The 255453-nt window shown below is 44.7% G+C and overlaps 5 protein-coding genes across 22 annotated transcripts; all 5 read right to left on the reverse strand.

Moving 5' to 3' along the window:
* Positions 1-751: 751 nt before the first annotated feature.
* On the reverse strand, positions 752-38935 carry LOC109880406 (GAS2-like protein 2A). Its single transcript, XM_020472618.2, has 6 exons — positions 38515-38935; positions 36805-37778; positions 23304-23411; positions 10772-10868; positions 5861-6161; positions 752-4079 (listed from the first exon to the last, which is right to left on the reverse strand). The coding sequence occupies exons 2-6, from the start codon at positions 37486-37488 to the stop codon at positions 1943-1945; spliced, it is 3327 nt and encodes a 1108-aa protein (XP_020328207.1). The 5' UTR covers positions 37489-37778; positions 38515-38935; the 3' UTR covers positions 752-1942.
* A 5403-nt stretch (positions 38936-44338) lies between these two features.
* Positions 44339-62979, reverse strand: LOC109880418 (RNA-binding protein EWS). Of its 14 annotated transcripts, none has more exons than XM_020472643.2 (17): positions 62888-62979; positions 55906-55942; positions 55731-55782; positions 55416-55545; positions 55188-55202; positions 54581-54776; positions 54105-54364; positions 53796-53961; positions 50689-50726; positions 50040-50072; positions 49688-49803; positions 48929-49058; positions 48613-48732; positions 46956-47088; positions 46759-46844; positions 45395-45638; positions 44339-45307 (listed from the first exon to the last, which is right to left on the reverse strand). In XM_020472643.2, exons 1-17 carry the CDS (start codon positions 62901-62903, stop codon positions 45271-45273), a joined length of 1809 nt encoding a protein of 602 aa, XP_020328232.1. In that variant the 5' UTR covers positions 62904-62979; the 3' UTR covers positions 44339-45270. The 14 variants fall into 14 exon arrangements, with proteins under 14 accessions (XP_020328232.1, XP_020328224.1, XP_020328217.1 ...); XM_020472635.2 differs by having other exon boundaries at positions 54105-54367; XM_020472628.2 differs by having other exon boundaries at positions 55416-55548.
* A 9894-nt stretch (positions 62980-72873) lies between these two features.
* On the reverse strand, positions 72874-146945 carry LOC109880466 (EMI domain-containing protein 1). 5 transcript variants are annotated; one of them, XM_031804194.1, is made up of 17 exons: positions 146209-146945; positions 133466-133579; positions 133215-133318; positions 88461-88565; positions 88160-88221; positions 87874-88006; positions 86880-86924; positions 86676-86774; positions 83669-83785; positions 81141-81227; positions 78713-78765; positions 78504-78566; positions 78346-78390; positions 78061-78105; positions 77693-77704; positions 75050-75140; positions 72874-74671 (listed from the first exon to the last, which is right to left on the reverse strand). In XM_031804194.1, the coding sequence occupies exons 1-17, from the start codon at positions 146394-146396 to the stop codon at positions 74532-74534; spliced, it is 1503 nt and encodes a 500-aa protein (XP_031660054.1). In that variant the 5' UTR covers positions 146397-146945; the 3' UTR covers positions 72874-74531. The 5 variants fall into 5 exon arrangements, 4 of the variants coding, with proteins under 4 accessions (XP_031660054.1, XP_020328277.1, XP_020328283.1 ...); XM_020472688.2 differs by lacking the exon at positions 75050-75140 and adding an exon at positions 75387-75471 and having other exon boundaries at positions 146209-146935; XR_004205304.1 differs by having other exon boundaries at positions 74653-74671; positions 75050-75471; positions 146209-146944.
* Positions 146946-154601: 7656 nt separating this feature from the next.
* On the reverse strand, positions 154602-206837 carry dnah10 (dynein axonemal heavy chain 10). The gene is made up of 79 exons (XM_031804222.1): positions 206454-206837; positions 201024-201128; positions 200725-200861; positions 200377-200485; positions 200123-200238; positions 199683-199905; positions 199293-199450; positions 198905-199135; positions 198506-198696; positions 198115-198313; positions 197714-197908; positions 197439-197609; positions 197020-197196; positions 196672-196845; positions 196326-196492; positions 196067-196218; positions 195781-195945; positions 195443-195650; positions 195135-195291; positions 194555-195034; positions 193429-193587; positions 193171-193287; positions 192952-193054; positions 192682-192860; positions 187553-187764; positions 186172-186332; positions 185781-186010; positions 185404-185526; positions 185061-185294; positions 184702-184925; positions 184314-184583; positions 184021-184204; positions 183772-183906; positions 183486-183638; positions 182586-182774; positions 182308-182454; positions 181883-182074; positions 181600-181718; positions 181318-181476; positions 175800-175935; positions 175221-175343; positions 174982-175113; positions 174493-174709; positions 174249-174368; positions 173945-174090; positions 173632-173784; positions 173215-173475; positions 172936-173108; positions 172728-172821; positions 172433-172600; positions 172053-172241; positions 171672-171843; positions 171345-171548; positions 171177-171257; positions 170837-171034; positions 170518-170679; positions 170117-170291; positions 166300-166481; positions 165542-165678; positions 165108-165325; positions 164464-164685; positions 164180-164327; positions 163792-164071; positions 163463-163692; positions 163082-163355; positions 162875-162979; positions 162610-162764; positions 162350-162504; positions 162027-162210; positions 160508-160708; positions 160040-160249; positions 159792-159887; positions 159474-159645; positions 159200-159331; positions 158909-159120; positions 158506-158673; positions 156448-156628; positions 155584-155729; positions 154602-155134 (listed from the first exon to the last, which is right to left on the reverse strand). Exons 1-79 carry the CDS (start codon positions 206677-206679, stop codon positions 154988-154990), a joined length of 13890 nt encoding a protein of 4629 aa, XP_031660082.1. The 5' UTR covers positions 206680-206837; the 3' UTR covers positions 154602-154987.
* A 70-nt stretch (positions 206838-206907) lies between these two features.
* LOC109880505 (V-type proton ATPase 116 kDa subunit a) lies at positions 206908-239106 on the reverse strand. Its single transcript, XM_020472715.2, has 20 exons — positions 238011-239106; positions 236484-236562; positions 217779-217876; positions 217443-217580; positions 217001-217098; positions 216778-216904; positions 216496-216578; positions 216245-216338; positions 212959-213171; positions 211831-211981; positions 211450-211589; positions 211018-211178; positions 210650-210740; positions 210273-210391; positions 209968-210178; positions 209599-209721; positions 209298-209417; positions 209070-209187; positions 208710-208881; positions 206908-208576 (listed from the first exon to the last, which is right to left on the reverse strand). Exons 1-20 carry the CDS (start codon positions 238125-238127, stop codon positions 208474-208476), a joined length of 2556 nt encoding a protein of 851 aa, XP_020328304.1. The 5' UTR covers positions 238128-239106; the 3' UTR covers positions 206908-208473.
* Positions 239107-255453: the final 16347 nt, after the last annotated feature.

The following is a 255453-nucleotide window of genomic DNA, read 5'->3' on the forward strand; positions in this document are numbered from 1 at the left end:
ACTCAACTTTAGTTTCATCTTTCGACAGAACTACTGGAACATTCAGGTGCTCTTTTGCATACTTCAGATGTGCAGCAATGTTGTTTTTGGACACCAGTGGCTTCTTCTGTGGGGTCCTCCCTTGAACACCATTCTTGTTTAGTGTTTTACATTTCGTAGACTTGTCAACAGAGATGTTAGCATGTTCCAGAAATGTCTGTAAGTCTTTAGCTGACACTCTAGGATTCTTCTTAACCTCATTAACCATTCTGCGCTGTGCGCTTGCATTCATCTTTGCAGGAAAGCCACTCCTAGGGAGAGTAGCAACAGTGCTGAACTTTCTCCATTCATAGACAATTTGTCTTACCGTGGACTAATGAACGTCAAGGCTTTAAGAGATACTTTTGTAACCCTTTCTAGCTTTATACAAGTCAACAATTCTTAATCTTAGGTCTTCTGAGATCTCTTTTGTTCGAGGCATGGTTCACATCAGGCAACGCTTCATGTGAATAGCAAACTCACTTTTTGTGAGTGTTTTTTATATTGCAGGGCAGCTCTAACCAACATCTCCAATCTCATTGATTGGACTCCTGGTTATCGGAGTCCTGACTCCAATTAGCTTTTGGAGAGTCATTAGCCTAGGAGTTCACATACTTTTTCCAACCTACACTGTGAATGTTTAAATGATGTATTCAATATAGACAAGAAAAATACAATAATTTGTGTGTTATTAGTTTAAGCACACTGTGTTTGTCTATTGTTGTGACTTAAGAGGAAGATCAGATCACATTTGTTGACCAATTTATGTAGAAATCCAAGTAATTCCAAAGGGTTCACATACTTTTTCTTGCAACTGTATATACACATGTACACATTTATGCATATTCATCCACTTTTGTATACATATTTAAGTGCTGATTTCCAAGTTCAGATAACTCTTGATCTTTGGAAGTATTCAACATTGCTGTTTCAGTGACAATGACACATAATCATCTTACTCTTACCCCAAACTGCAGTTAACACATAGAAAATGCTTTGTATATTTTCACACTTAAAGCTCAAAAAACAGACATCACTCAATCATGGCCATCTGGATTGGCAGTGAGAAAGTGACATCATACATGTATGGCAATGAACAACTCAGGATGCAGGGGGTTGGTGGCGGAAGGTGAGTAGCAGTGCACATATGGAATATGTACTGTGTATAAAGTCCAAAATACTGTTATTTGTGAACATTGTAAAGTATCGTAATTGTTTTATATATGAGTCCAATACAGATGATATCTGTAAAGATGTCCACAGAAGGGGGGGTAACTAGCAGAGGGTGAGTGGCAGTATGGAGAATGAGAGCAAGAAAGTATATTTTACAGCGCGGCTTGCCTCACCAGTATTTTAACAATCAAAGCGGACAGAGATGCTGTGGCATACACCGTCCACTAGAGGGAGCCAGTCCAGTTGACTTGATGGCGCTTGTGATTCACTGCTCCTGCCTGGGCGTCTTTCCTCTTCCTCAGCCTTGGCACTTCTTCATGCCCCTCAGCGATGCATATGACAGCACATATGTTTTTTCTCTCTCTCTCTCTCTCTCTCTCTCTCTGTATGGCAGCAAAACATGGGGCTTTCAAGACAGCTGCCTGCCTTGTATTAGACCCTATGATTCATCAAAACATCCCCATAATTACAAAGAAACCATTCAACTTAAACAATAGCCTTAGATTCTGGATTGCTCCTTTGGAAATAAATAATTTGGTTTTGAGTGCAAAGAATAGAATGGGATAGTGAAACCCTGACCAATATAGACAGGAAAGGGCCTAAGTGACTAAAAGAGTGAGTGTGCGTGCGACTGTGACATGTTCTATAAAAATAGTCTGCAGCCCGGTTTCCAGTCTTTTAGACAGTAGTCAGTTTTAATTTGACAACAAACTGTTCTGTATCAGCATCATCGTGATGAGTAAGTTGTGTGTTACATCCAGGCCTCAGTGTCCAGGCCGCTCCCTGACTCTACGGAGTAGGTGCAGTCCCTGCTTCCCATGGCGGTGGAGCATGACTGGGGGTGGATTAGGTCGCCGAAGGCCTGGTGCAGGGCCTTGCGTGAGGCTGGGTGGCCGTTGGAATGTGAGCTCTGAGGGGACTGTGGAGGAGTAGGGGTATGGAGAGGGGTGAGGTTGCCCATGGCCTGCAGGTCTCTGTAGCTGACTGGGGTGGGGATACGTGACGGGCTGTTCTCTGGCCGGTTGTCTGTACGGGGCCTGACTCTCGGCCTCAGCTTGAGCTTGTAGATGGAGGGCATCCTGTCAGCCTTCTTACCTACCCTCTTCGGCCGGAGGACCACACCTCCATCAACAGCATCCCTATTGGCTAGGGGAGGAGGTGGAGGAGGAGAGGACTCTGAGCGTGATTCACTCAGGCTGAAGCACATGGAGGAGCTTTCACTGGAGGAGTCTTCCTGGAAGGAGCAGTCCTCAGAGGGGGGAAGGGGGATGGGTGAGGGACAAGACTCTGGGGGAGGGAGGTCCTCGTTGGGGTCTCCATCCTCCAGGTCATAGGGGAGGCTTGGTTGTTGATCCTCCAGAGGGACGTCTCCCTCAGGCCCTGAGCCCCAGCCCAGCTGACCCTGCTGGCTCTCCATCAGCACCTCTGCTGGAGCACCACTGACATGGCCCACATTCATGCTCCTGGGGTTGAAAGGAAGTTGTGAGGGGTTATGGCTGAGAGCTATGCCCAGCTCTGAGTCTCTCTGGCCAGGGAAGGAGGACAGGAGCTCCCCTTCCTCCATGGAACTGGAGATGGCAGGGAGCTTCCTGAGACCTCCACCTCGCCCACTCCAGCGCACTGGTTCTGTGTGCCCACCGTTAGATAATCCGCCCGGGCTATGGCCATGCAGTGGGGCCAGGGTATTCTCTAGTCTTCCACAGGAATGTGGGTTAGTTCTCTTGGACTCCCGGAGGTCAGGCAGAGCTCCTACCTTCCCCCCCACGTTGATTGAGGAGGTGGAGGAGTTGGAGGAGGAGTAGGCTGAGTCAGTAACGTTAGGGTCAGCAGAGGCAGGTGTGGGGAGGTTTTGGATCCCAACCTCCTGTTGTGGATGTGAGGAGGCGGGCAGCTGGAGGCTGCCCCCCCCTTTTGGTCTACTGGGCCCCACTTTGCCCTGCCCTGTGTTAGCCAGGAACTCAGCCTCGAAGCTGCGGTACAGGTCCTGCTCCTTCTGGGGGTCCAGATTGGGCAGCATCTGGAACTTATAGCCTAGTCCCTCCTCGGGCTCCTGTCGCTCAGAGCCGGCCAACCCCCTGTGGCCATGCCCATTGGAGCGAGGGCCGTGGGAGGTTCGAGGGGAGCGGGGTCCATGCCCATGGTAGTGAGAGGAGCGGGGGGAAGTGGAGTGTGGAGAGCGTCGGCCTGCCTGGGAGACTGGGGGCAGCAGCCTACTCTTCCCTACTGAGGGGGAGCGTGGAGCGGGGGGCCTGGGAGCCACCATAGTCTTCTTACTGGGGCTGCTGCTCTGAAGTCCTTTGATAGGCGAATTAGAGCAGGAGGACGATTGTCTCCTGGAGAAACCTCCACTGATTCTGGGGGAGGCAGGGGGTAGTTGTTTGGCCCTCAGCTCCTCTCGTCTGTCAGAGGATGGGGGCTGAGAGGCCCCGTGACGGGGACAGGATCCAGGGCTGGCATCGTTGGTTCGACTCCGGCTGGGCATCTTCCCCTGGCTGTGGGAACGCGGGGCCTGGAGCCTGCGGGGGCCTTCGGGCCCCAGAGAGCGGCCCCTGTCCCCACGACTGGTCCTGAGCCCGTCAGAGGGGCCCTGTGGGGGGCTGGGTTTGAGGATGGTGGCAGGAGCAGGGCGTTCCCGAGAGTGGCTGCGTGCGCGGGGCATTGGGGGGCACAGGGCTGGGATCTGACCTCCTCCTCCTCCAGGCCTTTCGATCAAATGCTTCCCCTCCTTCCTGTTGACCAGCAGGACCACCTCCTCTCCGGAGCGACGGGTGCCTCCCAGAGAGAAGCGGCCTCCCCCTGTCCCTCCTCCTCCCTTAGAGGAGGCTGTAGAGGAGTCGCTGTCCCCTGATAGACGGCGGGTCACTGGCATCAATGACGAGTCCTTAGACCTGCAGAACACAGAGGGAGGAATACAGACAGAGTTATTTATAGTTATCTTTGATTTATTTCTGGCCTTAGTACATTTTATCATTGGAATAAAATAAATATCACATTATCCCACATTATAACTTTTTGAACATTCATAACACTTTGAGAAAAACAACATGCTCAGAGCCCATTTTCCATCCGAGCACCAAAGTGTCTGTGCGTCTGCCTCCCCCCCACTCCCCTGCCCCTGACAGGTTTACAGTAAACACCATCCACCTCCAGTCCATGATGGGACCTGTGACATTCAGGGATCATGAGGATCATGCTGGCTACCTTGACTGGCACACGTAGGGCTTGGTGCTTCTCGGAAACACTGGGCTGGATCAGGCTCAGGGATTACAGGGAAGATGAGAGCAAGTGGGGGCAGGATTATAGGCCTTGTGGATTTACTGACCCCACACACCCTCAGAGAGTGCTGCCTGCACTCCCAGAGCTCACCACACCACTCCACTGTCACACACCAGTGGGCCCCTCAGGACAATTTACCATCCGAGACAGGATACCATTGACTTACAGTAAGATAGGAACACAATCAGTAGAGCTCTGTAGCAGTGGCCACAACAGCAACATGATAGACCTGTGCTCTCTGGCAATATCCTGTATTAAACATGAACTTTATCCGCTTTCTTTATTGACATTCTTTAGGTAACCACTTCTATAATGCTCTGTGAAACCATAGCAAACAACCAAGAAATTATTATTGCACATTATATAAACAGGGCTCAATAACTATGAGTGACCAGATTTGACATTTTTATAAAAAATTGACTTTGCCATTTAAAAATAATTACTTAGTCAAACAAATATTGACTTTGGAATGACAGCATTCTGAAGGCTTGAAATAACGAAGCCCACCTGAGACCTACTTCCTGGGGGGAGCAACAGGGTCTGGGGGGTCGACATTCAGATTAAACCTTATCTAGTCTGGTGCATTTGGAGGTGCTGACCCTGAAGGGGTTAACCTGCACCAGGGCCTGTTGCCATGACGCCATCACTCACTCCGGATACTCAACCACTCATTGGCCGTGAGCCAAATTAAACAAGCCCATAGGCTTTCATCGTCTTGATCATTGGCCTCTCCACACACTGACGTATGAGGGAGGTATGTAAAGACCAACAACACTCAATGGACCTTATGTGGAGAGCTGAAAGATTTCACTCTCTTTACTAACCAGAAAAGTTTTATAGGCCATAAAATACCAACACTCTGACTGTCGTGTCATTTCCGTGAGAGAAAGCAGAAAAGGGGAGAGATGTGTTTTTCCTCCAGTACAGTCAACAAGCACCCTAATTCTATCCATCAGCCCTGGGCCTTGGAAAGAGAGAACAGAAACATCAACAACTGCAACACTGTTGGATGTTGAATCCCATCTAAATTCAGGCAGTCATTAGTGTAATTAATGGAGCCATAGGAAAGGAGGGAGAAGAGAGGTCGAGAGGGAGGTGACAGCAGCAATCAAGGTTCCAGTCTGGCCACCAGGAGGCAGAGTGGTATGGCTGGTAGGGCAGGACTGTGTCAGCGCAATGTCACATTAGATTAGGAAAATCTGCTTTGTGTAATCTGTCGCTTCCGGGTTTTGTGTGCTGTGTTTGTGTGTGTGCTGTGGATGGGTGTGTGTGTGTGTGGATGGGTGTTTGTGTGTGTGTGTGTGGATGGGTGGGTGGGTGGATGGTGAAAAGTGGATCAGTGCTGGTGATGCAGACAAAGATGATGAAGTGTCATTAGCACAACACAACTCACTTGAGAGGGTTGAAGTGTCGAGGTTCTGAGCGGTCCCGTGGTGGCCGTGGTAGCAGGGGGGTGCGTCCTGCATTGGAGTCGAGCTCCGTGGGGAGGGAGGGGTGGTGGGAGCGGCCAGGCCGGGTGGACGAGGGGGCACACAGAGGCTCCGGGCCCTGGGAACGTCTGTCAGGCGGCTTATAGGGGGCAATGCCCTCATTACGCCAGTGTGGGCCTGGGCTGGTGGAGCGGGAGGAGTGGGCGCTGGAGGACTTGCTGTGGGCACCTTGCCCACTGGCTTTGGCCTGGTGATACCGGTGAGCTGCAAGGAACAAGAACAGACACAATACCACAATATTAGTAAGGCTTAGGTTCCATACCATGGATAATAACAACAACTGTGCAGATTACTCCAGCATCAGACAGAAAACAGTCAGTATAGAAATAGAATAGAATAGATTGAGGGTTGATCCAGGGATCAACATAGCATGGGCCTCTCACAACTGGTGGCAGTCTCAGAGCATATGCACTTCTTATGATTTATGACTGCAGGAGATGAAGCAACTGAGGAATGAGATGAATCATTTAAGGCATGATGATCTTGACTTTGGAGTGGACCTACAGTTCATAACCTGAAGACCTGTAAATACATGTCATATCTAGGAAGTTGAGGAGATCATGGGCTAGAAATGCAACACCAAGCATTACTTCAGTGCAAGCATTACTACAGCCGCAGTCAGCTGTCCAGACACAAGGCCACTGACATCATCAGTCTGGCAGTGTGGACTCATGGAGAAGGAAGAGCTCTTCTACCCACAGGGTTTAAAGCCCTGACACCAGGCATTATTCCACTACTGCCTGCCTACCACGCAAGGGTAAACATTAAGTGATATGAATGGTTATGGCAGCCGTCAGGTCATGTTTATGAGGGCGTGATAAGGGCTTTATGACAGTGGAGGATGCTGAGGGGAGGACGGCTCATAATAATGGCTGGAACGGAGCAATTGGAATGGCATCAAACCATGTGTTTTATGTATTTGATACCATTCCAATAATTCCGCTCCAGCCATTACCAGAAACCCGTCCTCCCTAATTAAGGTGCCACCAACCTCATGTACTTTATGAGTAAGGTGTAATGTTGTATGAAAGGCCTTTTTTTCCACCTTTATTTAACCAGGTAGGCTAGTTGAGAACAAGTTCTCATTTACAACTGCGACCTGGCCAAGATAAAGCAAAGCAGTTCAACACATGCAACAACACAGAGTTACACATGGAATAAAACAAACATACAGTCAATAATACAGAAAAAAAATAAACATCTATATGCATTGTGTGCAAATGAGGTCAAATAAGGGAGGTAAGGCAATAAATAGGCCATAGTGGCGAAGTAATTACAATATAGCAATTAAACACTGGAATGGTAGATGTGCAGAAGATGAATGTGCAAGTAGAGATACTGGGGTGCAAAGGAGCAAAATAAAGAAATACAGTATGGGGATGAGGTAGTTGGGTATGAGGTATTTACAGATGGGCTATGTACAGGTGCAGTGATCTGTGAACTGCTCTGACAGCTGGTGCATAAAGCTAGTGAGGGAGATATGTGTCTCCAGCTTCAGTGATTTTTGCAGTTTGTTCCAGTCATTGGCAGCAGAGAACTGGAAGGAAAGGCCGCCAAAGGAGGAATTGGCTTTGTGGGTGACCAGTGAGATATACCTGCTAGTGCACATGCTACGGGTTGGTGCTGCAATGGTGACCAGTGAGCTGAGATAAGGCGGGACTTTACCTAGCAAAGACTTGTAGATGACCTGGAGCCAGTGGGTTTGGCGACGAGTATGAAGCGAGGGCCAGCCAACGAGAGCGTACAGATTGCAGTGGTGGGTAGTATATGGGGCTTTGGTGACAAAACGGATGGCACTGTGCTAGACCGCATCCAATTTGTTGAGTAGAGTGTTGGAGGCTATTTTGTAAATGACATCGCCGAAGTCGAGGATCGGTAGGATGGTCAGTTTTATGAGGGTATGTTTAGCAGCATGAGTGAAGGATGCTTTGTTGTGAAATCGGAAGCCGGTTCTAGATTTAATTTTGTATTGGACATGTTTAATGTGAGTCTGGAAGGAGAGTTTACAGTCTAACCAGACACCTAGGTATTTGTAGTTGTCCGCATATTCTAAGTCAGAACAGTCCCGAGTAGCGATGCTAGACGGGCAGGCAGGTGCGGGCAGCGATCGGTTGAAGAGCATGCATTTAGTTTTACTTGCATTTAAGAGCAGTTGGAGGCCATGGAAGGAGAGTTGTATGGCATTGAAGCTCATCTGGAGGTTAATTAACACAGTGTCCAAAGAAGGGCCAGAAGTATACAGAATGGTGGCATCTGCGTAGAGGTGGATCAGAGAATCGCCAGCAGCAAGAGAAACATCATTGATGTATACAGAGAAGAGAGTCGGTGTCACGACTTCCGCCGAAGTCGGCTCCTTTCCTTGTTCGGGCCGCGTTCTGCGATGGACGTCACCGGCTTTCTAGCCATCGCCGCTCCATTTTTCATATATCCATTTGTCTTGTCTTGTTTAGATACACACCTGATTTTCATTTCCACAATCAATCTACTTGTATTTAACTTTTGTTTCCCATAATGTTATGTGTGTAATTGTTTTCATGTCAAGTGATGTTCGTTAAGCACTTTACTTTATTGTTCTGTTTTTTTGAGCATGTTTGTTTTTGTTGTGCTCTCGGTTTGGAACTATAATAAAGTGTGCTTTATTTATCATACTCTGCTCTCCTGCACCTGACTTCGCCTTCATACACAGCCTGACAGTCAGCCCGAGAATTGAACACTGTGGCACCCCCATAGAGACTGCCAAAGGTCCGAACAACAGGCCCTCCGATTTGACACACTGAACTCTATCAGAGAAGTAGTTGGTGAACCAGGTGAGGCAATCATTTGAGAAACCAAGGCTGTTGAGTCTGCCGATAAGAATGTGGTGATTGCCAGAGTCAAAAGCCTTGGCCAGGTCGATGAAGACGGCTGCACAGTATTGTCTCTTATCGATGACGGTTATGATATCGTTTAGGATCTTGAGCGTGGCTGAGGTGCAGCCATGACCAGCTCTGAAACCCGATTGCATAGCAGAGAAGGTACGGTGGGATTCGAGACGGTCGGTAATCTGTTTGTTAGCTTGGCTTTTGAAGAACTTAGAAAGGCAGGGTAGGATAGATATAGGTCTGTAGCAGTTTGGATCTAGAGTGTCTCCCCCTTTGAAGAGGGGGATGACCGCGGCTGCTTTCCAATCTTTGGGATTCTCAGACGTTACAAAAGAGAGGTTGAACAGGCCATTGACATGATCCTGAATAAGGTAGCTCCATGGTAACACTAGGGTTGTCACGACTTCCGCTGAAGTCGGTCCCTCTCCTTGTTCGGGCGGTGTTCGGCGGTCGACGTCACCGGTCTTCTAGCCATCGCTGATCCACCTTTCATTTTCCATTGGTTTTGTCTTTGTTTTCTACACACCTGGTTTTCATTCCCCAATTACATGTTAATGTATTTAACCCTCTGTTTCCCCTCTGTTTTCTTTGCGTTATTGTTTCTATGTTCAGTTCGGTACATGATGGCTGGTTTTGCAACGGGTGCTGTTTCCACCCATATGCGTAATATTTTACTGTTTGTATTTTGGTCAAGTGTATTTGTGACCTTGTGCCTTCATTTTTAAGTAAAGTACGTTGCTCACTCATTTTGCTCTCCTGCGCCTGACTTGACATGCACCTGCGCCTGACATGCACCAGCTACACTCACCTTCTGACAAGGGTAAAACTGTTAGCACTAATGTAACACTATACTGCACCTGTACACAGCCCATCTGTAAATAGCCCACCCAACTACCTCATCCACATATTGTTATCTTTTTATTTTTGTATTGCTCTTTTGCACCCCAGTATCTTTACTTGCACATCTATCACTCCAGTGTTAATGCTAAATTGTCATTATTTCGCCTCTATGGCCAATGTATTGCCTTATGTCCCTAATCTTGTTCTCAACTGGCCTACCTGGTTAAATAAAGGTGAAAATTAAATTAAAAAAATAGTAGCACTATGGTAACACTATGGTAACTAGCACTATGGTAAAACCATGTTAGCACTATGATAACACTATAGTAGCACAATAGGTAACACTATGGTAACAATATAGTAGCACTATGGTAAAACCATGTTAGCACTATGGTAACACTATGGTAGCACTATAGTAACAATATAGTAGCACTATGGTAACACTATGGTAAGTAACACTATGGTAAAACCATGTTAGCACTATGATAACACTGGCAGCACTATATTAACACTATGGTAAGTAGCACTATGGTAGCCCTATGGTAACAATATGATAACACTATGGTAGAAATATGATAACACTATGGTAGCACTATAGTAACACTATGGTAGGAATATGATAACACTGTGATATCACTATGGTAACACTATGGTAGAAATACAATAACACTGTGGTAACACTATGGTAGAAATATGATAACACTGTGGTAACACTATGGTAGAAATATGATAACACTATGGGAGCACTATGGTAGAAATATGATAACACTATGATAACCATATGGTAGAAATATGATAACCCTATGGTAGAAATATGATAACACTATGGTAGAAATATGATAACACTATGAAGACTGTGTGTGTGAATGTACTGTAGTTATGTCAAAGGAACCAATCTCATAATCCCAGGGTTGCATAAACCTTACAGTGTAAGCTTGTGTACCACTCCTGACCTGAGTTATATCACATAACCTGCTCAAATGGATACAATGTAAACCAATTGTGAGCCCCATACAGACTGAGAATGAGATGCAATAGAGTACAATATAATACAATACAACTCAGTGACTATAAAGTGTAAATGGATGGTTGTTTGGGAAGGGGTGACCTCACCGAAGGCGGCACAGCGGCAGGGGTCATGCTTGTCCAGATAGTGTTCTAATGTGTCCCATCCCCCGCCCACACGCACCATCACATGAGTACGTAGGACCTGAGGAGGGAGAGAGAGAGACAAGGTTACATTACAACACTGACAAACATAGCATTCATTCACATATGCACTCTCATAATGAAGACTAGAGAGAGAGAGTTGATACTATGAAGCTTAGTGCACACACACGTACAAACACACAACTAAGCGCACATACACAACCACTCGGGCACACACATACACACAAAAGCACACACTGTTTAAAAAAACGAAGTGATGTTTAAACCCAGTGACATGGTGCGATACCACACAGACCCGCAGATCAAGTCAATAGATATGTAAATCCTACAAGTGGGGCAGCATGCTGAGCGCTTGGTCCTGAGTCCCTGTCCCCAAAGTTAGGTAACACTCCCATCAGATGCACTCCTGCTCGTGCCAATGCCTCCTCCCCCCTTCCACATGACCCCCAGCTGCTGCCATTATGACCACTGTTCCTCACCATGCCAACACAATTAAAAGGAGAGAGGAAAACAATAAGAGGCACACTGCTATGAAAGACACTCTCCTTTTCTCTCCTCTCTTCCCCTGTCAGCTGGCTTCCCCATGCTTTCAGAGTGGGGGAGTGACATCTCATCCTTCCCCTCCTCTCTGCTACGATTTCAGCTATTAGAGACGAGAGGAGGGTGAGAGAGAGAAGAATGGGGGATAGGAAAAGAGAGGAGAGCTCTGCACATTGAGGCAAAGAAGCCCAGAGTATGAAGAGATAGTGTCTCTATCGCTCTCTCCCCTGCAGGCAGACGTGTTCCTCACAGCAGAGAGGGAGGCTGTATATTTAGCCTGATGTGATGGTCCCGTGGATGCAGCCACGCCGGCCTGCCTCCTCTCTGGGTTGTGTAACCACTGCTGCCAGCCACATGTTTCATTTAGGGGCTGTGGCCGTGTCTCTGCGGCCAGGCCAGGACACGAGGGTGCATCGGTGTGTGAGCTGGAGCTGGCAGTGAGCCAGGCTGCACCAAATCACATGGCCACACATGGCTTCCCAAACTCAGGACAGGACACTACCCACAGGACAGCTGCTCCTGCTCCACCACGTCCTCTGTTGCTCTTCAACGTGCCCACCACCGCCAACATAATGTCTATCTGCAAAACAGCTGTCCTCCTCTGCCTTACTTCTTCTTTTCTATCTATGGTACTGCTGCTACTCTACTACTACTTACTATACTGTCTGTCCTGAGATGGTTCGTCTTATTCATAGCCATTCCCATGTGATGGTAAACAGCTAATTCTCTATTTCTGTCCTATTGTCTATAGCTGGTCCACTGCCTGACCTAGACCAACTGTGAGGACCATGATAAGGATGAGTTTATTCCCTGGACCAGTGATGCTCCAGTTGTCTGCCTCAGCAGCCATCTTTGAACCAATCCATCAGTGATGGGAGGGATATCCCACTCTCCACAACTCTAGAGAAACAACTCCTGTTTCTATGGCAATGGGGAACAAAGATGACTTGTAATTGCAATGGGGGCGGAGTAAAACAAATCCCTCCCAATTTAGGATAGAAGTTTTAAGCTCATGGCTCGTCTGACGCTGTACCACAACTCAAAGCACCCCTCCATTGTACAGGGGTGACCTCCCTGGGCGGGTCTTCCCCATTCGCTCTTCTCCATTTATTTATCCCCCTTTTTTCCCCTCACTTCCTCCCTCTCTCCTCTAGCCTGAGCTTATTGTGAGGCTTTGGCAGCTGAATGGGGCCTGTTGGCTTGATGGTGGCTGCCAGCAGGCTAGCTTCCTCCCTGCAGATGAATAGTGAAGTGTGTTGGCTAGGCTGAACTATTGGCTGCTGGGGGATATGCATAATCACTGTCCTCCTCAGTAAGAGAGGGCGGAGACGGTGCTGAGGGGGGTTAATCTGACAGAGAAACTGCTCCCCTACACACAATCTAAAGGCACGCTTCAAACACACTGGCACTACTACACTTGAGTTTAACACTTTACCTGCTTTAAAATCCACTACACTTTGAATTTGAACACTTTAATGATTCCAACGCAGCCACTGCACTCGAGATAACACTTTAACATTACCTGCCTCCAAAACAGCCATTACACTTAGGTTTAACATACTGCACAAGTAAGATATTTCTGAAACAGGCACTCCACTACATACCATAAAGCCAAACAAAGTCAGTCATACAAGCTTTAAGAAACTTAACAGAAACGTCTCACTGAGGTGTAACCAATGATTTATATACTGAACAAAAATATAAATGCAACATGCAACAATTTCAATGATTTTACTGAGTTAAAGTTCATATAAGGAAATCAGTCAATTGAAATAAATTAATTAGGCCTTAATCTATGGAGGGCATAGGCCCACCCACTTGGCAGTCAAGCCCACCCACTGATGAGCCAGGCCCACCCAATCAGAATGAGTTTTTCACCACAAAAGGGCTTTATTATTATAGACAGAAATAGTTCTCAGCGATCCCACCGGTGAAGAAGCCGGATGTGGAGGTCCCGGGCTGGCGTGGTTACCCATGGTCTGCGGTTGTGAGGCAGGCTGGAAGTACTTCCAAATTCTCAAAAACTATGTTCGAGGCAGCTTATGGTAGAGAAATTAACATTTAATTATCTGGCAACAGTTCTGGTTGACATTCTTGCAGTCATCATGCCAAAACTTAAGACATCTACTGTGTTGTGTGACAAAACTGCACATTTTAGTTGCCTTTTATTGTCCCCAGCACAAGATGCACCTGTGTAATGATCATGCTGTTTAATCAGCTTCTTGGTATGCCATACCTTTCAGGTGGATGGATTATTTTGGCAAAGGAGAAATGCTCACTAACAGGGATGTAAACAAATTTGCGCACATTTGAGAGAAATAAGCTTTTTGTGCATGTTACGTTCCCCAGTTTCTGTGTTGTTTTGGGTTTGTATGTGTTTGAATGTGTGTATTTCAGGAAATGGCTACCTGAAGTCCAAAGCAGCTGATTGGTCGGCCCCATTGCAGATTGGAGCTCTGACCCCGCCCTCTCGTCAGGGGATACAGCTGTCTGCAATTAAAAACTCCTTCTGCAGCTTGAAAAGCCAGGGTTCCTTTGAGGTAGGGAGAGATTCTTTGTATGTTGTGTATCGGTATAATTTGCTGTAAAATATTTTGTAGCTGGTCCTGCAGAGGTATGGTTATGTCAAAAAGACTGTTTTTGACTATTGAAATTGTTCACTTTAGGTTAGTAATTATTCTGTTTTTGTTCCGAAGGGGAAGGCACCTTGGGAGTGTTTAGACAAGCGGCCTGCGGGCATACATATACCCGTAGTAAGTACTCTGTCTATGCACACTAGGTAAGACTTGGGTGGACCACCCCCTGTATTTTGGTTAGCGCGCCAGGTGGCATTAAGAAAAGTAGTGGGTAGTTAAGGTAGGAGAGGGGGCTCTTAACTTTTACTTCCTTTGCTTTGGTTCTGTCCAGCCCCTTTTCCCCAAATTACCGTGTGAAGGTAGAATAAATTCCCTATAAATTGTCATTTTCTCTGCCTCTATCATCCTTACCCGCACCTACAGTCACATACCTCTTTCACTCCACGGAGAGTTGAGTGTAGCAGGGTGTTACGTTCCCTCCTCCAAGAGGTGTATGTAACAGTACATATGGAATTTTTAATTTGTATTATTTCATAAACATGTGACCAACAGTCCATGCTGTGTTTATTTTTGACTGACGGGGTGTTTTGAAGCCACCACACCATCTTGGCACAAAGATTTTGGCGTTATTGCCAAACCTTAACAATCCTGAGATGATGCCTGAACTTGACCTTAAACACTTAGAAAATGTGATGTTTGGAACAACTTCCTAATTTGTTTGAGAATGAATGTCTAATTCTGACATGACTGTGAGAGCGTGTTGCTCCCCCACCCTTTAAAACTTGTTATGGCTTGGGGGCAGTATTTTGACATCTGGATGAGAAGCGTGCCCGAAGTAAACTGCCTGTTACTCAGGCCCAGAAGCTAGGATATGCATATCATTTGGATAGAAAACACAAGTTTCCAAAACTGTTAAAATGTCTGAGTATAACATAACAGAACTGATTTGGCAGGCACAAACCTGAGGAAAATCCATCCAGGAAGTGGGATATTTTTGATGTGTGTAGTTTTTAATTGAATGCCAATACAGTATGTATTGGGATAGGAACCAAGATTGCAGTTCCTATGGCTTCCACTAGATGTCAACAGTCTTTAGACATTGTTTCAGGCTTGTTTTCTGAAAAATGAGGAAGAATCAGACCATTGTCTAAGTGGACCGTAGAATGAAGCAGAGCTTGTTTGCGTGCATGACCGATTGCCCGCCCTTCATTCTTTTTCCTTTCTATTGACTACGCTATTGTCCAGTTTAAATATTATCGATTATTTAGACAATAGACAACCTGAGGATTAATTATAAACATCGTTTGACATGTTTCGACAAACTTTATCGGTACTATTAGGATGTATTCGTCTGCATGTTGTGACCGCCATTGAGCCAGTGGATTACTGAACAAAACGCGCCAACAAGAATTTTTGGGACATAAAGAGGAACTTTGTCAAACAAAACAAACATTTATTGTGTAACAGGGAGACTTGTGACTGCAACCATATGAAGATCATCAAAGGTAAGTGATTTAATTTTATCGCTATTTCTGACTTTCGTGACTCCTACTTGGCTTAAATATTTGTATGCTTTTGTAAGCGGGGCGCTGTCCTCAGATAATGGTATACTATCGCCATAAAGCCTTTTTGAAATCTGACACAGCAGCTGGATTAACAAGAAGTTCATATTTAAGCCGATGTATAACACGTATCTTTGAGTATTTCTGTATTTTGAATTTGGAGCTCTGCAATTTCACCGGATGTTGTCGAGGTGGGTCGCTAGCGGAACGCCTGCGCCAGAGGTTAAAAATATTTTGGAAGACATAGAAATTAATTTATTGTTTACATTTTGTTTTTGCCAAGTTTTATTTTTATTTATTTTTATTTTACCTTTATTTAACCAGGTAGGCAAGTTGAGAACAAGTTCTCATTTACAATTGCGACCTGGCATTCTATTCTATTCTATTCTGGCATTATTCTATTATAGACACCTTAATGCATACTTTTGCATTGTCTTATGTGAACTAAACATATAAATAAATGTAAATACATGTAATTTTGTCCTTAACATTTGAATGAAATACTGTAGAACTATTCATTTACATGGAGGACTGTTTTCTGTGGAGTGCCAATATGGCCGACCGGTGGCTTCAAAGCCTCCCATTGCCCAAAACACGGCAATCTAGGGTTTATATACATCATTGGGTGTAACGGCATACCATAAATCCTAACATACACACTGCTTTTAAAGGACCTACATGATTCTCCATTTTAAACTATGGGCAAGTCTAAGCTTCCTAATACAACAGTGAAAATATTGACAGCCTTAGGCAGTAAGGCAGACATCTTGGAAATGCATGTGATTTGGAATGGCATCCGTTGAGTCCATTAATTGGGCGGAGGTACATGGGAGGTAAGTGAAACTGAATCGATCAGGCAGACTGCCTTTTTGATGGCAGGGGGCGAGAGAGTTGCAGTGGTGACACCAGGCAGGGCCCAGAGCCCCAGACTGAGGCACACAGCCCTGCAGAAACAAGCAGCCGAGCAGGCCAGATAAGGGCCTGCACAGGAAATGACCCAAAGCTCTATTTGTGTCTTGCTGGACCAGCTTGTTTGGGAGAAGGGAGGTCTGGGTCAGCCTGTAGGGAGGTACTAAGAGGCAGAGCATACCATTGGGAATAGGTCAGATCAGTGGAGATTGTAAACAATATGCAGAGTGGACTGTGGAGTTAAATCGCTGTAGTTTGGGGGACTTTAATCATATCATCCGGATGTTTTGTTTTGTTTGACTCCGTTTTGGTTTTCCTTGCAGCAACATGTTTTGCTACATGCCCCCATTGTAATAGTGTAAGCAGCCATGAAAACAGTATATGAACATTTGACAGTCAAAAGGAAATTGCTCCAGGCCATATTTGCTTCTGTGCAAAAATATTAACTGTTCCATTTTAAACTGTAACCCAATCTAAGTTATCATTTTAGAGCAATCCAAAACCATATCCATGAGCTGTGAAAAACACACAACCTATGAACTCTTGGACTGTGTAAAGGTGTAACTTCAATACTATGGTTGACCTGTTCAATCCATAGTTTACTAATGCATCCAAGCACTCCTAGGGAAAAGTGTTATCTAGAGCAGTGGAGGCTGGTGGGAGGAGCTATAGGAGGATGGTCTCATTGTAATGGCTGGAAAGTACTTATGGAAAGGAGTCAAACGTGGTTTCCATATGTTTGATACCGTTCCATTTATTCCATTGTAGACAGTACAATGAGCCCGTCATCCTATAGCTCCTCACACCAACCGCCACTGATCTAGAACCAGAAGGGTTCTGCGGCTGTTCCCATAGGAGAACATGTTTGGGTTCCAGGTAGAACCCTTTCAAAATAGGCTTCTACTTGGAACCAAAAAGGGTTATCCTATGGGGTCAGACAAATAAACCTGCACTCTTAGAAAAATGTGTTTAGACATACTCATGCCAACATGCACATTAACATCCACACACACTCAGGCCTGTAGGGAAGCAAAAGTTGTTTCAATACTTAAGAATAACAAAGCACCCTTTACTGTCTCAAACAATCAGCCTGGTGCCAACCCTTAGTAAACCTTTGGAAAAAAATGTTTGGCCAGATTCAATGCTATTTCGCAGTAAACAAATTGAGAACTGCATGCTTATAGGGAAGGGCACTCAACATGTACGGTACTTGTAAAAATGACTGATAGGCAGAAAAATCTATAAGATTGTGGGTGCTGTTTTAGACTGCCATGCAGCTTTTGACATTATTGATCATACTTTGCTGCTGATAAAAACGTGTGTGTTGGCTTTATATCCTCTGCTATGTCGTGGATCGAGATTTACCGGTCTAACTGATCACAGATGGTGTTCTTTAATGGAAGCCTCTCCAACATAATCCAGCTAGTCAGGCATACCCCAGGGCAGCTGTGGTGAATTCCCTGGTTTTCCCGAAATCCCAGTTGGCGGTTTCCAGAATCAGATTTCTGGAAAACCATTGAATTTATTGAATGTTCCCAGAATTTTGCAAGCCTAACTGGCACTGAGTAATATCCTATTGATGTCTTTGCACAGGGCTTTCAGAAAGTATTCATACCCCTCGACTTGTTACAGCCTGAATTTTAAATAGATTAAATAGAGATTTCTTTTGTCACTGGCCTACACATTACTCAACATAATCACGTCAGCTATCACAGCAAGTCACTGAAAGACTTAACAATGAGCTGCAGTCAGTTTTAGAATCAGTGGCAAGTAATAAGCTCATCCTAAATATTTCAAAAACTAAAAGCATTGCATTTGGGACAAATCATTCACTAAACTGTAAAATATTGTCATTAAATGTGGAAATTGAGCAAGTTGAGCAGACTAAACTGCTTGGTGTAACCATAGATTGTAAACTGTCATGGTACAAAACATATTGATAAAACGGTGGCTAGATGGGAAGATGTCTGTCTGTAATAAAATGCTACTCTGCTTTCTTGATGTTGCTATAAACAAATGTCCTGCAGGCCCTAGTTTTGTCACATCTGTACTACTGCCCAGTCATATGTTCAAGAGCCACAGAGAGGGACATGGGCAAATGACAGTTGGCCCAGAAGAGAGCAGAACGGCTGGCCCTTAAATGTACATGGAGAGTTAGCATCAATAACATGCATGTCAATCTCCCCCAACCTTAGAGGAGAGAGATTGACTGACTGCATCACTACTTGTGTTTGTGAGGTATTCACATGTTGAAATCAATATCAAATCTAATCCAATTATATTTGTCACATGCTGCATAAACAACAGGTGTAGACGAACAGTGAAATGCTTACTTACTAGCCCGAACTTACTTACTTCCCAACAATGCTGAGAATTTTTAAATAGTAGAACAAATGACTTGAGGAATAAATACACAATAAGTAACGATAATTTGGCTATATGCATGTACCACTACAGAGTCTATGTGCAGGGGTACGAGGTAATTGAGGTAGATGAGCACATATAGGTAGGGATAAAGTGACTAAGCAACAGGATAGGTAATAAACAGTTAGCAGCAGCGTATGTGATGGGTCAATGCAGAAACTTTTGTGTGTGTATATGTGTCGACAACCCTTTCAAATTAGTGGATTCGGCTATTTCAGCCATACCCATTGCTGACGGGTACATAAAATTGAGCACACTGCCATAATCTCCATAGACAGTCAGTAGAATGGCCTGACTGAAGAGCTCTGACTTTCAACGTGGCACATTACAGTGCCTTGCGAAAGTATTCGGCCCCCTTGAACTTTGCGACCTTTTGCCACATTTCAGGCTTCAAACATAAAGATATAAAACTGTATTTTTTTGTGAGGAATCAACAACAAGTGGGACACAATCATGAAGTGGAACGACATTTATTGGATATTTCAAACTTTTTTAACAAATCAAAAACTGAAATTGGGCGTGCAAAATTATTCAGCCCCCTTAAGTTAATACTTTGTAGCGCCACCTTTGTAGCGCCACCTATTTCTCTTTAGCGGTGACGAAAATTATGAACTATAGGCTACGTGTGTGTGTGTGTGCACTGCAGAGGCTTGTCGGCCACTTGACCACTGGCATATCAGAATGTTGAGAGAAAAAAATCAATACTGAAAAACTATATGATACGCAACATGTAAAGTGTTGGTCGCATGTTTCAGGAGCTGAAATAAAAGATCCTTGAAATGTCCCATATGCACAAAAAGCTGATTTATGTCGTATGTTTTACTAATTTGTTTATATCCCTATTAGTGAGCATTTCTCCTTTGCCAAGAGAATCCATCCATCTGACTGGTGTGGCACATCCAGAAGCTTTTTAAACAGCATGATCATTACACAGGTGCACCTTGTGCTGGGGGACAATAAAAAGGCACTAAAAAGTGCAGTTTTGTCACACAACACCACAGACATCTCAAGTTTTGAAGGAGCGTGCAATTGGCATGCTGACTGCAGGAATGTCCCCCAGAGCTGTTGCCAGCGAATTTAATGTTAATTTCTCTACCATAAACCACCTCCAACTTCATTTTAGAGAATTTGGCAGTACATCCAACCGGCCTCACAACCGCAGACCACGTGTAACCACACCAACCCAGGACCTCGTCATCCGGCTTCTTCACCTGCGGGATCATCTGAGACCAGCCACCTGGACAGCTGATGAAACTGAGGAGTGTTTCTGTATTAAAGTCCTTTTGTGGGGAAAAACAAATTCTGATTGGCTGGGCCTGGCTCTGTAGTTGGTGGGACTGGCTCCCAAGTCATGTCAAAACCATAGATTAGGGCCTAATGAATGTATTTCAATTGACTGATTTCCTTTGAACTGTAACTCAGTAAAAAAAATGAAATTGTTGCATGTTGGGTTAATATTTTTGTTCAGTATAAATTCACTGTGTGTCTGCCTTGATGTTCATAAACTAGAAAATAATAGCCTACAGCAAAGTGTGTTTAAATCATTTCTAACTTGTTAACAATTTATGCTAGTTAGTTTTTGCTACCATGTAGGTTTTAGCTTGCATGAGTCTGCTTACTGAGGAGTGTTAATTCACCTGTTTCATTTTAAAACATGTATCTTACAAAGGAGTTGTTTCATCTATTTATCTGTACCTGGAATACTTTTTTAAAACGTATTTCTAATCTTTACAGGAAAGATGTGTGGAGACATTTCACTGCAGCTAATGTAGAAGGAAAAGCTGGGTACATTTGCAAATACTGTGCCAAATCATATTTTAAGAATGCAACTTTGATGCAGAATCATCTGGCCAAGTGCATAAAGTTACCTCAGCGCTCACAACAAACAACCTCTGAGAAAAGTCCCTCTACTTCTATTCAAGGTGAAAATGATGAATCGGACACCTTATCGATAGCAACAGCTCATGGTCCTCCTGGAATCAGAAGTGTTTGTTGACTCAATGGAGGAACGTAGTCAAAGAAATGCTGATTGCTCGAGCTGTGTATGCAACTGGTTCACGTCTGGTGCTCACAGGCAATGTGTATTGGAAGAGATTTCTGAAAGTTCTTTCAGCATAAACCCCTTCAACCAGACATGCTTTATCTACTCATTTGCTGGATGCAGAGTTCAACAAAGTTCAAGTGAAGGTCAAGCAAATCATAGAGAAAGCAGACCATATTGCAATCATCTCTGATGGGTGTTGAATGTTCGTGGGCAAGGAATAATTAACTACATCTCCACCCCTCAACCAGTATTCTGCAAGAGCACAGATACAAGGGACAACAGACACACCGGTCTCTACATTGCAGGTGAGCTGAAGGCAGTCATCAATGACCTTGGACCACATAAGGTATTTGCACTGGTTACAGACGATGCTGTGAACATGAAGGCTGCTTGGTCTAAAGTGGAGGAGTCCTACCCTCACATCACACCCATTGGCTGGGCTGCTAATGCATTGAATCTGCTCCTCAAGGACATCATGGCATTGAAAACAATGGATATCCTCTACAAGAGAGCCAATGAAATGGTATGTGAAGGGTCATCAAGTTATAGCAGCAATCTACCTCCCCAAGCAAAGTGAGAAGAATAAGAGCACCGCATTGAAGCTGCCAAGCAACACCCACTGGGGGGGGTGTTGTCATGTTTGACAGTCTCCTGGAGGGGAAGGAGTCTCTTCAAGAAATGGCCATATCACAGTCTGCCGATATGGACAGCCCCATCAAGACGATCCTCCTGGATGATGTATGTTGGGATAGAGTGGTAAGCAGCCTGAAACTCCTGAAACCTACAGCATTAGACCTTGCATGGATTGCGGGAGACAATGCCATCCTGTCTGATGTTAAGACTCTGCTTGCAGATGTAAGAGAAGAAATCCGTATTGCCCTGTCCACTTCACTGTTGCTCCAAGCAGAGGAAACTGCAGTTCTGAAATACATCAAAAATCATGAAGACTTCTGCCTGAAGCCGATACACGCCGCAGCATACATGTTGGACCCCAAGTATGCTGGCAAGAGCATCCTGTCTGGTGCAGAGATCAACCAGGCCTATGGTGTCATTACTACCGTGTCTCGCCAACTTGGCCTGGATGAAGGCAAGGTTCTTGGCAGTCTGACGAAATACACTTCCAAGCAAGGGCTTTGGGATGGAAATGCAACATGGCAGTCGTGGCAACATATCTTATCATATCCTATCAACCTGTGGTAAATTAAATTGATTGGACATGATTTGGAAAGGCACATGTCTGTCTATATAAGGTCCCACAGTTGACAGTGCATGTCAGAGCAAAAACCAAGAAATGAAGTCGAAGGAATTGTCCGTAGAGCTCCGAGACAGGATTGTGTCGAGGCACAGATCTGGGGAAGGGTACCAACACCACCTTTCTGCAGCATTGAAGGTCCCCATGAACACAGTGGCGTCCATCATTCTTAAATGGAAGAAGTTTGGAACCACATAGACTCTTCCTAGAACTGTCCGCCCAACCAAACTGAGCAAATGGGGGGAGAAGGGCCTTTGTCAGGGAGGTGACCAAGAACCGATGGTCACTCTGACAGAGCTTCAGAGTTCCTCTGTGGAGATGGGACAACCTTCCAAAAGGGCACCCATCTCTGCAGCACCCCATCAATCAGGCCTTGATGGTACAGTGGCCAGACGGAAGCCAATCCTCAGTAAAAGGCACATGACAGCCCACTTGGAATTTGCTAAAAGGCTCCTAAAGGACTCTGACCATGAGAAACAAGATTATCTTGTATGATGACCTGAATGCCAAGCATCACACCTGGAGGAAACCTGGCATCATCCCGACGATGAAGTATGGTGGTGGCAGCATCATGCTGTGGGGATGTTTTTCAGTGGCAGGGAGACTAGTCCGGAGCAAAGTACAGAGAGAGATCCTTGATGAAAATCTGCTCCAGAGCACTCCGCCCCAGTCTGTGGTCCTAAGGTTCACCTTCCAACAGGACAATGACCTTAAGCACACAGCCAAGACACCACAAGAGTGGCTTTGGAACAAGTCTCTGAATGTCCTTGTTTCCCAGCCAGAGCCCGAACTTGAACCCCATCGAACATCTCTGGAGAGACCTGAAAATAGCTGTGCAGCAACTCTCCCCATCCAACCTGACAGAGCTTGAGAGGATCTGCAGAGAAGAATGGGAGAAACACCCCAAATACAGGTGTGCCAAGCTTGTAGCGTCATACCCTGCTGTAATCACTGGAATTGGAAAAACTCAAGGGGTCTGAATACTTTCTAAATGCACTATTTTTATTGTTTTGTGATGTAATTCCCTTAATCTTTCCTTAGCAGCAGCTAATGGGGATCCCTCATAAATACAAATATATTATACACACACACACTTGACCTAAGGATGGTTGCTGACTCTTATAGTCTGGATAAGTAGATGGGGTAAAGGTTAATGGTCAGTTCATACCCGTATGAAAATCAGAGCGCTGGAGTCTCCCACTTTGTACTTCCCCTCAGACACCTTGGTCATTGGGAACTGGGCGGGGCAGGAGCAACGGCCCAGGATCTCCCGCACCTGGAGAAGAGACAACACAGGCCTGTTTAGCACCCACAGCCAATGAAACATGACACTCCATATTCATACAGCTACAGAAGGGAACAACAAGAAGCACAAACTGTTCAGTCTCTGTTCAACCTTCCTTATTCTTCATTTCAACTCTTCCTATGAGATCATGCTTACTCATATCCATGATCATGACCAAATCCCCTCTGGTCCTGAGTTGTGTGTGTGTCAACAGCACAGTGACATTATTACATTAGGGTGAGACATGGCTAGCCCTGTTCGTCTATGTGTGTCTCAGTTTTCAGCAGTGCAGAGGTCCCTCAGTACCTGAGTAATGGAGAGCCCCTCCCCTCCCTCGCCAATTATTGCATAAGCTGCCTGGAACACTTAGTCCAGCTCGTTGCTGCAGTATAAAATGTCATCAAGGAATACATATAAAGCTAAATAAAAATTAAAAGAGTTCACATTACAACACACACACACTGCTGTAGGGACCTCCTGACCGCAGAGCAGTACTTTGATGGACAATAAGGTGAGGCTCTAACTAAAGTCAAAGGGATGACGTAAATGAGCCTGTGGTTCCAGTGGTGTTGAGACAAAATGAGAGAGAGAGACGGCTCTGGTACTGTGCTGTATGTGGTTGGGGTGCTTATTAAGCACAGTGGAGTCAGACAGAACTCTAGGGTGGGGGCGAGAGAGGCCTGCATTGCAAGGGCTCTCTCTCTCGACCGGGATTGGCCAACTTTGATGTTATTCTTGGCAGCTCTCTCAAACAAAGGCGTGTGCACACTTGTGGACCGAGAGACGGTGAGGAGAGAGACCGACAACATCACAGAGGACAAAGAGAGGCGAGCTGAGCAAGGACAAACAAACAGGGACTGCTGTACTCCATATGTACTGTATAGACAGGAGCACATGTCCAGTCTAAACACATTAGAGAAACAAGGGAAAGGCTCTCGGTAGTCGCTCAAGGAATTAATCACACTAAGAAAATAAATAATTAGATCAACATAGATGAAATGATACCTAGCCAGGTATCCATTGAAGAAGACAGTATACCATCCATATATAGTATATTAGCTAGATGCAGCATCAGTGTTGCAGGTTATGACTGGCTCATTTTCCAGATTATGGCTTATTTTCCTAAAATAGCTGTCTTTATTCCCCCTACTAATTAAAGTGAGGGTGGAATCAGTGTTAAGAACTCTGTCTCACCTGTCTCCCCAGGACTACATACTAAATCATTAGCCTCCCACTGCCTTCTCTCTCTCTCTCTCTACTGTATTCTGTTTCCTGTTTTCTTTCTCCCACTCTCTCCTTCTCCATCTGCTAGTCTATCAGTGCCTCTTCATCTCTTTCTATCGTCCCTCCTGTCTCTCACAGAGTCTTTCTCGGTCTGTCATTTATTTCTTTCACTGCCCTTTTCAGCTCTGCTTGCTCTCCAAGTCTCCTTTTAGTCTCTCAGTCGTTCTTTCACTATGTGGACAAACCCTGTTTGGAAAAACCCCAGCCAGTGAGTTAATGGAAATATCCCCCTGGTTACAGACACACACAGCCTTATCCTTCCTTTTTTTAACAGACCATTTGTTTTCTTTTTTCTTTCTTTAGTACAGCCTTTCAGCGGTCTCTCCTTCCAGCCCCAGAAGACACCTCCCACAACCCCTTTGGGCTGAGGTCATAAGTTTTCCTCCAGAGGAGGTCATAGAGTTGAGGGTTGTAAATATACAGTGAAAATATCAACCTGGTTACAAAAAGATCCCTCAACGACACATGGTCTGAGACATTCCATTGAGCTTTGTTTGTTTAAATATCCGTTAACTATTTCAAATAATCGTTGTGGAATCTAATTGCATCATCCGAAATCACATTTTGGTGACTGCTGGGTCTTAGACAAAAAACGAACCTTGTACAACACAACAAGCTCGGAGAATCACTCAAACAGACACAAGAGCGTGAGACTAAAACACTGATGTGGAACAGTGCTAGGGGAGGGAAAACGCGAGGTCACGCAGGAAGCATGTGGAACTGGAGCGCTGTGAGAGAGAGCTAGGGGATGAATTATGGATGGGTGTCGGTCACATGGGGAACGTGCCGAAGAGCTGTGACGTGTGTGTGAGCGAGAGAGAGAGAGACAGAGAAAGAACCAAGGCCCTACATCTGCAGTTAGATTCAGATAGTCTCACAGTACACCCTTAACTAAACTAGGAAGGAATTTACTGTAATCATCTCAACATCAGCTGGAGAATGTTCACATGTATCTGTAGGGATGGTATGAAAACACAACACTGCTGTGATCAATGAACAACGAGAGACAGAGATGTGAAACTCAGATTAATTAGTGTTCCTGAGTTTCCCTTGAAGCAGGGTGTAATTGCAGGATATGTTTTTTGTTTTCTCTTTGATAATTGAGTCCACACACCATATTCGTGGTCTCTGATTCTCTGCCTCCAACAGAGATTGAGGTAATCAACTCCTTATTACCTTCCTTCCTGTCCTACATAGGGACGGAGGAGAGCGGAGGGTAGGCCATGGAGGACATAAAGTGAGGGGTGAGGCTTTTCCAACCCCCAGGAACACACCACTGTACCTCATTGGGACACAGAGGAAATGGGATTGGGTGATTTGTTTATGTCAACGATCCCTCTTCATGTAATATTTTTGGAATGTAGCAGTTATTGTTATGACGGTTGTGAAATGCCAGTAAATGACGGTCTAGCGGAGTTTTGTATATGTTTAGTTGTGTTCCCTTAGCCACAATATGCTAAGCTGCTTTTGCAATAAAGGGATGACTGTGTCCCAGCCTCTGCTTCATGGTGGGGATCTCTAGAAATGCCTGGACACGTCCCAACACAAACCATACAATCAGATGAGCGATGGAAGCTTCTTGAAATTGAATCTAGGACACAGGGAGCGGATTGAAATGGAGGAGCATATCTGGAACTTCAGGGGGGATTACTGCTTTAGCCTCTCATTTAGGCTACATCCTAAAAACACTGGATGCAGAGACCACTAAAACTTATTCAATCACCTTGTCTCAAAAGACAAACGGTCGTGGGTCAAAACAAAGAAAATGTGATTGGCCTACTCAGCCAGCATTTTTTCTCATAGGCTCGAAATTGGTGTGACTCAGGACAGGTTTACGGGGATGAAAGGGTGCCGTTGAACCAACACCTGGGGGGGAGCAGCATTGTTGGATGGATCATGCGGGTGCTTGTAAGAACACTCCCTACTGCATCCTACACCAACAGGCTAGACCAGCTGAGGATGGGGAGAACAGGGACCAACCCTCCAGGTTATCCAGATAAATGAGAATGTCAACTACTACCAAGAACATTTACTTTGGGACTATGGATAGAATGGCAACACTGTTACTTAGAGATGAAAAGTACAGTTATAATTACATTTATTTAGCTTCTTTGTTGATGCTGCAGCCTTCGCAAAAGTGAGCTATCTTTTCGAAACAATAAACCACTCTGTATTTTAGTAAGGCGAATCATATAAGTAACCTTGCTCAAGGGGAAAAATGTGGGACATCACCTATAATTTAAAGGAAGTGTTGTTTTCTGGAAACCTATTTTTTGACCACATGACCACTCTTCTGTTTTGTGCTGTGTGACAATGAAAAACACGTGTCTACTCAGAGATTTGACATTGGTTGGGGGAGGAGGTAAACCAGCCGTGATAACATTGGACTGCCTCCATTTTAACACATCACATTGCCATGCAGAGGACATATCTGACTTTAGGAGAAACTGATGATTTCAGAAACAGGGTTCAGGTCATTTCCAGTTCAAAATTAAATGAAAGGAAGAATTTTTGAGCTGGTGAGCTGTTCGGATCACCATGACGAGACACCAGACAATCCTCATCTCCGTCCATATCACATGATGGAAGAGTGCTTTATTGTCCCCCACGATGAAATCGAGGCGGGAACTGTGGATCGGTCTCTGTCCGTCCGTCCTTTCGTTAGTCACACATGATATCTCAGACAGCACTGGACGAAACCTGGGTGAATGATGCGTCTCGCCATAGAGATCCGGCTTTTACAAAATTACACTGATTGGCCCAAGGCAGAAGATATAGTAATGAACTGAAATGTGTGTGTATCATTAGTGGGGGACGACATGTTTACTGTTGCCTTGTTGTTTTATCATCAGTCTGTAGTCTAATTGTCGTCTGCCAATGTTATATGAGTGACTGGCTATAGACAGTGATTCCTAATTCCGCCAGTCTAAGCCTGAGACTCCAGGCAGGGCTCAGCTGGGGGGAGGCACAAAGCAAGACTACTCACCCAAACAAAAACACACATGACATTAAGCATGTGCACAAGCAGTTTCCACTGTAAACCTAGCTAGACATTGCAATAATGAAATAGAACTGACAACCATCTGTGAAGTCAGCCCATTGGTCTATTTCCTGCCACATGATGGAGAGCGGAGGCGAGAGAGAGAGAGGTCTGTTCTGTATTAGTCAGCTGGACTAATAAATAATCTTAAATGCTAAAACATTTAGGGCCCAGTTAGTCCGTGCACTGACCTCATGTAGAAAACTCTCCCAATAAGTGTGTGTGTGACGATGCAAACAGAAACACTGAGATATGCTCCCCTAGCAACGCCCATGAGCCTGACACTGCCAGCCATGATGACCTACTTTTCCTCTCTTTCTCACACACACACACACATACACACACACACACACACACACACACACACACACACACACACACACACACACACACACACACACACACACACACACCATCTATCCCTGTGTGTAAAATCCATCACAGTCGGCTGTAGCAGAGTGTACAGTAAAGACACTCCAGGCATACTATCTGTTATTGTGTTTCTCTCTGTTTTCTGAATACATGAATTGGACCATAAGGTTAATGGGGCACAGTGTTCACAGAAGACATATAGCCCACGTCACCCCGCCTCCCACTCACCCTCCTGGTGTCTGCTCCTCTTCCTGTGTCGACACCCACACCATCAGGGCCAATCATTCCATCTCACTGTGAGATGACAGCCATAGTTTACAGTGTTGGCAACACTGGCAGTCTCTTCCTTCTCATCTCCTCTGCCACCAATAAAGCATTGCCTTATCATCCCCAAGGGAAGTATGTGGGGGAAGGGATGGGGGCTGTGGGGGTTGTTGAGCATTTATTAAATGAATGACTGAGTCTTGGAGTCTGAGGGTGAAGACACATGAAACATTTTGTCTGAAAGAATGAGATAGATGGAGGGAGAGAGAGAGCAGCATACAAAGCATCCTTTTAGACCTGAGGCAGAGCTCCTAGGGTCTGCTGTTATTGTCTTTGAGGCTGCATGCTGGCTGGCAAATGTGTGTGTCCCTATATGTGAAGCCTGCCTGTAGTATGTGAATATGTGTAGTATGTGAATGTGCATACGCATTAAAAGCTGTGCATATGCATTCGTGGCCGAGTATGTTTTATGTATTCGTTGTTGTTCATGAGCCTGTATCATTGTTGTACGTAGGCCACTAACCTCAAGGCCTGAATGCTCTCCAAGCCCAGTTGATACAACAACACACTGCAGGGCCAAGAAAACACACAGAAAAGGGTGTTTGTGTAGTTAGTTTGGCATGTCTTATTGCCATTGGATTCTGAAGGGATCTAGACAGTTTTGGGACTTATCATTATCATAATCTCTGGAGGAGGTAGGTAAATATGGGATGGTTCATACTTGAGAAAATCTTCTACTGTCAAAGGATAAAAGTTGTTTGGACTGTATGCACAAGCCAGCAGCTGCCTGTCTCATTGTATCAAGGCACACCTGCAGGAATAGGGTCAAATGGTGGGTGGGGGAATTTTCAGGATAGCATGACACTGGTTCCTCAAACTTCAATGGGAAGTCGTGTGTGTGTGTGTGTGTGTGTGTGTGTGTGTGTGTGTGTGTGTGTGTGTGTGTGTGTGTGTGTGTGTGTGTGTGTGTGTGTGTGTGTGTGTGTGTGTGTGTGTGTGTGTGTGTGTGTGTGTGTGTGTGTGTGTGTGTGTGTGTGTGTGTGTGTGATGAGTAAGAGCTGAGTGACAGGGCAGTGGGAATCAACCTGGGGTATTTATATCAGGGCTTTGTGGTAACCAGGAAAACAAACAGAGGAACTGAGTCGCCCTCAGACAACAGATACACTTCAGCTTTTCCCTGCGATATGACACCTATCTGGGGTTTCATCACACATCCTGGAGACGCTAGCCGACCTGCAGTCAGAGCAGGAAGAGGTTGACTGCTCACTGTCTAAAAACTACATTGGCCTATTTTAAAATGGGACCCTGAATCATATTTCACACCTATACATAAGCCCATACCTAATGACTAAGTGTAGTATAGAGTAATAACACAAGGGATAAAAATAACAAATAAGTAAAGAGCAGCAGTAAATAACAATAGCAGGGCTATATACAGGGGGTACCGGTACAGAATCAATGTGCGGAGGCACCAGTTGTCGAGGTAATATGTACATGTAGGTAGAGTTATTTAAGTGACTATGCATAGATAATAACAGAGAGTAGCAGCAGCATAGAAGAGGGGGGAGGGGCAATGCAAATAGTCTGGGTAGCCATTTTATTAGATGTTTAGGAGTCTTATGGCTTGGGGTAGAAGCTGTCTCTTGGACCTAGACTTGGCACTCCGGTACCGCTTGCAGTACGGTAGCTGAGAGAACAGTCTATGACTAGGGTGGCTGGAGTCTTTGACATTTTTTAGGGCCTCCCTCTGACACCGCCTGGTATACAGGTCCTGGATGGCAGGAAGCTTGGCCCCGGTGATGTACTGGGCCGTACACACTACCCTCTGCAGTCACAAGTCACAAGACGCAGGCCTCCTAATTGTCCCTAGAATTTCTAAGCAAACAGCTGGAGGCAGGGCTTTCTCCTATAGAGCTCCATTTTTATAGAACGGTCTGCTTACCCATGTCAGAGACTCAAACTCGGTCTCAACCTTTAAGTCTTTACTGAAGACTCAGTGGGTCATATGATTGAGTGTAGTCTGGCCCAGGAGTGGGAAGGTGAACGGAAAGGCTCTGGAGCAACGAACCGCCCTTGCTGTCTCTGCCGGGCCGGTTTCCCTCTTTCCACTGGGATTCTCTGCCTCTAACCCTATTACAGGGGCTGAGTCACTGGCTTACTGGGGCTCTCTCATGCCGTCCCTGGAAAGGGTGCGTCACCTGAGTGGGTTGATTCACTGATGTGGTCATCCTGTCTGGGTTGGTGCCCCCCCCTTGGGTTGTGCCATGGCGGAGATCTTTGTGGGCTGTACTCAGCCTTGTCTCAGGATGGTAAGTTGGTGGTTGAAGATATCCCTCTAGTGGTGTGGGGGCTGTGCTTTGGCAAAGTGGGTGGGGTTATATCCTTCCTGTTTGGCCCTGTCCGGGGGTGTCCTCGGATGGGGCCACAGTGTCTCCTGACCCCTCCGGTCTCAGCCTCCAGTATTTATGCTGCAGTAGTTTATGTGTCGGGGGGCTAGGGTCAGTTCTCCTGTCCTATTCGGTGTCCTGTGTGAATCTAAGTGTGTGTTCTCTAATTCTCTCCTTATCTCTTTCTTTCTCTCGGAGGAGGACCTGAGCCCTAGGACCATGCCCCAGGACTACCTGACATGATGACTCCTTGCTGTCCCCAGTCCACCTGGCCGTGCTGCTGCTCCAGTTTCTGCTCCAGTTTCAACTGTTCTGCCTTATTATTATTCGATTTGGTCATTTATGAACATTTGAACATCTTGGCCATGTTCTGTTATAATCTCCACCCGGCACAGCCAGAAGGGGACTGGCCACCCCACATATGCTCTCTCTAATTCTCTACCTGACATGATGACTCCTTGCTGTCCCCAGTCCACCTGACCGTGCTGCTGCTCCAGTTTCAACTGTTCTGCCTTATTATTAATAGACCATGCTGGTCATTTATGAACATTTGAACATCTTGGCCATGTTCTGTTATAATCTCCACCCGGCACAGCTAGAAGAGGACTGGCCACCCCACATAGCCTGGTTTCTTCCTAGGTTTTGGCCTTTCTAGGGAGTTTTTCCTAGCCACCGTGCTTCTACACCTGCATTGCTTGCTGTTTGGGGTTTTAGACTGGGTTTCTGTACAGCACTTTGAGATATCAGCTGATGTACGAAGGGCTATATAAATACATTTGATTTGATTTGCAGTGCCTTGCAGTCGGAGGCCGAGCAGTTGCCATACCAGGCAGTGATGCAACCACTCAGGATGCTCTCGATGGTACAGCTGTAGAACCTTTTGAGGATCTGAGGACGCATGCCAAATCTTTTCAGTCTCCTGAGGTGGAATAGGTTTTGTCGTGCCCTCTTCACAACTGTCTTGGTGTGCTTGGACCATGTTAGTTTGTTGGTGATGTGGACACCAAGGAACTTGAAACTCTCAACCTGCTCCACTACAGCCCCGTCGATGAGAATGGGGGCGTGCTCGGCCCTCCTTTTCCTGTAGTCCACAATCATCTTCTTTGTCTTGATCACGTTGAGGGAGAGGTTGTTGTCCTTGCACCACACGGTCAGGGCTCTGACCTCCTCCCTATAGGCTGTCTCATCGTTGTCGGTGATCAGGCCTACCACTGTTGTGTCATGGGCAAACTTAATGATGGTGTTGGAGTCATGCCTGGCCATGCAGTCATGAGTAGAGGTCGACCGATTAATCGGATTGGCCGATTAATTAGGGCCGATTTCAAGTTTTCATAACAATCGGAAATCGGTATTTTTGGACACCGATTTGGCCGATTTTTTTTTTTACACCTTTATTTAATCTTTATTTAACTAGGCAAGTCAGTTAAGAACACATTCTTATTTTCAATGACGGCCTAGGAACGGTGGGTTAACTTCCTCGTTCAGGGGCAGAACGACAGATTTTTACCTTGTCAGCTCGGAGGATTCAATCTTGCAACCTTACAGTTAACTAGTCCAATGCTCTAACCACCTGATTACATTGCACTCCATGAGGAGCATGCCTGTTACGCGAATGCAGTAAGCCAAGGTAAGTTGCTAGCTAGCATTAAACTTATCTTATTAAAAACAATCAATCAATCATAATCACTAGTTAACTACACATGGTTGATGATATTACTAGTTTATCTAGCGTGTCCTGCGATGCATATAATCAATGTGGTGCGTATTATTGCTCCAATACCTAACCATAAACATCAATGCCTTTCTTAAAATCAATACACAGAAGTATATATTTTTTAAACCTGCATATTTAGCTAAAAGAAATCCAGGTTAGCAGGCAATATTAACCAGGTGAAACCAGAAACCAGAAATATTTAGACTTATGGATGCCACCCGTTAGATAAAATATGGAACGGTTCCGTATTTCACTGAAAGAATAAACGTTTTGTTTTCGAGATGAGTTTCCGGATTCGGCCATATTAATGATCAAAGGCTCGTATTTCTGTGTGTTATCATGTTATAACTAAGTCTATGATTTGATAGAGCAGTCTGACTGAGCGATGGTAGGCAGCAGCAGGCTCGTATGCATTCATTCAAACAGCACTTTAGAGCATATGCCAGCAGCTGTTTATGACTTCAAGCCTATCAACTCCCGAGATTAGGCTGGTGTAACCGATGTAAAATGGCTAGCTAGTTAGCAGGGTGCGCGCTAATAGCGTTTCAAACGTCACTCACTCTGAGACTTGGAGTGGTTGTTCCCCTTGCTCTGCATGGGTAACGCTGCTTCGAGGGTGGCTGTTGATGATGTGTTCCTGGTTCGAGCCCAGGTAGAGGCGAGGAGAGGGACGGAAGCTATACTGTTACACTGGCAATACTAAAGTGCCTATAAGAACATCCAATAGTCAAGGGTTAATGAAATACAAATGGTATAGAGAGAAATAGTTCTATAATAACTACAACCTAAAACTTATTACCTGAGAATATTGAAGACTCCTGTTAAAAGGAACCACCAGCTTTCATATGTTCTCATGTTCAGAGCAAGGAACTTAAACGTTAGCTTTCTTACATGGCACATATTGCACTTTTACTTTCTTCTCCAACACTTTGCTTTTGCATTATTTAAACCAAATTGAACACGTTTCATTATTTATTTGAAGCTAAATTGAATTTATTGATGTATTATACTAAGTTAAAATAAGTGTTCATTCAGTATTGTTGTAATTGTCATTATTACAAATACATTATTTTTTTTTATTTTTTTATCGACCGATTAATCGGTACAGGCTTTTTTTGGTCCTCCAATAATCGGCATCGTGTAACGGCGTTCTTCGTTTGTAGAAAGAGAGGACCGAAATGCAGCGTGGTGGTTACTCATGATATTTTAATGAGAAAAATGACGATACATGAAATAACTATTAAATACAAAACAACAAACGGAACGTGAAACCTAACTACAGCCTATCTGGTGAAACTACACAGAGACAGGAACAATCACCCACGAAATACAAAGCGAAACCCAGGCTACCTAAATACGGTTCCCAATCCGAGACAACGAGAATCACCTGACTCAGATTGAGAACCGCCTCAGGCAGCCAAACCTAACTAGACACACCTCTAATCATTAGCAATCCCAAATCCTATATAAAACCCCAATACGAAACACAACACATAAACCCATGTCACACCCTGGCCTGACCAAAATATATAACGAAAACACAAAACACTATGACCAAGGCGTGACACATCGGCGTTGAAAAATCATAATCGGTCGACCTCTAGTCATGAGTGATCCATTACAATAAATGACATTACATGCTGTCATGTAACCGAATGGCATCCTAAGAGTGATCAGGAAACTATCCCTGAGCCAGACTCCTGCCGGTACTTAAATTGTTTATGTCAGTTAACCCACAGACTGGGTTAAAGACTGGGTCACCAGGGTTAAAGAACTTCTGTCCTCAGCTGTCTTCCTAAACACCTCCTCTAAACAGCCTTCAATATTTAATGAGTGAGTGAGTGAGTGAGTGAGTGAGTGAGTGAGTGAGTGAGTGAGTGAGTGAGTGAGTGAGTGAGTGAGTGAGTGAGTGAGTGAGTGAGTGAGTGAGTGAGTGAGTGAGAGAGAGAGAGAGAGAGAGAGAGAGAGAGAGAGAGAGAGAGAGAGAGAGAGAGAGAGAGAGAGAGAGAGAGAGAGAGAGAGAGAGAGAGAGAGAGAGAGAGAGAGAGAGAGAGAGAGAGAGAGAGAGAGAGAGAGAGAGAGAGAGAGAGAGAGAGAGAGAGAGAGAGAGAGAGAGAGAGAGAGAGAGAGAGAGAGAGAGAGAGAGAGAGAGAGAGGAAAAAAAACACCCCTGACACGCCACAAGGCAAGCATGACTGCTCTGTCAAGCTGGTGTCACAGCTGTGGACCAATGAAAATATCACTAAGCCCTTCAACTTTATTTCTCTCCATCTATCTCTCATCACTAGAGACAATGAGGTTTCCAGTAATTCCACAGAGACTAATCCCCTGGGAAGCTACTATATTGAGAGAAAAAAAGAGGGGAATGCCAGGGCGAGTGCAATGCAGAGAATACTTGCGACTACGGTTATGGATGACCCATGATGCTTTGCGGCATAGTGGTGATTCAGTGGCTGGCTTTGTTGATCGTTATTGAATCTAAAGCCCTCCAGTCATACAAAAGTTGGATTTCTGTTAATTTCCTGGCCTATATAGTCTGGATATGGGACGTCATTGACTGGCCTGCCTCAGTATCATTATGATCCAAAAGAGATATTAAATACTGTATGAGGAGATCTATCGACCAAAATGTATTTCAACGAGCTGCAATAATTTGAACAGTATGCCGTAGCACATTTACAGGAACACAGTGCAGTACTGTAATGCTATACTCTTTAATACCATGCAGGACTGTGGCTAATAATGCTGCTGGGCTGTGTTCCTCCCCCTTTCTGTGCCCTCCTGATTTCTTACTGAGAGAACTGCCTCATGTTGCTGATGCAGGCAGTTTTCCTCCAGCACCCAGGCACTTTATTCAGATAGACAGAAAGAGGCTTTCAGGGTAGCAGAAATGTATGTAGTTCACTCAGCGTGCACGGTGAGTCATACTGCCCCTTAGAAAATGGGACACAGCAAGTGCATGTCCCTGACTAGCTCTTAGTGATGTGGGCGGATGGGTGTGTACACTGTACACCATAATGATAAGGTAAGACACCAGGTCTCACCCCCCTTGCCCTCGCACATTCTCATAGGAACATCAGCAGTTAGCCTTGTTTAAAGAGGTCTGAAATAGTAATAATAGCGTATAAAACCGGTTATGGCAGTAAGTGTATGTGGGTACTGGTACTAGGTCAGAGGTTGGGTACATAGTACCTCTGTATGCCCTCAGAAGCCAGTGTTCATGGTTGTGATCCAGCAATTAGTGCTCGGCCATCTGAGTACTATAGAGGGCCAAGTGGGCATGAGTATGTCTGCTGACTGTCTCTCCCCTGCTCTCTTTCTCATCTGTGGTGTGAAAGGATGCCATTGTCCTCACTCGGCTCATCCGCACCAAAATATTAACTCCTCTCCCCCTCATAAGCCAAGCACATGTTCCACCAGCTAACCCCTGTCTGCCTGTTAGTCTCTCTGTCTCTAACGATGTCTCTCTCGTGCTCACACACACACACACACACACACGTCTGTCTGGCAGCCAGGCCGCAATGTGGACCAGCCAGTGGGACTGGACGTTGAGAGGTAGAACACTGCTTTGCAGCCCAGGGGAAAACACTACACCCCACCTGAATGCAAATGGAAGCATCAAGTTATAAATGGATAATAGATTGTGTATAAAAGTGTAACGTCAGCATGTATCCATCTATGATAATAATTATCAAACAGCTGCACTGTTCCACATGAACAAATAACAAGGAGCAGTAGCTCCCCTGGCTGCCAACCACTTTGTAGAGGCAGGGGCTGAACTGACATTTCACCCTGGAGGAGTCCTTGAGAAATGTCACGAGATACCCACCTAACATTTTAGAGACTGTGGGTGAGATAATTTGTGGAATTGGGAGGCAAACACGCCGACACAGATCAGTAAGGCAGTGTCCACCTTGAACACACACAGGAGAACAGGGTGTAGTGACATCAACATGTCAGGGAGATGTGTTTTTCAAAGAGGGCCCTTCACTACTGGCACAGTAATGTTTTTAACTCTGGGTGAGCATTTCTGTAGGTTAGGCCTACTTTCAACTGCTCCATGGGTTGCTTTGGCACCATGGAACACAACATAAATTGTTTATCTTGCACAGGGGCGGGGGAGGTCTTGTTTTAGGACATTTGATTTCTCTCATAACTTGTTTTTGGTCAATATGGGTGAATGTATTGAAGATAAAACTTGCTGCATCCTAGGCCTACTGCACACTTATGGAAATGTAATGTTATGAGGGGATTGTGTGCAGTCCTTTCCCAAATGACATTTTAGGTATATCAGAAAATCAATACACCTGTGATGTTACTTACCAACTCATCTAAGTTTCTCATGTCACACAGCACCCTCTGTTTCTGTTGCCAATGTGCGTAAGAGGCAGGCTCGGGTTCATCAACCACACTCTCTTTGCGAACGAAAGCCCTGCTTATTGGAAGTAGGCTTGGACTGGGCTCCCCCTGGTTCTCCTGGTCCCGGATCTCCTCCTCGATCTCCTCCTCCAGCTGGATCAGCATTGGGGCCAGCATGCCGAACTTGGCCCCGCGCCGCGCCACCTCCAGCAGGCACAGCACAAAGTTCTTCTCGTTGCATTTCTCCACTATGTCGTTGGTTTCGAACATCAGAACATCCTTGATCCAGAGCTCCTGACGACACCAGCCGATGAAATTGGACACGTTATCCCGAGCCAAAAACGACCCAGGGACCACGTTGCGCGACTGAAAAACCACATCCTTGGTTGGCATCCTCAATGACTGTGCAACCTCCGGGTACTCCATCTGGAAGTCCAGCGCTGCTCGATTCACATTGTTGGCATGCCGACAGAGGGCACAGCCAGTCTCCAGCCCTTCCATAAAGGTGTCTGCAGTTATATCCAGGTCATACAGCGTGTTAAACCACTCGGCCAAGTCCTCCTTCATGGCATACAGGTATTCCTCGCTGGACTTGAACGGCCGGATGCTTTTGGAAGCAGCAGACTGGATGTTACTCTGATCAGCCATATTGTCGTGATATGTATCAATGCAGGCTAGTCCTACTTAATAATTCCCGGTTGTCTCATTGCATAAGCGCTCCAGAACCATATGGAGCAGAGCAAAATAACCGCGTAGACGCACCCATGACAAGCGGGCATATGCGGTATCTCAATCGAGGTCCTTGAAGGAATACTTTGTATTGTTAAAACATATTGACATCATGCGAGGCAGCCGTGGCGCGTGGATGCGTTTTCCGGATGTCTGTGTGGTTCCCATTTCCTTTAATGAGCGCATCTCTATTTCTCACGGAGTTCCAACTGCGGGTGAGAAGAAAAGGGTATGGTTAGCTACAGATGGATACACACCCAACGCATAAATCCTCCAGGTATCCTTGACCTCCTATGTCTGTGAATATACAATGCGTCGCGATAATCATGTTGCTGGTTCGCATGGATGGTCCAAATCACGTCTTCGCAGTATCCCTCAATAGAATGACCCTCAGCACTGACCAGTGGCAGGCTTCACAGTTCACTTGCCGTGTAACAGTCTCCCTAGCTCCCATTTTGCACCGCCGCCTGTTCTGAACATGCTGAACTGCTCTAGTTTAGACAGGTTGAGCGATTCAGTGGCATATCCCATTATGAGGGATAAACGCCTGTACATGGGAGAAAAAAAGCGTAACCCGGTACTTACCGCCTGATAATTTAATATAGGGTTTATACTAGAGTGAAAAACTGTTATCTATTCGTAATTAAACACGTATAGCAATTGCTAGAGAACAAACTGTTGACCCGCGAACCACTAGTTAACGTGCCGAGAAAAAAACATGACAGCACTAGAATAAATTAAAATGTGATAAACAGGTGGCTGGATTAGCCAAGCAGCCAGGGTTTTAAAATGCACATCATACACCGCCAAGAAAATACCATCATTCATCGATAGGATTTCAATTCGTGGTAATGACCGCACCGGGTGTGTGAATATGACCGATATGTTCTATATAACTAACAACTTTTCACAAAGCAATAATTAGCACATTTAATTCTTACCTACCTTTTAAAATTGAATGTTTTGTCAAGAACGGACCGTTTTTCGATCAGACTCATTCAGTAAAACAAATCGAAACCAGCCCCACGAACAAAAGATGTAATAGACTACAATTTGAATGAGTTCAAAAGTGTAAGACACAAGTCGTTTTAAATCAACCATCGCTTGTAGGCTATTTTTTCATTGTCGTCTTCAACGCCAAGTTACTTTCCCCCCAGGACACTGGGCAATAAAAAATGGGAGGCGAGTCCATTTCCTCGGGATTGAAAAAGCAGACAAAAACGTCAGGGAAACGTTATTAGCATGTCAACAGGCAGCCCTGTTGACATGTTCGAAGTGCGTCAAATTCAAGCATAACCATTTTAACATAGGAAAAAGATGTCCAATTACTAATAGCTTATTGAAATCACTCCAAAGGAATCAAATGAATAGTACAATGTAACGATGCAGCATTGAGAGATAGCAACAGTTGCACTACTTCAGTTTGCAACAATGTAGGCTACGAATGTTGCACGTTGGGCTGTGATATATATGGATTTCGGGAGCCGTCAGGCGAAAACAATTATATGTATGATTTTTTTCCTGTGTGTACTGTGTATAATTGAAAACCGAATGTAAAACCGGGTGAGGAGAACGAAGTGTTGGGGAACCAGAGAGGAAGAGGCTAAGCGAGAAGGATAACTGGGCACAAAATCTGTCTTCTCCAGGAGGTGGCGTTTTTTTGGTCACCGAACAAGGAGTTTTTGTATGGAGGTCAATGAGAGTGTCGAATTTGGTTCACAAAACATATTGCTTATTTGATCGAATAGATGTTTCGGATTGATGAGGTTGTTACGAGTTTACTGACTTAAGTAGGACACGTGACATCCCGGCAACTTTGAAAAAAACACTTTAGGCCTATATCGGTTGTGCCAGTTGTCAGAAAGTCATAAACCCCGCTAATTTCTACAATTCATCTTCTTAAAATGTGATTTTAAATCTAACCTTACTACTAACCTTATGCCTAACCCTAAATTAAAACCAGAAAGCAAATGTTTGTTTTCATGAATGTTTACGATATAGCCAATTTTGACTTTGTGGCTGCGGTGACTAGTGGAAACAGTTGAGCCACACTGTCATTGGCTACAATGGTCCCGACCTGTTCTTGCCTCCTACCGACTGCCTTCCATTTTTGAAGAAATGTATTTTAATTGTTAGAGTGGCCACCAGAGTAGGCCCGGTTTCCCAAAGGCATTTTAAGGTTACGTTCGTCGTTAGAACCTTCATAGGAGCGTCGTTAAATATCCGAGCTATTTCCCAAAACCATCGTGACTAAACTTGCTATTCAAAACGGTCGTTATTTAACGACTGCACCAGACCACTCGTAGAACAGCTAAGTAGCCTACGTCGTTAATGATTCTTCGCCCTTCCGCGTCACTTTATACACAGAATATCTCCACTAAACACAAAATTAAGGTGTGTCTTTCTGTGACCATTTCTTTGCTGACAAGCGAAGGATAGTTTTTTAATTAACCTAACAAACGAAGGATATATTTTTATTTAACTAGGCAAGTCAGTTAAGAACAAATTCTTATTTACAATGACGGCCTACCAGAAGTCAAAATGCCTCATACGGGGGATTAAAAAATAAAATATAGGACTAAACACACATCACGACAAGAGAGACACCACTACATAAAGAGAGACCTAAAACAACAACACAGCATTGCAGCAACACAACATTGAAGCAGCACAAAACCTGGTACAAACATTATTGGGCACAGACAACAGCACAAAACGCAAGAAGGAAGAGACAACAATAAATCACTTGAAGCAGCTACAACTGTCTGTAAGTGTCCATAATGAAGAGATGGAGATAAAACGGTCCAGTTTGAGTATTTTTTTGCAGCTCGTTCCAGTCACTAATATAATAGGCTAAATTATAAGATGAATACAGTATAGGCTACATAGAACTAAATATTTGAACGATATTGAACTCAATTTAATGGTAATAAAATTGTTTTACTTCGCTATTTGTCTCCTGTCGTCAGAAATGTTTGCCTCGATATAGCATATTTTATGATATTTAACATGTGCGCAATGATGTGCCTATTCTTGATTTAGTGCATTATTATTGGCTAAGCATTAGCCGCCTCAATATTTGTAGCCATAGGTGAAACAATACATGATCAAAAGTACATCTCATTCCAAAATCCTGGGCATTCATTTTCTGCTATAACACAGTCTCCACTCTTCTGTGAAGGATTTCCACTAGATGTTGGGATATTGCTGACGGGACTTACTTCCATTCAGCCACAAAGGCATTAGTGAGGTTGGGAACGGATGTTGGGCAATTAAACCGGGCCATAGTCGACATTCCAATTCATCCCGATGGGGTTGAGATCAGGGCTCTGTGCAGGCCAGTCAAGTTCTTCCACACCGATCTCAACAAACCATTTCTGTATGAACCTCGGTTTGCGCACAGGGGCATTGCCATGCTGAAAAAAGAAAGGGCCTTCCCCAAACTGTTGCCACAAGGTTGCAAGCACAGAGTAATCTATAATGTCATTGTATGCTGTAGCGTTAAGATGTCCCTTCTCTGGAACTAAGGGGCCTAGCCCGAACCATGAAAAACAGCTCTGGACCATTATTCCTCCTTGGGGCAGGTAGCGTTCTCCTGGCATCCGCCAAAGCCAGATTAGTCCGTCAGACTGCCAGATATGGTGAAGTGTGATTCATCACTCCAGAGAACGCGTTTCCACTGCTCCAGAGTCCAATGGCGGTGAGCTTTACATTACTCCAGCCGATGCTTGGCATTGTGCATGGTGATCTTAGGCTTGTCTACGGCTGCTCGGCCATTTCATGAAGCTCCCGATGAACAGTTATTGTGCTGACGTTGCTTCTAGAGGCTGTTTGGAACTCGGTAGTGAGTGTTGCAACCGAAGACAGATGATTTTTACACGCTACGTGCTTCAGCACTCGGCGGTCCCGTTCTGCGAGTTTGTGTGGCCTACCACTTCGTGTCTGAGCTGTTGTTACTCCTAGACGTTTCCACTTCCCAATAACAACACTTACAATTGACTGTGGCAACTCTAGCAGGGCATAAATTTGACTAACTGACTTGTTGGAATGGTGGCATCCAATGACAGTGCCAAATTGAAAGTCACTGAGCTCTTCAGTAAGGCCATTCTATTGCCAATGTTTTTCTATGGAGATCTCATGGCTGTGTGCTCGATTTTATACACTTGTCAGCAACGGGTGTTTCTGAAATAGCCGAATCCACTAATTTGAAGGGGTGTCCACATACTTCTGTATATGTAGTGTAACTCTCTAGGAGCTGATCTTCTAATGTTATTATAATTTTTTGAAAGGCACAATTGGAAAGAGAGAAGGCTGACACGAGAGCAGTGCTGCTTCTTTAGATCCTATCAGTATTGACACTTCTCAACGACTCACTTAGCGAACCTCTCTGCGTAGTGTTTTGGGATACGCGTGTTAACATCTTCAGCCGTTGTTAAGAAAGTTGCATCGTTAAAACATCGTATGCCTAAATTCCATCCCTAAAGGAAAACCGGGCACGGGTCAATATAATGGATCATCTGTGGGGGAACTCTACCAGCAAGGTTGGGGAGTAACGGATTACATGTAAAGGATTACAAAAACGGTAACTGTAATCCGTTACATTAACAGCAAAAATATTGTAATCAGATTACCGATACTTTTCAAAAACTAGATTACTTCGAGGATTACTTTTAAATTCAGATGTTAGCGGAGAAAAATCTTTGACACTTCTGTTTTCTCAATGACATTCAAATTTTAAAAAGGCGAAAGTTTAAATTTGTTCCACCTGAGCGAGTCTGACCACAAATCAGAGACCACCACTATGATGACACACCAAATGTGTTTGATGGATCGCGGGAAAAGATCAGGAATAGGCTTTTGTTGGCTACAGTCCAAGTAATGTCTTCCAATGGTGCAACTGCTTTCGGCATCCAAATATTATGCCATTTGATTTAAGGCTTGGAGGTAAGGATGACAGTAGTGGTGTAGTCTACGGCGATACGGATATCACTTATTGATTTCTACATAGCGCATTGATGTGAATCACACTGCTGCTCTCTCATTTAGATATTTGTACTTTACGGATTGTGGTTGTTGTGGGTGGCTGTTCAAAAATTCTAAATGTGTATTTGAACCTAATAATAGTTGAATTCAAGAAGTTCAAGCTGCCTATCAGTCATTGTTTTTGAAACCAGTGGACAGCCAGTAAAAAAATGCTCTTGCAACAGCTGCGTAGTTCAGATCCAAGCCTATGGAATGAGTGTGGCTTTTATTGCTCAATCTAATTCATGCTGATTAAAAAAATATCCATAGGCCTAATGGACACATGCTCAAACTTGCACGCTTTGATAAGACTTAAAATGGCAATCTGTAGTTGCTACATTTTTGGGGGGGATTTATAAATTATATATACAGTACCAGTCAAAAGTTTGGACACCTACTCATTCAAGAGTTTTTCTTTATTTTTACTATTTTCTACGTTGTAGAATAATAGTGAAGACATCAAAACTATGAAATAACACATACGGAAGCATGTAGTAACCAAAAAAAAGTGTTCAACCAAATATGTTTTATATTCTTCAAGGTAACAACCCTTTGCCTTGATGACAGTTTTGCACTCTTGGCAAAGCATGCCATTCCATGAGCACAGCATTTATTTTTCAACTTGAATCAATGAGCCCAATCAATCCTCCATGAGAACAAAATCATAAACAGAGTAGGGCTGGCTAATAAATCCTTTGTTTTGGGGTCATGCTCAGGTGAAACAATTTGGCTAATCTATACTTCCATATTTCCAAGTCCTATTCTTGAAGTTCAAGGGGTATAACATTTATTGGAATTCTGATAGACTTTGGTTAATGTAAAGATACAATTTAATCTTATATGTAGTAGAAAGCCATGGGTTAGAAGAAACCTACATAACCAACCCATAAAGTAAAATGTAACATCCATATATGGCCAGCTATGTAAACTTTAACATTGATTTATCCTGCAACAGATGAAGTTCGATTGGTAACATTGTCTTCTAATGCCCCTCAAGGGGAAAGTAATCTAAAAGTAAATGTAATCAGATCACGTTACTGATTACAATGACAGGTAACATTTAGAAAGTAACCTACCCAACCCTGTCTACTAGTGATGTAATCCTTCCCTCAAACGAGCATATGTGCACATCCCGTTAAGAATGCGGGGGAAATTAGTGAGATTATCCTTTTTATGGGTCAGACCCAAGTGTCAGGGCAGGACGAATTTGCTTCCCAACAAGAAGTGACACTTCAAAATAAGATTATAGGTCACTCTTTGTCAATATGAAATAGATAAGCCTAGTAGTTACCTCTAGTCTGGAATACAAACTAATTAGATTTTTGATTCTCTGCTAACTCGTTTTTACAGGCCAGGCCAGACAAGCCCTGCCCCATGCTTGGCTCAGCGTGCGATTTTAATATGGAAAAAGGAGGGCCTTGTTTTGATGGGAAAAATACTTGTTTCTTTGAGATAGAGACGTGTTGGTTGAGTTTTTTTGGGACCGGGATAAATCATTTTTTCTGTGTCAGACAACTCGCAGTGATCTGTTCCCCAGCATGAGCAACTCGGAAGCTGTAACCGGACTTCACCCACACACAGAACATTGGGCTTTAAAAGGAAGTTAGAAGTTTAGGCTGGAGCATGTACTTTTCTCTGGATGACAACACTTTACCACAGCACAATAAATGCACCCTGACTGTGTGGTCAGTGATTACAGGCAGACAAACATAAAACTGGATTATAAATAACTGACCCAACTGGTATATTTAAACAAAGCCAATCAATTCATTTTCATTGGGAAGAGAAGGGTGATTATCAAAGGGCTCAGATCACTGTGGACATATGCTGAACAGATGCAAATGTGGTATCATTCACAGACAGGGGTGGCTGACATCTGTGGTTAATAACATCCATTGTTTCTTGATTGGATTGGGAGGTTTCTCAAAGTCGAAAAGAAAATGCAAAGACATCAAGGCAATTCTGTAAAGCAAAGCCTGAAAGCAGTTGATCTTCATTCTTACTGGTAAATGTGCAGTTTAGTTGTCAAACTCGTTACACAAAGCAGTATTGAAAGTGTGTTCATTGACTATATGATTGCAATACAACATGAAGACAAATCCTCTATGACAGCTGATGTATCTTCAACAGTTGTTGGTCAAACAGATCATGCCAGCATTCTTTCAAAGCTGCATATTACAGTGCCTCATTGTTGACAATTCTGAAAGAGAACATTGCTGTAGAGCTGTACAATTCCTACTTTTCCCACCATTTGAGAACCAAGATGAAGACAAATGTAAAAAGTCAACCATTCATGATGCCTCATAACAGCAATGGATCTGAACTTCTTTTAGCATCAAATCAGGGTGGACATTTTATTTTCAAAATTGTTTATCATTACACAGCTATAGGAAGGAGAAGCAATTACAATTAAAAAAGAAGTGTCATGTTTTACAATAAACTGTCAAAATCAGTCTGTACATCTAAGAAATGCAAAAAATAAACTTGCACAAGTCAAAATAACTGAACCAAGGGTAAATAAAACTATAAAAAAACTAAACGTTTACCTACGAGTTGAATGAAACTGCACCAGAGTATTTCAAAAGCAGTTCTATAACCATTAATAAAAACGGAATCATAAATTAATTTCATTTTAAAAATCAAATCCTGCACTAAATGGAAAATTCAAATTGCTGTTGTTCAGTAGGGTCGGTCTCTGCGTTCCTGGCGATGGTCCCTATGAGAGAGGAAAAGCAGTAATTTAGTGTCCAACAAACATAGTAATACATGAGTATGATGAAAGCAGTCCAACATGTTCCTTTACCTCATATCCATCTTGCCTGGGGGCCCCCCCATTCCTCCTCTCCCCATTCCTCTTCCTCGGTCCATAGGCGGTCCTCCCCTGCTAGACCCTCGGAATCCCCCTCGGTCCATTCCACCACGTCCCCTGAATCCACCGCCACGGTCACCTCCCCATCCTCCACGGAAGCCTCCAGGCCCTCCTGGCCCGCCACGGTCCATCCCTCTGCCCCCACGCATCCCCATGCCACCCCTGCCTCGCTCACCACCTGAACAAAATCACACAAGACCCAGTTAAGCTTGCCACCAGACTATCGTAGACATGCACACGTTAACAGAAAGGGAAACACAAGATTATTAAACTTAGTATTCCCAGTGCACACAGAGCAAGCCCCTCCAACACCAAAGCTTTCAATTACAGTAAACAGACTGCTAAACATGGATGGTTTCATGTTTCCCCAGAGTTGACACTAATCTATACTGAACAAAAATAAACATGCAACAATTTAAGCTTTTACTGAGTTACATTTCATCAATAAATTGAAATAAACTAAATGAGCCCTAATCTATGGACTTCACATGACTGGGCAGGGGTGCAGCCATGGGTGCCCACCCACTGTGGATACCAGCCAATCAGAATGAGTTTTCCCCACGAAAGGGATTTATTACAGACAAATACTCCTCAGCAACCCACCCCCCCGTAGTTGATCCCACAGGTGGAGAAGCCGAAGGTGGAGGTCCTGGGCTGGCGTGGTCTGCGGTTTTGAGGCCGGTTAGACGTACTGCCAAAGTCTCTAAAACGACGTTGGAGGCAGCGTATGGTAGAGAAATTAACATTCAATTCTCAAGCGACATTCCTGCAGTCAACATGCCAATTGCAAGATTCCTCAAAACTCAAGACATCTGTGGCATTATGTTGTGACAAAACTGCACATTTTAAAGGGGCCTTTTATTGTCCACAGCACAAGGTGCACCTGTGTCCTGACCATGCTGTTTAATCAGCTTCTTGAAATGCCACACCTGTCAGATGGATGGATTATCTTGGCAAAGGAGAAATGCAAACTAACAGGTATAAACACATTTGAGAGAAATAAACATTTTGTGCGTATGGAACATTTCTGGGACTTATTTTAGCTCGTGAAACATGGGAACACTTTACATGTTGCGTTTATTTTTGTTCAATTTAGTACAACTGCTAAGCATTGACCCCGAAGTGCAGTTGTTAAACCGGTTTGATTTGGCTGTGTTACATTGCAAACATTAAGATATGTGAAACAGGGAAGGTAATTCAGCCCCTGTTGCTCAAATAACACAAATTGTTATAATGGTTCCTGTCTACAGTTGAACCAGGCCCTAACAATAGTGCTGCTGTGCCAGTGACCGCTGTACCTGAAGGGGGCCCAAAGCCCTCTGGTTTGGGAGCTTTGCACTGGTTACACTCCATCCTCCAGGAAAAGTTCTGGTTGCCACAGCCCCTGAGAAGGACAACCATTCAGTGATATACACAAAAACCACTACCTGTACTGTAAAGTTCATTTAAAAAAAAAAAATGGGAAAGGGAAAACTCTTTCTTGAGAGGTCCTTACTGGTTGGGGCACTCCCAGTCTCCAGCTCTCTGCTGCATGTTGCCACCTGGGCCACCTGGCCCACCTCTGCCCATACCATGTGGTCCTCCTCGTGGGACAAAACCTCCACGCTCTCCTCCACGGCCCATCATGCCTGATAACACACACCAGGGGTTGTTTCAATAGTTCATTATATTGCCATGGCAAATGTGCGGCAGCTATATATACTGAACAAAAATATAAAGACGCAACATGTAAAGTGTTGGTCCCATGTTTCATGAGTTGAAATAAAATCCTAGAAATGTTCCATACGCACAAAAAGTTTCCCAAAAATGTGTTTGCATCCATGTTAGTGAGCATTTCTCCGTTGCCAAGATAATCCATCGAACTGAAAGGTGTGTCCTACCAATAAACTGATTAAACAACGTGATCATTACACAGGTGCACCTTGCACTGGGGAAAATAAAAGTCCACTAAAATGCGCATTTGTGTCACACAACAAAATGCTACAGATGTCTCAAGTTGAGGGGGCGCGCAATTGGCATGCTGACTGCAGGAATACCCACCAGAGCTGTTACCAGATAATTTAATGTTCATTTCTCTGTCATTGGAGAATTTGGCAGTACGTCCAACCGGCATCACAACCGCAGACCACGTGTAACCATGTGGAAGTCCTAGGGCTGGCATCTGGCTTCTTCATCGACGGGATCATCGGAGACCAGCCACCCGGACAGCTGATGATCCTTTGGGTTTGCACAACCGAAAAACCGCCTCAGGGATGCTCATCGTCCTCACCAGGGTCTTGACCTGACTGCAGTTCGGCATCTTAACAGACTTCAGTGCGCTCACCGGCACGCTAGAGAAGTGTGCTCTTCACAGATGAATCATAGTTTCAATTCTACAGATGGCAGACAGCAGTGTATGGCGTTGTGTGGGCTAGCGGTTTCTGATGTCAACATTGTGAACAGAGTGCCCCATGGTGGCGGTGGGGTTACGGTATTGGGCAGGCATAATCTACGGACAATGAACAAAAATGCATTATATCGATGGCAATTTGAATGCACAGACATACCGTGACGAGATCCTGAGGCCCATTGTTGTGCCATTCATCCGCTGCCATCACCTCATGTTTCAGCAGGATAATGCACGGCCCCATGTCGCAAGGATCTGTACATAATTCCTGGAAGCTGAAAATGTACCAGTTCTTCCATGGCCTGTATACTCACCAGACATGTCACCCATTGAGCATGTTTGGGACGCTCTGGATCGACACGTACGACAGCGTGTTCCAGTTCCCACCAATATCCAGCAACTTCACACAACCATTGAAGAGGAGTGGGACAACATTCCACAATCAACAGCCTGATCAACTCTATGCGACGGAGATGTGTTACGCTGCATGGGGAAAATGGTGGTCACACCAGATACTGACTGGTTTTCTGATCCATGCCCCTACCTTTTTTATAAAGACACCTGTGACCAACTACTGCATATCTGTATTCCCAGTCATGTGAAATCCATATATTAGGGACAAATTTATTTATTTCAATTGACCAATTTCCTTATATGAACTGTACCTCAGTAAAATATTTTAAATTGTTGCATTTACATTTCTGTTCAGTGTATTTTCAGTTTTGAACAAGGGTCATTCTCAAATAAACAGTTGACTTAAATATACCTCCAGGTCCTCCACGGCCCATCATGTCACCCCTCATGGACATGCCCCCTCTCATTCCACCCATCATGGGCTTACGGCGAGCCATGGACACCTTCAGCCTCCTGCCCTGGTACTCTTTCCCTGTTGAGGTCATAAACAGAATGTAACAGGAATAAAGAGAAATGGAGAGAGAAAAGGCAAGAGTTAATGGTCATTACTAGTATTCTAAAGTACATTTCAGTGCACATCAACACGTCCTGATATGCATTCATTTGGATGGTTCAAGGGTAGAATCAGAGTAGGCTGATGCAGGTTAAAAAGGGCCAGTATGACATACCATCAAATAACTCTACAGCAGCTTTGGCAAAGGAGGGCTCCTCGTAGGACAGTGTGGCGTCTCCCTTGGGCTTCCCGGAATCATTGTCTGTGTAGATGTTGATGGCAGGCTTGCCCAACCTCCGGTTCATCTGAACAAAAGAGGAATTCATCACTCAAAAGTCAACCTACCCCACCATTAACACTTGTGCTGTTGCCATTCTTTTTGAGAACATTTTTTAGAGCATTCATTATCTGTTCAGTCATCGAATTAAAATGAGAAGAAGACAACAAAAACGCTGGCTATACATGTGTTTTATATTTTTGTTCAATGTATGTAAAGTGTTGGTCCCATGTTTCAGGAGCTGAAATAAAATAACCCAGAAACCTTTGTGCACAAATTTGTTTACATCCCCGTTAGTGATCATTTCCCCTTTTCCAAGATAATCCATCCACCTGACAGGTGTAGCATATCAAGAAGTTGATTAAACAGCATGATCGTGGACAATAAAAGTCCACTAAACTGTGCAGTTTTGTCACAACACAATGCCACAGAGGAAGCGTGCAATTGGCATGCTGACTACAGGAATCCATAGACTAGGGCCTAATTAATTTATTTTAAATTGACAGATTTCCTTATATGAACTGTAACTCAGTAAAATCTTTTAAATTGTTGCATGTTGCTCATATATTTTTTTCAGTGTACATAGGCATGTTTTGGAAGATACCAATACAACTTAATGTGTGTCTAAGTTGAGGTCCTTAGATTGAGTGTCCTCACCCTGATGGGTCCAGGGTCTTTGAAGAAGATAGCCATCTCCTCCAGAGTGGCGTTCTCTGTGAGTCCTGTGATGTAGATGGTGCTGTTCTCAGAGTCATCCTGCTCCTCAGGGCGCCCTGAACAGAGAGAACTACCATTCAAAAAAACTGACAGGAAACACTACAGCTACACTGTCCTTATTCATCTCAGATTCATAGCATAAGCCATTAAGCCAAGAAGTTGGACCAAGATCAACGAAACAAAGCCTTTCAGGCAGGTACAAACCAGTAAGATAAACGTTCAAAGATTAGCAATTGCTCCGTCAATGCTTCTGATCTATGATACAAGTGTTGGTCATTTAGTATCTGCTTACCCATGTTACGCACTGCCCCGTTGTTCATGGGTCCTGTTTGCCATCAGGCGAGGGGGAGAAAAAAAAGAGCCAAAGTCAGTTTGTGTCACTCAAGTCCTCTGCTAAACTGCTGAAGAGTATTTGAAGTGATAACACAAGACACAGTCCTCCAGAACACAGGTGTCAGACGTTTTTGAAAATATATTGATCATGACGTAAATAAAAACCTCAGACCCGTTTGTATAAAAATGTGTGCCATAAGAAAATGTCCTAAGAAACCACATAATATTAACCCCCAAAAATACCAGGGGTTTGGCTCCATGAAATTGTAAATGCAAAACCATTTTTCAAAACTGACATTTCTTGGCAGCAGTCATTTGTCATTAATATGTCATTGTGAAATAAGAGTACCTTGCTCTTCAAGGTTACCTTAGGCAGTGAGTGATATAAACCAGAGTAAAAAGTACCCCTTTCCAAACAGATGTCTCAGACATTTAAACTGGACCCCCTTCTATTTCCATCCATTCTAATAGCCACCTATATATTTGGCTACCCCCCCAAAAAACGCTGCACACACCAACGTAAGGGCTTAGGTAAATGCTCTGCGCGTACATGCTCTAGTAGGTAAAGGTCTGGAGTGGACAAGCCAGTGTAATACTCGTTAACTTACCACCGGGCTTATTGAAGCCACCTCTGTCTCCAGCGACGCTATGGGGGAATAAATGGAGATATGAAGGCGATTTCCCTTTTAACAGCCACTTCCATGCATGGAGCCCCATGGCTCGTTTGGGGAGGTTGAAGGAAACAGTTCTGACTAGTTCATTTAACAACCCCCAACATGCCTACACAGTCTATGCAATCCAGTTAATGGGAATGAAGGAATTAACAGCAACTATATGGCATCATTCCTTTACTAGAAGGATTCTTAATGACAGCATTTGATAGCAGATACTGGCTAGTTTGGAGCTAGCTGAGGGGTGTTAAATCGCTACCTTTGGGGAAATATGGGACAGAATCCCAGGAATTTGTTACAAAGGAAACCTTTTTAGATGCATTCCATATGCAGTTTAATAATGACTAGCCTGGAGATACTATACTGACAAGAGATAACTTACAGATACAGTTAAATACGTGGAAAGCTAGTGCATTATGTCCAATTTACAGTTGAAGCAAATGCCTATACGAGTTAAAACAAATGGTTGACGTTGTCAAATGCAATGCATCTGAAATATTAAACAAAAAACAGGTGATTACAGTCACCTTTGAAATTAAAACCAAAAACACACCATCCATATACATTATTTTACAAAAACATGAATTGAAGTTAAAACAATTCTAATAAATACAGAATTTAAACTTGACCATGTTACAATGTTGAAGTAATGATTTTACTATACAAATTTAATTATCATTTTAAAGAGTTTCCCAGCATGCTTTAGACAGCACCATCCTCATCTCTTGGATTTAAGGCAGAACCCAAATCTCTGTGGTTTAACCCCTTCGGTTGTTTAAGCTGCCGGCTCTGTATTGAGTACAGGTACTTTATAGAATATAGATGGGTTTACATGGCTCTCACTGTTACCTGTAGCGTAAATGTGACAAAGCATGTTAAAAAGGTGTTCATTTGATTAAACAAAACATTTGTAATCCAAACCACATTTTTAAAACTAAAACACATAAGGGGCTGGTTTCCCCAGACACAGATGAAGCGTAGTCCAAAGACTAAAAAGCATTCTGTGCATTATTTTTAGTCTAGGACTAGGCTTACCCTGGGAAACCGGACCCAAAACATTTTGCCCTAAAAGCTATAATGTATGAAAAAGTCAAACAGGAGTTACATATGAATGCCAAATGATATTTTTTTCCCTTTACCCTTTTTCGTGGTATCCAATTGGTAGTTAGTCTTGTCTCATCGCTGCAACTCCCGCACGGACTCGGGAGAGGCAAAAGCCGAGAGCCGTGCGTCCTCCGAAACACAACCCAACCAAGCCGCACTGCTTCTTGACACAATGCCGCTTAACCCAGAAGCCAGCCGCACCAATGTATCGGAGAAAACACCGTACACCTGGCGACCAGTGTCAGCATGCACTGTGCCTGGCCCGTCACATGAGTCGCTAGTGAGCGATGGGACAAGGACATCCCTGCCGGCCAAACCCTCCCCTAACCCGAACGACGCTGGGCCAATTGTGCGCCGCCCCATGGGTCTCCCAGTCGCGGCCGGCTGCGACAGAGCCTGGACTCGAACCCAGAATCTCTAGTGGCACAGCTAGCACCACGATACAGGGCCTTAGACCACTGCACCACTCGGGAGGCCCATGCCACATTTCTTGACTGCTTTAAGCAATGTTAACAGAGAAAAAAAGGCCACTTTCAACTTGAAAATATGACAAAATCAATTGAGGTTAAGAAATGTGACGTGTCATGTAATTAATAAAAGACTGTGCTGTAGACAAAGGTGGAATTATTCACTTTGATCCTCTCTTTAGGGAAAGCACGTAGCCATGTACTGAATAATATTAATATAATACAAGCCTAGAGCAAAACATAATTGAACATACGAGTCTGGTGTGACCTAGTGAACATGCGCCAATTCTTTATTTTTTTTTCTTGTTCCAGGGATATTACCTTCAGCTGTCTGATACTCAATGGGATCAACCTCACCTCAAACTCTATAATGAAAACATAGGTGCCACCATAATGCCCAGAAAGCTTGAACAATACATGTAAGGCTCCAGGTTGCCAGTTTAGTACCAATAACCTACAAGGGGGATAACCTTAGTTCTGCATGGATGTATCCCGTAGAAATGTACTTTATCGGTTTTCCAGGGAAAAACTCCAAATCCCAAATGTGCATTAACCTCAGCTTAGTTTGGAATTAAACTCCTTGGTATAGCCAATCAATGTGTCTTGCTTATTAAACAAACTAAAGTTATTTTAGAAGATCTGCCCCTGGGGGTCATGAGCCAAAAAGGGCCCCCGAAATATTGTCCAAAATTAGCGAATTGGACAGAAAAAGGGCACACCCCCAAACACCAATGAGAAAAAGCTTGTCTTGTATTGCAATGGTTTGTTAGCTTAAAACTAAGGATTTTGTGGTTTCAAGATGCAAGTAATTGATATGACAACACAAGCCAAAATTTGAGGTAAATTAGTTAGCAACTAAACTTCCATAGTGCACACTCCCAAATACCTTCTGGGTCAGCTTTTTAAAAAGAAAATCAGAGTTAGATTAAATAGGTAAATTTTTATACCATATTAAAATGTATTTAACCTCAGAGCAATCATTTAAAAAGGTGCGGTGTGCCCACCAAATCATTGAAACCTGCAGCAGTAACCCTGAAGCCTTGTAAATAGATGGACAATAATCAATGCTATAGATTATATACACCTGTAAAGCTGTGGTACAGCAAAAAGGGATGTCTGATTGAATAGTTTACAACTCCAGCTTTCTGTTCACAAATGTCAGTCCCAGCTCTTTGTTTCATGAAATCATATTCCTTCTTACCTTTGGCCACTGTATGGCAGGGCTAAGAGTTTGTACCCACAAATGGAGGGTCCCTTCATGATACTTTTTGTAGGCATTAGATATTTGATCCTACACAAAGTAAACAGTGACTTTCCCCACTAATAAAAGAGATGACTATTTTACCTTTGTAGGGTTATAACTTGACCCAATTAATGTTTAAGGGGAACTTCAAACTCAGCCCTGCTCAGCCTGGCCGCAGCACCTGCAAGAATGGATGGAAGTTATGTTGAGCAATAAGGAGAGTGACTTACCCCATGCCTCCACGGCCCATGCCCCCACGTCCCCTGCCACCGTGCATCATGCCGCCCCTGTCATAGCCATCCCTGGGTGGCCCACGGCTCTCCCCTGCCCCTGGGAACCTAGCAGGGTCAGAGCCAGAGTAGCCAGAGCTGCCTCTGCCCTCCTGTCCATAGTTATCTACAGAATAACATGAGGATTAGCGGAAATGCCCTTGTGTGAAAATGAATGAACATCAACATGACTAAGACAATAACTAGCAGGTAGGCCTATTGCAATGCTTGTGTGTGTGTTAAAATAACAGGGGAGACCATTTGTCTTACTGTAATGGCTTGACTGGTTGTAACCACTTTGAGGCCCACTTTGTTGTCCATACTGGCTGCCTGCAGGCTGCCCGTAGGAACCTGAGGCCTGAGGAGGGTAGGCCGCGGCAGGGGCCTGTTGCTGCTGAGGTGGGGGCTGCTGCTGCTGGTACCCACTCTGCTGCTGCCCATAGCTTCCCTGCTGGGCCTGGTACCCACTCTGCTGCGCGGCATATCCCCCTGGTTGGGAGTAGCTGCTCTGGCTGTAGCCAGCTGGCTGGCTGCTGGCATTATAACTGAAGTGGTTAGGGACGGGCAGGGACTGAATAGGTCATAAAGAGTGCTCCACAACTATATGTTTCTTATGGGTTGACAGCTGCAACTTGTCTTCCACTGCGTACAAGCTAAAATCAAGAAACATCAACAAAATAGTGTAACATTCACTGCATCACTACCACCATTACACCCATGTCCTAATGTGAGACTAGTTAGCCTACCTGGGAGGTGCAGTGGAAGCAGCCTGCTGGCTGTAGCCAGCGTAGGCAGACTGGGCTGCATAGCCTGGCTGGGAGCCATAGGAAGGCTGAGAGGCAGCAGGAGCAGCAGCAGGAGCACTCTCATATCCACTGGCTCCATAACCTGCGGCAGGCTGGGAGTAGCCATGGGCACTGGGCTGGGCAGCAGGGTACCCAGCTGTGGTCAAACAGGAAATGGTTTAATTGAAGAAGGTGTAGATGGATCATTCCAGGTACAACCCAGTTAGGATTTTAGATCACACTATAACCACTCTGGACTTCTACAACCCGACAAAGCAGCACTGATGAAGAATATTAAATGGCACACAAGAATACCATTGTGTTATTAAAAGTGTGTTAGAATTAGTGTTAGATATCGGTAGATGAAGTCATGATGCAGGAGGAATAAATATTGTCAAAGAAATCTCTCTTCTCCAGGGTTCAACTAGTCTACTCACAATACTATAGTCTACTACACATGATGCGAAATATATTACATGGATCTATCCAGCCAGCCATTGAACACTTTGTATAGACTTAGCCTAAGTGGCATGAAATGGATAGAGATGAAAAGTAATCTGTGTCGAACCTGTTTTATTCCCAGCTGTAACATGAAAGCAAGAGGAGAAAAGTTCACAGTTCAAAAATGGTGACTTGGGTTGAAAATGGTCCTTTAAGGTACTCAAAGCACATTTGCAGTAATATAAATACAGGATTAACATTACATGTGGTCAATGGTTAGAGGCATGATGGACAATTCTCATTCCCTTCCACCAAAATTACTTTTGGCCTATCATTTGATCAGTTTGAAACTGACCTGGTGCTGGTTGCCCATAGGAGGAACCATACTGCTGCGCATAGCCGCCAGCAGAGGGTGCTGCCTGAGAGTATCCGGTCTCAGCTGCAGCAGGCTGGGCGTAGGACCCATATCCTTGCTGGCTATAACCCTGCTGAAATACAAAATATTATTTTATAGACCGATAGATAATGACAAGTACCTTGGGAAAGATGGCAAGCTGTCCTGTGCTTCAGTTCAAACTGTATGCAAACATGGAATGAGATCAATGCAGTATTGTGGGTATCTGCAGGTATGTGTAGTTCATAAATGGCCTTGTCTAAATATAAAACTCACCTGGGCAGATTGTCCATAGCCCTGTGAGGGCTGAGCAGCATAGGAGCCATATCTGCAGGGACACAAGATCAATCATTCATCTCGTTTCTGTAGATCATAATTAATTGTATCAAATAACACAAACACCCATTCCCCTGGATTCATTAGCACACAACCTGCATGTAGAAAGACTTACCCCTGCTGGGCACCGGCCTGGTTGTAGGAACTGTAATCTGTAAAAGAATATTACAAAATAAATTACTAGTCTAACATTCAACAACAGTCCTACAGGCTAGTACAGTATCAAAATCCACTTTGGACTCATGAAACTACTCATGTTCACTGGGCAATAATCTTGTGTAGACCCTCGGCAGTGCCAACCAGGCCAGGCCACACAATGGGAAAATCTTTCAAGTTCAACCGTCCTTGAAAAGAGACAAAGCATTCCTGCTATTCAACTCTAGCAAGGACTGACTGGTGATAGTTGTTTGCCGTTGTTATGTTGTGGGGGTCATCACGCCTTGGCTTGCGGTAGTTGGCTAGCTAGCTACCTTTATTTAAACTATCTACACAAATTGGCCAACAAAGAAACAAAAATGTGGCTAGATTAGCAAGGCTGTACGGAAAGGCATACACTAGCACAAACAGAGATCCTATTAAATTACTAGAGGAGCTATATCATGAAACCTCAAAGTCCCAGAATGGGGAGAAAACGGCAGCAGATGAAAGGTTAAAACAACGGCATACTAATATCCCATAACTCTTTGCAACAGTGGGACCAGCTATGCTGGTTAGCAATGGCGCTGATTCCAGATGTGGAACAATGCCGTCTTAACCTGCATTTTTTTTGACCAGACCCATGTTGAAGATGGAAAAATTAAGACAACAGTGTCACAATAATGCAGAGGTTCTACCACTCTGAATCAACCACGGGACCAGCTCAAGCATTGTAGCTAACGCTGCCTAGGTAAAAGGCAAGCGGTCTGAAGCAGATCATAAGGTTGGTGAAAAAAATAGCATTTTAAGCTAAAGCCAGAAAAAAGACAACTGCCTGCTAGCTAACTTTTAGGTTGAAGATTACAAGGTTAAGACAACAGGGTTACAATATTCCATAACCCATTGCAATTCAAGGGACCAGCGTCGCTAGTAGTAATATTTACGCACACAGAGTATCAATCAAAAGTTTGGACACCTACACATTCAAAGGGGTTTTTTCTCATAAAAAATGACTTTCTACATTGCAGAATAATAGTGAAGACATCAAAACAATGAACAAATATGGAAAACTAAATATATTTTAGATTCTTCAAATAGCCCCCCTTTGCCTTGATGACAGCGTTGCACACTCTTGGCATTCTTTCAATCAGCTTCATGGGGTAGTCACCCGGAATGCATTTCAATTAACAGGTGTGCCTTCTTCAAAGTTAATTTGCAGAATTTCTTTCCTTAAGGCATTTGAGTCAATCAGTTAAGCTGTGACATGGTAGGGGTGGTATACAGAAGATAGCCCTATTTGGTAAAAGACCATCCATATTATGGCAAGAACAGCTCAAATAAGCAAAGAGAAACAGTCCATCATTACTTCAAGACATGAAGGCCAGTCAAACCGGAAAACGTCAAGCACTTTGAAAGTTTCTTCAAGTGCCGTTGCAAAAAGCATCAAGCACTATGGTGAAACTGGCTCTCATGAGGACCACCACAGGAAAGGAAGACCCAGAGTTACCTCTGCTACAGAGGACAAGTTCATTGGAGTTACCAGCCTCAGAAATTGCAGCCCAAATAAATGATTCCGAGTTCAAGCAACAGACATCTCAACATCAACTGTTCAAAGGAGACTGCATGAATCAGGCCTTCATGGTCAAATTGCTGCAAAGAAACCACTACTAAAAGACACCAATAATAAGAAGAGACACTTGCTCGGGCCAAGAAACACAAGCAATGGACAACAGACCGGTGGATATCTGTTCTTTGGACTGATGAGTCCAAATTAGAGGTTGACTGATTAATCGGAATGGCTGATTAAATAGGGCCGATTTCAAGTTCTCTTAATCATAAATCGGTATTTTTGGACACCGATTTGGCAAAAAAAAATTCTTACACCTTTATTTAACTAGGCAAGTCAGTTAAGAACACATTCTTATTTTCAATGAAGGCCGAGGAATGGTGGGTTAACTGCCTTGTTCAGGGGCAAAGCAACATATTTTTACCTTGTCAGCTTGGGGATTCGTTTTTGCAACCTTCCGGTTACTAGTCCAACGCTCTAACCACCTGCCTTACATTGCACTCCACGAGGAGCCTGCATGGCAGGCTGACTACCTGTTGCGCGAGGGCAGCTAGAAGCCAAGGTAAGTTGCTAGCTAGCATTAAACTTCTTATAAAAAACTCTTATTAACATAATCACTAGGTAACTACACATGGTTGATATTACTAGTTTATCTAGCGTGTCCTGCGTTGCATATAATCGATGCGGTGCCTGTTAATTTCTCATTGAATCACAGCCTACTTCGCCAAACGGGTGATGATTTAACACTGTCGTTGCACCAAAACTAACCATAAACATTGTCACTTCACTTGCGTTCCCATGCAAGCAGTCAGGGTATATGCAGCAGTTTGGGCCGCCTGGCTCGTTGCGAACTGTGTGAATTCCATTTATTCCTAACAAAGACCATGATTAATTTGCCAGAATGATGACATAACATACAGAACAGTTCCGTATTTCACTGAAAGAATAAACGTTTTGTTTTCAAAATGATAGTTTCCGTATTCGACCATATCAATGATCAAAGGCTCGTATTTCTGTGTGTTATTATGTTATATTTAAGTCTATGATATGATATTTGATAGAGCAGTCTGACTGAGCGATAGTAGGCAGCAGCAGGCTCGTAAGCGTTCAAACAGCACTCTCGTGCGTTTGCCAGCAGCTCTTCGCAATGCTTCAAGCATTGAGCTGTTTATGACTTCAAGCCTATCAACTCCCGAGATTGGGCAGGTATAACCGATGTGAAATGGCTAGCTAATTAGAGGGGTGCGCGCTAATAGCGTTTCAAACGTCACTCTCTCTGAGACTTGGAGTAGTTGTTCCCCTTGCTCTGCAAGGGCCGCAGCTTTTTGTGGAGCGATGTGTAACGATGCTTTGAGGGAGGATGTTGTCGATGTGTTCCTGGGTCGAGCCCAGGTAGGGGCGAGGAGAGGGACAGAAGCTATACTTTTACACTGGCAATACTAAAGTGCCTATAAGAACATCCAATAGTCAAAGGTATATGAAATACAAATGGTAGAGAGAAATAGTCCTATAATAACTACAACCTAAAACTTCTAAACTGGGAATATCAAAGACTTAAGTTAAAAGGAACCACCAGCTTTCATATGTTCTGAGCAAGGAACTTAAACGTTAGCTTTTTAACATGGCACATTTTGCACTTACTTTCTTCTCCAACACTTGGTTCTCCCATCTCCACAGAGGAACTCTAGAGCTCGGTCAGAGTGACCATTGGGTTCTCTGTCACCTCCCTGACCAAGGCCCTTCTCCACCGATTGCTCATTTTGTCCAGGTGGCCAGCTCTAGGAATAGTCTTGGTGTGTTTGCTTTGTCATTATGAGGTTGTGCGTATTCCGAGGGAACTTTTTCTTATATCCATTTAAGAATAACGCTGTAACGTAACAAAATGTGTAAAAGCTCAAAGGGTATGAATACTTTCCAAATGCAATGCATGTGTTTGTATTTGGGATGCACGATATGAGCTAAAAAAAAGCCAACATCGGTATTGGCCCGATATCTAGTTTAACGCTGATGTTAAAAATGTCAAAGCTACCGCGCATACCTATATAACGTAGGTACAGGACGTAATGACGCCAAATAAAATTGTGTGCTACACGTGCAACAGCATTCCTAACCTAGCCCACAATGTCTGATGTGTGGATCAAGCAGTCAACAAGTCGAGCAGTCATTTAAAAGAGTAAGAAAATTTCAGCGAAACAACTCAAAAGGCAAAATCCATTAAAGCCAAGATAATGGAATTCATTGCCCTTGACAATCAACCGTTCTCTGTCGTGGATGTTGGCTTTTGCCGACTGGTCGAGCACCAGTGCACACTATCAAGTACGCTATTTTTCAGATGTTGCCCTACCGGGGATACACAGTAATAGCATCACTGCTATTAGCTTCACGACCGGTTTTGGGTCTTTGCGTGCCAAAAAAATACAGTAGCACTGTCAAAGCTGTACAAAAGTCTGCAAAAAAGCAAACACCGGCCACGAACGATGGGTTTACAATACCGCGTAATAAAGCATGATTTGTTCGACCACAACTTCTGGGGTAGCTAGCTTTAGCTTGGTACCTAGCTAGCAACAATACAACAAGCCTGAAAACAATGAACAGTAGAAACTGCAGTCATTTTCATTATTCTTAGCAATTATTTAGGAATCCTTGTGAATAAGTATTAGCTAGGTAGCCAACTGAACCTCAGTTCATGAAAATAAATGGCTAGCCAGCTACTTAACCCTGTTGCCCAAAGCTAACGTTATAAGCTGCCAGCTAGCTTCACCCGGCTAGTGACGCTCGATCAGACCGGGTTATTTGTTGTGAAGCTGGCCACAGTAAGGATGAGGCACAATCGTGGAATTTGCAGTATGCCTTCAAAATTAAAGTATGAAATTGACAGTGATGCAAATGAATACAAATAGTAGATTTGTGCCGTACTTTTATTTTGAAAGCTAAACCCAAAGTCCACTATTGTGGCTATTTTCACATAGATAGGTTAGCTAGCATCATAGCATACATATCGGTAAATGGTTGTGACATATGAAATACGTGTGATAGCATAATCAATGTGTAATTGTGTAAAAAAAAATGTATGAACGCATTAAATTATTATTTGACGTGAAGTCATATTCAGGCCCCGGTTGGTCAACAAGCTTAGACGACACGTCAGTGTTATTTGGCGTGTATCTTTTTTGACACGCAAAGATCGATATGGCGCTCCATAGAAATCCTGGTTGAGAATGAAACTGAACAACGAAACAGCACAGCAAGTAAATGAAATTGGTTTTGATTATGTTTTACTGGTAATGGGGAAATACGTAAATGCCAACAAAATAACTTATTGGTCAGTGTGTGTGTGTGTGTGTGTGTAACCTTTATTTAACTAGGCAAGCCAGTTAAGAACAAATTCTTATTTACAATGACAGCCCGGATGACACTGGGCCAATTGTGCGCCGCCCTATGGTACTCCCAATCACGGCCGGATGTGATACAGCCTAGATTCGAACCAGGCCTCTTGCACTGAAATGCAGTGCATTAGACGGCTGCATTTATGTGTGTGTGTTAACTATTTAACTGTGCTAGAATGCTTAAAGGGCCGCTAAAAAAAATTTGCAAGGAAAATATTGGATATCGGTACAGGCCAAAAATGCCATATAGGTGCATCTGCGGTTTATATACATAATATTTTCTTTACACTCAAGATCACAGGAGGCTGCTGAGGGGACAGCGGTTCATAATAAATGGCCTGAACGGAAGAAATGGAATGGCATCAAACACCTGGAAACCATGTTTGACACCATTATACTCAAGTCAATTAAGATGCCCCCAACCTCCTGTGCTCCAGATACAAACAATGACTACATCTCATCTGCCCAGACCCACATGCTCACAACCATCCTTAGTGCCTGCATTATTGTTTGCTACTTGGCCTTAAATTGTACTAATTTGTTTTCCTTGGTCTCCCATGCTATTTCAATAATAAATAACTTGTGTCAATGATGGCAGATTGATTGACTTCCAAGTTTGTTTTTGTTAACACGTTTTTTGGTGAGTGATGAGAAGAGAATCATCCAGCCAATTGGCTACCTCACTACATATGCCATGTCTTGAAATATACAGACAGGCAGATTAAAAGTCTACATTGTAATACTTCCGACAGCCAACTTTCTAGCCCCGCCCACAAATTCATAGCATTCCCAGAAAGTATGGATTATTGAGGCAATACTTTTACACTTAAGACATGACTGTAGAATTTCTGAATTTGGTCTCTTGTCAAATACATTCTAACATTAATTTATACTGGATTAAACATACATTTTTGTTAATTATTTTTGTTAGTTATGCACCAAATTTCCCTCCGTCTTGTGTAAACATCAATTATTTTAAAGTCTTGGTTGCAAGTTTAAATTAAAAAAAATTCTAAGGGCGCTAACATTAGTAGTTATCAATGGCGCGTGACAGGAAGTAAAAGCAGGAAGTGTACACTTCAATCGGTGCTGCGATTTTTTAAATTCAACTCATCTGACAATACAAAAAATAAATTCCATTGCATGAGACATCTGTTAGCATCATTTACATTTAAATTTTACGTTAACAAGGCAATCCAGTCGATAGGACATTCCAAATTATTTTGGAAAGTGCATCAAAATTACCAGCCGCCATTGCGAGCGTACCCATGAGTTGACCAGTCAAATATCCTGGGTTAGAGTTTCCAATCCTGTTTTACTCACTTTCTATATTTCTATGGTCCTATCATCAACTGATTTCAGACAGTGTGTGGAGCGACGGTATCATTTGAATAGAATGTTGGCAATTAATTTGAAACATTATGGATTAATTAATCTACAACTGGCTAACGAACGTTAGCTAACAAAGATACAGTGCAGATAACATTACATTTTTAAAATGCATGATTTCACACAATCATATGTCTGAGAAACAATGGTTGACTAAGTTCCTGACCAAAATGGCTGACCTTTAGAGCATCATAAGAGTCGTGTCGGTCCTAGAATTCAAATTCGGCAGATGCACGTGTGTGGTCAGAGTTTGTGTCCCTCCGCCCGGCATCATGGCTAGATAAGGCCTACTGCCCTAGATTCTACATTAGCCAACGTCAACTAACGAAGTAAACTCGTTCATTCACCATTCTCCGGCTGGCCGATTAAACTCAACCCAATTATTTAAATCGAAGAGTTTCGTAAACTAGGCCAACGTTGGCAAACGCAACGCGTTAGCTAACTAGCTAGCTACCGGCTACTGAACATATATAAACGTTCGCATTATACGTACATATTAGATTAAAACACATACATTTGATGTAACTATTGATAAATATGCAAATGTATTTACATGGTCGATAATATCTAAAGGATTCATGCAAAATTACACAATAAAATAGACCGAGAACGAAACCCACCAGGTGCTGACGCCATCTTCGTTTCGTCTGATGTTGGCGCATGCGCGTAAACGAGTGGATGGGATGAACTTGTGCTGCGTTGAAAAAAACGGGGAACTCCGGAAAAAAAACGAGCTCCGAATTGGAAAAATCGATTTGAATCGTCGTCCAACTCAGAATTCCAACTCGGGAACTCGGGCTTCTTTCTAGAGGTCCGACTTTCCGACCTGAAGACAACTGACTTCGTGATTTGACCTCGTATTTTTCCGAGTTCCCAGTTTTTTTGAACGCGGTATCTTTCTCGAGCACCGACTTTCCAACCAGAATATCACTGAAGGCATAACCTCGTATTTTTCTTCCTTGGAACAACGTTTCTGTTAAATTTGATGATGCTGACGTGACATTCCAGCCAGGCTCAGTTTAGGCCCAGGTGGACGGATCCCAGGGTGCCGATGTAGTCTAAAAGCAGATATGAAGAATTTGATATTACCCCTAAATAGGGGTATTTCTACTTACACATCATAATCTGCTAATTATCACCCCCGTGTTAATTTGCTAAACTGTAATTACTTCGCTACTATGGCCTATTTATTGCCATACCTCTTCACGCCATTTGCACACACTGTGTATAGACTTTGTTTTATTTTATTGACTGTACGCTTGTTTATTCCATGTGTAACTCTGTGTTGTTGTTGTTGTGTCGCACTGCTTTGCTTTATCTTGGCCATGTCGCAGTTGTAAATGAGAACTTGTTCTCAACTAGCTTACCTGGTTAAATAAAGGTGAAATTAAAAATAGAAAACAGAATGTGTAAATTTCCCTCTCACACACACAGATCTTTAACTCTACGCCTTCAGTCATTAGGAGCTGCCATCTCTTCTCTACAATGCAGTTCTCCTACTGTTGCTTGGATCCATGCCAGGAGCAACGGTGGGGCATGGTGGCTTCCCTTTCACTCTCAGTGGCGGATTTTGGTATAGGCGACATGAGCCGCATTTTACCGCACAAAAAAAACCGTTGTGTCAATGATATAATGTCACCATGTGGGACATTGGCTCAATTAAGCTTCTCGGGGTGGGCGCCCTGAGTCTAGTTTGCTAGGCAGAAACCTAGAGAGGAACCAGGCTCTGAGGGGTGGCCAGTCCTCTTCTGACTGTGCAGGGTGGAGATTATAATAGTACATGGCCAAGATGTTCAAACGTTCATAGATGACCAGCAGGGTCAAATAATAATAATCACAGTAGTTGTAGAGGGTACAACAGGTCAGCACCTCAGGAGTAAATGTCAGTTGGCTTTTCATAGCCGATCATTCAGAGTTAGAGATAGCAGGTGCGGTCGAGAGAGAGAGTGTCGAAAAACAGCAGGTCTGGAACAAGGTAGCACATCCGGTGAACAGGTCAGGGTTCCATAGCCGCAGGCAGAACAGTTGAAACTGGAGCAGCAGTACGACCAGGTGGACTGAGGACAACAAGGAGTCATCAGGCCAGGTAGTCCTGATGCATGGTCCTAGGGCTCAGGTCCTCTGAGAGAAGAGAAAGAGAGAGGAGAGGTCATGAGCAGATTATGTCCTGCATTTTTCAGCATGTTCTTAAATAAAGATAGATTTACAGTTAGATAAACTTAGATTTTTTGTCAGGGACATATACAGGATGCTATCCTCTACAACATGACCTTCACTCCAAATCAAAACTCAAAAACTACAACCTGATTTTGGACAGAATTACAGAATCACATGTAAGGCTTACAACTACCAAAGATTACTATTCCAAAGCTATACTCTGGAAAATGCTCTGGAAAACAACAGAAACCAGATAACACCATCCAACCTGAAATTGAGTAATGCAACTTCATCTTCCACACAGACCATCCCCTGGAACAGTATTGGTACAGGGCAAGCCCAAACAGTTTCAGCTGAACTTTCCCCTAATCAAAGAATTAGCTCAGCAGGAGAAGCTCTCCCTTGAGAAAGATAATCCCACCCCGAGCGGGTCAGACCAGACCTCCTCATTATATAACCCCACAGACGAGCAACCCCAAGCGGAAAATAAACCTCCCAGCACAGAGTACTACTCCCTCATTGAAATAAAGGATAAATTCATCCAGCTGGACGTAAGGCAGGTGGAGCTGGAACAGCAGGTGATTACACTCCAGCCAGCACAGACCCAGACAACAGTCCAGCACAATAACGCCCCCTTAACCAGACCCGGAGAGCTAGAGGTGGAGAGAGACATATCTGCACTCTGGACTGTGGTGAGACAACTTCAACAGGAGAAAAAGCAAGGGCAGGAGAAGAACAGAGTACTAGAGGAGAAGACCAGACTGCTGGAGGAGAGGGTGAGGGGGATGGGGATGGCGTGTGCCAGAGAACAACCCAGTAGAGTGGTGGCCACCCCCGCAGAGAAGCCAACCTCAGCTCCTGACAAAAATCTCAACACCACGGCAGAACAGTCCACAGACAAATGAACAATCCCAAGCCAAGGGGATCTCACCCCCTCTGAGCACCCCCCCTGTCAACCACCCTGATAGCCCTCCTGACAACCTCCACACACCCACTGAGGACATACAAAAGACACAGATTGTACTTCTTATGGGCTCAAATGGGAAATATATACAAGAAAAATAACTTTTTCCCAAACACAGTGAGTCTAAACTCTGGTGTCCAAGCCCCCAGCGCGCCCTAGATCTTCTGTCTGCGGATCAACTAGGTTCACCTAGCCACATAATAATACACACAGGCACAAACGACCTGAGAACACAGCAGGAAATGGTGGCCACAACACTCAAGGGAGTGATTGAAAAAGCTTCTTCCTTCTTTCCCCAATGCACAAGTGGTTATATCCACCCTGCCACCAAGAAAAGACTTCCACCCTGATATCATACAGCGGGTAAACGCAAGTATTTCCCATGACTGTGCCTCAAAACCAAATATTTACCTGGCCCACAGCTCCACCCTGGACTTGAACAGCCTTCATGACCAGGTCCACCTATTCAAGGCAGCAGTTCCCACCTTTGCCCGGTCCCTAAAGGACATCGCTCCCAAACTCAGCCCCAACACTTCACACAGGAGCAAAAGATCAATAGACGCCCAGACCAGCAAGACACTCTCCCAGACCAGCAAGACACTCTCCCAGACCTGCGCATAGAGGACTCATGCCGAGAGGACCTACATCCAGACCCCAACACCACCAGCCACATCAACACCCCCACCCCAACCAATCAACACCCCTCCAAGTCAACCATGCCCACACCCCATTTAGGCCCCCTCAGATCAGACCTATTTTAATTTTTTTATATATTTATTTCACCTTTATTTAACCAGGTAGGCTAGTTGAGAACAAGTTCTCATTTGCAACTGCGACCTGGCCAAGATAAAGCATAGCAATTCGACACATACAATAACACAGAGTTACACATGGAATAAACAAAACATAGTCAATAATACAGTAGAACAAAAAAAACTAAACGTCTATCTATACAGTGAGTAGAAATGAGGTAAGATAAGGGAGTTAAGGCAATAAATAGGCCATGGTGGCAAAGTAATTACAATATAGCAATTAAACACTGGAATGGTAGATGTGCAGAAGATGAATGTGCAAGTAGAGATACTATGCCCCTCCTTCCCATCCCATGCACCCCAGCCCCGCAAAGAGGGCCTCAACATGGAAGTCACACGTACGCCCAGGCCATGAGCAGGCAAACAGGCCCAACCCCCTCTCTTGCACTAGCCCAGCAGGCTCTGTTCACACTTATTGGCCTGAGGCCAAACCACACGACCAACAACATTGGACACTTTATGGAACACAAAGCCCACTGTATCATCCTGGAATTTCCAAGGCCTGAGGTCATCTGCCTTTGGCCTAAAGAGCAGGAACCTGGACCTTCATCAAAGAAATACAGACATTGTCATCCTACAAGAAACATGGTATAGAGACGGACCCACTGGTTGCCCTCTAGGTTACAGAGAGCTGGTAGTCCCATCCACCAAACTACCAGGTGTGAAACAGGGAAGGGACTCAGGGGGTATGCAAATTTGGTATAGACCAGACCTAACTCACTTCATGAAATTAAACAAAACAGGAACATTTTATATTTGGCTAGTAATTCAAAAGGAAATGATCTTAACTGAGAAAAATTTCCTCCTGTGTGCTACCTATATCCCCCCCCCCACTAGAATCCCCATACTTTAACGAAGACAGCTTCTCCATCCTGGAGGGGGAAATCAATCATTTCTAGGCCCAGGGACATGTACTAGTCTGTGGTGACCTAAATGCCAGGACCGGACAAGAACCTGACACCCTCAGCACACAGATGAACAAACATCTGCCTGGAGGTGACAGAATTCCCTCCCCCATATGCCCCCCTAGGCACAACTATGACAACATAACCAACAAAAACAGGTCACAACACCTGCAGCTCTGTCGCACGCTGGGTATGTACATAGTCAATGGTAGGCTTCGAGGGGACTCCTATGGTAGGTACACCTATAGCTCATCTCTTGGCAGTAGTACGGTAGACTACTTTATCACTGACCTCAACCCAGAGACTCTCAGAGTGTTCACAGTCAGCCCACTGACACCCCTCTCAGATCACAGCAAAATCACAGTCTTCTTGAACAGAGCAATACTCAATAATGAGGCATCAAAACCAAAGGAACTGAGTAATATTAAGAAATGCTATAGATGGAAGGAATGCAGTGTGGAACTCTACCAAAAACAATTAGGCAACAACAAATTCAATTCCTTTTAGAAAACTTCCTGGACAAAACGTTTCACTGTAATAGTGAAGGTGTAAACTTGGCAGTAGAAAATCTTAACACTATATTTGACCTTTCAGCTTCCCTATCAAATCTAAACATTTCAAACAGAAAACTGAAGAAAATGAACAATAATGACAAATGGTTTGATGAAGAATGCAAAAACCTAAGAAAGAAATTGAGAAACCTGTCCAACCAAAAATATAGAGACCCAGAAAACTTGAGTCTACGAATTCACTATGGTGAATAACTAAAACAATACAGAAATACACTGGAAAAAGAAGGAACAGCACGTCAGAAATCAGCTCAATGTAATTGAAGAATCCATAGACTCTATCCACTTCTGGGAAATTGGAAAACACTAAACAAACAACAACACAAATAATTATCTATCCAAAATGGAGATGTATGGGTAAACCACTTCTCCAATCTTTTTGGCTCTATAACAAAGAACAAACAGCAAAAACATATACATGATCAAATACAATTCTTAGAATGAACTATTATTAAAGACTACCAGAACCTACTGGATTCTCCAATTACCTTGAATGAACTACATGGAAAAAATAAAAACCCTCCAACCCAAAAAGGCCTGTGGTGTTGATGGTATCCTCAATGAAATAATAAAATATACAGACAACAAATTCCAATTGGCTATACTAAAACTCTTTATCATCATCCTTAGCTCTGGCATCTTCCCCAATATTTGGAACCAAGGACTGATCAACCCAATCCACTAAAGTGGAGACAAATTTGACCCCAATAACTACCACGGGATATGCGTCAACAGCAACCGTGGGAAAATCCTCTGCATTATCATTAACAGCAGACTTGTACATTTTCTCATTGAAAACAATGTACTGAGCAAATGTCAAATTGGCTTTTTACAAAATTATTGTACGACAGACCACGTATTCACCCTGCACACCCTAATTGACAAACAAACAAACAAACCAAAACAAAGGCAAAGTCTTCTCATGCTTTGTTGATTTCAAATAAGCCTTAAACTCAATTTGACATGAGGATCTGCTATACAAATTGATGGAAAGTGGTGTTGGGGGAAAAACATACAACATTCTAAAATCCATGTACACAAACAAAAAGTGTGTGGTTAAAATAGGCAAAAACACACACATTTCCTCCCACAGGGCCGTGGGGTGAGACAGGGATGCAGCTTAAGCCCCACCCTCTTCAACATATATATCAACGAATTGGCAAGGGCACTAGAACAGTCTACAGCACCCGGCCTCACCCTACTAGAATCAGCAACACGACCAGCAAAACAGAGCGAACTAGAATGCTATTTGGCCTTAAACAGAGAGTACACAATGGCAGAATACCTGACCATTTTGACTGACCCAAACTTAAGGAAAGCTTTGATTATGTACAGACTCAATGAGCATAGCCTTGCTACTGAGAAAGGCCACCTTAGGCAGACCTGGCTCTCAAGAGAAGACAGGCTATGTGCACACTGCCCTCAAAATGAGGTGGAAACTGAGCTGCACTTCCTAACCTCCTGCCAAATGTATGACTATATTAGAGACACATATTTCTCTCAGACTACACAGATCCACAAAAATATTTAAAACAAACCAGATTTTGGCAAACTCCCATGTCTACTGGGTGAAATACCACAGTGTGCCATCACAGCAGCAATATTTGTGACCTGTTGCCACAAGAAAAGGGAAACCAGTGAAGAACAAATACCATTGTAAATACAACCCAAATTTATGTTTATTTATTTTCCCTTTTGTACTTTAACCATTTGCACATCGTTACAACACTGTATATATACACTGTATATATAATATGACAATTTGTGATGTCTTTATTCTGTTGGAACTTATGTGAGTATAATGTTTACTGTTCATTTTTATTGTTTATTTCACTTTTGTATATTATCTACTTCACTTGCTTTGGCAATGTTAACATATATTTCCCATGCCAATAAAGCCCCTTGAATTTAATTGAGAGAGAGAGAGAGAGAGAAAAAGAGCAGCCCAGTTTCGTCAGGTGACCCAGAGGAAGCTGCTCAGATGTGTACCTGTTGGGTTCCTGCCCTGGCTGCTCTTACTCCTTAATCTGGTGTTGCTTCCCAGGGACCTGGACTGCTCCACTTCTGTGCCATACTGATAGGATACAATTGTATCGTTCTCTGTCATAAAATACAACAAAGGATTGGAAAAATGTTTTGTACCGATTGTCTCTGTCTTATCAAATCAAGTCAAATCAAATTGATTTATAAAGCCCTTCTTACATCAGCTCATATTTCAAAGTGCTGTACAGAAACCCAGCCTAAAACCCCAAAACAGCAAGCAATGCAGGTGTAGAAGCACGGTGGCTAGGAAAAACTCCCTAGAAAGGCCAGAACCTCGGAAGAAACCTAGAGAGGAACCAGGCTATGAGGGGTGGCCAGTCCTCTTCTGGCTGTGCCGGGTGGAGATTATAACAGAACATGGCCAAGATGTTCAAATGTTCATAGATGACCAGCAGGGTCAAATAACAATAATCACAGTGGTTGTCGAGGGTACAACAGGTCAGCACCGGTCAGCACCGGTCAGTAACAGGTCAGTAACAGGTCAGTAAATGTCAGTTGGCTTTTCAAAGCCGATCATTCAGAGTATCTCTACCGCTCCTGCTGTCTCTAGAGAGTTGAAAACAGCAGGTCTGGGACAGGTAGCACGTCCGGTGAACGGTCAGGGTTCCATAGCCACAGGCAGAACAGTTGAAACTGGAGCAGCAACACGACCAGGTGGACTGGGGACAGCAAGGAGTCATCAGGCCAGGTAGTCCCGAGGCATGGTCCTAGGGCTCAGGTCCTCCGAGAGAGAGAAAGAAAGATCTAGAGAGAGCATACTTAAATTCACACAGGACACCAGATAAGACAGGAGAAATACTCCAGATATAACAAACTGACCCCAGCCCCCCGACACATAAACTACTGCAGCATAAATACTGGAGGCTGAGACAGGAGGGGTCGGGAGACACTGTGGCCCCGTCCGACGATACCCCCGGACAGGGCCAAACAGGCCGGATATAACCCCACCCACTTTGCCAAAGCACAGCCCCCACACCACTAGAGGGATATCTTCAACCACCAACTTACCATCCTGAGACAAGGCCGAGTATAGCCCACACAGATCTCCGCCACGGCACAACCCAAGGTGGGGGCGCCAACCCAGACAGGAAGATCACGTCAGTGACTCAACCCACTCAAGTGTCGCATCTCTCCTAGGTACGGCATGGAAGAGCACCAGTAAGCCAGTGACTCAGCCCCTGTAATAGGGTTAGAGACAGAATCCCAGTGGAGAGAGGGGAACCGGCCAGGCAGAGACAGCAAGGGTGGTTCGTTGCTCCAGTGCCTTTCTGTTCACCTTCACACTCCTGGGCCAGACTACACTCAATCATAGGACCTACTGAAGAGATGAGTCTTCAATAAAGACTTGAAAGTTGAGATCGAGTCTGCATCTCTCACATGGGTAAGCAGACTATTCCATAAAAATGGAGCTCTATAGGAGAAAGCCCTGCCTCCAGCTGTTTGCTTAGAAATTCTAGGGACAGTTAGGAGGCCTGCGTCTTGTGACCGTAGTGTACGTGTAGGTATGTATGGCAGGACCAAATCGGAAAGATAGGCAAGAGCAAGCCCATGTAATACTTTGTAGGTTAGCAGTAAAACCTTGAAATCAGCCCTTACCTTAACAGGAAGCCAGTGTAGAGAGGCTAGCACTGGAGTAATATGATAAAAATGTTTGGTTCTAGTCAAGATTCTAGCAGCCGTGTTTAGTACTAACTAAAGATTATTTAGTGCATTATCAGGGAACCCAGCAAGTAGAGCATTGCAGTAGTCTAACCTAGAAGTGACAAAAGCATGGATAGATTTTTCTGCAACATTTTTGGACAGAAAGTTTCAGATTTTTGCAATGTTACGTAGATGGAAAAAAAGCTGTCCTTGAAACAGTCTTGATATGTTCGTCAAAAGAGAGATCAGGGTCCAGAGTAACGTTAAAGTCCTTCACGGTTTTATTTGAGACGACTGTACAACCATCAAGATTAATTGTCAGATTCAACTGAAGATCTCTTTGTTTCTTGGGACCTAGAACAAGCATCTCTATTTTGTCCGAGTTTAAAAGTAGAACATTTGCAGCCATCCACTTCCTTATGTCTGAAACACAGGCTTCCAGCGAGGGCAATTTTGGGGCTTCACCATGTTTCATCGAAATGTACAGCTTATCTTTTACATTCTGTGATTATATACCTTACCTTTGTTTAACGATTGTCCATCCTTTATTGGAGTGTTGCAGAAAATAAAGGATATTGTGATTTTCAACTTCCACCCTGCTTGGGCCTATGTTCATCACTACTCCAGGCACAGAGGTGAGAACAACAGTAGCTTGTTCAAGTCTGACTTACTACTACCTAGCCTTGGAATGGCAGAGTTGGTTGCATGAGTGAGTATTGTCACATGAGACTTTGTTGTTTATTACAGATTTGGGTCATTCCCTCAGGCGGCTCCCTCTAAACTTTCACCCATGAACCCACACCCACAGCGCCTGTTCCTCAATGGCTGATGAATGGGTCTGAAGCAGTGTCAGAGGCCCAGTTATTGGAGGAGCAGATGCTGAGGGCGGGGGTACTGACCTCCTTACAGGATGTCCTGGAGGAACCAGGGGTCAAAGTTGAAGTGTCAATGTCCTAGTGTCCTCTCTGAAGTCAGTCAGGTTTACTAGGGTATTTACTAGTAAAGAAGAGCATATTTGTTGTAGCCTATATGTATTCTATTTTATGGAGTAATTTATCATATAATGCTTGATAATGCTGATTCCACGCAAAAGCAAGCTGTGATCAAACATGCCTGAGTCATCAAATAAAATAATTATATTGAGCAAAAACATTATTGACATGTTTTTTTTAAGGCTTCAGCAACTGGAGAAGAGTTTCCTACACATAAAGCTGTGGTGGCGCTGGCTGCCACTAGATGGCGCCATCTCCCTGCTCATTGATGACAGAGTTGGGGAGGAGGCTGTGATGACATCCAAAGAAAAGAGCCCCCTGCCACCAACGAATACCTGAGGCCTGTCAGATCAACACAGAGTGGCCAACTAGCAGGAGCTTGGAACAGAAGGTATGATTTAGTATCATGATATTGTTATTTGCTTGGGTTTTACTGAGCTGAACTTATCCCTGGGGGATAAAAGGAAAAGACAAGAGTACTCAAATAAATGTAATTATGAAAATAATGAGGACAATGAGCCTGTTAAAAAACACAAAACAATTCTTTATTATACCAAGCATCTACAATAATTTTTTGCACAATAACACATTAGCAAGCAATTTGAAATGGGCCCAAAATGGAAAAGACATATCACGTTACAGACAAAACAAGAAACTGCGATTGATATTTTTTTTATAAGATAAAGAAACACATTTGATCAAAGAAGCCTTTTTCTTTACTGTGACAGATAAATCAGTCGAAGTATACGAAAAAAGTATGAAAAATGTATGCACTCACTACTGAAAGTCGCTGTGGATAAGAGCGTCTGCTAAATTACTAAAAGGTCAAATCTAAAGAATGAAATAGTGGTACAAAGTTACGCAAAAAATGTATTCAAGTTCCATCAACAAGTCCTCTACTCCTACTGTGTGCTTAGGACTGAAGTTGCTGTAGGAGAAAGGGTTTCTTAGAGATGACATTGCTTTAGCTTGTGGCTTTAAAATAAATGTGAGGTGTCTTACTACTGACAGTTTATGCACGAGCTGCAGCTTGGGGTTCGAAAGAAATGCAGGAATTTGATCACACATCAGAACTTTGTAGAATATACTTTGCTATAAGGATATGAGTTTTGTATTTCGCCACCGTTGTTGAGAAAATACTGTCTAAAAATGTAGAAAGTGCAGAAAAGGGTAGAACAGAACTGAATTGATGTGCAACAACATAAATCTCAACTAGAATGTGAATCAAATAAATAGAATGACATCCCTTGTGTGTTTGATTGGGGGGATAAATGGGGGGATATCAGACACCAAGACACACACACACAGATATGCTTGACTTTTCATAACATGTTAACTGACACCTCAACGGGAACGGTGTGTAATTCTTCATCTTTATAGTGCACTTCATAACAAGGATTAAAACAATATTATAGAACCAAAAGGAATATAAAGGGAAGAGGTTTGTTTGTGTACATGTGTGTCTTGTAGTCTGTACATGTTAAATATATTTAAATAAGTAAACCTCTGAGATTCCCGACATTGTTAAAGTCCAAACAAATTCTCAGAGCCAGTCTCTTTTCTTTCACACTTGATTTCTCCTTTAATTGACCCTCATTTGTACTATACTGCAATGACCCTTATAGTCCAGAATTGTTTCAGTTGAATGAGCACCATTAAACATTTCAAGGAAAACTCCCCGCAAAAATTATCATACGATGCTTAAATGCATCATACAGGGATGATTTCTGTATTTTGAAAGTTACATATCTTGAAAACTTTATTGCTGACAAGCAAAACATTTGGGACTATGTCAACAATGCACGAATGAAACAAATACCAAAATATAGTTTTGGGGTGGTATTTTTCCTTCAATATTGGGTTTCCTTTTATCTTACAAGAATCTTTGCATGTTTTCCGAGGCTGAAATATTTCCTAGCTGTAGATACAGGGACGGGACACAGGGGGAGCCATGGGTCTATGGGGAGGTGTGTGTTGGGGTAGAGGAGGGTGGTACTGGTTCCCAAATGGAGGTGGGAAGACTCCGGAGCACCAGTGGGGCTTCCCTGAGGTGTCCCCCACCTTTCATCTGATGGTACAGCTGACAGAGGGTATCAGATAAGGTCTGGATCAGTAGAGTGCCAGAGAGACCTAAGGGAGGGGTGGTTAGACCCCATGATCCTCAGAGATGCAGGAGGGATTCTACTTCCCCTGAACCTTGGTGCCCGAGGACAGAGGAGGGGAGACAAGCCAATAGGGTAGGGCGCCTGCCCGCTTATTCCTGTAGAAACCGCCTTGGGACGCAGTGCCGAACGAACCATCTCCAGACCCTAGATCAGGCTCTGTTGAAGAAACAATGAGTTGGGGCCATGCTACCCTATGCATACATATATGAGACATACATATAAAATACTTAGTTAATATATAGCACATTATTAAATATCATAAAGCATTTATATGATGTTGCCATAGGAGGCTGATGAGATATCGATCATTATCATGTGTCTAGAGATGAAAGTCATTTGAGTTACATGCATTTATTTAGTGAAGAAATCAACATTTACTGGTAGATGTCTACTAATGTGAGTCCACATAGAGCAACAACTTTTAAAGAAAAAAATATACATAAAATAGTATTTTAAGTATGATCCCTGCATGCCAAATGCAGTGGATAATGTAATCTAGCCTGAATGAGGGGTGAGGATGGTTACCAGCGTTACCTGGCCAGATGATAGCCTCCAGCAGTGTCACCCTGCGAGCCAGAAGCTCCAGGTCTGCCTGCAAGTCTTGGAACATCTTCAAACTAATGTCCTATCGGAGAACAGTGACAAGGGGACTGGGTGAGGGGTGGAGAGTGGACACACCAGGCCTGGTCCTGGGGCTGTTCTACCTCTGTCCATACCCCATGTCCCACGTCCCACATCCCACGAGTGGTGGAGGGTGGGGTGAGATCCAGCCTCATCTGACCCCTGCCTAAAGCTGACCCTGCTGCCTCAAGCTGACCCTGTTGCCTCAAACTGACCCTGCTGCCTCAAGCTGACCACGCCTCCTACTCACCATGAATACCGATCATAGTCTCGAGGATTAAAACCCTCTCGGCTAAGATCTTCAGCGCTTCTCTGATCTGATGTATCCCGTCCCCCTGTGAAGATAGATACAGCCGTCAAGGTAAGGAGCACAAGCCAAACAAATTGCCCGCCAAGGTGCAAGTCATTTTCTCTCTGTCAATCCATTACAGCAGTTAGCAGGTTAAAACCAGTCCACGCACCCAGCCCGCATCCCTTTACCTCATCCCTCCCCTGTATCTCTCTATCTCCCTCGTTCTCTGGCCATGCTGCCATACCAGGCCAGTCTTTGCCATGCTGGGTAAAAACAGCATGCACATCACAACACATTCCTATGTTGTTGACATAACAAAAGTGGAGTAGACTGTCCAAGGCTTCAGGTTTGACCATGCCATCCACATTCCCTCTGGACTTGATCAAGATGAGCAGCTATTCAACCAGGCAAGTATTTTAGAGGGTTTGCATGACAAAAAAAGTGATTTTCTAAAACATTTGTGAAGTCTCAGTATATTGTATCTACATGACTGTTAATACAGCTGTGGTCATAATAGCTGCCAATCCATCTCTCACTGTGTTAAAATATGCTCACCAGATAAAGCCAGTAAGTCTTTAGTCTTTTTAAAAGTTTCTGTTTAAAATGAGAAACAGATCAATATCTACTTTTCAAGAAAAACCTACTGGCTTTATGAATAATCCCCTAAGAAAAAATATGAAACATAGAAAATAAAAACACAAAGATAACACAGACACAAGCAATCATGTCAGTGACAGTTGATAAAGAACGCATGCACACGATTTTGTTAACGTGGATGCCTGAGTACTTTTCTCTTGGGTCAAGAAATAAACTGATTAACGAGTAGCGGACAAACCTCTACGGAACAAAAGGCAAGATTTCCTTAAGCTACAGTACTGTATATCTATAAATCATAACAATGTCTAATGTCCAGTGTATTTGTGTTTTTCCAGGTTGTATGGCTCCACAATAACAAGCTTCTCTATGTCATGGTTGATTGATGAGGAGCAGATGGGAGCAGAACAGATAATGGGGCTGTAGTGAGGCCGTTGAGGAGATAAGAAATATATTTTGGGTTTGCGATACATTTTAGAGTAATCTTGCCTGGTTCCTGTGTTATTGCTGCATTTTTTTGTTATTACACTAAGTTAAACACAGAGTTTACGTATGAGTTTGGCAAAAAGAGAAATGGCAAACAGTGCAGTAACTAAGGATGGGAGCATGCAGCCATGCATTGTGGGACACTGGAGGATAGCTGTATCCACTCACATTTCCAACCCCAATCCAAAACACCCTACCCCACACACCCAGCACTAACCCATCACCACTGTTCCCACAACTCTAAATGGAGTGATTTGGCATATACATTCGACACATGCTTAAGCAAAAAGGCCCGAGGGGGTGTGGTATATGGCCAATATACCCCGGCTAAGGGCTGTTCTTACGCACGACGCAACACGGAGTGCCTGGATACAGCCCTTAGCCGTGGTATATTGGCCATATACCACAAACCCCCGAGGTGCCTTATTGCTTTTATAAACTGGTTACCAACCTAATTAGAGCAGTAAAAATGTTTGTCATACCTGTGATATACGGTCTGATATACCACGGCTGTCAGCCAATCAGCATTCAGGGCTCGAACCACCCAGTTTATAATAACATATATACTATGTATACACAATATGTGTTGTACACTAGTTAAATTAACATATGAACATGTCATCCTTTGCTAAATGTATATAATTTGTAGAAGGGTTTGTAAAAGCATGGCATGATCAAATATTGATCCTCAATACAACTATATATTACATGCCACTCAACATATTCTTATAGATTCCATGATCTTTCCCTCAGTCAGCAAACGACTTAGCACGTGTGAGGTAGGAGCGTCAGGCAGGCGTGTGTGTATGTATATGCCAATGTCAGATTCTCAGAATGTGACTGTGAAAGGTAGCCATGGAGACAGTAGCTTGCAGAGGGAGTCAGACAGCTTTAGGGTCGGACAGGAGTAGGACAGTGTTTTCAACAAGGGGCAGCATTCTACAGCACACCCCAAGGACCAAAAAACCACATGATCATAAAATCATCATGAAACAGAACACACACAAACAACAGCAACCACAATCCCACATGCAGTAAACAAAACAAATGCAGGACCATTTGCAGAACAATACTAACAGTAAACTTTATCAAAAAGTGAAATCGCAAAGATAAGCATGTAAACGTGGTGATTGGACATGGATCATAGTGGTGACTTGCTGTCAAAAATCATTTAGATCACTTACATTTAGATTGTTCTTGTAACATGAGAAAGATGCAAAGGAAAAGCAGTGATTAGACGGACACAATAATTGTCTATACAGTAAACAGTATTTATACAATTTAAGTACACTGTGGGGAAATTGACTCTTTCTCAATTCGTTTTCCCACATTTCTCGCATCCTATATCCTCGCTTCCTTCTCAAACACCATTGGAAGAGAAGACCCCAAGGTTCCTCCCCTTGGACATTCTCCTCCTATGGCTTTGGTGGATGCAAGGAGAGAAGACACAAGGAATCAAAGAAAGACTAATTGAGAAAGGGCCCCAGTTTCCTCTCCTGCCTCCTGGTCTTATGCAGCCCAGTGGTGTACAGCCCATATATTTTAATCTTACCGGCAGGCCTTTCTCTCCTGGTTCTCCCTTGGCTCCTGGTACTCCCTAAATAGAAACATTAAGTAAAGAGTAATGGAACACCTGTGATGTCACTTCAATTGCATGACAGTACTGCCTTTGAAAAAGCAGCAGAAGAAACCCATTCTCTGAGTTTGTGAGAATGCTGGTTTGTATAGTTTACTATGCTGTATTCTGGTATGACGTGTAGGTTTTCCTCACACTAACGCGTCTTTATGAAGGCCATACTCATCAGGGCCACAGCTATACAGGAAGTAGGTGTCTTACCGGATCTCCTATGAATCCTCTCTCTCCTGGATATCCCAGAGGACCCTAAGAAGCCAGAGGCAAGTTAGGAGTTTTGTCTCTCTATCTAGGGGATGGAAAAAATAGAATGGAAACATTAGGTGTGGTTGGGCCCTGGCTGGCCTGTGCATTGTTCTCACTCTCTCCCCACGTTCTCCTTTTGGCCCCACTGGGCCGTGTCTCCCAGGGGCCCCCGACTTCCCCTGTAGAGAGACCAGAGATAATGTTGAAAAAGACACATCAATTGTAGAAGTGTGCAGTAAGTGGATCTAATCTCACTCATATGATGATGATTATTTCTATTGCACCATTACACACTGCCTACAGTAGTGCTAAGGCAAACACCTACGTTCTGTCCCGCTGGGCCAGGGGGTCCCATGGGGCCTTTGGGGCCTGGGGGACCTGTATGATGGGACACATAAGGACTGTGAGTATTAAGGTAATAAGCAGCTTTTAGGTTAGGTTGCCTTTATAGGCCAAGATAGGTTATTATCAGACACACAAGGCAAATTGAGAATGAAAGGAGAGACAAAATAAAGGAGAGAAAAAAAGATGAATTATGGATAATTGATAGGAAAGGGTTTCATGTTATGTGTGTTTTGGAACAGCTGGAACAAGATAAGACAATCAGATTATGCAAAGGCATTTGGACTATGACATAAACCATGGTTAAAAAGTACTGGACTGGGGAAACCGTTACATATACAGACTAGCTTGTTACAACGTTATACTGAAGGCACTTAAATCTGCCTTGGTTGGTCATGATAGAAGGGATGCTAGATATGTCTTATCCAAAATGTGATCAATCATAGGAGCTGGCCCAAGCTCACTCCTCTTACGGCTCACTTTAAACACGGGAATGGAAAGGCTCATCTTGACACATAATTCCATTGAACGCTGTTGATGCAAACTAAGGCAGGAGGGACAGGCAAACAACAAATCAATCCAACGTTTAAGAGACAGGAAGCAACTCCAACTTCCTCTAATGAGGAAATCAGGAATTTCAAGATGAGAGTTGGGGACAGGGGAGATGTGTTTCAGTGAGAGTTGGGGACAGGAGAGGTGTGTTTCAGTGAGAGTTGGGGACAGGGGAGATGTGTTTCAGTGAGAGTTGGGGACAGGAGAGATGTGTTTCAGTGAGAGTTGGGGACAGGGGAGATGTGTTTCAGTGAGAGTTGGGGACAGGGGAGATGTGTTTCAGTGAGAGTTGGGGACAGGGGAGATGTGTTTCAGTGAGAGTTGGGGACAGGGGAGATGTGTTTCAGTGAGAGTTGGGGACAGGGGAGATGTGTTTCAGTGAGAGTTGGGGACAGGAGAGATGTGTTTCAGTGAGAGTTGGGGACAGGAGAGATGTGTTTCAGTGAGAGTTGGGGACAGGGGAGATGTGTTTCAGTGAGAGTTGGGGACAGGAGAGATGTGTTTCAGTGAGAGTTGGGGACAGGAGAGATGTGTTTCAGTGAGAGTTGGGGACAGGAGAGATGTGTTTCAGTGAGAGTTGGGGACAGGGGAGATGTGTTTCAGTGAGAGTTGGGGACAGGGGAGATGTGTTTCAGTGAGAGTTGGGGACAGGGGAGATGTGTTTCAGTGAGAGTTGGGGACAGGGGAGATGTGTTTCAGTGAGAGTTGGGGACAGGAGAGATGTGTTTCAGTGAGAGTTGGGGACAGGAGAGATGTGTTTCAGTGAGAGTTGGGGACAGGAGAGATGTGTTTCAGTGAGAGTTGGGGACAGGGGAGATGTGTTTCAGTGAGAGTTGGGGACAGGAGAGATGTGTTTCAGTGAGAGTTGGGGACAGGAGAGATGTGTTTCAGTGAGAGTTGGGGACAGGAGAGATGTGTTTCAGTGAGAGTTGGGGACAGGGGAGATGTGTTTCAGTGAGAGTTGGGGACAGGAGAGATGTGTTTCAGTGAGAGTTGGGGACAGGGGAGATGTGTTTCAGTGAGAGTTGGGGACAGGGGAGATGTGTTTCAGTGAGAGTTGGGGACAGGAGAGATGTGTTTCAGTGAGAGTTGGGGACAGGGGAGATGTGTTTCAGTGAGAGTTGGGGACAGGAGAGATGTGTTTCAGTGAGAGTTGGGGACAGGAGAGATGTGTTTCAGTGAGAGTTGGGGACAGGAGAGATGTGTTTCAGTGAGAGTTGGGGACAGGAGAGATGTGTTTCAGTGAGAGTTGGGGACAGGAGAGATGTGTTTCAGTGAGAGTTGGGGACAGGAGAGATGTGTTTCAGTGAGAGTTGGGGACAGGAGAGATGTGTTTCAGTGAGAGTTGGGGACAGGAGAGATGTGTTTCAGTGAGAGTTGGGGACAGGAGAGATGTGTTTCAGTGAGAGTTGGGGACAGGAGAGATGTGTTTCAGTGAGAGTTGGGGACAGTGGAGATGTGTTTCAGTGAGAGTTGGGGACAGGAGAGATGTGTTTCAGTGAGAGTTGGGGACAGGAGAGATGTGTTTCAGTGAGAGTTGGGGACAGGAGAGATGTGTTTCAGTGAGAGTTGGGGACAGGAGAGATGTGTTTCAGTGGGAGTTGGGGACAGGAGAGATGTGTTTCAGTGAGAGTTGGGGACAGGAGAGATGTGTTTCAGTGAGAGTTGGGGACAGGGGAGATGTGTTTCCAGTGAATCTGACAGAGAACGGAGACTTTTGTTCATTCTTATATTTAGTCCAGGGGCATAACTGGTACGAGAACCCAAATGAATATGCAATTGAATCACTACACTGACATGATATTGAAACCAATATGTTTTCTGGCTGGGGACCAAGACAGAGAGACGGAGATACTGACCAGCAGGTCCAGCAGGGCCTTGGGGGCCCTGGACAGGAGCCCCTCGTGGGTCAGGGAAGGTGTTGGAGAGGAGCAGCTTGCCCTGACCTGGAATACAGAGGACATGCACACAGGCGAGTGGTTAAAAAGGACAATGGCAAGAAGACTGATGGAGCACTTCATTTACTGAACTACATTACTGACAGGTGCCTACAGGGGGCAATGCTCTCACACAAATGTCCAGGCTTCTTTCAGAACCATCACACGGGCCCATCTTCTACATAGATAGGTAAATGTATGGCTAAATATCATATCATGATTATCACATTGTTTGCACTCATGTGTATGTGGAATTCATGTCCTACAAGTACACATGGTTCACTATTTAAGAATGACTTGAGTCCCCTCCATTGACATTGTGCTGACAGAGCACTTCTGAGCTGCTCTACATCTGTTGGGAAAGAGAGAGGAAAAAAGGTAGGAAACGTCCCAGTGATGTGGAAGCGTGTGGTTTTCAAGGGTTGTCTCAGGCTGACAGGGGGCACAGTGTTGATGGAGTGCCACAGAAGAGGAGAGCATGGAGGAGAAGGCCTATCAACGAGACACATCCTCCAGCTGCCACACTGACTCTAAACTCTGTTCCAGTCCCACACAACCTTTTCTAAAAATAGCTGCGGAGGTGAGGTGTCTGCCTGTTTGTCTGTTCTTCCGAGCCTCCCACTAGTCCGTCCTTCGGTCTGTCTGCCTGTCTGTCTCTATTGAAACATTTTTTATTTTTCTGTTCAATTCCAGCTCCTCTTCTTCAACACCTTGTCTGACATGAGGTCCATGTCCCTCTACTTCCAACCCCACAATGTCCTGGCTTTACAATAGTGCCCTACATCTGTAATGTCTATGATCTTCTAAAACGGCTAGGTTCACACATCCTCTCCTCTTTACCTGTGACCCTGTCCCACCTGAAGATAGCAGGGTTTATTCCCATTCTGTTGCAGGAGATTCCAGCCTCCAGATCGATACGGGGAAGCCAATAAGCCAGTGTTTTCCAAAGGAAGCTCAGCACAGAACCCCTGCTTTCACTTTGATGTGAAAGAAACGGCTCCTAGTCTCAGAATTCTCAATGCCAACTCTGATTTACTTACAGCTAGAATTATCCATCTTTTCAACTACACAACCGACACTCTGCAGCCCATTTCCTCCTCTCTATTTTAGCCATTCAGCCCTCATACCTTCCCATATTGCCTGAGCGCCAACCTTGCGGGAGGTTGTATGAACCCCTTTTTCAGCTCCACATCTGGAAATGGTTGAGTGACATCAGTGATGGACAGGTTCTTATCCCAGTTTGTGACTTCGCCCCTCCCTCTGTCTCTCTCTCTCTCCCATCTCTCTCTCTCTATATATATGTATATATTCCCCTTCCACAGACTCAGACCCTCTCAACCGGCACTCAATCACCTTCCTCTCAGGCCATTTTGGCAAGTAGACATGACCTGGGGAGAGGGAGTACCTGTTAAAACACATTGCATACATTTGTCTCTTTCTAATATCCTTACATTTATTCCCTCAGCCATCCTCTCTGTTTCTCCATCTCTCTCTTCTAACTCAAATAGAAGTTCGACATGACTCTATGTGTCAAGGTCTTTGAATGAAGAGGACCAAGGTGCAGCGTTGTGAGCGTACATATTCTATTTATTAGAAAAGACGCCAAACGAAACAATAAACACTGCAAAACAAACCGTGAAGTTAAAGGGTATGTGCCATAAACAAAGTCAACTTTCCACAAAGACAGGTGGGAAAAAGGGCAGCCTAAGTATGGTTCTCAATCAGAGGCAACGATAGACAGCTGTCGCTGATTGAGAACCCTACCTGGCCAAAACATAGAAATACAAATAATAGAACATAGAATACCCACCCCAAATCACACCCCAAAATAGAGACATTAACAGGATCTCTAAGGTCAGGGTGTAACACAGTGTAATGTAAAAGACATGGGGAACATGGTGATTTTCAGTGGAAGTGAGAGCATCAACAGGTATTTCTCACCTATTTAAAGACCAAAGGAAGGTGGCATCCTCAGCCCACACCTCTCAGTAAACTACTGCCTCTGCAGATCCACTTATTTTGGACTCATGGTAAATTGATTCTGTGTGGACTGAGGTCACTTCCTCTGGTTTGACACAGAAAAAGACCACCTATTGTGAGAAGGGGAGGGGTGAGGGTGGTTGTCTGACAGAGGCCGACTATGCATCTGGTTTTTCACCTCTGGGACATCTCCAAGTCCATAATCCTGGGGTGTGAAAACTCATGAACTGCACTAGAATGGTCTACCATTTTCATACACATCCACTGAATGGAAAATTGACCCAGATGAGCATGAGCGATGGTGACAAAGAGCAATTAGGGCTGTAAGGCACACACATTGGCCTACATGACATCCTAATTACAAACAAATGATTTGAGTGGGAGGTGTTCCATAACACTACTGTTAATCTGATGAATGGAGTGTGTGTGGTGTTGGATATGGCTGTCTGTTGTAGTGGTGCTCCCCTTACCCCGGTCTGGCTCTGGGATGTGGGCACTGGTAGTGGCTGGGGGTCCAGGGGGTCCTGGAGGTCCAGGAAGCCCAAGTAGACCCCTCTCTCCTGGGAGACCTGGTAGACCTTTGGGTCCTGGGGGGAGAGGAGATACACCACACTGTTATGCTGAGGGACAGCATTGGCATGACAATGACGGAAAGGGTAGGTGAAAAGTCAACGACAAAAACAAGAATCAACATTGAGCCAGCATTGGTGAACAGAGAAACTTTTAATCTCTCTTGCTATACCAATGGATTTTTTATTGAGTATTTTCATCATTTCAAAGGGCACCAGAGGTGATTCCTTGATGAAGAGGTTTCACCCTGTGTTGCCTTTCCTGGCATGCATAGCAGTGGCAGGGGAACGCTGGTGAACCTATAATTAAGGTGATGGGTACAGAGCAATACGATATATAGTAGAGAATGTAAAGGGAGGGAGAGTGCGGGAGAGACAGCAAGCGCTGCATGGTGTATTAAGTTTCAGTGCTTGGCGGTTGTGCGAGGCAGGCTAATATCAGCAGGAGCAGGAGAGGAGAGGAGAGGGGGGCTGAGAGACTGACTGGTGTTCAGCTGTAATTAACAGGAGGAGGCCTCTTAATGGCCGTGTGCTGGGAGCTCAAAGGGAGACTTGGGAAAGCTCAAATAAACACCATTAAAGCCGGAGCGTATTAGCGGACTATTGCGCAATAAATTACATTCTGCCTGCGTCTGTACGAGCCGGAGTGTGGGAGCGTGCGCCGTTGTGCACGTGTGTGTGTGTGTGTGTGTGTATATATAACTTGTCCCGACAAGCCAGCCAATGTTTCTCTCTCCCTCCCACAACGACTTCTCCTTTTGTTGAAAAGAGGTTGAGAAAGAAAAGCTGAGATGTGACTTGTCCCTGTGGCCCAGCTGGATTGGGCTGTTCCATCCACAAACCCAAACAAAGTGCTTCACCTCCCAACCACAACATCTGACCTCATTGTTTGCACTTTCCTGAGGTAATGCTGTGCTCAACATGACCCCTGACCTCCCCATCCCCAAAGCGCAAGCACACATAACCCTCATCTATTAATCTATCTCCTTGTCTTGTGACCTTGAATAAGGCTCTGGAGGTTTTACAATTATTGTATGATCAACTATGAATAACTTGGCATAATATTGTTTAATTTGTAACTGACTGCGTTGTGGTTCTGCACTAGCTCAACCCCACCTGAAGGTCCATGACCCTTGGTCAGCAGTATAGTAGCACAGCTGGGTAGTCAAAGTGGCCTCTCCAGAGTCTGTGTGTTCCCATGATGTTAGGGCAAACAAGGCTCTATTTTTCCTGCAGAGTAATGGGGCCCTGATGCGGCTGTGGGCTACGGTGTCAATGTGTGAGTAAAAGTGTGTGTGCTCTTGCATGTGATTGTGTGTGTGTGTGTGTGTTAGGGAATCCTTGTTCTTCTATACAGGAAACATGTCTTTTCTGTGCGCTGATTAAGAGAAAAACAACCCAAAACACAACAATGCAGGGCTGCACACGCTCCAACCCCAACCTCACACTGCTTCCCTCCCTGCAGAAAAGTAGCAGCCCCCTGTTAATGTCATTCAATCTCCCCTTGAGTCTCATTGAATCGGTCTTTACTGTGTTGTCACCCCTCCTGAGTTCATTACGTTCCCTTACACCTACACCTTACCCCCCCGGACCTATCGCCACCGAACACGCTCTCATAACGCTCAGGTTACATCAAACACATTCTCGTCAATGGTAACATTTGTCTTACGTGCAACGGACAGGAAGAAGTCTGCATGTGGAGAGAGAACATTGTTTTGGATAGAAACTCTAGTGCACTCTGAGAATACACATAATCTAATGGAGATAGGGAAAACAACAACACCGCAGACATATGGAAGGCATAAGGAGACAGGACTCGTATACACAGCTCATGTTCATTTCAGATTGAATTCACATGGTGCTTCTCCGAAAGGGGTTTTGTAGTTGAACATTTGCTCTACCTCTCATGCCTATCCGGCAGCAGTAGGCACAGAGCAGGGTTCATATATCCCTCGGAGGGAAGGACACACACTGTCTAAATGTTCCACACGGAATCAGAACCACCGCCGCCAGCTACAACACGTTATGACAAACTTGATTTATTTTATTTTCATTAAACTTGTAACTGCCCGGGGATGCCCGGGGATTTCTTGTTTCGCGACTGTTATTTATTATTTGCCCGTAACAATTTAGCCTCAAATATAAGATTTTTGATTTCTTTATGTTGTTGAACGAACGACTCTGGTTGGTCAGCAGGCAGGAACAACAGCGAGTGTTCCCGAGCCATAGGGGAGTTTTGTGTAGTCTGAGGACAAATATTTAGTCAGCCTGCTGGAAACCATGCTGAATCAGCAAACTCCGTATTTAGTAAGTCTTATGTTTGAAAAGTCGAAGTTATCACCGTGCTGTCCACTGAGGAACAGCTGTGTTTTTCATGGACTACAGCATAGGTTTATGGAATGGCCGAGTGGTTTCACAGAAACACAAACACTCTGATGCAGGACGTCAAGATGCAGTTTGTTGCAGTTCGTTGAGATAGTTCTGAGGGACTTTTACACAATTGTTTCAGGTCTTAAAGTGAGCAACACTCAGGGTTCTTGTTTGCGCTGGCCTAGTGAGAGTATTGTCATAGTTTTGTCAGAGACAATGGGTTAAGTTGGTGGGTATGCATACAATCCCTCTGTGCCCACAATGATCTTCACAACATGCGCATTTATTGACAAACAGTGTCATCGTCTTGTTTGACATCGGTGCACTCTGCTTGATCAACTGTAAACATGGAATTATCTTCATGTGGTATTCATGAAACTGCAATCATTCATACTGATTACAGTCTGTTATTATCATACTTCAGCCAAAAGGAATGACTGTCACAAATTTGGAGGCTTATGAAATCTTACAGTGAAATCAGTGGTTGTTTAATTAAATCATACAGTCTGCCATCATCTAGTTACAGTAAGTATCTTACCCACTGGTCCTGGGGCCCCCTTAGATCCTGGGGTCCCCGAGGGGCCCCTCACCCCGGCCTCGCCCCTGGGTCCCGGCAGTCCCTGAGACCCTGGTTTCCCTGAGCAAAGACAGGGGACAGTAACCATGGAGCCATACTGATACAGCCACAATATTTTGTGTTATAAAAAAAGGAATGACTGAGCTGACAACATCTCAAACTTACCATCTCGTCCAGGGGTGCCGTCTCTGCCTCTTTCACCCTGTGGACCTGTGTGTTAGGGAGGAATCAGACGTCAGACAGCAGACCGGGGAAAGAGGAAGAGAAAGGGGTCGTCCATTGCCTTGTGTGGAGAAATGGACTAGAGGTTGAATGCTTCCTGAGGTGAAGGGTCACTAGATGGAGGTGGCAGAGCAGCTGCACTGTTCTCTGGATTAGACAGACTCGCTGACAGACTAAGCACTGAGATGTTAATTAGGGCCACAGAGGTGCCAGTGAGGAACGAACCCCTCAGCTTGTCATGGGAGACTAAAACCCAAACCCCAAAACCCAAGCCCATGCAGGGCGAACATTTCAGCCAAATTATAGCTCTAATATTGTAGGGGAACTAAACACCTATACCAAACAGATAATGTCCTTCTCTCTCTAAACCAGTAAGACATTGACTGTGTGTTAGGGTGCCCATAATGGGGCATTTACATTCTTCAACAGGCCTTAGAAGGCCAGTGATGATCTTAACCTGGAAGCCTTTAGCTAAAACAGATTTCAATGTAATTGGATGGAAGTTGATACACTATTGAAAGGTCTGCTGAGAGTACAGCAGCAGAGCACCTTCTCTTTTCAGCTGCAGCCAAGGCTAGGCTGAGCTCCAGGGAAGGAGAGGGCTTTCATGCCCTAAACTGTTCACTTTCCACACACCATCCCTCCCTCCTTCCCACAGAACCCTGAAAGTGAGCAGTGCAGACAACTGGACTCTGACTAGTCAAAGAAGAAATGATTGTGTGTGTGTGTGTGTGTCTCCATCTCTCTCTCTCAGCGACAGAGGAAATAGGATATGAGGGGAGGAGAGCAGGTAGAGAGGCAATGGAGAAAGAATTATGGCATGTGCAGAGTGATTTCCTACTCAATTATCAAACATAACCACTCCACTCAAAATAATAGGCAATTATGGTTGCTCCTCAAACCTGCCCATACATGGGTATAGGAGACTTGTACATACCTATGGGTCCCTGCTCGCCAGGGGCTCCTTTGGTTTGTGGATCCACCCTCTGTGAGGAAGATTCCCGTGCCGATCCTCCTTTACCCTGTAGGTGGCGGTGAGAAGCGGAGGCGGGAGAGGACAGCACCTGGACCTAGTGGGATAAAATGGTGAAGAGAGAGAAAGAGAGAAATTTAGAGAGTAACGCCAATGCCTTTCAAATGGACTCCAATACTGTTGTTTATGATGAGAGACGGTGTAGTCTCTCACTGCAGCACATTCTCCAGTAGAGGAGTCACCCCTGTACCTTTGCCTCCAGTGAGCTGAGTCTGTCTGTCAGGGCTGTGATTCGACTACAGTTGAGGCAATCTGGAGAACGGAGAAAGAGACAGATATTATATGTGGACAAGTATCGATATCTGCAAAAAGCGCTTCTAAAATGTACTTCAGGGAATTTGAGAAACATGGGGCCTGAGTATTAAAACAGAAACAGTGTAAAGGAGAGAAATGAAATCCCAGGTGTTCTGAGTCTGACGATATTCAAGAGAGAAATATGGTTCCAGGTGTTATAGTAGTGTGTAAGAGAGTGTTAGGGTCCTGGTTCTTACTGGTGGAGAGCTGCTCCCCTGTTCCTGTGCGGGCCTGGGCAGGTGGCCGGCGGAGAGTAGACGGCTTCCTCACCGCCTCCTGAGCCACCAGCTGGTTTCCTGACTCTGCAGAGGAAGAGGAGGATGAAGTGGAGTCAGATCGATGGACCACACAGTGAGGTCATACAGACGTCATTCCGTTATGAGGCACATAGTCAGTCATGCAAATGGCACTGATGAGCAGCGAGGCTTCCAGGCAACAGAACTTCATTACACAACTCAATCAACAGAAAAATAAAACAAGTACCCCCCCCCCCTCCTCAAAAAAAAGTTTTTCACTCAATTTCTGAATGCTCAGTGGAGCCAACATTCTCTTGTCATTTCAAATGATCTGCCATTTGCTCTGAAAGCCCCGTACAATAACTCTCTGGTGTCATGTGACAGTAAGGAGACAGGGCCCCTCTCCACCAGGTGACCTCACCAACACCACAGTCATGGTGGGCAGAGACCCAGCCGGTGAGGGCCACGAGGGAGAGGGATGGAAAGGGATGGTGCCAGATCAGACACGAAAGGCCCACAGCATGCCTTCTGCTCTCCAAAGTCCCACCCATAAACATCATATTCTGCAATTGTATCAAATTCACACACAATAAACTGCTTTCATTCTGGCATGATTTTATTGAGTATAAAAACACAATGCCTGGGAGAGAGTGAGTTAGACAAACAATAGCTGCCTTGTATTAGGAGAATGAGCCATTTCAGCTCTGAGCTCGATGTTCTGTCTTTCCTTTATTTGATGAAGTGTGGGAGTTTGTGGTCCTGCGGGTTGGGGATGTTTTGAATGGGCAGACCTTTTGTGAAGTCCTAGACTGTGTGGTTCCGTCTGTATGACCCAGGTGCTCCTGACAAAAACAAGAGCCTGGGCTTAGCACCTCGTTAGAGGACAGCCAACATCTCCTCTCCTCTCAGAGTCAGCTGGCTGGAGCCAAACACACTGCAAGCCACTGCCCAACATAGCCTGGGAATAGCACCTGCAACCCTTTCAGGGGCAGGGAGAGGAGACGATTATACTCCTCCAAGAGCTCACTCAATCTCTCTCTGTCAAACACTCACAGTCAGCCACACATGCTGTAATATATCCTATGTGCTACAGATGCTTGTCGGAGACAGCACAGACAGACACGGAACAGAGAGTTCATGTTCTGTTTAGAGTTTGGTGAGAGTGAGTGGGAGAGAGAGGACAAAGGAGAGCCCTAACAGAAAGAGTCAATGTGCATAAAGAGAGAGAAGGAGAAAGAGAAAAGAACAGTGTGAAAAGGCTTTGTGTAAATGGATCCTGCTCCAGGCACTTTCCCTCAACCTTTGTGGTTTTGATTTTCTATGTTTTGGGTTGTAAAGGCTTTCTCAGCGGGTTACTAATAGTGCATGTGGAAATGAAACAATGTTAGAGCTGAGACTGTAAAGTATTGGTATGTTCAAAGGAATGTGTAAAGAAAAACTGCTATGAGCCATGTCTTCTTCCATTTCAGTAAGAATGTAAAATGTGGCGAACTTCGATCGGGGATAAACACACTCTGTTCTGCTCCATGTCTGTCTATGAGTGTGAGCGTGAGCTTGTGCGTGTGCGAGTGTGTGTGTGTGAGTGTGTGTGTGTGGTGGGGGGGACTCAATAGAAGTTTCCTATGGAGACCGGCTCATAATAATAGCTGTGTCCGATTTCAAATGGGCTCGGGAATTGAAAATATACCCCTGCACCAGAACGCACTGAAGGCACCTCTAACCCAGCGTCCCTCTCTTCTCTGACAGACAGCACCTCTTTTCTCCTCTAGACTATAGACCATTCAAGTGCCAAGTTCCCTCCACCCACACTCAAACACATTGATAAAACATTCTGCTGGCTTTGCACACAGACAACCGTCCCCCACCCCAACGGCCTAACTTCCATTCTCTTACTCTCTCTTCTATTCACTCTGTCTCTCCATGTCTCAAGTTTTAGAAATCACAGGATAACAAGAAAACTATATTCCTCTATATCCCCATAGACAGTGTCTGTTAACCAGGATGTGTGTGCGTGTGCGGGGATGGGTGTGTGTTGACTTAGATGTGCTGATTGGGATCCATTCATTTGGGCAGATAGTAATAATGTCAGGGCTAATGACTGGCCCCTGACAGACATGGTTCAGTGTGTCCACTCTCTCTCTCTCTCTCTCTCTCTCTGTGTCTCTCTCTTTATCTCTGTGTCTCTCTCTTTATCTCTGTGTCTCTCTCTGTCTCTCAGCTAATTGGCCCACTAGAGGGGGTCAAAGAGACTTGCGAGTGCATTTGGCCCTTGACCCTGCGCTGCTCTGGGCTGTAATCAGTGATTGAATCAGAACTCTTCATTAGAGGAGACCCCTGTGGAGAGAGGAGAGGGTAGAGGTCATCCTGACATCAGCTCTGTCTCTGGTTCCAGGCTCTGGGGCTGACAGGATAGGACACACTGTACAGCACAGCACAAGGGGAGTTTTCCACTGTTTACAAACACACTGACAAGTCATTTCCTCCCCACTGGCCTGGCCTGCCTGGTGCATCCCTCTCAGGATAAAGAGAGAGTGGAGCGAAGGTCACACCACTGCAGTGTCAGGGTTACCTAAAACCTATGTGTGTGTATGTGCGTGTGTCACAACATTCACATAGCCACAGAAATAATGTATGAGACAGACAGACAGACAGACAGACAGACAGACAGACAGACAGACAGACAGACAGACAGACAGACAGACAGACAGACAGACAGACAGACAGACAGACAGACAGACAGACAGACAGACAGACAGACAGACCAGACAGACAGACAGACAGACGACAGACAGACAGACAGACAGACAGACAGACAGACAGACAGACAGACAGACAGACAGACAGACAGACAGACAGACAGACAGACAGACAGACAGACAGACAGACAGACAGACAGACAGACAGACAGACAGACAGACAGACAGACAGACAGACAGACAGACAGACAGACAGACAGACAGACAGACAGACAGACAGACAGACAGACAGACAGACAGACAGACAGACAGACAGACAGACAGACAGACAGACAGACAGACAGACAGACAGACAGACAGACAGACAGACAGACAGACAGACAGACAGACAGACAGACAGACAGACAGACAGACAGACAGACAGACAGACAGACAGACAGACAGACAGACAGACAGACAGACAGACAGACAGACAGACAGACAGACAGACAGACAGACAGACAGACAGACAGACAGACAGACAGACAGACAGACAGACAGACAGACAGACAGACAGACAGACAGACAGACAGACAGACAGACAGACAGACAGACAGACAGACAGACAGACAGACAGACAGACAGACAGACAGACAGACAGACAGACAGACAGACAGACAGACAGACAGACAGACAGACAGACAGACAGACAGACAGACAGACAGACAGACAGACAGACAGACAGACAGACAGACAGACAGACAGACAGACAGACAGACAGACAGACGACAGACAGACAGACAGACAGACGACAGACAGACAGACAGACAGACAGACAGACAGACAGACAGACAGACAGACAGACAGACACAGACAGACACAGACAGACAGACAGACAGACAGACAGACAGACAGACAGACAGACAGACACAGACAGACAGACAGACAGACAGACAGACAGACAGACAGACAGACAGACAGACAGACAGACAGACAGTCTCACTCCTACCTCCTTTATTTGTGTTCAATGTCTATCTCATATGAAGAAGTATAAAGTACATACAGTATGTGTACTGGCGCTAGGAGCAGGGGACGGGGTCTTGGCATTCTTGCTGACAAGCTTCCAAAAAGCATAACACGCTCTGTGACTGGGTTTACCCAAATAACCCCCTTCACCACCCTTTAAGCATGCCCCTGAGGGCCCTCTGTGGCAGTCCGGAGGAGGCCCCTGCCAGCACACGGTCAGAGGGAGAGGGGCTGGAAGCCATCACACTCATAGAGGAGAACAATGTTTAACCAACCAGCAGGCTGGTGTGTGCACGCGTGTGTTTGCGTGTGTGTGTGTGTGTGTAGTCATTTTCCATAGGCTCTTTTTGTTCTCCTCTCCTCTGCCTGCAGTATATTAATGGTCCAAGGTCAGTCCTCCAGTAATACTACCAGTGAAAACAAACCAGACCATCCTGCAGAGTGCCCAGTCAGCCCAGAGAACACGCTTCCCCCTTCCTCTCTATCTACAGAGCCCATCCGTGCTCCCTCTCCTCAGCTCATTATTTGCCCTGGTTTATTTATTCTCTCTTTCATATGGATGTAAGATAAGTAGCACTGTGCAGACATACACAGTCCTTGTGCTGGTTTCTGCCAGGAAGGCCTGTCTTGTGGAGGTACTTCAATGGCTAAAGCGTCTCTTTGTTTCATATGGTCTGTAATGATTGACGGTTGACTTTATGCAAGCTCACACACATCTCGTCTCGGTGGTGGCCTTGCTGGAGTTGAATCAAAAACGAGGTGGGAAGTGAAGCTCTGTGATTTCACCAGTCAGATCTGAGAATGAACCCTGTGACATGTCACTGACTGAGGCTCTGGCTGCCCCCCCCCCCCCTCCTCCTTTTGCTTGAGTTTCATAAGACTGGTTTATCTTAGAGCTAGAGGTTCCCATGGGGAGGTATGGGATCTGAGGAAGTGGGGGAAGCTGTGGACACACAGACCATCCAGTCAACAAAGGGCAGGGGAGGGGAGGTCAGGGGAGGGGGATGCAGGGCAGGGGAGGGGAGGGGAGGGGAGGGGAGGGGAGGGGAGGGGGAGGGCAGGGCAGGGCAGGGGAGGGCAGGTCAGGGGAGGGGGGTGCAGGGGAGGGCAGGGGAGGGGAGGGAAGAGGGGAGCAGGGGAGGGGAGGGCTGGGCAGGGCAGGGGAGGGGAGGGGGAGGGTCATGGGGAGGGGGTGCAGGGGATGGCAGGGGAGGGGATGGCAGGGGAGGGCAGGGCAGGGCAGGGCAGGGCAGGGCAGGGGAGGGGAGGGGAGAGGAGAGGAGAGCAGGGGAGGGGAGGGCAGGGCAGGGGAGGGGAGGGGAGGGAAGAGGAGAGCAGGGGAGGGGAGGGGAGGGGAGGGAAGAGGAGAGCAGGGGAGGGGAGGGGAGGGAAGGGGAGGGAAGAGGAGAGCAGGGGATGGGAGGGGAGGGCTGGGCAGGGGAGGGTCATGGGGAGGGGGGTGCAGGGGATGGGATGGGAGGTGAGGGGAGGGCAGGGCAGGGGAGAGCAGGGGATGGGAGGGGAGTCCTCCTGATCTGATCCATCTCTGTCTGCTCAGAGAGCTGAGCTCAGCACTACAACACCATTAGTGACCAGGTGCTGCTGACCAGCCAGGCCACTGAGTTTGTCTCTGTCACAATGCTGCTTAAGCCTTCAGGAAGACTAAATACCACTGCTGCATGTGGACAAAGATATGGACACTTCTGTAGAAGCACTACTATTAGACAACCCTCTGATCCTACAAATATGCTTTATATCCAGCAGTTTCCATAGTCTATTATTTTGACCTAAAATGACATATGATAACAAATTGGGGCGATGCGCATCCAGTTCTCTGTGTCTCCCTCCTTCCATCTCCCAGGCTGCGTTGGGACCCTGGCTCATCCAGTTCTCTCTGTGTCTCCCTCCTTCCATCTCCCAGGCTGCGTTGGGACCCTGGCTCATGCAGTTCTCTCTGTGTCTCCCTCCTTCCATCTCCCAGGCTGCGTTGGGACCCGGGCTCATCCAGTTCTCTCTGTGTCTCCCTCCTTCCATCTCCCAGGCTGCGTTGGGACCCTGGCTCATCCAGTTCTCTCTGTCTCCCTCCTTCCATCTCCCAGGCTGTGTTGGGACCCTGGCTCATCCAGTTCTCTCTGTGTCTCCCTCCTTCCATCTCCCAGGCTGCGTTGGGACCCGGGCTCATCCAGTTCTCTCTGTGTCTCCCTCCTTCCATCTCCTAGGCTGCGTTGGGACCCGGGCTCATCCAGTTCTCTCTGTGTCTCCCTCCTTCCATCTCCCAGGCTGCGTTCGGACCCGGGCTCATCCAGTTCTCTCTGTCTCCCTCCTTCCATCTCCCAGGCTGCGTTGGGACCCGGGCTCATCCAGTTCTCTCTGTGTCTCCCTCCTTCCATCTCCCAGGCTGCGTTGGGACCCTGGCTCATCCAGTTCTCTCTGTGTCTCCCTCCTTCCATCTCCCAGGCTGCGTTGGGACCCTGGCTCATCCAGTTCTCTCTGTGTCTCCCTCCTTCCATCTCCCAGGCTGCGTTGGGACCCTGGCTCATCCAGTTCTCTCTGTCTCCCTCCTTCCATCTCCCAGGCTGCGTTGGGACCCGGGCTCATCCAGTTCTCTCTGTGTCTCCCTCCTTCCATCTCCCAGGCTGCGTTGGGACCCGGGCTCATCCAGTTCTCTCTGTGTCTCCCTCCTTCCATCTCCCAGGCTGCGTTGGGACCCTGGCTCATCCAGTTCTCTCTGTCTCCCTCCTTCCATCTCCCAGGCTGCGTTGGGACCCGGGCTCATCCAGTTCTCTCTGTGTCTCCCTCCTTCCATCTCCCAGGCTGCGTTGGGACCCGGGCTCATCCAGTTCTCTCTGTGTCTCCCTCCTTCCATCTCCCAGGCTGCGTTGGGACCCTGGCTCATCCAGTTCTCTCTGTCTCCCTCCTTCCATCTCCCAGGCTGTGTTGGGACCCTGGCTCATCCAGTTCTCTCTGTGTCTCCCTCCTTCCATCTCCCAGGCTGCGTTGGGACCCGGGCTCATCCAGTTCTCTCTGTGTCTCCCTCCTTCCATCTCCCAGGCTGCGTTGGGACCCGGGCTCATCCAGTTCTCTCTGTCTCCCTCCTTCCATCTCCCAGGCTGCGTTGGGACCCGGGCTCATCCAGTTCTCTCTGTGTCTCCCTCCTTCCATCTCCCAGGCTGCGTTGGGACCTGGGCTCATCCTCAATGGGCCAACACAAACCTGCCTGTACCCCAGTGTATTATGCTTTCCCAGGATTCCAGCTTTACTTTTATTAGGTGATTGGCTGAGAGGGAGGGACGGCCTTCCTTATTTCCTTTCTTTTGCAGAGGAACTGCCACACCCCATCGACACCTGACCTCAGCCTGCGGTGGTGCGGCGACCCACACTCTCTTCTCACACTGCAGTACCCACTGGGTTCCTGTGGGCAGGTGTAAGGGTGGGGGGAGCTGAGGGAGTCTTTACACTCACATATTTGGCTACACACACAAACACACACTGCTATGGCTGTTGTGAGCAGACCTGTTGCAGTGGTGTTGGGCCAGCCAAACTGCAACTGAAACCAGACGTCGCCTGTAGGACTCTGAGGTGAGGGTTGGAGTGGTGGGGGGTCAGGGAAGGGGCGGGAGGAGCTCTCACCTCCTACAGACACATCTCACTTCATCAGTCAACACACCAGCAGGCCGGGAGGCAGACAGACAGGAGAGCCCTGGTCTGTAGTCAGACCCCCCCTCCCTCCCTCCACCTCCACTAGGCTAGACCTGAATCACTAATGGATCTGAGAACAGACTCAGACTCCCTGGATTATTAACAAACACTTGGCATGCATGGCCTCTCAGCGTAGTGTGGTAACCTGTGTGGCTGCAGTTACTGACTGAATTCTATTGTCTTCCTCTTGAACATACCCGTGTGTTCTGATTCCAGATGAGCTGTTAACTGGCCTCCACAGAGCAGGTACCGACAGACTCAGCAGGGTGGCACTAACCCACACCAGCTCCTCAACAGAGAAGGCCAGGCCCTTGTGGTCCCATAATATGGAGCACACACACGGTAGGAGGCAGGGTGAATGAGAGCATTCTTCCTCAATGGTTCCTATAGTAGTGTAGCACTGGCCTCTGTTCTCAGATCAGAGCTATCAGCTCATGTGGCCAGATGTGCACACAGACAGACCTCTAATCTTACACAGCAAGAGGAGGTTTTATATCTCTCCTCCTCCCACCTCCCTGTCCCAGACAGGAGCTGCTCCTCCTGCCCCCCCAAGGATGACGCATCTCAACACAGGGCAGCCTAATTTCCCTCCCCTCCCCCTTCCTCTCTAAGCCCTTGCTTATTATTTCCCATCAGCCTGGTCTGTGGGTAGGGTACCATCCTGAAGTGCAGTCCCACTGCTGAGAATCGCTCCAAGGCACTCTCATAAATAATAATGACTATAATGAATAAACGAACAATGAGCTCTGCTTCACATCTCCCTCTCTCCTCACTTTCCCTCTGACCTCTGACCTCTGAGTACTGAATACAGTACCTCCCTCTGACCTTTGAGCACTGACTACAGTACCTCCCTCTGACCTCTGACTACTGAACCTCCCTCTGACTACTGACTACAGTACCTCCCTCTGACCTCTGACTACAGTACCTCCCTCTGACCTCTGACTACTGACTACAGTACTTCCCTCTGACCTCTGACTACTGACTACAGTACCTCCCTCTGACCTCTGACTACTGACTACAGTACCTCCCTCTGACCTCTGACTACTGACTACAGTACCTCCCTCTCTTGTTGCCTGACCACTTAATTTATTTCACTGTCCAAAATATCCCTTTCCTTTCCTAACATCTGCTTCAGCACTGTTTCAGTCCTCTCAGCAAGTTTCATCTCACCAACATGATACCTGATGCCCACAACAACAACTGGGTGGGTTCATAGAGCAAGAAAATAAAAGTCTTCTGAAATAACAAACAGATGTGAAAATGCAAGGCTAAACATGGTTTTAAAAAGATTCACCACCCCCCTCCAACAAAAAATGGTTTAGATTGTTAGTTTATGGCAAAATGGAAACAATTATATTGGTGCTGCGAAAACAAACAACGCTGCGGTCTGTGTAAAATGGCTAAAATTAGCGTCAGGCATATCTCGGGAAGTGAAGCATGCTGGGTTTGAGGCGGCATGCGGTTGTGATCGGCTGCACCACAAATCCGCCCGACACTTTTTCAACATTTCCTCCGCTTGAAGGTAACAGATGTCCAATAAAAACATGAGGCAAAGGCTGACGTTACCAACTCCCACCCATCACTGTTTTACTAAGACACAAAACACTGGAAAACAATAAAAAATACATCCTTTCATGTCGCTGTTTCGTGACCCCAGTCGAAATGCAGATGCTTCTCTCAAACCAGGAGCACTGTGCTGCTGACAGTACCTGGGTAAAACCACACTCGCCTCATCTCCTCTGTTGTGTATTTAGAGTGGCAGGGAGAGGACCGTCTGTGACCTCCTCCTGTCCCATCCCGACACACCACGGCAATTAAAACCCTCTCCTCTAAGCCAACACACAGCCACAAGTGGCTGACAAACAAGGGCTCCAAAAACAACTGGGCCCAGGAACAGACCTGCTTACTGACCTCCATACATACACATCCTCTCCCCAGGCCCAGACCTGCTTACTGACCTCCATACATACACATCCTCTCCCCAGGCCCAGACCTGCTTACTGACCTCCATACATACACATCCTCTCCCCAGGCCCAGACCTGCTTACTGACCTCCATACATACACATCCTCTCCCCAGGCCCAGGAACAGACCTGCTTACTGACCTCCATACATACACATCCTCTCCCCAGGCCCAGGAATTGACCTGCTTACTGACCTCCATACATACACATCCTCTCCCCAGGCCCAGGAATAGACCTGCTTACTGACCTCCATACATACACATACTCTCCCCAGGCCCAGGAATAGACCTGCTTACTGACCTCCATACATACACATACTCTCCCCAGGCCCAGGAATAGACCTGCTTACTGAACTCCATACATACACATACTCTCCCCAGGCCCAGGAATAGACCTGCTTACTGACCTCCATACATACACATCCTCTCCCCAGGCCCAGGAATAGACCTGCTTACTGACCTCCATACATACACATCTCCCCAGGCCCAGGAACAGACCTGCTTACTGACCTCCATACATACACATACTCTCCCCAGGCCCAGGAACAGACCTGCTTACTGACCTCCATACATACACATCCTCTCCCCAGGCCCAGGAACAGACCTGCTTACTGACCTCCATACATACACATCCTCTCCCCAGGACCAGGAACAGACCTGCTTACTGACCTCCATACATACACATCCTCTCCCCAGGCCCAGGAATAGACCTGCTTACTGACCTCCATACATACACATCCTCTCCCCAGGCCCAGGAATAGACCTGCTTACTGACCTCCATACATACACATCCTCTCCCCAGGCCCAGGAATAGAACTGCTTACTGACCTCCATACATACACATCCTCTCCCCAGGCCCAGGAATAGACCTGCTTACTGACCTCCATACATACACATCCTCTCCCCAGGCCCAGGAATAGACCTGCTTACTGACCTCCATACATACACATCCTCTCCCCAGGCCCAGGAATAGACCTGTTTACTGACCTCCATACATACACATCCTCTCCCCAGGCCCAGGAATAGACCTGCTTACTGACCTCCATACATACACATCCTCTCCCCAGGCCCAGGAATAGACCTGCTTACTGACCTCCATACATACACATCCTCTCCCCAAGCCCAGGAATAGACCTGCTTACTGACCTCCATACATACACATCCTCTCCCCAGGCCCAGGAATAGACCTGCTTACTGACCTCCATACATACACATCCTCTCCCCAGGCCCAGGAATAAACCTGCTTACTGACCTCCATACATACACATCCTCTCCCCAGGCCCAGGAATAGACCTGCTTACTGACCTCCATACATACACATCCTCTCCCCAGGCCCAGGAATAGACCTGCTTACTGACCTCCATACATACACATCCTCTCCCCAGGCCCAGGAATAGACCTGCTTACTGACCTCCATACATACACATCCTCTCCCCAGGCCCAGGAATAGACCTGCTTACTGACCTCCATACATACACATCCTCTCCCCAGGCCCAGGAATAGACCTGCTTACTGACCTCCATACATACACATCCTCTCCCCAGGCCCAGGAATAGACCTGCTTACTGACCTCCATACATACACATCCTCTCCCCAGGCCCAGGAATAGACCTGCTTACTGACCTCCATACATACACATCCTCTCCCCAGGCCCAGGAATAACCACACTGTGCATTACTATGTATTAACACTTTGCAATGAGTTTGAGTTTGAGTTTATTTTTTATTTTTACAGGGACAGTGCACATTAATCAACGTTTCAGTAAAAGTGCCGGTTTTAGCCAGGCGGCTAATTTTCAACCGCAGTCCCTGGGCAGGTTATTAAAAACAATTACAATATAGACAATAGCAACATAGAACAGGCAAGACATAGCAACATAGGACAAGCAAGACATAGCATACAGACAGAGCAACATAGGACAAGCAAGACGTAGCATACAGACAGAGCAACATAGAACAAAAAGCAGCGAGACAAAATTCATAAAAGCAACAAAGTGTTTCCACACCTCACAAGCTACAGACAACAGACAACATGGAAAGCGGCAACACACAGCTAGGGACCATGTTCACAAATCTGATTGACCTTTAGCCATGTCTTCAAGCATTTTGTGAAAGTGTGATATGTGGTGCAGTTATGTGTGTCTGATGGCAGTGTATTCCAGACATGGGAAGCTCTCACAGAGAATGCAGATTTACTAAAGGTGCTTTTCCTTAGGGGAACTATACAGTCACCTCTCATGGCAGACCTTGTGGATCTGCTGCCATATGTCTGGGTTTTCTGTTTAACAATAATATTGAGTGGAGGGGGAGCCAGGCCATTAAGGATCCTATAATGAGCTATAAAGTCTATGTTCACGATTCATACATATTTTTTTTTACATTCCACCAGTTGAGGAATAGAGTAGCTGAATTTGACAACACAGTAAATATACACAGTACTCATGTGCTGTGAGAGGCAAGTATTGCATTGCACTCTTGGCTTGAATACTAGAGAAAACTGTGAGAGTAGGGAAAAAAAGGAAAAAAATCTGCTTCCAAGCTAAGAACACTGATCTAAAACCCCATGTAAGAACCGTGGTGAGCTAGGCTATTTCACACACTGTGGTTTGCTGCACCAAGACACCCCGCAACAACAAAATACTGGGGGAATTCTTGGCCAGTGAACCATGTACTCTGGCCTGGCTCATTACCCTGGATATGTGACATGGGCTGAGCCCCAAATGCCACCCAATTCCCTATGTAGTGCACTACTACTATGGGCCCTGGTCAAAAGTAATGCATCTTATAGGGAATAGGATGCCATTTGGAACTCAGCCCCCAACTCTGCCCACAACACCAGCCAAGCGAGAAGCAGCTCAGGCCACAGGCCTGCAGCTAAACATTCGGCCCCATGTCCTGTGGCCTAAATCTTCGAATGACACATCAGCTCCAACACACATTGTTTATATGCCACAGTAAAACCCAGAGTTTGCTTTGATTACACGTTGTAGCTCTGGGGCCTGTTGTTGCTCCATCAGTCCATAGCACTGTATTTGTTCTACGGACGGGGAGTTGATCTGTACATGAGAGCAGATGAAGGCAAGCGAGGCGTATTAAAAAAGGCTTAAAACACCCTTCCCTCCCATCACCACCCACCGAAACAACTCAAATAATTAAGAGCCCCCTATGACAACCTCGTAACTGTACCCATGGCAACCGAACACAAAGGTTTTGTTCTAATGTATTGACTGACTATATGATAGTGACTGCACAGCTCCCCAAGCCAGGCAGCGGTTGCCAGGCGTAGCTATTCCAACTCCCACCTCGGTGATATTCTGTTCCAACAGCAAACCGTAAACCTGCCTTAATCCAGTGTGCTATAAATGAACTAGAAGCAGCAGAGACGGGCACGGTGAGGGGGGCGAAGCTCGCCCTCTTTCTTCTTTACATTTTCCTCAGGATTCAGCTCCTTTTATAGAACATTGTCCATTTCCCTCATTCGCTCAGCTATTATTTAAATGTACATGTTCCTATGGGACTTCTCTCACGGCCCCCAAATCTCTCTATTGTCGTTAAAAGCTTGGATCATTGCACCGTTCAGAGATTTTAGCCTTGCAGTGGAATTTCCACTGAAACTCAGTTCTCTCAGGAAAAACAAAAGATTTAGTATCGTGAAAAAACCAAAACACCAGTCCTTTTAAACATTCCTTCTTTAAAGTTTAGACAGAGTAGAGAGAGATTGCCCAGACAGAGTGCCAGGCACACAGCACTCACTGGTCTCAGAATACCTTGTATTCACTGTATTATTGCAAATTCAGTACCACGCATCAGTAGTTGCAGACATAACGCTGATGTCTAAGTCTCCCAGCAGGGTGGGAGTTTTTAGATTGAACTACAGATGGCGACACGTTGACAGGTACAATAGCACTAATGGATGATCTGTGTATAAAGCTCTGTCCTCCAGGTCCCCTGGTTCCCTGATTCCCGAGCAGAGGATGTGGCCAAGGAAGACAGACATGGACCACAGGATGATTAGAGTGCTGTGTCCGCGTGCCAGGCAGTAAGGCAGGAAGACAGCCAGTCAATATGTTAACAGAAGAAGCTCTTTGCTGTGGTCCTGACTCAGAAAGACACAGACTGCAGCTCTCAGACAGCTGGGTCTCAGAGGCCTTGATTTAGTTGGCCTATATACTCTCAGCAGATAAAAACGTCCCTGTCTATTTGGGCCGACTGTAAAACCATTACACATAAAAAAGCAGGAAGGAATAGCTGCATGTAAAAGAAACGTTTGGTACATATAAACAAACGGATAAAGATACATGTCTTTTCCACTAGACAATATAAGGAACCCGTACTAGTCAGCACTTACTGTAGACTCGAGAATACACACACACACACACACACACACACACACACACACACACACACACACACACACACACACACACACACACACACACACACACACACACACACACACACACACACACACACACACACACACACACACACACACATATACACACACACACACACATATACACACACACACACACACTCTTAATTCCATGGACCTGGGCCAGGATCAACATAATTCCCTCCACTCTCATGGTTCTGGTCCAGATTGATGGTCCTCCTCCAGATTGATGGTCCTGCTCCAGATTGCTGCCTCATTGTTTTCACCATCTGCTCTGGGCCAAATCTCTACATCAATCTCTACAGTCATGCACACGTGTGCGACTGTACGCCTGGTGATACACACACTTACATGCAGAAACACATGCACGTGCCTGCATGTCAAACACACACACACACACACACACACACACACACAAGGTTCCCAGCAGGCCATCTCATACTTGTAGAGTGGGTCAGGGCAGGGAGAGGGGAGCTGTCTGTAGCTGAAGGGTAGAAAACAGAAGGGGAGTCTGGGCTGGGATCACTACACAGCAGAACACTCTGCAGGAAGACACTGGGTATGCATCCTAAATGGCACCCTAGTCCCTACAGTGCACTACCCCATGGGCCCTGGTCAAAAGTAGTGCAATATATAGGGAATAGTGTGCAAATTGGGATGCAGATGATGATACGCTGGTTCCCGTGGATCTGTGACATGAGTTTCAAACCCACTCTGAAATCAGCCAGATCCACTGTGTCCAGCCTCCTAGTACACACGAACAGGTGGAGTACTGCCATATGGACACCCATGAACCAGTTATATAAAGGCTAAATAAAATAAATATCCAGAGAGAAACCATCAATCCACTATATACTTGAGTGTCGAAGAGTTGACCTCTTATAAGGGTTGAGAATGACAGAGAATAAAAGCCAGAGTGCTGAGACAGTGATATGGCCGCTCTCCACCTCTGGGCCATAGACACCTAAAAAACCATCTGAAACATTCTCACAACGTTTTCCCTACAGCTGCTCTACGTTTCAACTGGCACAGCATGTATGGATGAACTATCAGGCTCAGTGTGTGGATGGACACACTCTCTGTCGCTTAAGGTTTAGTTCCATAAAGGGTTAATAAGGGGATGGAAGCTAATATCAGATGTGTGGTCACTGATTCTTTACATTCACAAAACTGTGTTGAGGAATCAACTCCCTCACTGCTCAGGTCACTCAAATACACTCACATATGCCTGCACGCATGCAAGGACACGCACACACACCGGGGTTATGGCTGTATGAGACTGAGCTGCTTTCTGTGTAATCCCTGGTTGAATGGTCTCCTGTGTGCCAGACATTCCTCTGTGTCTTATAGGGCTTTCTGGGGATTAGACCCCACTTACTTCCAGGGGCCGCGGGCGGGATCAAAGCTGATTGGACTATGGCGTCCAGGGTGGTGGTGTGAGGGACACTGAGCCCATACTCACCTGAGATTGACTCACACAGGGGGACATGGGAACACGACACCACAGCAGAGACATGAGACTAACACAGGTCTCAAACACCCAGTGAGGGTAAATTCTGACCTAATCCATGTCACTGCTAACCCAAGCTGTGATGACTGACAGCTGGGCCCTGGGAGATAGGACCTGGGTCTGGGATTACACTTCAACAATAAATTACGTATTCTAGACCTCAGTTACTGGAAGTTACACAAACAAGGTACACAAATGAGAAATAATTCAGATTTAAATCTGGGATCACTTTGCACACTGTGTGGAGAGTCATTCCGCAGGTTAGCGTTTTTTTGTCATGAATCTTGTTCTGGAGGCAGCTCTGCAGAATGGTCACTAGCTGACATAGCCACAAAGTCAGAAAATCTGAGTTTAAACTTAACCCTAAATTTAACCACACTGCTAACCCTAATGCTTACCCTAACCTTAAATTAAGACCAGAAAGCAAATTTTTGTTTTCATACATTTTTACAATATAGACTCATTTTAGTTTGCAGTTGGAACATCTAACGAAATTGCTAAGTTCTGCCTCCAGGACAAGACTCATCCCAATAAACGTCAACCTGCAATCATTCATGGAGATGGTTTATGAATGAAAGGTAGCCTTGTACAATGAGTGAAGCAAAAGAGCTGAGCCACAAGCGAACAAGTCCCTGATAATTATAATGACGAACAGTTATTGTAACACTGTCTTGGCCCACACATCTGTCTCCTTCAAGGCTAAACAAACATCCAACGGGACTGATCAAAGATTACAACAAACATTAGGACTGATCTCTGACAAAATTACACAGAGGAGAAAAACAAGGGGAACGGACTTTACTTACATGTGTATTTATCCTGTTGTTTTTACCTTTACCTAGGTAGAATCACATGGCTGTCTATTGCGCTCTCAGAGGAAGAGAGAGCAAAATACAAGATTACTCAATAGTATGTACATCTGAAGGGTTTTCCTCTGTTCTGCAATGACAACACATGGGATGTGGAGGAGTCGTTATCATGGAAGTAGACAGTGTCAAAGACAGGAAGTAAAGCAACTCAACCAGAGGTAGAGTTGGCAGAGATCTCAGGCCCCTGTCTGTCTCCCCTCCGACCGCAGCACATGGAGAAACACAAGAGCGGGATAAGCATGGCCACACATAAAGGAAAACACACACACACATTCACAACCTTGTTCTCTTTGCATGCTGGAACTTCAATGGCTTATCTACGTATAGCCTTGGATATCCGGAGCATCTCCACCTCAACCGAAATAAACACACACACACTTGTGCAGTTCTATGGCTACGAACAGATCGGATAGATATAAGAAATCATAAAAATAGTTTTTTAAATAATTAAAGCAACAGCTGTGCTTGGACACACATAAAACAGACTGGCAGGTAGGTGTAGTCACTACAATAGTAATCACAACACACTCTCCTGTATTGGTGGGTAATGTGGATGCTGAATTAATGTAACAATACTATGGAATAGTAAGATATATACATACAGTATTTCATAAGAGTAACCCTGCTTGTTGAAATGGATCCAATGGTGTTATGAGAAGAATAGCAGTGAAATGACCTTTAAAGCACCTGAGCTTTCAGTACCAGGCGAGCGAGACCAGACAGGCAGGCAGGCTTGAGCTGCCCACCCCCCATCCCCTGGCTTTAATGAATGGGTAAGCCAAAGCAAATACTCAGACAGTTTTGTTTGTGTGTGTGTGTGTGTGTCTGTGTGTGTGTGTGGATGGTTATATAGTGCTATCTTATCTTACTGATGTGATGTGCTGCTCTCCCTGATATCAGCCTAGATGAAAGCCTCGCTCATCTCATCTCAACTCCACCATGGTCCTTTGTGCTACAGATGTATGCATCCACACCTTTTATCTCACCCCTATCTGAACCAGCCACCCCAGTTCCGCCTCTCCTGAACCCAGCAGCCAGGGCCTGGGTCTGGGCAGTGTTAGAGAGGCGCGTGGGTCTGTATCTCATCTGGTTCCTTTGACAGACAGAAATACAGAGAGCCCTCTTGCTCACCGGGTCAGTAGGCTGTTTGTGTTTTGCGGGGGGAGTGCAGGGCTTGGGGAGAGAGGGAGCAGGGCTTGGGGAGAGAGGGAGCAGGGCTTGGGGAGAGAGGGAGCAGGGCTTGGGGAGAGAGGGAACAGGGCTTGGGGAGAGAGGGAGCAGGGCTTGGGGAGAGAGGGAGCAGGGCTTGGGGAGAGAGGGAGCAGGGCTTGGGGAGAGAGGGAGCAGGGCTTGGGGAGAGAGGGAGCAGGGCTTGGGGAGAGAGGGAGCAGGGCTTGGGGAGAGAGGGAGCAGGGCTTGGGGAGAGAAGGAGCAGGGCTTGGGGAGAGAGAGAGCAGCGCTTGGGGAGAGAGGGAACAGGGCTTGGGGAGAGAAGGAGCAGGGGCCAGTGGATCAGGAGAGAGAACTGGGGACGGGGCTACTCGGTTCAACACGGGGCCTTCCTCAGAGTTAAATCTCCAGTTTAGGATCATTGAGTGTTTCCCCAGTGGCAGGCTGCAATGTGGTCGCTTAAATAGCTGGAGGGAAAAGAGCCAGAGTTGTCTGTCTGTGTGTGTGCGATCGTGTGTGTGTGCGTGCTAGTTCCCAAAAGCGATTGGCGTGTAGGCTATTTGGCATACCGTTATAGGCCCTAAGGCTTACACAGTAATGCCAGATCGCCTAAAATAATGGAAAAAAACTCGATGTAGCCTATAGATATAAATTGCACAAGAATAATACATTTATGGATTTTTTAAGCTATTGTTTTCTCTTCATTCAACACGCCCGCCAGCCACCCGCCCTTCATCCACACAGTATTTAATGACCCTATGAGTCAACCCGCGCATCACTAGCGTGCGGGTGCATGTGTGTGCGCACGTGTGTGTCTAGATGCCTAAACTGCTCTGCATCCTACAAGAGCAAATAAAACAAGGTGCAGACACACACACACGCACGCACGCAGGCACGCAGGCACACACACCTACTACACACACACACCCGCACACACACATGCATACACAGACTCAATGCCCTCCTCGCATGCATGCATGCACCCCTCCCTGTCGTTATTGTTTTACTGTGTCTAAAAGAGGGAGTAGTTTCTTTTAAAGGCCAAATTTATTATGCGTGTGATGAGTGCTCTCAGAGTCGTATAGCAGACGTGGGGGGTTGGGCTTTCAAAGGCTTCTTGGCTGAAATACACCACAGCCAATAGGGGACTGAGAGAGAGGCCTATAGAGACAGCCTATACCCCCCCCCGAATCTCTCTCTCTTTCTTTCTGTCTCTCTGTCTTTCTCTCCCTCTTTCTCTCAGCCAGAGCTGTAGAGACAATGCTGTAGTGATGAAGTGCTCTATAGCTTTTCTCTGACATCCATTCTCATTCTCAGTCCCAGTGCCAGGGCCAGTCCCAGTGCCAGTGCCAGTCCCAGTGCCAGTCCAGGGCCAGTCCCAGGGACAGGAAGCAATACAGCTAAGGCCGAAGATGGGCTTCATAAACAGCATGACCGAGACACATGCCTGCTTTCTCAATACGCTGGACCACCAACACAGGAAGAAACAGAAAGAAATGGAGGCAGGGAAACTGAATGAGAGTGAAAGAAGGACTGGGGTGAGAGAGAGAATAAAGGAGGATTCTGTTTGTGTCTTTGTCCCTTTCTTGTTCACTTCTTTTCCCAGCAGGCAGAATGATGAGAGTCTTATCTCTGAAAGGTACTTGAACACAACATGCCTTCAGACAGAGCTGTGTATGTGAAGACATGCAGGGATAAATGACACACACACACACAGATCAGAGGATCAGGAGAGAGGGATGACAGATGAGGCAGATCAAAATGGAAAAGAAGAAAAATGGCAGAACTATCATGGGCTTTACTGTAAAGAAAACGACAAACAAAAGAAATTCAAAAGAGCGATCCAGAGCCATCAATTGCTGTTCTCTCATCAGCTTATAAAAAGGCTTGTGTGATCACAGCTCAGGGTCAACAGGGTTCAGCTCACCCTCAGGGGCCCAGCAGGGGAGGACATGTTGGACGGTTCTATGGCACACTGGTTCTATGAAATCATCATAGCAGAGTAGAGGATTGGGTAAAATGTCATTATTTCATTGGACACAAATATGATCACCAGAGAAAATCCCCTTAATTTATGAGTAATAAGAGGCTTGCATTTAAAGGGGTGTTTTCTGGCTGCTAACTGTAACTGTGTGTAAGGTCTAAATAATGTGCAGGCTGGGTGAGTGGTCCCATGAAAACACGTCCAGCTCTACTCTCCACTCCAGAGACAGTACTGTGCCTGTGACACACGTACAGAGACCTTATAAATCATTGGGCCAAAACTTTCTCTGTCTGCTCCACTGTACCTCTCTACCTGTGTATGTGTGTGTGTGTGTGTGTGTGTGTGTGTGTGTGTGTGTGTGTGTGTGTGTGTGTGTGTGTGTGTGTGTGTGTGTGTGTCCTCCTGATGTGTCTGGCAGTATGTGTTTTGTTCTGGAGGAGGCCCAGAGGTCATGGCTGGGAAAGGCCTGGGTCCCTAGGCGTATGAGAGTGGAGTGTAGTAAAGCAGAATGGATATACAGTATATTATCCCTCACACTGACATCTGGCCCAGGAACTGGTGAGGCAAGAGAACTAAATCAAACATAGTGACATCCAGGTACAGATAAAGGGAGTGAGTGCTTCTGTGCACATGCATGTGTCTCTGAGTGAGAGAATGTGATAGCATACGTTTCATACCGTAAGTAGGACACGGTGTGTGAATGTGGATTAGTATGAGGGTGTGAGTATGTGGTAACATGTCCATGTGTGAGTGTGTGAGACAGTGTGAGTGTGTGAGACAGTGTGAGTGTGTGAGACAGTATGAGTGTGTGAGACAGTGTGAGTGTGTGAGACAGTGTGAGTGTGTGAGACAGTGTGAGTGTGTGAGACAGTATGAGTGTGTGAGACAGTGTGAGTGTGTGAGACAGTGTGAGTGTGTGAGACAGTGTGAGTGTGTGAGACAGTGTGAGTGTGTGAGACAGTATGAGTGTGTGAGACAGTATGAGTGTGTGAGACAGTGTGAGTGTGTGAGACAGTGTGAGTGTGTGTCTGCATAGTGAGTGTGTGAGACAGTGTGAGTGTGTGAGACGGTATGAGTGTGTGAGACAGTGTGAGTGTGTGAGACAGTGTGAGTGTGTGTCTGCATAGTGAGTGTGTGAGACAGTGTGAGTGTGTGAGACGGTATGAGTGTGTGAGACAGTGTGAGTGTGTGAGACAGTGTGAGTGTGTGAGACAGTGTGAGTGTGTGAGACAGTATGAGTGTGTGAGACAGTGTGAGTGTGTGAGACAGTATGAGTGTGTGAGACAGTGTGAGTGTGTGAGACAGTATGAGTGTGTGAGACAGTGTGAGTGTGTGAGACAGTGTGAGTGTGTGAGACAGTATGAGTGTGTGAGACAGTGTGAGTGTGTGAGACAGTATGAGTGTGTGAGACAGTGTGAGTGTGTGAGACAGTATGAGTGTGTGAGACAGTGTGAGTGTGTGAGACAGTATGAGTGTGTGAGACAGTGTGAGTGTGTGAGACAGTATGAGTGTGTGAGACAGTGTGAGTGTGTGAGACAGTATGAGTGTGTGAGACAGTGTGAGTGTGTGAGACAGTATGAGTGTGTGAGACAGTGTGAGTGTGTGAGACAGTATGAGTGTGTGAGACAGTATGAGTGTGTGAGACAGTATGAGTGTGTGAGACAGTATGAGTGTGTGAGACAGTATGAGTGTGTGAGACAGTATGAGTGTGTGAGACAGTATGAGTGTGTGAGACAGTATGAGTGTGTGAGACAGTATGAGTGTGTGAGACAGTATGAGTGTGTGAGACAGTATGAGTGTGTGAGACAGTATGAGTGTGTGAGACAGTATGAGTGTGTGAGACAGTATGAGTGTGTGAGACAGTATGAGTGTGTGAGACAGTATGAGTGTGTGAGACAGTATGAGTGTGTGAGACAGTATGAGTGTGTGAGACAGTATGAGTGTGTGAGACAGTATGAGTGTGTGAGACAGTATGAGTGTGTGAGACAGTATGAGTGTGTGAGACAGTATGAGTGTGTGAGACAGTGTGAGTGTGTGAGACAGTATGAGTGTGTGAGACAGTGTGAGTGTGTGAGACAGTATGAGTGTGTGAGACAGTGTGAGTGTGTGAGACAGTATGAGTGTGTGAGACAGTGTGAGTGTGTGAGACAGTATGAGTGTGTGAGACAGTGTGAGTGTGTGAGACAGTATGAGTGTGTGAGACAGTGTGAGTGTGTGAGACAGTATGAGTGTGTGAGACAGTGTGAGTGTGTGAGACAGTATGAGTGTGTGAGACAGTATGAGTGTGTGAGACAGTATGAGTGTGTGAGACAGTATGAGTGTGTGAGACAGTATGAGTGTGTGAGACAGTGTGAGTGTGTGAGACAGTATGAGTGTGTGAGACAGTATGAGTGTGTGAGACAGTATGAGTGTGTGAGACAGTATGAGTGTGTGAGACAGTGTGAGTGTGTGAGACAGTATGAGTGTGTGAGACAGTGTGAGTGTGTTAGACAGTATGAGTGTGTGAGACAGTATGAGTGTGTGAGACAGTGTGAGTGTGTGAGACAGTATGAGTGTGTGAGACAGTATGAGTGTGTGAGACAGTGTGAGTGTGTGAGACAGTATGAGTGTGTGAGACAGTATGAGTGTGTGAGACAGTATGAGTGTGTGAGACAGTGTGAGTGTGTGAGACAGTATGAGTGTGTGAGACAGTGTGAGTGTGTGAGACAGTATGAGTGTGTGAGACAGTGTGAGTGTGTGAGACAGTATGAGTGTGTGAGACAGTGTGAGTGTGTGAGACAGTATGAGTGTGTGAGACAGTGTGAGTGTGTGAGACAGTGTGAGTGTGTGTCTGCATAGTGAGTGTATGTTTGAGTGATGGGGAATTACAGGATCCAGCTGTCATACAAACCATTGGAGAACAACTCTAATTTAAACAATACAGGAGTGGGAAGATGAAAAACACTACTGAAGAGTTCACACTAGAGGTATTCACCAGGTCCAAAACGTTGGACCTGTTCCGAACTGAATTAGTGGCTTTCCCACCCCACCTGATATGCATAAATAAATTTTATAAAACTGAGACCCGAATGGACCCGAGAACAGCCGGTTCGGATCCGAGAGAGAAAAAAGAACAAAACCTCAGACCGGTGCTTCCAGCGCCATCAATAAATGAGTGATATTGGCTAAGTGATCCACAGTTACGTGTCCTTAAAGACTGCCTATAACAACAACAAAAAATGTATATTCATTGTTTCGATGTGTAGCATATTCAAAACTTTATAGACTATATATTGTTTTATTGGTTTTTACTTTCCTAAAACAATAATTGTCCACCACATGGTTTGGCTGTCGGAGGGTTGAGCCCTAAAAGCATCAGGGCATTACAGGCATATAGGCCTAAACATCCACTGTATAATATTCATATTTAACATATAAAGGAAGAGAACTAGGCCTAGAGCAACCGAGAGAAAGATACAGATATCCCGACATGACATTCATATCTTTATACTTGTCAGCTACTACTGCTATACAGATATCCCGACATGACATTCATATCTTTATACTTGTCAGCTACTACTGCTATACAGATATCCCGACATGACATTCATATCTTTATACTTGTCAGCTACTACTGCTATACAGATATCCCGACATGTCATTCATATCTTTATACTTGTCAGCTACTACTGCTATACAGATATCCCGACATGACATTCATATCTTTATACTTGTCAGCTACTACTGCTATACAGATATCCCGACATGACATTCATATCTTTATACTTGTCAGCTACTACTGCTATACAGATATCCCGACATGACATTCATATCTTTATACTTGTCAGCTACTACTGCTATACAGATATCCCGACATGACATTCATATCTTTATACTTGTCAGCTACTACTGCTATACAGATATCCCGACATGACATTCATATCTTTATACTTGTCAGCTACTACTGCTATACAGATATCCCGACATGACATTCATATCTTTATACTTGTCAGCTACTACTGCTATACAGATATCCCGACATGACATTCATATCTTTATACTTGTCAGCTACTACTGCTATACAGATATCCCGACATGACATTCATATCTTTATACTTGTCAGCTACTACTGCTATACAAATATCCCGACATGACATTCATATCTTTATACTTGTCAGCTACTACTGCTATACAGATATCCCGACATGACATTCATATCTTTATACTTGTCAGCTACTACTGCTATACAGATATCCCGACATGACATTCATATCTTTATACTTGTCAGCTACTACTGCTATACAGATATCCCGACATGACATTCATATCTTTATACTTGTCAGCTACTACTGCTATACAGATATCCCGACATGACATTCATATCTTTATACTTGTCAGCTACTACTGCTATACAGATATCCCGACATGACATTCATATCTTTATACTTGTCAGCTACTACTGCTATACAGATATCCCGACATGACATTCATATCTTTATACTTGTCAGCTACTACTGCTATACAGATATAATCATACAGAAGGAGGCCAATTTGTTATTATTCTTTTTTTATAAAGATAAGCATTATACAGTGCATTCGGAAAATATTCAGACCCCTTGACTTTTTCCACATTGTTACGTTACAGCCTTGCTTCCCTGTAGGGATGGTGCCAGGTTTCCTCCAGACGTGACGCTTGGCATTCAGGCCAAAGAGTTCAATCTTGGTTTCATCATACCAGAGAATCTTGTTTCTCATGGTCTGAGAGTCTTTAAGTGACTTTTGGCAAACTCCAAGCGGGCTGTCATGTGCCTTTTACTGAGGAGTGGCTTCCGTCTGGCCACTCTACCATAAAGGCCCGATTAGTAGAGTGCTGCAGTGATGGTTCTCCCATTCCTCCACAGAGGAACTCTAGAGCTCTGTCAGAGTAACCACTGGGTTCTTGGTCTCCTCCCTGACCAAGGCCCTTCTTCCCCAATTGCTCAGTTTGGCCAGGCAGCCAGCTCTAGGAAGAGTCTCAGTGGTTACAAACTTCTTCTATTTAAGAATGATGGAGGGCACTGTGTTCTTGGACTTTCAATGCTGCAGAAATGTTTTGGTATCCTTCCCCATATTTGTGCCTCGACACAATCCTGTCTCGGAGCTCTACGGACAATTCCTTCGACCTCAAGGCTTGGTTTTTGCTAATACATGCACTGCCAACTGTGGGACCTTTTTATAGACAGTTATGTGCCTTTCCAAATCATGTCCAATCAATTGAATTTATGACAAGTGGACTCTAATGAAGTTGTAGAAACTTCTCAATGATGATCAATGGAAACCATTGAGCCAGATGAACTCGTGGATACCATTTGTATGTTTCTGTGTCCAGTGTGAAGGAAGTGAGAGATAGTTTTGCATGCCAATGCTAACTAGCGTTAGCGCAATGCCATGAAGTCCATGGGTATCTACTAGCATGCTAGCAGATACCAATAGACTTCCACATACCCATAGACACAAGAGGCCTATTTTTAATCTTCAACTAAATATAGCACAAAATTAAAAAGACAGTTCAAACTTAATTTAACCAACGAAAATGTATCAACAAAATGAAACAAAACACTTTGTGCATATATAAAGAGATTCTTAAATAGGTCTACAATAATAATAATAATAATAACGATAAAACAAATTATAATAAATACGAAACTAAATACATAAAAGTTAGAAAATTGCATCAAACCTGATTAGCGAGTTGCACACACAGTCCATATGGCCGTGCCAACGTTCTTCTATCTTTGTCCAGTACAATATTAAAAGTTGTCCCAGAGGACAGTCCCCTTGTCAGATTCTTTTCACTATACTCTTTCTCCTCTAACTTGAATTTTACTTCAATGAAAAAGGCCTCAATTTTCGCAATCAACAGTAGCCTAGGCCAAGGCTCCTTCCACTCGCTCTCTCTCTCCTCAGCACCAGGTGCATATGTCATAAGTAGCCAGAACCAGTTTCAGTTGGACATAAGCTACAAGTTTTATTGAGTTGCAACTGGCTGACAGATAACAAGCTCACGCAGTTCTCATCGACTCACACACATTAAATTAACAGAGGTCGGGTCCAATCGGTGCAAATCTGTAAATATATTTTAATTGTACATACCTGAGACTCGTGGCAATTATATCAGACCCAGATCCGAGACAAAAGTCAGAATTTAGGATCTGAACCCACTCTCGTGTTGGATCTCGAAATTTCAGATCTGTTGGACTCATGAAGACCTCTAGCCCTCATCCTCTCCCTTTCTCACCCTATATCTTCATCCTCGCTCTCCCTTACTCGCCCTCTATATTCATCTGCCCTATATCTCCCAAACACTTATCCTCTTTCTCCATTTCTCTTTCACACTCATTCTTTGTCTCTTTCTCCCTCTCCGTCAAATCAAATGTGCCACATACAACAGGTGTTGACCTTACAGTGAACTGCTTACTTACAAGCCCTTAACCAACAATGCAGTTTTAAGAAAAATTAGAGTTAAGTCAAAAATAGATAGGTAAAATGAGAATGTGGGCGTGCTCGGTCCTCCTTTTCCTGTAGTCCACAATCATCTCCTTTGTCTTGATCACATTGAGGAAGAGGTTGTTATCCTGGCGCCAGGTCTCTGACCTCCTACCTATAGGCTGTCTCACTGTTGTCGGTGATCAGGATTGTCACTGTTGTGTCGTCTGCAAACTTAATAGTGGTGTTGGAGTCGTGCCTGGACATGCAGTCATGGGTGAACAGGGAGTACAGGAGGGGACTGAGCATGCACCCCTGAGGGGCCCCCGTGTTGAGGATCAGCGTGGCAGATGTGTTGTTACCTACCCTTACCACCTGGAGCCTGCAGCCCGCAGCCCGTCAGGAAGTCCAGGATCCAGTTGCAGAGGAAGGTGTTTAATCCCATGGTCCTTAGCTTAGTGATGAGCTTTGAGGGCACCGTGGTGTTGAACACTGAGCTGTAATCAATGAATAGCATTCTCACGTAGGTGTTCCTTTTGTCCAGGTAGGAAAGGACAGTGTGGAGTGCAATAGAGATTGCATCATCTGTGGATCTGTTGGAGTGGTATGCAAATTGGAGTGGGTCTAGGGTTTCTGGGATAACGGTGTTGATGTGAGCCAAGACCAGCCCTTCAAAGCACTTCATGGCTACAGACGTGAGTGCTACTGGTTGGTAGTCATTTAGGCAGTTTACGTTAGTGTTCTTGGGCACGGGGACTATGGTGGTCTGCTTGAAACATGTTGGTATTACAGTCTCGGTCAGGGAGAGGTTGAAAATGTCAGTGAAGACACTTGCCAGTTGGTCAGCGCATGCTCAGAGTACAGGTCCTGGTAATCCGTCTGGCCCTGCGGGCTTGTGAATGATCACACAGTCATCCGGAACATCCGATGCTCTCATGCATGCTTCAGTGTTGCTAGCCTCGAAGCAAGCATAGAAGTAATTTAGCTTGTCTGGTAGGCTCTGGTCACTGGGCAGCTCGCGGCTATGCTTCCCTTTGTAGTCTGTAATAGTTTGCAAGCCCTGCCACATCCGACGAGCGTTGGAGCCGGTGTAGTAAGATTCTAATTTAATCCTGTATTGACGCTTTGCCTGTTTGATGGTTTGTTGGAGGGCTTAGCAGAATTTTCTAAGCATTTGGGTTAGAGTCCCGCTCCTTGAAAGCGGCAGCTCTACCCTTTAGCTCAGTGCGGATGTTGCCTGTAATCCATGCCTTCTGGTTGGGGTATGCACGTACGGTCACTGTGGGGACGACGTCATCAATGCACTTATTGATGAAGCCAGTGACTGATGCAATGTACTCCTCAATCCTATCGGAAGAGTCTGTGGTAGCAAAACAGTCCTGTAGCTTAGCGTCTGCGTCATCTGACCACTTCTTTACTGACCGAGTCACTGGTGCTTCCTGTTTTAGTTATTTCTTGTAAGCAGGAATCAGTAGGATAGAATTATGGTCAGATTTACCAAATGGAGGGCGAGGAAGAGATTTTTATGTGTCTCTGTGTGTGGAGTAAAGGTGGTGTAGAGTTTTTTTTCCCTCTGGTTGCACATTTAACATGCTGGTAGAAATGAGGTAAAACGTATTTAGATTTCCCTGCATTAAAGTCCCCGGCCACTAGGAGCACCGCCTCTTGGTAAATAGTGTGTTCTACAGCTTATCATGAGATACTCTACCTCAGGCGAGCAAAACCTTGAGAATTAATATTACATTTCATGCACCAGCTGTTGTTTACAAATATACACAGGCCGTCACCCCTTGTCTTACCGGAGGCAGCTGTTCTATCTTGCTGATGCAGCGTAAAACCCGCTATCTGTATGTTATCCATGTCGTTGTTCAGACACGACTTGGTGAGACATAAGATAATACCGTTTTTATATATCCCGTTGGTAGAATAGGCTCGACCGTAGATCATCCAGTTTGTTTTCCAGTGATTGCAAGTTGGCGAATAGGACTGATGGTAGAGACAGATTACCCACTTGCTGTCAGATCCTTACAAGGCACCCCGACCTGTGTCACAGATATCTCTGTCTTTTTCTCATGCAAATGACTGGGATTTGGGCCTTGTTGGGTGTCTGAAGTAAATCCTTTGTGTCCGACTCGGTAAAGAAAAAATCTTTGTCCAGTACGATGTGAGTAATCTCTGTCCTGATATCCAGAAGCTCTTTTCAGTGGCAGAAACATTATGTACAAAATCAGTTATAAATAACGCGAAAAAACACACACAATAGCATAATTGTTTAGGAGGCCGTGAAACAGCAGCCATCTCCTCCGGCGCCATTGTATCTGAAAGGGTCTTCAACCCTTTTTAGGACTTTATGAAGGTGATAATTTAACTGAAGTCTCTAGGTCATTTTTGAGGGAGTATAATATAATTGGTAGAGTTTAATAGGAACAATTGGTAGAGTTTAATAGGAACAAGGTCCTTGACTTAGCAGACCATTTCTGTTTTATCAGCAGCCTGTTAAACTACTCATGAAAGCTGTAAAAAATCACAAGTAACAATTTAGGACAATCATGTTAAAATCATTACACTCCCGTCTACATAAAAATGGTCTTTACATAAAGCTGTCGTAAAAAGTATTTCACTTATAATCTTTATGAAATCTTTATAATTATAAATGACATCACTTGGTGGTGAGATGAGATGCTGAAGCAAGTGGAAAATGAAAGTAACAGTGCAATTTCAGCACTAAAACCTTTTACCATATTTCTGCGGGTGGATGAGGGTGGAAAGAGGAGCGAGGGGGCGAGTTATCATAATTGAGACGTGTGACTCCTTGGCTGCTTTCATAGCGACAGGGTTCATTGATAATCCCTATCTCTGCCATGACTGACTCATATAAAACCCTATCAGTCAGGCTTGGTGGAACGATTTCCCAGTTTAAAAGTTTAAAAGACAGTAGTCTGGAGAGCACACACACACACCACATTGACACACACACACACACACACACACACACACACACACAAACTACTGCATGCACAGTGCAGACGATGGGTGTTGATGTTAGTCTTTTATAGGGTGATGATGCATCTCTGCCCTTTGTCTGTCCTTCAGACACATTCACAGAGGAGGGCAGCTAGCTGCCTGGCACTGACATGCTCTTTCCCATTGTAAGACCCTTCTACTGTGTAGCTCTATGGAACACTGTGCAGCTCAAAGGAACCCTATGGAACTCTATGGAACACTGCTCTATGGAACACTGTGTAGTTCTATGGAACACTATGGAACACTGTGTAGTTCTATGGAACACTATGGAACACTGTGTAGTTCTATGGAACACTATGGAACACTGTGCAGCTCTATGGAACACTGTGTAGTTCTATGGAACACTATGGAACACTGTGCAGCTCTATGGAACACTGTGCAGCTCTATGGAACACTATGGAACACTGTGTAGTTCTATGGAACACTATGGAACACTGTGCAGCTCTATGGAACACTATGGAACACTGTGCAGATCTATGGAACACTATGGAACACTGTGCAGCTCTATGGAACACTATGGAACACTGTGCAGCTCCATGGAACACTATGGAACACTGTGCAGCTCTATGGAACACTGTGCAGCTCTATGGAACACTGTGGGACACTGTGTAGCTCTATGGAACACTGTGTAGCTCTATGGAACACTATGGACCACTGTGCAGCTCTATGGAACACTATGGAACACTGTGTAGTTCTATGGAACACTATGGAACACTGTGCAGCTCCATGGAACACTATGGAACACTGTGCAGCTCCATGGAACACTATGGAACACTATGGAACACTGTGCAGCTCTATGGAACACTATGGAACACTGTGCAGCTCTATGGAACACTATGGAACACTGTGCAGAGCTGTTGAACCTGGCTGTACTGTTACGAGCGGGTCAGATTTCTGCTCTGTCAGGTGCAGCCATGAGAAAGGAATTTCAGTTTGCAAAAAAAGCTCCTTGAGAAAGATGAGTGATCCTAACCAGCATCTCACAGCATGTCCTCTCCATCCCCTAAGTCGATCTGAGAGTGTGTGAGGGCTCCATCATTGCTACTAACAAAAAGAGAAAGAGAGAGGGAGAGAGGAAGAGTAGCAGTCTGTCAGAACCAGGCCAGACTGGACCGTCGCTCATAAACGCCTCAGGAATCTCTGCACCTCTGGCAGGTGTCCATGGTAACCGCAGCATTCCCGGCCCGCCAGTGAATGAGGGAGAGTGGAGGGGAAATGAGAGCGAAAAGGAGAAGGGAACTGAGTGTACTACAGGGCTGAAACAACTGGACTATCTTAGATATTCATCTCCATCTATTATGAGAGGAAATCATACAATATATGAAACACTAGAGACACGCTTCCTTTCTTCAGCTTTGACCAATGCACAGGGGGACATTGTCCCGAGAGGTCTGACATACTTAGAACATACACCCTTAAGGGGTTTCAGTATGTTTGACTGAACATGAGAATGTGTTGAGAGGTTTCCAGGGATAGCATGGGTAAAGCCATTAAGAAATAATGAATGGTATTATTTTATAACACTGGCCCTACCCTGTACCACTCCTTACTCTGGCCTTATACCCCTCCTATCAATCACCCATGTGTAGAGCAGGGAACGGCTGCAGACTCCTGCAAGAAGCTGTGATGTACTATAGACCTCAACCCTCTAATCCAATACTTCAACTGAATCACCATCAGTTAGGTCAGCTGATCAATCTGTCCAGTCAGTACTTGCTCCTTTCAGGTTATGACCTTACCAACCTTCAACAATCCTTTCAAACAGAGAATAAACGCCCTCTTTCTCCTCTTCTCTTTATTACGAGGACCTTATTTTTCTCACCGCTGGCTGAACAAACACTGTGGCATCCAAACCCCTCAGCCGTCGCTGCCAAGTGTCAGGACTAACAATGAAAAGGGGAGGAGAGGACATCCCTACCTCCATCCTCTTTCTTCTCTCTGCTCTATCTCTTCCTGGCAGCACTCAGAGAAACGTGTCCCTTTGGAGCAGGGGCAAATTTCAACTCATTCGGCTGCTCATGTCTTTCACCTCTCTCTCTCTCTCTCTCTCTCTCTCTCTCTCTCTCTCTCTCTCTCTCTCTCTCTCTCTCTCTCTCTCTCTCTCTCTCTCTCTCTCTCTCTCTCTCTCTCTCTCTCTCTCTCTCTCTCTCTCTCTCTCTCTCTCTCTCTCTCTCTCTCTCTCTCTCTCTCTCTCTCTCTCTCTCTCTCTCTCTCTCTCTCCCTCTCTCTCCCTCTCTCTCCCTCTCTCTCCCTCTCTCCCTCTCTCCCTCCCTCCCTCCCTCCCTCCCTCCCTCCCTCCATCTTCAATGGGGTGAATAGATTACTGAGATGGAGAAAGAGAGGAGGAGAGAGAGACGGGGAGGATCTAAACTGTGCTAGGACTTTTAGCACTTCTCAACAGTCTCTGGTTCAGAACCCATCTGGTTTCAGCGTCGGTAACACAGTTTTAATGAGTCTCTGTTTACACTAGCAGCTAGGTTTACAAAGCAGTGGATGTTTCAAGTTTCAATAAAAGACGCATTAGCTTGGAATAATGCTTCTGTTCTTTTGTAAATAGGATGTTATGACGGGTTTATGTCCAGAAAGGAAAAACATTATTTGAGGAGACAGCGACAGAGAGATTTGATACTCAGAGTCAGAACCACGCAGAACCTCACAGCTCCTCTTTTAGGTCAGGTATCCATCTGCAGAATAAGGCAACAGACAGCATGCTGGTCATGTTAAGGAATCTTAGCACTGTCTCTCAGACCCAGACAGTCCCTGTCAGGTGAAACCTTCAGACAGACAACATGGAGGTGAGCCAACAGAAATAATACAGCCAGTACTGAAGAGCCACTCTTCTCCCTGCCTCGCTCCAACGACAGCAACAGACAGGGCTGTGACTGGAGGCTCTGCTGTGCTCCCATCCAGTAGCACTAAGACTACAGTATGTTTAGACCAGTGGCAGTAGGTGACGTTTAATGAGCATGGCCTTATTTCTGTTATAGCATATTGAATGACTGTCACTCATATTCCATTCGCCCAGCTCAATGTAACATTGATAGGTTTAGGCTACTACATGATACCCTCATTTTCCCTATACCCATCATGAGGTTGCTACAAACTAGCCTATGAATGCGCACAGGTCGAGAGAAACATTTTGAGTAATCAAGGTGACAGACAGACAGTGGCACATTCAATACCACCTTGCACACTCTTGTCTGCATCTAGCTCAGGGGTATCAAACTCATTCCATGGAGGGCAGAGTGTCAGCGGGTTTTTGGTTTTTCCTTTCAATTAAGACCTAGACAACCAGGTGCATGGAGCTCCTTACGAATTAGTGATCTTAATTCATCAATGAAGTACAAGAGTGGAGCAAAAACCCACAGACACTCTGTCCTCTTTGGAAAGAGTTTGACATGTGATCTAGCTGATCTTGAATGTAATCAATAGTCCCACAGCTGCAAACAAGAGTTTCTATTAGACAAATTCAAGTATGTTTATCCCTGTTTCATTCCATTTAAGAAACGTTTTTCAACAGAATCGGTAGAATGAATACACCCCTGACCACAAGCAAATACAGTTCTCTTTCATAGCAGCCACATACAAACAGCATGATCACTTTGCTCATGAATTCCTTCTTGCATCTACGTGCGCTCCTCCTCTCGCCTTTTCCCTTTGCTTGTTGGCTTCAGTGCACAACATATGTGACCAGACAAAAAAAACTTTCCAAGTCAAACCTTCATATCATAACCGCTACACACAGCCTACATTGTTGTCACCATATTAGCTAATGTCAGTCAACATGGCTACTAGAACTCACACGTTAGTAAATACGCTACAATCATGCAGTACAATGTACAGTTAGCAAGCAGTTTAGCAGTTACACCGGTGGACCCGGTGGCAATAAATTAATAAAACCAAAAGCTTACCTTGACTTGGAAAAGTACCAGTGTTGGATAGCCATAGCCTGCTAGCTCACTTACCATCCCTCTCTGTTTGATCCAGGTGTTTGAGTAGGCTAAACTAGCTAGCAGCATTCACTAGCTAAGTGAAAGTGAAAAGAATACTATAAAAATAAATGTCTTCGTCTCTCTTTGAGTCAATTACTCACCACATTTTATGCACTGCATTGCTAGCTAATTATGTTATGTTTTCAGTACTAGATTCATTCTCTGATCCTTTGATTGGGTGGACAACATGTCAGTTCATGCTGCAAGAGCTCAAAGTGCTGTTGTGGCTACTGTAGACTTTCATTGCTAAACCAGTGTGTTTTAATCAATTATTTTTGTGTCATGGAAATATATTTAATAATAGTAACTATAAGTTTCACTATTTAAAAAAAATGAAAAATTCACTGAGGAGGATGGTCCTCCCAAGTCTGTCCTTCATTCTGTGCATGGAGGAGAGGAGGAGAGAGCAGAGAGGAGGTGTGTGTGTGTGTGTGTGTGTGTGTGTGTGTGTGTGTGTGTGTGTGTGTGTGTGTGTGTGTGTGTGTGTGTGTGTGTGTGTGGGATGGCAGTATGATGGAGTCCAGAGGTCTCTGAGGCGTGACAGTGGAGGAGTCGGGACAGAGGAGGAGATATGAGCTCTCTCCTAAATGATGCATGTCTTCCATGCTCTATTAGTAGGTAAACAGCATACTGCAGAGGGAAACGCTCCTCATCTGTCTGGCGCATGTGTGAACGTACACTCGGTGCCAGATACAGGGCTGTGCTGAGGAGGCTGTGCTGAGGAGGACGGTCACTGAGGACTGTCACTTCCCAGACACGCACATATACACACACACAAGACACAGATGATGAGGGATGGGTCACTCATGGGTCTTATCAGAGATCTTCACACTTCATCTTTCTCCGCCACACCCTACTGTAAATGCATAGCCTGTCTGCCAGCCAATCACTTTCATTTGGTCTCATATATCAGTCATCTGATCTTTAGAGACACGCTCCTATACCTTCCATTATTCCCTGTCCCACCCTATGAAGGGAAGTAATTTTCCCCCAGTCAAGGCATTTGGTTCCACAGAGCCCAGAGGGAAGCAGTGTCCTCTGTTTTCTCTGATTGCTGCTCACAGAGCCAGTCATGTCTCCAATTAGCCTGTGTGTAAGTTCAGCTCATCCCCCAAAAAACTTCTCCTTCTTCTGCCCCTTCTCAACCCAGAACTAACTATCACCAGACCGCTTCTCTTTCTGACTCAGCACTACCTCCCTCCACCACGTCAGCAGCAGCCACTGAGGGGAGAGGAGTGGGGACACCAATGTGACTGCAACCTGAGTCCCCTCATCCACCCAGAAGAGCAAGAAGAGTGATTTTGGGAGGTCCCTGAAATGAGGGGTCATAAATGATGTCATCACCACCTGTCCGTCCACCGCAGTCCAATGCTCTGTTGTTGTTGTCGGTCTGTCTGTGGTTTGGGATAAGGGAGTGTGGTGGTGGGGGGAGGTGTGGCCTGGGTTAGATAGCTCCTTCCTCAATCCCAGCCCATTGGACCAAAACACTTTGAGTCTTTCTCATGTGGTGTTGTAATATGTTTTTGCACTCTTATAGATGACAAATGTGCAACAAGACAATTAAGACTTCTGGGAGTACACAAAACCTCAAACAGATACTGCATATTAACAGAATGATACACAGCACCAACATAGCAACTGCTAGCATTGTTTACATGCTGGTTTCACACTAAACATTCTGCCTTGCAGCATCTGGACACAACTGCAGGAGGGAGGGAGAAAAGAGGAGAAGAGAAGAGATTTCATTTTGATTCATATCTGCGGCTGCCCAGGGCTTGAATAAAATAATAAAGAGATAAGTAAGAGAGAAAGAGAGAGCTGGCAGTGTGGAGGATTGAGAGGCAGCCAGTACTGACACACTGCACATGGAGAGAGAAAAGGGAAGGAGAGACACAGCAGACTAAAGGATAGGAAAGAAGAGGAATGATGATGTGAGAAAACAGGAGAGGAGAAGAGAGTGGAGAGACTGACACGGTAAGGCGAGGAGAGAGGTGGAAGAGAGATTAAAAGAGAAGAGAAGAGGAGAGGTGGTATAGGGAATGAGTGGAGGTCTCTCTGTGAAAGAGATCCACAGATGGAGGGAGGGCAGTCCCATTGGGAGCCAGGCAGCGCTAGGCCAGGTGAACTCATCAGGGCTGTACAGTACATTACCACCAGCCCCCTGGGAGCTCAGGCCATCCCATCAATGCTGCCATTGTCTCAGACTCAATGACGTCAAAACACAGAGACATATACATCATGGCTACAGGACAGCTATGTGTTCTAACTACTGCATGTCACTCACTACCTCTGAATGGTGCCTTGGTGGGTTGAGGGATGGCAATTGGTTTACACTCTGAGGGGTTGAGGGACAGCAGACAGGCCTAGTGAAACCTCTGATGACATCACTTAGGATGTAGAGCAGAGACAGTTGAGGGCTGCAGCACCACACCACACCATGACTGACCTCAACACCGCTAGCTACTCCTGAGAACTGAGGCTAACACAGGGAGATGAAGGGTGATGCCAGTAGCGGAACTGACCCCCCCCCCCCCCCCAATAGGATAGTGGAGGGTTATTTTTTAGATGTCAAGACCCTAGTTTCCCTTCCTCTTCCCCCTTTCTTCCCCCTCCTATCTCCCTCTGCATTTCTCTGCCTCTTCCCATTGATAGTCCTTTGCTATGCAGGGCCCTGAAAAGAGCCACAGAGTGCCTGTGGGTTTACGGGTCACTCATACAGCCCACACAGGCCCTGTTAAACTGCAGGGTGAGAGGAAATGCCTCTGATTTATTGGGGACAGAGGAGCTCATAGTGTCTGCCACGGGGCAGGACTGTGTGTGTGTGTGTGTGTGTGTGTGTGTGTGCGCGTGCGCACAGCTTCACTAATTTCATCCCTGCAGCCTTACAAGTTCTAGTTTGCCTGCTGGGTCCATTTCCCCAGAAGAAGAAGAAGCATGATTTTCAATAATTTACACCTCCCTAGGGAACAGAGGCCAGGGAAACCATAAATAAACTGACCTGCATGCAGCACAAGGAATCTCAACCCTCATCTGACCTGTGGCAATTGTTGGTTTCCTCGAAAATATACTTTGAAATAGTCTAAAACAACTCTTTACCATTTCCACCCTAACAAACGAGCACACAAACATCAACAGGAGGAGCACGACAGAGGGGCAAACAGAGGGCGAAAAATGCTTCCTTTTCCCTGTTTGCTTTAGTTAATTGATGGCTGGTCACATTGGTAAAATGATTGGTGTCATTTTATAATGAATGGCTGTTGTGACTATTCCCCACTGAGTGGAGAAGCGAGGAGCTAGACGCTCCCACCTCTAATCTCATCTGGGGCCCTCAGCTCCCCTCGCCTCAGCTGTTTCCAATTTGGGCTTGGCACTTGTGCTGCTGTCGCTCGCCATTTACACGCCCATGAATCTGTCTGTCTGCATTCTGCTGGGGGCATGCCTGTCTGTGTGTATGCATAGGATGCCATTGTGGGTATGTGTGTCTGTGTAAATCATGTTTTGTGGGTGATTTTAAGTCAGTGGAGGCTGCTGAGGGGAGGACGACTCATAATAATGTCTGGAACGGAGCGAATGGAATGGTATCAAACCATGTGTTTGATTGTAACGGCGTTCTTCGTTTGTTGAAAGAGAGGCGGACCGAAATGCAGCGTGGTGGTTACTCATGATCTTTAATGAAGAAAACGGCGATACATGAAATAACTTATAAATACAAAAACAACAAACGGAACGTGAAACCTAATACAGCCTATCTGGTGACACAACACAGAGACAGGAACAATCACCCACGAAATACAAAGCGAACTCAGGCTACCTAAATACGGTTCCCAATCAGAGGCAACGAGAAGCACCTGACTGCTGATTGAGAACCGCCTCAGGCAGCCAAGCCTACACTCGACACACCCCTAATCAACCACAATCCCAATGCCTACAAAAAAAAACAATACGACAACACAATAACCCCTGTCACACCCTGGCCTGAACAAATAATGAAAGAAAACACAAAATACTAAGACCAAGGCGTGACAGAACCCCCCCCCCCCAAGGTGCGGACTCCCGGACGCACCTCAAAACCATAGGGAGGGTCCGGGTGGGCGTCTGTCCATGGTGGCGGCTCCGGCTCGGGACGTGGACCCCACTCCATAAATGTCATAGTTCCTCCCCTTCGCGTCCTGGGATAATCCACCCTCGCCGCCGACCATGGCCTAATAGTCCTCACCCAGAACCCCACAGAACTGAGGAGCAGCTCGTGACTGAGGGGCATCTCGGGACTGAGGAACAGCTCGGGACTGAGGGGCAGCTCGGGACTGAGGGGCAGCTCGGGACTGAGGGGCAGCTCGGGACTGAGGGGCAGCTCGGGACTGAGGGGCAGCCCGGAACTGAGGGGCAGCCCGGAACTGAGGGGCAGCCCGGAACTGAGGGGCAGCCCGGAACTGAGGGGAAGCCCGGAACTGAGGGGAAGCCCGGAACTGAGGGGAAGCCCAGTACTGAGAGGAAGCCCAGTACTGAGATGAAGCTCAGGTAGGTAGTAGGCTCTGGTAGATCCTGGCTGGCTGGCGGATCTGGAAGATTCAGGTTGACTAGCAGATCTGGAAGATTCTGGTTGACTAGCAGATCTGGAAGATTCTGGTTGACTGGCGGATCTAGCTGCTCTATGCAGACTGACAGCTCTGACTGCTCCATGCAGGCTGACAGCTACTTGCAGACTGGCAGCTCCTTGCAGACTGACAGCTCTGACTGCTCCATGCAGGCTGACAGCTCCTTGCAGACTGGCAGCTCCTTGCAGACTGACAGCTCTGACTGCTCCATGCAGGCTGACAGCTCCTTGCAGACTGACAGCTCCTTGCAGACTGACCGCTCCTTGCAGACTGACAGCTCCCTGCAGACTGGCTGCTCCTTGCAGACTGACAGCTCTGACTGCTCCATGCAGGCTGACAGCTCCTTGCAGACTGGCAGCTCCTTGCAGGCTGGCAGCTCCTTGCAGACTGGCAGCTCCTTGCAGACTGGCAGCTCCTTGCAGACTGGCAGCTCCTTGAAGACTGACAACTCCCTGCAGACTGGCAGCTCCTTGCAGACTGGCAGCTCCTTGCAGACTGACAGCTCCTTGCAGACTGAGAGCTCTGGCTGCTTCATGCAGACTGACATCTCTGACTGCTCCATGCAGGCTGACAGCTCCTTGCAGACTGGCAGCTCCTTGCAGACTGACAGCTCTGACTGCTCCATGCAGGCTGACAGCTCCTTGCAGACTGACAGCTCCTTGCAGACTGGCAGCTCCTTGCAGACTGGCAGCTCCTTGCAGACTGGCAGCTCTGGCTGCTTCATGCAGACTGACAGCTCTGACTGCTCCATGCAGGCTGACAGCACCCTGCAGACTGGCAGCTCCTTGCAGACTGGCAGCTCTTTGCAGACTGACAGCTCTGGCTGCTTCATGCAGACTGGCAGCTCCCTGCAGACTGGCAGCTCCTTGCAGACTGGCAGCTCCGGCTGCTTCATGCAGACTGACAGCTCTAACTGCTCCATGCAGGCTGACAGCACCCTGCAGACTGGCAGCTCAGGCTGCTTCAAACAGGCAGGAGGCTCCGGCAGCGCTGTAGAGAAGGAAGGCTCTGATAGCGCTGAACAGGCGGGAGACTCCGACAGCGCAGGAGAGGAGGAAAACGCTGGCTGCGCTGAACAGGCGGGAGACTCCGACAGCGCAGGAGGGAAGGAAGGCTTTGGCTGTGCTGAACAGGCGGGAGACTCCGACAGAGCAGGAGAGGCGAGGCGCACTGTAGGCCTGATGCGTGGTGCGGGCACTGGTGATACTGGAGCGAGGACACGCACAGGAAGCCTGGTGCGGGGAGCTGCTACCGGAGGACTGGTGTGTGGAGGTGGCACAGGATGTGCAAGGCTAGGGATGTGCACAGGAGGCCTGGTGCGTGAGGCTGGCACCAACTTCACCAGCCGACTAACACGCACCTCAGGACGAGTATGGAGCGCTAACTCAGGTGCCATCAAATCCCCGACACGATCCGTCGGACGAATATGATATCTATAGCACCAAGCTAGCAACTCCCTCATTACTCACCACTCCACTTTCCCCATTAACTCCTTCACAGTCTCTGCTTCGCTCACCTCTAACACCGGCTCTTGTTCTGGTCTCCTCCTTGGCTCCTCACGATAAACAAGGAGAGTTGGCTCAGGTCCATCTCCTGACTCAGCCACTCTCCCTCTGAGCCCCCCCCCAATAAATGTTTTGGGGTGACTCTCGGGTTTCGCTCTGCGCCGCCGTGTCTGTTTCTCCAACTCCATTCGCCTATAGCCTTCTTCGCACTGTTCCAGCGAATCCCATGCGGGCTCCTGCACTCTCTCTGGGTCGGCCACCCACCTGTCGATTTCTTCCCACGTCGTATATTCCATGCCATTGCTGTCCATAACGTCCTCCTTTCGCTTTTCCTGCGGTCGCTGCCTGTAACCATGCCGCTCGGTCTGTATGTGGTGGGTGATTCTGTAACGGCGTTCTTCGTTTGTTGAAAGAGAGGCGGACCGAAATGCAGCGTGGTGGTTACTCATGATCTTTAATGAAGAAAACGGCGATACATGAAATAACTTATAAATACAAAAACAACAAACGGAACGTGAAACCTAATACAGCCTATCTGGTGACACAACACAGAGACAGGAACAATCACCCACGAAATACAAAGCGAACTCAGGCTACCTAAATACGGTTCCCAATCAGAGGCAACGAGAAGCACCTGACTGCTGATTGAGAACCGCCTCAGGCAGCCAAGCCTACACTCGACACACCCCTAATCAACCACAATCCCAATGCCTACAAAAAAAACAATACGACAACACAATAACCCCTGTCACACCCTGGCCTGAACAAATAATTAAAGAAAACACAAAATACTAAGACCAAGGCGTGACATTGATGTATTTGATACCATTCCACTCCAGCCATTACCACAAACCCATCCTCCCAAATTAAGGTGCCACCAACCTGTGTTGTGAGTGTATCTGAACGTGTGTGAAATGTGACGTGTGTGTCTATATTTCCTTATAAATAAATCAGTAAGCGTGCGTATGTATGTGTGTGTATGTACAGTGGGTCTTGGGGGTATGATCTTTGACCCTCTGTAACTTTCTCACTCATTATTATTAACACTCATAACGTTGATAAAGATGAGCAATAATAATTCAAATACTGAGCTATATTGTATTCTCCCAAAAAATGTGTTTAAAAAAAAATACTAATCAACTGTTCAGAGAAAGAGATTTAGTTGAACAACTAAATAGTTTTTCTCGAAAAGATAGGAGTCAAATTTATTGACACCCCTAAAGTTTCTTATAAATAAAGTAGTCAAAACATGCTAATCTCTTCACCATTACCAATAACAGGGGAGATGAGCAGGTCTTGGGGGTATGATCTTTGACCCTCTGTAACTTTCTCACTCATTATTATTAACACTCATTCAGGATGATCTGCAATCATGGTAGCATCCACGTGAATGTAGAAGTGTTTAGAAAATTGTACAAGTTACTCTTAAATGACACAATACATTATTTACCATTCGTTTTTATTGGGCAGAACATCATCTGAAACACAACCAAAACTAACTGCACACATGCATCAAAAGCTTGATGTAGTCATTGCATGCTAGGAATATGGGACCAAATACTAAACTTTTGACTACTTTATTTAAAATAATCTTTAGGGGTGCTAATAATTTGGTCCCCTACCATTTTGAAAAAAAAAGTATTACTTAAGTAACTGTATTTGTAGAAAAGAATATAATTTCCCAATTTTTTTGAGCATACAGCATACAGTACGTAGCTCAGTATTTGAATGATTTATTTTATACAGTCATTTTTGTTCATCTTTTTCAAGGGTCTCAATCATTTCAGACCCCACTGTACGTGTGAGTGTTCCAGTGGTTTTACAACCTGTTTATACTGTAAACACAGGGATTGGGGGACCCGGGGTGTGTGGATGAGAGGAGGGAGAAGGACCACTTCAGGGACAGCTCTGGAAAATGGTGGCTTCATGTTGGGTCAGCATATTTAGTTTTTGACAGCGCTCCTTCGTGTGGTCCAAGAGGAGTGGGAGTGGAGATCGGCACTCAAAGAGGGGAACTGGCGTCGTGCAGGCCCCAAACCCGGGACCTTACACTGGGTCTTTCGATTTACAGCTACTAGAAACCGCAGCCATTAAAACAGCTAATCATGCTTAACAACTGTATCCTTCACTATACAAATCCACCAGCACCCACATACTCCCACCCACCCACACACATAAATCCACCAGCACCCACATACTCCCACACTCCCCTTGCTAATGGCAAGCTGCAGCCCAGTGATGTTAAAAGCAAGGGGCTTAGCGTGTAGGCCTCTGATAAGCCACGCAGAGCTGTGAAAACACAGATTACAGTTCCGCGGCTTATTGCAGACGCCGCGCCTCTACCTCCCGGCCACGGCGTAATTGCGGCCCAGAAACCGCAGCCTCAGCTTGGATGAGAGACATTGATGGTGACTCTCCCGCAGAGCATCGACAACCTCGCTAATTCAGCAAAACCTCCTCCCTAATGTCTCACTGTGCTGCCTGCCTGCAGCCCCCTCCTGAGATACTCTGCCATGGTGGTGAGTTGCTTTCAAGTGCCTATCTCTATATATCAAGTACAGTCCATGATATCAACTGGAGTCTCCCAGTGTCATCCTCACATAACTCAGTCACAGCAGAGGACAAGGACAGTACACCAACTAACACACCTGACCTGAGGGAGACATGAATACTATCACAGTTTATATGTCAGAGAGACTGGGATCTCCATTTGATGCAGTGTTTGATACTGTAGGCACACTGATGTGTTTGACAGCTAGATTGGATGTCATAGTCAAGCCTGTATGGAATACATTTGAAATTCTGTTATAATAAAATTGCTATCTAAATGGGGTTTACTTTTGATAGTGTTATTTGGAAGGGTGAAGGGATATCCCTGTCATCTGAAAGCTTATGAAAGTGCCTCCATCATGCTTATTGTGTTCCAGGTCCAGCAGTAACACAATATCTCCCCAACCTCATAGAAAACAATTAGGACCTAGTAATCACACCACTGGTCTGGAATTTGAGCCACGGCTTGAGATTGGGGTGGGGGCCTGAGAGACAGAGAGCAATATGAGGGGTGGTTTAATACAGTGTTATCTTACTCCACATTGATTCTCTGACTGTTTTTCTGTTACCCCCCTGTGTGTGATGTAATGTTTTGTTTTTGGAGCCCTTGGGCTGGATCTGGTGGAGCCAACAGGCCACAGATCTCATGGGAACCTCTGATTGGATGAGAGAGTCTCTCAGGTGCCAGAGTGACCTGAACCCGTCCAATAGCATGCGCTCACTCATCCTGGGTTGGTGCACTCTGCTCCCAGGGTCATTGGGACTGGGGAAAAACACATTCAGGGGACTCTAAACTAAAACAGAGATGTGTTATCTCTAGGTCAGACAGACCAGACAGTCAGAACCCCTAGTCAGCAGGCAGGGGAGCAGCAAGGGGGGACCAAACTCCAAATGCCACAACCGGGTCAGAGAGTACACATATGTAATGGGACATAGGCTGAACTCAGAAAAGTGAGTGAATGAAAACAACAATACTGAGCACTAAGATTACAGCCAGTGCCCTCACCGCTCTGCCTTTTCCTGAGTGAGGAGGTTTGCCATCATTCAATCTCACCTCTACTCTCATCCTTCCAGTCTGCCTGTTTGCTGTGATGACGGATGCAGTAATGCTGACCAGCCCTCAGATAGGGTAATGGTTAGGGTAATGGTGCAGTACAGAGGAGGTAGAGGTAGGGGAGGTAAAGTAAATGAGAGGATCATGCACATTTCCCACAGTCTGTGAGAGGCAGACAGCAAACAGGCAGCAGAGGGACAAGCACACAGCTTGTACTTGACCTCACATTCAATGGACCTGTGAGTGGCGCTCTAACCTTCCTTGACAACGCTATGTCAACAATTTGTGCAATCCTATCTCCAGTCATCCCCATGTCGCTGGTTTTTGCTCCCTAAGAAAGGGGATGAGGGGGCTGAGAGGAGGGGTATCAGATTGTGTGCTGTCAGGGGCCTCTTCTGCAGAGCGCCGGAGGCGGTCCTGGATGCTATCCACGGTGCTTCAGCGCAGCTCTCTCCTAATAGTAGCTGTCACTTCCACTCAGCGCTGCCTGTGATCTGAGCCACCAGGAAGGGCACTCTGATAAGTGCCTAATCCCCCCCACGCCCTCCAGTCAAACCCCCACTACAGCCCTCCATGACAACCAGAGGGAATCTCCCACAGCACATACAGTAATTGGATAATTATGTTGCCAGTGTGTGTGTGTATCTCGGTAGCCTGTTTCCATCCATGCACGTATGGGTGTTTATGAGTGTCTTGTACCCTGTATCCAAGTATGTGTTACATGTGTACACCTTGTGTACACACCTTGTGTAAAGCGTGTGCTGGTGGGAAAAGTGGAGTAATTTCTCCCAAAAGAGGCCCCATTAGAGCACCCAGCAGCAGGCAGCGGGCCCCTGGGAGGCCCCAGAGAAACTGTTAGCTCACCTGGGAGGAGTGAGCTGGTTGGAGAGGGAAACAGCCGTCCCATGTCAACACCACTGAGAACTCAATGTTTTACCATAGTAAAGGGTTATTGTAATCTGTGTCACAAAGCTCAACGATTTACAGTTCCACCTAGAACACTAAGAGCCCCGAGTCCTGGGACAAACAGTCACTCCACCCTGTACCCCAGACAAGGCTGAGACAGGGGGCCAGCCAGCACCAAGGGAAATCATTAGGCTCTGTTCTGTTCTGGGTGAGAGGGGTGAGGAGAGGTGTGTGTGGGGGCGTGGTGGCATGGACGGGGGGAGCTACTGGAGTTGAAATGATCAGAAGAGCAATAACAGAGAGTTAGCATGGTAGAGGATGACAACATACTTGCAGCTGGACTATATAACTCTAAACCACAAAAAATAATTGACCTTACGTGCTTCAATGACTGTGAAGTTGGACACATAAAAACCTAGAAGATTAATAAAATGGAGGCTGTTGGCTCTGCCCTGAGATCCTGATGTGAGGTTTTTGCAAGACTATTGGAGAGTGAGAATGTTTTGTTATGATGCAGGCAAACAGAGGGGTATCCTAGTGGAAAGTACCAAACACTTTAGTCATATTACTCATATATTAGTTCGGAGGAACTCCTGGGAGACTAACACAGTGGGGAACTGGGAATTCTGGATAACACAGAGAAAGATAGAGACCGAGAGGTGTGCTGATGGAAATGGGGAATAGAACAAAGACCTAGATACATTATTGAACTTCAGATAAGTCAGAAAAGATAACTTGGAGAAAGGGATGAGAAAAAAAGAGAGAGATCAAACCAGAGTGAGAGTGAAAAGAGAAGTGAGAGTGTGGAGAGATGGAAGAAGTGGAGGGGAGAGCCAAGGCATCCTGGCAGCTGTCTGGTCGTCACGGTTTCCCCCTCCAACCCACGGCTGAGGGGCTGCGTCAGAACCAGGCTCCAGGACTACACATCCACATGATTAACTACCTCAGCCTTTAATCACTCTCATATCCTGGGGTCTCTCTCTCTTCTCACCAAAACCTTATGTCCTCATGGTTCTGCTTTTCAGTTGTGAGCGACCACTGCCAGTCAAGCAGAGGAGCACACACACACAGAGAGACAGACACAGAGAGACAGACAGACACAGAGAGACAGACAGACACAGAGAGACAGAGAGACAGAGAGACAGAGAGACAGAGAGACAGAGAGACAGAGAGAGAGACAGACAGACAGACAGACAGAGAGAGAGAGAGAGAGAGAGAGAGAGAGAGAGAGAGAGAGAGAGAGAGAGAGAGAGACTACAGGGACCAGAAATGAGAGAAGTACAGAGACAGGGAGAAGATCTGGAGAAGATCTGAGAAGTCTGTAAGTGCATAAATCCCTCTGTTGCCCTCTTACCTTCTTCACATGCGGTGCCGCTGTAGCCTGGACAGCACTTCCACTCCAGAGAGGTGACGGCACGGTACACCACCTTATAGGAGGGTCTGACCACTGTCCGGTAGCTGAGGAACACACACGCATAGGACAATGTCACAAACAGTGTAAGGAGGAACCAGTTCCTCTGATCGTGTGGCTCATTCATCAAGCTGTAGATGTAGGGTGTGTTCATGAGGTTTTGACATGCTGTGTTTTGGGTTAGAGAGACTCACCTGCCCCCTGTGCATCCCTGTGGCCAGCGACATGTCTGGTAGACACGCTGCATGGTTGTCCCATTCTGCACCTGGCACGTCACTGTCTTAGTGACCGTATGGGGACACCAGTTCCTGAGAGAGAGTGGCGAGAAGGAGAGAGAGGGAGGAGACACACAGAGCAGGTTTAGCATGCTCACTCAAAGTCAACAAGACAAAAGGGGAGGTAAACATACTATTGGCTTCAGTTCTCCTCCACACCTGTTCTACAAAACTACAAGCAACAGGTGGTCATATCATTATCTGATTTAACACCCACACAGTATATTTATCTCTCTCACACAAACATACAGTACCAGTCAAGAGTTTGGACAAACCTACTCATTCAAGGGTTTTTAAAATGTTTTTACTATTTTCTACATTGTAGAATAATAGTGAAGACATGAACACTATGAAATAACACATATGGAATCATGTAGTAACCAAAAAAGTTGTAAACAAATAAAAATGTGTTTATATTTGAGATTCTTCAAAGTAGCCGTCCTTGGCCTTGATGACAGCTTTGCACACTCTTGTTGTAGGCTGTGTTGACATTGCAGTCTTCCCTTATCCGCTGGCATCCCCCCCCCCTGGGTCTCGAGAGGCAGAGCCACTGAGGGGGAACCAAGAGTGTGGGGGGGGGGGGCTCTACACATTAGAGTGAGTTTCAAACACAGGTTAATAGTAAGTCATAGGCCCACTCCCTCACAGGTCAATATGAGACACAGAAGCCCTCTCTGGTCAAAGTGTGTCTTTTAAGAAGTTAAGCACCAAAGCTTTACATTTACCGCTCAGTTGTTATGTAGCCTCTATAAAGGCTCTGTATACATACTGTCACTACATAAAGCTCTCACAACTAATGAAGGTCTTGGTTTTTAGATTTATTTTGGACCACATGCTGCCAAAGACATCTGAGTCTGATTTAGGAGAGGAGCCATGGGATGGTTTCAATCACTGCGTTATTGGTCGGAAGAAAATGCTAACAAGGGAAACAATGCTCTTAGAAATAAGGGGGGGAAACCTCTCGATGGTATTCATTAAACATGTCCGACATCGAGCAGGAATTAAAAGCCACCGGCAACACAGACCGGATGAGGGACAAGAACACACATAAAAAAATGTTTTCTAAGTGTTTTATAAACCAGACTGGGAGCAAACTGAGGAGAACCTAGAGGAGTTTATGATACAAACCCTGCAAAACCCAGACGAGACAAAGTCCTATTGATATCTCTTTCGATTTACTTCTCATCCCTCAAGTCGACAACCATAAATCAAGGAAACATGGAGCGACACAGAGAGAAATCTACACGGAGGCTATTAGAGCCAACATGTGTTAGCAGTCTTTTGTTAACAACAAATTGCACAAATACCATGATCACCTTCATATGGCTTGTGCTGAGTAGAGGGCAGAACATGGAAAACAATTACCATATCGCCATCTGTTTAGTATATAGAACACAGAACAGCAGAGGACTCTCTGTGTACTTCATAGTAATACTATGATTTGATTATAATAATACTCGTATCATGATGTTTGCATATGTAGCAGGATGTTTAAACCATTGACTGTGTGTAACTACTATATACACTATACGGTGTCTTCAGAAAGTATTAACACCCCTTGACTTTTTACACATTTTGTGTTGTTACAGCCTTATTCTAAAATGGATTAAATAAATACAAATCCTGAACAATGCACACCCAATACCCCATAATGAGAAAGGGAAAACAGTTTTTTTAGAAATGTTAGCAAATGTATAAAAAAAAATAAAAAACATAAATAGCATATTTACATAAGTATTCAGACCCTTTGCTATGAGACTCGAAATTGAGCTCAGATGCATCCTGTTTCCATTGATCATCCTTGAGATGTTTCTGTGGTAAATTCAATTGATTATAAAGGATTCTGTGGTAAATTCAATTGATTGGACATGATTTGGAAAAGCACACAACTGTCTATAAAAAGGTCCCACAGTTGACAGCATGTCAGAGCAAAAAAACAAGCCATGAGGTCAAAGGAATTGTCCGGAGAGCTCCGAGACAGGATTGTGTCGAGGCACAGATCTTGGGAAGGATACCAAGAATGTTCTGCAGCATTGAAAGTCCAAAAACAGAGTGCCCTCCATCATTCTTAAATGGAAGAAGTTTGGAACCACCAAGACTCTTCCTAGAGATGGCCACCCAGCCAAACTGAGCAATCGGGGGAGAATGGCCTTGGTCAGAGAGGTTACCAAGAACCTGATGGTCACTCTGACAGAGCTCTAGAGTTCCTCTGTGGAGATGGGAGAACATTCCAGAAGGAAAACCATCTCTGCAGCACTCCACCAATCAGGCCATTATGGTAGCGTGACCAGACAGAAGCCACTCCTCAGTAAAAGGCACATAACAGCCCTCTTGGAGCACCTAAAGACTCTCAGACCATGCGAAACAAGATTCTCTGATCTGATGAAACCAAGATTGAACTCTTTGGCCTGAATGCTAAGCGTCACGTCTAGAGGAAACCTGGCACCATCCCTACAGTGAAGCATGGTGGTGGCAGCATCATGTTGTGGGATGTTTTTCAGCAGCACGGACTGGGAGACTAGTTAGGATCGAGACAAAGATGAACAGAGAAAAGTACAGAGAGATTGTTTATGAAAACATGCTCCAGAGTGCTCAGGAACTCAGACTGGGGCGAAGGTTCACCTTCGAACAGGACAACGACCCGAAGCACACAGCCAAGACAATGCAGCGGTGGTTTCGGGACAAGTCTCTGAATGTCCAAATCCAGGCCCAGCCAAGATTTGAACTCTGGGGGGGGGGTTTATTACAAATTAGCAAAAATTTGTAAAAATCTGTTTTTGTATTGTCATTATGGGGTATTATGTGTAGATTTATGAGGGGGGGAAACAATTTAATACATTTTAGAATAAGGCTGTAATGTAACAAAATGTGGAGAAGCCACTGTATATACAAAAGTATGTGGACACCCTTTCAAATGAATGGATACGGCAATTTCAGACACACCCGTTGCTGACAGGTATATGGAATCGAGCACACAGCCATGCAATCTCCATAGACAAACATTGGCAGTAGAGTGGCCTTACTGAAGAGCTCAGTGACTTTTAATGTGCCACCGTCATAGGATGCCACCTTTCCAACAAGTCAGTTTGTCGAATGTCTGACCTGCTAGAGCTGCCCCGGTTAACTGTAGGGGCTGTTATTGTAAAACGGAAAGGTCTAGGAGAAACAACAGCTCAGCTGAGAAGTGATAGGCCACATGGACCGCCGAGTGCTGAAGCACGTAGCTCATAAAAATCGTATGTCCTCGGTTGCAACACTCACTACCGAGTTCCAAACTGCCTCTGGAAGCAACGTCAGCACAATAACTGTTTGTCGGGAGCTTCATAAAAAGCATGAGCTGGTGCACACCCAGAGAAAATGATTTAGACTGTGGAGCAGTAGAAACATGTTCTCTGGAGTGGTTAATCACGCTTCACCATCTGGCAGTCCGACGGACAAATTTGGGTTTGACGGATGCCAGGAGAACGCTACCTGCCAGAATGCATAGTGCCAAATGTTAAGTTATGTGGAGGAGGAATAATGGTCTGGGGCTGTTTTTCGTGGTGGGGCTTTGCCCCTTAGTTCCAGTGAAGGAAATCTTAACGCTACAGCATACAATGACATTCTGGACGATTCTGTGCATCCAACTTTGTGGCAACAGTTTGGGAAATGCCCTTTCCTGTTTTAGCATGACAATGCGCCGTGCACAAAGCGAGGTCTATACAGAAATAGTTTGTCGAGATCGGTGTGGAAGAACTTGACTGGCCTGCACAGAGCCCTGACCTCAATCTCATTGAACACCTTCTGGATGAATTGGAAAGCTGACTTCGAGCCAGGCCTAATCATCCAACATCAGTGCCCGACCCCACTAATGCTCGTGGCTGAATGGAAGCAAGTCCCTGCAGCAATGTTCCAACATCTAGAGGAAAGCCTCCCTAGAAGTGTGGAGGCTGTAATAGCAGCAAAGGGGGAACCAACTCCATTTTAATGCCCATACATTTGGAATGAGATGTTTGACGAGCAGGTGTCCACATACTTTTGGTTATGTAGTGTGTGTGTGAGAAAGAGTGTGTGTGTGTACCAAGCTGAGCAGCCCTAAAGCAGCCCACAGTAACAACTCCTACATGTTGTAGTGCCTGCACAGTGCACACAAGCTCCTACTAGGGCCATATAATCTAGAGAACCTATCCCTCTTTAACACTGTATGAGCCTCCATAAAGGGTAAATGGTTTGTTGGGATGGGTCCCTGTTTCCTTCCCCCTCCATGGCCTCCAGAACCAATAGATAACCTTCTGAAGCCTCAGAAAGAGAGAGAGAGAAGAGAAGAGGAGAGAATATGGAGAGAGAGAAGATGAAGAGAGAAAGAGAGAGAGAGGAGAGAGAGAAGATGAAGCTGAAAGAGAGAGAGAGAGAGAGAGAGAAGATGAAAGAGAGAGAGAGAGAGAGCTACCATGCTTTTTAAAATTATTATGTTTATTTGTCAGGGACCATGTACAACATGCCATTGCACCCGATTTAGCTCGATAGCTAATTTTCATCTGTTGTCCCTGCGCTTCATGGGAGGCCAGACCTCTAACCATCCCTCCTTCAGTTCAGAACTAGCCAGGGGAAGTGGTTTATCCCTTGATATCCCTCAATTTTCTTTTCTTGTTCCTAGACCTTAGCTATTCTATCACACAACAAATCAAATCAAACTTTGTCACATGCGCTGAATACAACATGTGTAGACCTTACCGTGAAATGCTTACTTACAAGCCCTTAACAGTTCAAGAAAGAGTTAAGAAATAGTCTGTAAATGTCAATAAGCCGGTGACCATTTGATTAATTGTTCAGCAGTCTTATGGCTTGGGGATAGAAGCTGTTAAGGAGCCTTTTGGTCCTAGACTTGGCGCTCCAGTACCACTTGCCATACGGTAGAAGAGAAAACAGTCTATGACCTGGGTGACTGGAGTCTTTGACAATTTTTTGGGCTTTCCTCTGACACCGCCTAGTAAATACTGTAGGTCCTGGATGGCAGGAAGCTTGGCCCCAGTGATGAACTGGGACGTACACACTACCCTCTAGTGCCTTATGGTCAGGATACTCTCTATGGTGCAGCTGTAGAACCTTTTGAGGATCTGGGGTCCTGAGGGGGAAAAGGTGTTGTCATGCCCTCTTCACGAGTGTCTTGGTATGTTTGGACCATGATATATCGTTGGTGATGTGGACACCAATGAACTTGAAACTCTCAACCTGCTCCACTACAGCCCTGTCGATGTTAATGGGGGCCTGTTCGGCCCGCCTTTTCCTGTAGTTCACGATCAGCTCCTTTGTCTTGCTCACATTGAGGGAGAGGTTGTTGTACCGGCACCACACTGCCAGGTCTCTGACCTCCTCTCTATAGGCTGTCTCATCGTTGTCAGTGATCAGGCCTACCACTGTGGTGTCGTCAGCAAACTTAATGATGGTGTTGGAGACGTGTTTGGCCACGCAGTGGTGGGTGAACAGGGACTACAGGAGGGGACTAAGCACACACCCCTGAGGGGCACCCCGTGTTGGAGATCAGCGTGGCAGACGTGTGGTTGCCTACCCTTACCACAATCACCTGAACAATCACCTGAAATGGGGATTCCTGCTATTGCTGCTGCGCCCCACAATGATCTGTCCACTACCCGGACAGCATTGGACCTGGATCAAAAGAAAAGCAGTTTACACCGTTTAAACCACTAACCTTGTATGAGGAATATTACCATGACTGATAGCACGGATTAGATCACAACAGGACTGGGGATTAGCCAGATGAATTCATCCAGTGGATATTAGAAGAGAGAATTTCCACATGAATGGAATTATGCTTTGACTCAGTTTTGTTTTCTTTAAAATGTCTGCCAAACAGAAACTATTGATTTCAACGTTTAACAAACCATACAACTCTATGCACAAGGACTACTTTTAACAATTTCCACAGAAAAATGTACAAAACAAATTTAGTGGAAGAACTGTGCAGGTGCTAAATTTGTTAACGGAATTATGGTCAAATCTCCCTCCGGTTTTTATGCGACCACGTTTTCCAAAAGCTCTGTTAATTAACTGTCTTCTCAGAATTAAGATTCAAAGACGTCTACAGAAGGAATCGGGTGTCAGCTATGACATGGCACACATTTATAAAAAAGTGGCTGTCCCCATAGGGGAACCCATTTTGGTTCCATGTAGAATCCTTTTTGGTTCCAAGTATAACCCTTTTGGGTTCCATGTAGAACCCTCTGTAGAAAGGATTCTACATGGAACCAAAAAGGGTTTTTCAAAGGGTTATCCCATGTGGACAGCCAAAGAACCCTTAAAGGTTCTAGATAGCACCTTGAGACTAAAAATATATATTTTGGTCATTGGTCCCTGATCTGTACTACACAGAAATACATAATTATGGATAGGAATGTCATTCTCCTCATGTTTAACAAGTTTGGACATCACAGTGCAGAGCAGTAGAGTACAGAGTACAGTGCAGTACAATACAGCACAGCAGAGTAGAGTAGGGTGAGTTCAGTACACAGAAAGATAAATAAAACCGTTATGAGCTGAACATAACAGTATGCCGGTTTGGTAATGCCCAAGATGAGCCTGCCTGTGTGTGAGAGGAATTGCCCACATCCTCCCCACTACAAAGGGGATCAGACACTGTGATTGTTCCCAGCTTTGATCCACCATGGGCCTACGGGCTCACCAAGAGTCTGTTAAGCAGAGGTAACACCGCCTAAGACCATTATCCCCTGCTACAACATGGCCCCCATGTCATTTCTACTACTCAGCTGGAATCACAGCAGTCTGCAGTAAGGCTCTCACAAATAATTACTTTATTTGATAGAAGAGACAACTTTGTTTGTATAGAGACTCACTATAGCTTGTGTTATCCATTGCAAAAGTACCACAGTGATAAACAGATTACAGCTGAAGTAGTATTTATAGAGACTCAGTATACTGTAGCTTGTGCTATCAAAGTGAAACATTACAGCTGAACTAGTGGGGAGTTGGGGTACTGCATCTCACATTAGGAACACAGGTGTTTGTTTTACCTAATAGTTCCAGTCTCAACTGCAAAGTGTAAAACTTCCCCAGGGTTGAGATGTCCCCTGGTTACAAGGTGTGAAACCCAACAGCACGGCTGTGTTTAACTGGCACTGGCACCAGGCAGGCAGGCAGGCCCACTGCGAGTATCAAGTCTCTCTGCAAACACGTCAGACTCCCTCACTCCTTCCTTCCTTCACTCCCGATGCTGGACCAAAACCAAGTAAATCACAAGGCACAACGACCCCTGAAACTGATCACAGCCAAATGTTTAGAGGGGAAAAGGAAATCTAAATGCTTAAGGGAGAGAAAGATCACAGCTTTGGCCCAACAACTAATTAATAAAAATGACAGAGAGCTCATGAAATTGTCACGTTGACAAGCTTCTACTCTTCAAGGTGAGCAGCGCTGCTGCTGTCCTCTCACTGCAGTGTGCCTGAGGACTGTTGTTCACACAGGAAGGCTCCTCCAAGGCCATGCAGATCTATATGCAGTTAGGTAAGAGCACTAGTTATTGGAAAGAGAAGAAACAACAACAGAGAGAGAGAGATAGAGCGAGAGAGAAGATAGAAACAGAGATAGAGAGAGGAATAAACCTAGAGCCAGGCCCTCTGAGACACAGAGAGAGTAGAGGAGGGCAGACAGGCAGGCTCACAGAGGACAGAGGAAGGCCAGGTTAGGGTGAATAATGTCCAGGTGCATTCCCCACCGAGCTTCCTGTTTCAGTCCCTCTCCCTCTCAATAACTCTCTTCATCTGGGACATAGTTGAAAAATCGCAGCCCCCCTTCTCACCCTCTTTCTCCAGCCCAATGCTGTGGGAGGAGGGTAGAACATAAAAAAAAGACATTTAGTATGATAAAAATCTCAAGGAATTCCTCTAGATTTCTGGCTGTGGGAAAAGCTCTTGTCGAGAACAAACGACAAAAGACAGATGTGGCAGAGGGCCAGACGAGAAGCGATGAGGAGGTGGAGGAGAGGAGACGGCAGAGGTCACACAAGGAAGCCCTCAGTGGAACAGACAAGGTGTAGAGAATAGACCAATTAGGATGCACTGTGGGTCCCAGGGCAGAGGGAAAAGGGTGCAACAAAAGAGAGATATGCAGTGACATTATTGAAGAGAGACGGATCAAACATTCCTGGAGTTAAAATCTGGAGCTGGAGAGAACGAGAGTGAGCTTCTAACTGGGATAGAACATGAAAGACATTATTCTGCACAAAGACAGAGGGAAAGTTGAAGGACTGATTTTAATAAAGGACAAGAGAGAATAGAACACAGCGTTAGATAAAGAGTGTATTTTGTTTACAACAACAATAGAGAGAGAGAAAAAAAAATCTAAAGATAAATAAAGCCAAAAAAAAGAACATGAAATAGCAGATAAGTACCAGTAGTATAGTGTGTTGGTGGTCGTCACTGCTCTGTGGGTTGATATACTGCAGCGGTGTAGAAGAGGTGTTGAATGAGAGGTTAATGGGGGACATTAGGGGTGTCCCATTGGGCTCCAATTTTAGTCAGGATCAAAGGACATGTCAGGGGCCAATCAGGCCATAGTGAATGAGAGGAGGGGGCCAAAGCCCTCTAAGCAGAGCCGGGCAAAAGGGCTCTCCATACCTGATAAACGTCCCCGCTCTGTGTAGACCTCACCGTGAAATGCTTACTTACAAGCCCTTAACCAACACAGACTCTTCAAGAAAGAGTGAAGAAAATATTTACCAAATAAATGTAAGTAAAAATAATAAAAAGTAACACAATAAAATAACAATAACGAGGCTATATACAGGGGGTACCGGTACCGAGTCAATGTGCGGGGGAACAGGTTAGTTGAGGTAATTTGTACATGTAGGTATGGGGGACGTGACATGCACAGACAATAAACAGCGAGTAGCAGCAGTGTAAAAAACAAATGGAAGGAGGGGGGAGGGGTGTCAATGTAAATAATCCGGTGGCCATATGATTCATTGTTCACAGTCTTATGGCTTGGGGGTAGCCTTTTGTTAAGGAGCCTTTTGGTCCTAGACTTGGCGCTCCGGTACCGCTTGCATTGCGGGAGCAGAGAAAACTGTCTGACGTGTGAGTATTTGACCATTTTTGGGGCTTTCCTTTGACACCTGTGATGTTTGAGTGAATGTGTAGGTGGTAGTGTGTGACACTCTTTGATATGGATGACCAAGCTGTGTGTGTGTGTGTGTGTGTGTGTGTGTGTGTGTGTGTGTGTGTGTGTGTGTGTGTGTGTGTGTGTGTGTGTGTGTGTATGCATGCATATGTGTGTGCGTGTGCATGTGTAACTGTTAGCTCCTCTGTTGGGGGTAGTGCAGGAGAATGCGGTGGTGATGGGTCAGGCTCTAGAGGTCCCACAGTGAGAGGTCTGTGTGGCAGTCAGACCATGACTCCCCCACCTCAGGCTGGCAGCACAGGAAATAGCTCACAAAATGAGTACCTTTTGCATCCCTTTGATATTTAAAGTAGAAATTGTGCACCAATATTGAATTGAAAAAAAACTGTTATTTGAAATGAATTAAATAAAGTGCACTTCATTATTCAGATTTTTTATATTAACAAATCCTTTTTTCCGTGCACCCTCAGTGACTTCTAGAAACATTTGAACCCACTTAGCCCCAACATTTGTCAACATTTTCACCATCATTGTAAAGCCCTAGTTATTTTGTTGCTTTGACAAAGTAATTTCTGAATATTATTACTTATTTAAGGTGACTAGTGATTCACTCATTTTAATATGGTGAAACTGTTCCTTAAAAAAAAGAGTGAAAAAAAGAAACCTTGAAGATCTAATAGTCAAATCATAGTGGAAAAGCAGCCGACTGGGCACAAACTGGTTGAACCAATGTAGTTTACACGTCATTTCAATGAAATGATGTTGAACCAAAGGGGAATAGAAGTTAAATAGGCGTTTCTGCCTAGTGGGAGGTTAACTGGTCCTACTCTTTTTGGCCATTTGCTGGTGTTTTGTGGTGGAAAACTGAGCTGGCCGAGCATAACATGTCAACCTTGTTACCCATAGATAGACTGGCTGGAAATGTTTTAACAATAAATGCAAACTTGTGAAGCTTGCATTCAATTGCCACCCCCTGTTGCACACAACAAGTTTCCATTCCCTCGTCACAAGAAGATTTGTGGCTGATTTAAGATGAAATTGTCAACCTTGTTACAGTCAACCCTGTTAGTTTAATTGGCACTTCATACGCACTTACTATAGTAATTTAATAGTTTTTTTTAACCTCGAGATGGGAGGGAAAATGAAATCAAAAGTTTTTTTATGACCAAGTTAAACTTCTCAAGAACCACTGAATTAGTGGAATGACACAGCTGCTGTCTTATCCCTTAACTACGCTTGGCTTCAATAGCCCTCATTTAGGCCAAGGGTGAAAAAACCCTGCTGCATTGCCTTTATTGTAAGAATGGTTTACTCAAAGTATTTTTTTGATACTGTAATGGCCCTGTGATTTATTACAAGCTCTGGCTTGTGTCATGTATGTGCTGCTTATTGTGTTGATGGCAATTTTGTCTGGTTGATGTCATGTGCCTGTTTGTCTTTTATTTAACTTTTATTTTATTCATGCAAGTCAGTTAAGAACAAAATCTTATTTTACAATGACGGGTTACCCCGGCCAAACCCTCCCCCAACCCAGACGATGCTGGGCCAATTGTGCGCCGCCCTATGGGACTCCTGATCCCAGTCAGTAGTGATCCAGCCAGGATCAAACCAGGGCCTGTAGTGACAACTCTAGCATTGGGATGCAGTGCCTTAGACCACTGCGCCACTCAGGAGCCTTGATACTGATGTGTTGATGCTGCTGTCTTAGTCAAAGTCTCTCTTGAAAAATAGATTTTTATCTCTTCGAGATTACCCTGGTCAAATAAAGGATCAATCAATAACATTTCTAGGTTGCCCGGGATGCTGGTCTGAATCTAGCACTAGGGAGACTTTTTTCAGTCATTGTTATCTCTTGACCAATAGTCATTATCTCTTGACCACCCCTAGCATTATTAAAATAAACTTTTATCTCTCTCAGTACCTCTGTCATCAAGACTTTGTTCAATGCTTTGTATGGACAAAGGAATGTTACAGTGCTCCTACTACGGCCATGTGAGAGGAGAGGACAGCCCTCTGTCCTACACGGAACTAATGGTAATGCCCCCAAATGGCCTTGTTGACCCACACCATAAACATGCCTGTCTACATGACGCAGCCTAGACAGACAACAGCCCAGATGAAGTAGAACTGCAGCTGCATGTGTTTAGTAAACATGTCCACCAACCACAGCACATGAGTGACAGAGAGAGACTCAGAGTGGAGGAGTAAACGCAGTGGACCAAGGCCAGGGCCTCTCTGCACCACCTGGACACTTCTCAGGGACACTACACTCATCAGCAGGGCCCTCCACCCACTCTCCTCTCCTCTCCCCCATCAATCCCCCCATCGCCCAGAACCTGAGAGAGTAAATATTAGTGGGATGGGGAACTTGATCACATCCACATTGGCTGGCTGGCCTCTGTGAAAAACACTATCTTTGTCCAAAAGGGAAGCGAGGGGGCTGGTGTTTTCCACTCTTGTGTTTAGTCTGAGGGCTTTGCTCACAGAACCACCCTCATCAACAACCCTGCTGTTATACGGAACCCTCACCTCTGAGGATCACAGGGGAGGAACACACAGAGGGAGAACATCAAAACATACTAAACACAGATCTGACCATTTCACACAATATAGTAGTATATTTGTGCAACAAACGATAAAGAGTAGCTTTTTCACCTGTTATTCAGCAGATCCACTTTATTACAACATAAAACAGACCAGCGTTTTCCATTCACTATCCATTCCAGTTCAAGAGCTCCCCTCTGTTTGCTGAGACCCATACAAGGGGGATTTATAGAGGCAGATGAGAGGGTTGAGTTGGTGGTTTGTACCTGTCTTTATGGATGTGTGTGGGGCTTAGTGGAGGACTGAGTCTGGTCAGATGAGGAGCTCCCTGACAGCTGAGAGACAGCAGATGTTGGAAAGGAAGAGAACTGCTGCCAGCCAGACCAGAGCACAGTTTAGAGACAGCATTGCTCTCACAGGACAGGAGCCAATAGGCCACACAGAGCGACAGTGGGCAGGCCAATGAGAATGGGAGAGCACTGCACACAGTGCGCAATGTGCTGCCTGGACAGGAAAAAGGAAACCCAGTGTCAAGCAGACAATGAGACCTGCTAGATGGATAGAATAGGGTTGGGAAGAGTCATTGTTGGTTGCTTAAATAGGCAGAAAAAAGGGGTCTTTGAGGTCCTCAAAAGATGGATAGGTATTGATAACAATAGGTTAGTTATAAGTATATCTGAAAAAAAATAAAGACAACTAAAATGAATTGAAAATAGAGTTTTTAATCAGTGACATTAAATGTGGCCTAATCTATGAATGTTTCAAATTGTGAATGGTATGGATCCTAAAGCAGGTCATTTTATCTGAAAGGATGCTTCAAAGACACAGAACCTTTGAGTGAGTCTTTGACAGGTTTGTTTTATTGGCCTTATGAAGATCTAGCCTACTGTACTAGCCTAGTAATCATCATTTCCATGAAAGGTTATAGGCTCTAATATACAAATTAGAAGATGCACAACAATAAACGATAAGTCATTAATCCATACCTTTTTTGATAAATAGAGGTTTGAGACGCTGCGGAAGACTCTCTGTTGAGCTGTGTCCCAGTTGAATATTTGTAAAGACCCGTCCTCCAGGTTCCGTGCGCTGCAGAGGTCAGCCACAGCAGCAGCACAATCCAACTGAAACTTTTTCGGGAAAGCGCGGACACGCAGTCCGGTTGACACGCTCCCATTTCCGCGGTGTCAAAAAAGCACAGGCTGAAGAGTTCCTAAAAAAAAGTGAGCTAGTGAGTAGATTTCTTTCCAGTTCGAGAAAAAAATATACCTAAAAGTCCAGGTTTTCGCTTCACGGAGAGAGAGCGCATCCCTTCATCAACCAAATACATAAAATACAAATATCAACTACACCTTTACCGTTATAATAGCAAGAAAGAACGTGGCTGCATTTTAAATATCACGAAAAGAAAGGTAAAAATGACAGGCCGAAAACAAAAATATTCAAACATTCACCGACTTTGCAGAACGTTCCCCACATGCCCTAATCTATAGGCAGTGTTCCCGAAGCAACCAGCCAAAATAGGTAGGCTAATGTGACTGGCCGGTCTCTTTTCTTTTCACTATCAGCACTCCCTCCCTCCGTCTGTGCGTACTGTAGCCTATCTCAAATCGAGCTTCTCACAATGGAAATAAATTAGTCTCCTTCAGTCTTTTAAAAGCACAGCCCGCAGTCTTTTACCCTGCCCATTCTCTATTTCAACATTTCACCGGAAACAAGGCACGTTTAAAAACAGATTCCCTTTAAGCGTCTATCGTCATTATCAACACTGAACTATCCCGGAGTGATTTATGTCATATTCCTAATCCTAAATCATTATAGTTTCGAAATTCTACAGTGGTAGGCTACACGTGGGACTCATGTGAACAGAATAAATGATTGTGAAATAAAGAAGTTAGTCCGATGCATTCTGATGACAATAAACATGCATAAATAGCCCAATATTATGGTGGTGATGATGCTGCTGCCGAATTAGTCTTTAATAATCTCTGTTCGTGAGTGTCTATAAGTGCCCATGCTTTATTCTAAGGACATAACACCTAGATGCCAGACACACTTTGCATTGTGTCATCTGGTATATATTAGCATGCAGTAGACATGCTCTGTATCGTTCTCAGTGGCATAGCGCAGTTTCGCTGAATAGTTTCGCAAGGTTCAAGCAAGAAAAAAAATAGCAGTTTTATAGCTAATCTCATGCTATTTTACACATTTTGCCATGAGGCTGCGAGAAAATGTTTCTGTTGTTCAGGGATTCTTGAAAGACTGGACAATCGCAAACATTTATCTTGATATTAACACAATTTGAAATATATTTAATCAATAAGGCCCGAGGGGGTGTGGTACACGGCCAATATACCAAGGCTAAGGGTTGTTCTTACGCATAAAGCAACAAGAGTGCCTGGACACAGCCCTTAGCCGTGGTATATTAGCCATATACAGTGGAAGTCGGAAGTTAACATACACTTAGGTTGGAGTCATTAAAACTCGTTTTTCAACCACTCCACAAATTTATTGTTGACAAACTATAGTTTTGTCAAGTCGGTTAGGTCATCTATTTTGTGCATGACACAAGTCATTTTTCCAACAAATGTTTACAGACAGATTATTTCAGTTATAATTCACTGTATCACAATTCCAGTGGGTCAGAAGTTTACATACACTAAGATGACTGTGCCTTTTAACAGCTTGGAAAATTCCAGAAAATGATGTCAAGCTTCTGATAGGCTAATTGACATCATTTGAGTCAATTGGAGGTGTACCTGTGGATGTAATTCAAGTCATACCTTCAAACTCAGTGCCCCTTTGTGGTCATGGTTAAATCATGGTTAAATCAAAATAAATCAGCCAAGACCTCAGAATTGTTTTTGTAGACCTCAACAAGTCTGGTTCATCCTTGGGAGCAATTTCCAAACACCTGAAGGTACCTTGTTCATCTGTACAAACAATAGTACGTAAGTATAAACACAATGGGACCACGCAGCCGTCATACCGCTCAGGAAGGAGACGCATCTGTCTCCCCAATTTCATTGGTATCCTATTGTTTTTAGTAGCTACTATCTTGTCTCATCGCTACAACTCCCGTACGGGCTCGGGAGAGAAGAGCGTCCTCCGATACACAACCCAACCAAGCCTCACTGCTTCTTAACACAGCGCGCATCCAACCCGGAAGCCAGCCGCACCAATGTGTCAGAGGAGACACCGTGCAACCTTGGTTAGCGCGCACTGCGCCGGGCCCGGTTACGACAGAGCCTGGGTGCGAACCCAGAGTCTCTGATGGCACAGCTGGCGCTGCAGTACAGTGCCCTTAACCACTGCGCCACCCGGGAGGCACTAAAGATTGTACTTTTTGGAGAAATGTCCTCTGGTCTGATGAAACAAAAATATAACTGTTTGTCCATAATGACCATCGTTATGTTTGGAGGAAAAAGGGGGATGCTTGCAAGCTGAAGAACACCATCCCAACCGTGAAGCACGGGGGTGGCAGCATCATTTTTTGGGGTTGCTTTGCTGCAGGAGGGACTGGTGCACCTCACAAAATAGATAGCATCGTGAGGGAGGAAAATTATGTGGATATATTGAAGCAACATCTCAAGACATCAGTCAGGAAGTTAAAGCTTGGTCGCAAATGGGTCTTCCAAATGGACAATGACCCCAAGCATACTTCCAAAGTTGCGGCAAAATGGCCTAAGGACAACAAAATCAAGGTATTGGAGTGGCCATCACAAAGCCCTGATATCAATCCTATAGAAAATGTGTGGGCAGAACTGAAAAAGCGTGTGCGAGCAAGGAGGCCTACATACTGACTCAATCACACCAGCTCTATCAGGAGGAATGGGCCAAAATTCACCCAATTTATCGTGGGAAGCTTGTGGATGGCTACCCTAAACGTTTAACCCAAGTTAAACAATTTAAAGGCAATGCTACCAAATATTAATTGAGTGTATGTAAATTTCTGACCCACTGGGAATGTGATGAAAGAAAGAAATCTGAAATAAATAATACTCTCTGCTATTATTCTGACATTTCACATTCTTAAAATAAATTTGTAATCCTAACTGACCTAAAACAGGGAATTTTTACTAGGATTAAATGTCAGGAATAGTGAAAAACTGAGTTTAAATGTATTTGGCTAAGGTGCATGTAAACTTCAGACTTCAACTGTATCACAAACCCCTGAGGCGCCTTATTGTTATTAAACTGGTTACCAACGTAATTAGAGCAGTAAAAATGTTTTGTCTTACCCGTTGTCTACGGTCTAATATATCACAGCTGTCAGCCAATCAGCATTCAGGGCTTGAACCACCCAGTTTATACAATTTGATAGATCAAAGTATCAGCTATCACACTATGTAAAGCAGAAACCCTCAACTAGATATTTTCTTGAGAGAATTGTCGGGGGCAGTGGAGGCAAGGTCGGCAGTGGTTAAGAGCATTGGGCCAGTAACCGAAAGGTTACTGGTTCAGAGCCAACTAGGTGAAAAATCTGTAGATGTGCCCCTGAGTGAGGCACTTAATCATAAATACTCATGTAAATCGCTATGGATAAGACTATCTACCAAAATGGAGGCATAATTACAAAAAGCCCAAACAGATGTAAGGTTTGACTAAAACATAATAATTTCAAACTTTGCTTGTTTGTATTCGATCACGTGTATCTATTATGCGGAAGAATACTTGGGAACATATTTCTTAAATTAAAGACACTTGGAGCTGATTTCCTGGTGTTTATACAGTATTTTATGTTAGTCTATTATGTCAGAAAACTTGGGGAACCCTGATGTAAAGGAACACCCTCCTAATTATAAAATGCAATGAACTGGATTTATGTCAACTCTGACAGACACCATAAAAGGCATTTCATGTTCACAATTATTGTCCAACAAGGCCTTGATTGTTTAATTCTAACATAGATTATTCAAATATGCAATAGAAATGTCCAAATTCATTTTTTTTTATAGCACTACTATATGCTCCAGGGCTAATTTCATTAGCATTTTGGCACGTTTTTCTAGATTTAGAACATGAAACGACATGTATAAAGCAAACATTATCCCTTAGGTCAGCACAGCAAATACTTCAATTGTTTGTTGCAGAACAGTGGTTACAAAAAAAATCTTACGCCGTCAATGACAGAGTTGACAACAGATACTCAAAACAGACATATTGTTGCCTATAAAAATAAAAGTTTAATACAAAATGGGTAAAATATGGAAAATGTATTACTTGAAAATACCCAATATCTTTCAGCACTCTGATGGAGTTTATGTTTTAAGGAGTTGACAAAAATGGCATTTTCTTCCTTGAAGTGGTATACACAATTTACTTTTTCCTCGGTTGCTTTATGACTATAAGACCTAGTTAAATGTAACATATTTGAACTAAAATGCATATTCTATTTTAATCTATAAGGCAGATGGAATTGACAGTTTATGGTTGTGACCATGGTGATTCCAATATTGTTTGTCTTGTTGCACACATGCGGAGATCATCCATTCACCTACTCTGCGTCTCACAAAGACACGGCGGTTGGAACCAAAAATCTCAAATTTGGACTCATCAGACCAAAGGACAGATTTCCACCGGTTTAGTGTCCATTGCTCGTGCTTCTTGGCCTAAGCTAGTCTCTTCTTATTGGTGTCCTTTCGTGATGGTTTCGACCACAAAGGCCTGATTCATGCAGTCTCCTCTGAACAGTTGATGCTGAGATGTGTCTGTTACTTGAACTCTGTGAGGTGCAGTGCATTGCCGATTTCTGAGGCTAGTACCTCTAATGAACTTATCCTCTGCAGCAGGGGTAACTTTGGATCTTCCTTTCCTGAGGCGGTCCACATGAGAGTCAGTTTTATCATAGCGTTTGATGGTTTTTGCGACTGCACTTGAAGAAACTTTCAAAGTTCTTCAAGTTTTCCGGATTGACTGACCTTCATACCTTAAAGTAATGATGGACTGTAATTGTTCTTTGCTTATTTGAGCTGTTCTTGCCATAATATATACTTGGTCTTTTACCAAATAGGGCTATCTTCTGTATATCAATCCTACCTTGTCATAACACATCTGATTGGCTCAAACGCATTAAGGAAAGAAATTCCACAAATGAACTTTTAACTAGGCACACCTGTTAATTGAAATGCATTCCAGGTGATTACCTTGTGAAGCTGGTTAAGAGAATGCCAAGAATGTGCAAAGCTGTCATCAAGGCAAAGGGTGGCTACTTTGAAGAATCTCAAATATAAAATATACTTTTTTGGTTACTACATGATTCCATGTTATTACATAGTTTTGATGTCTTCACTATTATTCTACAATGTAGAAAATAGTCAAAATAAAGAAAATGTCCTTGAATGAGTAGGTATGTCCAAACCTTTGACTGTTTGTAAAATATTTTATAAATTAGCAACGTTTATAAAAACAGGTATTTGTGTGTAAAAAAATAAATAATATTTAATCCATTTTGAATTCATGCTGTAACACAACAAAATGTGCAATAAGTCAAAGGGTATGAATATTGTTTGAAGGCTCTGTAGCTGACCATGCTCATTCCTGATTCATTTAGGATTTTAGACAAATCTGATGTAGTAAACCAAATTTCAGGACAAACATTTTAGGAATCAAAGTTTTGAGAGAAATATTATTTGAAGTCACAGAAGGCTATTGCAAGAAACTACATATGATATTTTTTCAGTTGATATACATTTTTGCCAGTTTTATAAAAAATGTTAAATATTCTTTTGGAGAGTTTTAATTTCGGATCCTTTGCCCCGGACAAAGGCATTTGCAGGCATAGAGCCGACATGGAAATTAATATTGAATGTATTTTGAAAACCCCCCCAAAATATTTTACCTTAGAAAGATTCCCTTAAAAAGTACATTTTTAAGCTCAAATAATGCAACAAAAGCTATTTTTTCAACTATAAAATACAGTTTCTGTGCCGGACAAGGATTGTCCCGACTTTCAAGAATCCTTGCATTTTTGGCAGTGTGAAAGAGGAATTCCTGTAATAAAAAATAAAAAATGGCATGGCTTATGATGCATTCATATGCTATATGTGGGGCATGTGCTACGCCAGTGATCCTTCTTCCTCCAGTCCCTCCTAATCATGGTCTTTGTCCAGCCTTAAGCTATGTGGTTGCCGTTTGCATCCTAACTCAGCAGCCTGTGGGCAGACCCTGGTGTTTGGGCAAGGTCCAGGCAGACAGAGCCAAAGAGCAGGGGTGGTGGGCTCTGTAACCTCTCTCCCATGCCCACCGGAAAGGGGCCTGGAAGGTTTCTGTCCAAACAGCCACTAACCACAGAGCTGTGGGCAGGTTCCAAGCTAAACACCTGGACCTGCAGCCTGCAGCCCAGTAATCTATATCTGTGGTCAGAGTGACTACACTTCTCAGGTCTCTCAATGGGCAGCACTGTAGGGCTTACCAGCTGCACACAATCATGATGCTGAAGAGGAAGAGAGGCCATCTAAGAGCATGATTCATAACAGCACACAGTTACACCACAACACAGGGCAGACATTGTGGCATCCTGTCCTCCTGAGGCACACTGTATGTTGTGAGGTAGTTTGACTCCTATCACTACTGCATTTATGAGATTATTACGGCATTGATGATGACTGCACCCCCTTACACACATTAACACGTAGGTGGGCAAGCTTCCCTAATGTAGTGGCTTTGCTTGTGGGTTGTCGCAGACTCAGACACCCTTGCACAGATGGGCATTGAGACAGACTGGCGCAGGACTCTCCTCGCAGTGCAGTGGAAGCTTTGATCTACTCTCTGAGGTTCATCTGCTCCGAATCACACCAAACGGAAACTGCTTCAGAAAGCTTGACGGGGGGGATTGTAGTGTCTGCATTTTTTTTTTCAGGGCATGCTTGGCATTTTATGAGGCAGCAGACCGGCGCAGAGTGGAGCCAAGAAGGAACTGGAGGATTTTAGGGTTAATGTAAATCCCTCCAGTCTCGCGCAGCTGAAAATGATCTTGGCCTCTGAAGGGGGAGGTAGGGGTCGTTTGCATTTAATCTTTTCCCTTTCTTGTCTTGTTACTTTTTTCCTACCCTTTTTTCTTCTCTCCACCCTGTAATCAAATATAAAGAGTTCCTTTACCTATTGTCTCTCTAAGGTCATGTATTACTGAAGTTCCTTTGACTAATTTGCCGTGCACATACATGAAAAAGTAGACCATTCAGACTTTTCTCTTCTATAGAGTTGCAACACAGACTTTTTACTGCCTCCCCCCCTCCCTGTGTAGGCTCATAAAAGTGCCTCCAGCTCCTCTCCACAGTGCTGTCTGCTTTATGACAGCCATACTAGTGAAACCAGCAGGTGCTATCTGGCCTGCCCCCCTCACCCCTCTAACCATTGCCCCACACTGTCAAGACTGGTCACACTGCTCACTGCTGTGGGATTATACAATACAGAGCTCGAGCTGGGTGACTTGAGTCAGATAATTCCAGGCAGAACTGCCTGTACATGTGCTGTATGTCGACGTCATGGTCATGCTTGAGCCCCTCTGTGACCCAGACCGCTATCTCACCTCAGTATCTGAGATTACTCAATATCAATCTATTTGCTCACTCTGCTAATGCAGAGAACAAACCACAATACTTATAGTCAGAGCTCGATCAAATAAACAAAAAGGAAAATAATATTGGAGGTCTAGGATAAGTTTGTGGAGTGTGCACTTTGGTCAATGTTTCACTCAGATACACATTTTCCAGACTCCTGGTTTTCCCAAAGTGACAGCTATAATCAATTTCTATAGGCAGGAAATATATCTCAAGCTCTCTAAAAATGGACTCAATTCCTTTTGGATTATGCATGAAAAAAACATGAAAGATGTTTCAATTAATTAAATTACAAACATATGAAGACAGCACGTACACATCTGACCTGTACGATCAGATTCAGACCTAAATCTACATTTAATGTGTGGGGATATACATTTTAAAACACCTATCTTTAGACTATATCAGAATGGAGGGCCTCCCTTTCCCTATACGCCAGCTCTATGTAGTCAACGAAAAGGGGGGATGAAATATAACCTGGAGAAGTAATGTTACGATTTTAATTAAAACTAATACAAAACAGACCTTGTTTTCCCTGTGGATTTTTCCCCCCGCCAGTCGGTCAAGGCGGCCTGAGCACAGATGCTGGGCATTAGAAATGTCACGAGGAATAAAGCAGAGAGAGGACTTAATAAAAAGATCTGTCGTCAGAGATTAAAAATAGCAGGGGTTGGGGATAGAACCTCTGAGATCCAATGGCACCTCTTCAGAGGACTGATTGGAGACAGGAGTTCTGCAGTGGGTCTCTACTCCACTACTCTGAGTGAACACAGGACTGGGGTGGGCTGCCACCTAGTGTTAATTCATGATAAGAACAACTGTGGATTTGTAAAAATAAATTTATTGAACCTTTATTTAACTAAGTCAGTTAAGAACGAATTCTTATTTACAATGATGGCCTACCCCTGCAAACCTGGACGACGCTGGGCCAATTGTGCGCCGCCCTATGGGACTCCCAATAACAGCCGGATGTGATACAGTCTGGATTCGAACCAGGAAGTGTAGTGACGCCTCTTGCACTGAGATGCAGTGCCGTAGATCACTGCGCCACTCAGGAGCCCTATGTTCCGATTGATGTAATAGTATGCTAATAAGCATGTCACCAAATGTGATATTTGATAGTTTTCCAAACATTTAAAATAAATTCAGCCTTTAAAATGTGCCTTTAAATGATCTACATAGAAATCTAAAACAAATATAAACATCATCAGTCTGCATTGAGGCACAGACAGACTCCCTGCAACACCCAGTGGGAGATGTGCTTGGTGGTAAAGAGATCTGCCTCAAACACCAGCCCCACACCCATAGCATTCCTCCTCATGGACGTGGTGTACACTGGAGTCCTCAGAGTATTCTACGAAACAAACACATAGACATTTTGACACAGTTAGAAAGTGTCAAAACAGACATTTTAAAACAATGAAACTGCATTGCTAGAGAGGCCACTAGCGAAGTCACTAAGCACATGTTCTGAAGGGTCAGTCTGCTATATCTGGTGTAATTCTCCTGTCTTATCTGGCATCCTGTGTGAATTAAATTATGCTCCTTCTAATTCTCCCTCTCTCCCTCTCCTCCCAGAGGACCTGAGCCCTAGGACCATGCCTTAGGACTACCTGGCCTGATTACACCTTGCTGTCCCCAGTCCATCTGGTCGTGCCGCTGCTCCAGTTTCAACTGTTCTGCCCGCGGCAATGAAACCCTGACCTATTCACCGGACGTGCTGTTTTCGACTCTCTCTCGACCGTACCTGCTGTCTCGAACTCTGAATGCTCGGCTATGAAAATGGTGTGGTGTTGCCCCTACCTGTAGTTTGAGGCGATGTGCTTCTATGGGGATGACCTTCAGGATGGGCAACTGGACCACCAGTACTTTGGGTTTACTCCTGATCAGACAACCTCTCTCTATGTCCCAGTCTGCTCCCTCCAGATACAGGCCTGACACGAAGCAGCCTGGGAGAACACAACCACAACCCTCAGTATCAAAGCATCACTGTCTGTCTGTCTGTCTGTCTGCCTGTCCATCTGTCTGTCTGTCCATCTGTCTGTCAGTGTGTGTGTTAATATGTCTGTCGGTGTGTGTGTTAACATGTCCGTCCGTGTGTCTGTCTGTCCGTGTAAGTATGTCCGTCCGTGACTGTCTGTCCGCCCGTCCGTCCGTCAGTGCTAGTATGTCCGTCTGTGTGTGTGTCTGTCTCTCTGTCTGTCCGTCCGTCCGTCCGTCCGTCCGTCTGTCTGTCAGTGTTAGAATGTCCGTCCGTCTGTCTGTCCGTCTGTCTGTCCATCTGTCTGTCAGTGTGTGTTAACATGTCTGTCAGTGTGTGTGTTAATATGTCTGTCAGTGTGTGTGTTAATATGTCTGTCAGTGTGTGTGTTAATATGTCTGTCAGTGTGTGTGTTAATATGTCTGTCAGTGTGTGTGTTAATATGTCTGTCAGTGTGTGTGTTAATATGTCTGTCAGTGTGTGTGTTAACATGTCTGTCAGCGTGTGTGTTAATATATCTGTCAGTGTGTGTGTTAATATGTCTGTCAGTGTGTGTGTTAATATGTCTGTCAGTGTGTGTGTTAATATGTCTGTCAGTGTGTGTGTTAATATGTCTGTCAGTGTGTGTGTTAATATGTCCGTCCGTGTGTGTGTGTGTGTCTGTCTGTCTGTCAGAGGACTCTCACCCTGTCCAGGCCTCTCGTTGACCTCCTCCTCAGTGGTGTACTGAGTGACCTGTGTGTAGAGTGTGGAGCGGTCAAGCGGCCAGCCGTTCCTTCTGCATGTGGCCTGAACCAGAGCAGTTAGGTAGGACTCTGGGATCTGCAGCCCTGACAACCACATCACATTGGGCTCCCCTTTATCCACCTGGAAGGAAGAACCATCAAAATAAAACTTAACTACACAACCACTACATACAGTGCCTTGCGAAAGTATTCGGCCCCCTTGAACTTTGCGACCTTTTGCCACATTTCAGGCTTCAAACATAAAGATATAAAACTGTATTTTTTTGTGAAGAATCAACAACAAGTGGGACACAATCATGAAGTGGAACGACATTTATTGGATATTTCAAACTTTTTTAACAAATCAAAAACTGAAAAATTGGGCGTGCAAAATTATTCAGCCCCTTTACTTTCAGTGCAGCAAACTCTCTCCAGAAGTTCAGTGAGGATCTCTGAATGATCCAATGTTGACCTAAATGACTAATGATGATAAATACAATCCACCTGTGTGTAATCAAGTCTCCGTATAAATGCACCTGCACTGTGATAGTCTCAGAGGTCTGTTAAAAGCGCAGAGAGTATCATGAAGAACAAGGAACACACCAGGCAGGTCCGAGATACTGTTGTGAAGAAGTTTAAAGCCGGATTTGGATACAAAAAGATTTCCCAAGTTTTAAACATCCCAAGGAGCACTGTGCAAGCGATAATATTGAAATGGAAGGAGTATCAGACCACTGCAAATCTACCAAGACCTGGCCGTCCCTCTAAACCTTCAGCTCATACAAGGAGAAGACTGATCAGAGATGCAGCCAAGAGGCCCATGATCACTCTGGATGAACTGCAGAGATCTACAGCTGAGGTGGGAGACTCTGTCCATAGGACAACAATCAGTCATATATTGCACAAATCTGGCCTTTATGGAAGAGTGGCAAGAAGAAAGCCGTTTCTTAAAGATATCCATAAAAAGTGTTGTTTAAAGTTTGCCACAAGCCACCTGGGAGACACACCAAACATGTGGAAGAAGGTGCTCTGGTCAGATGAAACCAAAATTGAACTTTTTGGCAACAATGCAAAACGTTATGTTTGGTGTAAAAGCAACACAGCTCATCACCCTGAACACACCATCCCCACTGTCAAACATGGTGGTGGCAGCATCATGGTTTGGGCCTGCTTTTCTTCAGCAGGGACAGGGAAGATGGTTAAAATTGATGGGAAGAAGGATGGAGCCAAATACAGGACCATTCTGGAAGAAAACCTGATGGAGTCTGCAAAAGACCTGAGACTGGGACGGAGATTTGTCTTCCAACAAGACAATGATCCAAAACATAAAGCAAAATCTACAATGGAATGGTTCAAAAATAAACATATCCAGGTGTTAGAATGGCCAAGTCAAAGTCCAGACCTGAATCCAATCGAGAATCTGTGGAAAGAACTGAAAACTGCTGTTCACAAATGCTCTCCATCCAACCTCACTGAGCTCGAGCTGTTTTGCAAGGAGGAATGGGAAAAAATGTCAGTCTCTCGATGTGCAAAACTGATAGAGACATACCCCAAGCGACTTACAGCTGTAGTCGCAGCAAAAGGTGGCGCTACAAAGTATTAACTTAAGGGGGCTGAATAATTTTGCACGCCCAATTTTTCAGTTTTTGATTTGTTCAAAAAGTTTGAAATATCCAATAAATGTCGTTCCACTTCATGATTGTGTCCCACTTGTTGTTGATTCTTCACAAAAAAATACAGTTTTATATCTTTATGTTTGAAGCCTGAAATGTGGCAAAAGGTCGCAAAGTTCAAGGGGGCCGAATACTTTTGCAAGGCACTGTACATACATGTACATACTGTATTTGCATTTATATGTACTATACATCATGGATACTTTGATACCAAGAAAGTGTGACCTTGAATAACATATCTGCATGAGAAACAGCTAATGGGGATCCTTATAAACTAAACCAATCTTCTGGGAGATGTGTACGATATGTCTCAGAGAATAACTGTATTAGAGCGCAGGATGTTCACCCAGGAGTTGTACTGGTCGTAACGCCTCTTGAAGTGGATCATCCAGTTGCCCAGGGACTTGAGGGTATCAGGTGCCAGCTTCCTCCAGATAGCAGGGATCATGCCGTTGAAGAGGGCGCGTGCCACCTCATCCAGCTCACTACTCATGCCCACCTCACCAGCCAGAGCCTACGGGCACAGACACATTTGTTAGTTCACATCCCCATACCAAACTATAGGTACTATAGTGAGGTATCTCACCTGGTTCCTTTAGTAAATATGCAATAGACAACAGCAAACGTTCTAAAGATAATTATACTGTTTTATGTAGATACAAAAGAAGGCCCCATGACAATCTGTCCCTGTAGTTCTTCCTCTTTCTATACCCCTCACTGTTCCTGCCTGTCTTCTCCCCCTCTCTCACCCTCTGCAACTCAGCCAGAGAGCGTCCAATCCTGACAATGAGCTTGTTGAAGCGCTCCAGCTCCTGCAGCAGCACCACAGAGGTGGGGGAGATCTCCAGGCCAAACTTCTTACGGATTACGTCCAGGTCAAACACCTGGGGCAGCTTGTTCTGGATGTCCCGGGCCACGTTGCTGATGTACTCATCCCTGCTGATGCCTCCACCAGACTCACCTGAGGACCCAGACAGAAAGGTGAGGAGGCCAGATTATGCTCAGTCTGTGTGTATGTGTGTGTGTGAGGTTTCTGTTACCAGTCTGCGGCTGCAGATCTATCAGGTGGGTCCACATGTCGCGGGCTGCCTGTGTGTAGTATCCAATCTCAGCATTGGGGTGCAAACCAAACACCTCTGGAGTGTTGGCCAGGGGCAAGGTCTCAATCTCCCCTGTGATACATAGCAAGTCAATGAGAGAAGATGGATGACAACTACAAGTTAATAACAACAATGGCAGTGCAGTAGAAATCGTATGTAAAAAGCTACATTTGAAGTCTGTATATCAGACCAGTGATGAACCACATCCACTGACCAACATAATTTTCCTTGGGCCCGTCAGGAGGGATCTTGTAGTCCACGTCCTTGTTGTGGAAGAAGTGAAAGGGCTGGAAGGTGTCAAAGATGAAGTCTCCCAGGTACTCATCCATGTAGACCGTCAAGATCCTGCGGTCAAAGCTGTCTATACACCTGCCTCCATACATTACCTGAGAGAGGGAGCGTAAACACGCACGCACGCACACACGCACGCACACACACACAAATGGAAGCCATTAGTGCGAGGCTATTATACTAATAGGATTCTGTACTATCATTGTTAAGTCAATGTGATGTATGAATAGGTGAGCCTGACCTCTCCTATGAGATACTTGAGACTTCCCCAGGGGATCTTAGCATCTCCCTGAGTGTGAGCTTTGGTCAGGTAGGTGTCCAGGATCTCCATGCACACCTGGTCAACAGAGAACATCCACATCAGCGCACAAAGACTGGAGTTACAGACATGACATTTAAACTGATCAGCAAAAGGAAATTACTATGAAGTAAATGTAATCAACAGTGTAAGTCCTGTGGATGCTGTTAAAAAGTCATTTTCCCACTCACCTGGAAGTCAGACTCGTTAAAGTCGTAGGACACGTTCCAGCCGATCTTGCCATACTTGCGTCTCTCCTGCACCACAGCGTGGAAGAAGGACAGCACGTAGACCAGGCTGCGGTAGGCCGGGTGGGGGCAGCCCATCAGAGTCTCGTGGGCAATCTTAAAGAAGGTTGCCCTCATGTTCAGCTTCAGCCCGTTGGGAGGCTCCGTCACCACCTGGACGAACAGAAAAACAGAGATCAGGTCCTAAAGTCAATTCGCATCAATCCTCAATGGCTCAGTTTTGCTGTGATTAGGTGAACGAATCGGGCTGGGGAGACTGTATGGTGTTGGAAGAGTGAATCAGAGATAGACAGACAGACACTTTATCATAAAACTAAGTCACATTGTATACAGTTAGCTGCAGTAGGCAACAGTCTGTGTTAGCTGCAGTAGGTAGCAGGCCTGTTTGACTAAGTTAGAGCTCTTCCTCACCTTGAGAGACTTCTGTAGGATGCCGATGGGAAAGTCTTTGATGGGATCAGTGGTGAGCCACAGTCTGAAGTCAGGGTGGGCCTTGGTGATCCTCTCCAGGGACTTCTCTAGGTCCTTCAACCACTTCACCAGCAGGTGGCAGTTCTGCAGCATCAGCCACTGGCCCCGAGATACCGCCGTTTCCAGCAGCTGCAGCGCCACCTACAGCACACAACAACAATACTGTATCATACTAACAACATTCCAATTAGCTTTGTGGTTGAATGTGTACCAAAAGTACATGTGGTATGCAATCTGGTTTCCGCTCAGGTTATAGATGTGTCACTGCAACCTTAAATGTACTAAATGATGTCTCAATTGCCTTTGATTCTAAGCAATGTTGTGCTGCTATTTTTATTGACTTGGCCAAAGCTTTTGACACGGTAGACCATTCCATTCTTGCGGGCCGGCTTAAGAGTATTGGTGTCTCTGAGGGGTATTTGGCCTGGTTTGCTAACTACCTCTCTCAAAGAGTGCAGTGTATAAAGTCAGAACATCTGCTGTCTCAGCCACTGCCTGTCACCAAGAGAGTACCCCATGGCTCGATCCTAGGCCCCACGCTCTTCTCAATTTACATCAACAACATAGCTCATGCAGTAGGAAGCTCTCTCATCCATTTACATGTTTTATTTCAACCTTTATTTAACTAGGCAAATCAGTTAAGAACTATTTTTGTTGTTGTTTTGTTTTTGTTTTGAATTTCACCCCTTTTTCTCCCCAATTTTGTGGTATGCAATTGTTAGTAGCTACTATCTTGTCTCATCGCTACAACTCCCGTAGGGTCTCGGGAGAGACGAAGGTTGAAAGTCACGCGTCCTCTGATACACAACCCATCCAACCCGGAAGCTAGCCGCACCAATGTGTCGGAGGAAACACCGTGCACCTGGAAACAAGGATATCCCTACCGGCCCAAACCCTCCCTAACCCGGACGACTCTAGGCCAATTGTGGGTCGCCCCATGGACCTCCCGGTCGTGGCCGGTTACGACAGAGCCTGGGTGCAAACCCAGAGTCTCTGGTGGCACAGCTGGCGCTGCAGTACAGCGCCCTTAACCACTGCGCCACCCGGGAGGCCCAAGAACAAATTCATATTTACAATGGCGGCCTACCCCTGCCAAACCCAGATGACGCTGGGCCAATCGTGCGCCGCCCTATGGGACTCCTAATCACGACCAGATGCAGCCTGGATTTGAACCAGGGACTGTAGTGACGCCTCTTGTACTGAGATGCAGTGCCTTAGACCACTCTCTTTATGTTGTGTTGCGGTGTCTCTCTTGTCGTGATGTGTGTTTTGTCCTATATATTTTTATCTTATCCCAGCCCCCACAGGAGGCCTTTTGCCTTTTGGTAGGTCGTTGTAAATAAGAATTTGTTCTTAATTAACTGACTTGCCTAGTTAAATAAAGGTTAAATAAATTAAATTTAAAAAAATTGTAACATTGGAAGCTCTATTGCTGTGATTAATGAGTGTTGCCTGCTACCTTCTCCTGACCTTGTCCCATGGCCAGAAACTTGAGCCTGCTGCCCCCAAAGCCAGACCTCTCAGCAAGCTTCATGAGGTCACTGGCTGGGTCGGAACCGGGGCTCAGAATGAACACGATGGGGGAGTTGGGTGAACTCTGCTCATAGATGGCCTCGAAACTGATCACAGGGGGCTGCACATACCTGAGAGGGAGGGGGGCGAGGTAGACAGTAGAAAGTGAATAGGGAGAAACACTAAAGTCTCATCTCCACAAGTCAAGATATTTTGGATCAAAGCAATAGGAGTTCAGGTTTGTTTACAAGTAGGAGAACGGTCTATTACTTCTCTCCCATGGTGATGGTGACATAGTCAGTGACAGCCCGGTAGACTCTGTCCAGGCGGAAGCAACGCAGCAACAGCAGCTTCTGGAAGGCAGTCAGGTTGTCTTTATACTTCATGGGGAAGGGAGCCTGCTCTGGCCCATCCAGGTCATACCACTGAGATGACAACAGAGAGGAGGATTAACCATGAACCATTCTAGAGAGGACATAGGAACATATTCAGTGCATCACTAGGTCACAAGATTGGATGGTGTTACTCACAGTCTTCCACTCTGGCAGGTTCTTCTCCACGTCATCTGGTAGAGAGCCAAACTCAGCAGGGAAGAGCTCAGCCAGTCGTATGATGTCCTCCCAGCCCTGGCCTGGAAGCCAGTGACACGGCTTCTTCCTCTTGCTCATCTCCAGGGACAGGTTGCCTGGATTGGGGAGCACAGAGAGGAAAAAAAGTGTATGCGAGTTATGGGTCTCCAAGTTGGTGTGCTGTGTTTATGTGAGTGTATGGTAGATGACATCATATGTCTCTCACCCTTGAGAAAGAAGTCCAGCTCCTCCTGGGGAGCCCTCCCCTCTGGCTGCCCAATCTTTATTGTCAAATTGAAGGAGAACAGCAGCTTGTGTCTCTCAAACAGACCTGAGTCACACACACACACAGTTTCAGATCAATCCCAGCTATCACATAACTGTTCCCACAAAAGTCCAAGTTTGACCATTCCTGAACACCCGGTCACCTCACCTGTGCATCCATAGTTGTAGACATTGTATGTCAGGGTGTCCATGATGTTCTTCAGCCTCTTGGGCAGGATGGAGTCAGGCAGGGACTTGCGCAGGGAGAAGTCAAAAACCTCCAGATAGGAGGCCAGAGAGTACTGGTACATGCTGTTCACCAGGGCCATCTCCGCCAGCACAAAGAACAGGATAGCACCGCGCTTGGCAGCGGGACGGTAGCCATCTCGCAGCTTATCAATGTCTGTTGATGTCTTCTCTGCCAGCGTCAGCTTCTCAAACACCTAGGGAGTTACATCAGAGAACACAGACAAAGCATTAAGAGAGCCCAGGCCTCATGCTCTCTGATGTCTTCCCCTTGAGAGTGAGTGTATCCTGTCTCCAGACAAACCTCGCTGGCCTTGGACTTAGTCTCCTCCAGAGTGTGGACCAGCTCCACGTTATCCAGCATGTTGCCAGTGGAGGTGGCTAGCTCCCTCAGCAGAGAGTCCTCCAGGTCTTTCAGCAGCTTCTTGTTCTCACTGGTCTCCTGGATCAGTCTCTCCCGCTGCTCCTCCAGCTCCTTACGTTCAAAGCCCACGATCACACTCAGCAGCTGGTCCTCCAGACCCTTCAGTGTCACTGAGAGAGACACACACACAGGCACACAAACTGTTACCCCACACACTCACACCACATACAGTGTAGACACAGGCGTGCTGACATACAGAGACGTCTCACCAGTGTAGTTGATGACCATGGCCTTTCCGAACACAGAGGGAGAGTACTTAGGGTTGGACAGTTTGGTGTTGAGGTAGAGTTTGAAGTTGGGGTCGTAGTCCACCTCTTTGTCCCCCAGCGTTATAACCTGCCGGCCCTCGGCTCCTTTCACGTTCTTCTCCAGGACGTTGTCGATCACAGGGTCAATGTACTCATCCACGTCTTGGAACAGGAAGGGAAAGCCATACTTGATGGCCATCTCCAGCTGCTTCAAGAAGTCTGGGTCGTTGAACGAAGAGATCTATGGAAGAGGTCAATCACATACAGTATAAGAATAACATCCAGTAAATGCAGATGTAAAAGAATAATAGTTAGATCCTGTGAAGTCAGCTGATAAAGTTAGCCGTACCTTAAGGTTGAACTTCTCCTCCTTCTTTTTGATCCAGTTGAGGGCTTGCTGTTGGGGGTCGATACACATGGGGAAGCGGCTGGCCCTGGTGGTCAGAATCCCATTCTGGACTGACAGCTCATCTGGAGGAAGGCCCTCTGACCCCCATCTACAACACAGACACCTTTACTCCCTCTCTTCCTCTCACACAGGGACGGAAACACACGCTTTAAAAAAACGCACTCAAAAATGCAAGTATGAATGCATGTACGCACACACACCAACACACACGTACAGTCTCTGACCTGCTGATCTCCACCTCGTCGGTCAGTAGGCTCTCCACTCTGAAGGGCTGGCTGAGAGGGATGCCTCTCTCCAACACATCCTTTTCCCACACGTCAAACACCATCTCATTCCTGAAGTCCCAGCTGAATGCCCCCTCGTAGCTCAGGAACGCAGCACAGATCAGGCAGTCGCCTAGGAGACGCACACGACGCTGTTTCAACTCCTCCAGGTCATCTGTCCATCTGGGAAGAGGAAGAAGGAGAAGAAGACGAGAAGAGGAGGAAGAGACAGATACAGAGATGGTAGGGCAGACGTAATTTCAACGTCTAGTTTTGGTTTACATTTGGTTGAGTTGTCAACTAATGTGAATTCAACAAAACATTTGACCATGTCATTGGATTTAGGTTAAAAGTTGGGTGAAATGACATGGAAACAATGTTGATTCATATATGGTCCACAGCCTTCAACTGGCTGTAAGTCATGCTGACGTTGATGACTTCTTGCAAATCCAATCAGTTTTCCACGTTGATTCAACATCATCACATTAAATTTTTTTGTTGAAATGACATGGAAACAACATTGATTCAAATACGGTCCACAGCCTTCAACTGGCTGTAAGTCATGCTGAGTCTGTGTGTATATGCACTCCACCGTGTGGCCTCACCGCTCATTCTCCGAGCCCAGGCCTGAGATGAGTTTGTCAGCAGCGATCAGCCTCCTCTCCATGACCTCAGCCTCCTCCTGCAGCAGCTGCTTCTCCCCCATGGCAGCACTGTACTTGTCCCCCAGCGCCCCCAGCTCCCTCTGGATGGTCCCCAGCTCGTTCTGAATACGCTCCAGCTCACGCTTGCTCTGGAAGAAGTTCTTCTCTAGGCGCGCCACCTGCAACAGACAGCCAGGGGGGTTGAAACGCCACTAACACAACACTGCTCATTCTTAAAGGCTGGTGCCATTTAACTGTCATGGGCCATGTGCTGGATAGTGTTATGCCTATAACATAAACAAAAGAGATTTATGACTATGACACTTCCCCTGTGCCGATCAAAGTAATTTACACTGTTTATACTATCTCTATCACATTTGCGTGGATCACGTTACCTTCTCTCTCTTGGGCTTGATCTCCCTGGCGACGTCACAGTAGCCCATGACAGCCTCCACAAACTTGAGCATCCCAGAGCCAGCCTTACTGATGGCCTGCATCTCCTCAAAGCTGGTGTTCAGGTTCTTCAAGAAGCCTGGCCAGGGGAAACATAGGGCAATAGAGTGAACATATACAGGTAACTGCCAAAATAAAGAAAACACTTGAGTAAATGAGGCTTACAAAGTATATTGAAATCAGGTGTGGTTCCTGAGTTAACTACGCAATTAACATCCCATCATGCTTAGGGTCATCTATACATATGCCCAGTTGCCCATGAGTTTGGCTACCATGGCTAGAAGAAGCCACAGGTGTCTCAAAGGAACATAGGGGATTTAAAGTGTGTGTGCGTGTCTCAGTCACCACTCACCAGATCTCAACCCAATTGAACACTTATGGGAGATTCTGGAGCTGCGCCTCCACCACAAACACCAAATGATTTCTGTGGAACAATGGTGTCGCATCCCTCCAACAGAGTTCCAGACACTTGAAGAATTTACGCCAAGGAGCAATGAAGCTTTTCTGGCGGCTCATGGTGGCACAACACTCTATTAAGACACTTTATGATGGTGTTTCCTTTATTTTGGCAGTTACCTGTATCCATGTATTTGCTATTTGAGGGCTCATACTGCATATTAAAGTTGCATTACGGATAAAGTTAGACCTATTGTTGTACTGTTTCGGAGTGAAAACCACAGAACAGAAGTGGCCTACCTACCTCTGACAGTCTTGACCTGGCTGGGGTTGATGGCATCACAGTCCATCTCCATCAATGCACGCAGGAAGTTGCCCTCTGACATCATGCTCTTTGCTGACTTCCAGCTGATCTCCTTCTGGCCTCGCATCACCAGGATGCACTCACACACCACCTGCACCTGTTTGGGCGGCTTGGCAAATGATCTGCAAGGGTTGACGCACCAGACGAGTGGACAGAAGCACAACCAAAGAGACAGGCACAGGAAAAGAATTATCAATGAACATGAATGGAGCTCTAGGGCAACAACTTTTGTTAAAGCTGGAATCCGTATAAGGTGAAACAGCACCACTGTATGACGTAGCGCCTTGGTTATTATTTTCTTTTGTTGATGAAAAAGAGGAGGAACATCTGGCATCATGGTAATTTAGAAAAAAATCACGCATGTAATGATGTCTGAGGGGAAAAAAACTGTGTTCGTTGTCTGAAATAACTTATTTGTTGTTGTAATATCACAAATGGACATGGCAGTTTCACCAAGTACAAATTGCTGCTTTAAAGGAGTCAAGCGGGAAAAATATTTGTTTTGTTTCTATCCATTGGCAAATCCTACACCTCTCCAAGGAGGAAATATACAGTGTCTCAACACAGCACAGCAAGATCTATAAAACAGGATTTACAGTGTCTTCAGAAAGTATTAACAGCCTGAATTAAAAAAAATATTAAATTGAGATTTTGTGTCACTGGCCTACACACAAAACCCCATAATGTCAAAGTGGAGTTAAATTTTTAGAAATGTTTACAAATTAATAAAAAATGAAAAGCAGAAATGTCTCGAGTCAATAAGCATTCAACCCCTTTGTTATGGCAAGCCTATATAAAAAAAGCAGACATTGAATATCCCTTTGAGCATGGTGATGTTATTAATTACAATTTGGATGGTGTATCAATACACCCAGTCACTACAAAGATACAGGCGTCCTTCCTAACTCAGTTGCAGGAGAGGAAAGAAAACCGCTCAGAGATTTCACCATGAGGCAACGGTGACTTTAAAACAGTTACAGAGTTTAATGGCTGTGATCGGAGAAAACTGAGGATGGATCAACAATATTGTAGTTACTCCACAATACAATCCTAAATGATAGTGTGAAAAGAAGGAAGCCTGTACAGAATAAAAGTATTCCAAAACATGCATCCTGTTCGCAACAAGACACTAAAGTAAAACTGCAAAAAATGTGGCGTTATGTTAGGCGCAAATCCAACACAACACTGAGTACCACTCTTCATATTTTCACGCATCATGTTATGGGTATGCTTGTCATCGGCAAGGACTAGGACGTTTTTTAGGATAAAAATAAACAGATTAGAGCTAGCTAAGCAAAATTCTAAAGGAAAACTGGTTCAGTCTACTGTCCAACAGATACTGGGAGACAAATTCACCTTCAGCAGGACAATAACCTAAAACACCAGGCAAAATATACACTGGAGTTGCTTACCAAGACAACATTAAATGCTCCTGAGTGGTCTACTTACAGTTTTGACCTAAATTGGCTCAAAAATCTATGTTAAGACTTGAAAATGGCTGTCTAGTAAGGATCAATCAACTTGACAGAGCTTGACAAATGTTTTAAATAATAATGTGACAATATTGTACAATCCAGGTGTGCAAAGATCTTTGAGACTTACCCAGAAAGACTCACAGCTGTAATTGCTGCTAAAGGTGATTCTAACATCAAGATACAGTTGAAGTCTGAAGTTTACGTACACCTTAGCCAAATACATTTCAACTCAGTTTTTCACAATTACTGACATTTAATCCTAGTAAATATTCCCTGTTTTAGGTCAGTTAGGATCACCACTTCATTTTAAGAATGTGAAATGTCAGAATACTGGTAGAGAGAATGATTTATTTCAGCTTTTATTTCTTCATCACATTCCCAGTGGGTCAGAAGTTTACAAACACTCAATTAATATTTGGTAGCATTGCCTTTAAATTGTTTAACTTGGGTTAAACATTTAGGGTATCCTTCCACAAGCTTCCCACAATAAATTGGGTGAATTTTGGCCCATTCCTCCTGACAGAGCTGGTGTAACTGAGTTAGGTTTGTAGGCCTCCTTGCTCGCACACGCTTTTTCATTTCTGCCCACACATTTTCTACAGGATTGAGGTCAGGGCTTTGTGATGGCCACTCCAATACCTTGATTTTGTTGTCCTTAATCCATTTGCCACAACTTTGGAAGTATGCTTGGGGTCATTGTCCATTTGGAAGACCCATTTGCAACCAAGCTTTAACTGAGGTCTTGAGATGTTGCTTTAATATATCCACATAATTTTCCTCCCTCATTATGCCATCTATTTTGTGAAGTGCACCATTCCCTCCTGCAGCAAATCAGGTTATGTCGATATAGAACTTGATTTACTGTGGATATAGATATTTTTGTACCGGTTTCCTCCTGCATCTTCACAAGGTCCTTTGCTGTTGTTCTGGGATTGATTTGCTCTTTTCGCATCAAAGTACGTTCATCTCTAGGAGACAGAACGCGTCTCCTTCCTGAGCGGTATGACGGCTGCGTGGTCCCATGTTTTTTATACTTGCGTACTATTGTTTGTACAGATGAACGCGGTACCTTCAGGCATTTGGAAATTGCTCCCAAGGATGAACCAGACTGACTGGTTGAGGTCTACAATTATCTTTCTGAGATCTTGGCTGATTTCTTTTGATTTACCCATGACGTCAAGAAAGAGGCACTGAGTTTGAAGGTATGACTTGAATTACATCCACAGGTACACCTCCAATTGACTCAAATGATGTCAGTTAGCCTATCAGAAGCTTCTAAAGCCATGACATAATTTTCTGGAATTTTCCAAGCTGTTTGAAGGCACAGTCAACTTAGTGTATGTAAACTTCTGTCCCACTGGAATTGTGATACCGTGAATTATAAGTGAAATAATCTGTCTGTAAATAATTTTTGGGAAAATTACTTGTGTCATACACAAAGTAGATGTCCTAAATGACTTTTTAAATTACAAATCTTAGAATTTTTGACATTGAGTATTTTGTGTAGATCGTTGACAAAAAATTATAATTAAATCCATTTTAATCCCTCCTTGTAACAACAAAATGTGGAAAAGGTCAAGGGGTGTGAATACTTTCTGAAGGCACTGTATTTTCTTTGGAGTGTTGAAATGGAGTTTTCTATGAATTAGGATAAGGATCACGGAAAAAAGCATAGGTCACACTAGGTTCATACTTACATCCTCCTTCAACAGATGGATTAAAAACTCAAAACGTATTCCCAGTGAATGTTTTTGAAGTGTGGGAATGACGTATTTGATTTGTGTTTTATTGTTATATGGTTTTATTGATTTGTGTCTAACCAAAGCTGCCTTCTCTATCTATGAGGTTAGTGGTCTGGACCAAGTGTGTTCAGTTCAGTCCTGCTCCTGGAGGTCTGCTCTGTGTAAGCTTTAAAGCCACTGAGTAACTTGTTCCATTAATCAACATAAGACATTTCCCAAAATCACCATTTGTAATTTTCCTATGACAACATTTTCCTATTTTCCAGGGAGCCAAGGGCCGGGGAAGGGGCCAGATGACAACGTGACACTCCATCAGGACCAGACTGCTGACTCCTGGCCCAGACTGTCTGATGAGTGTAACCACTACATTATGGGTGCCTCCCAAATTATACTCTATTCCCTATATAGTGCAGTCAAAAGTAGTGCACTATATAGTGAATAGGGTGCCATTTGTGATGCAACCTCTGTTTAACTTGTGGGACACAAAACCAACCAGGTGGGTGCAGTGGACCACAGAGGGGGGAAGGTAGAGAGGGGCACCTGATCTCAGTGACGTCAGACTTGTCCAGGCTCTGCAGGGCGATGCGGGCTGCCTCCAGAGCAGGCAGGGCCTCAGCCAATGAGCTCTCGGCATCCCTCTTCTCCACAGCAATAACCTTGTTCTGCTCCTCGATCTCCTTGGCTTTGTCCTCCGCCAGCTTCTTCTTCTCCTCAGCTACACAAGAAGGAGAGTTGTGTTTACTTGTGCTGCCCTGTGGGCTATGATTAGCATGGTATGGGTACAGCCAACGTGTCTAAAGGCTCTTCCCAAATGGCACCAGATTCCCTATATAGTGCATTACCGTATGAGCCCTGGTCATAAGTAATGCACGAAATAGGGAATAGGGTATATGGAAAGGGTTACATTTGGAACTCAGTCGTGTTGTGTTAACTGCACTGACCCACGGTGGTGTTGGTGGCAATCTCCTGCAGTAGGATCTCACAGGCGGAGGATTTCTCTGCTAGAACCACCTTTTGCTCTGCCAGCTTGATGTTGAGCTCAGCCAGCTGCACACTGGCCTCCTCCAGCTTATCCAGACCACCCTCCAGACGCTTACACTGAGCTGGGACACCACGCGAGGGACAGAGGGAGACAACTTTACAATCTCTCACACGCAGGCACACACACAAAAAAAACACAAATACCACTGCAATACAGCACAGCAGTAGCAGGGAAACCAAGGCCCTTTGATATTTCTCCCACTCTGTGCTCCCTGTTACCCAGAATGTATTGGTCCTTGTCCTCCAGGAGGTTGGCGTAGGTGCTGATGAAGTCCAGGTAGTTCTTAGGGGTGACATAGTTGCTGCGTCTGAGCTTCTGCAGGAACATCTTGCTGTAGTCACCCACCGAGCCGTGCACCATACACACGTGAGCAATTACGGCTGCCGAGTGCCTCTCGGGGATCATCGGACTCTCACCTGTGGCATGACATTGATGGGTTCAGTTGCACCACTATAAAGCTTATATAAATACCCTAATCAGAGTCAGTGATAAATGTATCGATTGTATAATTTTAGTACATTGCAGTGGTGGTGGAAGTGTGAATCTGTGATTCCATACCCAGGAAAGACTGAGCCACAGCATGCAGAGCCTGAGGAGGCCAGGGCAGGAACCAGTCAATACCAGTGTTGTTCACCAGCCCTGTGACATAAATGAGACAAGGAGCAATTACATAAACTCTTCAGACAGTAGACAAAGCCAAGTGAACGGTAGTGAAGTGTTGTGTACCTGGGAAGTTTCTGCAGCGTGTCCTCAGGGTGTCTCCCACAGGGGACATTCCCAGGACAATGTGCAGGTTGTTGGCACTCTTGTTGACAAAGTACTGCCACACGCTCTCCTTGGACGGGCCAGAGCCCATCTTTATGGCCTCATCACGGAGCTGGTTCAGCACCATCTCTTTCTCATCATCTGGGAACAGAGCAGGGACCATGCCTGCACACACAGAGGGTTAGTCAGACTGCAGAATCTGGTCCAAAGTAGTGCATTATCTAGGGAATAGGGTGACATTTCGGATGCACACAATGTGTGGGAGCTGGTGTATGCTCAAGTGTTTACCCGAAGTGAGCATATTGTTGATGAGTTCCAGGAAGCCCTCCTCAGCCACGTGGGCATCAGTGAAGAGGAAAACTGTCTTCTTGTCCTCAATGCCCAGCTTCAGATACAGGATCTTCAGGTCCTCACGGAGGTTGGTCTCTGAGTAGCCTCTGCTCAGTGTAATCTCAAACACCTGAAGAGGCAAACAACAGTCCATATAAGAAGGTATCTTTCTGGTGTCTCTTTAAAGGCCTCCTCCCATATGAGCAGTAGCAGATGATGGATGTGTCTCAACTGGCACTCTATTCCCTATATAGTGTACTACTTTTGTCCAGAGCAAAAGTAGTGCACTATATAGGGAATAGGGTGCCAGTTGGGACGCAGAGGATGTGTCTGGCTGACCTCGCAGCCTGCGGTGAATGCGGCAAGCTTGGTAAGGGACTGCTTCCCGGAGCCGCCAACCCCCACCAGCAGGGCATGGCCGCGGTCCATCCTGATGATGCGGTGCACTCTTGTCAGGTGCTCCAGGGCGTCGTCAAACAGAACCAGTTTCATCTTGGTCTTGTTCTCATTGTACTCCTCCAGGATCTCCTACAGAGCAGTGACAGGGGCAGGTCAGCAACGAGACAAAGGCTTGAGACTGGGCAAACAGTAAAGTTGTGATATTTTGAACATATTGAAAAAAGGGTGCCGTTTAATTTTGCCTAGTACAGGTGACAAGGGGCAATTATAAATGTAAAAATCAAACACGTTTGAAAGTCATCATCCCAACTTCTGAGTACCTGGAACAAGGCTTTGGAAGCATCATAGTCCTGTATGTCCTCATAGACGCGTGGCTCAGACTCGTTGAGGGCAGTTCTGTAGTCACCAAACAGGATGGGGTCCCTCATGGCTGACTCCAAGTCTGACTTAAAGTGCTCATCTATCAGGTTCTTTATATGGTCCTGGACCTGAGACAACAAGACAGGGGACAGATGAGAATGGAAAACAAGTACAATATAGTAAGAGGAAGTTACTGTAAAGGGATTAATACATTTTTCATGATTAAGCAGAACAGAACCATGCAGATGAACGTACCAGGGCTTTGTCTATTTCATTGATGAGCCTGTCATGGAACACCCTCAGGCACTCGTTCCTCCACACACGCACAAACTGGGTGACCGTTAGAAACCTACAGAAGAGAAACGTTCAGAGACTAAACATGACACAACACTTAACATGAGCTTCTAGGTGACATCTTCTTAACACATGTTATTTAGATTCAACAGAGGGTAATGTTTAAGACCTCTCAGCGTTGGTGAGGACCAGACCGTTGTAGACTCTAGACAGGTCCCTGAGGTTGAAGATGTAGTGGAACTTGGATGGTGTGGGCGGCAGGTCTTTGATGATGTTCTTGTACAGCTCCAGAGTGCAGATAGTCAGCTTGTCACACATCGTCTGGATGCACTCCTCAAACGGCTACGGTTTAAATGGTTAGAGTTCAATGAAGTCATTTCATACAATAATTAATGTTTGTTTTTGGTGGAAAGAGCTGCATCTTAAAATGTGTAATAGTGCGTCTCACCCTGGTGTGTCCCTTGATGATGGAGGAGTAGATAAGATGGAGGGAGTCCTCGTCTGGGAAGGGGATGTTGAAGACACTAAAGAGGGAGATGAAGCGGGTGTCCACCTCGTTCCTCCCACCTCCTGCCTTGCCCATGGCTGCGATGAAGCCTAGGTCCTTCAGAACTTTGTAGTTCAGCTCCTTCCCTCTGTCATACATGCCTCCTCGGTCCAACAGCAGCTTCAGCAGGGCAATGGGCTGCTGGGTCCCATAATCATCCACCTGATAGGACACAGGTACAATGACATACCAACATACAATCAACCAGACAAACAAACACACTAACCTACATTAATACAGACACACATCTAAAGGATGAAGGTTGAGGGATGGAAGAGAGGGTGATGGGGAGCTATAGAAGAGCACGCATGTACCTACCCTGGGCATGTTGAGGTCATCCATAAAGACCAGCAGTCTTTTGCCCATGGGAGGGCCGTATATCTCCTTGGTCCTCTTCTCCACGCTGGCCTCAAGGTTCCTCTGGAGGTCCATGGAGGTGGTCCGTGATGAGAAGTTGATGGTCAGCATCATCTGGAGACACAAAGAAGCAACATTAAACACAGTTAATACACCTGGTGTTCGTCCTAAAATGGGCCCTGCCTCAAAAGTAGTGCACTATATAAGGAATAGGTTGCCATTTCAGTGTCATGGGCTCTGTCTGTGTCTCTGTGACATCCTGTTGTAAACTCACAGTAGTGTCCATGTTGAGATTCTTCAGGAAATTCTGAGTAGTGGCTGTCTTGGAGGTGCCAGACTCTCCCACCAGAACTACAGGCCTCTTGATCTTCACCATCTGCTCCAGTAGCCAACTGGCTCGCGTGGTGTCCACAGTAGGGACTGTAAGAGAGAGAAAGATGGAGATAGAAATTGAGAGAAATATATGGAGAGAGAGGAGGGAGAAAGATGGGAGGTTGGAAACATTTGGTATCTGTAGGAATCCAGTGGATGACTTATTTATTAGTTTTTTGCTGAGCACACATGCATTGATGCTTTACCCAGGATATCGATGAACTTCACATCAGGGCTGTGGACGTATTTGGTGACCAGGGAGCTCCAGGTAACCCACTTCTTCTTGGTCCCATCAAAATGGAAATCGTACAGAGTAGGCAGGTAACCTGTGTGAACGGACATCCCAGCCATTCATTTTATGAATAACTTGTCGTTTTGGGTATCTAATAGCTGAATACAAATTGAAGTATGACTGTATTTGACCCATGGCTTGGATGGTGCCTCTCTCACCTGGAATCTCTCCAGGTCCAACAAGAGCCTTCTCATCATGACCAGTGGTCAAGCTGGATAGTTTCTTTACAAAGTCATCAAATTTGGCCCTTCCGTTGTCCAGTAGGCATGCCCCCAGAGAGCAATACAGCGCCTCCAGGAAGAAACACTCCAGAACGTCAGCATCATAGACCTCTGTCTCCAGCAGGGCATCCAGCATCATGGACAACTGCGTCACCTGGACACGACAGACAGACGGACGGACAGGCGGGCGGGCGGGCGGGCGGACGGACAGAGGGGTTATGGACAGGCATCATGAAAATTGACTATGGAACTAGAAATGTAGGGTAAGAAGTTTGCTGGATCCAATATTAGGTAGGTGATACAGAAACTGATATTATTGCAGGAAATACTGCATACCTGTTCATGAGATTCAATATGGGTAAATATAATTAGCAACATGTTATAACACTCATGTTATAACACTCATGAAGGCCAAGCTGTACCAACCATGTTGAGATCTGTCTGAGGGACGATGGTCTTCAGTTTCTCCACCTGTTTGCCGTCAACAATACCCTCCACTATCATGTCGATAGTGCTGGGCACGTACTTTACAAACAGCTTCTCCAGGTGTGGTTGTTCCTGTCCAGGAAAAGACAAGCAAATGCAAGATGAGACATTTCAACATCAATTTTGATAAAGCTGAAAGGATAAAACCTTTATGAATTTTACTGTGTCATGTTCCTTACCTTTGGAGATCTGTTACTGACCCATTTCTGCCAGTAAGGAGTATAGCGAAGATTTTTGGGGTCCACAAACACCATCCCACAGCGAGAAACTGTAGCAGGGGAGGCATACTGCAGATCTCCAACCTACAACACACGATGGACAAATGTATTTACCATTCACATTGAGAAATTCTTCAAGTGAAAGTTCACCCAAATTACAAAATGACACATTGACTTCTTCACCCTGTAAGCAGTCTATGGACAAGGTATGACAAAGAATCATGCTTTTATTTAGTTTCCACGTGCTAACATTTTAGAATTTGTTGCACAAATCCCCTTCAAGTCATGGGACCGATATAATTGTTTTTGCGCATCACGTCCAAATTTTTCACAAGTATCTAACATTGATTGTGAAACTCAACAAAGTCACTTATAGATGATTTGAACATGATGTGCGAAAAATGCTAACATGGGTCCCATGACTTGAATGGGATTTGCGCCACAAACGTGTGTAATTTTGTAATTTGGGTAAACTATTCCTTTAATAACTGTGCAAGTAAGGTGTGGTCTGAAGAGACTATAGTGATATTAGTGACAAACCTCAAATAGCATAGCACAGTGGTTCTGCAGGCGTATCCTCTCTCCATTGGCCAGGGTGAGCAGCTTGTTATCATCCATTACTGAGTTCATGTTCTCCACCCACAGAGCATCCACATCCCCATCAAACAGGATGTACCTGTAGGTAAGAGTTCATGTGGCAACAAGAGATATACAGTCAGGTTCCAAATTATTGCCACCCTTGATAAAGATGAACAAAAAATACCATATAAAATAAATAATACAAATAATGTGCTTTATTGTATGCTAAAAAAAAGGAAATCATATTATCTATACTAATACAATTGCTAAGAAAAATAGATTTTGTTTAACAAGTAAGATTTTTTTCTCAAAAAGATAGGGGTCAGAATTATTGCCAATTATTCAATACCTTTCCATACCTCACCTTGCAAGGATAACGGCACTGAACCTTTTTCTAACATGCTTTATGAGATTGGAGAACACATTGGGAGGGATCTCAGACCCTTCCTCCATAAATAATAATAATTATTATTAATAATCCATTGTCTGCGCTTTAGGACTACCCTCTTCAATTCAAACCACAAGTTTTCAAAGGGGTTCAAGTCCAGAGACTGAGATGGCCATTGCAAAATGCTGATTTTGTGGTCAATTAATCATTTATATGTGGATTTTGATGTGTGCTTGGGGTTATTGTCTTGCTGGACGATCTACTTGCGGACAAGTTTCAGCCTACTGGCAGAGGCAACCAGGTTTTTATCTAGGTACTGGGTAAAGTTCATACTGCCATAAACATTAATAAGGACCCCAGGACCAGTGGATGCAAAATAGCCACATAAAATTAAAGATAAACCACTATATTTTACAGTTGGTAATAGTATTCGGTTCTTTTCGGCTTGTGCATCCTTATTTCCTTACTGGTGTGCGTGGCCAAAGAGCTCTATTTGCATGTTCTCCAACAAATGTAAATGCCTGGAGTTTGCTAAATGGCATTGGCACTTGGATTAGAACTGGTGCTATGGTCAGATGACATGAAAATAGAGCAATTGTATTAGTGTAAAATAATATATATTCTGTAGAATAATAGTGAAGACATTAAAACGATGAAATAACATATGGAATCATGTAGTAAAGAAAAAAATGATCATAAGACATTTTATATTTGAGATTCTTCAAAGTAGCCACCCTTTGCCTTGATGATAGCTTTGAACACTCTTGGCATTCTCTCAACCAGCTTCATGAGGTAGTCACCTGGAATGCTTTTTCAATCATCTTGAAGGAGTTCCCACATATGCTGAGCACTTGTTTCCTGCTTTTCCTTCACTCTGAGGTCCAACTCATCCCAAACCAGGTGGGTTGATTGCGGAGGCCAGGTCATCTGATGCAGAATTCCATCACTCTCCTTCTTGGTCAAGTAGCCCTTACACAGCCTGCATATGTGTTTTGGGTCATTGTCCTGTTGAAAAACGAATGATGGTCCCACTAAGCGCAAACCAGATGGAATGGCGTATCGCTGCAGAATACTGTGGTAGCCATGCTGGTTAAGTGTGCCTCGAATTCTAAATAAATAACAGTGTGACCAGCAAAGCACCCCCACAACATCACACCTACTCCTCCATGCTTCACAGAGATCATCTGTTTACCATACACATGCAGAGATCATCCGTTTACCTACTCTACATCTCACAAAGACACAGGGTTGGAACCAAAATCTCAAATTTGGACACATCAGACCAAAGGACAGATTTCCATCGGTCTAATGTCCATTGCTCGTAGTTTCTTGGTCGAAGCAAGTCTCTTCTTATTATTGGTGTCCTTCAGTAGTGGTTTCTTTGCAGCAATTCGACCATGAAGGCCTGATTCACGCAGTCTCCTCTGAACAGTTGATGTGAAGATGTGACTGTTACTTGAAATCTGTGAAGCATTTATTTGGGCTGCAATTTCTGAGGTTGGTATCTCTCATGAACTTATCCTCTGCAGCAGAGGTAACTTTGGGTCTTCGTTTCTTGCATTAAGAAGGAAAGAAATTCCACAAATTAACAAGGCACACCTGTTAACATCTTGAAGCTAGGGGGCACTATTGTTACGTTTGGAAAAATAACGTTCCCAAAGTAAACAGCCTATTTCTCAGGACCAGATGATAGAATATGCATATAATTGACAGATTAGGATAGAAAACACTCTAAAGTTTCCAAAACTGTCCAAATATTGTCTGTGAGTATAACAGAACTGATATTGCAGGCGAAACCCTGAGGAAAATCCAATCAGGAAGTGCCTCTTATTTTGAAACCCTTCTGTTCCTATGCATGCCTATCCTCCATTTAAAGGGATATCAACCAGATTCCTTTTTTCTCTGGCTTCCGTAAGGTGTCAACAGTCTTTAGACATAGTTTCAGGCTTTTATTTTGAAAAATGAGCGTGAAAGATCACATCGCGTAAGTGAATAGGTGGGGGCTCTTAGAATGAGTTTTTGCTCTACAGAGTAAAGCCGCCATTGTTCCTCCCGCTGTTATTGAAAAACCTACACACATCCGGTTGATATATTTTAAAAACTACGTGTGGAATGATTATTAAAAAACGTTTGACATGTTTCTGTGAACATTATGAAGACTATTTGGAATTTCCATCTGCGTTGTCGTGACCGCTCTTTCCTGTGGATTTCTGAACATAACGCGACAAACAAACGTCGGTATTTTTGGGTATAAAAATTATCTTTATGGAACAAAAGGAACATTTGTTGTGTAACTGGGAGTCTCATGAGTGAAAACATCCGAAGATCAAAGGTAAACGGTTAATTTGATTGCTTTTCTGATTTTCGTGACCAAGCTTCTTGATGCTAAGTGTACATAATGCTATGCTAGGCTATCGATAAACTTACACAACCGCTTGGATTGTGTAAGTTTACACTTACACAACCGCTTGGATTGCTTTCGCTGTAAAGCATAATTTCAAAATCTGAGACGACAGGTGGATTAACAAAAGGCTAAGCTGTGTTTTGCAATATTGCACTTGTGATTTCATGAATATGAATATTTTTTTGTAATATTATTTGACTGTTTTGACTTATTTGACTATGCTATTCAGCGGTTGCTGACGAAAATGATCCCGCGACAGGGATGGGTAGCGTCAAGAAGTTAATTGAAATGCATTCCAGGTGATTACCTCATGAAGCTGGTTGTGAGAATGCCAAGCGTGCACAAAGCTGTCATCAAGGCAAAGGGTGGCTACTTTGAAGAATCTCAAATATAAAATATATTTTGATTTGTTTAAAAAAAATTTGGTTACTACATGATTCCATATGTGTTATTTCATAGTGTTAATGTCTTCACTATTATTCTACAATGTAGAAAACAGTTAAAATGAAGAAAAACCCTGGAATGAGTAGGTGTAACCAAACTTTTGACTGGTACTGTATATACACAGTGCCTTTGGAAAGTATTGACATACAATGAAAAAGCAAAAGCAAAAACAGTTTTGAAATGTTTGGTAATTTATTTAAAAAAATGGAAATATCACATTTACATAAGTATCCAGATCCTTTACTCAGTACTTTGTTGAAGCAACTTTGGCAGCGATTACAGCCTCGAGTGTTCTTGGGTATGACGCTATAAGCTTGGTACACCTGTATTTGGGGAATTTCTCCCATTCTTCTCAGCAGATCCTCTCAAGCTCTGTCAGGTTGGATGGGGAGCATTGCTGGACAGCTATTTTCAGGTCTCTTCAGAGATGTTCGATTGGGTTCAAGTCTGTGCTCTGTTTTTGCCACTCAAAGACATTCGGGGAGTTGTCCCAAAGCCACTCCTGCGTTGTTTTGGCTGTGTGCTTAGACTCATTGTCCTGTTGGAAGGTGAATCTTCGCCCCAGTCTGAGGTCCTGTGTGCTCTGGAGCAGGTTTTCATCAAGGATCTCTCCGTACTTTGTTCCGTTCATCTTTGCCTCGATCTTGACTAGTCTTCCAGTCCCTGCTGCTGAAAAACATCCCCACAGCATGATTCTGCCACCACCGTGCTTCACTGTAGGGATGGAGCCACGTTTCCTCCAGATGTGATGCTAGGCATTCAGACCAAAGAGTTCAATCTTGGTTTTATCAGACCAGAGAATATTGTTTCTCATGTTCTGAGAGTTTTTAGGTGTCTTTTGGCAAACTCCAAGCGGGCTGTCATGTGCCTTTTACTAAAGAGTGGCTTCCGTTAGGCCACTACAATAAAGGCCTGATTGGTGGAGTGCAGCAGAGATGGTTGTCCTTCTGGAAGGTTCTCCCATCTCCACAGAGGAACTCTAGGGCTCTGTCAGAGTGGCCAGCGGGTTCTCGGTCAACTCCCTGACCCAGGCCCTTCTCCCCTGATTTCTCAGTTTGACCGGGTGGCCAGCTCTAGGAAGAGTCTTGGTGGTTCCAAACGTCTTCCATTTAAGAATGATGGAGGCCACTGTGTTCTTGGGGACTTTCAATGCTGCAGAATTTTTTTGCTACCCTTCCCCAGATCTGTGCCTCGACATAATCCTGTCTCAGAGCACTACGGATAATTCCTTTGTCCTCATGGCTTGGTTTTTAATCTGACGTGCATTGTCAACTGTGGGAACGTATATAGACAGGTGTGTGCCTTCCAAATCATATCCAATCAATTGAATTTACCACAGGTGGACACTGATCAAGTTGTAGAAACATCTCAAGGATGATCAATGGAAAACCAGGATGCACCTGAGCTCAATTTCGAGTCTCATAGCAAAGGGTCTCAATAATATGTAAATAAGGTATTTCTGCTTTTTATTATTAATACATTTGCAGAAATTTATAAAAAAACTGTTTTTGCTTTGTCAATATGGGGTATTGTGTGTAGATTGCTGAGGAATTGTTATTTATTTAATCCATTTCAGAATAAGGTTGTCTGTCTGTCACATAACAAAATCTGGAAAACGTCAAGGGGTCTGAATTGTTTCCGAAGGCACTGTATATATATATATTTTATAAAAAATGTATTTTACCTTTATTTAACCAGGTAGGCCAGTTGAGAACAAGTTCTCATTTACAACTGTGACCTGACCAAGATAAAGCAAAGCAGTGCGACAAAAACAACAACACAGAGCTACACAATAGAAATATCTATGTACAGTGTGTGTAAATGTAGAAGAGTAGGGATGTAAGGCAATAAATTGAAATGTCTCCAGCAGGGCATACAGCATCATGGGCAACTGCGTCACCTGGACACGACAGACAGACGGACGGACGGGCGGGCGGACAGAGGGGTTATGGACAGGCATCATGAAAATTGACTATGGAACTAGAAATGTAGGGTAAGAAGTTTGCTGGACTCGGAATTTATTTTAAACTCGGAAACCAGATTGCATAGTGGAGAAGGTAGGGTGGGATTCGAAAAGGTCAGTGATCTGTTTGTTAACTTGGCTTTCGAAGATTTTAGAAAGGCAGGGCAGGATGGATATAGATCTACAACAGTTTGGGTCTAGAGTGTAGCATTGGATACAATAAAATACCTAGAAACTTCAGGTTGAACTCTACAAGGGAATGGCAGTGACATGGTCTTACCTCCTCTCCTTTTTGTCAGTGGGCTTATTGATGTCTCTGAAGATGTTGGACAGTATCCCATCAGTCCAGTCACGGGTGACAGGGTCCAGAATGCCATACACCTCGATGACACTCATGGCTTTAGGGTTCAGGCAGTAAAGCTTGGTCACCAAGCCTAACCTGTAGGCATGAAAACAACCACAATTATGAGGGCTACTATTCCTAAAAACACTCTCTGTTGAACGCTTTGAGAAGCAAGGCTGTTGTGATGCCAGCTGTCACAATGGTCTGAGAGGCACTGACCTGGTCTGGGCCTGGCACAGAGTGCTGATGACCACTGACTTGCCTCCACCTGTGGGGCCCACCACCATAGTGGTGTGTCTGGTCATCATGGTCTCATACATCTGCACCACCTTATCCACCTGAACACCACAGACACTCAGCATTAGAAACAGGGACTTATCAACATCTTCACTTTCATGTGTAGAAATAATAATTAGTTATCTTTCAATGCGGATGGACATTTTCACAAAGTTGCCTATGCCCTGAGATTTAAAGTTTAGACAGAGAAGAGTAGCCAGGGCACCTGGTTGGACAGGATGAGGTATTTGTTCTCCATCAGGGTCTGCTCCACAGCATCATTGAAGCTGGGGTAGCACACACGGGGGCAGTCAAGCCCCGGGAACAGGTCTGAGATCAGCCCCAGGAATAGAGGCACATCCTCAAACACAAACTTAGGCAGGTTCATGTCCCGCAGGGCACGCATCAACACCACATCCTGAGAGAGAAAAATGGAGAGAGAGGGTGAGGAGTAGGTGAGGAAGGAGAACGGGAGAGAGAATGAAAAAAGACAGAGGGATAGAGAAAGAGAGAGATTGTCAAAGAAGGCAATGAGATAAAACCACCCAAAACTTCCAGAAAATTATAAATGCTCTCTTTGTCTCCTTACTATAAGTACAACACATAGGAATCGTATCACAGTGGACTTTGCATAATTTCACAGGTCTTTACCTCATTGAGGTCTGGTGAGCCTCTCTTCAGTTCTCCAGCCATCACTAACACAGATTTCAGAGCCCGCAGGCCAAAGTCATAGTGGAACTGCTTAGACAGCTGCTCCCTGGCCAGCTTGTACAGCACCGTCATCTTCTTGGCCAGAATCTACATTCAAAGGAAGATGACTAACTGAGTGAGTGTGCATCTAACAATGTCAGACAACACTTATCTATAATATTGTATGTGTGTTTTTGTGTGTGTGCGTGTGTGTGTTGATGAGAGGATGTGCTGCTCACCTTAGCCAAGAGGAATCCCTCTGAGAAGAGCATGATCTCACAGATCATCTGCAGGTCAGGAACGATGACGACCACGGGTCTGAACAGGGCTTTGACTGACTCAGGCAGCTCTGTGCGTCCAGCGTAGCCAGGGTTCATAGTAATGAAGATGCCCATGCGGTCGTCCATGCTGATCTCCTGGCCTTCAAACTGACACCCACAACACATACAGAGTACTGAGTTAAAATCGTCCTGAGTCAATGTCACCAACAGTTTTGAGGGAAAACATCCCAAAACTGGCCTCCCAGGTGGCACAGTGGTTAAGGGTGCTGCATTACAGCGCCAGCTGTGCCACCAGAGACTCTGGGTTCGCGCCCAGGCTCTGTCGTAACCGGCCGCGACCGGGAGGTCCGTGGGGCGACGCACAATTAGCCTAGCGTCGTTCGGGTTAGGGAGGGATTGGCCGGTAGGGATATCCTTGTTTCATCGCGCACCAGCGACTCCTGTGGCGGGCCGGGCGCAGTGCACGCTAACCAAGGTTGCCAGGTGCTCGGCGTTTCCTCCGACACATTGGTGCGGCTGGCATCCGGGTTGGATGCGCGCTGTGTTAAGAAGCAGTGCGGCTTGGTTGGGTTGTGTATCGGAGGACGCACGACTTCCAAACTTCGTCATTCCCGAGCCCGTACGGGAGTTGTTGCGATGAGACAAGATAGTAGCTACTAACAATTGGATACCATGAAATTTGGGGGTAAAAAAATAATAATAAAACATCCCAAAACTTACCTTGCAATAATGTTCTGTAGCAATCTTTTGTGTTTACCTACTCAAATTGCAAGGTTTTAGTATCACCCTCTCCCAATCCAGAACTGTCCAGGCAGTCTCCAGACATCTAAGAGATGACTGTGTGTCATAATAACTTACATGGAACCTCTTGAGGTGCAGGATGAGAGCGTTGCGGATGGTCTGGATCTGGGAGGAGATGACAGACAGCACAGAGGCATCGATGCGGTTGAACTCATCAAAGCAGCCCCAGGCACCACACTGGGCCAGGCCAGACAAGATCTTCCCCACAGCCTGGACACAGAGGAGGGGGAAGACAGAGGAGAGGAGAAGCATGATAAATGAATACACAAGGTAAATAAAGAAACTATTCATGTGGACTACAATAGAGGAAATAAAGCTTTAATTTTGGTGTGAGGGGCGTCACCATGTAGTCCATGCCCTCTCCACAGTTGGTGACCACACACAGGAGGCCCAGAGCCTTGGCCAGGTCCTTGGTGGACTCTGTCTTCCCCGTTCCAGCCGGCCCCGCGGGGGCTCCACCCAGGTACATGGACAGGGCCTGAGGCAAGCACAAACACAGTGGTAGTTACAGTTAGACAAAATCATTCACCTCCATCATTCAACAGTGTATAAATACAGACTGACAAAGCTTTCTGAGGTTCAGGTATTGTACTTGTGTGAGGGTGAGGTAGATGCGGTCAGTCAGAGGGGTGATGACCAGACGACCATTCAGTCCCATGTACTCATAACCATAGGAGAAAGCAGCGCTGCACTGGCGCACAAACAGATCATCGGGCTCCCGGTCCCAGTAGAACCTCAGCTGGCTCTCCCACTCAAACTCACGGGCGTCCATTATACTGCATGAGAGAGAAATGAGGAGAAACATCATCTAGTTTTCATCTGAAGTCATATGTCACTGCATGCAGTACAGTAAGTATAATAACAAAGCACTATGTTGTTCCCTACCTGTCCCGGACAAAGTTGTCCACAATGTCCCTGGCATGGACGTCGATGATGAGGACAGTGTTGATCTTGCTTCGGTCGTTCTTCTTCATGGGCTGAGTGATGCGTGTCACCAGCTCGTCTATTTGCTGGTGCATCTTCTTGGCATAGTTCTTCAGCGCTTGCTTGTCTCCCTTCTTCACCTTCTGGAAGACGTCCTCCACCTCCCAGGTCCACCACACCTGGTTCCCAGCCAGCACCACCATCCCCTGGTACAGCAACATCCAGTCAATCCTGAGGGAAACACACACTATGGACTGGTGCTGCTGAATATTTCACTGGCATCTTACACACATACAAAGTTTTACTTTGAAGACAGGAGTAGGTCCGTGTGTTTCTGAAACACACTAACCTGCCCCTGTCTTCACAGTAGCGGAAGATGGCTTCCTTGGTGATGAGTCTGTTGGTCCTCCTCATCTCCAGCAGTACTCCAGTCATCCAGTCCTCCACCCGGCCCTCGGCTGGCACCGGCCGCTTCAGGTCCATCACCTCTCCCTCCGCAGACACCAGTGCCCCAGCCACCGTCTCCCCGTTACCCCCCACGTCAAACCGCAGAGACGCTATGTTGTCATACATCTGGGTGGGAGGAAAAAGGGAGAGAAAAGGCAACGTTAACTCCACACACTTTAGGAAACAAAAGCCACAAAGATGACTACACCTTTGATCACCTGAAGATAACCATCTCTGGCCTGTAGTGACATGCTACAGTACCTTTATTATGTGCTCCTGGACGCAGACAGGGTCGCTGCTGCCCAGGATGCTGAGCAGCTCGTCGTCGGAGATGAAGAAGAAGCGAGGGAAGGCGTTACGTTTGGAATCCAGGTAGTCGTTGAGACTCTTCTGGCAGCGCTCCAAACCATCACTCAGACTCTGCAGGTCCGTCAGCCGGTTGGGCACCAGACAGCACCTCTTAATTCCCGGGTCCTTCACTGTATCTGTCATAATCTAGAGTAGACCATGCAAGCACACAAAACTAAGTAAGACAATACTGTCTAAAAGCATTACGTGTTGTGTTTAATTATGTTCTAATAGAAGTGGGACTCAAGTCAATCACCTTTTTGAACATTTTGTCAATGTTGTCAAATTTCTTGGCTTCCTCAGGTAACTGAGAGCGGATATCCCCTCCAATGAAGATGCTCTCTAGGTACATCCACTTCCGCTGCACCAGCATCCAAACCTTAGGAGATGCCATATCATTTCAGGACAGATCCTGTATGGGTGGTTACCATTATACTCAACGGTGGTTTCAAAGGACAATGAGCTTGTGATGAGAGTTGTACGCAACAGTATTTTAACTTCCATGAACTAGGACCCAAAGGTCACTGGCTGTGTCCCAAAGGGCACCTTATTTCCTACATAATGCACTATGGGCCCTGGTAAAAAGTAGTGCACTATATATGGAATAGGGTGCTATTTGGGACGTTGACTGACCTCTATGACTTCGCTGATGAGGGACAGGCTCTTCTCCCACTGTTGTACGGTGGCCAGGAAGGGCCCTACGAAGCGGCTGCCTGCCATACTCTGAAGGTTCATGGCGTTGTCATCCAGGTTCTGCAGAATCTCGTCCACCACCCCCAGGATAGAGCCACGTTCCTGGGTGCCTTTGAAGTAGCGCTGCACACTAAACTTCATATTCTCCCAGGTCTCCACCACCTCCGTCACTCCCTGTACACAAACACACATATACCCATTATCTAAATGTAAATGACATATAAACTCAATGTTTAGTTATTGATACTGACCATACAATGTTGAACACACTGCAAAGAGAATTGTACAATTACAGCTTTGTGTGATGAAATAAACATCCTAAAGGGGTTGCTTGCCTTCTCAATACTGAGCTCTTTGACAGCTGAGGTGACAATCTCACCGATGACATTGCCATACTTGTTCAGCTCCATGGCGAACATGTTCTCTAGAGTGAAGGTGTCTGGATTCATCTCAAAGCTGGTGTTAGTCCTCTGCATCAGCTCCCTCCAGTGTCTGAGGAGGATCAAGCACAAACAAACATTCACATACTCTCTATATAAATAAATACATTAAAACCACATTCACTTCATTTGTTTCTAGTTTTTTCAGGAGGTATTTTGTTGGCCTTCATTTATGTGCTCTCTGACACATGGAGTTGCATGGCAAATGGTCCAGGAACACAAGGAAAGCACAAAGGACAATGCTCAAAGACTAGTTAGCCCTTCTCCCTCTGAGGGGCCAAAATGTATCTCTCTGTTACAGTATCCAGAGGACTGACTATTGAATGAGTGACAGAATAATACTACATTATCCATGTTTGGTATCTATCTGAAACGTGTTCACGGAGGATAACTCTGCTATCTATATGAATGATGATCTCTATCTCTAAATTACTCTATTATGTAAACGTTTTGTCTTCTCAGGAATTCTGCTTTATTTACATAGGTCTCATCCCCCACACACACCTTTAAATTCTGTGACACACTGTTGCGATTGGCCATGGGAGTGTTTACGTTAATGGTAATGGTCAATGGTGGTTGGTTTTAGGTTGAAATGTACACTTTCATATATTATAAATGGAATTAAATGCCTTTGTTCTTGCTCTTCTCCTGTATCCAGTCCATGGAGGAAGGTTGTATGATCAATTCTCATTTCCTAGGCTTCTAGGCATCTCTTTGTTCATGCTTTGTCTTATAAGTTAACCCTAGGCTCTACAGTATACAGTGGGGCAAAAAAGTATTTAGTCAGCCACCAATTGTGCAAGTTCTCCCACTTAAAAAGATGAGAGAGCCCTGTAATTTTCATCATAGGTACACGTCAACTATGACAAACAAAATAAGAAAAAAAAAATCTGGATTTGGACATTTTCACTTAGGGGTGTACTCATTTTTGTTGCCAGCGGTTTAGACATTAATGGCTGTGTGTTGAGTTATTTTGAGGGGACAGCAAATTTACACCGTTATACAAGCTGTACACTCAATACTTTACATTGTAGCAAAGTGTCATTTCTTCAGTGTTGTCACATGAAAAGATATACTCAAATATTTACCCAATGTGAGGGGTGTACTCACTTGTGTGATATACTGTATATATAATATCCTGTATATACACATATCAAATATTACTTCCCACTACAGTCATGTGATTGTTATAGGGCCTGTGTGTTGATATCAGGTTTCTGTCACCTAAACATCCTACTCTCTAAGTCCACATCCATAGGTGATTAGGCGTACCTGTCTCTGAGGGCCTCGTTCTTCAGGTCCAGAAGGAGAGGCAGGGACTCTTTGAACTCCTTCATGCGTCCCTCTAGGAAGAAGGACACAGGCAGGGCCCGCACATCTTTAGGCAGCTTCCTCAGACTCTTAATGAAGCTCTCAACGCCCTCCTGCAGCAGCTGGATGTTCAGGTTCGCCCACAGAGTCTGGGACCACTCCGTCTTAGCTGCCTGAAAGACACACATAAGGCAACACACATAAAGGCAATGCACACAGAACTCTAGAGAACATTGGGGCCATACTTGCAAACAACGAACCGCCCTTGCTGTCTCTGCCTGGCCGGTTCCCCTCTTTCCACTGGGATTCTCTGCCTCTAACCCTATTACAGGGGCTGAGTCACTGGCTTGCTGGGGCTCTCTCATGCCGTCCCTGGAGGGGGTGCGTCACCTGAGTGGGTTGATTCACTGTTGTGGTCATCCTGTCTGGGTTGGCGCCCCCCCCCTTGGGTTGTGCCGTGGCGGAGATCTTTGTGGGCTATACTCAGCCTTGTCTCAGGATGGTAAGTTGGTGGTTGAAGATATCCCTCTAGTGGTGTGGGGGCTGTGCTTTGGCAAAGTGGGTGGGGTTATATCCTTCCTGTTTGGCCCTGTCCGGGGGTGTCCTCGGATGGGGCCACAGTGTCTCCTGACCCCTCCTGTCTCAGCCTCCAGTATTTATGCTGCAGTAGTTTATGTGTCGGGGGGCTGGGGTCAGTTTGTTATATCTGGAGTACTTCTCCTGTCCTATTCGGTGTCCTGTGTGAATCTAAGTGTGCATTCTCTAATTCTCTCCTTCTCTCTTTCTTTCTCTCTCTCGGAGGACCTGAGCCCTAGGACCATGCCCCAGGACTACCTGACATGATGACTCCTTGCTGTCCCCAGTCTACCTGGCCATGCTGCTGCTCCAGTTTCAACTTCCACCTGACTGTGCTGCTGCTCTAGTTTCAACTGTTCTGCCTTATTATTATTCGACCATGCTGGTCATTTATGAACATTGAACATCTTGGCCATGTTCTGTTATAATCTCCACCCGGCACAGCCAGAAGAGGACTGGCCACCCCACATAGCCTGGTTCCTCTCTAGGTTTCTTCCTAGGTATTGGCCTTTCTAGGGAGTTTTTCCTAGCCACCGTGCTTCTACACCTGCATTGCTTGCTGTTTGGGGTTTTAGGCTGGGTTTCTGTACAGCACTTTGAGATATCAGCTGATGTACGAAGGGCTATATAAATAAATTTGATTTGATTTGATTTGAAACATAAGCACGCATTTAAAGTTAAACAGATTCTCACGTACAAAATGCGCATCATCCAATTAAAATAGTTGATTTACTAGCATATGACCGAACGTTAAATTGTAGCTTGTCCCATCAGATAACATGGTACAAGTTAGCCCTATGCTAACTTCACCAGGTGGAAGTGATTACATCCTAGCACAAATTCTGCTTCAGCCTATCAAATATCTTAGATTTTCTATCCACCAACCAATGGCATTTCTTAAAATAGGTCGACCCTGGCCACTAGAAGGCCAGGGTCGACCTAAACCTACAAATTCAAGGTTTACTTGTTCCATTGGTCTGTAACAAAATGTTGCGTGCCAAAATTGCACAGATGCATTCTTGACTAAGCTATTAGCTACTACTAACGTTAGACAACATTTTCCTGTTTTTGCATATATGACAATTTCACTCACATCCACGTGATTTTATGGTGTTAGGTTCTAAATAACAGGGTAAAAACTGACGGACAACTATAAAGAGCTCAAACCAAGTTTATTCACCCAAAGGGTCACACAGCTGAACAGACAAAGACATGTTCCCACCAGCACAAATATATATACTCCAATTTAGGTGAACTCCTCCTTCTCTCTAAACATTACATCTTTATTGCTAGGCAGGAAGTTAAGTGATATGGTTAATTAACTGCTCCTTCTCCCTTACTGTGACCTGACCTGACCTTGACCCCCATTCCTCACTAATCCACAGCTCTCCACCCTTATCAGGGACCGCAACCATGTGATTGCCTTTCCCTCACACAGTAAGATTCCAAGCCCCTCGCTCATATCCAACCTTAATTGACTCCACCATATACATTCCTCCTACAGATAACCATTAACTTCTGGTGTGTGAAACAACCATACTGTGGCCCTTCTCCTTGCCATAGGATACCTGATGTTTAACAATATTTCAAGTTTAGAAGTCAGAATCCATCAATGGAAAAAAAGATAAATGAGGTCCTTACAAGAAAGCTTATTATACATCGTTAAAAAAAGAAAGAGTCTTATATTTGTCAAATCGCAGTTCTCACCACTTCTAGGTGGAACCCACTTCTAAAGTGGTTGACTCGTAATTGATAGTGCTTTTTAACAATGGGTTCGAGCCATTGTCGCGTTAAGCATTTTTGTTGAGGAAAAATCTGTTCAATGTTGGTCCTTGATGCTCGATTCAAAAGGCATGTGACAAAGGGGGTTATTATAATAGTGCAAAACTATAAAACATTGTAGGCCTGCATGTAAGTGTAGCATACATGAGAACATACTCATGACAGCCAAGTGTCTTACTACATTAAGAGTTGATTTAAGATACAATATTGCCACCTGTAGGATGATAACAAGAGTGCAAACTATTTCTACTGTACAGTCGTGGCCAAAAGTTGAGAATGACACAAATATTAATTTCCACAAAGTTTGCTGCTTCAGTGTCTTTAGATATTTTTGTCAGATGTTACTATGGAATACTGAAGTATAATTAAACATTTCATAAGTGTCAAAGTCTTTTATTGACAATTATATGAAGTTGATGCAAAGAGTCAATATTTGCAGTGTTGACCCTTCTTTTTCAAGACCTCTGCACTCCGCCACTGGCATGCTGTCAATTAACTTCCCACATCCTGACTGATGGCAGCCCATTCTGGCATAATCAATGCTTGAAGTTTGTCAGAATTTGTGTTTTTTGTTTGTTTGTCCACCCGCCTCTTGAGGGTTGACCACAAGTTCTCAATGGGATTAAAGTCTGGTGAGTTTCCTGGTCATGGACCCAAAATATCGATGTTTTGTTCCCCAAGCCACTTAGCTATCACGTTTTCCTTATGGCAAGGTGCTCCCCCATACTGGAAAAGGTATTGTTCGTCACCAAACTGTTCCTGGATGGTTGGGAGAAGTTGCTCTCGGAGGATGTGTTGGTACCATTCTTTATTCATGGCTGTGTTCTTAGGCAAAATTGTGAGTGAGCCCACTCCCTTGGCTGAGAAGCAACCCCACACGTGAATGGTCTCAGGATGCTTTACTGTTGGCATGACACAAGACTGATGGTAGCGCTCACCTTGTCTTCTCAGGACAAGCTTCTTTCCGGATGCTCTAAACAATCAGAAAGGGGATTCATCAGAGAAAATGACTTTACCCCAGTCTTCAGCAGTCCAATCCCTGTACCTTTTGCAGAATATCAGTCTGTCCCTGATGTTTTTCCTGGAGAGAATTAGCTTTTTTGCTGCCCTTCTTGACACCAGGCCATCCTCCAAAAGTCTTGGCCTCACAATTGAACCGCTCTCCTTGAAGTTCTTGATGATCCGATAAATGGTTGATTTAAGTGCAATCTTACTGGCAGCAATATCCTTGCCTGTGAAGCCCTTTTTGTGCAAAGCAATGATGATGGCACGTGTTTCCTTGCAGGTAACCATGATTGACAGAGGAAGAACAATGATTTCAAGCACCACCCTCCTTTTGAAGCTTCCAGTCTGTTATTTGAACTCAATCAACATGACAGAGTGATCTCCAGCCTTGTCCTCATCAACACTCACACCTGTGTTAACGAGAGAATCACTGACATGATGTCAGCTGGTCCTTTTGTGGCAGGGCTGAAATGCAGTGGACATGTTTTTTGGGGATTCAGTTCATTTGCATGGCAAAGAGGGACTTTGCAATTAATTGCAATTTATCTGATCACTCTTCATAACATTCTGGACTATATGCAAATTGCCATCATACAAACTGAGACAGCATACTTTGGGAAAATTCATATTTGTGTCATTCTCAAAACCTTTGGCCACGACTGTAGTTCTACTTTGGGTCATCCTTCTCTAGTGAAATAACACTTAAGACAAAGCAGATGATTATAAAAATGCATGAAAATGTCGGCCTGCTTTCAGGCGTACACGTCCATGTAAGATATCCTATGCAATCAGATTTGTAGGCAATAGCAGTGTGTTTGTGTGCAAGGCTGAAATTGAATGAATGTCCCTTTTCAACACACTAACCCACAGGTGTCAAACTCATTCCACGGAGGGTCGAGTGTCTGCGAGTTTTCGCTCCACAATTGTACTTGATTGATGAATTAAGATCACTAATTAGTAAGGAACAACTGAAAAGATAAACCAAAAACCTGCAGACACTCGGCCCACAGTGGAATGAGTTTGACACCCATGCACGCACTAACCCAATAGGCTACATATAAATCTATATTTCAAAGGGGGCGGGGGATGACTATTCGTGAGATTCGAACTCTTGCCAAAATCTGGGACAATTACATGGACTAGGAACTTTACACAGACAGCAATTTGACCAGTCAGTCAAAGACACGTGGTAGCCTAGTTGCTTTGATCAGAACGTGCTGTTGGACTGAGGTATGTTAAAGATGCTTCCATGAACAAGTGTTGGAACATGTCCAACTACGTCTAGGATTTTTATTGGCTGCAGAAGCTGTAAAATAAAAAATAAATAAAAAAGGGCTGACATGTGCCATGTTATCTGATGGGACCAGCTACTATAGAGTACCACAGTATGAGTCATAATACCCATAAAACCTGGAAATGGTTCCAATCATTTTTCCACCATTCATTTTTCCCATAGGGGATTTTAGAAACACTTACAATAAGGGCTGTGATTTGTGTAGGCTTACCCTGGCGTGACGTTTTGATAACCGTGTAAATCACAAGGTGACTTTTATCAATATATTAGTCTTTATGTCACATGCAAGTAAATCAGCCATTTTAATTGGCTGATACACATTTTGTGCATGAGAACCTGTTTAACTTGAAATGCTTGCTTATGTTTGCATGTTTGGCGCCATTGTGTTCTCTACTACACAAACAGACACTGTACTCAACCCACAAACTCATACCTTCTGAGACTTGTAGATCTCGTAGATCTGTCGCAGGCCCTTCATCTCCTTTTGTACATTTTGCAGCTCTGTGTACATGGTGATTGGCAGGTCAAAGAGCTTCTCTGCATTGGCCAACTCCTGACGTCCCGCCTCTATTTTGGCTAGTTCTGTCTCATAGGTCCCCATCACTGTCACTCCTACACAGAGAATGGGGAAAGACATTAAATCACCCAGTGAGCAGTGATGGGGCTGTAAGGACAGTCTGATGGGAAGGGGGTCAACACTTACCTTTCTCCAGGTTGTCTCCCACAGCTCCAGGTCCATGCATGTTGAAGCTATCTGCAAAGACGGTCAGCTCCTGCTTATACGTCTCAATCTGCTCCTTAGTAATCTGTGAGACAGGGGAGAGGGGATGTACATTTTGGGATGAGGATCGTAATGATAGATCTAGGCGAGACTGTGATGGTAAAGTTAGTGTTGGTCGAGGTGTCATGGCGTCTGTCTCACCTCAGTGAAGGTCTTCTTGACCCGTCCTAGGCTGCGGTCCACCAGTCTGGATTCTTCAAACAGATCACTCCACAGGCGGCCGATACTAGCCGACAACTGCAGCTCCCCCTCCGTGGCCTGCAACACACACAGTGATCCACACTCAAACAGGGGACAGCAACACAATCAACTCAAAAGGGAAAACTATACGGACTTACACTCAACAGACAAATAACGAAGAGACAATATACAGACACTCGAGTAATGTATGTTCCTCACCTCTACTTTGTACATGCCCAGGGTCCTGTATCTCTCCTGGATGTCAGTGAACCTCATTTCCACAGCCAGAGACATGTCCCTGATGTCTGAGATGGTGCCCAGGACAAACTTCAGGTCCTCCAGGGTGTTTGGGCTCCTCTTCAGGTTCTCAGACAGTTGCTATTCAACAATACAATCATACACAAACATGAGGGGTTGCTTAGTAAGGAATAGAGTTTAAGAGAATAGCAGCAATTCATAGTATGATGCATTTATTTTTTATTTAACCTTTATTTTATCAGGGCATCATACTGAGACCAAGGTCTCTTTTACCGATGAGCCCTGAATGACAGAAATGACAGAAAATACACACATCAAAATATAAATACAGTGCTGTGAAAAGTATTTGCCCCCTTTCAGATGTTCTCTATTTTTGCGTATTTTGTATAGTGAATGTTATCAGATCTTCAACCAAAACCTAATATTAGATAAAAGGAACTTGAGTTGAATTTTTTTTAAATGGATACTTAACTTTTAAATAAATAAAGTTATGTAACTCCCAATTCCCCTGTGCGAAAAAGTAATTGTCCCCTTACACTCAATAACGGGTTGTGCCACCTTTAGTTGCAATGACTGCAACCAAATGCTTCCTGCAGATATTGATCAGTTTTGTAATGGCCTAGTCAAAGTTCAGACCTAATCCCAATTGGGATGTTGTGGCAGGACTTAAAATAAGCAGTTCATGCATGAAAACCAACAAATGTCGCTGAGTTAAAGCAGTTCTGCATGCAAGAGTGGGCCAAAATTACTCCACAGCAATGTGAGACTGATCAATATCTGTAGGAAGCATTTGGTTGCAGTCAAAAGTCAAAAGTTTAGTAATGATGTTAAGTACAGTGGCAGTTTTTGGGGGCTTTATAAATGAAAACAGAGCAATGTTTCAACCTACGTGACATCAAAGAGAGATCCAACCAACTTTCTGGTAGTGATGAGTAATACAACTGTCTGCCGTAAAAAAGTGCAGTGCGCTATGATAAACTGCATCTAACAGCTTTAATGAAGTGGCAGCTGCGTTCATATACAGTAGATGATGTCGCCATAGTCTAGGACCGATAGGAACATTGACTGAATAATAAGTATGCAGTACCAGTAGCTCATCCCGCAGGTTGAACAGGTCCTCTCGGGCTGACTCGTTGAGCAGTCTGCCCAGAGAGTTGACCCAGGCCTGAGCGTTCTCCTGCACGGTGCGGGCCAGAGGCTCCAGGTTCAGCCTCATGATGTGCTCATCCTTTACCAGTGGCTGCAGTGCCACCTCTACGCTAACCCGGGCATAGAACTGCAGCTTCTCGTCATACATGACATAGGAGGGCCTCTTTGCAGCAAACTTCTCCATGACAATGGCCTTATCCAGCTTCCAGAGGGGCCGGTAGCGCTTCCAGCGATTGAGGTAGCGTCCCACGGCGCTGAGGAGGCGCTGGATATTCTGGGAGACGGCCATGGCCCTTTCATTGACCTGGGGGTGCTGACACACCTCGCTGTAGAAACTGAACACCACCGACTCACCCTCTCCATCAACATGCTGAGGGGGACACTCTATACAGGTGCCATGCATCCAGCGCACAAACCGCTAGTGGGGGAAGAGAGTCACACCAGTCATACACTACACAGGGATATCTTCTTATATGTTGGTAAACAGGTATGGGGAGGGGAAGGGTGTTGTGTCCTACCTTGGTGCTCTCTACACAGTCTCTGACACACTGCATGATGAGCTTGTACACCTCGCTGTTTTTGGGGTGCAGCACAATCTCAGGGGCAGACAAGATGGTTTCAATTTGGAAAAGTGGGGTGTTGCCCATCATGGCCATGTTAAAAGTCTGGATGTTCCTACAAGAGAGAACAGAGATAATGCACTGTTATGTCCACACCTTTCATCTCAAATTATGAAACATTACCAATTTTTCCATAGCTTACAATACCACAATGTGTATTTGCCTGTACTTAAAGCCACCTGAAAGAGGTATGCTAAATGTCCCACCTGAGCACCATCTTGGTGAGGGAGTCGAAGACCTTGCGTTCCCAGTAGGTGTAGTACTGGCCCATGCGCTTGGCTTTGCCACTGTTGGTCTGCATGATCAGACTCTCCATCTTGGTGAGCAGGGGGCCAATGGCTGTGTACTTCCTACTCAGGAGATTCAAATCCTTCGCCCTCTCTCGCTCGATCAGCTCACAGAACTCTTTCACTCCTAAAACCACAGTTATAGTGAGGGAGGGCTAAAATACTGAAAATGCCAGTTTATCAGACTCTCGTTCCCACTTGATGTGATATTTTAGCTTACCCAATGTCATTCTAAATAGTATTGACATTCTGTTTACCTGGAAGGTCATCAGATTTGTCTGGGGCTGGAAATTTGAATAAGTTGGCTGTCTCAATGGACTGCAACTTGGCATCAATGTCCCTCTCATTCTTCTGAATTTGATTGACCAGCGACTCAAACTTAGACGCAGCCTGGGTGCCTCGGTTGATGAACTCAGAGATGCCTTAAATCAGAAAGGACAGATACCTCTGAGTATTGTGACGTTTACTCACATTGGGGAACGAAAAACAATGAAAACTTCAAATGCACATTGCTTTCATTATATCAGAGCAAAGCGTATGTACCCAGGGCGTTCCAGTTGAGCCTCTTGTATCCTGAGCGCATCACCCTCCTCAGCTCCTGGATCTGCTCGGCCAGTAGGAAGAACTCTGCATCGTTCAGACAGTCCATCAGAGAGTGGTAGCGGTTCACCAGGTTCTTCAACCCATCCACATATCTAGTAGAACAGTGTTAAAGCAGGTTAAGACAACTGTGATGAGTACACCAACTGGTTTAGCTGTTTCCATCTGTTGCCACTCAGTATTGGTTGTGTGGAAATATCACCTGAGGAATTTGTCCTCCTGCAGAGCCACATTACGGGCAAGCTCAGGCACAGAATAGCCCAATTGTTCCAAGTACTTGGTCTCTGAAATGATCTCCTTCAGCTCCGGGGCAAAATTCATCATGTAACGCACCCCTCTCTCCATGTCACGCTCAGTTGCTGGGCCAGTCTGAGAAAGAAAGAAAGTATGCAGAGATGAGAAAACATAAGGGACATATCACCCAAGAGACAATGTTAAGGGACTTCACAAGATGTTTACAGGATAGACTTGTTCATAAAAGCCTTGCTAGTGAGGAAAGGTGTATTTCATCCTAGGCACCAGCCGCCTGGTGATGCATTACTATGTACCATGTCTAGAGGGGGCTGTTCTCCAGTGACGACCCCTGAGCTGTTGACCATGACCAGCAGGGTCCTCTTCATCAGCAGGGGCAGGCTTTGTTCTGTCTCGTCACGCCAGCGCTCATACTTCTTCTGCTCATACTCCTTCATACGGATCCCCACTTCCAGGTACTTGGCCTTGGCCTAAGGAGAAGATGGTGCTGTCAAAAAAATGTTTCAGACAAAGGTTTTTATCCCAAATGGCACCCTATTCCCTATGTAGTGCATTACTTTTGACCAGGGAATAGGTTTCCATTTTGGAGACAATTACTCAGAGCAATTACTCTGATTAGTTAATTAGTTGCTCAGTGCTCTCACCGCTTTGCCCGGCTCACTCTCCAGCATATCTGTGACCTCCAGGAAGCGGATGATGGTGTGTTTGATGTGGTGGAAGAGAGAACGCTCCCAGTAGATGGCTCCAGCCACCGGGGGTTGGTTCTTATTCAGAGGAGGGTTGTCCTTGCACTTCACAAATATCCCGTTGATTATGTCCACCTATCCCACAACACACAACAGTGACCAAGCTTTCCTAAAGCTCACACCATTACCATGACTCCATCCAGATGCCACATTGTGTATACAAATTATATGATTTCAGTGTGAGTACCTTTTGAACTCTACAAATTATATGAAAAATATACAATTATATATTATAAGCCTGGAGCCTATGTCAAGACCAATCCAATCAACACATTTGCGTTCTTTTCTGTTCTTTTGATGTCTGTTTCCTAAGGTACCTCTTTGCAGTACTGGGCCAGGATGTCATTGAACTTCATCATCATCTGGTTGTTGATGGCCTCTCTGGAGCGGATGTGTTTGAACTTCAGAAGCATGTCGAAGGCTGCCGACGCAGAGCGCAGCGTCTTGAAGGACTGGTCAATGAAGTTGATGGCCTCTCCTTCGATAGCCTGGGTAGACAGACAAGGTGAGAGGAGTGAATCATGGCTTGGTGATGAATGAATGAATGAATGTGGATTCCAAAATTGCTACCAGGATGTCCTGCTGCTCCCACCTGAACCTTGGCCTTGAAGTCCTGCATGACCATCTTCCAACTGCCCATCTTGCGGATGTTGAAGGGGTCGAAGCTGAGCTCCTCGATGGGCACCACCAGGCTGTCTACCCAGCGCAGCACATCGTCAATACGCTTAGGATCCCCCGTCACTGCCTTCAGCTCTGGACCAAAGATGTTATAGAACTCCTCCAAGATCTGCAAAAGTATGTTCCTATTGTATTTAGCTAGAAGTGAATGCCTTACAATTGGTTTTCATAAAGTGTTGAGCATTCATAGAACGCATGGGAAAACAGGGTGTGGGTTAGTCATTGACTAAATAAAGGATATGTATGTGATCGGTCTGTTTAAGGTTAGATTGAGAGGATGTTGAGGTGTTTGTCACTCAGGCAGGTTGAACTGACCTGCAGGATTTTGTACAGGTCCTGGCAGATGGAGGCCATATAGTCGGTCTTCTCAAACAGCTTTTTGCGGTCAAACTCCCAGCGTGGGTCTCTACCTGATGTTTCAATCCTGGCCCGCACCTCAAAGTAACAAGCCTTCCACTGGTCCAGCACCTGCTTTCCATCCTGAGCTTTGGCCTTCGCTACCTCCCTCTTGTCTCTGTCCATTACAAAGAATATAAGAATCAAGCAAAGACAGCGACATACAGTACATGTCATTGTAAAGAGAGGATGAGAAAACATGACTTTTGTATAAAAACCTTTAAGGTTATAGATTGCAGTTAGGATTTCAAAACTAAGTGTGGAGTTAGTTGAAGTCATGAGAAGAGGTAAGAGGACAGGGTCAACTCACTTGAAGAGCATGCGGACATTGACGACACGAGCCACACGCTCAGACAGCTCCCAGGCAATGCGCTCCATGAGGGGCACCATGCGTTCGTCCTTGTTGTAGTGGCTGGAGATTATCCACACCATGCGCAGGCCGTTCATCATCAGAGGGATGGTGTCCAGGATCACACCAAAGTCTGCCCCCGTGGCCAGGTTCTGGGATACACAAGACAAATGCTAAGTCGGGGCATGGAGAAGAGCTTACAATTTGGCCTCAAGGATATAAGGACGACATATCAAAATAACTTATTCCATCTTTCAGCAGCAGAATAGTCAGACCTACATCTTTCAATTATACATACATTTCTGCCATAATGTGAGGTTTGGGGAGAACAGGGTATCTTTTTCAGGACTATGAGCCCACCTTGAAGTGTCGCTCCAGTGTGCTGAGGAAGCGTACATTCTCCACAGACTCCACATGGAGCTTGCTGAGCTCGGTCACGGTCAGGTCCAGGTTCTGGACAGTGACCGGGTCAGCTTTGGTCATCACCTCCAGGATCTTCTTCACCACAGGCAGTTTGAGCTGCTCACTCAGAGCACTCAGAATGGCTGTTCGCTCCCGCCAGAAATCTATCTCTGCCATGGGGCCTGGCACCTGGGAATAGGAATGAGTGTAAAACAACGAGAAATAGTAGTAATCAGACATTTTTACTTATAAAAACAACAACAATTTTACTCATTTATTTTCATTTTGAATCATAAAAGGTCTGCATACATCAAATGTATGGGCCCAGTAGCCTATTCCCTCTCACCTGTGGTTTCTTCTTCTGCTGCTCCTCAATGACGATGGTGATCTGAGTCTGCCAGTTCATCACACACTGCTCCAGCTTTTCCACCACCTCTGGAGTGGCCAGCAGCGCATCCACCTCTGGCTCCAGGTCCAACTCAGGGATGTGCAGCTTAATCTCACCTGAAATGGAGAGGCCACAGCATCATCATTTACCACATAAACCTTCAGATACTGTTTAAAACCCCAGAGAAAGCGGTGCACTTGTTACATGACGCATGCATGCATTTACACATATCATGCTTACAGAGAGCATGGTAGCTGCTGAACTAAGTCCTGACCCTGTTGATGGTTGGGTCCTGTCTGGGAGAAGGAACTATTTGATGGTATGATATACAAACACAGACACACACACCTTCCAGCTGCTGGAGAGTCCTTTCGATGTGACCCAGGAACTTGTGAGTGCTGTTAAGTAACTCATCACGAATCATAAGTACCCCACGAGACTCCACAGGCCTCTCATCCTTGTCCCCCTTCCCATCACCAGTTGCCTCCTTATCCTGGGAGGCAGCTGCCCCCTGCTGGTAGCCTCCATCAGTCAACTTCAGCTGGTTGACAGACAGCATTGGAATGTACACCTGGAATCACCAAGAAACAGTAGGGTAACAATGGCTTGAGACTTAAAGGGCTCATCTGAAACAACTAAGAACAGAACGCAGTAAGCTTTAATGGGCCACTTAAAAAGAAGAGTGCATATTATACATGAGTCATAAACATGAATATCCTATCTAACTTGTTCATCAAGTTTGAAGATTTGGTCTCAAGTAGAGTATGAATCCCTTGTCTATTACACACGTAGTTGAGCATGTCCTTCAGCATCAGTAGAGAGTGTCCATTCAGCATGCCAATCTCCAACAGTTTGGGCATCAGATTGTTGGCCTCATTCACGTCAATGGGCTCAATGATGGTTTCTAAAAACAGAAGAAAAATATATAAATGAAACATTAAATAGGGTTGTCTTGAATGCTTTCTCTGTGACAAATTAGGGACACACGAATAATAACACAGTGAGTAGACCGGTCTTCCTTTGGTTCCCTTCTCTCACCCACCTTTAGTGTTCCTGAGAAAGTAAAGGATGTTTGATTTCATGAACCTCTCTGGGACATGATTTACTGCTACATGCAGCTCCATGTGGTACACAACTTGAACCTCAATCCTCTGTGACAAGAACACAAAATCAGACAGATAACAAGATAGATGTGCTTCCATCTCGCTCAATTAATATGGCCTTCACTTCATATCCAATACACGGATCATATTATTTGACCAGTTTCCAGATTCTTGTTATAGCCTAGCCCTCAAAAACAATAGACTACTATTAAGTGCTATGCATTTTATAACACCTTGAATAATGTTTGAAAGGGAGGCTGTAGTCCCACACAGAGGGTAAATCTTACAGTGAGGGGAGGCTCATCTTCTGAGTCAGAGGTGCCCTCAGTTTCGTGGGCCTGGGAGTCATCTGCAGGGTGTGTAGACTCTGTCTTTGGGGCATCTGACATACGTGAGGCCTCTGAGTCTCTCCTCTTTTTCTTTTCTGTGGCCATACAGAAACAAGTGTCAACATATGCAATGACAGTAAAAGCTTGTATCCAATAATAGGAGGAAAAAGGATAGGTCTACTGTATGTATTACGTGTACCACTACACCACAACCAGTCACATTGTATCTAAGCAGATACTACACTAGTAGTACTGACTATCTCCAGGGGACTTGTCTCTCTCAGAAGCAGGTGTGTCACAGGAGGGTTTGGATGACTCTGCCAGGCTGCCTTCATCCCCATTCTCAGCTAGTTCCGAGGGACCTTTAATCAGAAAACAGGTAGAAAGTATTTTAATGTTACACATAATAGTAATTACTAGCTGAACAATTGAAAATATTGTTTGCTGTCACAGTCACTCTTGGTCATGAAGCTAGGTTTAAATGAGAAACCTCTGTTGTTGGTTAGCAAATGTAGCTAACGTAGCTAGCTAGGCTGCTTGGGCCTGCTTTGCTAGCAGAAGTATCACAGGTCTTTTCTCATTTGGGCAAAAGTCCATATTCTACCCTCTCTCCTCCGTGACCCGGAAACTGATAAGTGGCAGAGGAGATGTCAATTAGTTAGTAGGTGAAAGGAAGAGTGTATCCTTCCGGAGTCTTGAAATCTGCCACACCATATTTACCATGTCTTTAACCAAAGCCTAAAAGAGTGTGTACGCCCACAGGCGTGGAAGGAAGCTAAAGTAATTGCACTACCTAAAAATAGTAAAGCACCCTTTGGTGGATCTAACAGCTGCCCAATCAGTTTGCTGCCTGTTCTTAGTAAACTGATGGAGAGAATTGTGTTTGAACAAATACAATGCTATTTTTTAAAGAACAAGTTAACTACTGACTTTCAGCATGCATATAGGGAAGGGCACTCGACTTGTACTGCACTGACTCAGATGATTGGCTAAAATAAATGGATAATAAGATGGTAGTTGGAGCTCTATTGTTAGATTTCAGTGTAGCCTCTGATGTTATTGATCATAATTTGCTTTTGAAAAAACTAACTTGTTATGGCTTTACATCACCTGCTATCACATCGTTGGAGAGTTGCTTATCCAATAGAACTCAGAGAGTAATATTCAATGGAAGCTTCTCTAACATCAGATATGTACAGTGTGGTATCCCTCAGGGCAGTTTCCTTGGGCCATTACGCTTCTCTATTTTTAGAAATGATTTGCCACTTGTCTTACAAGAAGCTAAAATGACTATGTATGCTGATGATTGCACACTACACCTCAGCACCTACATCCGGTGAGCGCACTGAGACTCTTAGCGAGGTGTTACAGTCAGTGTCAGAATGGGTAATTAACAATAAACTGGACTTAAATACATCTAAAACCAAAAGCATTGTATTTGGTTCAAAGCATTCTCTTAGACATAAACGTCAACAGGATTTGTGCATAAAGGGTGTAACCACTGAACCAGTTGAAGAAGCTGAACTCCTAGGAGTAACATTGGATGGTCAGTGATCATGGTCAAGTCATATTGACAAAGTTGTTGTGAAGATGGGAAGAGGTATGTCTGTTATAAAAAGCTATTCTGCGTTTATGACACAAAGATCAACTGTACTAGTTGTTCAGGCTTTGATCTTGTCCCATCTTGATTGCTGTCTGGTAATATGGTCAGGTGAAGCAAAGAAAGACCTAGCAAAGCTGCAGCTGGCTCAAAACAAATCAGCACTCCTTGCCCTTAACTGCACACACAGAACTAACATCAACAACACACTTGATAGTCTTTCACTGTTGAGGAGAAATATACTACTTCTATTCTAGTCTTTTTAAGAAACATGCATGTATTAAAAATGGCTAACCACTTGTATAATTTACACTGCTCAAAAGAATAAAGGGAACACTAAAATAACACATCCTAGATCTGAATGAATGAAATATTCTTATTAAATACTTTTTTCTTTACATAGTTGAATGTGCTGACAACAAAATCACACAAAAATGATCAATGGAAATCAAATTTATCAACCCATGGCGGTCTGGATTTGGAGTCACACTCAAAATTAAAGTGGAAAACCACACTACAGGCTGTTCCAACTTTGATGTAATGTCCTTAAAACAAGTCAAAATGAGTCTCAGTAGTGTGTGTGGCCTCCACGTGCCTATATGACCTCCCTACAACGCCTGGGCATGCATGCTCCTGATGAGGTGGCGGATGGTCTACTGAGGGATTTCCTCCCAGACCTGGACTAAAGCATCCGCCAACTACTGGACAGTCTGTGGTGCAACGTGGCGTTGGTGGATGGAGCGAGACATGATGTCCCAGATGTGCTCAATTGGATTCAGGTCTGGGGAACGGGCGGGCCAGTCCATAGCATCAATGCCTTCCTCTTGCAGGAACTGCTGACACACTCCAGCCACATGAGGTCTAGCATTGTCTTGCATTAGGAGGAACCCAGGGCCAACCGCACCAGCATATGGTCTCACAAGGGGTCTGAGATCTCATCTCGGTACCTAATGGCAGTCAGGCTACCTCTGGCGAGCACAAATAAATGCCACCCCACACCATGACTGACCCACCGCCAAACCAGTCATTCTGGAGGATGTTGCAGGCAGCAGAACGTTCTCCACGGCGTCTCCAGACTGTCACGTCTGTCACGTGCTCAGTGTAAACCTGCTTTCATCTGTGAAGAGCACAGGGCGCCAGTGGCGAATTTGCCAATCTTGGTGTTCTCTGGCAAATGTCAAACGTCCTGCACGGTGTTGGGTTGTAAGCACAACCCCCACCTGTGGACATCGGGCCCTCATGGAGTCTGTTTCTGACCGTTTGAGCAGACACATGCACATTTGTGGCCTGCTGGAGGTCATTTTGCAGGGCTCTGGCAGTGCTCCTCCTGCTCCTCCTTGCACAAAGGCAGAGGTAGCGGTCCTGTTGCTGGGTTGATGCCCTCCTACGGCCTCCTCCACGTCTCCTGATGTACTGGCCTGTCTCCTGGTAGCGCCTCCATGCTCTGGACACTACGCTGACAGACACAGCAAACTTTCTTGCCACATCTTGCATTGATGTGCCATCCTGGATGAGCTGCACTACCTGAGCCACTTGTGTGGGTTGTAGACTCCGTCTTATGCTACCACTAGAGTGAAAGCACTGCCAGCATTCAAAAGTGACCAAAACATCAGCCAGGAAGCATAGGAACTGAGAAGTGGTCTGTGGTCCCAACCTGCAGAACTACTCCTTTATTGGGGGTGTCTTGCTAATTGCCTATAATTTCCACCTGTTGTCTATTCCATTTGCACAACAGCATGTGAAATGTATTGTCAATCAGTGTTGCTTCCTAAGTGGACAGTTTGATTTCACAGAAGTGTGATTGACTTGGAGTTACATTGTGTTTTTTAAGTGTTGCCTTTATTCTTTTGAGCAGTGTATTTGCAGATACTTCAAACAGACATACAGTGGCAAGAGAAAGTATGTGAACCATTTGGAATTACCTGGAGTTCTGCATAAATTGCAACCGAGGACAAACGATTTTTACGCGCTACAAGCTTCAGCACTCGCCGGTCTTCACAGCTGAGTTGTTGTTTCTCCTAGACTTTCCACTTCATAATAACAGTACTTACAGTTGACCGGGGCAGCTCTGGCAGGGCAGAAACTTGACGAACTGACTTGTTGGAAACGTGGTATTTTTATTAGATTTTTTTACCTTTATTTAACTAGGCAAGTCAGTTAAGAACAAATTCTTATTTTCTATGACGGCCTAGGAACAGTGGGTTAACTGTCTGTTCAGGGGCAGAACGACTGATTTGTACCTCGTCAGCTCGGGGGTTTGAACTTGCAACCTTCCGGTTACTAATCCAACGCTCTAACCACTAGGCTACCCTGCCGCATGGCACTGTCATATGACAGTGCCTTGTTGAAAGTCATTGAGCTGTCATTCTACTGACAATGTTTGTCTATGGAGATTTCATGGATTTTTGATCGATTTTATACACCTTGTGTCTAAAATAGTCTAATCCACTAATTTGAAGGGGTGTCCACATACTTTTGTATATATAGTGTATTTGACACACGTCGACATACATAAACTACCGCACCACCAGAGGACCAGAGACGCCCATGAAACATATCAAACTCCAGCCCAGGAACCAGTCCCAACACCCACTTTGGTCCAAGAACCTGTCCCAACAGCCACTGTCACTAAGCAAGAGACCAGGCCTTACTGGAAGTGTGGGATGAATAAGCCTAACCAGGTGAGAACCAGAGAGGCACTGATTCAGCCCCCAGCTGTAAGTCTGGCTCAGGACACACCCAGGAACTGCTCCCACCTTTGGTTCAGGAAACTGACCATCCAGGTGTACATCTTCCCTGTGCTGGTCCAGGAACGTCTGGAGCAGGAAACTCTGGAGCAGGAACCTCTGGCCCATGAACCTCTGGCCTGGGTGGAAGCCTTCTTGAGGTTGCCTACTGAAGGCCTGCCTTCTTGAATTTTTTTATTTATGATCCCCATTAGCTAATGCTATGATGTCGAAAGGTCGCTGCTTTGAATCCTCGATCCGACAAGGTGGAAAAATATCATACTAAATGGAGTGTCTCGGATTTACATACAGAATAATACAAAATGCTCTGAGACCAGGTTGCAGCCCCAGCTGTGAGTTTATCATTGGGAAGGCTCTCGCATTCCTCTCAAATTCCATTCCCAACTCGTTGTTAAATTACTTTACATCAATCTATTTGCAACGATTGCTTTGGTAAATGTAATTTGCCTGATGATGCGTGACTGGAGGAGTTTCATACAAGCGCATTTTTGTCCACGTTCTCTCTCCTCGCCACCTCGTCTAGATTACCTTTGACCTTTTCAAAAAGGAAGCGTGAGAGGATGCAGGAGTTGAACAAATCCAATTGAGAAAAGGCCACAGTGTGATGATGAGTGAGTCATTATGCTGCTTTCAAGACAACTGGGAACCGGGGAAAAAACAAGGTCAAATCATGATGTCAGTGATCTTCAGGTAGGGAAGTCAAAGATGTCTGCGTTTTCGAACTTGGAATTCCGAGTTGGATGACCATTCAAAAAAAAATCCTAGTCTGAGCTTGTTTTTTTCAGAGTTCCCAGTTGTCTTGAACTAGCTAAATAGACTAGATAGATAGACAGATGACTCATCTTTGTATCTGGGCAGCACCATTGAGGCAATCTCTATTTTGAAGTCGTCAATTTTCTTCTTCAGGATTGGCTGATCCCTCCCGATGAACCGGTTGGACATGACTCCAACAGGGTCCCCAGGAGGGATAAGCCAATGAAGTTGGAAGTCCCACCCAGTTGCAAACATTAAAATGGTGGAAGACCTCAATTGTGCTGCCCATGCTAATACAGCCTTTTGGCCACTAGAAATCTCCACCATTCTCTGTCTTGAACGCACTGAAGTCAAAGATTTCCGAGTTCCCAGTTGTTTTGAACCCAGCAAAGGATGATGTCAGAGTTTCTGATTTATATTTTATTTCAGAATGTATTAAAATGAGTTATTCTTGAAATCCCAGCTGTTGTCTTGAACCCACTGAAGTCGCACTTAACGCGATTTCCGAGTTCTTCAGAGTTACAAGTTTAAAGTGGTCTTGAACGCGACATTGACAACATACGTGTGGCTACTCCTCACTCACGTACCAATCGGAATTTCAACTTCAATCTCTTCCTCGTTGACTCCTTTGAAAAACAGCAGCGTCGATGCTGACTCTTCCTCGGTGACTTCATTCAGAAATCGGATTATTTTCTGCTCTTCTTCTCCATCTCCGCGGCTCAGCAATTCCTCGAAACAACCTGGCTCCGGCAAATAAAAACAGGAATATACCCGGTTTCGGATCCACTCCACCCGCGGGTCGTCGAGGGACATTTTATCCCTCAATTAAGTTACAACAAAGTACTAATGTTAGCTTTTAGCTAGCTAACTTCAAATGTTGTCGTTTGTTGATGTAGCTAGCTACTTGCAACCAATTGACAGCCTCATGTCACTATGGCAACTGGTCAACTTTCTGTTTCTGTGAGCCATGCGCCCCCTTTGGCGCCCTCCAGTCGCAACATCTGATAGTCTCGCGCAAAAGTAACGCCACTGACATTAACATTTTCAGTCAAATTCAACTTTATTGAGTCAGCTTTATTCACCTGTTACACTGAAAACATGTTCACCATTATCTGATATAAAATAATTCAGCAAAGCCAAAACAGAGGAATGTATGCATACCACTAATATAAGTATGGAGTTAATGATGCGAATAAATCAAATGATTACATTCTTTAAAATAAATATGATTAAAATAGACTATATTAGAATAGGTACAAACATTTACAGCAAGCCCTTCAACAAACCACACACATTGTGTAATCAAGGATTAGACATTAGAGCCATAGCTAATCAGACTTCACATCTAAGAATTAGTGGTCATCATAGTTATAGAAAAGTATTTTCTAACCACTATTTTTACATTACCTAGACATATTCTCAATGGCAGACTCCTGGAGTCCACGCTCCTCAAAACCCATTGGATGAGAAAGCCAGAGGTCCTTCCGCTCTGAACTTCTCCTCCAATGGGTTTTGAGGATGCGAGGAGTATGCAATTGAGATTCTCCCCGTCTCAACTTCACAGCATCATTTCCCATAGGATCCTGCTTTAGAGGCATCTTTAAGCATCACTAAGATACAGCACATTACTGTTTGATAACACAGCAAGTGAGTTTACAATGAAATGGTGCAAGCTCCCCATAATGTTAAAGTTCCATGTTACGTGGTAATCACAATTCAAACAATTAGCTCCTCTTCAGAGGGTTTAATACCATCATTAGGACATTTAACCAATATCAACAAAAAAATCGAAATAAAAAATTAGAACTCTTTCTTATTTTTCCATCTTGAAGGTACAATTACCCAACAGCATAAACTACATCCTCCTGTTATGGTGCTACAGGATGGGAATATAGGAAAAGGCTTTGGAGAGAATTGATCTCTGCACTGGTCCAGTGCCCACTTTTCCTGCCTTATTCATAATCAGGGATTGTTGGTGTCATTAAATGATGTCTTGAGCTATACTTTTAATTTCCATCCATGGAATGGACAGTTTAAGAAGTAGTCTTCCACAAAGCGATGGAGGCATAGGAAACATATCTTAATTTAATATCATTTTGTCAGCATTCAGCACAACACGGTAGGCATACTTTCAAGAGTGATGCACCACTTTTTTTAAGCCTGTCATAGTCATTCAAATGTTAATTTCTCATTCAAACTTTATCACTCTATAAAATAAAATGTACATCTCTCCCACATTCATCCAAAATACTTTTCATTTACAAACATGACTGAAGGAGGCTTTTCCTTGCAAAGTTGTGGTAACCCAAAATATCATTCAATTGAAAATAGAGCAGGATACACTGAGATTTGGTTGTACTTACGTAAGGCAATCAGTCAGTGCAACAAATAGTAGAAAAAAACAACTATGAAATTGGACTGTATGTCGATGAGGCTCAATAGAAGCCTGGGTACCAATATGTTTGTGCCATCATGCCACTCCTTGTCATTTAGGAGTGGCATGATGGCACAAACCGACTAGTACCCAGGCTAGCTATATAGCACTGGATCCTGCTGGCACATTGTGGCAGTTTGCCTCTGGGAGGGCAGAAGCATTGTTTGTCCCATTCACAGCAAGCCATCATGCTCAAAGCTAGAGGGCAGGAGGGAGAAGGCAAAGGGAACAAACTTGATTCCAGTCCCAGTGTAGAACTTATTTTGGAACTCCACCCTATGGAGAGAGAACAGAGATCACTGAATATAGAGTAAGCATTAATAAAAGCATTATAAAGGCATGATGTGTTGAATTTTTACACATATTTCCTGTCCTTCACTCAATTCTGCAAGTATAGTGAGTAACTAACCAGTGCAGCCTGAGAGCATGGAGGAAGGCAGACAGTCCCTCCATAACCAGGAGGATAGACACAGTGAGCACAGCGAATATCCCAAACACTGGCACCAGAAACATGATGCCCAGGCTGGTGTCCATCCGCAGGCCCAACCGCATCACCATGGACCACAGCACCTCCGACAGCTCTGGGGGAGCAGGGACAAACAAATTGATTGATTCATTTGATTTAATAATTTAAAAGAAGGTTGCTCCAGTCAGAGAACATTACATACATAAATAATTATCCTCTCTCAATATAAAATGCACTTTAAATGTTTATCCTTCAAAGATCAATACAAATAATAAACATTTGATGTGGTGTGTTGATACTCACGGGCATGTGCCAGACTCAGAGCCCAGAGGCGCAGGTAGGAGGCTGTGTTGGAGATGCAGCCCAGGCAGTACTCTATGGTGTGAATAGACTGGTGCAGGAACATGTCCCCAAAGTCAAACTGTAAAACAACACACAGACAGGAGAACCTGTTACTTTCGGGACCCATAGTGTACTGATGCCTGAATGAGAGGCTAGTGGGAGGTGGTGACCGTGCTATCATCAGCTAACCTCCTCTTTCTGCTGCTCTCTGCTGGTGGAGAGGTCACTGGGGACACTGCCCTCCTCCATGTCATTTGCCCTCATCAGGGAGAGCTCCTCCTCGCTGTGCCGCCGCACACGCTCATAACCCTGTTGACACACACCACACACACTCTGCATGTTAAAACCGGAGCGCACTCCTATAAACAGACTACATACACACACCACCATAGACTATGTTACAACCAGAACACAGACTCATATATGGACACACTACCCACACATGCTTATGACTCGTAGCTCAGCTAGAGCTACAAACTCAAAGCCTCACCCTGTACATTCCAATGCGGTTGGCTCCTCCGTTGTGCAGCCAGTAGAGGTAGACTGGTTTCCCCAGCAGTAAGACAGGCACCGATAGTAGAGCAATGACCACCAGGAACACCTGCAGCCCAACCTACAGTAGGAGGGAAAGAACAGACAGGTCTGTTACAGTCTCACTGAAGTAGCTTCAGAGCGGGTTGGGCTTGTATACATGTCTTCACTGAGCGAGTGGTCCTTCACAAGTAAGGGTTTTAGTGAGAAGTCCCAGTTTTATATGCATATTCAGCGGGTGTGTCCCAAATAGCACACTATTCCCTATAGTGCATATAGGGAATAGGATGTCATTTTGGAGACAACCACTGTGTGAACACACATGTACCTGTCCTGGGAAGAGGGGTGGCACCCCGTCCCCCTGCATGAGGAACATGTTGATGAAGTGGATGAGGATGCTGGGGGCCATCTGGGAGTCGCGTGCAGAGAAGGCCAGCCACTTGTAGATGATCATGAAGACCAGGTAGCCAAATAGGCAAAGCAGGAACAGCAGTTCCGGGAGGAGTACCAAGTACAGGTTGAACTTTTTCCCAAAATGCCTACACAGATAGACACAGACAGCAGAGCTATAAAGTGCTTTCATAGACACACAGAAGGCTGCAAAGTGTGGGGGGAGAGTGTGCTGTAACTCACAGGTGGTTGAAGATACCTAGGATGACCCCGAAGCTCATGTGACTGATACCAACGATCACAGACATCTTCATCTTGTAGGAGTTCAGAAAGGTCAGACGATTTGACGCCAAGTTCCAAATCTACACATTGGAAGAAACAAGGAAATAACCTCATCAGGTTGAGGTATGGACAGACTACATCACAGTCAGACTGATGCGATTGTTAACAAAACATTGAAATTACAATGAGTAATGATCCATGACTTACTTTATTGGACCTGGTTGGTGAGAGCCAAATGTGTACGGTTAAGAAGAGACAGGGAATAACTTGTGTGTGTAGCGACCATAGAGACAAGACAAAGAAGTTTGTGACCATGAATCATAAAGCCATGTACTTACCGGGTCAATGCCCAAAGGGTAGGGTCCATTGAAAACCCCAGGGACATTGGGATCAAGGGTCAGAAAGGCATTGGTGCGGAGTGTGGAATCCCTTTTAAAGAAAATACAAAAGTGAACAATTAAAAGAGCAAGCTATCAGGTGATGTAATCTTTAATGTCACATACATCTTTGCCATTGTTATACTTAATTTGACTTGTAATTAATATATAATTGAAAAACCAGTATGGCCAATCAGTGATAGGACATAAAAAACCAAAACATATTGGCATTGAGTTGTGATCATGTGGCCTTTCACCCTGACCTAATCATCTCTGTAATCTCAGGAACAGATCTTACAGTACAGAACATATTACAGTACAGTACTTACCAAGTCCAATTTCCAGATTTAAACATGGCATTGACGCTCCAGCCCGAGCCAAAGATGTTAAGAGACTTGGAGAAGCAGTCGTTGTAGATGAGTCCGGTATAGACCGAGAACAAGCCCATCATAAGGATGATGTAACGGCCCTCGAAGAATGTGTTCCAGATCTGGGCATACAAATACACCATTGTCAAGGTAGGGGGAAACATCCAGCTAACCACAACATTTACTGTTTGCTTATTACTCATTTAGCTCATTTAGACCAGAAACAATTTCCCCACACAACCGGCCAGCATCCCAAACGGCACCCTATTCCCTATGTAGTGCACTACTTTTGGCCAAATCCCCATGGCCCCTGGTCAAAACTAGTGCACTACGTAGGGAATAGGGTGGCATTTGGGACGTACACACTGACAGCCTCTCCTCTGCCCCTCTCACCTCATTCCTGGTGTATTTCAGTTTGCGATTGTCCTCATACAGCACCATCCAGAGAGCAAACAGAGCCATGATCACACCATGGCCCAGGTCTCCAAACATCACAGCAAACAGGAAGGGGAAGGTGATGATTGTGTAAGGAGCTGTTAGACACAACAGACAATACATCATAATTCCTCCATATACACATTCAACTATCAATAAAGTGTAAAACTTTATTGTCCATTCTTGTTAGGAGTGAACATGTGTCTTTGGCTACAGGCATGTGGCTCATAGAAATAGCAAACAAACTGAAAACATAAAAGCAGTAGGCCTAATGATAGCATGTGATTTAATCCTAAATGTAGTAATCAGCGGTTATTGGCTAGCGAGGGCGTACTGTACCTGGGTTAACCTCTCTATAGTTGCCCACTCCATAGGCCTCCACTATGTTCTGGAAGCCTGATGTGAACTTGTTGGTCCTTATTAGGGTTGGTGGAGTGTCATTGCTGGGAATACGGTTGACAAAAGAAGGCACCGTGGCTCCACTTTTCCTCTGTAAAGGTAAGCCAATAATGTCAAGACAGTGGCTTTTCAGACTGAGATTATTGCAATGTTAGCTTATTAAGGTTGCATGGAGATTGAGTGATGGCAACTCAATTATTTGAGATATCATTTGTTTTCTCCAAATGGAGACAGAATCCTAACATCTCATCAAACAGTTAGTTCAAATATTTTAGACCATTCAAGACTGTTCAAATACATTGACCATTTAAGCCTCGTATTTAGAAGCCTCATTTAAGCCTTTTAAGGGACTGGCAGAACCTTTGCATGGACTGCTGTCATTGAACTGAATGTGACCTTATATTATGTACGTCATTACATATTATAAGGTCACATTGTATGTAATGTAATAATGGACAGAAGCCCTGGTAGCCCTCAATTGGGGCCCAACAGGACCCACGACTAGACTAGTTTAATAAATTAAACCAGAGCCATGTATTTAGAGTTGGGCAATTGAGGTTTCTGCATTATTACGCATTTACATGACACTATAACATTCTATGGCAGCCATGTTAGCGCCTCATTAACATTACAGTACATGGACAATAATGTCTAGAATAAGCATTATGAAGCATTTACATGACACTTCAAAATTCTATGGCAGCCATGTTATCGTGTATAAACATTACATGGGAATATTAAAATAATGCTATGTAACTGAATGTCTAGAATTATAACAATATTCACAATTCAAAAAGTTGGCCCAACTCTCTAAATACCTGGATCTGTCTTAAATGATCAGAGGTGGTCAAGATGAGAACAATTTCCCTTTTTCTACCACAACCAAAACCCAATTATTAAAGCAGGTCATGCTGACTGGGTGTGTGACTGTTGGTTTAGCCAAATACTGAACAAAGTATAGTTAGAAGGTGGGGTCACAAACAATGACAATACAATCCAAAACAATAAAATAGTTAAGCCCAACGATGACATTACACAGGGAGCCATTGTAACAGGGAGCTGACTCACCGAGCCTTCCTCTAATGCCCTCCGCAGGATGGGCAGATCGTTGACAGGGCACCACACCTCGGCTATCAGACACTTGTTGGTGACGTCAAAGCTACACAGGTTGAGGATGTGGTAGATGGCCTTCATCTTCTTAACCTGGATGACCCAGGTGTAGACGGACTCAGAGGCCTTGTTCAAGACTTGTCTCAGGTAGTCCTCTGTCCTGTGGAGTACCTGGTGGAAGCCGGGGGTTGGGGTGGGGGGGTATTAGTATGACATTTGAACTAATGGGAGGGATTTCACATTCATTCAGAATATCAAAAGGGTGTGTAGAATTGACTTAGGCTCGTTGAGCGCAGCCTCCACTGAGTGCAAGGGCCCATAGCTTGTTTGGGTATTGAAGCAAAGGTATTTTTGGCACGAGACACAGTTGGGTAAATGATGAATGAATGTCTAAGAATGTTGTGTGAGGGCTAGAGAAAATGCAATGAACATGCCAGGGAGGGAATGTGAGTCTGTGTGCTTTAAGTTCTGGAATGTGCGTGTGTTCGCATGAGGGAGGAAGGGAGGAGGGAGAGTAAGCCTTCAGTTGAGACCTCATGGAGATCATGTGCTGGGACCAGAGGTTAATTTAGTCCTTTTTTCTTCAGAGGTAGAACTTCCAAAACGATTGATCTGAACAGTCTTCCAGACTGCAAGGCACAAGCAGAGTCAAGTGACCCCAGAGTGGTCACGCTCTGGCGCCTGAGTGAGAGCACTCTCCCTCTCTCCCTAAACCTCTACCCCTCACACTCCATTCTGCTTCTTTCCAAGAAGTTATAATCTTTGCCGTAGCCGGAAGCACGAGGCCGATTCTTTAAGGGATACTGTTTTAATGTCACCATTGGCCTGCATCTTTGTAGTGACTGTATATCTCGGTAGATGGATAAAACTTTTTAAAAAGCAGACATTGAATATTGCTTTGAGCATGGAGAGATTTTCTGTCACTAGCCTACACACAATACCCCATAATGTCAAAGTGGAAAGGTATACAAATGATTAAATAAATTAAAAGCTGAGTCAGTAAGTATTCAACCGCTTTGTTATGGCAAGCCTAAATAAGTTCAAGAGTAGAAATTTGCTTAACAAGTCACATAATAAGTTGCATGAACTCACTCTGTGTTTAATTATAGTGTTTACATGATTTCTGAATGACTACCTCATCTCTGTACCCCACACATACAATTATCTGTAAGGTCCCTTAGTCAAGCAGTGAATTTCAAACACAGATACAACCACAAAGACCGATGAGGTTTTCCAATGCCTCGCAAAGAAGGGTACCTATTGGTAGATGGGTAAATATATATATTTTTAAAGCAGACATTGCATATCCCTTTGAGCATGGTAATGTTATTAATTACACTTTGGATGGTGTATCAATATAAAGATACAGGCGTCCTTCCTAAATCAGCTGCTGGAGAGAAAGGAAACCGCTCAGGGATTTCACCATGGGGCCAATGGTGACATTAAAACAGTTACAGAGTTTAATGGCTGTGATAGCAGAAAACTGAGGCTGGATCAGGCAAAGATCAACAACCAATTTGACAGATCTCTAAGAATTTTGAATAATGGGAAGAATAATGGGCAAATATCATACAATCAAGGTGTGAAAAGCTCTCAGAGACTTATGCAGGAAGACTTACAGCTGTAATCGATGCCAAAGGTGATTCTAACATGTATTAACTCAAGGGTGTGAATACTTACAGTACCATTCAAAAGTTTAGACACACCTAGTCATTCAAGGGTTTTTCTTTATTTGTACTATTTTCTACATTGTAGAATAATAGTGAAGAAATCAAAACTATAAAATAACACATATGGAATCATGTAGTAACCAAAAGAGTGTTAAACAAATAAAAATATATTTTATATTTGAGATTCTTCAAATAGCCACCCTTTTTAGCCTCATGATGCTATCTATTTTGTGAAGTGCACCAGTCCCTCCTGCAGCAAAGTACCCCCACAACATGATGCTGCCACCCCCGTGCTTCAAGGTTGGGATGGTGTTCTTCGGCTTGCAAGCCTCCCCCTTCTTCCTCCAAACATAACGATGGTCATTATGACCAAACAGTTCTATTTTTGTTTCATCAGACCAGACAACATTTCTCCAAAAAGTAAGATCTTTGTCCCCATGTGCAGTTGCAAACCGTAGTCTGGCATTTTTATGGCGGTTTTAGAGCAGTGGCTTATTCCTTGCTGAGCGGCCTTTCAGGTTATGTCGATATAGGACTCGTTTTACTGTGGATATAGATACTTTTGCCCCTGTTTCCTCAAGCATCTTCACAAGGTCCTTTGATGTTGTTCCCACATATGACAGAACTCCTTCCTGAGCAGTATGACAGCTGCGTAGTCCCATGGTGTTTATACTTGCGTACTATTGTTTGTACAGATGAACGTGGTACCTTCAGGCATTTGGAAATTGCTCCAAAGGATGAACCAGACTTGCTGAGGTCTACAATTTATTTTCTGAGGTCTTGGCTGATTTCTTTTGATTTTCCTATGTCACGCAAAGAGCTACTGAGTTTGAAGGTAGGCATTGAAATACATCCACAGGTACACCTCCAATTGATTCAAATGATGTCAATTAGCCTATCAGATGCTTCTAAAGCCCTGACATAATTTTCTGGAATTTTCCAAGCTGTTGAAATGCAGTCAACATAGTGTATGTAAACTTCTGACCCACTGGAATTGTGATACAGTGAATTATAAGTTAAATAATCTGTCTGTAAACAATTGTTGGAAAAATTACTTGCGTCATGCACAATGTAGATGTCCTAACCGACTTGCCAAAACTATAGTTTGTTTACAAGAAATTTGTGGAGTGGTTGAAAAAATGAGTTTTAATGACTCCAGCCTAAGTGTATGTACATTTCCGACTTCAACTGTAGGTAAAGAAATGTTGTGAAATAGCAGTTACAAATAGATGGATGGACATCAGAAATAAAGGAAGGGTCAAAAACAGGACAAAAAAAAGAGGACTAAAATACTTTCTGAAGGCACTGTATTTCAACAGCTAAATTCAGCAGGAATAACACCTTAATCTGTTGATAGCTTATATTTTAAGTAGCCAGTGACGTTAGGGAGAGATTTCTGGAGTTAACCTTTTCTGGTTAAAGAATACATGGGTGTAATATTAAAAAGAAAACATCTGTATTTTTAACTGTACAAATTTGAGAGTCAAAAAGTTATTTTCATTACTTAAAGACAAAACAAACTAAAAAAACATCACCCACTATGTTGTTGCTCACAAGGATTTTAGAGAGCTTACAGTGTGCAGGTCCTGGATGCGAGTCCTGAGTCCCTCCACAACATCATTCCTCTCCTCATTGCTGTTGGGGTATGGATACACGTGACAGTGGTAGCTGAGGGGCAAAAAGACAAGCTCCATGATGTTATCACATAGGTTAAAGCCACAGTCTTCAGAGCTTGTTGGGGGCAAGATAACAGGCCTAATGGTTTGACAGGGAATCACCTCAGGCTGAAAGTGTAACAGGTCAGTTGGAGAGGTGTTTTAATTACCAGTCACAGATCTTCTTGACTTTCTGTCCGATCTGCTCGCCCCAGTAGGAGATGAGGAAAACCACACTCTTAGTTGGCTCACCCTGCAATAACCAGAGAACAGGAAGCGGATTAGAATATAGACATGGTAAGGCTGAGGTGAGATGTTTTACCTCTCACAGGCCCAATAGGGATGCTGTTAAATTTAGCTATGTGGTAAGCAGTACCTTATTATTTTATCTCACACTCAACCATTTAGAAAAGGGCTAAGAATCTCTCTCAGGCATAACAAATTTGACCCACCGTGTCAGGGTCCTCCAAGTACTCGTCAATCTCAGAGTAGCTAAGGATGGTGTAGCCCTTACACACTCTCCACAGCATACGCTCAAAGGCCTCTATTTTCCTTCTCTGAATCAGCCCTGATATAAACCTGCAGGAGTGAGGTTGAGATAAACAGGGTATTACAGTAAACAGGCACAAATACCCAAGTGTGTACAAATATATATGACTGCTGATAGCCCTTTACCCTAGTTTGGCCCCTAGTCGCTGCATGCTGCTGTAGTCCATCATGGAATCCTTTTCTAGGAAGGGGAACTCCTCATACTGGACCTGCGGGGGCTCACACTGTGAAACATAACCCCAGTGTGAGGACACACACAAAACACATACACCCCCATAACACATTGTTAGAAAAAGGGCAAGAATTTTCCCATGCATGAATGAATAAAAGACAAGCAGCAAGATTTTGGCTAGCCCCAGATGTATCCCCAAAACATCCTCTATAAAGAAAAAAAAAGAGAAAAGAAAGCCTCAATGTTATGCGCAAAGCCAAATCATGTGACCCTAAAATTGGCTCAGTCTCTTCATGAAGCAAATCAAAGCCATTGCAAGTGCTCTTAAGTCAAACTGAGGGGCAAAGTGTTGTACAGTGGTGGGATCCTGCTTTGTGGAGAAGCTGTTGGACCTACCTCTGCGCTGCGGTGCACAAAGTTGCGTGTAATGCGCAGCATGTGTGTATACTCTGTCAGCTCCAGGAGGTTCTTCTGTAGCTTCTCCTTATTCCTGGTCACCTCGCTCAGCTCCACCTCCAACCTCTGCAACTGCTCCTGGAGACAGCCATACATACAGAGAGTCAATAGCAATGGCAATGGCAATTCGGGTAGTGTCCCAAATGGCACCATATGTTCCCTATATATAGTGCACTACTTAGGGAACATATGGTGCCGTTTGGGACGAAGTCAATACTTCATTCTTATGATAAAAGGATTTATAACGTTCTAGAGAGACAGGTAGGGTGCGCTAACCATTATAACTAGGACGTGTTTGGGCAGGGGTGCAACCGGGTTCACTTCTCCCTCTGGAAGTGGGATGTCTGCCCTCTTGATTTCTCTTAGAAGGTACCCTGTCAAAGATGCAATGAAGTCTTAGTACACAACACACAGAGTCACTACATTTCAAACAATCCATTTGTTTCAAATAATACATGTATATCAATAAGCTTAATCTGTTGTAATTTACACTGTGTTTTTCATCAAGCCCACACTAGGCCCAGGGCTAAGAGATTTTAGCCCAGGGCTAAGCGAGTGTTCACACAGACTTTTCAGGGGTTAGCCTCAGAAACACAGTGAAAAAATATCCAGTGTTTTACGGGGTCAAGAACAACACGTAGAATATTCACTGTCAAATTGTATTTTTTATGGAGCACATTTTCTCCTCTCTTCAGTTCCTGACCGCATGTGCTGCTCTAGAAATAGAATGAATGGAACGGGCGTACTCATTCAAGTCAATGATGGCATAATGGATGGACTGGCGGCCATTGAGAGTATACCCATAGGAGCAAAGCATGAAGTAAAAGCAGGAAGTAAAAGCAGGAAGTAAAAGCAGGAAGTAAACGCAGGAAGTAAAAGCAGGAAGTAAAAGCAGGAAGTAAAAGCAGGAAGTAAAAGCAGGAAGTAAAAGCAGGAAGTAAAAGCAGGAGGAATACACATCAATATGGGTCGTCACTAGTTAACACAGTCACAAAGTCCTAATTATTTCTAAACCCGGCTGGAGATTATGAATATGAAGTTGAACATTTTAGAAATGTCCCTTTAAAAAGGTAGACAGCGATATGACTCAGATGCAGAAAGTAAACTGCATAGTGGGTCAATTTCTTGAACAACAGAGCTTTGAAGCGCAAACCTCCACTTCTCAGCTGTTTTGGTTCCCTGGCTACCACGCTGTAACAGCGTGAAGCTGCGCAGACACTGTGTGTGACTGAGAGAGCAAAGTCTTACATCTCGCTCATCTCAATATCTACAGTGCTGCTCGTGGCTTCATTTTGCTGAATCTAACATCATTTGAATGGACATTCTTCATTACCATGGAATGTAGAACGTTTGCTACAACACCTTGATTGTTTCAGCAAGGAGCAAAAAAGTTTCATAAGAGTTAAATCAAATCAAATCAAATTGTATTTGTCACATACACATGGTTAGCAGATGTTAATGCGAGTGTAGCGAAATGCTTGTGCTTCTAGTTCCGACAATGCAGTAATAACCAACAAGTAATCTAACTAACAATTCCAAACCTACTGTCTTATACACAGTGTAAGGGGATAAAGAATATGTACATAAGGATATATGAATGAGTGATGGTACAGAGCAGCATAGGCAAGATACAGTAGATGGTATCGAGTACAGTATATACATATGAGATGAGTATGTAAACAAAGTGGCATAGTTAAAGTGGCTAGTGATACATGTATTACATAAGGATGCAGTAGATGATATAGAGTACAGTATATACGTATGCATATGAGATGAATAATGTAGGGTAAGTAACATTATATAAGGTAGCATTGTTTAAAGTGGCTAGTGATATATTTACATAATTTCCCGTCAATTCCCATTATTAAAGTGGCTGGAGTTGAGTCAGTGTCAGTGTCAGTGTGTTGGCAGCAGCCACTCAATGTTAGTGGTGGCTGTTTAACAGTCTGATGGCCTTGAGATAGAAGCTGTTTTTCAGTCTCTCGGTCCCAGCTTTGATGCACCTGTACTGACCTCGCCTTCTGGATGATAGCGGGGTGAACAGGCAGTGGCTCGGGTGGTTGATGTCCTTGATGATCTTTATGGCCTTCCTGTAACATCGGATGGTGTAGGTGTCCTGGAGGGCAGGTAGTTTTCCCCCGGTGATTCGTTGTGCAGACCTCACTACCCTCTGGAGAGCCTTACGGTTGAGGGCGGAGCAGTTGCCGTACCAGGCGGTGATACAGCCCGCCAGGATGCTCTCGATTGTGCATCTGTAGAAGTTTGTGAGTGCTTTTGGTGACAAGCCAAATTTCTTCAGCCTCCTGAGGTTGAAGAGGCGCTGCTGCGCCTTCTTCACGATGCTGTCTGTGTGAGTGGACCAATTCAGTTTGTCTGTGATGTGTAATAAGAGACCATATTACCGCAGAAACGGACTCAACTGCATGAATGCCCAGCCGTCCAATCTTCAATAAATAATTATGGTTATGGCGGTTATTTTATTTTCATGACGGTCTTCATAACCGTTGGTTTCACGGTTATATGGTAATTGTGCCAGCCCTAGCAAAAACATTGTCCGAGTTGATAGAAAATAATAATGTTCCACACATTTTGTCGGGGTTTAGAGTGATGAAAGGTAGTTGGCTAACGTCAGCCAACAGCTCTCTCTCACATCTCATCATTGAGCAGCCGAAACACTCAGGGAGCGGGGACAGAGAGACAAGCAGCTTATTGATACTATTAAACTGAGGAGGAAGCTGTGTTATCAGGCTCGGGTAGGGGAGGGCCTGAACGTCGCAGGCATGGGTGTAGGTCATTTAAAACATGGTCAGAGTCAAAGTAATTAAGTTACTTTTAAAATAAAAACATTGACCTTGATATATAGCTAATTTCTCTAAAGTTACCTGAACGTTGTTACACATGATCTTTTCCATGCAATGACATTCACTCACCCATTCACACTTTCCCTCATTCACTAACTTTTCTCCATCTTCCACTCACACACCCCATTTGATTAATTTGGGTTTAGTATTTTCCCAAATTCCATTTTCTCTGTTATATTTTTCCTGGTTTATGATTCTTTTTCATTTTTGTTTTGCTTTCCACTATCAAAATTACAATTATTTATAGAATGCAACAAAATTGGATGTTCTGAGTGGATGTTAATGCATAAATCACACCCGAAGAAATGTGGGATAATTTTATGTTGTTGTTGATTGATTGTAATTCCCCTTTAATTGCAAATCTAGAAAGAGAGGAATGTGTTTGGTTAGAGATGTTTCTACACTGCACATGATTGCAGAGTTTGCTATACAAATGCCCACCTGATTGATACAAATAATCATGATATCATTCTGCCAGGTAAGCCTACTTTGTAGTTAACATTGAATTGAGAAGGTTTTGGGGAAAGCCTTTCCGTTTACCAAAATTATTTTCATTAGCATCGCTAACTGATTACAAAGTTATATTTAATGTGCAAGCATTCCCATGCATGCCGTTACATCTTTAGAAACTTGCAGGAAATTAGAATCTCTGAACAACGATGAGCAATTTTCTTTCTGACTCTGAGGGGCTGCCACAACCTTTCCGTGTCATCCCTCTACTGTAGCCTACAAAAACTACAAAATCTAGCCTACAAAAATGCACTATGTAACAGATGCTTAAACAAAAGTAGCGAAGTACAATACCTCATTCAAAACCACTTTAAAAGCTGCACAGCGTAACTACTGTATGTGTGTATAAGTGTTTTTGGAGACCCCTCTGGCAAGAATGCAGTATTTTTTCTAGATTTTAACGCAATTTCCCAGAACCTCCCGCTCTCTGTAGGATCAGATAGGGCTAAAAGTAGTTCCCAGTGATGAGGTTTCAATAGGTGTAAGGTTATAGTTCGTAGGGCAATTTTTTCACAAAGTGTAATGAATTCATACTACAGAATAGTAAGCCGATACACAGCCAAATACATTATTAGGTGGCGGCATGCAACTATCACCTTATCGCCTCTAAAATGTAAACAAAACACTATAAAGAGTTGTGTCACACAACATCATAGCTGTCTCAAGTTGAGGGAGCATGCAATTGGCATGCTGACTGCAGGAATGTCCACCAGAGCTGTTTGCCAGAGAATTGAATGTTAATTTCTCTACCATAAGCTGGCTCCAACATTGTTTTAGAGAATTTGGCAGTATGTCCAACCGGCCTCACAACTGCAGACCACGTGTAACCACGCCAGCACAGGACCTTCACATCCCTTCATCACCTGTGGAATCGTCTGGGGGGTGCCCTCCAAGGCTGACTGATGGCTGCACCCCTGTCCAGTCATGTGAAATCAATAGAGTAGGGCCTAATGAATATATTTAAATTGACTGATTTCTTTATATGATGACCTCTAACTCTGTAAAATCTTTGAAATTGTTGCGCTTATATTTTGCCCACGAATCCAAACCCGCCGTGAATCATGTGACATTCTAAGGTATGCTATATTTTATACAGTGGGGCTAAAAAGTATTTAGTCAGCCACCAATTGTGCAAGTTCTCCCACTTAAGGAGTGGCTTCCTAAGAAGCATTTCAAGGTCCTGGAGTGGCCTAGCCAGTCTCCAGAGGGCCGATTTCAAGTTTTCAAAACAATCGGAAATCTGTATTTTTGGACACCGATTTGGACGTTTTTTTTTTTACACCATTATTTAACTAGGCAAGTCAGTTAAGAACACATTCTTAATTTCAATGATGGCCTAGGAACGGGGGGTTAACTGCCTTGTTCAGGGGCAGAATGACAGATTTTTATCTTGTCAGCTCGGGGATTTAATCTTGGTTAACTAGTCCAATGCTCTAACCACCTGCTTTACTCAACGTCAACAAAACTAAGGAGATGATTGTGGACTTCAGGAAACAGCAGAGGGAACATCCCCCTATCCACATCGATGGAACAGTAGTGGAGAGGGTAGTAAGTTTTTAAGTTCCTCGGCGTACACATCACAGACAAACTGAATTGGTCCACCCACACAGACAGCATCGTGAAGAAGGTGCAGCAGCGCCTCTTCAACCTCAGGAGGCTGAAGAAATTCGGCTTGTCACCAAAAGCACTCACAAACTTCTACAGATGCACAATCGAGAGCATCCTGTCGGGCTGTATCACCGCCTGGTACGGCAACTGCTCCGCCCACAACCGTAAGGCTCTCCAGAGGGTAGTGAGGTCTGCACAACGCATCACCGGGGGCAAACTACCTGCCCTTCAGGACACCTACACCACCCGATGTCACAGGAAGGCCATAAAGATCATCAAGGACAACAACCACCCGAGCCACTGCCTGTTCACCCCGCTATCGTCCAGAAGGCGAGGTCAGTACAGGTGCATCAAAGCTGGGACCGAGAGACTGAAAAACAGCTTCTATCTCAAGGCCATCAGACTGTTAAACAGCCACAACTAACATTGAGTGGCTGCTGCCAACACACTGACTCAACTCCAGCCACTTTAATAATGGGAAATTATGTAAAATATATCACTAGCCACTTTAAAACAATGCTACTTAATATAATCTTTACATACCCTACATTATTTATCTCATATGTATACGTATATACTGTACTCTATATCATGTACTGCATCTTTATGTAATACATGTATCACTAGCCACTTTAAACTATGCCACTTTGTTTACATACTCATCTCATATGTATATACTGTACTCGATACCATCTACTGCATCTTGCCTATGCCGCTCTGTACCATCACTCATTCATATATCTTTATGTACATATTCTTTATCCCTTTACACTTGTGTGTATAAGGTAGTAGTTTTGGAATTGTTAGCTAGATTACTCGTTGGTTATTACTGCATTGTCGGAACTAGAAGCACAAGCATTTCGCTACACTCGCATTAACATCTGCTAACCATGTGTATGTGACAAATAAAATTTGATTTGACATTGCACTCCACGAGGAGCATGCCTGTTACACGAATGCAGTAAGCCAAGGTAAGTTGCTAGCTAGCATTAAACTTATATTATAAAAAACAATCAATCAATCATAATCACTAGTTAACTACACATGGTTGATGATATTACTAGTTTATCTAGCGTGTTCTGCGTTGCATTTAATCGATTCGGTGCGCTTTCGTGAAAAATGACTGTCGTTGCTCCAACGTGTACCTAACCATAAACATCAATGCCTTTCTTAAAATCAATACACAAGTATATATTTTAAACCTGCATATTTAGTTAATATTGCCTGCTAACATTAATTTATTTTAACTAGGGAAAATGTGTCACTTCTCTTGCAACAGAGTCAGGGTATATGTAGCAGTTTGGGCCGCCTGGCTCATTGCGAACTGTGTGAGGCATATTTCTTCCTAACAAAGACAGCCAACTTCGCCAAACGAGGGATGATTTTACAAAGCGCATTTGTGAAAAAAGCACAATCGTTGCATGACTGTACCTAACCATAAACATCAATGCCTTTCTTAAAATCTACATACAGATGTAACGGTTCTCTTGTGGTGAAGGAGAGTCGGACCAAAATGCGGCGTGTAGATTGCGATCCATGTTTAATCAACAAACGTAAAACACGAATCAATACAAAAACTACAAAAACAACAAACGTGGAAACGTAACGAAAACCGAAACAGCCCTATCTGGTGAAAACACAGAGACAGGAACAATCACCCACCAACACACAGTGAAACCCAGGCTACTTAAATATGGTTCCCAATCAGAGACAATGACTAACACCTGCCTCTGATTGAGAACCATATCAGGCCAGACATAGAAATAGACAAACTAGACATGAAACATAGAATGCCCACTCAGCTCACACCCTGACCAACCAAAACATAGAAATATACAAAGTAAACTATGGTCAGGGTGTGACAACAGAAGTATATATTTTTAAACCTGCATATTTAGCTAAAAGAAATCCAGGTTAGCAGGCAATATTAACCAGGTGAAATTGTGTCACTTCTCTTCCGTTTATTGCACGCAGAGTCAGGGTATATGCAACAGTTTGGGCCGCCTGGCTCGTTGCAAACTAATTTGCCAGAATTTTACATAATTATGACATAACATTGAAGGTTGTGCAATGTAACAGGAATATTTAGACTTATGGATGCCACCCGTCAATAAAGTACGGAACGGTTCCGTATTTCACTGAAAGAATAAACATGATGCAACCACCACTATGATTGAAAATATGGAGAGTGGTACTCAGTAATGTGTTGTATTGGATTTGCCCCAAAAATAACAATGTGTATTCAGGACAAAAAGTGAATTGCTTTGCCACATTTTCAGCAGTGCCTTGTTGCAAACAGGATCCATGTTTTGGAATATTTGTATTCTGTACAGGCTTCCTTCTTTTCACTCTGTCAATTAGGTTAGTATAGTGGAGTAACTACAATGTTGTTGATCCATCCTCAGTTCTCCTATCACAGCCATTAAACTCTGTAACTGTTTTAAAGTCACCATTTGCATCATGATGAAATCCCTGAGTGGCTTCCTTACTCTCCGGCAACTGAGTTAGGAAGGACGGCTGTATCTTTGTAGTGATTTAGGCTTGTCATAACAAAGGGGTTGAATACTTACTGACAAGACGTTTCAGCTTTTTTATTTTGTAGTAATATGTAAATATTTCTAAATATATTATTCCACTTTGACATTATGGGATATTGTGTCTAGGCCAGTGACAAAAAAAATCTAAAGTTTAATCAGTTTTAAATTGGGTGTGAATACTTTCTGAAGGAGCTGTCTATACAGAGAGTACCAATACCGAGTCGATATGCAGGGATACGAGGTAATTGAGGTAGCTATGTACATATAGAGGTAAAGTGACTAGGCAAAAGGATAGATAAGACAGTAGCAGCATCGTGTGGTGAGTGTGAATGTGTGTGTGTATATATTGGGGTGTCAGTATGTGTGAGTGTGTGGGTAGAGTCAGGTGTGCATAGAGCCAGTGTATAAAAAAAAGTGAGTGTAAAAAAGTGAGTGTGTGTTGGGGTGTCAGTGTATATGTGAGTGTTTGGGTAGAATCCAGCTTGTGTGCATAGAGTCAGTGCAAAAAAAGGTCAATGCAGGTAGTCTGGGGAGCCATTTGATTAGCTATTTAGCAGTCTTGTTTAGCAGTCCTATGGCTTGGGGGGGGGGGGGGTAGAAGCTGTTCAGGGTCCTGTTGGTTCCACATTTGGTGCACTGGTATCGCTTGTCGTGCGGAAGCAGAGAAAATAGTTTATGGCTTGGGTGGCTGGAGTCTTCACAATTTGTTGGGCCTTCCTCTTACGCCACCTGGTATATAGAGGTCATGGTTGGTAGGGAGCTCGCCCCAGTGATGTACTAGGCCGTACTCACCACCCTATGTAGCGCATTGCGGTCGGATGCCTTGCAGTGGCCATACCAAGCGGTGATGCAGCCAGTCAAGATGCTCTCAATGGTGCAGCTGTATAACTTTGAGGATGAGGGCCCATGACAAATCTTTTCTGCCTCCTGAGGGGGGGGAAGACGCTGTCGTGCCCTGTTCACAACTGTGTGGGTGTGTGGACAATGTTAATTCCTTAGTGATGTGAACACAGAGGAACTTGAAGCTCTCGACCCGCTCCACTACAGCCCAATCAATGTGGACGGGGGTGTGCTCGCCCTCCAGTTCCTGTAGTCTACGATCAGCTTCTCTGTCTGGCTGACAAGGTCTCGGACTTCCTCCCTATATTCTGCTTTATTGTCGATCAGTCCTACCACCGTTGTGTCGTCAGCAAACTTGGTGTTGGAGTCGTGTGCGGCTGCTCAGTCGTGGGTGAACAGGGAGTACAGGAGGGCACAAAGCACACACCCCCGAGGGGCCCCCGTGTTCAAGGTGTTCAATCCCAGGGTCCTGAGTTTGGAAGGGACTATGTTGTTGAATGCTGAGCTGTAGTCAATGAACAGCATTCTTACATAGGTATTCCTCTTGTCCTTTTTTTTCAAACTACATTTGCAAAAACTGCTTTCATGGAAGTGTTGTATATTGACTGCTAATCAGAATCGGACATGTTTCCCCTCTCATGGCTCTCGCAACTTGAATGTCCCTCGAGGAATATTTATCTCGCATAAAATACACAACAAGCTGACTAGGTAAATAGGTAAAAACTATTCTACTATGGGGTTGACTGATTTTGTTTTAATAACAACATTAGGCCTACATGGCAAAAATAGTAGCACTGGAAAGTTATATCCTGAGTGATAAAGTACAGGCTTTGAATTACTTTGCCAGCAGTTACAGTAGGCTACACACCGCTGTCTGAGTTGAGCGATACTGTGCTGCACATTAGGTTACAGTTCATGAGGAAATCAGTCATTTGAAATAAATGAATTAGCTCCTAATCTATGGATTTCACATGACTGGGAATACAGATATGAATCTGTTGGTCACAGATACCTTAAAAGAAAAAAGAAATGGGCCTCAGGATCTCCTCACAATTCTGTGACCAGCAATTCTGTTCGTTGTCCATAGCTTATGCCTGCCCATACCGTAACCCCACCACCACCATGGGGCACTCTGTTCACAACGGTGACATCAGCAAACTGCTCGCCCACACAACGGGGTCATCGTCTTGCTGAAACAGGCAAGGGAAAATTGTTGCCACATAGTTGGAAGCACAGAATTGTCTAGAATGTCATTGTATGCTGTAGCGTTAAGATGTTCTTCACTGGAACGAAGGGGCCAAGCCCGAACAATGAAAAACAGCCCCAAGACCATTCTTCCTTTACAGTTGGCACTATGCATTCGCGCAGGTATCGTTCTCCAAACCCAGATTCGTCCGTCGGACTGCTAGATGGTGAAGCGTGATTCCTCAATCCAGAGAACTCGTTTCCACTGCTCCTGAGTCCAGCGGAGGTGAGCTTTACACCACTCCAACTTGTGCTGACATTTCTTCCAGAGACAATTTGGAACTCGGTAGTGAGTGTTGCAACCGAGGAAAGACAGTTTTTACACGCTTCAGCACTCTGCGGTACGGTTCTGTGAGCTTGTGTAGCCCACCACTTTGCGGCTGTGTCGTTGTTGCTCCTAGACGTTTCCACTTCACAATAACAGCACTTACAGTTGACCGGGGCAGCTCTAGCAGGGCAGAAATTTGACGAACTGACTTGTTGGAAAAGGTGGCATCCTATGACGGTGCCACGTTGCAAGTCACTGGAGATTTTCAGTACGGGACATTCTACTGCCAATGTTTGTTTATGGAGATAGCATGGCTGTGTGGTCGATTTTATACACCTGTCATCAACGGTTGTGGCTGAAAAGACATGCTTCCGTTAGTATTAGGCTATGTCATCTCCAACCCCCACTGGAGTTGTTGAATGCAGATCTACACTGATCTCAAAAACGACCTCTCAAGAATCAATGATGGAAATCCATTGCAGTAGAGAACCTGAACCCGATTTGAACACTTTCCATGACTACTGTACTTTATTCTTCACTTGGATCCCAATTAGCACCAAATTGAATATTTTTCCTATCTTTAATGTTAAGCAGTTGATGTTATTCTTTAACACAGATCCCCAAACAAATCAGGGGGAGGAAAATAAGTGTATTCAAATAGGACAAATCTTGGGGGTAGATGTTCATTCTCCTGGTTCTCAGTGATGCTCCCTCAGCGATCCTCTCCTGTGGTTCTCCCCAGTGAACAAAGGGACAGGATGTAGGTTATAACCCAGCTCGTCTTCTGTCTCTGCATTGTGTATTTATCTTCAAAATATTCTTATAGTTTTGATTTTTCCCATAGGTCTGGGTGATAGCAGTTCAGTACTTTATCTGAATGTTTTACATCAGAGAGAAACAAAATGGTGCAGTTTGAGGTCATGTGGCAGAGGGTGATGCAGGCACTGGAGATGTGGGTGTGAGCAGGTGGGTCTGGGCAGGGTGATATCGCTGAGGTTTGTATGTTTTGCATTTCAAATATATATTTTAAAAGTATGTTTTCTTACACTGCGCTTTTGTTATTTTGGAGGTTAGAGAATAGGTTGTTTTATCTCCCTAATAAATGTTTATTTGACATGATTTGTGTGATCTGACATGTTTTGTACTGTATTTACACCAGGATAGTCCATCTTTCTAAATAGGTGCCCTAGTGTAAGTATGCTAATTTGAAGTGAAAACTATCCAGAGCATAGATAAAGGAAACCAGTTTAGTAAATTATTCTAAAACCACAATAATGATGCCAATATGCTAGATAAAGAATACACAAATATTGTTTCATACACAAGTTTGTTGCCCACACAAACTTCCCTTATTTACATATGATTCATGTTTGGTTGTAGGCCACACTCTTTCAACAACCAACAGAGTACTGAAATGTTTTCACACATTCCCAGGAACCACTAAGTCTGACATGAGGGAAAGCTCCTTCCCCATTCAAAAGGTGTGCCAACTGCATCCTGTGTTGCATGGTGATATCTCTTTGAAGTTGTAGCAGCTCAGCCGTTGTTGGTGGAGGCAGATCATGGAGTCTTGGTTCATTTGATCTCAGGGTCATTCTTCTTGGTAGCACCAATTGAGAGCCCAGTCTTAACACTGCTCTCTGAAGTTCTGGGATGTAGGTTTAGTAGACCTCTGAAGTTGTCAATGCTTAGACACTTCACCTTCGAGACTTGTTATTGTAGAGTCTCCTGTAGCTGAAAGAAAATGTTCTGTCTATAGAATTTCATTACTATAAAGTGCAGAACTGTAGTTGACACTTACATTAGTTGCCCTCCGCATTCCATGAGGCTGGACGATGGTTACAAGTTCTTCCAGAGGAGGGAATGTAAACCATGTAAATGAGTATGTGGTTCTAGAATGACTCCAGCTCAGATGTAGACCTAGATCAGGAATGGGCAACTCCAGCACCCGGGGGCTAATTGGTGCCCACACTTTCCCCCAGCCCTTTATTTAAAAAAAAAATAATTAAAATATGCTATCACACCTGATTAATTAAACTAATTGCATTCTAACCTGAAGACTATGATTAGTTGATTATTGAAGTCAGGTGTCAGCTGGGGCAAATGTGTGTCACCAATCAAGCCCTCAAGGACTGGAGTTACCCATCCCTGACCTAGAGATAATAAATTAAATAAAAACTAACATGCTCCATCAATCCCAATCTGAAAATCAATTTTACCATTTGACAACTGGGACAGAACTGCCTTTGATGATAAGCAATCTTATATTTCCAGGGCAAATACATCCAGTTTAGGATTAATGATAATTGGAGGAGGCTACTAGGCATAACATAATTAATGTTTCCAGTCATTTAATATAAATGTCAAGGTCCTATACATGTGTAGCTTTCGGGCTAGGACTGTCTACATCTCAGCCAGACACCTCAAATGAGGAATAACATGGTCATATCTCTGTGCACTAAGCTAATCTATTGGGATAGTATGCCATCATTACTCAAAGAAAATCCTGGGTAGTTAATTTTCCCAAACATCTTAGCCACATAGATGCCTAGCATTTGCAGATGTCTGCTTAATTTTTAGTAGAAATATTATTGTTCTTGGCCAGCTAGGGGAAATACAAAGTTGGAACAGACATGGCCAAAAACACTTTGCTAAAGCCCACTTCCCGATCTGATTCAATACTTGACAATGGTGGGGCTGGAAACACACTACACTTGGTAGGTGTTGATGTCGATTGCTCCCTGTTATTACTGAAAAAGCGGCAATATTTTTGTTGAAATATGTTTTCTAGTTATAGCTTTGTCGTCAAATGATAATCATGGCTATTCCGTGCCACTATTGTGAAGTAGCTGGTTAGCCAATCAGATGCACTGTTAAGATCACAGACAGAAATATAACAAGGTCAAGGATACATACAGTTGAAGTCGGAAGTTCACATACACTTAGGTTGGAGTCATTAAAACTCGTTTTTCAAACAATCCACAAATTTCTTGTTAACAAACTATAGTTTTGGTAATCGTTTAGGACATCTACTTTGTGCATGACAAGTCATTTTCCCAACAATTGTTTACAGACAGATTATTTCACTGTATCACAATTCCAGTGGGTCAGAAGTTTACATACACTAAGTTGACTGTGCCTTTAAACAGCTTGGAAAATTCCAGAAAATTGTGTCATGGCTTTAGAAGCTTCTGATAGACTAATTGACATCATTTGAGTAAATTGGAGGTGTACCTGTGGATGTATTTCAAGCCTACCTTCAAACTCTGTGCCTCTTTGCTTGACATCATGGGAAAATCAGCAAAGACGTCAGAAAATAAATTGTAGACCTCCACAAGTCTGATTCATCCTTGGGAGCAATTTCCAAACGCCTGAAGGTACCACGTTCATCTGTACAAACAATAGTACGCAAGTATTAACACCATGTGACCACGCAGCCGTCAAACCGCTCAGGAAGGAGACGCGTTCTGTCTCCTAGAGTTGAACGTATTTTGATGCGAAAAGTACAAATCAATCCCAGAACAGCAAAGGACCTTGTGAAGATGCTGGAGGAAACAGGTACAAAAGTATCTATATCCACAGTAAAACGAGTCCTATATCGACATAACCTGAAAGGCTGCTCAGCAAGGAAGACGCCACAGCTCCAAAACAGCAATGAAAACGCTAGACTACGGATTGCAACTGCACATGGGGTAAAAGATCATACTTTTTGGAGAAAAAGATTAAACAAAAATAGAACTGTTTGGTCATAATGACCATCATTATATTTGTAGGAAGAAGGGGGAGGCTTGTAAGCCGAAGAAGACTATCCAAACCGTGAAGCACGGGGGTGGCAGCGTCATGTTGTGGGGGTGCGTTGCTGCAGGAGGGACTGGTGCACTTCATAAAATATATGGCATCATGAGGCTGGAAAATTATGTGGATATATTGAAGCAACCTCTCAAGACATCAGTCAGGAAGTTAAAGCTTGGTCGCAAATAGGTCTTTCAAATGGACATTGACCCCAAGCATACTTCCAAAGTTGTGGCAAAATGGCTTAATTAAGGACAACAATGTCAAGGTATTGGAGTGGCCATCACAAAGCCCTGATCTCAATCCTATCGAAAATTTGTGGGGAGAAATGAAAAAGCGTGTGCGATCAAGGAGGCCTACAAACCTGACTCAGTTACACCAGCTCTGTCAGGAGGAATGGGCCAAAATTCACCCAACTTATTGTGGGAAGCTTCGAGAAGGCTACCCAAAACATTTAACCCAAGTTAAACAATTTAAAGGCAATGCTAAAAAATACTAATTGAGTGCATGTCAACTTCTGACCTACTGGGAATGTGATGAAAGAAATAAAAGCTGAAATAAATCACTTTCTATTATTCTGACAACCACTTTATTTTAAGAATGTGAACTATCCTAACTGACCTAAGACAGGGAATTTTTTATTTGGATTAAAATGTCAGGAATTGTGAAAAACTGAGTTTAAATGTATTTGGCTAAGGTGTATGTAAACTCCCGACTTCAACCGTATAGCTAGCTACAACTAAATAGCGAAGCAATAGTTTAAATTAAAATGAAACAAACCAATGCCTGTTGCAGTCAGCTAGCTAACAACAACAACCCAAACAAGTAATCCATAGTAGCTATAACACCCACTTCCATAATAACACATCACTTTATATCTAGCTAGCAAGATAGCTACATTAGCTAACATATGTCTTACCTTTTCAGCAGGTCAGTTTTGAATCCCTTCGCTAGCAAGTGCTCTCCACTTTGAACGCAAATAGGAGGTTAAGTCTCGACTCGTCTTGGCCCGGGCGCAATCATTTTTCCCTTTTCGCCTGTTGGCTCTTAAGTTCACTGTTTCTTTTAGAGTTTGACCGATTAATCGGAATGGCTGATAACTTGAAATCGGCCCTAATTTTTCATAACAATCGGTAATCGGCATTTTTGGGCGCCGATTATGGCCGATTACATTGCACTCCGAGGAGACTGCGTAGCAGGCTGACTACCTGTTATGCGAGTGCAGCAAGGAGCCACGGTAAGGTGCTAGCTATCATTAAACTTATCTTATTAAAAAAAAAACTCTACATAATCACTAGTTAAACTAATATCATCAACCATGTGTAGTTATCTAGCTTGTCCTGCGTTGCATTTAATCAATGTGGTGCCTGTTAATTTATCATTGAATCACAGCCTACTTCGCCAAACGGGTGATTTAACAAGCACATTCGCGACAAAAGCGCTGTCATTGCACCAATGTGTACCAAACCATAAACATCAACACCTTTCTTAAAATCAAAACACAAGTATATATTTCTAAACCTGCATATTTAGTTAATATTGCCTACTAACATGAATTTCTTTTAACTAGGGAAATTGTGTCACTTCTCTTGCATTCTGTGCAACAGAGTTAGGGTATATACAGCAGTTTGGGCAGCCTGGCTCGTTGCAAACTGTGTCGAGACTATTTCTTCCTAACAAAGACAGCCAACTTTGCCAAACGGGGGATGATTTAACAAAAGCGCATTTGTGAAAAAAGCACAATCGTTGCACGAATGTACCTAACCTTAAACATCAATGCCTTAAAATCAATACACAGAAGAATATTTTTTTAAACCTGCATATTCAGTTAAAATAAATTAATGTTAGCAGGCAACATTACCTAGGGAAATTGTGTCACTTCTCTTGCGTTCATTGCACGCAGAGTCAGGGTGTATGCAACAGTTTGGGCCACCTGGCTCATTGCGAACTAATCTGCCAGAGTTTTACATAATTATGACATAACATTGAAGGTTGTGCAATGTAACAGCAATATTTAGACTTATGGATGCCACCTGTTTGATAAAATACAAAACGGTTCCGTATTTCACTGAAAGAATAAACGTTTTGTTTTTTAAATGATCGTTTCTGGATTTGGCCATATTAATGACCTTGGCTCGTATTTCTGTGTGTTATTATATTATAATTAAACCTATGATTTGATAGCGCAGTCTGACTGAGCGGTGGTAGGCAGCAGCAGGCTCGTAAGCATTCATTCAAACAGCACTTTCCTGCATTTGCCAGCAGCTCTTCACAATGCTTCAAGCATTGCGCTGTTTATGACTTCAAGCCTATCAACTCCTGAGATTAGACTGGCAATACTAAAGTACCTATTAGAACATAAATTCAAAAGGTATATGAAATACAAATGGTATAGAGAGAAATAGTCCTATAATAACTACAACCTAAAACTTCTTACCTGGGAATATTGAAGACTCATGTAAAAAGGAACCACCAGCTTTCATAAGTTGTAATGTTCTAAGCAAGGAACTTAAACGTTAGCTTTTTTACATGGCACATATTGCACTTTTACTTTCTTCTCCAACACTTTTGGTACATTATTTAAACCAAATTGAACATGTTTCATTATTTATGAGACTAAATTGATGTATTATATTAAGTTAAAATAAATGTTAATTCAGTATTGTTGTAATTGTCATTATTACAAATATATATAAAAAAAGTATTTTTTATATTTTTTTATATATATTTTTTAAATAGGCCGATTTAAAAATCGGTACCGGCTTTTTTTAGTCCTCCAAAAAAATATTAAAAAACTATTCGGCGTTGAAAAATCATAATCGGTCGAACTCTAGTTTCTTTATGTTAGATGGGGTCTGAACTGCTGGGACAAGTTGTGTGCTACCTGTATCTGCCATATGGGCATCAAAGTTCCATTCATATCTCAGTCTGATCTGGCACTGCCTCCGGAAACTCTTAATTCATTATATGCAGTCGGAAATCTTTCCAGACAGGGAAATTGAATACAGCATTTTTCAGGTAGGCTGGAAGCGCAATATTGTTACTGTTGAAATCACATTGGATGATCACTAGCAATTTAAGAGCTTTAGAACATAATTGTTTTTTTAAAGACAAAGTAACATATTGCAGCTTTAAAATACGGACTTTAAAAATACAAGTACTTGGAAAAGCCACTCAATTACAATAATGAGAATAGTTTGTTACTTTCCACCTCTGGTCGAGTGTTGCATTCGTCTGTTATTCCAGGGCTTTGGGATACAAATGTGAATCCTTAGTCCAGGGTTAAAGCTTAGCCCAAGGTTAACAAATGCTTATGTGAACACGGGATAAGCTATCCCAGAGCCAGTCTTAAGGCCCTTTCAGGACATTTTTGTGAACTCAGAGCAGTTCACTTAATTTTTTGGGTAGTGTGAAAACTCAGACCCCTCAAAAAAGCACCCGAAGCGAACTGAACGGAGACCATCGAGAGGTGGTCTGAGTTTGGTTTGCTTGAATTCCGCAGTCCGGTTTCCTTTTTTTAGGACAATGTGAATGCAAAGCTCCCCAGGTTTGCTGGTCATTATTCCCGCACCACACACTAGACTACTGTAACACCGTTTCCCCTGGTATAAACCCTCACATTGGTGCCACAAATGAGAGAAGATGTGCAGGTTCACAGAAAAAAAAGTGTGCGCCGTTTTTGGATATTGATTAGCGATTGTCAATGACGCACAGAAATTCCAAAATGTGTGGAGTTCTTAGTTTAGATTATTTGTTTGCAATATGTGACATATAGACTAAGATAACTTCATAAGATGTTTATTGCTTGTGGGGTTTGAATAGTGTGATTAGACAATATAGTTGGTGAGAATCACAACATATGGTACATAATCCATTGTAGCGCTACCTTGGGCATACGATTGTCAAATTACAGCATTATTTATTCTGCAGTTATTCTATTGCTATTTATTCTGTTACCAATAAAATGGACATGTTAATAGTATCTTCTGATTACAATATCTCAGATTAACTATATGCAATCTATTAGCTTCCAAAATGTAAGTAGGTATACAGCGCAATCGGAAAGTATTCAGACCCCTTTACTTTTTCCACACCTTGTTACGTTACAGCCTTATAAAATTGATTACATTGTGAGGTGTTGGCTTTAGGGATGATCAGTGAGATACACCTGCTGGAGCGCGTGCTACGGGTGGGTTTTGCCATCGTCACCAGTGAACTGAGATAAGGCGCAGCTTTACCTAGCATGGACTTGTAGATGACCTGGAGCCAGTGGGTCTGGCGACGAATATGTAGCGAGGACCAGCCGACTAGAGCATACAGGTCGCAGTGGTGGGTGGTATAAGGTGCTTTAGTAACAAAAGGGATGGCACTGTGATAAACTGCATCCAGTTTGGTGAGTAGAGTATTGGAAGCTATTTTGTAGATGACGTCGCCGAAGTCGAGGATCTGTAGGATAGTCAGTTTTACTAGGGTAAGTTTGGCGGCGTGAGTGAAGGAGGCTTTGTTGCGGAATAGAAAACCGACTAGATTTGATTTTAGATTGGAGATGTTTGATATGAGTCTGGAAGGAGAGTTTACAGTCTAGCCAGACACCTAGGTACTTATAGATGTTCACATATTCTAGGTCGGAACCATCCAGGGTGGTGATGCTAGTCAGGCGTGCGGGTGCAGGCAGCGAACGGTTGAAAAGCATGCATTTGGTTTTATTAGCGTTTAAGAGCAGTTGGAGGCCGAAGTTGGAGTAGCCAGGAGGAAGGCATGGCCAGCCGTTTAGAAATGCTTATTGAAGTTAGCAATGTGAAAGCAAAGAGGACTCTGTCCACAAAATAGGTGAAGTGAACTGGCAAAATAGTTGAGTCCTCATTCAAATGCAAGGGCAGTGTGAATACAAAGAACAGTTATTGTTTTTTTTAAAGAGGACTATATGTGAAAACACCCTTTGTCCGGTGCTAAGGACAGCCCAGGGCTAAGGACAGTGCAGTGTTTAAAGTCCTCACGAGTCAAATGAACTCTGCCTCACACTTATCCTTTCCTCTCAGGAGCTCACATTTCTGAGAAACTCACCCCAACGCTCCTTGTAGTTTCCTTTTTTGGGGACCTATATTTAATCACCAAGCATTGGCCTCAAATTAAGCCTGAGTTTAGCTGCCTTGGATGAGACTCATTGGCCAGATCAGTGTATCTCATAACTTTACCATGACCATGGAGACTGGGATTTACACAGTAACTAACTAAGTGTGAATGTTGTTGAGTTATTCAGGAGTGAATCATGCCCATCATCACTTTTATTAAAGATTAAACCGACCGGTTTTATCCTTACCTAAAATTCTCTCCATCTCCTCACATCTTTTTAACTCAGTGACAAACTTCCGCTGGAATAGATTCACGCTGGGGTTGAGCTGAAACAGTAAGAGCAGAGCAACATTGTTACTTTCACCACAAACACACACCTGTCTGAGCAGATTGACTGGATTTTGCAAATTATCGTCAACATTCCACATTATACTCTACAGCAGTGGTCACCAACCGGTCGATCGTGATCGACTGATCGTTCTCCAAGACATTTCTGTTAAAAACACAACGATAACGCCATTTGCGGTCCTATTTGTTTGTATTTGTTTCACGCTGTTGGCGGTAGGTGCACTTGATTCAGCAGCCCTAGCAACAGGAAGTCAACTTTCCCATTTTGAACCATTTCATGTGTCTGAAGGTAGAACTCTGCGTACCCGGCAGGCACAGTGAGCAAATCAAGTGCACCTATAGGCCTACCACTGGCCAATCAGATAGGCCAGATCACCGCGTCTGCAAAGTTTCCTCGAGCAATAGACTGTAAAAAGAAGCCTGGAACATGCAATGTTGATACTGTGAGATTTCAAAACCATGACTGGCGACTCAACGAATACAAATGAGCTACTGTTTGTAATTTCATATTTAAATTGTTATTCAGCACTGTCAACACTTTGTTCAACACATTTATAAGCCACCAGCATTGCAGCTGCAATGAATGAGTATAGCAAAGTGTTCCGATAAGCTTGTGTTATTATTAGCGACTTGTGTATTTTGAAATACCAAGAAATATTTCACTTTCTCTGGTCATAGGAGTAACAACATCAGCTGGAAGACTGTGTCCCATTTTCTGGAGAGTCAGGGTGTTAAGCCTTACGCTGTTCCCTCACTCCCCTCAGACTGACCCTCAGATGCAGGCCATCAGTCCAGTAAAAAATTAAATAACATTATGCTTACTTAGCTGTGCCTCACAAGTAATACAACAAATTATATATTACCAGTGTGATCATATACCTCAATTGTTTAAATCATTTTAAAATTATCTGAGGAGAACAGCACCAGTACAAATCTAGCATAGCCAATATGCAGTGATAATGTATTGGGCATATAGCATAATGAAAAAACCTCATTACTAGAAAGCTGTTTTTAATTGGTTATTGTTGCCTCGGCTTACGTTTTTTAAGTCATGTTTAAAACAATCTGAGCAGTAGATCTCTGCTTGAATTTAGCCTCAAAGTGGTCTTGCCTCGGGAAAGGTTGGTGACCACTGCTCTACAGGGCAAGTTGCAACGAATGAAATGAAACTGGTCCAGACTCCTCACAAGAACCTGTTAAAGCAAGCAATCTACTGTACTCAATATGGTTAGACTTGACGTGTTATATAAGCCATCTTGTGTCAGGTCTTGTGTTAAGGAAACCCATGGGCAACATTCTACATTCCTGCTCATGTCTGACAGTGACAGCTCACAACACAACAGCACCAAAGAGAGAATAACTTTTCAATTTGTTTCAATACAGCTGTGCTAGTTAGATGACAGTTTATTTGGGGATCAATACTTACGTCTCTGAATTCCACCATACCCATTTCTCCCAGTTCGCTGATGCAGTCGTATGCTGATCCAGACTGAAGAAACAGCTGGGTCAAACACATCTCTTCACTTCGGAACAACGAGCCCATCTTGACAGCCTGCGCTTCTCCTCACACAAGACAACCGGCTCGCTAGTTTGAGCTAATCTTAGTCACGAGAACAAACCACTTCCCTGGGTAGGCTTAGCGGACGAACAATCTCACCGGCGAGCTCCGGCGTCTTAGAAGTAGCTAGCTGGCAAGCTAGCAACTAGCTGGCTGGCTAGCAAACTACCGGTGCATTCACTTCAACACCGTGTCAATCATTGGCCCATCAGTGACACGTCTCCAGTCCAGTGAGTCTCAAAAAGGACCCGTCGAAGTCATCTTGCTGTAACCACATTAACGTGGCTATCGATTTAGCGAACCAGAAGGTCCACTCTGTCACTAGCTAGCGTTAGATGGTTAAGTAAACTCTCTTCTCAATCAAGTTGTGGTAACGTTAGCTAGCTTCTGACAGTACAAACATTCCGGTAGATAACTATTACTATAAGCACATTTTAGAAACTTCAAATAAGACTAACTTGCTTTAAATACTCATGCGCCCATTGATATGGAGCTTGTATGCAAGTTATGCCGCGTTCAAAACAACTTGGAAATCTCCGACTTCAGTGCGTTCAAGACGACTGGTAACTCGGGGGGAAAAAAGGAGCTCCGACTTGACCCAACCATCATCCAACTCCGCAAGTCTTCTTCTTTTGAGTTTAACATCGGTTGGCATCCAATATGTTGCATTACCGCCTTCAACTGGACCATAATATAAATATATTATACTTTGTGAAACAAAATGGGAAAAGGAAAAACTAAACTAAAAAAATATCATTAAAAAACACCCTACCAACTAACTCTACACTCATTAAAAGTCCACAACCTCATTCCACTACTTTGACCCTATCTGCACCTGCACCATGCCAACGGCCTGGGAGAACGGGACACCGCCACTCAACACATCCTGTAACTCTTCTGAAGTCAAATCTCTCGTATGCCAAAATACATCTCTGCAGCTGGCACCACAACATCTATTTTCTCTGATAACCATTGCTATGAACGCTAAGAAGCCAACCTTACTGAAGCATACAGTACCAGTCAAAAGTTTGGACACACCTACTCATTCAATGGTTTTTCTTTATTAGTATTATTTTCTACATTGTAGAATAATAGTGAAGACATCAAAACAATAAAATAACATATGGAATCATGTAGTAACCAAAAAAGTGTTAAACAAATCAAAATATATTTTATATTTGAGATTCTTCAAAGTAGCCACCCTTTGTCTTAGCTCCCGAGTGATGCAGCGGTCTAAGGCACTGCATCTCAGTGCTAGAGGTGTCACTACAGACCCTGGTTTGATCCTGGGCTGTATCACAACCGGCCGTGATCGGGAGTCCCATAGGGCGGTGCACAATTGGCCCAGCGTTGTCCGGGTAAGGGGAGGGTTTGGTCGGGGTAGGGAGTCATTGTAAGATAAGAATTTGTTCTTAACTGACTTGCCTAGATAAATAAAGGTTAAATACTCTTGGCATTCTCTCAACCAGCTTCATGACGTCGTGACCTGGAATGCATTTCAATTAACAGGTGTGCCTTGTTAAAAGTTCAATTGTGGAAATTCTGTCCTTCTTAATGTGTTTGAGCCAATCAGTTGTGTTGTGACAAGGTAGGGGTGGTATACAGCAGATAGCCCTAAAAGACCAAGTCCATATTATGGCAAGAACAGCTCAAATAAGCAAAGAGAAACGGCAGTCCACCATTACTTTAAGACATGAAGGTCAGTCAATCCGGACCGCCACAGGAAAGGAAGACGCAGAGTTACCTCTGCTGCAGAGGATAAGTTCATTAGAGTTATCAACCTCAAAAATTGCAGCCCAAATAAATGCTTCGAAGAGTATACAAGTAACAGACACATCTTCACATCAACTGTTGAGGAGACTGCGTCAATCAGGCCTTCATGGTCGAAGAGAGAAGAGACTTGTTGGGCCAAGAAACACGAGTAATGGACATTAGACTGGTGGAAATCTTTGAGATTTTTTGTTCCAACCGCCGTGTCTTTGTGAGATGCAGAGTAGGTGAACGGATGATCTCCGCATGTGTGGTTCCCACCGTGAAGCAAGGAGGATTTTTTTTTTTTTAAATTTTTACTTTTTTTATTTCACCTTTATTTAACCAGGTAGGCTAGTTGAGAACAAGTTCTCATTTGCAACTGCGACCTGGCCAAGATAAAGCATAGCAGTGTGAGCAGACAACAAAGAGTTACACATGGAGTAAACAATTAACAAGTCAATAACACAGTAGAAACCAAAGGGGGAGTCTATATACAATGTGTGCAAAAGGCATGAGGAGGTAGGCAAATAATTAACATTTTGCAGATTAACACTGGAGTGATGAATGATCAGATGGTCATGTACAGGTAGAGATATTGGTGTGCAAAAGAGCAGAAAAGTAAATAAATAAAAACAGTATGGGGATGAGGTAGGTGAGAAAGGGTGGGCTATTTACCAATAGACTATGTACAGCTGCAGCGATCGGTTAGCCGCTCAGATAGCTGATGTTTGAAGTTGGTGAGGGAGATAAAAGTCTCCAACTTCAGCGATTTTTGCAATTCGTTCCAGTCACAGGCAGCAGAGTACTGGAACGAAAGGCGGCCAAATGAGGTGTTGGCTTTAGGGATGATCAGTGAGATACACCTGCTGGAGCGCGTGCTACGGATGGGTGTTGCCATCGTGACCAGTGAGCTGGGATAAGGCGGAGCTTTACCTAGCATGGACTTGTAGATGACCTGGAGCCAGTGGGTCTGGCGACGAATATGTAGCGAGGGCCAGCCGACTAGAGCATACAAGTCGCAGTGGTGGGTGGTATAAGGTGCTTTAGTGACGAAACGGATGGCACTGTGATAGACTGCATCCAGTTTGCTGAGTAGAGTGTTGGAAGCCATTTTGTAGATGACATCGCCGAAGTCGAGGATCGGTAGGATAGTCAGTTTTACTAGGGTAAGCTTGGCGGCGTGAGTGAAGGAGGCTTTGTTGCGGAATAGAAAGCCGACTCTTGATTTGATTTTCGATTGGAGATGTTTGATATGAGTCTGGAAGGAGAGTTTGCAGTCTAGCCAGACACCTAGGTACTTATAGACGTCCACATATTCTAGGTCGGAACCATCCAGGGTGGTGATGCTAGTCGGGCATGCGGGTGCAGGCAGCGACCGGTTGAAAAGCATGCATTTGGTTTTACTAGCGTTTAAGAGCAGTTGGAGGCCACGGAAGGAGTGTTGTATGGCATTGAAGCTTGTTTGGAGGTTAGATAGCACAGTGTCCAAAGACGGGCCGAAGGTATATAGAATGGTGTCGTCTGCGTAGAGGTGGATCAGGGAATCGCCCGCAGCAAGAGCAACATCATTGATATACACAGAGAAAAGAGTCGGCCCGAGAATTGAACCCTGTGGCACCCCCATAGAGACTGCCAGAGGACCAGACAGCATGCCCTCCAATTTGACGCACTGAACTCTGTCTGCAAAGTAATTGGTGAACCAGGCAAGGCAGTCATCCCTTGATGGATGAGGTGTGATGGTGTGGGTGTGCTTAGCTGCTGACACTGTTGTGATTTATTTCGAATTATGTTGGGGTGGTATGCAAATTGGAGTGGGTCTAGTGTTTCTGGGATAATGTTGTTGATGTGAGCCATGACCAGCCTTTCAAAGCACTTTATGGCTACAGACGTGAGTGCTACAGGTCGGTAGTCATTTAGGCAGGTTACCTTAGTGTTCTTGGGCAAAGGGACTGTGGTGGCCTGCTTAAAACATGTTGGTATTACAGACGCGGACAGGGAGAGATTGAAAATGTTAGTGAAGACACTTGTCAGTTGGTCAGTGCATGCAGTGCAAGCGAGCATAGAAGTAGTTTAGCTTGTCTGGTAGGCTTGTGTCACTGGGCAGCTCTCGGCTGTGCTTCCCTTTGCAGTCTGTAATGGTTTGCAAGCCCTGCCACGAGCGTCAGAGCCCGTTTAGTACGATTCGATCTTAGTCCTGTATTGACGCTTTGCCTGTCTGATGGTTTGTCGGAGGGCATAGCAGGATTTCTTATAAGCTTCAAGGGTTAGAGTCCCGCTCCTTGAAAGCGGCAGCTCTAGCCTTTAGCTCAGTGCGAATGTTGCCTGTAATCTATGGTTTCTGGTTGTGGTATGTACATACGGTCACTGTGGGGACGATGTCATCAATGCACTTATTGATGAAGCCAATGACTGATATGGTGTCACGCCTTGGTCTTAGGTTTTTGTGTTTTCGTTATATATTTTGGTCAGGCCAGGGTGTGACATGGGTTTACGTGTTGTGTTTCGCATTGGGGTTTTATAGGATTGGGATTGCTATGATTAGGGGTGTGTCTAGTTAGGTTTGGGCTGCCTGAGGCGGTTCTCGATCAGTCAGGTGTTTCTTGTTGTCTCTGATTGGGAACCGTATTTAGGTAGCCTGAGTTTCGCTTTGTCTTTCGTGGGAGATTGTTCCTGTCTTTGTGTAGTGTTCACCAGATAGGCTGTATTAGGTTTCACGTTCCGTTTGTTGTTTTCGTATTTATTTAGTTATTTCATGTATCGCCGTTTTCTTTATTAAAGATCATGATTAACCACCACGCTGCATTTCGGTCCGACTCTCTTTCGACAAACGAAGAACGCCGTTACAGAATCACCCACCACACACGGACCGAGCGGCGTGGTTACAGGCAGCGACCGCAGGAAAAGCGAAAGGAGGAATGGACATGGGAAGACGTATTGGATGGCAAAGGTTGTTACACTTGGGAGGAGATACTGGCTGGAAGAGATCGCCTCCCACGGGAACAGGTGGAGGCACTTAGGAGAGCAGAGGCAGCCGGAGATAAGAGCCGACGATACGAGGGAACACGGTTGGCAAGGAAACCTGAAAAGCAGCCCCAAAAATGTATTGGGGGGGGGCTCAGAGGGAGAGTGGCTGAGTCGGGTGTCAGACCTGAGCCAACTCTCCCTGCTAATCGTGAAGAGCAGTTGCAGTGGGAGAGGCTGCATCACTTGGAGTATTGGACATGGGAGGAGGAACTGGACGGAAAAGGACCCTGGGCCCAGCCTGGAGAATATCGCCGTCCCAAGGAAGAACTAGAGGCGGCTAAAGCAGAGAGGCGCTGGTATGAGGAGGCAGCACGGCGACGCGGATGGAAGCCTGAGAGTCGGCCCCACAAATTTATTGGGGGGGGGGGCTTACAGGGAGTATGGCTATGCCAGGTAGGAGACCTGCGCAAACTCCCTGTGCTTACCGGGGGGCTAAAGAGACCGGGCAGGCACCGTGTTATGCTAGTGAGCGCACGGTGTCTCCAGTGCGGGTGCATAGCCCGGTACGGATCATACCAGCCCTTCATATTGGCCGGGCTAGAGTGGGCATCGAGCCAGGTAAGCTTGGGCAGGCTCGGTGCTCAAGAGCTCCAGTGCGCCTGCACGGTCCGGTCCATCCAGAGCCACCTCCACACACCAGTCCTCCGGTAGCAGCTCCCCGCACCAGGCTTCCTGTGCGTGTCCTCGCTCCAGTATCACCAGTGCCCGCACCACGCATCAGGCCTACAGTGCGCCTCGCCTCTCCCGCTCTGTCGGAGTCTCCCGCCTGTTCAGCACAGCCAGAGCCTTCCTTCCCTCCTGCGCTGTCGGAGTCTCCCGCCTGTTCAGCGCTATCAGAGCCTTCTCTCTCTACAGCGCTGCCGGAGCCTCCTGCCTGTTTGAAGCAGCCTGAGCAGCCAGTCTGCATGGAGCTGTCAGTCTGCAAAGAGCTGCCAGTCTGCAGGGAGCTGCCAGTCTGCAAAGAGCTGCCAGTCTGCAGGGAGCTGCCAGTCTGCAAGGAGCTGCCAGTCTGCAGGGTGCTGTCAGCCTGCATGGAGCAGTCAGAGCTGTCAGTCTGCATGAAGCAGCCAGAGCTGTCAGTCTGCAAAGAGCTGCCAGTCAGCAAGGAGCTGTCAGTCTGCAAAGAGCTGCCAGTCTGCAAGGAGCTGCCAGTCTGCAGGGTGCTGTCAGTCTGCATGAAGCAGCCAGAGCTGCCAGTCTGCAAGGAGCTGCCAGTCTGCAAGGAGCTGCCAGTCTGCAAGGAGCTGCCAGTCTGCAAGGAGCTGTCAGTCTGCAAGGAGCTGCCAGTCTGCAAGGAGCTGCCAGTCTGCAAGGAGCTGCCAGTCTGCAATGAGCTGTCAGCCTGCATGGAGCAGTCAGAGCTGTCAGTCTGCATGGAGCTGTCAGTCTGCATGGAGCTGTCAGTCTGCAAGGATCTGTCAGTCTGCAAGGAACTGTCAGCCTGCATGGAGCAGTCAGAGCTGTCAGTCTGCAAAGAGCTGCCAGTCTGCAAGGAGCTGTCAGCCTGCATGGAGCAGTCAGAGCTGTCAGTCTGCATAGAGCAGCTAGATCTGCTAGTCAACCTGAATCTTCCAGATCCGCCAGCCAGCCAGGATCTACCGGAGCCTACTACCTACCTGAGCTTCATCTCAGTACTGGGCTTCCTCTCAGTACTGGGCTTCCTCTCAGTACTGGGCTTCCTCTCAGTACTGGGCTTCCCCTCAGTTCCGGGCTGCCCCTCAGTTCCGGGCTGCCCCTCAGTCCCGAGCTGCCCCTCAGTCCCGAGCTGCCCCTCAGTCCCGAGCTGCCTCAGTCCCGAGCTGCCCCTCAGTCCCGAGCTGCCCCTCAGTCCCGAGCTGCCCCTCAGTCCCGAGCTGCCCCTCAGTCCCGAGCTGTCCCTCAGTCCCGAGATGCCCCTCAGTCACGAGCTGCTCCTTAGTTCTGTGGGGTTCTGGGTGAGGACTATTAGGCCATGGTCGGCGGCGAGGGTGGATTATCCCAGGACGCGAAGGGGAGGAACGAGGACATTAATGAAGTGGGGTCCACGTCCCGAGCCGGCGCTGCCACCAATGACAGACGCCCACCCGGACCCTCCCTATGGTTTTGAGGTGCGTCCGGGAGTCCGCACCTTGGGGGGGGGGGGGATTCTGTCACGCCTTGGTCTTAGGTTTTTGTGTTTTCGTTATATATTTTGGTCAGGCCAGGGTGTGACATGGGTTTACGTGTTGTGTTTCGCATTGGGGTTTTATAGGATTGGGATTGCTATGATTAGGGGTGTGTCTAGTTAGGTTTGGGCTGCCTGAGGCGGTTCTCGATCAGTCAGGTGTTTCTTGTTGTCTCTGATTGGGAACCGTATTTAGGTAGCCTGAGTTTCGCTTTGTCTTTCGTGGGTGATTGTTCCTGTCTTTGTGTAGTGTTCACCAGATAGGCTGTATTAGGTTTCAGGTTCCGTTTGTTGTTTTCGTATTTATTTAGTTATTTCATGTATCGCCGTTTTCTTTATTAAAGATCATGATTAACCACCACGCTGCATTTCGGTCCGACTCTCTTTCGACAAACGAAGAACGCCGTTACATATGGTGTACTCCTCAATGCCATCAGAGGAATCCCGGAACATATTCCAGTCTGTGCTAGCAAAACAGTCCTGTAGCTTAGCTTCTGCTTCATCTGACCACTTTTTTATTGATCTAGTCACTGGTGCTTCCTGATTTAATTTTTGCTTGTAAGCAGGAATCAGGAGGATAGAATTATGGTTAGGTTTGACAAATGGAGGGTGAGGGAGAGCTTTGTATGCCTCTCTGTGTGTTTAGTTTTTTTCCTCCTGTTGCACATTTAACATCCTGACAGAAATTTGGTAAAACGGATTTAAGTTTTCCTGCAGTAAAGTCCCCGGCTACTAGGAGCGCCGCCTCTGGATGAGCGTTTTCTTGTTTTCTTATGGCGGAATACAGCTCATTCAATGCTGTCTTAGTGCCAGCCTCTGACTGTGGTGGTATGTAAACAGCTACGAAAAATACAGATGAAAACTCTCTAGGTAGATAGAGTGGTCTACAGCTTATCATGAGATACTCTACCTCAGACGAGCAATAGTTGGAGACTTCCTTACAAATCGTGCAACAGCTGTTATTTACAAAAATACATATTCAGCCGCCCCTTGTCTTACCAGACGCTGCTGTTCTATCCTGCCGGTACAGAGTATAACCAGCCAGCTGTATGTTGATAATATCATCATTCAGCCACGACTCAGTGAAGCATAAGATATTACAGTTTTGAATGTCCCATTGGTAGTTTATTCTTCCGCGTAGGTCATCGATTTTATTATCCAAAGATTTCACATTTGCTAGCAGAATGGAAGGAAGTGGGGGTATATTCGATCGCTTACAAATTCTCAGAAGGCAGCCTGCCCTCTAGCACCTTTTTTTCCACCTCCTCTTCACGCAAATCACGGGGATCTGTGCCTGTTCCCGAGAAAGCAGTATGTTGTACGCGTTGGGCTCGTTCAGGCTCGTTAAAAGAAAAAAAGGATTCTGCCCGTCCGTGGTGAGTAATCACAGTCCTGATGTCCAGAAGTTATTTTCGGTCATAAGAGACGGTAGCAGCAACCACATGTACAAAAAAGTCTGATGTAAGGGAAAGCATTTTTATTAACTTGACATGTGAATCTGGCCTGGGACAAATATTGTCTATTATATAGGGATTCCTATGGGTTGGGAGCAATCAGCCAAAGAAGAAGAAGAAAATGTACTACTTTAAAATAAAGTAGTCAACTAGGTGGGGATTGCTATGAGTAGGGAGTAATCAGCCAATGAAGAAGGAAATGGACTACTATAAAATGGAGATGTCTTCAATGGCACTGTCCATGCCATCGCAGATGCTAGAATGGCACAGATACAAAGACGAGTCCTCTATCTATCTCTATGCCTGTTGTTCACACTTGTATCTGCCCTCTCATTGGTTAGAATGGTCCCACCTGATCTCACCTCTTCCATTCTTAGAGCGGTCACTTGAATATCTCATAAATATAATAGACAATCTTTGTCCCAGGCCAGATTCACATTTCAAGTTAATCAAAAATGAGATTTTAAACGGTAAAAAAATATCTTTAAAAATATCAAAATACAATCAAACTTGATAATTTACATTCTTATAAACCATGAAAACCTGCTGAAACTGTTAAGCTTACCACCTGCACATGACTTCATTACATCAATAACAATGTTCAGACACAAACAGCAGGATCAAGCATATTCAAGCCTCAAGAGTTAGTGCATGTTAATTTGTCTCATTATTACCTCACTCTTTCTCAGATACCTGGGTTTAGAGAAAAGCACTTCTCCATGCCTGTCGGATCTGTTTCCATCGAGTCTCAAGAATGGAGGCAGCGATGAAGAAAAACACCAGGATAAGGCCCTTGGCCAGAACTCACCTGGAGGTAGAAGGGTGGAGGGAAAGCTTTAATCCTACTGCCATCATCTATTTATAATATTTCACTTGTCACATCTTGGGACAGCAGAGTCTCACCTGTGTAATACCTGGTGAGGGGGAAAGACAGCTGGGGCCAGTACACATCATTCCTGTCGCAGTCAGGACACCAGGGCAGAACCACATCAGAGTTTTATTCACAGCACTTCCCAAACCTTTCAACGTAGTCATAAAAACATTATACGGAGGCTGTTGATTTCAATTCTGAGGGCTTTAGTATTTCAGGGGTCACCTGGTTTTGGGTGGTCCTGTGTTGATGGGGATATCAGTGAAGGTGATGGTGGAGGTGACAGGGAAAGACTGAGTCCCAGTCGGGGCAACACTCACATCAGAGACAGTAGTCCTAACAGGGAGGACTTTATTCAATCACACTTTTTTTTGTCTCAAAAGAAGGACAGCACAGACAGAAAAGTAACATAGGTGTGATGGCAATGGACAGTGTTATAGGCTTTTGCCATTTTGCCAATTATCTGACTTCCACTGCTTGGATCTCCCACTAAGGCAATTTGATCAACTTCTCAGTGTGTGTATCCAGTGACTTACCTGATGTCACGCCCTGGTCTAAGTATTCTGTGTTTTTCTTCATGTATTGGGTCAGGCCAGGGTGTGGCATGGAGTTTTTTATTGTGGTGTGTTTTGTCTTGGGGTTTTGGTGTGTATGTATTTGGGATTGTAGCTAGTGGGGTTATCTAGAAAAGTCTATGGCTGTCTGGAGTGGTTCTCAATCAGAGGCAGGTGCTTATCGTTGTCTCTGATTGGGAACCATATTTAGGCAGCCATATTCTTTGAGTTTGTCGTGGGTGATTGTCCTTAGTTCCTGTCGCTGTATTTAGTTGACAAGTATAGGCTGTTTCGGTTTTCATTAAATTTATTGTTTTGTAGTGTTTTGTGTTTATTCGTATTTACGTTTGTTTTCATTAAACATGGATCGCAATCTACATGCTGCAGTTTGGTCCGACTCTCCTTCACCACACCTAGAAAGCCGTTACAGAATCACCCACCACCAACGGACCAAGCAGCGTGTTAACAGGCAGGAGCCACAGGAGAGGCAACAGAGGCAGCAGCAGGAGCAGCTGCAGTGGGAGAGGCTGCACCACCTGGAGAAATGGACATGGGAGGAAGAACTGGACGGTAAAGGACCCTGGGCTCAGCCTGGAGAATATCGCCGTCCCAAGGAAGAACTGGAGGCGGAGAAAGCTGAGAGGCGCAGATATGAGGAGGCAGCACGGCGTAGCGGATGGAAGCCTGAGAATCAGCCCCAAAAATTTATTGGGGGGGGGGGGGCTCAGGGAGAGGGTGGCAGAGTCAGGAGTCAGACCTGAGCCAACTCTCCCTGTTTATCGTGAGGAGCCAAGGAGGAGACCAGAACCAGAGCCGGTGTTGGAGGTGAGCGAAACAGAGACTGTGAAGGAGTTAATGGGGAAATTGGAGGAGAGAGAAATGAGGGAGTTGCTGTGTTGGTGCTTTTTGCATGGAATTCGCCCGACGGAACGTGTTGGGGATTTGATGGCACCTGGGTTAGCGCTCCATACTCGTCCTGAGGTGCGTGTTAGTCGGCTGGTGAAGTTGGTGCCAGCCTCACGCACCAGGCCTCCTGTGCACATCCCTAGCCTTGCACGTCCTGTGCCAACACTGCTCTCAAGATCTCCAGTACGCCTTCACGGTCTAGCCCATCCTGTGCCACCTCCACACTCCAGTCCTCCGGTAGCAGCTCCCCGCACCAGGCTTCCTGTGCGTGTCCTCGATCCAGTACCACCAGTTCCAGCACCACGCACCAGGCCTTCAGTGCGCCTCGCCTGTTCAGCGCAGCCAGCGCTTTTCTCCTCTCCTGCGCTGCTGGAGTCTCCCGCCTGTTTAGCGCAGCCAGAGCCTTTCTCCTCTACAGCGCTGCCAGAGCCTTTCTCCTCTACAGCGCTGCCGGAGCCTCCCGCCTGTTCAGCGCAGCCAGAGCCTTCCTCTACAGCGCTGCCGGAGCCTCCCGCCTGTTCAGCGCAGCCAGAGCTGCCAGCCCGCATGGAGAAGCCAGAGCTGCCAGCCCGCATGGAGCAGCCAGAGCTGCCAGCCCGCATGGAGCAGCCAGAGCTGTCAGTCCGCATGGAGCAGCCAGAGCTGTCAGTCCGCATGGAGCAGCCAGAGCTGCCAGTCCGCATGGAGCAGCCAGAGCTGCCAGTCCGCATGGAGCAGCCAGAGCTGCCAGTCCGCATGGAGCAGCCAGAGCTGTCAGTCCGCATGGAGCAGCCAGAGCTGTCAGTCCGCATGGAGCAGCCAGAGCTGTCAGTCCGCATGGAGCAGCCAGAGCTGTCAGTCCGCATGGAGCAGCCAGAGCTGTCAGTCCGCATGGAGCAGCCAGAGCTGTCAGTCCGCATGGAGCAGCCAGAGCTGTCAGTCCGCATGGAGCAGCCAGAGCTGTCAGTCTGCATGGAGCTGCCAGTCTGCATGGAGCTGCCAGTCTGCATGGAGCTGCCAGTCTGCATGGAGCTGCCAGTCTGCATGGAGCAGCCAGAGCTGTCAGTCTACATGAAGCAGCCAGAGCTGCCAGTCTGCAAGGAGCTGCCAGTCTGCAAGGAGCTGCCAGTCTGCAAGGAGCTGCCAGTCTGCCCAGCGCCGCCAGTCTGCCCAGCGCCGCCAGTCTGCCCAGCGTCGCCAGTCTGTCAGGATGAGTTAGATCCACCAGTCAGCCAGGATCCGCCAGTCGGCCAGGATCCGCCAGAAGTGCCAGTCGGCCAGGATCCGCCAGTAGTGCCAGTCGGCCAGGATCTGCCAGTCGGCCAGGATCTGCTAGTCAGCCAGGATCCGCCAGTCAGCCAGGATCTGCCGGAACCACCAGCCAGCCAGGATCTGTTAGATCCATCAACCTGCCTGAGCTTCTTCTCACTCCCGAGCTTTCTCTCACTCCCGAGCTTCCCCTCAGTCCCGAGCTTCCCCTCAGTCCCGAGCTGCCTCAGTCCCGAGCTGTCCTTCAGTCCCGATCTGCTCCTCAGTCCAGTGGGGTTCTGGGTGAGGACTACTAGGCCATGGTCGGCGGCGAGGGTGGTCTATCCAGGGACGCGAGGAGAGGGGACTAAGACATTGACTGAGTGGGTTCCACGTCCTGCGCCGGAACCGCCACCATGGACAGACGCCCACCCGGACCCTCCCTATTGTTTTGAGGTGCGTTCGGGAGTCCGCACCTTAGGGGGGGGGGGGGTTCTGTCACGCCCTGGTCTAAGTATTTTGTGTTTTTCTTCATGTATTGGGTCAGGCCAGGGTGTGGCATGGAGTTTTTGTATTGTGGTGTGTTTTGTCTTGGGGTTTTGGTGTGTATGTATTTGGGATTGTAGCTAGTGGGGTTATCTAGAAAAGTCTATGGCTGTCTGGAGTGGTTCTCAATCAGAGGCAGGTGCTTATCGTTGTCTCTGATTGGGAACCATATTTAGGCAGCCATATTCTTTGAGTTTGTCGTGGGTGATTGTCCTTAGTGTCTTTGTTCCTGTCGCTGTATTTAGTTGACAAGTATAGGCTGTTTCGGTTTTCATTACATTTATTGTTTTGTAAACATGGATCGCAATCTACATGCTGCAGTTTGGTCCGACTCTCCTTCACCACACCTAGAAAGCCGTTACACCTGAGCAGAATGTATTGGGTCAGGTTCTCACTATAGTCCAATCCTAGTGCCTTAGCCTAAAGAAAAATGTACATAAAGAAAAAAAATCCCTATTTTATGTCAGTTAGGATCACCACTTTATTTAAGAATGTGAAATGTCAGAATAATAGTAGAGAGAATGATTTATTTCAGCTTTTATTTCTTTCATCACATTCCCAGTGGATCAGAAGTTTACATACACTAAATTATTATTTGTAGCATTGCCTTTAAATTGTTTAACTTGGGTCAAACGTTTCGGGTAGCCTTCCACAAGCTTCCCACAATAGGTTGGGTGAATTTTGGCCCATTCCTCCTGACAGAGCTGGTGTAACTGAGTCAGGTTGGGAGGCCTGGCTCGCACGCGCTTTTTCAGTTCTGCCCACAAATTTTCCATAGGATTGAGTTCAGGGCTTTGTGATGGCCACTCGAATACCTTGACTTTGTTGACCTTAAGCCATTTTGCTTGGGGTCATTGTCCATTTGGAAGACCCATTTGCGACCAAGCTTTAACTTCTGAAGACTGATGTCTTGAGATGTTGCTTCAACATATCCACATAATTTTCCTCCTCATGATGCCATCTATTTTGTGAAGTGCACCAGTCCCTACTGCAGCAAAGCACCCCCACAACATGATGCTGCCACCCCCGTGCTTCATGGTTGGGATGGTGTTCTTCGGCTTGCAAGTCTCTCCCTTTTTTCCTCCAAACATAATAACGGTCATTATGGCCAAACAGTTCTATTTTTGTTTAATCACACCAGAGGACATTTCTCCAAAAAGTATGATCTTTGTCCCCATGTGCAGTTGCAAACTAGTCTGGCTTTTTGTAAGGCGGTTTTGAGGCAGTGGCTTCTTCCTTGCTGAGCGGCCTTTCAGGTTATATTGATATAGGACTTGTTTTTACTGTGGATATAGATCATTTTGTACCTGTTTCCTCCAGCATCTTCACAAGGTTCTTTGCTGTTGTTCTGGGATTGATTTGCACTTTTTGCACCAAAGTCCGTTCATCTCTAGGAGACAGTACGCGTCTCCTTCCTGAGCGGTATGATGGCTGCGTGGTGTTTATACTTGCGTACTACAGTTTGTACAGATGAACGTGGTACTTTCAGGCATTTGGAAATTACTCCCAAGGATGAACCAGACTTGTGGAGGTCTACAATTAATTTTTTTTCTGAGATCTTGGATGATTTCTTTTCATTTTCCCATAATGTCAAGCAAAGAACCACTGAGTTTGAAGGTAGGCCTTGAAATACATCCACAGGTACACCTCCAATTGACTCAAATGATGTCAATTAGCCTATCAGAAGCTTCTAAAGCCCTGAAATGGAATTTTCCAAGCTGTTTAAAGGCACAGTCAACTTAGTGTATGTAAACGTCTAACCCACTGGAATTGTGAAAGTGAATTCTAAGTTAAATAATCTGTCTGTAAACAATTGTTGGAAAAATGACTTGTGTCATGCACAAAGTAGATGTCCTAACCAACTTGCCAAATCTATAGTTTGTTATAGTTTGGTATATTCTAAAAAAAGTATATCTCTACTGTATATAACAGCTAAGATTGACTTATTACATTCGTTATCATTCATTAGCCTGAAAATCAATGGTACGCCTATTCTAGCAATACATTTAATGATCATCTCAAGGTTTTGTTTAAAAAAATGTATTTAGTCACTGCATAAAATAAATGAAATGTCAGCCTTCCGGCTACACAAACAAGACTACATAATACAATTTAATAAACAAGTCAAGACCCAGCCATTATTCTTTTCCATTATTACTTTTATTCAAGACAGAAAAACAAAACATTTTCTTAAATTCAAATCAAATGTTATGTCACATGCTTTGTAAACAGGTGTACAACAGGTGTATAAATGTTCTCACCCATCCACACACAATACCCCATAATGTCAAAGTGAAAACATTTTTTTTTAGAAATTGCTGTAAATTTATTGAAAATTAAATGCAGAAGTATCACATTTACATAAGTATTTACACCACTGAATCACATTTGGCAGCGATTTCAGCTGAGAGTCTTTATGGGTAAGTCTAAGAGCTTTGCATACCTGGAATTAGAGGTCAACCAATTAATCGTAATGGCCGATTAATTAGGGCCGATTTCAAGTTTTCAAAACAATCAGAAATCTGTATTTTTGGACACCGATTTGGACAAAAAAATTTTTTTACACCTTTATTTAACTAGGCAAGTCAGTTAAGAACACATTCTTAATTTCAATGATGGCCTAGGAATGGGGGGTTAACTGCCTTGTTCAGGGGCAGAATGGCCGATTTTGACCTTGTCAGCTCGGGGATTCAATCTTGCAACCTTACGGTTAACTAGTCCAACGCTCTAACCACCTGCTTTACATTGCACTCCACGAGGAGACTGCCTGTTACACGAATGCAGTAAGCCAAGGTAAGTTGCTTGCTAGCATTAAACTTATATTATAAAAAACAATCAATCAATCATAATCACTAGTTAACTACACATGGTTGATGATATCACTAGTTTATCTAGCGTGTTCTGCGTTGCATTTAATCGATTCGGTGCGCTTTCGCGAAAAAGGACTGTCGTTGCTCCAACGTGTACCTAACCATAAACATCAATGCCTTTCTTAAAATCAATACACAAGTATATATTTTAAACCTGCATATTTAGTTAATATTGCCTGCTAACATGAAATTATTTTAACTAGGGAAAATATGTCACTTCTCTTGCAACAGAGTCAGGGTATATGCAGCAGTTTGGGCCGCCTGGCTCGTTGCGAACTATGAATGTTTGTGTATGCATATGTGTATGTATATGGATATATATATTTACCAAAAAACAGATATGGGGGATTGGAAATTATGCAGACAATTACAATGATGGAAGCAACAATCTTTCCGCAATATTAAGCTGATCCCCCTCTAAAAAAATTACTACAGGCTGTGGTGCGTCTACTACCATATCTTCACTAGCGTCACTTGTTTCCTCAATTATTTTAATCGCCTCACAGGGCACTCCAGGAACTCGGGATCATGATCACCACAATTGCAACACGGTCGTTCTTCAATACCCTGTCCATCTGCACACACTTGAAACATGGCCAAATGCTTATCAATTCTAATGATGCGGATGTAGGTATAAGCGACATGGGCAGCCTCCCAGGGAGGCATCTTGCCGGGGGCTGCACGAGGCGCCCGCACAAAAAACTAATTGGAAAGGTGACATTTGTGCGATCTATCACTAATTTGGACGTTACATCAATGATATCTTGTCATCGTGTGGGACTGTGGGTCAATTAACCTTGTCGGAGTGGACTCCCTGGATCATCAGTGAGCTAGGCAGGCTACTGCCTGGGAAGGTCTCCCACTCAGAAGTATGAAATGGGTGGGTGGGTGGGGGGTTGTTGACCTCAGGTCCCCCCACTGGAAACCAGAGGTAGGGGGAATCTATCAAATAGCGCACCTCTACCTTTGTATAGTACTAATGCATTTAGTAATGCAATTATTTGTGCAATTTAGTGTGTTTCTTGTTTGAAGTGCAATAGTGTAATAATCAGGTTCTCTTCTTTAAAAGTGTGTTGTGTATTTGTGTGGTATAGGATTTGTGCAATTTAGTTTTATTAGTGTTTTTTGTTAGCAGTAGGGTAATAGTGTAATAATATTTTGATTTATATACTACAATTTGTTTCTTTGTCACTTTATTCATGAGTATTTTTGTATATCTTTTTTTTAGATTTATATAGTTTTCAAATGTTACATTTATTTGTGTTGTTCCAAATGTCTGAATAAAAATTAGTTAGTACAGAATGGTGCTTTTTGGGGGGAGCGGCGGCGGGTTCGCCAAGGGAGCCATACAAGCTAAAACCGCCACTGCTTACACTGCAATGTGTTGGGGACGACAGTTCGTACAGCGTATCTTACATAACCAAGCTTCACATGCGTAGGTATTTGCTATTTATCAGAAAACAACTGGGCCGACAGACTCTTCTTTTTCTCCATTCACCCAGCGGGTTAGACGCCGGGCACCAACCACACCAGGAATCTTCTTCAGGTATTCAACAAATCCTTTGAGAGTGCTCTACTCCGAAGTTCAAAACTTCTGTTATTCGGATTATTTTGAGGCTCACTGCAATCTTCCTATGTTCTTCAGAAATACGATTAATCAAAATAAGACCAGTATGAGACTTTTCCCAGCGCATACCTCACCATTTGACACATCAAACGGGTTTCCCACATATGCATCCCAACAAGAAGCGATTCATTATCATTCATACACGTATCATCCACTCCAATTTTAGACAATTTCCTTTTTGTTATAATTTTCGCTACTGCTGTTGTCCATTCAGAACATTCGTCTTCACTTATTTTGCTTCGAACTCAGCACCGGCTTCCGACATATTTTTCTTAAACCGGAAGGAACCGTAGTCCTCCCCGGAATCGAACTGCGAGCCTTCCAAAGATTTTTATAA

Source organism: Oncorhynchus kisutch, linkage group LG3 (assembly GCF_002021735.2).
Source record: "Oncorhynchus kisutch isolate 150728-3 linkage group LG3, Okis_V2, whole genome shotgun sequence".
Lineage (NCBI taxonomy): Eukaryota > Metazoa > Chordata > Actinopteri > Salmoniformes > Salmonidae > Oncorhynchus > Oncorhynchus kisutch.

Excerpts from the sequence above, each read along its gene's own strand:
- LOC109880406 (XM_020472618.2), bottom strand. The coding sequence starts at position 37,488 with ATGGCTGATCAGAGTAACATCCAGTCTGCTGCTTCCAAAAGCATCCGG. Across the intron at positions 23,412-36,804 it reads TGAGAAACTTAGATGAGTTG|GTGCGGGAGATCCTGGGCCG; the intron begins GTAAGTAACATC and ends TCTCTTCTCCAG. Across the intron at positions 10,869-23,303 it reads GCGCTCTGATTTTCATACGG|GTCCTACGTACTCATGTGAT; the intron begins GTATGAACTGAC and ends CTCCCTCCTCAG.
- LOC109880418 (XM_020472625.2), bottom strand. Across the intron at positions 49,804-50,039 it reads CGGGGCAGTGCGTAACATGG|GGCGCCCTGAGGAGCAGGAT; the intron begins GTAAGCAGATAC and ends CTCTCTGTTCAG. Across the intron at positions 46,845-46,955 it reads GACTGGGAGTGCCCCAACCA|GGGCTGTGGCAACCAGAACT; the intron begins GTAAGGACCTCT and ends TGTCCTTCTCAG.
- LOC109880466 (XM_031804194.1), bottom strand. The coding sequence starts at position 146,396 with ATGGGAGCGTGTCAACCGGACTGCGTGTCCGCGCTTTCCCGAAAAAGT. Across the intron at positions 86,925-87,873 it reads TGGCGAGCAGGGACCCATAG|GTCCACAGGGTGAAAGAGGC; the intron begins GTATGTACAAGT and ends CCTAACACACAG. Across the intron at positions 81,228-83,668 it reads CATCCCAGAGCCAGACCGGG|GTCAGGGCAAGCTGCTCCTC; the intron begins GTAAGGGGAGCA and ends TCTGTATTCCAG.
- dnah10 (XM_031804222.1), bottom strand. The coding sequence starts at position 206,679 with ATGTCCCTCGACGACCCGCGGGTGGAGTGGATCCGAAACCGGGTATAT. Across the intron at positions 174,091-174,248 it reads GAAGTTCATCGATATCCTGG|TCCCTACTGTGGACACCACG; the intron begins GTAAAGCATCAA and ends TCTCTCTTACAG. Across the intron at positions 159,332-159,473 it reads GCCCAAGGAAAATTATGTTG|GGGAGATTGAGACCTTGCCC; the intron begins GTCAGTGGATGT and ends TATGTATCACAG.
- LOC109880505 (XM_020472715.2), bottom strand. The coding sequence starts at position 238,127 with ATGGGCTCGTTGTTCCGAAGTGAAGAGATGTGTTTGACCCAGCTGTTT. Across the intron at positions 217,099-217,442 it reads TTGTGCACCGCAGCGCAGAG|TGTGAGCCCCCGCAGGTCCA; the intron begins GTAGGTCCAACA and ends TATGTTTCACAG. Across the intron at positions 208,882-209,069 it reads TCTGAGTCTGGCACATGCCC|AGCTGTCGGAGGTGCTGTGG; the intron begins GTGAGTATCAAC and ends CTGCTCCCCCAG.